This window comes from Molothrus aeneus, chromosome 4 (assembly GCF_037042795.1).
Source record: "Molothrus aeneus isolate 106 chromosome 4, BPBGC_Maene_1.0, whole genome shotgun sequence".
NCBI lineage: Eukaryota > Metazoa > Chordata > Aves > Passeriformes > Icteridae > Molothrus > Molothrus aeneus.
In genome coordinates this window covers 23,174,109-23,451,187 of record NC_089649.1, presented here as the reverse complement: position 1 = coordinate 23,451,187, position 277,079 = coordinate 23,174,109, and the positions used below count along the sequence as shown (strand labels likewise).

The window sequence follows — 277,079 nt, the reverse complement described above, 5'->3', positions numbered from 1 at the left end:
CACTCAAAGCTAATTCCAAACAAGCTTTAGTTGTGGTGAAAAGGAAGATCCTGCATCCTTTTGTTTTGTTTTATTTGATTGTTCACTCTTGCAGAGTCTGTATTAATATAGGGCATCAAATTTGCACTATGATGTAAGAATGGTTCTCTCTGCATTCAAGAACACTCTTCTGGTATTCAAGAATTTTAGCATTTTCCAATGTATGCATATGAAATTGGTTGTTTTATCTTGGGACAAGATCAAAGGGAAACAAGCTGTATCTTTGTTAAAAAAAAAAAAAGGTGTTTTTATAAAAAGCATTCCTATTTAACCAGTAAGTTGCAAGCTTTAAAGGGAGAAACTCTGCTGCTGGAAATATTTGAAAGAATCCATGAATATGTCTGGAGATGAGAAAAATTTTATTCTTTGCTATGGAAACAGAATAGAAGTCATGGAGTGAAGTTCTGGCCCAGTGAATTCAACAGGAATGTTACTGATATCCAAAGAAATTTCACTCTGTTTGTGTCATCAGAGGGCCATAAAAATAGATTTAATAGTAGTAAAATACAATCAGTGTTTTATTTCCACTTTAGATACCACGAATAATGTGGTGACATTAAAAATTCTTTTTATTTTCAAGTTTCAAAATCAAACTAAGATGATCAGGTTTTCAATGACATAAAACACAATGATTCCAAAAATCAGTGAGATACAGGTGTGCAGATCAATAAGAGCTCATACCTACACACCTCTGACCTGGATGCCACACTTTGCCCAATGAAGATGTTCCCAGCAACTACCTAAATTCACACTGGAAACTGATAAATCCCTGAAGGATTGCTGAAGATGAGATACTCAGCATTTCTTTACTTCAGCCCTTTTTTTTCTCCACTATAACTTCAAAAGGTGGGGTTTCCTCGCTTTATCTGTGATACCTCTGCCTTCTATCTTAAATTTCCTCTCAGTCTGAAGATTATATCACTTGCAAGGCAGCCACATCACTTCTGAGCATCTTGTCTATGATGTGTGCTAGCCACTTGAAAAGATGACAGTAGCTCATAATCCCCTCATTGCTACTGTAAGTTGTTGGATAACTTCTGATGTCATCTTGAGAGGCTTTTTGCCTCCCAAACTCAACAAATTAAAGGAAAACATATCCCAAACCACAACAATGCTTGCTTCCCATTTGTGTGGCAATGAGGTAGGCCATGTTCTGAGCTCAGCTGTGCTATATTCATCTAGCTAATTAAACACTGTTAATAAGCATAGTTGTCTCATAGAGACCTTCATGCTGTTCTCCCTGCCTTGCATGAGAGAAATGAAATAGCCAAATGCTCTATGAGATTCAATACAATTTGGTGGTTAACACTCGGTTATAGTTCTTCTCAGTAAAATGGTGTTCAGGGTTGTAAAATGTAGGTCTGTACACTTTGCTCTTTGAGAATAAAAATACAAAGTTAAACACAGAAGAAGATGAAGAAAAAATTATCAGGGAGGAAGAAGATTCTGGATGGATTATCTTTGTTTATGTTAAGAGACTTGAAGGCAGGATTAAAACAGGCAGTCAAAGAATGTGCTTGGCTGCCAAACAAGTAAAGTGAAATATAAGATCCATATGGCAGCATATTAGGCAAATAATAGGAAGATTTATGAATTACTGTTTTGCATCAAACCATCTATAAAGAATTACCAGAAATCAAATGTTATGAATTTGGTAAAATGAACTGTATACCACTGGACAAAAAAAAAAGAAAAAAAGAAAAAACAAACAAACAAACAAAAAACTTCATGTACTTTTTGAATGTACAAATTTCAGAGATTATGTTTTTGTTTTGCCATCATAATGTGATTTAAAATTATATGATTTAGGAAGAAATATTTTCCATTTCAACTTCTGTTTTGTCCCTGGGATAAAGATATGCCCCAGTTCTTTAACTTCCAAAATTGTTACGGTATTTGTTTCATCAAGCAGCATTACAAAAGGTTAAGAACTCAATTATATTTTTGTTGTGTTTTTCTTTATTGAACCCTTTGCCTTTGATAAGTACTAATCATGTCACAGCACTGAAATGAATCCCATGGCTGGGTTTACCTGGAATAACAGGCTGCCCGGGGCAGTGCGGGAATCACCATCCCTGACAGTGTTCAGAAAAATGCGTGGATGTGACCATGGACATGGTTTGGAGCTGGGCTTGGAAGTGCTGGCATAACAGTTGGGCTCAATGTTCTTAAAGCTCTTTTTCAACTTAAATGATTCTGATTCTGTTCCGGGGACAGGGGGCTACAGAGCGCTGTGTTCTGGAACAGGGGCTACAGAGCGCTGTGTTTGGGGGACAGGGGACTACATAGCGCTGTTTGGGGCGCAGGAGGCCCGAGCGCGCTGTGCTGTGGGGACAGGGGGCCACAGAACGGTGTGTTCAAGGAACAAGGGACTACACACCGCTGTCCTGGGGGGACAGGAGGCCCCAGAGCGCTGTGTTCCGGGGACAGGGGGCCACAGAGCGCTGCGTTCGGGGCACAGGAGGACCCAGAGCACTGCGTTCGGGGCACAGGAGGCCTCAGAGCGCTGTGTTCGGGGGAGAGGAGGCCTCAGAGCGCTGTGTTCGGGGCACAGGCGGCTCCGGCGCTCGGGACCGCTCCGTGCACTCAGCGCGGGCGGTGCCGCTCCCGCAGCGGCCGCCAGAGGGCGCTCTCGGCCCCGCCCGCCTCTTCCTGCCCGGGCGACAGTAGGAGGGGTTCCCGGCGGCCCCCGCGCCTGACGACTACATCTCCCGGCTGGCAGCGCGCCCCAAACGGCCGCCGGGCGCTCGTGACCACCGGGCGGCCAATCGCGTGCGGCCCGGGGCCTTTACCCGCCCCCGCCCCGCCCCGCGGTGCGTCCGCGATCCGAGCGCTCTAAGATGGCGGCGGTGGAGCCGGTGAGTGCCGCGTTCCCTTCTCCCGCCCGCCTTTCCCTTGCCTTCTTCCCACCGCACCCTGATCCTCTTCCTCCTCGTCGAGACGCCGCTCCGCCGGCCGCGATGGGCGAGGGCGCGGCGGGGCCCCGGGCGGGCGGGCGGGCAGGGAGGCAGGAGGCGGCTGGCCGGGGAGGCCGGCGAGGAGCGCACGCTCGCAGGGGCCGGGGCGGGGGAGGGGGCGGCGGGTGCTGTGGCTGTGCCGGCACCGCTACCCCGGTGCGGTAGCCGCGGCTCCGGTGGGGCCCGGCGGGAGCGGGGCCCGCGGTCCGTCGGCGCCCATTGTGTGGCGCCCCGCCCGCGGCCCCGGCGGCCGCCCGGCCCGCCCGGCGCATGTGGCGCGGTGGGGGTGGCCATGTTGGTTCCCGCCGCCGCGGCGAGCCGGGCGGCGAGGGGCGGCTCCTCCGGCAGCGGGGAAGGGCCGCGCTCCCGGCGCGCTGTGCCCCGGAGGCCCCGGGAGAGGCACCGCGGTGAGCGAGCGCGGGCTCGGTAAGTCACAGATGCGCTGCTGGGGCAGCCGCGACAGCAGCCCGGCTGGTGAGACTCGGCAAACGAAACCCTCTTTGCCAGGTTGTGTCATCTTTTATTCGAGGGGTTTTTGGTTGTTTTTTTTTCTTTTCAGCCCTTTCATGATAATTCAGTACTTCTTTTTTTTTTTTTCCAGGTGATAAGTTATGTTCATGGTATTATGCTCGGTCTTTCAAACGTAGCCCCAGCCCGCTTCCATAATGAGCTGGAGCAGCTGGAAGCGATCCAAGTACAGTTGTTGTTCTAATCCCACATGATTGTGTATCATGAGGAGAGGACAGCAGAAGACTCTGTTAGAAAACACAGTTAAAGAGGGCTGGTGTCTTGCTCCTGTGCATACCAGCTGTGACTGAATAGCCAGTGTGCTGTTTGGGGAGGCTTTTTAACATTTAGACAAAGTGAACAAAGTTTGAAAATCAGTGGTTTTATATAAAGACTAATTTTATCCTTTTGTGTTAGGGGCACTGACTTTTCTCTTAATGGTTTTCTTCTGTGGACCAAACCCCGTATTTTTACCTACAAGGAAGAGATTGACGTGGGTCAGCTTTTATAAATTGCATGGCAGCAGTTCTGTACAGGAGAGTGTCATTTGTTAAAAGTGCAAGACAGACCACCAGCAGCACCTTTCCCATGTTCTTCAGCCAGTGCTAAATACTTGTTTTCACATCCAAAAGCCGATCTTTGAGTTGTTGCCCACGTATCTGAGGATGAAGTCTTCCTCTCAGTGCAGTGCTTTGTGGTGACTGTGGAGCTTAGTAGGAATTGCAATAAATAATTTGCAATACAGCCTTTAGAAATCGAAATTACTGTGAAGGCCTGTGCCTTGTGACTTTCTTTGCTGGGCTGCTGACACAAAAACTGTCTTTGCACCATTTTCTCCATTAACTCCATCCGCACATTGATGTAGATCTGACCTAATGTAGCAGAAAGTAAACAATTGGTTTTGTCATGCTGCGTCCCAGCAAGATTGATTGCCCAAATCCAGTTCACCATGAGCAGTTGTGCTGAACCCTTAAAAGTAGAAGATGGGGCAACACTCACAACAGTTTAAGTAATTAATGCAGTTGTTGAATGTTCTGCTGTAGCTGCAGTATGTTCACATCCAGGAGTCAGCTATCACCTGTGCTTGCTTATTTTCAAATTGAAGTAAATAACAAAGTCTTTGTTTATTGTCCTTGTAGGTGGCTTCCTTCTTCTGTCTAAGCCCAAAGTTAGACTTGCGTAGTGACTGAGGTCAGAGGTGTTGCAGAAACACTGCATGCTTTGCAGCTGAACAATTTAATTGCATGTGTGCTTAGGGATTACCTCTTCATCATAGGGAGGCCTTTCTGTTGCTCACCTGCAAAATCGACCTGGGTTTGTAGAGATGTCATCTGTAATACTTTCCTGGTGGGAGAGTGTGTCTTGGGAAATGAAAATACAACTGAGTATGGGTTGGTTTTTGTTTTTTTTAATACAGGCTTCTACTAAGGTCAGTGATGTTTCTAGTGCTGTCATGGTTTCAAAAGTAGCATACATTGAAAGCCTTAAGAGGCTTGAAAAATGTTTCAGACTGTTAAATACAGAAACTTGAGTTGAGAGTTCTATAGAGAGTCCCATAACAGCTGTCAAAAAAGGAAGATTATTCCATTTAAATACAGACCAATTTCACTGTGGTTTACTTCACCACTGTAAGGAGGGCATAAACCTTTGCAACACTGACAAGTTAAAATTCTCACTTTTTCTTGTGATGTCTAGGTTTTTCTTTTAAAAATATTCAGATTGATTTTTGAGACCATGCAGAAGTGTCACCTGTTAGAGTGCTCATAAAACCTTTGAGGATTAAATGTGATCAGGTAAAACCATGCAAAAGTCCACAGCAAAACCAGTAGTAATGCTTTAGTCAACAGTAATTTACCAAAGGTGACTTTAAAATGTATCTGCACAAAGCCTGTAACTTCTAGGTGCATATGAATCTCATCTCTCATTGTGCAAATTGGAAATGGCATCTGGTTCTTTTGTATTTTTGCTTAATGGCAGTTATTGTCATAAATGCAATTCTTGTAAATTTAACTCTTGTCTTTTTAGCCTACAACAGTGACATTTCAGGTATCTGTAATTTGAAAAGTGCTTGTTTGAGAAGGTAATCCTACATAGGTGGGAATCAAAACTATATTTAAAAGAAACTGTTATCTCAATGGGTTACAAACATAGTGGTATAGGATCTTAAAATTCTGGAAAGTTCATAATAGCTCCTAAAATTCAATGTAGGCTGAAAGGTATTTATTTTGCATTATTTGCAGACAAGTGGCATGTAAGTGTAATTCATCTTCAGACTCGTTCTTGTTACTGGGTATTTCTGCTGTAGAAGTCAGTGACCTGCTGTGCTTGAAGTCAGTATAGCATTGAATTGCAGTATTGTGCAGCTGAACACAGTTGCTTGCTCATTGCATTTTTCTGAAATGATACAGGATAGATGTACCTTTCATGCTATTTTATAATTGAGGATATTTATCATAAGCTTTCAAATTTTAAGTAACATATCTGAGTGAGTATGGAACTTCCTCTAAGAGGAGTATGTTGTACATCTTGTAAATTTTTTGAGATAAACATTTTTCTGAAAGCAATTTTAAATAATTACATTTCACATAGCATATAAAATACCAAACTTATTTCAAAGAAATGCATAAAAATAGTGTATGAAATCAAGCTGTGTTTCATTACTGGTGTGGAGGTAATGCATGCAGGTGTGGAGATACATGGGAAACTTTTTGATGGAAAATGTGTCCATTTTGACAGCTTTCTAAAGATTAGTTTGAATTTTGAGGAGATAGAGGGGAGCATTAAATAAGGGATGTTGATAGGGTGCCTGCATTGTGAAAGAGAAATGCAGACTTTAAATGTCAATTAATGTGACTTGTTCCTCAGCTAAATTGTCTTTCACTTTTGAAATATTCTATAGCCAAGGTTAAACTTGAGTTTGGAAGCTGTTCATTGTCTTGCAGTAGTCCTCGTTTATTTGAAGTTTAAAACCTGTTCCTGTATAGGACACTGGTGTAAGGAAGGTGTGAGTGTGTGATGTGCAGATGTGAGTGTGCTGTAACACGACTGCTGTTAGTGGCCTTCACCTGCCAGTTGTCCTTGATTCTGTGTAGTAGATGTAAGGCAGAAATTTTAACTGTTTAAAAGTCTTTTTTTTTTTTTTTTAGTAGAGGTCTGTTTCTCTTGTGCTCTGAGCTGTTCATCAGATAACCTGTATGTATAACATCCTTTGCAATCACTGGGCATACCAGTGGTAAATCCAGTACTTTTTCTTTGAGGATGTCTTTTGACTATTCATACATTCTACATTAAATTATTTTCTAAAGATTGAACGTATTGTTACAGCGGATTTAAAATTCTCTGTTGAACCAGAGGCTCAGTATACTTGTGAAACATGGAGGTCTTTTCTGTAGAAGTGTTTGGGGAGACTAGAGGCTTTTTGTTCTTTGAATCATCTGAACTGTTCTCCTCAGCACTTTTGGGAAGTTTTCTTGTCTGAGTGCTTTAGAAGTGACAGCATGTTCTATGTGGAAACTCATCCCATGTGGGTAGGTTTTGTGTTCCAGTAGCAAAGGCAGCAGCAGAGTGCAGGCTGGGGTAAGAGGTGTTAGCACCAGGTCATCTTGCTTAGGCAGCTGCAAAACCCTCAAAGATACTGAGGTAGTTTGATATTGCTTGTAAGCTGTTTGCTAATGCTAGTTAGAAGTTTGCGAGTTAAATGGCAAAAATCTGATGGGCATTTTCACAAGTATATAATCCATTTTGCAAAAGTTAACAGGGCTATAAAAAGTCTCTGTATCTTTTAAGTCTGAGGTGATATTTCCTAGAAAACCTTTGACCATGGAGGAAGTGTGTGACTTTTTTACTTAGTCTTTTATTCCTGTTCTCCTGTACACATGTTCACTTCTGTTGTAAAGTGAGGGGATGTCAGTCACTTAAAATCAGGTTTCATGCTTGTGTTCTGATAGTGATTGCCTATCTAAAAATCTGTGGTGTTCTAAGTAATGATGAATGCATATGGGATAGTTGCTCTCTATTATGCCTTGCTGTGTCACAAGTAGAAATCCTTTCTTTGTCCTGATGTCTGGAAATCTACTTCACACTTTTAAATTGGTAACAGGTGGCTCTTAGTTCCTCTTTTCCAGTTGCTATTACATTTACTACATATGATTTTTACCATTGTACATTCATTCCAGAGTTGTGTGTCAAATCATCACTTGGTTTTTCTTACAGGATGTAATAACTGCTTGTGGGTGTGCTTTAACTTTTTTTTTTTTTTGTCCAAAATGTTTTGAAATAAACAGCTCTTGAATTTTGTGCTTTGGAAATTAACCTAACTGTGGTGTCATAGCAGTTACCCACAAGACACGTAAGCACCAAGCACCAGCAGATAGTAGAAATTGTTTCTCCCAAGACATCGGGTAACTGAGGCATTTTAGAAGCTCTAAAGAAGAAGGTGAAAACTCCATAATGTCACTTTACTTTGGTTTAATGCAACAGACTTGGAAAGCCTCTTCCTCTAATTAATTCTCTTAGCCTTCACCAAGAGCACGTAATAGTGCCAGGTTATGTCCTTCTGGGCAGTAATTGTTGCACTCCAACTGGACTTGCTAAACAACTTCTGTAGACAACTAATGACATTAATGTGGTCTGGGCAGCATCTGAAAGCCCTTGGTAAAACTTAGTCAAGCTGCTTGTTTCCCTTAATAAACAAACCTGATGAAGCAGTTTCTATTGTAAATGCTTTGTTTCCTGTCCCAGTGACGTGCACACCTTTCTTTGATATGTTGGTCATTATGTGCTGTGGAGAAAGAGTAAATAACACCAATTAAATTTGCAAGTGTCCGAATCCAAGTAATTGCAGATATACAGAGTCATTAAATGCTGAGTAGGCAGATGTTTCATGGACTTCTGCAGGCTGATTCCTACATCAAAAACCGTGTGGGTGGTGAATAAATGTCACTTAATTATGTGCTGTCTTGTGTATGAGAAGTGGGATTGGCCATGCTTTCCAGTTTATCTGGTAATACTACCCTATTTTATTACTTTTAAAAGCAGCAAACTCAGTGGTTACTTATAGAGTCAATTTTAGGTTAAAGAATACATTAGTTATGAGCAATGGTAAAGTATTATGAAGGATTTTAAATAAACTAGTCCAGAAACTGCAGGTGGAGTCAGTCTGACTTTGGTTAATAGTGTTGCAATTGCAGGGTTCCAAGCTGTGGGTTGCTAAAATGTGAACATTAGTTCATGTGATATATATAGATGTATGCTATTTCTTGTAGAATTTCTTGGATATCAGGACTTTAAATGGACTTTAAATACCAATTAACAAACTTAGATGGCTTCTATTGACTAATAACAGGAAGTGCTTTGGTATACAAACATTTCATTTTGGTACTCAGAACAGTGCGATAAAGGTTAGATGAAAGGAAAGAGGAGCTGATAGTGATTAACCAGCCCAAAATTAAAATGGTTATTTTTCTGTTTTCCTTGTTGGCTGTGGGAAACAGAAGGAAGTGAAAATAAGCTGGTTTAGGCTTCTCTCTGAGGCCAGGCAGAAATAATGTTCTTCAATAATAAGTTCTGTGTGTAGGCCTGTAGCTATCCTTGAATGGGGCAGCCTGGTGTTGAAAAAAAAGTCTCTTTTGGTGGCATAGTTTTTGAGGGGAGTGGCGCAGTCTTGGGTCAGGGTCATTGTTAGGTGGGCCTTGGAGCTGAGCTGTCATTCTCTTGTTTTGGACAGGAGCTTGAATAATGGTGAGTCTGAGTTTCATGAATGCCATGTAGCTTTCAGAATATCTAAAGAGACTTGATATTGTGGTGGTTTAAGTAAAATGCATGTGCTGAATCAGATGTCTTCTGTTTGTCCAAAACCAGAATTTCATGTAGTTGTGTGAAGGATGATGATTATCAGTGTACCAGGCAGGTGTTGATTGTATTTTTCTTTTTGTCTGACTGTGCTACCTTAATCCTTTCTAATGTAGTCTTTTTTTAGAAGTTATTAAACAGTTTAGCCCTGCATGTGCTCAGTGGCTTTGTATTGATTCTTCCATTTTATGTAGTTGTGATAATTCTGGAAGAGTGAACAGGGAGACTTTGGGATTAGCTCTTTGTATGTTGAAAGCTAGTTGCTGAGCAAACATGAGATTCCCAACTGAAATTGCTTTTGGAAGACACTCTGCATCTGCATTCAGCAAGAGAGAGTCTGTTTGATGTTAAAATTCTTAGTGTAATAGCATTTATAAATCAGTTGTGAATATTATATGTCACAGCTGCAGAGTATTGTGACTGCAAGCAAGCTTTATCACAAAACCTAGTGCTATTCCAGCACATCAGCAGAATTTTTCTTACTGTATTTGCACGTGTAACTTTTCTGAATTTTCTAGTTAGGAGCCCCTGAAGGAACCACACTTAAATTTTAGTTTTATATACTTGTTTCTTTGTAGTACAGATAGTGTGAAGGAGGAAGTATTGAAGTGTTTCCTTGGTGAATTGCACAGCTTCTGTGCACTGTCTGTCTTGAATTGTTCAGTGAGATGGTTTTGTGTGATTAAAGATGAATGATACCAAAAGTAAGTGGGGGTAACACTAGAAATTCTGTTCCAGATAGTAAGTTCTTCAAATTCTGTGGTTTTTTTTGAAGGTCTGCTTAGCTTTTTATAGTATTACACTGGAGGAGATGTGACAAATTTTTCAACACTGTGCTTCTGTGGGTTTGTTAGTGATGATCCCTTTGGGAGATCCTCAGAAAGCATTTAGTTTTATTTAGAGGAAGGGAATTGTGCTATTGTACTGTGTAAATCAAAGCACTGGCCAAGTGCTCCTGTTAGATCTTGACATGTCAGTCTCTTCACTGTGAATGCAGGTGCATGTAGGTGTTCTGAAATGTCATGAGGTGTTTTTCTAGGTGGGCTGTTAAACTAGGCATACTTAATTATTTTCAACCATAAAGGAGTAACTTCTCTGATGTAAAGCATAATATCATGCTTAACAATGTTAAATATATTGATAATGAAAAGAAAATCCCTGTTAAGACAGATCTTCAGGTGTTATCCAGGAGAGTTTGCCAGCTGGGTCTGTGAAGATAGGACAGTGTTATCACTTCAAATCCACTTTTCAACAGCTTTGGTGTGATAAATGTATGTGGAAGTCTGGGGCAAACTGTTCCATTAATTAAATTGCTTAACATTACTTAATTCACTCCTATGTTATTTTTTTCTGTTAAACCCACAAAATTTAGATTAATTTTAAAATACTACTCTTATATTGCCACACTTGGTAACGTCTGGAGTCTTTGGGTCTACTGTACTTAGCATTTATTTATATTACTGAAGTGCTTTTTCTTTCATGGGGTCAGCTGTACAAGCATTTTTGTGTTAGCTCTTGGGAAGGATCTACAGTCCTTCTGTGTTTCTGTAATATTCTAGCAGGTTAGGGAGGGATGGTGGTAACTGGCAGGGACACTTGGCATCACAATAAAGTTTTGTATTCCCGGGTTTGAAGGAAAGGCATTAGAATTTCAAATCTGACACAGTGACTTCTCAAACTGAATGACAAGCCTGAGGGGGTTTGCATGCAAAGAGAATATAATTTACTACTTTATGTTAAAGTATATTTAATATTTCTAGACCTGTCTCTAGAAAGTTGAAATATAACTCTTGAAATCCATCTAATACATACTAAACCAGTAAGTACATTTATTTCAGTTGGAAGTTTGAGAACTGATGTGTGTTCAATCAAATTCTGCTGTTTGGTTCATGAGGATGTTGCAAATACAAAGATAACTGCATTAGCTTGGCTTCTAGCTGCTTGCAGTAGCTGATTTTAGATCTGAGAGTTTTAGTTTTATCTTCTACTTGTATTAATAGATTTTTTTAAATAACAGAGCCTGTACACCTGTTTCAAATGATGCTCTGTCAGAAGCTGATAAAAATAATTTTCATTCTGAAGTTATTATTCTCTGAATTTATTTTAGATGTGCATATTCTAGATAACATAGATTGTGTATTTCTAAAATAGCACTCAAAACTATTTCAAAATTAGACAAGTATGTATAGTAAACCATTTTGGAAACAAATTACATAGGAAGCAAATTACTGAACAGCAGAATGCAAATTTCTGAAGTTAGTGTTTATTGTAGGACCTGTTCAGATGTTGAAGAATAAAGGGATACAAATTGTGCTTCCATTATGCAATGTGGGCCCACAATCAAGATAAATTATAGGAACTCTTAGCTTCACCCTTTCTAAAGTAACTTTAGAAAACTAAATTACTTCAATAAAAATTGAGAAGGAATGTATTAATAACTCCTTTCTTCAAACAGGAAACCACTCCCAACCCCCAACCTGCAGAAGAGGAGAAAACCGATCCAGCACCTAGTCAGGAGGTTGCCAGCCCTGAACAGTATATTAAACATCCACTACAAAACAGGTAAATGGTACAGAAACTGATTGTAGTTTTGCCAGGGATAGAAAAATGCCTGTGGCTTTGCAGCTCTTGTTGACCTTATATTCTCTAGCAGTATTTTGGGAATTCTCAGAGTTTTTTTGAAGATTTTTGCAGTGGGGTTGCAGAGTAAGGAGAATCTGATCCAGATGTTAATATTCAGAGTCTTCTTCAGGTAGTGCAGTTACAGAGGCTGAAAACATTTGCAAGTTTTCAAAATGCAGCCAGGTGCTTTGAAAGAGCATGACTGCTTTTAGTTGGAGGCAGGCAGAGCTTTTGTTGATTTTTATCTGGTGTATTTTAAGAGGCTGACACTACTGAGATGAAGCTGCTGCCCACTAGAGCTGGGAAACCTTGCATTCTGCCTTGTACTTGGGTAAATTAAGGTGCTGGTGGTAAAAACTTGTAGTTAATGTTATATTTCAAAGTTAGTGAAATTCAAGCCCTCTTAAAGCTTCAAAAAGACCATCTTGGAAATCATTTTCGCCAAGTGAGCTGATGAGTTACTGTGGAATGCTCAGTACTTATTGTTGGCAGGTACCTTTTACCAAGTGATACCTTACTCTCAGTTTAAGTTTTGAGCAAGTGTGGAAAACAGTGCTTCCCTGTAGTGCTATGCTGCATGTATCCCACTTTCCTTGTAGTCTTTTGGCTTCCATCTTCCTTCTCTTTCTTCTGAACACCTTGACTAAATTGATGCTAACAGTTCCTTACAAGTGTTAGTGAGGCTGTTACTGGAATGGAGTGAACTTTTACAACTAGGTTTGAAATGTCGGGAAGGGTCTCAAAACAATAGATTTGACACCTAGTGACTTAAAGCTCTCTGCTGAGAGAAGATAAATAGAGCCTAGTGCTAACCTGAGTTATTTCAACACTACTGAAATGGTCAGAGTGGAAAAAACCCCAACTGTTTGATTAAATGCCTCATTAGGTATCCTCTTCCAGCATTTTAAATTGCTGCAATGATGCTTTTTAGATTCAGAAAGAGTATCTTTGTGTGAAAGGTTCAATTTTGTCTTGATATTTGTACTTAGCAGAGATTATTTTTTTCATTCAATCTTGCCTTTATATATGCTACTTTTAAAACTTGAAACAATCAATTTGTGGGCATTTGAGGTGGTTGCCATTAGTAAGCTGAAAATGCAGCTTGCATTTTAAAATTTATGCTTTCCTAGTATGTGAGTGGTTGGGAAGCTTTCATGTCATACATAGCTTTAGAGTGATCTAATTTGCTTATGTAACCTTTACAAGGAAATTACTGGCCAGGGAGCCCAGTTTGAATCGGTGTTGTTTTAGACCATTATCAGTTGTTTGTGGTAGGGGATTGCAGTTTAGCAGTGACAGCAAGGAGAAACATCTGAAGTTTAGAGTTTTAAAAGAATTCCAAAGCTATTTCAAATATTTGCCTAATGGATTGAAAAAGTCTGCCACAATTCTTGTAATGAAAGCACAAACATTGTTAGTCTGTAAAGAATTGATCATGTAACTTATTGATGAAAACTGACTTCCATGCTCATAATATATTAAGGTTTGAAATTAGTTTGAATATAACAATAGAAATAATTACATTTTTAATATACTTTAATTTCTGTATGTTTTTATTTTGTTCTCCTTTAGATGGGCACTCTGGTTTTTTAAAAATGACAAGAGCAAAACTTGGCAAGCAAATCTTCGTCTTATCTCAAAGTTCGATACTGTTGAGGATTTTTGGGCGTAAGTAAAGATTTTTCAATCTGCATGATAATTTTGGGATTTGTTGGCAGCTTATGTCCAAGTCAAAAAACCCATAAAGTACTCCATTAACTGCAAATTCTTTAGTGTAATCTGAAATACTTGTAAAATTGAAGGTGATGTCTGAAGAAAATGCAGATGGAGTTCATCCTTTAAATGCCCATTGTTTTGCTGAATCACTGCAACACTGCTTATATTCACGTGTATATAACAGACATATAGAACATTTAATTTGTGCAGTAGCTATCTCATAGTAACATGAACCTGTAAATTCTGCCACTTCCATGGCCCCACAGTTTCCTCCTTAATTAAATGGCTCATGTTGCATGTTCAAGAGTGCCTGAATCTGGAGTGTGGTAGTTGAGATTCCTGCAGATTAATGGCATTCCTGGAAAAAATTTGTTGGAGCTTACAGAAGAAATAACCTTCATTCTAAGTTGAAGGTTTGTGAGAGTGGTTAGGCTCCAACAGCAGTAAAAAACCCTGAAGGTAGGCCTGTGCTTTCCAAACATTTGCTTCAGTCAAGTTTTTTGCCTGCCATAATGCTAAAACATGGAGAAAATGCAAGTGCTGCAACACTGAGAGTGAACAAAAAAGTGTTATGTATTTGATCCTAGTGTTTCATGCTACATTGAGTGATAGGGTTCTTATTTTTGCATACTTTTTTTGGATGTGATCCCCATGGAGGGAGATGGAGTCAGAATGTAGTAATAGGACCCATCAGTTACCCATTAGCAAAGGGAGGAAAAATGCTTCAGCCTTTTCAATAACTGTTGGTGCAGTCCTGACAGGGAATGGGATTCTGGGCTTGTAACCAGCTTTCCCATTCGTACTGTGGGGATGACTGCAAACTGTGATTCACTCAGCTGACAGCAGTGGGGTATGTGATGGGCAGCTGAGTTGCTTGACGCTCACTACTACAGTTGGTTAAGGGTAAGTTTTTGAGCTTCTATAACCAAGATAGTCTTGGTGATTAAAAAGTAATCTAGATGTCTGCAGTGAAGGTATAAAATCAGCCACCAGCAGTTAAGTTACACCTCCTTTGTGGCTGGAGTGGGAAATAGGTGTGTTGCTCTGGGGAGAAAATTTCAGTGTCAAGGTAAACTTAAAAGAGGCAAACTGTTGAATTTCTAACTGGTGTTACAAATTCCTTTGTGTGATATCTCATTGTTAGAACATCACATTAATCAATTTTCTTTTTGATGCTGAACTGTGCCTCAATATTAGTTGGTCTTGGGCTACAGGTTACTGTAAAATGTGCAGGCCTCTTTCTGAAGTCTGACCTGTTAGGGATGAAAAAAGGCATTTATCTCCTTGTTTGAGGAGGAGATACTATGTACTCCTTTGATTGTTTTTCTGAATAGCACGGTTGTAAATTCTGAATATACATTTTATTGTCTATCATCTGTTCTTGCCTTTGGAGTCTGTAATTTGAATTATCAGGCATACAGCATTCATACCTAGAGTGCTGTATCAAATAGCAAGGCTGAGCATTTCTTCTAAAAAAACTCTCAGCAGTGTGAGTTGCCCTAGAAATATAAACAATTCTCCTTATTCCATGAATGTATTAAATACTCATAGACACAGGACCTCTTGCCATGAAAGCTCAGTGAGTTATATTCCTAATAACTTTAGACTTCAGTTCTGAATCTTAGAACTGGGTTTAAAAGAAGCATTGGAAATTAGTTTAAAAGCAGTTGTGAGGTTCATATTCCATTTTGCTGCTTTAAGCCTAGGACATCTTAGTACTGATACTTTTATATTGTTAAAAACACTAAAGAAATAGGGTTGCTTCTGAAATAACTTTATTGCTCCTTAATTTTTGGGCTTTGTTTGGTCATATGTCTTCAATTCTTTAAGAATTTTGTACCTTAAAACAATGCTTCGTTTCTAATCCTGCTTTTTTTTTCCCTACAATAGTTTATACAACCATATCCAGCTCTCTAGTAATTTAATGCCTGGTTGTGACTACTCGCTCTTTAAGGTAGGCTTGCTAACATTTTTTTCTTGAGTTAAGGATGGTTTCCTGACTAAGCAAGATACTGTCCAGTTATTTCACTTAAGACATTTAGGAACGTGGTTGGGAATGTCATAAAGGTGCTAATTTTTTTTGAGGAAGTCCCAAACATTGTCTGAAAATCAGGTTGTCACTTCTGAAATTGCAAACACTTGCTTAACACATATTAGACAGTACATTTTAATCTGTGACTGTATTAGTCTTCATTCTACATTTGAGATATTTGTGCAAACAATTAAGTGTAATTTTTTCTAATATACAAGGTTTTCCAGCTCTGTCACTTCATGTGAAATGAGTTAAAATGTCTGTGGGAGACAGCAATGTTGCCCCATATTCATTCTGGGTACTGCTAGCCAGATCCACAGTACTCCTAATAATTTCTATACTACCAGGTAAATGCTGTATTACTTAAGCATGAAATAGAAAAGTGCACCCAACATTGACAATAAGAACATTCTGTGGAAGTATCCAGACTAGTGAATAGGGAAAAGTGTACATGAAATCATGCCTCAGCTAGGGCAGAGATCTCAACTGGGGATCTAAGTTAAATCCTAACCTCTTGGTAGTGCTTATATCATGCAGCTTCCTTTCTGTATTCCAGCACCGCAGTACTCCCTAAACTGCTGGTGTCTGGTTCCTCCTTTGCTCATAAAATGTAGCTGCAGGCTGGGGCTCCTCAGCAGACTGTGTGCACTGTTTGTAGTGAAGAGGTTCTGCTGCTTGGGTTTGGGAAGGTAATGGTATTCTAGGTGACTGAGAAAGCTTACTAGAATTTTAAGAAGCTATAGGCCCTTCAGAGATTAGGATATCTATGGATATTGCTTGTATTTTTTGCATCAATTCTTAATTTGTGTTTTAATTAAGTGTGTGTATCTGCTCTGTTTGCTTGTCATCAAGCAGTAATAATTATATAACTTCAAGGAACAGGTATAGAATTGGCAACTGCTTCAGGCTTCCAGGCAATCTCTTACTGCTGTCCTTCAGTTGTGACCTCTTAAGGGCTCCTCTTAAAGGTGATAAGGTAGTTTAAGCTCAGCAGCTGCCAGTGAGGGTGTTATATTTAAAGTGAGGTGACACCACTCCATCCTGCATGTGCAGTTCTTAGTGGGCAGTTCTTACAGAATTCCTCTGTTCAGACAATTAATTACTTTTTTAATGACTTTCTGAAGTGCAGCATAGCTGGTTGATACAGGAGTAGTAGCTGCCTGCTTTGCTGTATCAGCACATACAGAATCATTTAATTCAGTGCAGGACCCCGGGCAAAATCTGAATCAGATCTTGCTTTGAAAGGGTATCTTGTTTTGTTTGGGTTTTTTTTCTTTCTCCAACAATGAAAATTCTCTTATTTTCATCTTGCATGTGAAGGAAGTCGTTGAGAGAGACTGCCAGAGGTGTCTGTTTCAGTGAAATAATCTGTATGCATGAGTGAAGAAGCACTTGGCTGATCTTACACTGAGTGCAAGACATAAAATAAGGACTCCAGATAAAATTAGCAGCTATGTTCTAGTTTAATGCAGGGCAAAGCAGGTGGTTGTCTTTGCTTGTTGCCTCAGGATTTTTTTAAAATGTAATATGTAGTTAAGACTTTTGCCTGGACTGTGATGCTTCTGTGGAACCAAAAATTCACTAGCGTGCACTTGTTGTTTTGGAAGTTTGATATTGGTGTGAGACAGTATTTCAGGACATTCTGGTATGTGTCTTAATCTGTACACTTCTTTCTTTTCTAACTGTTCCAGTTATCACTAGCCTTTTGGTGGCTCTTCAGGAAAATGAGATGGCATCTGCTTTAACTTGTGGCCTTTCTTTGCAGGATGGGATTGAACCCATGTGGGAAGATGAGAAGAACAAGCGAGGAGGCCGATGGCTAATTACACTAAACAAACAGCAGAGACGAAGTGACCTTGATCGCTTCTGGCTAGAGACAGTAAGCACCAGTGGCAGCTGAGGAGCCTTGTGTTTGTGTGAAAATACATTTAACTGATTTGATATTTGGGTGCTATGCTACTCTCACTTCTTGGCAGCAGTGTCCTGTAGGGTTTTATTCACAGGCTGTATTTGGATCATGTTTTTTCAATAGTGATCTTCATGTGGGTGTATTCTGTCTTAATGCTTCCTTGTAACAGGAAGAGTTCTGTAGGACAGATTAAGCTTTTCCCATGTAATGTACAGAACATTACTGTTGAGCTACTGTGAAAATACATTGTCTTGAGTGCAACTTGCTGGTTCAACTGATAAAACAATTTGTTTTACAAATACTCTTAAAAAAAGTGAATAGTTTTCAGGTTTTGTCTTTGTTGAACAAGGGACTTTCAGATTTACTTTTTTCTTTGTGTATTTATCTTAATGCTGGGGTAGGCAATAATAGCACATAAAAGTACTTATTTTTTCCATTGCTCTTATCTCTTTGTAATAGAATTGAATGGTAAATTCTAGTGTGGATTGCAGTAAATGTATTACAGAAAAATGTGTTGTCTAGGAACTGATTCAGAATAGCCTAAGACACTCTAGCATGATCTAGGATTTAGGGACACGGATTGCAGACAGGACAATGCACAGCAGTCTTGGCAAATCTCTCATCTTTTGTTGTTGTTGTTGTGAGAGGCAAGGAGTGTTGCACCCCTTTGAAAGGGAGAAAAGGCCTTCAGAATCAAAGCAGAGGTGTCCAAAATGTCAGAATTTCAGGATCTTTGTAGTCACTGTAGTTGTGATTTGAAGCATTGAGCATTACAGTACTGGGCACTGTGACTGCATGTGAACAAATTACCATCCTGCTGCATGTATTTGGCCTAACGCATGTGTGAGTCCTGACTGCTGATAGCCATGACATATGGCTTGGAAACATGTAGATAGACTGTGCAAACTGAAGGCTAGAGGGCTCTGCATTTTGCTTAGCAGTAAGCAATGGCACATAGCCTAAATACCCAGGTGACTGTGATAAGTGCCCTAAAACAACCCTGTCACTTCTAATTCCAGTAATTATATACAAACAATTTTCTGCAATACAAATCAAAGTCTTTGGAACAAATTTTTATTATAATATAATGATCTTAACTGTGAACTAAACTTCATTTGAGAAGACTTTTTTCCCTGTTGTGCAACACTCATGAAAAATGTACCTGAGGAGTGTTTATTGAGCATGGTAGTCTTCTTTGCTTGCATGTGAACTAAGACAGTTGGTTGATATTTTTGCATGTTTGTGTGTTGTTTGATCTCAACTATTTATAGCTTGAATTTCTCAGTGAGTGTGTGCAGCCTGGAGTTGGGTGTAACATTTAAAGCATGTTTAGTTATACCTGACTTACTCATTCGCAGACTTTGTCCTTTTTGCATTTCCTTGAGTAAGCCAGCCCTTGTGGGTCTGATGGGTACTGGAAGACCTGCTTTGTTTGAGAAGTTGCAAACATGTTGAATTTCCAAATGTTATAAGTGATACCACAAAACTGACATAACTGCAGTGTATTTGATGCACTGTGCAAGTGAAGGAAAAGAGTGCCCATTTGCAGATTCAGTTTGCAGAAAGATTTTTTTTTTTTAAATTCAGCATAGCCAGGTCAATCTGTCTCAAGCACAAGAAACAATTAGTTTTGAATATCAGGATTGCTTGTTCTACAAGTTGCAAGCTGAACCTTTTAAATACCACTTTCACAGTTAGCATGTTGCATGGAGCTGTGACCTTGCTCGGTCTGATGTTCCTGGCCAATTCCAAGCTTCACTGCTAGAAACCTGGGGGAAGAATCTTGTGTTTCTTGTGCACCTGCATTGGTGCATTGTATTAAACCCTGTTCAGGATCACTGATGCCCACTTTAGAGTTTATGGAAATGCTGAAGCTTCCTGTGTTGATCATAAGTAACATTTCATTGGATAGCATTTACTGTCTGGCTGCAGTCAGATTTACCTCTAAATTGATAGACTTCAGCATGGAAATGAAACCTTATGTACCTGATGTTATGCAAATAATCCTTAACAGAGTCTTCCTAGATAATGGATGGAAACACCTGAAAGTTCAGATTGGTCCACCTGTTTTAAGTGTCCTGTAGAAAGAAGAATAGAGTGCTTAATTCTTCTCCTGTTTTGGATTGGGAGGATGGGGTGGAAGGCAGCACTGTGGAAATGATCAGCTGTGTCAGAACTTGCAGCAGGTGGCAGAGGAGGAGGAATGGAAAATTCAGACTAGGAGGAAGATGCCCTGCTAGAGTGTGTTCACTTGTAATATTTGGAACTTGAAATACTTGGAAGAAGACACTGCAATAAATAGAAAATGATTGCTGTGTGGCAAGTGGCTGTAGGCAGTAAAATGTGTTCCTCAGTCCTTGTGTACACTGAGTGCTTGCCTACAGAACAGGATTCTGACTCTGAACTGCTTTCTCTTTCACAGCTGCTGTGCCTTATTGGGGAGTCATTCGATGACTACAGTGATGATGTGTGTGGTGCTGTTGTTAATGTTAGAACTAAGGGTGATAAAATAGCAATATGGACAACTGAATGTGAAAACAGGGATGCTGTTACGCATATAGGGTAAGTAACGTGCTTGCTGCCTCGGCTCTGTGGAGTGGAACCGTGCATGTAAAGCCAGTTAGCTTGAGGGAGGAGGCATTTCAGGCAAGTGGAGCCTGTGCAGAGCTGTATCCCAAGCTTAAGTAAGTAACTGTGCCAAATTGTATTCAGTTCTTCATTTCTAAACTACTGTGGAGGTAGTGCTGCAGTACAGAGTAGTTACTAACAGATGCCCATACACAAATCTTGGCAAAAATTCTCATTTCACAACAAGGCATTGTAATTAACAATTGCAGATAATGTGCAATCTGTTCCAGCCTGCCAGTTTGTAAAGGTGAGTAGTCAGAGTAGAGCATTGATACAATTTTTTTCCAGGAAAGAGATGCTTACAAATAAGGTAGGAAAGGTGCTGTCTTACGCACAGAAGGATGTACACAAATTTGAGGGGGAGCTGTACAGTGATGTGCTGTGAAACTGCAGCACATCCTATGTTTTGCTATGTTTTCCTATGTTTTGCTTCCGTTTAAGTACAGATAAAGTAATGCTGATGATTTGTGGGTTATTTGACTTGCATGCTGTAGTCTTTAAGTTAAGCAGCAGTAGTTATCTCAGATTGAGTCTGTGCTATAGAAAATGCATGTTGTGCTCTAGTGTGTAGCAAGTATTACTGACTACACAGTTACTATTTACACAATTATGTGATTACAATTACTAATTACACAAGTTTTTGTTGGGTTCTGTAGTACTGATGCTTCAGAATAGCTTTCTGTTAAATTTGTCATTGTAGGCCATTTACCTTATGCAAGCCAATGAAAATACTTATTTTCCTGGCTTAGTGCATCTGTCTTAAGCCAAACTTGAACTGTCAGACATAGCAGCTTACTTTTTTCACTACCTGATGACTCTTTTGATACATGGTTTGTTTTTTTTTTTTTTTGGCCTTTAAGAATCTGTGTCTGCCTCCTACTAACAATTTAATTATACAGTCATGTTTCCAGGCTTCAGTGATAAGTGTTTAATAATAAACAAGCAAAACTAAGGTATTCATCTTCTGCTACCACAATGTTGCAATAAACCTAGTAGGCATCAGACAGCATTTTAGAATGTTATGAACCATTAACTAAGGAGTTGACTCCTTTAGAGAGCTGTGAAAAAGTTAAGATTTTTGCAAACTGACATAAGTACCAAGGTAAGTTATGTTGCCTGCTTGCTCCCATGTTACCTTAACTCCAGACAGGAGTGGCCATTAGTGACTTTCATCTCGCTCTGTGTGAAGGAGCACTGTGTGTGAGTGTGTTTGTGTCTAAGGCAGGTGCTGCTGCTTCTTTCTCTGAGGACATAAGATCCAAGGTGGTTTTTCTTAAAGCTTCTGTTGGTGAAGGTGCCCATGACCAGGTCTGGGGATGTCTGCTTTCTATCAGTAGTTAAAGGAAAGACAGCAACTGCAGCCACGATGTGTGGCGTTATTAGAGCTGACTGTTCCAGGGAATTGCTGTTTTCTTTGGTTCAGGTGACTTTATCATCTCAGTAGATTTGGAATTGTGAACCATGAGTTCTTCATAGCTGTTTTGTTTTTGTATGTGGAAATACAGCTTTTTGGTTTAATGATACTCACATGAATGCAGTATAGAATCCCTCCATTTTGCATTTATTTAGGCCTGTTACTGTTAATTTATTTTTTTGAAGAGGTCCTATTATGTGGTAACTTATTTAAAAAAAAATTACTTGGATTTAGATGCAATACACGAGAAAAATCATATTTCAAGTCCTTTATTCATTTCTGAGAAATTGTTTCTAAATAGGCAACTTTTTTTTTTTTAATGGTGTCCCCAGATCTTAAAAGCAGGTGTCCTGATACTAATTCCTTCTTAAGGACTTTGCTTAAACTGTTGTTTTATTTCTTTTCCTCTCCAGGAGAGTATACAAGGAAAGATTAGGACTTCCTCCAAAGATAGTGATTGGTTATCAGTCCCATGCAGACACAGCTACTAAGAGCGGCTCCACCACTAAAAATAGGTTTGTTGTTTAAGGCGACACCTTCTGAGTATTCTTTCATAGGAGACTGCGTCAAGCAATCGAGATTGGGAGCTGAACCAAAGCCTCTTCAAAAGCAGAGTGGACTACATTTAAATTTGATTTCCATCTAAATGTTGCTAAGATTTGTGAGAAGTCTCATTCGCCTTTGTCTTGTACTTCTATGTTCAATTTTTCTATTTTGGCCGAAGTAACCGTTACCAATCGGAATTTTAGTACACTTCACCCCCCAAATCCATAAGTGTGTTTCTGGCCCACTCTGTAATAGCTTGGTAGAACCATTACTATTGCAAAAAAATAATTTGTTAATCCACAGTATTCAGAAAAGAAGTTGCATTTCTGTACCTGCAGGAAATTACTCTGTTTTACATTTGCATTGTATGCAGTAAGATTTTGCTGGTTTGGAAAAGAGTATGGTGCATACAGTTTTCTAGCAATTTTTTTATACAGCATCATCTTTGCTGTAACCTCTGCTGATGGCTGCTAGATTAATTTATTTGTTTTCCCTATTTGATAACATTAGTGATATTTTGATTTCAGTTGTTTTTGCTCATGTAACATTTGGTGAAGAATCTGGGAGTATGACAAAGGTGGAATAAACATGAATTTTGTGCATTCTTTGGTAATTTTTTGGTTTTTTTGTAACATCAGAGCTTTGCTACAGATTTATGCATTTCAGTCAAATCAGTGATCTTTTTGTGTGATTTCCTGAACATAAATGTGGATTTTTTTTTTTAATGTAACACCATAATTTACATTCCTTACTAGAAATAGTATGTCTGTTTTTGTATCTTATGCTGTATTTTAACACTTTGTATTATTTAGGTTATTTTGCTTTGGTTAAAATGGCTCAAGTAGAAAAGCGGTCCCATTCATACTAAGACAGTGTACAAAACTGTAAATAAAATGTGTACAGTGAATTGTCTTTTAGACAACTAGATTTGTCCTTTTATTTCTCCATCTATACAGCAAGTATTTGTACCTCTCGTGACAAGGCAGTCTCTACTGTGGCTTCTATTGTAGTGTCTTCCAAGAAAGATAAAGTCTGGAGCTATAGTCTGTTGAAACTTTTAATAAACCTATTAGATAGCACCCTAAATCACAGTGGAATTATATCCATGTGGCTACTGTTCTTTCTTAGTGGTTGGTCTAATTGATCATGGTTTGTGTTGTTTCTCTTTTGACATCTGTTTTATGCCCAACCAAGAATTTTAAGGGTACACAGAAAACCTCTTGAGTTTCAGGTAGGAGCTACAGTAAAAGTGCTTCAGTGAGTGATTCTGCTCTAAAGATATAATGCATAAAGTACAAATAGAGCATCAAAGAGTCATGGCTACAAATAAAAGTATGAGTATCTAGATAGCTTGCTATTACATATGTCTGAGTAGTTGAAGCTTTGTTTCATTGTTTGAAAGTTACTCCAGAGAGCTGTTAGTTTACTTGGAATTTCACGGGATGGAGGAGACTTTAAAGGTCAAGTTCACTTATTTTGAGCAAAAAATGAGAAGCTTGTTCTTTCCACCTCTTAGAGCATGCAGCTGATTTCTTGCCTTTTTTTTTTTTTTTTTAAGTGTGTGATGTACTTAAAGATCTTGCCAGGGCTGTGGAGCCTTTCTTCAGCTAAGTGTCAAGGCAGGTGCTTATTGGGGTTTTTATCTTTGTGATACCTGATTAAAGTGAGTTTAGTCACTGGCAGTGAAGCTTCAGTTGCATCTGCCTGATGAAGGCACTCAAGTGTCTGTGTGCTGAAATAGACTTGAACACTTTTCTTGCACATTTGTTCAGAAATGTGTCATAAGGAGCATATCAGACTGTGCCAAAAAATGTCTGGATTATTATTACAGCTGTTTAATAAATACGCTTTGAGTAGACATCTCTATCTAAAGATGCTATTCCTTCAGTATTGGGCATCACCCAGGACATCTGTGAATGTGGAGAGAGCTGCCTAGGCTGTTTGTGCGCTGGTTTCTGTGGATTCTTGTGTAACTGGTTGCCTGTCCTGATTCAGCAGGTGTGAGAGCAAGTCAGGTTTGTTTAATAGGTCCATTGACAGTAGAATATAGCAGTCCATGCCTGTTTCCCAGCTTCAGCTAATCATCAGTAATGCTTGTGTGCACGGGAATGTGAAGATGAATCAGCCTCCCGAGTGCTGACTGTGTGTGTAATTTGGGAGCATGGCAGCTGGGCTCCTTCAAAGGAGTGTCCCTGGAAACAGTGGTAGTACTGTCCTTTTGTAAAGAGCATTGACATAACCTGAGTGCTGTTGTGAGAACTACAATAGTATTGGGTTTGTTCATTGCACTCCAAGACTGACCAGAGTATTACTTAGGGTACTTAGGCATTTTGTTCATCTAGAAAAGTGATTGATAGGTTTTTTTTGTATGGCCTCAGGTTTTTGAGCCTGAACCTATTGAAGCAGCCAGCTAACTTGCACTGTAGTATGAAAACTGCAGGCAGGTCGATGTGAGGCTCTCTGCTGCTCACATAACAACTGCGGTATTTTTAGAAGACTTGAGAGGAAATTAGCTGGCATGGTTGCTTTATCAAACATACCACCTATGCCTTTAATTCATTTTTAGAGGAAGCAAATAACCACAAAACTTGTTTTCTCCAGCTTGCAAATCACTTTGTGCTGCATACTAATGTTCTTCTGATTCTAATGGTGTAGTTTGTATTTGTGTGCTGAGGGAGAAAGTGGAGAGCTCTCCATTCTGCCTATTACTGTAACAGCCACAGGCTCAGGAGAGGACAAAGCAGTAAATGTTGAAGTATCTCCTATTGCTGCAGGAATATTCAGTGTCATTAAACTCCCAGCTAAAGGGGAGGCTGTTGTCAGTGTGTGGTTTTAGTAAGCCTGGGAAGACTACAGAGTAAATGTATATAAAGCATCTTTTTGGAAGTGGGGTTATGTGGTACAAAACCAGAGCAAGGAAAGACAGCAGAAATTGCTGTGCTAGAAGAGCTGTAAGGATGTGCCAAAATGCAGCCTGTGAAGATGGGGCAACAGATAAACCATATGTGTGAATTGTCAGCTTCTGGGTTTAACATTAAGTCTTGGACTGTGCAATGCTTTTCATTGTCACTTCTGTTTGTCCTGCTGCACTGTCACTGTCTTGTCTATCAAGTTGTCTCTAGCTCAGGAAACTTAACTTCAATGTTACCCAAATTCTGGAAACTTGGAGTAGTGGCTTTTAGCCAAGCTTGGAGTGAGCTCACAGCTTCCATCCTACCTAATGGAATCCTTTCTTACTAAATTGCTTGGAGAAAGCACTCTGGACTCTATTCTGGGACTCTTACTAAATGCAAAAAAAAAAAAAAAAAACCACAACTAAAATTCTGCATTTTAGTCTCTGGAAGTGTCATGGATCTTCCATGTGATATGTGACCTCCCATGTTTCCAAGAAGCCTATTTTTTCAGTCTTGGCTTGATGATTTTAAAACTAGTTTTTAAGAAATCCTGTACTCAAGTACTCTACCAGACAGTTAAGCTTGATAGTTAAAACCATAAAACTTTCAGGCTGCCTGGCACTTAACTTTTAGATGACTTTGCCCTCTTGAAAACAGTCAGTAGTTTCTGCAAAATTTTTTTGCTAATAGGTTTTACTTAGGTCTTAAAATAACTTTTTTTTACTGTAGACTTTGTGCCTTTTCCTACTGGGCAAGAAACAGACAAATGGAAATTACATGACCAGGAGGAAAATAGGTATAACTATTTCATTTTGAGGCATTTCATACCTGTCCATCTAAATTCTTTGGAGGGTGGAAGTGCAGAGTGCATTAGCAAGCAGTGTGGAACCAGCCCTGTGGAAAGCACCTGCTGCCCCTCTCCATCATTGCTGCAGAGCTCCAGGAGCTGTTCAATCCCAAAGGCTTGAACAAATGGCTTGGCTGTTTTTGGTGTCTTTGTGGGACACCCATTTACTGCAGCTGCTTGAATAGATTTTCTGTCTTTTAGCTCTTGAAAGTTTTGTATTCTGCCAGAATTTGTTTTCAGGTGTCTGGCTCTGGCCTGCAGCAAAGCCTTTAATAAGCACTTAAATTCCTTCCCCTGTGACAAGAACCACGGTCACTCTTCCTCTTGCCTGGTGGCTGTCTGGCACTTTCCCAAAAGACTATGGGATTCCTTCCTAGCCTTTCTGTTTTGAAATAAAGCAGGTTCTGATGTCCAGAGCTAAATGTGAATTATGGCTGTGCACATGATGGTTGTTATGCTTCCCAGCATTAACTTATTTTGTGTGATGCCTTAAATATAAAAACATCCTAGCTGAAGTCTGCCTGTTGTTATCACTTTGCCTGCTAACCAAACAACTCAGATTTATTTTTTTATTTATTCCCTGCTAGTACTGAGCGTGTGACAAGCTTAGCTGTGAATTTGTGGGGTTTATGACTGCCTATGCTTTTCTTGTCTCCATTTTTCTAAATCCTGATGCTTTTCAGGCCTTACTAAAACATGTTTAATAAAGGGAAAAATTACACTGAGTCTAGTCACTGCTTTTTTTAGTCACTGTGATACCATGGAGAATTCCAGGTGTTGCTAAACCCAGATAAAGACCGTGTGTGACTTCTTTGGCATAACAATCTGCTTATGGGATTTCATTTTTTATCTCTAGCCATGTAAGTATGATAATAGTGAAAATGATACTTGAAAGTGTGTGTGAATATATCATATATAAAGGAAAAATTACTCATCTATTTTTTCAAAGTAGAAAACTGTTTTGTTATTTCTAAAAGGTTTCTTTGACTTTCTGTAATGGATTATTGGATTTTGCTTACAATAGGTAGTTTAGATCAATCTTTTTTCCTATGTTGTGCCTATTATTGTTATCAAAGAGTTGAAGCCAACCTCATAGGTCAGGTTTGGCATTCTTTGAAGTAAAGCTAGTTTTTGAGCCTTATCTTCCTCCATATGTACAGGGTAGTTTATCCTAGTGCATCTCACCCTGAGCCGTACAAATACGCAGAAAATATAATGGGAAATTGGAAGGTACTACTTTATTTCTGTAGTTTGAATGAAAATAAAGTTTCTGAGGAACTAATGTCTCAGCTTCTTGACTCTCATATGGGATGCAGAGAAACGCAGCTCAAACATACCTGAGTGTGGAACTACTTTGAAGCCTCTGTTCTCTCTTCAGTTGGCGGCTCCTGCAGCTCACCCACACATCAGCCTTGTGCTAAACAGAGCTGGTGTTAACAGCGGTGATTGCAACACTGTAACACTGATTGCAAAATCACTGCTCTTCCCTTGTTTACCAGAGCTTCTCCAGTAGGAAGGGATAGTGTAAATATGGTGTGGTGGATCAACCAGCAGGCAAGTGCAGCTGAAGCCTCAGTGGGAGCTCCTGTTGTGCCACTGCAGTGACATCTAACAGCTGGAGAGGGAAGTCGCAGGAGGGCTTTGGTCTGCCTGGGCTGTCCACTGGGGGCTTCAGCACTAGAAAAAAACTGTAGGTGTTACCACTGCACAGCCTTGCATTTGAGTGCCAGAGAGGTTTTCTGACACAAGAGTAGATGTTTGACTTGGCTGTAAATTGAGCTTGCTACATGTTCATATCGTGTGTTTGAAGTGGGAATGCTGCTGCACAGTGAGGAAATGGTGACTACTAAAGTCCAGAGGTGGAGATGCTGCTTCAAAGTTTCCCTGGACCTGGATATTTCATCCTTCAGTACATTCCCTAAAAGCGAGGGAGAAATTTGCAGGCTGACATATGGGGACAGTTGCATCCCAGATTGTTTGGGTAAAGAAAAAAACTTAGAAAGGTCCCTTAAATATTTATTGCTTTGTTGGTAGAGGTGTCTTCCCTGTATCCACCAGCTGGGGGGTCAGGGGGAGGTGGGCATCAAGGGCAGAACTGAGGTTTGATTATTTTTTTATATTTTTCTGCCTCAGGCCATGAGGGTTTTTCAAAGGTCATTTGGGGAGAAATAAATTGGCAACTAGATACAAGCACTGAGTAGCCCCTAACCCTCAGTATTATTTAAAGTTTGTGAGGGTGACAAGGCCTTGTGACAGGAATGTATCTTTTTGTCTTCATTAAACTGGTGCTTTGCCAGTGTTTTGTGGGGGTTGTAACAGCAGTAACTGAGCAATGTGCTGCAAAAAGCCATTGTTTGGATATGGATGACTTCTTAAGCAACAGATGATTCTTTCACATTTGTGCGAAATGTGAAAATGAAACAAAGGGAAGAATTAGGTTTTGTAAGGATTTGATACTTTTCCTTGGCCCTTGTTTCTCGGTGGGGGCAGTGCTGTCCAGCTGTCTCTGCACAGCTGTGCACAGCTGTCCTGCACAGCAGGAGCAATGGCTTTGCTGAGGGGACACTGAGGCAGCCCTCAACAGCTGGGTGCTGCTTCTCTTCTCTGAGCTTCTGCTGTGGGTGCTCTCAGTTATCTCCAGTAAGCTCTGGGACTGAGATATGAGGTTTTCACTTCTGCTCTGACATGATCTCCTCCAGCTGCACTCCTGGTCCTGTGCACTTGCTGTTGTTGCACTAACCCTGCCCCTTGTGGGGATTTCTAGGTGGGTATTCGTGTGAAACTCTAGGTGTTCTGCCAGAATGGGATTAATTCTGGATTGAATACAACCCAACCAACCTTTCCTCTGCAGTGCCCTTGAGGCTACAACTTAATTGTACTAGAAGTACTATGGTTTGGGGTCATCTCTAGTTAAATTACCTTGAGGCAACTCAGTCCTACTCTTTGCCTTTAATTTTGGAGCTTTTCTAGGTTTGAACAGCAGAAAATCAGCTTCTTGGAAATGCTGGAGTGAGCTATGCCTTTGTTTCAATAGAGATAAGCCTGAACTATGGCTTAGGTCTGCTTTCCTATCCCCTAAAGGAATTTGCAGCAGAATTGGCATGTGTCAGCAAGGGAATAAAATGCCTTGGCAGTGTGAGGTGTTTGCAGTGAGATCATTTGCTGGCTGTCCTGTTGCCAGGTGCTGTGTCTTGCAGTGCTGGGTCCAGACTTTGTAAGGAGGTTTGTGCAGGTCTTAACTACATTTGAGAATGCTTCTGTCTTAAAAATCCTGGTTTCTTCCATGTATGGTGTCAATTTTCAGAGGTTTTATTTTTTTACCATTTTATAACAGTTTCTGAAGATTTCCCCAGCACTGCTGAGCTCTGCTCAGTGGTAACTGTTATTATACTATTAACTATTCTTTATATATATATAACTGTTATTGAATGCTAACATTTTCCAGCAGTTCTGGAGCACCATGCTGGTTAATGCACCTGCATGCTAGCTGCAGCTGGGTTGGTTTGTTTGGAGTAGAAGAGAGAAGAGATTCCTAGCTGCCTTGTGCATTTATTGAGAGTTGCTTTGAGGAGTTTTTTCCCAAAGCTGAGCCATAATCCTAAAATGGAGACTGCAGATAGTAAAGGCATTCTATCAGTTTATCAGTGGAGAGGGAGTGGCCAGCAGCAGAGCAGTGAGGAGCATCCTTGCAGGAATGTGCCAGAGGACAGTGAAACAATTACTCAAAAGCAACTGAACTCCTGGGGCACTGAAACAGCTTCTCCTGGATCTGAAGTGGTCAACCCACAATGCTGTTCAAGTCTGTAGGTTTTGTCTTGACTGTTCTAATTCCTCCTTTGCAGCTGCTCTGTGAGGTGACTGCTGTGCATCTATCAGTTCTATTGGTTGCTTTTCTTAATGCAGCAGTTTTGGTCTTCCCAGTTCATCCCATGCTGCTCCCTTACTACAGCGGGAAGGAATCAGAGTTTCTGAAATGGTTTTGTTGGACAGGGCAGTTCATATTTTCCAGTTTGTAGTCTGGAATTGTTCCCTTGGGACAATTGACTGTAAAGGCCTTTTAACTGCAGAAGATAAAAAGGGGGAGAAAAGCTTGCAGCTCTGTGTAGCAAAGTCCCCGTGTAAACATCAACCAGACAAGAAAAGAAAGACTTCTGCTCTCTGGATGGAGTTTGCTGTTCAGCTCAGAAAGCTCTGGGGTGGCATGAAAGGAAGAAAGGCAGAGAAAAGTTTCTGTCACTTTCTGATAGTCTGCCAAAGTCCATCCTGGACTCCATGTCTGTGTGGGAAATGCTGGGGCAGAAAATGCAATCACAGGGCTTCCCTACTTTTCTTCTATCTCTGTGATATTTTACAGAAAATAATTCAATTGAGTTTGAGGCCTTGTAGAAAGGGAAACAAGACAGGTAAGCTGCTACTTAAATCTTTTGTTTTGGTCATCTAGTGAGACCTAGTAGTTTGGGGTTTTTTTACAAATTTCAGTGAACACTGAGGACTGAGTTCTTGTTTTCCAGTAACTTCAGCCCTGTGGCATTTGGTGTGTCCCATCTTGCCACATTGTTACCCTTGGAGAAAACAGTCATTGATAACTTTAAAAACAGTTTGTTGGTTTGATTTTTTTTCCCTTTCAGCAAAGTTTCTTTTTTGCTTTGTCATTAAGCAACATGGGGACAATCTGTCGTGGTCTAGATTTTGCTCCAGAGTCTCTAGGAAGAGTCAGGGGAAGCAATGTGTGGTTTAGGAATTTTGCCCTGGAAAAAGGAACTCCTCAGTGACACAGAACAGGCCAATATTAGGAAGATCCAGCAGGATGATGTGCTCCCTTAGGGAGATGGTTTCCAGAGGCACAGGTAAGAACAGCTCCAGTCCACCCAGGCTGCAAACTCCCTGACTCCAGTGCCATTCCTGGCTTTTAGGCATCCTCTTTTCTCTGTTCTGTGCAAGGCTGTTCTGCTGGGGGCATGTGGCCACACATTTCCCTGCAGCAGGCTGCAGATCACACACACAGAGTGTTTGGGAGCTTCACCAGGTGTGTGTTTTGTGTCCAGATAGGCTCTGGGAAGGTCTGACAGCTGGGCCTGTTCCCACTTCCTTCCTGGCTGAAATGATTGGGTGCTGACTCAAATACTTGCACATTTTCCAGGTGCAGGGCTCCAGCTGCCATCTGCCCTCAAGCAGCAATGAGATGGTTCTATAAAAAGCTTCAAGTGGTGAACACACATGGAAGGAGACATTTGGCAATACAGCAGTAGGCAGCCTATCCCAAATGGAGCTCCAGTAAAGAGACACCAAAGCAGCACTGCCTTGCCATTCCCCAGCAGCTGGGATTGTGTTTGCCATGTTTAGGATCACCTGAAAACACCTTCACTGTGTTTTCCTGTAAAGCTGTTCCTGTCTGCCCCAGCAAGAAGGACTTAACACATGTGGCAACATCATTGGGCTTCTGCTGCTGGGCCTTGTGGCATGGGCTGGCTTTTGCAGGGAGCCCTTGAGAGAGCTTATTTCTTTTATCTAGTGGCATGAGGTGTTCAAGAGGAAAATAACTGTTGCAGAAATTGTTCTTGTGCCTTGCCACAGTCCAAAGCTGGAAATGCCATAGTTAGAGCAGTTCTCTGTAGCTGCCTGGATTAGAAAGGTAACCCATAAACCACGGCGGATGTTTCTGAAAATGCTGATAGTTGCTTTCAGAGTGCAGTTTGATGTGACTCTTGTTTTCCCTTCAGTGTAGGAGGATAAAAATGTAACAAATATGTTATTTCTTATCTATTATTATGAGTTGTGGTACAAGTAGGAAGAATCAATTATATGCAACTATAACACTGAACTTGCCTGATATGAACTTGTGTCCTGTAGACTCAAATGTCAGTAAAAGGGGGATATGCTTTACTTGTCTCCATGTGGTAAAATCCAGGACTTGTTTATTCTCTGGAGGAAGTTTAAAAACCCAAAATTTCCCCCAAGTGCAGAAGTTTCATTATTGAATGATACTTTATTACTTGGAGCATTCAATGCAGAAAACTGCTTTTCTGGCTCACTTGGGATCCAGGAGTTCTGCTGTTTGCCTTGCTTTGGCACATACTGTATTCTCAACCATGCTTATTTTAAACTTGAGGCTGACAGCAAAGGTGTCCTACTGACTTGGTTAAAGCATTGACTGAACTTTGTGTCCTGTTTCCTACAGTGGCCAGTGACAGATGATTAGGAAACAGCTTGAGGAATGAAAGTTTCATAGTGTGATTTTTCCTTTGGGACACTTTGTCCGCTTTTGGCAAAATAACTGTGCATCTAAGGTTGCTGTGTTTAATAGATCCTGATTGATCTGTCTCCATTAATTTGGTGAGCCCGTTTCTGAATGAATTTATAATTCTGATTTTTGAATTGACACAGCAGTTGAATTTCCAGCACAGCGATGCACTGCGAGCAGGCACTTCCATTTGGTGTCATTGTAGCTTTCCACAAAACAATTCAGATTGAGCCTCCCCTTTCAATTCAGTCTGGTGGCAGACATGTCAGAACTACCACTTAACAAAAGAGGGTGGAGATACCTTTTTTTTTCCCCAAACTGTGGTCTCTGCCAGTCCTGTTTGCAGTTTAGTTTGCATATTTTTTGTGGGTTTCCGTTGTTGAGTGCTGGAAGCCTGGTTAACAACTTAATATCTTCCACCTAGTGCCATGCAAACCAAAATGCAAATAAAAGTCTTGCAATTGACTCATAAATGCCATAAAAATAATGGAATTACAGAAGCAGAAAATCTGATTGCAAATAAAAAAACCCCTACAAAATTAGCACAACTTTTCCAAAGTAGTACTGTATGGCCCTCTCCAAGTCTGCCTCACCTGAACAAGAGGACTGATCAGGATTGTTTCAAATGCAAGCACCCTGATAACAGTTAAATCACTAAGTCCAGATGTCACTTGGCAGAGCTGTCTGTAGGAACTGTGTGATTTTCACTCTGCTGGTGCTGTAAATCCCCTTTCAATTAAAAGTCACCAAGTGCAAATGGTGCACATTCGCAAAGGAACCTTCTCGGGCCTCGCGTGTTGCTGTTTTCAAACAGCCCACGATGACTTCAGGACCCTCGTGACCTAATAAATGAAACGGCCATAACAAAGGCAGCCTAATCTCCTCGCTCAGGCATTTTGCCACGGAAAGTCACTGTTCGCTGGCTCAACACTGTCAAACAGCAGAGGCACAGAGAGGGAGGTGACTCATCATGGAAACTCATCCATGTCGCGGCGAGGGAGCTTCCTGCATTCCCCTCCCTGGGCTCTGCAGATCGGGACCCCAGCGTTGGGCAGAGCTGTATTTCCATGGGAGCATGGCCCTGGGGAGCACACGCCTGTCTCTTCCTGCTCCCTTCTTCCACAGTTCAGGCTCCCTCCTTCACTGAAAAAAAAAAAAAGAAAAAAGAAAAAAGAAGCTTCACAGTCTTTTGAGGTAGCTACAGTAGCTCTTTCTTTCAAAGCTGACCTTCAAGGGAATAAATGCTGTCAGCCAGATCCTACTTTGAGCTGTTTGAAGAATGGCTGAAGTGAGAGATGTTTTGAGAAGATCTCGATTATTTTTTTCTCTATTTTCTATTCTGCTTGTTCTTTATGTCCCTATTTTAAGATCCTGTCTATCCTGGTGACAGAATGGCTGACCTGGAAATGTAGAATTATGAATTAACAAGAGCAATACTTGGGTCTCCTTGAGAGGAAGGTTTTTGTGGGTTGTTTTTTTTTTTTTCTTCCTTTGGTTATTATAGAATACTTAATTCATGATGAAGCTTGCAAAAAGGAAGGAACTACTGTTACTGATAAATAGTAATATGTATAAAACTCTCACTCTCCTAGGTATTATCTTTACTTTTTAGGGAATTTGACCTGTTACTGCAGCCTGAATTTCAGGTTTCTAAATTTCTGAATTTCAGAGTTTCCATGCTGAGTCTGTGTCTGCAGAGGAGTAAAAGCCCAACCTTGATGTAGTTGCCACAACTGTTCTGTGTAGAGCTGTTGATTTTTCTCTGCCAAAGAAATGTCTTATCAGATTTGATACATCATGTTGCCTCCTGAAAAACTTAACTCCTTTCTAGACAAATTTAGTTGAAGATAAAAATACTCTTAAAACCAATAGAGTGTTATTTGTACACAAGTTTTAGAAGTAAAGGAAGTTTAATAAACTTCCATAAAATTAACTTTCATATATCTCTACTGTAATTTGCTAATAAGGAAAATCTTATTTATTGAGCTTACAAAAATATCAGCCAGTCCACATAATAACTTCTTGAAGATATATTTTCTACAGTCCAAGAGTAAGGGGATACAAATCTTTCAAGAACTGATTGAAGATAAGCTCAAATAATAGAGAATTCCAGCTATAACTTACTTTCCTTTGAAAAAAATATGGAGGGGGAGGAGATTGTAAGATTTATAGCTACAAGAAATTTGCATTTTTTTCAGTCCTCAGATGTAATTGAGGTAACTGTTTTTGTTATGGACCTTGGTATGATGCATAGGCCATGTTTGGTGCCTTTATCTCACAGAATCTTTCTGAGGAGATCTGTAATGCAGCTGTGACCTCTGCACAGGAGTGAGAGAAGCTCAGTGTGAGCACTGGGTATGGTGCTGCTGCTGCTGCTGAGTCATGCTGACAGCTCAGCCTGGGCAGCTTTAATCAAGGTTCAAAGGGGAACAGGGCATCTCTGAGCGCTGAGGTAAAACCAAGGAAATCCTGCAGGCACTGCTGGTGCTCAGTTTGCTTCTGGCTGAACCTGCTGTGCCAGCCTCTGAGCTTACAGGGAAAGAACGTGGCTGCTGGTCCTCAGGTTTCTGGTACTGTAATTAGGGCTTTGGCTTTTTGACTCAGTGCAGAACATCTTCTTGAAGCAATCAGAACAGTTCCTTTGATGTCAGATGTCACTAGGGGTGTAAAGAAATTTTCACTGACTTCAAGGATGGTGCTCAAAGTGTGACTTTATAACTTTCCTTAGATGTGATTCCTCTTGCAGTGGAGGCTGCCACTGCTGCCAAGGGACAGTGGGAATATTTATGAGATCCTGTTTACATGTGAGTTAACTGTGAATGGATGAACTTACTTTCTTCTTCTAACCAGTCGAGTTAAAACTCAGTCATGCACATGGAAAACCAATAGAAAAGGGACTTTTATCTTGTGAAATCATAAGACAAAAGTGTTTTCTCCCCCAGTCAGTCATCTGTGGTATCTGCCACAGGATGTCCTTTGACAAACATGTATCTGCCATAGAAAATGGCTGTATGGAAAAGTTGCATAATGACAGATGTTCTTTGTCATCAGGTGGGTTTATGCCAGGGGCAAGGATGTGCTTCCTGTTCTCTGGCTTTATGGACATGCATTTGGCTGGGGAAAAAGGTGATGGTATTTGTATGTGATAGTTCATATCCTGCCATGGACAATTTGCCCTTTCAGTATGAGTCACACTGGTCTCAGCACTGCATGATGCCAATCAGTTGTTTCATTTTGTTGGTTGTTAAAAATAAGGCTGGCTTGCTCCCTCACCTACCTTGCACTAATTATCTTGCCTTAGATGATATAAATGGAGATCACTCCTTTTCTCACAACCAAAGAAAGACAAAGCCCACTTTTAAAGTGCATGTGACTTCTCCAGCTCTGTCAGCTCTGGTTTGCAGCTGCTGTCAGTTATTATTTTGTCAAAGTTCAGGTTTCAAACTCACCTATCTGCCTGACACTGAGAGGCTTCCCTTTGGATATATTCATTGGATCTGACTTGAGATTTATTTACCACTAGGCTTGTTTTGCTGTTCCAAGTAAGGGCTAGCCCTTCCTAGAGCAGAATGTGTGGTATTTGTCAGAAGGAGACAGCTTTAAGGCTGCCAGATAACCTGACCAGCCTACTCCCCGTGTAAACAATTTGTGGGCTCTGCTGATAAGGATAAAGCAACTGCACTGGAGATGATAGGAAGATGCTGGTATCTGCAGGGGAGCAGAGCAGTCCTGCTCCAGCATACTCATGAAGAAAAGCACTTAGAAGCTTATGAACATTTATAACCTCTTGTTACTGGTGATGGCACACACCTGCAGCTTTTCTGCTGTCAGTGTGTGTCATCAAGCCCCAGATGCTCACTGTTTTCTTCTCGTCAAACTGCTTGCTTTGCTTCACAGGCCCACAAGAAACTCTCCATGGCTCTTTGCAACAAACCAAACAATTACAAACCCCTTCCAGCTCAGTCTGGGTGATGCTTATCAAAGGGTTACTCATATAGATCTTGCCTGTATTAGATAAGGTGTCTGCCCCTAGAATGAGACAGCTGGATCCATGGAACTGCTGATTAACTCTGTTCAGTCTGTATCTGAAATTGATTTTAAGCTCTGCAGGATTAATATCCCCCAGGCTTTTTCAGCTAGAGATTAGAGACCTATAAGGATATGCAGGTGCCATTTTGCTAGTTATAAATTGTATTGTAGATTAAATTCTAAGGGACCCAAGTATTTTAAGAGTGCCATTCACCCCTGCACAGGTAAATTTATCTGATATGCATCTGTGATGAAAACCCTGAGAAATAAAAGTGAGTTTGTTACAATGACAGCAATAAAAAAGTGATGGCTTTAGGTCAAACCTGTCAGGTTTCACCCCTGTGGGGAGGGTGGAGAGAGAAACCCCTTTACCCTTACTGTAAACCATATAAATAGAAAAGCAAAGCAGAAGAGGGTGAAGGGAGAATCCAGGTTTAAGGAGGAGGTGGCTCAAAAGAAAGCACTATGTCTCCTGCAAATATTTGCTGTGATGAAGCATGGGAAGGCATAAAAGCAGTCTGAAAACCTGAGTATTTGCATCTGCAGAAAGAGAGAAGGGGAATGAGAGTGCAGATCTTGCTCTTTTTTCTCTGACTCTGTTGCCAGAGGGCCAAGACAGGTAATGGTTGCAGATGAAGCTTCTACCTTCCTCTGGCCCCAGGGCACGTGGGCAAACCAGCAGCCTTCCTGCATTGCTTTCATTTTGGTGCAGCTCTGCACCTTGCACCAAATTATTTTAGAGATCCATGGACTGTTATTGCCTGCCCTTGCCTTTCCACGTGTAAATTTTGCAGCAGAAAAGGATCAGCTTTGCTTGATGTGACTTTGCTGTGTGCCGCCTTTAAATCAGCCTCAGCTGCTATGAGACTCAAGTGGTGGCAGCTGGGAGACTGCTTAGCTCCAAGCATGGCTGGAGTTGCTCTGTGACCTGAAGGAAAAGGTGACTGCATTTTACACTCTGAGTGGCAGAATGCCATGTATTAAGGGTGATGGAAAATAGGTATGTGGGAGGAAGCCCTTACTCAGTTAATACACCTAAATGTGAAGAAAGAGGATTTGGTGTCAAAGTACATCTGTTGCCCGTGGTTTGATGCAGACAGCATGACATGTATTGCTAAACCTTTGTTCCAGCTGTCACAGGCATCTAAGTTTCCATGATTTTTCATTGGCTGCTGCTTGTGAAATTTGCTGCTTTTGAAATTTACTGCTTTTGACATGGAGGAATATCTTTTTCAAAGTGAGTGAGCCTGCAGGATGAGGATGTTGATAGCACAGAGCTGACCACGCTCTGCTGAAATCTTTAGTCCAGCAGAATTTCAACTCCTGGTTGCAATGGTAGTTAGAAAGGAAGAGAATAAAATTGGACAGCTCTCACCAAGTCCTCTGATTTGTAGTTTCTGAAGAGATTCTTGTCTTAGTCTATTCTTCTTTGCTATATAGAGGAAAACATATATATTTTCCCTTCGTGTTCAGAGAGCAGGCATGGACTAGGCTTACTAAGCAATAATCAGCTTTCACTGGTTTAAAATTAACTAAAACAAAACTAGTCTTTTTTCTCTCAGCTGGTGACAGCAGGGGACAGAGGGTGTCTGGAGGAGGTGGCTCAGGCTTTTGTGGCACTGTGAAGAGAGATGTGACCTGCAGCAAGCTCTTTCTATTGCCAGAGGCATGGTGCCACATCCACCCTGGATGGGTTTTCCTGGCCTATCTTCGCACCTGCCAGAGTGACTGTATGGAAAAAGAGGTGAATTCTGCACTGTTCAGGGAGGGAGGGATAGGTGTTATCCTGGTGGTGATAGGAATGCATGTGTTATCCTGGTGTTGATAGGAAGGTATGTCCTAGGGCTGATAGAGAGCCAGCAACAGCAGGTGTCCTATCCTACTGTCCACCACCCTCAACCTGCTCCCCTAAAGAGAACTCCTCCCCTCTCCTATTTTGTGCTGACAGTGAAATCTTAGAGTTGTACCTGAAACAGGTATGTGGGAGATTTTAAACCCCTGCCCCTTGCAGTGGGGAAGGACACCAAGAGGCCTTTGCTACCTTCTCTGTCTTTGCTCTCTCCCTATCATGCTGAGAGCTTCAGTGTTTATGGTGGAGATGCTGTACTGCAGCTGCCCTGGGTGTTCCTTGGTCCATGGGCAGGGATGTCACCCGCCACTTCAGGGTGGTCCCATCCAGCCTGGCCTTGAACAGGGCATCCACAGCTGCCCTGGGTAGCCTGTTCCAGTGCCTCAGCACCCCCTCAGTGATGAACATCTTCCTGCTATCTAATTTAAATTTAAAACTGTTCCCCATTTCCCATCATTATGTGCCCATGTTCTTGTTAGGTGACCTGACCCTCTGTGAGTGTGTCCTCCCGGCTCTGTGTACCCATGTTTGTATCCCCGCCAATGGGCTTCATGTGCTGGCATAAGGAGGCTGGATCCTCCATGTTTCCCAGCATGGCTGCTTTGTGGGGCTAGGGATGTTTGATTTTACTTTATCTTCTCTAATTAAGTTGCTCTGTTTTGATTTAGTATTTGGGAGTGGCTAACATGCCCACTCATCTGGAACCACACAGCATATGCAACTTCAGTGTCCATCTTCAGGCTCACATCATGCTGGGTCATGATTTTTTCTTGGCAGAACAGCAGCTAAAGTTTTCCCTTTCTCACTATTGAGCAATTGGGCCAATGACCTCCTCCTGAAATCACAACTGTGACCCATTTTCTGTGCTGAAGCAGCAAAGGTGTAAGAGTTCACAGCATAGCACAGAGCTGTGCCTAGCAGGCAACACTTCCCATTTTCGGTTTCTTCTGCTGGCCAAGTCATGCTGGGAGATGTGACTTAAGGCTAAAAAACCTCCACAGGGTGTGCAAAGCCTGTCTGTGTGTCAAGCATCTTACCATCTCCTCTTACACAGCACTGAATTGGAGAAGGCTGTTTTCCTTCTCTAGCATTAGGGGGAGCATGGCTGTTGAGAGAAAGGCTATGGGAAAAAAAAGAAAAACTCACAAACTGAAAAAACAAGTTCTGAACCTTATGAGTCCAGTTTAAACTCTGTCCCTACACTATGGCCTCTTTATAATCCCTGTGCCACCAGTAACAAAGCTTCTGCAGGCACTGGAGATTGAAGGACCTTGCTCCTTGCTCTCAGACATCAGGCAAAGAGGAGGAGTAGAAATGGACAGCCTGATAATTTTGCAGTCCCCTAGGAAGAAGCAAACAAAACGGAGTGGGATTAACAATTGTTGAAACCTTGTTTGGCATTCCAGAGGCCTTGTTAACAACAGTGTCACAACAGCTATTCAGGAATGCTATTGTACCACCAGGGCTGCCTCTGAGAAGTTGCATTTTCTAAACTATAATTCCCTGGTTTAGCTTCCAGGGGTGTCACTGCTGATTGTACATAGGACCTTGGATACAGAGGAGAATATTCTTCTCTTGTTTGAAGCCTCTGGCTCTGCAAATTAGTTTAGTTTTGCACTTTGGTAGAAACATTGCCCAATAAGCTGTGTGGTAAAACCTCTCCACCCTCAGCCAAAATCCCCAAACTCTTACTGATTTTCTCAGAGCTGGGATTTCACATGTGAGCTCAAAGTTCATAGACTTACGTAATTCCTTTGCTTCCACCTCTACTGGCTTGTGCTGGCTTCCTCCACTCATGGAAAGGACCTTATTGATCAGCTCCCTTTAAACCCCTAGGGATACTTCCTGCCTACTCAGTGAGCAAGGCTGGCAGAGTCAGTGCCTGTGTGCACAAAAGGCACCAGAAAATAACATTTAGGCCAAATGTTCTGTTAAGGGTATTTTACTTCATATGCTTTCCCACAATTTAGCACCTCCTTTAATCATTGCATCTCAAGCTGCACACATTCCACTTGCTTCCTTAGGAAAAATACCAAGAGAATCAAGGATAAAGTATTTAAGGAGAGTGAGTCCTTCCAAGGCAGAAGTTTGAGGTTCCCAAAGCAGGTGTGCCTGGGTGCCAGACAATGGTACTGGTAGCTGCAGGACGACTGTGCAAGGAGGACAAAGTGTAACTGGTACATGTGGATTCTTCAGTAGTATTACCCAAGAGGAAGTTTTTGTGAGACCTGTGGTGTTTGCAGTGCATCCAGAAGTCAGAGAAAGAGAAGAGGGAGAGTTGGAAAGGACCTAAAGAGGGAAGAATCTTTAGAAAGGCAAAGAAAAAGGCCAGAAAGAATAAACCTTTGTAGATTGCTCTATGAAGGGCACAAAAGCAACTCACGTGCTTCAGAGTGATAGTGCCATGAAAGTTACAACAGAAATCACCAATGAGAAAGGCTATTCTTCTTAACCCATTTTTTCCCCCTTTTTTAAAATTAAGTTCAAAAGGATGACAGGAGCATGAGGCAAAGTGTTATTTGTGTAGCAGGGAAGAGACACATATGAGGACATCTGTTTTAAGGAGCTGTTTCAAAAATAACCACAGGAGAGGAGAGTGTTTGCAGAGTGCAGCAGGCGACCTGCAGAGCAGTGGAAAGTGAGGCAGCAGCAGTGCCCCGAGTGCAGAGAGCCCCAAATGTCTCCAGGATTGTGTACTCATTGCCAAACCACCCCAACCTGACACCAGTGGGTGTTTTATAAATTGCAGGAGGTGCTGTTTCCATGTTTTCTGCCCAAAAACATTGATCCCTTTTCTGTTGGTCTCCTTCTTGACCCCTTTTTCTTAAGTCAGCAGCTTTTAAATTCCACTTTCATGTCTTTAAAAAATAACCCTGTTTCAATGCATCTCCAAAACATATGGCAAAGGAATGCAGATTTGGGTACTACTCCATCCCAAAGATGGAGTAGTATTGTTCACCAGAAGAAGAAAGGAAAAGCAGACTGTCAGATTTTGGAGCAGGATGCTCATGTCCAGTGTTCTGCCCTAGCCTATTTACTGCTGACTGCAGGAACAGACAGCAAACTTGGCTACTGATTCACTGAGATGCTTTAAGTCCATTACACATTATCTGTTGCTTCAGCTTCCTGGTGGGTAAAACAGAGAAGTGAGAAGTACAGCTTTTATCTTCATTTTCTTTCTAAAGTCTGTGTTTTCAGACAGCTCTGAAAGTGTTGTGGTGTAGGATTCAATGCAAATATCAGATGTGATCCATTAGTGAAATGGAAGTGGTAAAGCCAGATGGTGTGAGGCATCCCACTGGGGAACACAATGTTTCAGGCACCAGGCAGTTAATTTCTCCTGTTAGCCAGGTAAGAGAGCATGTTTGAAAAAGGCCAAATGAAAACTGAGCACAATTGCTCATTGGGAGATTCATCCTTTCCATGGCCAAATACTCCTTAGAACAGAACTTTGTCAAAACGTGCCTGATGAATTTGCATCTGTTTTCTAGAGTTACATTGGGAAATCAATGGTAAGAACCACTTCAAAGTAGTAACCAGATGTTTCCTCCCTGCTTTTTTTAGCTATCACAGTGAGTAACAGAAACCTTTCACAAAGAGAAGTGAGGGTTTGAGATATAGTAGCTAATACCACTCTGGGAGGACACAGCTGTATTTCTTTTCTACAGTAGTGGCTTTCAGCTGACTTTGGCTATCCCCTACCTCAAGGGAAGCATTATCTTCTGTGGTCCCTCCAGTACTGTGTTTTCTGATAAAGAACAAATGTTTCTGCTACAATCAGTTCATGTTGTGGTAACTACTTGGAACCAAGCTTTGGTTGCAGTTATAAAAATTCTCAGAGCATAAAGTTAACTATTTGGAGTTTCACAGAGTTATTCCAAATTCACCTGGCCATGCCTAGTATAACCATGACTGCACTTTGGCCAGTGTTTGGAAGCTGACTACAAGCTGCGTGTTTTCTGATAAAGAACAAATGTTTCTGCTACAATCAGTTCATGTTGTGGTAACTACTTGGAACCAAGCTTTGGTTGCAGTTATAAAAATTCTCAGAGCATAAAGTTAACTATTTGGAGTTTCACAGAGTTATTCCAAATTCACCTGGCCATGCCTAGTATAACCATGACTGCACTTTGGCCAGTGTTTGGAAGCTGACTACAAGCTGCAATGCAGCATCATGTGTCTGTAAACCAAGAAAGGGCTGTGCTTTGGACAAAATTTGATATTTCAAAAGTGTTGAGTAGCAGTCAAATGAGTTCACCAATGATCATTTCATATCCAGACTGCTTACACCAGCCCACTGGATGCCTACTTTGAGTGCCCAAGCAAGTTGCAAACTAGGCCCTGTAGGACTTGTATCTGACTGTTTTCAAGGAGACTTGGTCTTCTAAGCATTGAGATCACTTTTGCAATGGGAGCTTTGGCATATTGCTCAATTCTGAGACGTATTCAGGCATACAAATTGTTTGGTTTTTAAACTTTCCTTGAAGTATTTAATGGTTTACTGTTTTGATGTCTCTTCTGGCTTTGCCAAGGTTATGTTTTTTCTATTACTTTGTAACCACATAGAAGATATAAAACATTCACTCTCAATAAATTAATGGGTAAATGTTTCATTCCAGCTTGGACTCAGCATATGGTTTTCTTCGTATAGTTGTTTGATTGCATCATTCTTGTTTCAGATGTCAACAATTTGGTTTAAATCTTTCTTTTCCATGTGTGAAGTGGGACACCAGTGCATTGCATCATTCGGTTGTGCATATCCACTGGACGTGTGTTGTCTGCTATGGGATTATGGAAAACTGCCCAAAGTTTTCTCTGACTGCTGCTGTACAGATGCAATCAAAATCTGGGCAATGTCCCTTTGTCCCAGTCTGGAGCACACTGGCCCTGAGATGCAGCATCCCCAGGAAGGCAGACAGCAGCAGGCTGCACAGCAAGGTCATTTACCACTAGATGGCTGGACCTCCTTTTCGTGCAGCTGTTTTGTTCCCAGCTCAGTGACCGCGCTTAGCCCTGAGTGGACTCGTTGTAAACTCTCTGCCCACCCACTTTATAGCTTAACATTTTGAAACAGCTGATGCTTTTAGCAGATTTACCTTCATGATGAATATTTCAAACTTTTGAAACTTACTGAAAAAGCTGTGGTAGCTTTTTTGCAAGACAAAGAGGAAACACTTCCTGATCCTGTTCTTGGGTTTTTTTCCATTCCATGTGTAATACAATTTTCACCAAGTCTTATTTCATAGGTGTATGCATAAATGGGGCACATTTAACAGTTCATCACTCAGACTGGAATACAGCATCATAGTGTCCTGAATAGTCACTGCCACGTGCCTTGATCTGGTGAATTTGGTGGTATAAAATCTGTAAAACTTTTAGACACTGACATACATGTCACTGTGATTTGGGGCAGCAATGTCTTTCCTTTAAGAAAAATTATTTTGCCCACAGTCAACATCTTCAAAAAATTAATACTTCTAGATGAAAAATGTCAACTTTCCTCACAATTGCAGACTGATACATTATACAGAGCAAGAAGACCCACTTCAAAAGGAAGATTTCTCCTGCCTGAAAGCAGACAAGAGAAATAGGCAAAGAATCTGTTTTTTGAAGATACCACTTTATTTTTCCTTATTAGTCTCTTCACATTTTCAGCTCTGTTACTTGTATTTACTGGTTCACATCATGTGTCTATAGATGTATTTGTATCCAGAGTTCAAAACAAGAGAGAGTTAGGTTTTTAAATTAAAAATTATTTTAGCTGTTTTGCTGTCACAGCACTGACATTTTACATTTGCCACTTGCAGGAACAAGGAGGAGTGAATTATTGTCCCTGCTTCCAAGGTAATATAATCTAAAATATCAAACCTGGAAGTCTTAGTGCACTTTAACACCTTTGTGGGAGCCCAAAGATGTGCCTAAAGATGATGAGACATGAAATAGTAAGGTGAAGATGAATCTAGAAATAGCTCTGGGGTGGGTTTTCTTTTCTAAGTAGCAGTCTCTCACAGTTCAATTTTCTTAAAGCGCTATGACAGCAAAAAAAAAAAAAAAAAAAAACAACAAAAAAAACAAAAAAGAAGCTGATGGTTTAACTAGTGTGGTGGAAGAGCAGGAAATTCAGATGAACTCCACCCATCAAGACTCACAGAGAAACACAGGTAATGAAGCATTCAGCAGAGATGAGCCCCAGAATAAATAGACCTCAAAAGTAACTGTTCGACCCAACAAGAATATTAGTAGCTATTCTGTTCTCATCTGCAGAAAGGTTTCTGGTTCTGTTAATGCAACAGAAGAGAGTAAGAAAGGCTTAGAAATTTCCATTTAATGGACTTGGAGACAAGTAAATTGTAAATTTTTTGAAGTGCTTCCTTTTTACAGGTGCCTGAAGTGTAACATGTGCAGATTATTTATGAAGAGCAACCTCACATTTGGAAGTAGTCGAGAAACAAAGTCCTACTTGATCCTGTCACAAGCAGAATGTTGTTACTGAGCCCAGAATGTCAGATGTAGCATAATTACAGGTATTGTGTATTCCTCCTATAACACTGTGGGAAGCAAAAAGCCATGGTTTGTAATCACTCCAGTAGTGCTATTTTATGCCTTTTGGGAATGTTTAAATAAACTTATTTTATTTACCTTGTTCCTAAGCAGGTCCACTGATACAAGCTATACAGAATACTGCTGTAAAATACCTGTTCACCAGTGCTGATACAAGTGCTACGTTTGCTGTGGCAGCTCTGCATAACGTCTGAGAAATCAGAAGTGTCAATAGCAAAGGTAAAGGAAACTGGTATCTTTGATCCAGCTATGTGGGAGCTGTCACTGGATGTGAATAGAGATGGTGGGTTTGAAGAACCAGACACAAAATTGTGAAGAAATCAGCTTAAATGTATCACCAAGCTTCCTTTGGGATTATCAGCTCACTTGCACAGTCCTAATAAACTGTTAGAGGCCCTGTTGTACAGTCTGACAGATAGGAGACACCAATGTCACAGCAGAGATGACATTATTTTTGTCACTGCTCTTTCCATAGCTCAGATGATCAAGCCTGCTCCCAGCAGAGGGTGGGAGATGGCTCCCTGTAGCCAGGCTGCACTGCTGGGCCCTCCTCCAGCAGGTGCTGACCCCCTTGTGCACCTCATTGCTCTCCCCAGAGGGTTTTGGATCAGCTCTCTGCTGTGAAGGCAGGGACATAGAGTCAGATCACAGCATCTCTTCAGCCATTGGAATCAAAAAGCAATGAAAAAAAATGTTACTTGGATTTGAAATGAGATTTTTTTTTGCACAGTTGGCTTTTTCCACTCTGTTCTCAGCAACACAATTTAGGCTCCTGCTTGCACAGAGGTCTGGGGGCTGAACTCCTGACCAAGCTGACCAAACAGGTATTCCATGCCTTTTAGTTCAATTATTGGCTAGGCCATGGTGGCAAACTCTTCTAGAAGCTGGGCTTTGAGATTAATTGCTCTTCTCGCCTCCCTTCCTACCACTCTGGCAGCAACTTGAAGCCTACAACAGCCAGATTTGCAGTCGTGGACGCTCTCATCCCACCACCTGCTTGCACTCCTTGACCTTCTGACAGGTCTGCAGATGTTCCTGGAAAGAGGTGCCAGAATGATTCCTCAGGGATTGTTCTTGGAGTAAACTCTGATCCAGGCTCCCAGGAGAAACAAAAATCTTCACAGGGAGGATGGGAGAAGCTTGGGTGTTTTAGGCCTGAGCAAAGGAAACCCTTGAGGGGAAACATTCTCAAAGATTACTTAAAATGGTGGATTTGCAGAAAATCTTATCACCACTAAAAACACACTCAGAAGAAACAGTCATTCTCCTGAGTGGTATTACAGAGCAAACACTGTAAGTTAAACCTCTGAGTTGAATGTGTCCTGTATTATATGATGAAGAATGACTGAAAGCAAGTCAGAGGGCCTTGAAAAACCTAATGGACCTTAAGAAGATCATATGGTGTTCTGTTACTGGATAAACACCAGTTGTCCTTTTGGACAGAGCATCTTCAAGAATTATACCTGAACCTTCAGGTATACACAAGCAATAGCCCATGCTTGGGAAGTGAGAAGCTTCCAAATTTGCAGAGTTTGTCCAGTACTTTTAGCAGTAAAAGTGAAAAAGATAAATTTGGCACTTACTGGAGTCTAAGTTTATATCCATTTTAAGGACCATGGTCCATAGCACCAGTAATGGAAGGGGAGGTGACTACCCACACTGATTGCAGTTATCTCTAATTTAGGACTGCAAATCTGTGTCTCTTTTTGTAGAATAATGCATGTGTTTTATCTCATTAAACCCTGTCACTGTCGTGCCCATAAAATGGTTGTAATAACTCCCTCATAATGAATGCCCTTTGAGCCAGTTTGATGGTATGAGTGCTTGGAACCACACCTGCAGCCACTGCGTGCCAGTGAGCTATGGACCAGGTATGTTCTACTATTCCTGCTTCACTGTTGTATAGACTTGTCGGGGCTTAATCCCTGATAAGATAGAGCTGTGTAAACTCTGGAAGAGGGGCTTGCTGAGGCACAGCACCAGTGCAGAAACAGAGCTGTGTGCCAGGATGTTTGCCCCAAGCAGCACCGCGGTGCAGCCACAGCCCCGGGCGCTCCTCTGCCCCTGCCCGCACAGCCGTGGGCAGGAAGTGTGCCACCACTCCCACCCCTTCCTCCCACGAGGAGCAGATGCAGCAGCTCAAGGTGCCTGACACAAAAAGAAATAAAGGCTCAGATACACACTGTCTTGAGAAAATAAAATCAGACACGATGCAGCTGGTTACTGGCTGCTATTTGCTAAGCCTTAGCTGCAGTTTCTGGCCTCTAACCCTGTAGAGGTATAGACACGCTTCATGCTTTGTGAGTCATCCTAACAACATTGCTGTTATCACATTATAATGATGTTGGGCTGGTCCTGTGAGATGATATTATTATCCAGTATTGAGAGCTAAGTTTCAGATGAAAAAGCAGCTCAATACTCACCAGTGTTACCCATAACAGTAATTAGTCAGTACTTGCACTTATTAGTCTTGAGGGAAGCTGAAATCATGTTCACATCTGGGGCAGAGCATGTACTTCCACCAAGGCCAGTACAACTTGTATCGCTACTTGAGTTTAGTTCTATGAAATTCTTATCTCAGAATTCCTTCTAAACCTAAACAACGTCCCTTCATCAGTGCTTGCACTTTTGCTAAGCAGAAAACAAAGTGTTTTTATGGTTACAAAACTATAAAATGAACACAAATGGCATGATGAGCTAGTATGTTATTTAGATAACACCTCTGACCCTATGAATCTTGTCTGTCAGAAAGCTCTGTGGTTTCCCCATGGAAAAAGACTGTTATCCTATGAATTCCCAAAAAAATGTGGAGTGTCTAGGAGGTAAGTAGACTTATGGACACAGACACTGGACTTTTCTTAGACCACAGATCTTTATCTGAGTGCATGTAGCACGAGATGAGATTGGCAATGGGATAAGTCACAGAACTACAGCCTTCACTGTGCTGCTCTGCTATTTTTCTTCTCGAGTCACTCCTGCTTGCATTTCTTTTTCCCTGGAAAATGTAAAAGAATTCATAGATCAAAAAAACAGGAGCTGACACAAAGACAGAAGTACTGGATCTAAGAAATGATTGATTTCAGGAATTGGGTAGAGGACCCTTTACTTGGTGGGAAGTAAGAATTTCAGAGTCCGCAACTATACCTCTTTTAAGATATGAACTTCTCAAACTTGACACACTTCTTAATATTAGAGTTGGCCAGTCTTTAGTCAGAAGAAGTCCATTTATATCTGCATCTTAGAGATGGGAAATAGATTAAGTCATTCAGATGGGACTTTATCTCAATATCAGCAGCAAATCAGAGCATTGCTGGTGTTATGAAGCACTGTGCTGCTAGAACCAGCTTTGTCATTGAAATACCGCCCATTAGTACTCCTGTGCCTTGGCAGATGAATTATGAACTGATGGAATTTGAATAACTGTCTGGCCCTTCTGCAAGAAAAGGTAATATTGCTCCTGCTTAGTATCACCTCGGGCTTTTGTGCCAAAACATCACAGCAGAATTCAGTGTTGACTGGTAACTAACAGTGAATTTAAAGTGCTGTCACTTTAAATCATCCTGCTCAGCTTCCAGGCCTAGGTGCCCAAAGCATGTAAGAAGCAATCCACAAGAGATGGCACAAAGCTGAAGGATGGGGATTTTCTTAAATCCCTGTTTGTTTAGGACAGGAGGCAAAATGTGTTTTCAGAGAGGCTGCTGCAGGTGCAGAAGGCTCTGCTACAGCTGGCATTCTGAAAAATCAATTACCTATACCAAAGCTGTTCTTCTGCCTTTGCTATCTACTTGCTTATTACACACAAAGTGAATTAAAAAGAGCAGGGTTCTGTGTTCAATACCCTCTTCAAGTGAGCAATCTAACCCTTAAAACCAGACATCCTTAAGCTGATCAGATGATGGGACAACATGAAATGCTTTTGGCTCTAAAAGGACATTTGGCTAATAATACTATGCTCAATTGAGAAACCAAGTGAACTCACGTAAATATGATGCTATAAATGATGTAGGTTGCATTTCTTTTTGAGTTGTTGGGAATTAATGGATTGATAGGTAAAACATCTGACATTATTACTGAATTTATCATAATAAATATTACTCTGCAATATTTTGCTCCCGCTTGTGAAGAATTAAAATGCTAAAGGGTGCAAACACGTGATGTTAGGAGCATATTATGACAGTGATATTATAAATGTTTGTACAGTTTGTCACCAATATTTGAAGCCACTTGTAAAAACAGCACCTTTATATAATACATTATTACCATACCCTACTGTAAGTGGTGATGTGCCTTTATCCACTGGTACAGAACACATACGTGACTAATTATTCACCCTTTTCTACCCTCTTCCCATGGATGGGCTTGAAAAGACAGTGTTAAAAATAGACACAGGGATAACACTCATGTGATAAACTATACAGTCATGGTTGAAGTGTATAGATGTGTTAATTTCTCATTTACCAAAAACATCGCTTATTTTCATAGATCCATTTCAGCAGATGCTTTTTCTTCTCATCATCTACCAGATGCGATAGACAAATATTTTTCTTCACTCTCAAAAAAGACTCACAAGGCCCCATAACTGATATGATGTGATCTTGAATTAAAACTGTCTTCTGTAGTTCTATCAGCATCATGTTTCTGAAGTGTGTTACCTTGCAATCCTGTAAAGATGGGAAATGTATTTTATTATAAAGAAATCTTCCATCTGTTGAATCAAAAGTTATACTTGCAGAATCACACAAACACAGAATCAATTAGGTTGGAAAAGACCTCCAAGACTGAGACCAACTTTCACTAATCCCAACCTTGTCAACCAGACCGTGGCACTAAGTGCCACATCCAGTCTTTACTTAACACCTCTGGCGGTGGTGAGTCTGCCATCTCCCTGGGCAGCCCATTCTAATGTTTAACAACCCTCTTCGTGAAGGAATTCCTTCTGATGTCCAACCTAAACCTTCCCTGGCACAGCTTGAGGCCATTTCCTCTCATCCTGTCACACCTGGCACAACCTGCTTTCAGGGAGCTGTAGAGTGATAAGGTCACCCCTGAGCCTCCTCCTCTCCAGCCACTCCATTAAGAGATGGACCAGGAAACTTTGAAGACTTGATCCATTGAAATGACGACATCCTTCAGCAAAGAAAACCTCTTAATTATGCTGTTAATGCCAGATTATGTGCACTCTGAATTCCAAAGCATATGAATAAAACTAAGCCCCATAACTTTGTGGCTGTCAGGTTCAATATAAACTCAGGGGATGTTAAAATAGAAACCTTAGCGATCATTGTAAAATGGTTCTTCATGCGTTCCTGCGCGTGTGGCGCATACGAGATCATGTGGGAGGCGACCTGACGGCGCCCATTGAGAACAACCTGCACGGTGCTATCTATTACGGTCTATGCTCCTCCTCATTACCGCAGCCAGCTTCGAACCGGCGCTGCCCTCCTGGCAGCTCTCCCGCTGACGGAGCGCTGTTCTCTGTGCCAGGCGGGGCCAGTCCTCGCTGTCTCGGCATTCCCCGGCTTGTTTCACGGCGGGACGCCGGACGGACGGACGGACGGACGGGGGAAAGGGAGGCTGGAGGAACGGGGGGCCGGAGCCCCTCAGCCTGGCACGCCCGGCCCGGGCGGAGCCTCAGGGCCGCTCCCGCCCCGCCCCCAGTGCCGGCGGGCCTCGCGCGGTCGGATTGGCGGGGAGCGCTGCCAATCACGCCGCGGGGCGGGGCGCGCGCGGCGGTCCCTTGGCGCTGAGGGGGCGCGCGGCTCCGGCCTCTGCCCGGGCCGATCCTGCCCTGGCGGCGCCTTTGCCGGCGGCTGCCCTGCTTCTTGTCGCTCTCTCCTGCCTCCCGCCGCGAGCAGCCGGGGCCTCCTCCATGCGGGAGAAGAGGAGGAGGAGGTGGGAGCTGCTCGCCGGCCATCCCCGGCGCCCGGCAAGTCGGAGCCGACCCGCCGCTGCGCCGCTCCTGCCGCATCTCCCCGCGGCGCGGAGCCGGCCCTGAGCTCTGCTCGCCGCGCCGGCCCCGGACCCCTCCTCATAGTCTTGCCCCCACCCTCCTCCTAGTCTTCCCAGACCCCTCCTCCTAGTCTTTCTCCTTTTTGTTTGTTGTTGTTGTTTGTTTGTTTTTTTCCTTTTTAATTCTCCCCCTCCCCCTCTGGTTCTCACCCTGGCTGCGAGCAAAGCGTCTTCATGAGCGCAGAGGATGTCCGGAAAGCACTACAAGGGGCCTGAAGTCAGTTGTTGCATCAAATATTTCATCTTCGGCTTCAATGTCATTTTCTGGGTAAGTGGGGCCGGTTTCGTGTCTTCCTCTGCTTCCTCCTCCTCCTCCCCGGCCGCTGCCGGGCCGGGCCGGGCACGGGCAGGAGCAGCAGGGACGAGTGACAGCCCGGCGTGAGGCCGCGGGGGCATTTTAGATGGGGCACGGGTGCGAGGCCAGGGCTGCCGCCGCCTCCGACCCGACCGCCCCGGTCAGCCCTTCCCCGGGCAAGTTGTGGTGCTGCATTCCTCCACCTCCCCAGGGTGCCGGTTCTCTTCCCTTCCGGCCCTCTTAATTGCTTTTGTTGTTAGTATGAAGCGGATTTCGTGTCTTCTTCCCACCTCGCCGTCTTTTCCTTTTTTCGTGTTCCCTCCTTCCTTCCCCCACCTCTGCTTTGTGGTGGGAGAGGAAGGGAGCAACCAGGCACCCAGGCATGGAGAACGAATTGATCTGCATGTTTTCACGCTGCCATCCCTGTTCGATGCAAATAATAGAAAGAATCACAGCTCAGGTTTTCTGCACAGTGCTGAATGATTTCACAATGATGAAGTTGTATATGGCACAGGTTTATTATGATTAGCTGTTAACCCGTAGTAGTAGCAGCAGTAATAGGGTGGAGGAGGGGGAAAGGGTATTTCCACCCATACCTAAAGTGCAAGCCCGTAGGAGGCCTGTTTGGGCGTTTGTTGGGATTCCTGGCTGCACTGCTTGATCTGCCTGCCCAGTATCTTGTTGCACCATTGCCCACCGGCTGTGGAGTAGGCAGAACTGTACAGTGAAATGTAACCTGCCTGTATCAGTACTTCTAGCATCTTCTCAGTGTGTTGAATTTGAAAGAGAAGCAGCTGTTTTTGGACGTTTGTGCCAGATTTCTTAACTACAGGGGGATGGTGGGGTGAGGTGAGCATTCTCACACATGTGTGAGTGGTGAGGTCTTCTCACTGCACGGAATGTTAAAGTCAGGTGAAGGCTCTTGCATGTATAATTCCCCTTTTTACATGAGGTATTCCACAGTGCAATGAGAAACATCCACAAACCCATCCTGACAGAGTCACAGAATATTCTGAGTTGGAAGGACCCACCAGGATCATCGAGTCCAGTTCTGGATCAAACCCAGATAGTGTGGATGTGTTTTTGAGGGCCTTTGGAAGCAAGTTGAATACATATTTGGTATAGTGGCTTGTTTGGACTAGAGAGAAGAATTGGGGGAAAAAAGCCCCAACACCACTTTGAAGGTTATGGATGAAGGTAGGGAAGAACAGAGGAGAGAAACCTTTTGGGCAGTGCTGGGCTTCTGTTTGTCCCTTTGGGGAGAGCAGAGGTCAGTGGTTACATGGATTGCAGGTATCCATAGCTAACCTCAGGTCTGTTCCTGGAAAATAAACATATCTGAAGAAGATGTTTTGAAAGGATGGGAGTTTTGATTAAGTCCACTTTCATACTGTATTACTTCTCTTAAACAGGAAGGTTTGCAGCCAGAGTGAAGCTGACTGTGGCTTTATGTCAGTGTTTGCTTGGCCTCAGACCGACCCCGGCAGATGTAGCGAGCTTTGTAGTATTTTTACCCTACAGAGCTGATGTGGTTGTACTTCTGGCCCAGGTTTCAGTGGTTGAGTTTGCCATGGTTCTTTGCCCTTGTCTGTTTCTTTGTTTTGATTTTGCTGGGCATATGTTGCTGTGAGCACGGATATTTTTCAGCAGGGAGCTAGTAGTGTGAGGAACACTTGTGTGCTGTGTCCTTGGATTGAGAGAGGGAGATTATGGTGGAATATATAGAACCATGTTAACTTGCTTTTTCAGACACTGTCAGTGTCTCAAAAGCTCCAAATCCTGTAATTTCCTTCATTGTATTCTCTGAAGGCGAATGTTTGGATGGTGCAAGTGGGGAAGTGGTTATGTTTGAGGTTTTCTGTAACTAGTGATTTTCTTACTCCTGTGTTCCTGAGGCCGATGCAGTGTAGCTTCTGCATGATGGCAAGTGTGCCTGTGTTGTATACTGAATGGACCAAAGGCTTTGTACTGCTGGAATGCTGATCCGAGAGCCTGAAAAAATATAATTGTGTATCACCCACTCTGCCAGTTGCTTGATGTGAGGCCCTTGCTTGCAGATTTCCTCTTTTGCAAAATGCTAATTGTCTCATTTGTGTTCCTGGCAAAACTTCTTGAAATTCATGAAGACCAAGCACTTTGAGAGTTTAGTAATTTCTTTAGAATATTGTAATCTCTTTATGAGAAAGCCTGCATTTATTACCACATCTCTCATGATTTGGAGTGAGAACATAGGCAGATATTCTTGTTGCATACATGTTAATATTATTTTTACTGAAGTAATAGCAAACTCCTCAATGACTGGGCCAGAAAAGCTGTAAACGAAAATTGCAAATTCAGTTGGTTGTTTACAGAAAGTGATAATCAAAAATAGCCACTAATGTAGCCATTGTAAATAGACTGAAATGGTGAAGAGGTCATCATCCTAACCCCATGACACTTTCCAGGGTCTTGCAAACAGGGAGCACACCTTGTTAGGCCTTCTATCTGAGTGTTATTACATAGTGGTTTTAACAAAACCTTTTAAAATGTTAATGTAAACAAAGAAAATACCTCTGTTCTGCATCATAAAAACAATGGACTAAAAATAAAGAGAACTGAGTTGGAAGAGTAATGATTTTGACAAGAAAATTGTCAGTGCTTTGAATAGCAGAATATTATAGATCTGCTGAAAGTATGCAGGGAATGATTGTACTTGCTACTTAAACTGAAGTTATTACAAAAATCTGAGGCTTTAAATACCACAGAACAGGGGCAAAATAAATGGCCAGACCCTTTTGTCTATTTTCTTTTGTGTTGGTCAGGTATTTCATGCCTTAAAAACCACATCAGAATTTTGAGGATAATGAATATGGAAAAATTGCACTCCAATGCTGTGTGTGTAGTTGTGACTAAAGGTGACCGGAGGTAGTTCTCAGGCTTGCACCAGCCCAGGTAATGTATTCTTGCCTAAATATGTGTTTCATACTGTTGTAGAAAACAGTATTATCTGCTGAGTCTATGCATAATTAATGTTCTAGATATATTTGCAGGCTTAATTTCTTGTGTCAATTCAGTGTTAAAATTGGTAAATACTCTGGCAATGTTTGTTCAGAAGAGCTTATTCTATGAGACTACTGTGCTGGTGAGGAAAAGGAAAGCTCATTGGGCAGTCACCGAAGTAATATTTAGGGACAAAGAGCTATCAGGCGCAGATGCATGTGAATCTGAAGCGGGAAGGCGGTGCAGTGTTTCCCTTTGCCGTGCTGCTGGTGCTAAAGCACCACGTGCTCCATGTGCCACCTTTCCCGGCTGGCAGCTGCTGCCATAGACGCTGCTTCCTCATGAGCCTTTCTGCTCCTTTCTCGGTCGAGCATAAAGCTGTAGTAGAGGTGATAGAATGCTTTCCTGTACTCAAAGCAGGCAAACAAACAATGCCTCCTTCCCCCTTTGCTTTCCACGCAGAATGATGATAAAGGTATGGTGCAAAAGGTCGAAGTAGGCCACCCTGCTTCACAAAAGGCAAGAACTAGTTCCCTCTCTTTTCCCCTTACTTTGGGAAGACAGTTTTAGGCTGACTGTTAGTTCCAAGAGATGTTTTTAGTTGTTCTCTCTGCTTTTTTATACTTGATGGAAACCATGGATGTGTACTATTGTAAAGTTCTAACTTTCAATCCACTGACCCTGGTCTAATTGAAAGATGTATAAAAAGCACTGACACCTCAGAAACTTTTACTTTAGCTGGTGATTCACTCTAAGTTATGAGCTATGCTGCAATTATGATACATCAGCATATTACGAATCATAACTTGTGTTTTAATTTGCTTGGCATCTGCTGTATTTGATGGCAGCCATATGGGAATCTAGATAGTCTTCTGAATCACAGAAAGGTAGCAGAAAGAAAATAAGGTTATGTAAATGTGTTACAGGAGAAATGTTGGACAAGTGCACTGACCTTTAAAGGACAACCAATAGATCGTTTATTAAATTCTGTACAATGTTGATAGTTTGTTTTTCAAAGGGGGAGAGGATAATTCTCTGATGTCAGCTGGTTTTCAGATATGCACAAGGAAGTTTTGATTTTATGATTTTTCCCTTGCCACAGTGTTTAAAAAAAAACCCAAACAAATCAATGTGAAGCAATTTTGAGAGGCATTCTGTAGCATTTGATCTTTAAAAATTTGCATTGGGAGGATGTCCTTGCAGTGGAAGTGGAAGCATTCTGTTCCTTTCCCTCCCCTCCCCCTTTTATGATCAAATGACTTTTTTATTTTACATTTCTTCTTAGCACAGATGAAGCATAGCTAAGCTTTCCACCAGTGGTCTTGCCAGAAACAGAATAATTCTTGTTTTGGGCAAATACTCCACTGGTTTGTAACAGTGAAAAGCGGGGGTGTATATATTGATGAAATAGATGCATTATTGTGAGGTTGGCATTCTTGAATTCCTCAGTGTCTCTTTCAGCAGATGCAGCCTCAGTCTTTCAAATGCATATAAAAGTTTAGTAACTGCTGGCTTTGGGGGACTTGCTTCAGATCTGCAGAGGTCATTCGTAGAATAAAAATTTTCCTTGCCTTGTGTTTCCTCACAACTTGGTGGTAGGCTGTATCATTGGTAATATAAAAAGAAATAGCTGAGGAACTTGGGAGAAACTGTTTCTTTCTCTTAAATATTTGTTTTGCCAAAATTGGGTGTTTATAAATGTGCTATTGTTTTTAGTTATTTGATGTTTCTAGTTTCTAAAAGATTGAAGAAGCATAACTAGAACTAGAGAAAACCCATTGTGATTAATTGTGTGGCTTCTCTTGTTTGATGTCAATGAGTTTCAAGTGAATATTATTGGAACTATCATGTGCAGCTTATATACTTTCCTTCTGTGTTAAAGATGAATTTGGTAAATGTATTTGCCAGTCTTTCACCTTGATTGAATTGTCACAATGCATTTTTTCTGGTGGCACATCTATCTCAAAGTATGAAGAGTCAATTTTGAATTTTCTGTGTGTCAGTCAGAGAAGAGCTGATCCTTGTGAATGGCACCCAGAGCACAGGCAGCCCCACAGAATACGTGTGCCAGTGAAACATCTTATGGATATTTGTGTGTGTAGAAAGAAGTTAGCACTGCTCCTAATCCCATTGCCCTTGTTGCATGTGGATGATATTTCCATAATAAAGGCAACAAATTAATGTTCTGCAACACTGAGTTTGAAGGTGGATGTGCTACCTTAATTTTAATGAGGCAGCCTTTGCACTGTGAACTTTTTGGTGTATGTATTAGGGTAGGATGCACATATTCAGCTGCAGTGTAAGATGTAACAGGCATGTAGGGAAGGCATGAGCTGTTCCAGGGAAGAAGTGCTTTCTTTTTCCAGATGGGAACCCAGAAGGCATGTTCTTGTAAACAAACAAAAAAATTACATATAAGGTGCAGTTGACATAGGATAATTTTCCGATTCAAAATGTTGGGAGAGAATGTTTTTTGGAGGGAGCTGGTGGAGTTCAGGAGTTTTTTTGTTTGTTTGTTTGTTTGTTTTTTTGATGTTGTTGTTTTTGTGTGGAAAGTAGTAAGAAGAAAAATGTAAGGAACTTTTCTGTCTTCTGCACTGGACAGGAGTTTGAAAGTATGTATGTAATCTGTTACTTAAGAATGCTTTCTTAAACCTAATTCTATAGATTACAATAATCCTGATGTACTTCTTAGTGAAGTTTAATTTGTTCCTTATTCCTCAGACTCTCTAAGATGCAAGTTAATGATTTGTAGATGATGAGAAACTTGAGCTTACAGTTAGTGAAATATCATTTCCTTTTCTTTTGAGTCCCATTCCAGAAATAGACATTTTGAAGTCTATGAAAAGAAATATAAACTGGTTTTGGCACCAGGGCTGCTACAAGTTGTAAATTTGGAGCAAGAAGCTGATGTGTTGTTAAGTGCTCAGGCTGAATACTTCAACAGTTCATATTCCATTAACCAAAAGCAGTAACCTGTGAAGATTTGCTACGGGCATTTAGAATATAATGTTTTGCTTTCAGTTAAAACTGGAGGTGAGAGAAAATATTTTGACCCAAAAAAATCACTTGACCTAATTCTACCAGTTAGGAAATTCTGGTCTTTAGCTATAGTTCTGTAGAGGAGCCTTGTTTTGCCCAAAATATGCAGCATGCTTCTCAAATGCATGGCTGGTAGCCTGTCAACAGGACTGTAATTGTTTTATTGATGTAGACAGGAGAGCAAGGAGCTGAACAGCTCATGAAGTAACCCAGCTCTGTTAGAAATAACCCAGAAGTCACTGTCAACATTAGCCATAAAAGCATCTTCCAGTTTGGTACTGTTCTAAACTTTTTCATATCTGACTTTTCCAGTTGCTTGAATTTTATAGTGACTTTGTACTCATGTACAATTTGTCTGTTTCTAATAAAAAATTAGAAAATATTGTTACAATGCAGTAAAGAATTAAAACAAAAAAACTTATCCAATTTTTAATGAATGTACTGACTTGTACTTCATTACAGTTTTACGGTGCAAAATCCAGCAATGCATTAGGCCTTAAATCAGTAAAGAATAATCTGTTTGTGTTTTGTTGTACTGTCACATGAATTTGGAAAACATCCTATTTTTTTTTTTTTTGATTGTGCTGCTGCTCGTGCCTCAAAATATCCTATCTTGTGATGCAGGGTTTCAAAGAACACTTGCTGGGTGAGACTCCTGAAAGGGTTTACGGTTTTTCACATACTTTGGGTTAGATGCACAGGAGAAATACTGACAAGATGTTGTCAAGAGGTCAGGACAACAAAAAACTTCACTGGCAACTTCAGAGAAATCAGAGAGCTTTGGCAAAATTTTAGAGCAGCATTCACTCAACATTAGGCACTTCGCAAAGCATTGACTTAGCCCATTCAACTTAGCAACCCCAACCCCATCTGATTTTAGGTTACTCAAAACTCTGAGAAGAGAGAGTTAGAAGAAGGAAGAGGAAGAGAGAAAGAAAGGATATAGAAAAGAACAAGTATGGCTACCTTTCCTAGTTCCAGCTGTGTTCAGCTGAGAGAAATTCCAAGAGCAGATAGGGTCAAGACCTGTGCTTGCCTCATGCTTCAGTTTAGTACCCTTTGTCTTTCCTGGGCCCTTCTCCCAGGTTGCACTTGAGGTCATCTGTCCCCTCTGGGCCTGGACTGGGCTCCAGGGCTGGGGTGTGGAGCACTGCCTGTGGTGTGGCAGGCAGTGGTGACCACTGTGTGCCTGGGATACAGGTCCAGAGGGGGGATGTGTGTGTGCAGAGCAGGGCATCACCTCTCCAGAGCAAAGCCTGACCTACCTACTCTCCTACACATGCACCCAAAATACTTTGAGCCAGCAGTCCTTCCAGTCTCTCACATGTGGTTCTCTGTGAATACAGATTTTCCCTGATTTCAGCAGTATTTTGTGCAGGTGTAAGGGTTGGTGTGGGTGGATGTCACTGTTGGCACAGTGCTCAGTGTGGCTGCTTCTGTAACATACACAGAGATCTAGAGCAGTTCAGCCTTCTCCGTATGCTGGCATTTAAAAATGTCACTGGCACACTGAGGCTTGCAGTCAGGGGTGCTTGATTTGGTATCAAACTCTGACTCAGTGTGATCTCATATAACCTCCAGATGGCCTGACTTGCAGAGATGCTAAAAACAGTCAGATCCCACTTCTATAGCTTTATAAACTAAATGAGGCTGTAGCAGTATTTATCTTAATACACATCAGTCTCTACATCTGATCCTTCAGCTAATGTTTCAGCTTTCCAGTCACTTTCGTCTGGACAGCATTTAGAATAAGTATTTCATCACACACACAGGATCTTATGAATGAACTGTCAATTTTCCACAGAACTGGGAAAAATCAATATGCCTCTTCAAGGCCTTGAAAATCCCTCTGCTCCTAGTGAAGACTCTGTTACATCAAGTTGTACTGAAAACCATTTCAAGCAACCTTCCTGATGTGTGGTGACAGAAGAGCTTTTTTCCTCTTGCAGCAAAGCAAGGAAATATTATGAAAACACTTTATGTACCTATTCTGTACCTGTTGACTCCTGGTTTTCCCAACAGCAAAACTTCTTACAGGGAAGAACAACCAAAGAATTATGCGAACTTTTGCTTAAATGGGTTCTCTTTCTCCTCCTCAATAAGCAAGTAACGTTATTTCTAAACATGTTTAGTTCTTCTTTGTGGTATTGAATTAAAAAAAAAACATTAAAAGAAGACTAGGTATCTTTAGATATGTACAGTATTTTTGGTTCATAGAGGCTTCTGTTTTGCTCACTTCATCAACATGATATTGATGAGTTATAACCTGAGTATGTCTGCTGTCATTACTCTGGTAGACTGTTCTTAGAGGGCACTGAGTATGAAATAAGTGGTACTGCAAGGATGCTGGCAGGAACTCGGCCTGTGGGGTGTTTCCTGGTGTTCATGGATTACACTTGATGAGAGTCCAGCTTAATTTTTGTTGATTTAGGGGCTAATCTTACATGACATGGAACATTATTTTGTGTCAGGATTTTCTCCGTATCAAGAAAAGCAGGTTCTCTCAGTTGAGCTCTGGTGCCCCAAGCAAGGGTGCAGCAGCACTGTGTGTGGGATGTCAGCCCAAGCAGATCCACCTGGTGCCTGTCATTTTGTCCAGGCCTGCACCACAGGTTGTCCTTGTTGGATACCTTTGCTTTGCTTACCCATGTAGGGCATATACTTACCCTTGTGAGGCTGAGTTCTGTGTGCTTCCCTCTCACTGAAGTGCATCTCTTCTGCTACATTCTGTTTAACAGTGTGCTGTGATCTAAAAAGCTTGTGATTTAAAAAGCTTGAAGGGAGTTCCTGCCATGTGCTGTCAATGGGTTTTATGTAGGAGCAGACACACTGAGGAAAAGGGTTCCCAGATACTGGCAAGGGTTTTGTTGCTTAGTGCTGGACTTCAATTAACTGTGTCACCTTGTGGAAGATGTCTCTGCAGTGCCATGTGATTGGAGTGTTTCACACTGGGGCACGGAATTTGGAAATGGTGACATTTCAAAGCAGTGGGTCCTCCCAGGTAACATGAAGGGTTGCCAAGTAACCCCGGGCACCTCTCAGCTCAGAGAAGTGTTGTACTGTGCACAGAGCAAGAGTTTCAGATTTTTTAATTTTAATTTTTGACATTTAAATATAAAACCAGAAAGATTCCCTTTTACATGTGGGTAAAATATAGCATTTTGTAGAAGTTGTCTTCCTGACTGCCAGTTCACATGGGTATATGTCTAAAGGAATATGTGTGAATTCAGTCAGTCCAACATTAATTAAATCTATAATTAAAATAATTAAAAAAGAAGAGGTAAGACTTGTAAAATTAAAATTCCTATTTTCCAAGAAGTTATCCAATTAATTTCTTGATGAAAATTCATCCATCTGGCTTGTGAAGACTATAAAAAAATATAAATATAAAATATATAGGATTGCAATTAAAAATAACGAAGGTCCAGTTTTTAATGAATATTGCTTGATATCACAAGCATTCTCTTGTTTCTTTTTCATTCTGTGGCCATTAAGGGGGCATGTGAACTGCTGCCTAGCTCAATTTTTTTTCATCTCTGAATGCCTAGGAGGACCTGTTTCTGTTGCAGGACCACTTCCCACTTTGGTTGTAGGAACCTTTCAGGGTTGGTTTCCATGTGGGGAATTCTGGTATCAAAATGAGACGAGGAGGCGGCAGACAGCTGAGGCTGGCACAAGGCTGCAGAGCCGAATGTGTCAATGCAGCTTCAGTGGACTGACAGCAGTCACTTACCAGATCTGGCTGAGAACTTTCCCTTCTGGGTCAATTTCTATTGATTTGCTGTTTGGCTCCAAGAATGAAGTGTGGGAAGATGGTAGTACTGGCTTCTCTGTTTCCTGCATGGTCAACTTTAAGTGATTGTACAAGCATGGCCTGTTTCACCTCTAAGTAAAGTGGTTTTGGAGTATGGAGTACACAGAGGTGTAAAACATGGTGCTGGGGCAAGAGTTAGCTCACTCCAGTGAGCACTGTCATGTAGATGCTGCCCCTCTGGTGCTCTTTGATCTTCACTGTTTTTGGAAGAGTTGTAGTGGTTATCTGTTTACTCCTGCTTGCTCAGTGATGTTAGAAAAACAAAAAGCAGTGATTGTCTTCCAAGGTTATTGTAATGTGAACTTCATTTGAACTTAAGTGAACAGTTGCATCATTTACCTCTCTGGTTTTTTTTCCTTCCCATAAATGTTATTCCCAGTTGCATCATTTACCTCTCTGTTTTGTTTTTTTTTTTTTTTTTTCCTTCCCATAAATGTTATTCCAAACACTGCCACTCCCTCTAATAGTGCTAAACCTCCATTGGAGTGGCCTGCTAGATGGGAAATGACCTCTCTGAGATAGTTTGTCATGATTATCCATTCCCAAGTAGTGTCCTTTCTGGTGGCTTGTTACATACAAAAGGTTTGTATGCATTTAGCGCATTTATTTTACATATATATATATATATATATAACACTATGCATGCATATATATATATACACACACATATAAATACATAATACATACACAGAATAACACAGTACTTAAAAAATAATTCTGATTTGCTAGAGCAGAAGTTTATTAATTTATGTACCTAAAAGCTGGACTTGAAGAGGCTGGAAATCCATCTAATTGCTGTTGCATGCAGAGAAGGACTTTTGCTTCCTCTGTGTTCTACTGCTCTGCTCCTGCTGGGAGCTCTGGCATGGTTACAAATAGTGTTCCCACTTCAGCTCTGTGGGGCTGGGTGTGGTTTGAAAACATTGCTTTCTTTTTGTATTCTTTGTTTTGAAGATAGGCAAAACCACTGCCTGGGTAGCCTAAAGGTTTGTGGTGATATTTGAATCAATGTTTTATTCTGCAGAAACTTTTTTCATGCAGATAAGTGTGCATTTGACTCGGGAATGTGAGGCAATTGCATTTTTACATATCCTTGTTAGCTTCTGCTTTCCTACATTTTTCCTAAACCAGTCTCATACCTGTGGGAGAGGAAGCAGCTCCTGAGCGGATGCAGCTAATAACTTTGCATATTAAAGAAAATCAGTCCAAATCCTGATGAGACTGACACTCAAGGGTTTGTGCCACTGTGGCAGGTGAATGAATTGTGACTCCCATTTAGCCATTTTAGTTGCTTTGAATACTCTTCTCTGCCCCACAGGTTCATGATCCTATCAGCTGTCCTGCAGTGGGGCTGACCTCTGACAGAGGGAAAAGGACAGCTGTGGGGTGCAGTAGCTTTTATTCTTCAGCTTCCCCATCCCAGAAATAGGGTTGTGTGTAGGATTTCTAGTGCACTCTCTATCATGTGGTATTTCATATATTGTTTTAGATGTCATGCCTTTTAAATGACAGTGATGAAGTTCTCCACTTAGTTGTGGTTTTCATGTCAATAGCAGCTCACTACTGCCTACAGAATTTACCATGCCGCTTATAAATATCCTATTTTTGTTGGGTTTGCCCTCCTTTCAGTTTGTGCTCCACTCCAGCTTGCAGAGGCTGTTCTCTCTGTTCCATTCTCTGAGGAAGCCCTTTCTCTGGCTCTCTGTGTATCTGTGTCTGTTCTTACACCCGGAGTAGGAAGCTCACAGGAGCCTCTGCACAGTCACTGTCATGCTGCGAGAGAGGAGAGGTAGTTTGTGGACTCTTTTACTGGAGTCCAGTCACATGATTGCAGGAAAGGGGGAAGAAGTAAAACCCCAACACTGGCTTGTTTTTGTACCATTTTATAAGGTACTTGTTCCTATTTGACCTTTGTTCCATAAACATGTGTGCCCCTTTCAGGGTAATGTGCAAGCATCTCCTTGTGAAACAGCAAGCCTCATGTTGGTGCAAGACCTCCCAAACAATGCCTGTGGGAGATAATCCTTCTTTAGTTACTGTGTCAAACTCTAAGTCGGGTGAATATCAGAGCTGTGCACACAGTTCTGCCTCCGATGTGAAGAATTTCACATTTTGTAACAATTCATAAAAAGTTGCTGCAGGACTGAGTCATGTAGGATCAAGCGAGGTGGATGAGGCTCTTTTAGAGACTGACATGATCATAGAGATTTGAGGGATATGCTGTGTCTCCTGTTTGCACCACATGGAAGGCCTGTTGCTGTTGAAGCACAGGGTCTGAATGATGCTTTGAGGCTGAAGTACAGGACTGAAATTTAAATGGACTGGTCATTGTTGCTGCTGTATGAGTTAGAAACATAGTGTAAAGTCCTAAGCACTTTATGCTGAGAGTTGGTGGGACTCCTTTATTGTATCTTTGGTGATGTATCAGAACTCCAGTGAGTATTGCTATTTAAATCTTTGTAGTATACTAGAATCAGATTTTCATTTGTGCTAAAAGGCTGCCTTGTTCCTATCTGCAATTGCAATGTGTCCTTAAAATGACTGCAGATGATATTTATGGAGCAGGGTAGAATACTTTTGGTGTAGCTGTGTTGTCAAAATTGTTCAAGTGAGGAGTATTAGACTCCTAGCTTGAGGAGTTTGAAGGACTTTATAAGATGGAAGGAGGGACTTTGCATTGTGGGATGTGATTGGACTTATGTGTTAAATGATGGTGAGAAGAGAAACCTGTAATTTTTTCCAGAGCAAGGAGGAATGGAATACCTATATTTGTTCATAAAGCAGAAGGTGTTTAAGAATGTAAGCTTATAAAAGTTAAAGGACAGTAATTTTTAGTCTGAAAAAAGACCCGCCATTGTTTTTTTTCCCATCTCCATCTTTCTTTCTGGGAAAATACTTTTCCACAGTTATTGTTATCAAAGGGCCACTCTTATCATTGTTTCACTTGGTTTTGTTAGTAGAACTTTAGTTCAAAAACTTTCTACCTTGGAAAAAAACACAAAAGCAAACCAAAACAAACATCCATAAAGTTGTTTCAGAATTCACAGAAAACAAACCGTGGATCAATTATTCAGTGCCTTCCCTCTCCCTCCTCCACTTCCTGATGTTATTAATTTTGCATGAGCCCCCTGCTTAGCCCTTCATGCATAAGAGTGTAGAGCGCAAAGCTTTCAGCGCTGTAAATGGCTGGGCACTTACTACGACTCTGCATAACAGCAGATCCTGTTGACTTCAGTGGGAATCACTTGTTGGCAGCTGCATAATTGCTTTTCATACAATGTAGGTTTTTTTAAAAAAAAAAGCAAACAAAAAAAGGGAGGATGTGTGAGAGAGCCCAAAGAGGTTCCCCAAACAAAACACTGAAAAGTCATTCAAAGGACCTGGAGCAATTACTTCAGTTGCCTAAGTAGTTAAGACCTGGCAAAAAGGGTGACAGAGTGATCTAATCAAAAACTCTGACAGAGAACAGTCGAGCATACCGGGGAGTATTCCTGCTCATTTGTGTTTCAGAGTAAGGGTTTTCCTGGCCATCCATTATCTGATAACTTCCCTGCAGCAACAGGAGCTCTGTGAGACTCTAATCCTTGGAGCAGTGAGAAAACTTAGCTGATGAAGGACACAGAGTTCATCCTCAGCACGCGGTTGTGACTGTGCTCTCTCTAATTGCAGAGTAGTGGTGTGCTTGTATGAAATAGCTTTACATGTGCTGAAATATGTGCAGAAAACAGTGGTTTCTGCAGGCCTTGCTACCAGTCTGGGCAGCAAGTTGGTCACTACTGTCATTTTTTTAAAGCAGTGATTCCTAGCACTTCATTGAGCACTGAGTCCTGCTTTTGCCAGGCATGTACACAATGACAGCAACGTAATGATACCTCTGTGTCTGAGGGAACTGCTAATGCCCAGCTCTAAAGCACCACTACTGATGTGCTCTACCAGCAGCCACGTTAGAAATCTCCACATTTTATTAGTGGCATCTGAACTTTAACAACAGCTTAGGCTAAAGATAATGGCTTCTGTATGTTCTATTCCTGCTAATGCTGTCTTATCAAGTAAGCTAGTGTGGTGGACGAAGAATTTCTGTAAACAAAGCATTAAAGGTGTGTATATAAATCATGCCTGAAAATCAATTTACAGCTGAATGGGGATTTAACATCCAGGTGTAGTTTTGCTTATGCTTTAGTCATTGATAGAGAAAAAGTAAAAACAGTCTAAGTGCAGAACTTGTTAAGTATTGCATTTATTTCCTGCTATTGGATTGTTTCAGCACTTTGTGGTAAAGCAATATGAGTGGGTAGTTACAGTTTGTGCTAGTACCAATGGTTTCAGTACTGTCAAAAGTAAACAACAAGAGCCACCTTTCTTTTTGCCCTTGTGGAAGGCTTTAAAGAAATGTGAAACTGATGGTTTAGGGAAAAAAAGAAGTCAAGGTAAACAATCCCTGATTTTAGATTCATCATACTACCAAGTAAGATGAAGAACTTTGAGTTATTGCACTGAATCCTTAGTCTGCTACATTGTCACATACCATTATGTGAAACATTAACCTCCAGAGCCAAAAATTGCTCCAAGGTTTTGGAAGAGAATGCTGAGCCTTGCCTTTTGACCAGATTCAGTGTAATGGAGTTCCCTAGGGTAAAGAATCTTGCTGTTATTTTTCCCTGTGGTGTGTGAAGAAACAATATATCAATGCATCTACAGTTCTTATTAAACAAGTCAAAGTGTTAATGATAAAGAAGTGGGAAAAAAAAGTTTCTTTAAAGATCCTGTAATCTGGATTTCTGTTTTCTTTGTGTGGATTAACAATTTACCTAGAACAGATTTGTTTGTTTGTTTTAAAATCTGTTTGGCTCTGTTTTGTATGGTGTGAAAGATGTGATAAAAGGACATTTTGGAATAATTAATTTCTGCCTGGGTGCCATACAGTTCAAAGGTAGCTTGGAGTTTGGATGGTTTTGTCCCAGAGGGCGTTTGAAGATGGTGTCCTTGCCAGCTAAGCCACTTTAAAGCCTGTGCAAGGTATGGCTTCATGGACTGACCTGGAGGCTGGTGAAGAGTGATATGGGAAGAGGGCAACTTCCCTCGGGGAGGATGTGACTGGGACAACCATTTTGCTACTGAAACACCAGACTGTTTTACCTGCCTTGACTTGAAGCCATGTAGGGTTTTTTTGTGAGTGGTGCCCATGTCAAACACCAATCCTGCAATTAGTATTTGGCATAATTAGTAATTTCTGTGGTCAGACCCAACCTGAAAAAAACTGCCTACTGTACACTGAGCAATGTCCCTTGGGAATATTTCATATTAATTAACTCAAGTCTGTGGACACATTGTCATTTCCATATTGTTTTCAAAGTCTGATACCTTTGATCAACCCCAGGCTGAGTTAGGAAAGCCTAAGGTATGAAAGGAATGTTGAAATCTGCAGAGCTACAGTTACTGCAGGAGTTATGGAAATGAAACCATTAATACTGGCCTGGTATGACCCAGTAAGAGTTTGTCTGGAATGGTATTTCTGCTTTACTTTGAAGGGTGATAAAGGCGAGGTTTTTTTCTTGAACTTTTGGGATGAATCTGTCTAGTGAAAATTTTCTTTCTGGCTTAACCTCAGATAATGCCAGCAGCTTGTACTTCATGGTCTGTAAAACGTTACAAAATTTCAAAAGGCATTCTCAGTGTACACACTGATAGTAGGACGAGGTTTATGTGTTTCTTGTTTGTGCAATGTTCCTAACAAATTATAATCATCAATAAAGTAACTGGAAGCAAAAGGAATAAATCCTTCTAAGTTTCAAAGGTTAGTATTGGAACTAATTTTGTCAGCTAATTAAATGTAGCTCTGAAATTTTCAAGAAACTGTTACTTTAATGAAAATATATAGCATTAAAGCATTGTTTTAAATCCAGACACATTCACTATTAATCAGTTCCCTTAATATGGGTATTTTGCATTTAAAATAAAAGGGAATGTTCTTGGATTTGGATAGGACTCAAGAATGAAAACTTGCACAGGGCTAGAAAGAAAGTTTTGAAGCTTTTGTGGTTGATGTGCTGTGAGGTGTTCTAGTTTTTTCTCTCTGACATCCAATATTATGCTTGGTTGAAGCATTTCCTCATATAGAAAATAATTAAAATAAGGTGTCACTGCCAAGGAGGACCTCAACCTTTTTAGATATGTAGCTAGCAGGCCATACCTGTGATCATGCTGGACCAGGCAATAGGTCTGTTACAGGTAAATATCCTCAGAAAGTGGCCAGTGGTGGAGAGCTGGTGGGAAGTGTAAGAAACAAGGCAAGTACATAGTAATAAATCTTAGGGAATATGCTCTGAATCCCCAGCCTTTCAGATCCAGAATTAATATCTTTGTACTTGGTATCACTATATGATTTTTTTCTTTGTGAATTTATCTGGTTGATAATTGAATATCCAGTTTTTTTGAAGTGAGTGACATCCAGTACCTTTTTTCCATTAGTATTGGCTTACTTTGAGAGAGGTGGAGTTCCAACAGGCATCTAATAAAGCATTCTGCTGCCTGGAGTCAATTAACTTTCATGTTCATTTGCTTAGCTTCTGGGAAACCACAATGAAAATTCTGCATCTGAAGAATGTAGCTTAAAACACCTTTTATCTGCTCCCTGCTGTACCATGCCCCTGGCTTTTCCACATAATACCATTAAGAAACAAATTTTGGACACCTTCCTTTTCAGTGGTTCGGGTGGTTGAATTACAAATGTAGGAGGCGTGTAAAGTCAAGTGAGTGTACCAGTCCAAGGCAACTACAGCTGGATGTCACAGATGAAAAAGCTTGCTGCTGGGAAGAGGAGCTTTAAGTTTCCAGATGGTGACCTAGTTGGATCTCCACACAGCTCCTCCAGTTACAATGAAATAACCATTTTCAGCCCAGGCCATGTATAACAGTAAGACATACAGTTGGCAGTTTTTTATGTAGGATTGCAATTCCTTGCAGTTCTGTCCTTTTCATCCTCTTTTTCCTGCGTTTCACAAAAGGAAAATGCATGCAAGCTTAAACTCCCAGAATCCTTATTTATTTTGCCATTGATTACAGTGCATTCATATTAAGTAACAAAATAGTGTACAAAAAACGAGAATTTTGTGATGGGCAGGTGAATCTGAAGGGTGTTCTCAGGCAGACAGATGATTCCTTTCTGTGATTACTATTCTGGAAGATTCCAGTAATTGTAACATTAAAGGTCAAATGTAGCACTTAACTGTTATTTTGGAGGGAAAGGTGTAAAGTTCCTTTCTTGTCTGGGCCCCGAGAAAGCTCCTAAGCAAATGTGTGGGTTATGGGCTGTGCTGCCTAGGCTGTCTGTGAAGCAGAGATCAGTGTTGTGCTGAGAGTAGAACCTGAGGGGTTGCACAAGGTAAATCAATGGCCAGGTAGGAGAGTGGAGTCATCGGTGCTGTCTAAGTGTGACATCTGGAAGGTTGTGTTGTAGCCCAAGAAAATTTGTTAATCAAGGCAAGTTTATAAGAGTCACCTTATACTACAGCCTTGGACAGCTGATAAATGAAATATCTTTTCTTATTTATTTGCATAGTAGTCTTGGGAAGGAGGGAGGACTGTGTTGTGGATGCCAGCTAGTATTGACTGGCTGATAAAGAGAGAGGCAACATAAACCTGATGGCAAGATCAGATCCTTTAAAGCTAGGTGACCATACAGAGACTGCTTTCAGATTTCAGCTAGTTTACTAGGCTTGAGAATAAGAAAAAAAAAGCTTACAGAGTTCTAAGACTTTTTGTTTTACTTAAAAATAATAAATGAGTGCTGCTGAATGCCTTTGTAAATTCTTATTCCCAGAGCTCAGGTCCATGATGTGATCCCCTTGGGAACTGGATTTCCAAGAAAAGAACTTAGTTTAGTTGTTGTAGGAAAGCAAAAAAAAAAAAAAAAAAAAGCCATGAGAAAACAATTTGGCAGTTGTTCATCATGAGATCTGTTTTATTTGCTGCAAGGGGATCTATTTTGGAAGTACTTCAATGAAAAGTTGGACAATGGAACAAAACACTTCAAGGCTTAGCATTTAAATGTGTACTACTTCGGTTGGTTGTTTTGGTTTTCTGAAGTTTTTAGGTGTGTGGTTTTTTTGGGGGACTGGGTGGTTTTGGGGTTTTGTGAAGTAATTGGATTCATTCCTGATTTCTTGGCAGCAACAAAGAGTTGTTCTCTCTCTGCCCCATCCTTGTTGCTCACTGTATAACTGTGTTCTGCATGGTGCCTTGATCTTGCATGTGGTAGATTCTGCTGAATGAGAAATAAACCCATCTTGCAAATTGACTTTAATGCTATAGGCTAGCTCTACTTCCAAAAGTGTAATTGCTAGAACACTGGATTTTTCTAGCATTAATAAAATCGAGTGTGGGCAGTGTATGTTAGCACATTTACTTTTATATATATACACACAGGTATGCTTGCATGTGTGTATATGTATATATTTTAACTCTTTTTCCTTGTTCTGTTTTTTCACTTCTGCTCCATACCAACACTGCTGAATCTCGTGTAAGAGGACAGCTTTTGCTCTTGCCAGCCAGAATCTGTTTTTTGCAGTGAGGGGTCCCTGCTGGGGAAGCCTTTCTTTTCCTGCTCTTTCTTCTCTCCACAGGGTAGCAGGCATAAGGACTGCCCTCCCGTCTGCTCTGCTGACAGCCGCGCCTTCTCTGCTCCGACTGCAGCAGCTGCTGCTCCTCAGCCTGACTGCTGAGGAGAGAGAGCATAAATTAAAATACAAAGGTCTCCTGTGGCCACTCTTGCCTGGCAGTGCAATGGCAGATCAGACCTTCCTACATCATCTTCACTTGACTTCTTTTTCTCAAGAATTTCCTCTGCATTTGTCTCAGTTACAGTCTTTTGCCACTGAGCTGAATAGAAGCAGCAATCCAGTAACTCTAAAGGTTTTATGTACTTGTGTCACTGGAGCAGTTCACAGAGAAAAGAATCAGCGATATGAGTTTCACCAAAAGCTCAAGGCTTTCTGCTTTTCATACTGCCTGGAAGAGATGGACTGTTTGTGTGCTTTTCATGGCTGCTGAAGATCCAGGGCTTATTCCTGTTCTCATCTCCCCATGAAGTCAGTGGGAGTGTTAGGAACAGCAGAACCATTGTGCTGCCATTGTGTGTGTGTGACTGAGGGCACAGCAGTGAGCACGAGTGTTTTCTCAAGTGGGCTCTTATTGTTCTGGAACCTGGTGTCTTACAATGCTCATACTGGGGGTCTCAACCCCAGAGGGTGGAGAGGGGGCTACTTAGTGATGGCATGGAATGCTATGCCACAAAACTGGCTGTGTGGAATTCCTGACCCAACTCTAGGTTTTTTGGGTTTTTTTTGTGAGGGAGTTGTTTTGGGCTGTTTTGTGTTTGCCCTGTGCTTGTCTGACATAGCAGATGTTTTTTGGCTTAGTGTGTTTCAGTATGAGGGCCGTTCCTTGGAATGCCATGTTAAACTTGCATCCTCTTGTGTTGTAGCTTCTGTCATGTTGGATTTGTCTTCAGGGCATTGTCAGGATTGGAAGGCAGCCCTAAGGAAAAGCATTTTAGTAAGTTATTAATTTTCAGTCCCTGAAAATCATGTAAGAAATGAAAACCTGCTCTTTTTTATTTCCTTTTGTATAATTGTCAGCTAGTCCTCAATGCAAGTTTGTTCAGATCCTCTGCTCATTTTATCTACTGCTCTCTGGATTATGGATGTGGAGGTTATCCATGATTTGTGCAATGACTCAATTGTTTGTTTTTAATGTAGATATGTTTTGACTTTGAATGCAAGGATCTGCAACAGTGATTGTTACAGCATGAATACTGTTTTGTCATACTTAATAATATTCCATGCTGTGAAAGCCTAAAAACAAAACATCCGTAAGCTTAGAACCTTTTTATCCATAGTTGTGTTACATATAAAATGTCTTGATTTCTATAGTTGACTTTATGGGTTTGGAGGGAGGGAAGTATCTGGACTTTCTCTTTCTGTTCCTTTGATCATGCTGATTAGACAAGTGAAAGCTACCATGGTGATGGGGCAAGGGGACAGCATTGTGCAAGTGAACTGTTAAATGAAAGCAAAATGCACAGGTGATGAAAAAAGTGTGTTCTTTTTCTTCAGTAAGTTCCATGCTAGTAGCAGGTGCAGATGAAGTGCTGGCATCCTGTATTTCCATGTCACACAGAGCAGGATGCGTGGGATAGGGACAGCAAGTGGCTGTGCAGCATCCATGCAGTGGCAGAGCACTTGTGTAGCTGTCAGTAACTCTGCCCTGTAACTCCACCCCAGCTGGTACAAGCAGTAGTGGGTCTGGGATGTGAACTTGCCAGCCAGGGCTTGCGTTGAGTAAACTGGGCTCTGTTAGCTGCTCTCCTGGAGAGCTGCTGTAACTGCAGGTTGACTCTTCATTTCTTTGGTTTTTTTTTTTTCCCCCTCTTTTTTATCTTAGACAGTGAGCTTTTTACTGGGGGAGAATGAGAAGTACTCTGTGCATTGATTTGTTGTTTGTCTGCTTAATTCTGATCAGTTCAGGAATATTTTGGTACAAAGAGTCCAGGGTGTGATGAGATTACCCAAGAAGTTTGCTAAGGACGTGTGAAGTTTATTGCAGGAATTTTACTGTTGCTGTCAGCTGATGGTGCTCACTTTTTTTTTTTTTGGTTCTGAAATGGTGTCATCCTTGAATACATTTTTGTGAATCACTGTCACTTGACTTGCTTGTGGGTTCAGAAGATCGATCTATGTGTAAAGCTGCTCCTGTCCTTTCCTGGCTGATTAAATAAATAACATTTTTTTTCTGAACTTCTGGCATATCTTTGTGTTTGTGTTATCCTCTAAAGGGGAGGAAGAGAACTGAGAAACAGATCTACATCCTCTTCTTATTTAATCCCATAACTAAAAAATGGACATGAAGGGTTCATGAGGGCACTTTTGATGTTAGTGCTGTTCTCTTCTGCAGGCAGGAAAATCAGCAAATGGGAGCAGCAGCTGAAGTACTTGGTAGACTGTAATTGTCTGCTATTGCACTGTGATTTGCAAAGATTGTAGAAGCAATATAAGTAGCATCGGTGGTGATTTCTTTTTTTCAGGCATTGTTCTTTCCACCCTCAGTTATAACCAGCGCCTTTAATTACAGCTCCCTGTCTAACAGGAGCTGAAGAAGGTCAGTGTCAGAGAGGGAGGGTGGAGCTACTGTGTGGAATTCATTGGCCTGGCACTGGTGTGATTCAGCTGACAGCTTTTATGCTTGCTGGCATGGCCCTTTCACAACATAAGATACTTTGTTCTTTTGTTAGTATTGCTCTGGGTGTTTGCAATGCTTTCAAACAGGCTAATCATGAGACTGAGTTTTTTGACACTTGGTTGGGGTTGACTGTCCTGGCTGATATACTCCTGTGGGTACTGTAATAATATAAATAACTGTGCTTCTTGTTCTGACGCGTATATTATTGAAAGTCATTTTAAGTGTAACAGTGAAGAACACATTAGTAAGAAAGAATGAGGCATGCAGCTGTTGGGTTGTTTTCTTTTTTTGACACTGACCTGCTTAATCTTCCCAGGACCTTCCATTTTTTCATGCCAGCTTGGGAAACAACTGCTGATAGATTGTTTACCTTGAGGACATTGAAAAGTATTGTTCAAAAGGGTAGTTTGTTCTATTCTGTTTCTTCTACTTCCTACAGCAGTGAGGCATGGTCTGGTTTCTGTGTTAAGAAGCCAACTACTCTGGGTGGGTCTCTCTTACAGGCTATAGACAAACACAGTGAAAACTTGCCCAGGATTTGGTAAGGTTTAGGACTGAAACAATAGGCTTTGGTTTGGTGTGGCTTGCTATTGTCAGTGCTTTGGTCAGAACTGAGTAGGCTGTGCAGAGAGCTGGCTAGTTACAATACGGTTGCATTAAGACTATTTATTTTGGCATTAAAACAACATGTATGTTCATGCCATAGGTAAAGTCCTTTCTTGCTAATCTTGCCTTTGCTCCTAAAAGGCACTGTACTTCAGCAGTCCCTGTGGAAAAAGTGATCATTTAGTTTGGAGCAGTTACTGAAAAACTAATCCTGTACTCCAGAATATAATGAGTTGTGGATTCTTTGCTCCATTGAGTGAAATATGACTGGTGTGACTGACCTACTTTATTTGCATATTTAACATACTGGGCACTTTTTGTTATTGGGGTTGGTGTTTTTTTTTGCTTGTTTCCTAGGAAACAAATGCCCTGGTGTACTAGAGAACAGCTATTGTATGGAGACTGCTGACTGTCTGAGCATTGTTCTCTTGTAGGTGGAAGGCTTTAAACAGTAAAGAGCTGGAGTTTTCAAATACATCTTTATTAAACAAAATAGCACAAGGATGTGTTTCAGACTGCTATGTAACTCTTTAATATATTTGTGTTTTTCTCAGTAGGAGTATCTGTCTTGTAATGGCTTATCTAGTAAAAGTGCTGTACATGTTCCCATTGAAGGCATATCAAAAGAAACTGAATGAGTAACTAATAAATGGTTGTTCTTGTCATCCTTGCTGTAGGTGTATATTTTTTTAAAACGTTTTATTTTGAATTATCTGGAATAGAAACAATAATGCAGAATTTGGCATAGACTTCAGGAAGTAGTATTTTGTTACTGGAGTAGGTAAAGAGAGGGGTGGGAAACCTTTTAAATGTAAAAATTGTCTCAAGTTTGTTCTGCTGCTGACTTTTTTATTTTTAGCCCAATGTTCATTGTTGCAACATTAAAAAAATAGGTATGGTTGTTGCAATGTTGAATTTGGAGCTGTGATGGTGGAATGGTGTTAGGATTGGTAATACTGAATTTACTAAGTGGTGAAAAAAACTGGCTCACTGCTTGAATTGTTTGATGAACTAACAAGTGGTTAGGAGAGTGTTGTTGAGATTTGAGAATACTGAGCACATTGGAGGAGAAAGAATAAGGGGGCATCTGTGAGCTTTTGGTAGTGTGTGACAAATACAACTGAGTTCTTAGCTTTGAAACTGCTGCACAGTTCCCCTTTGGTCTTTCAGGTAAGGACCAGCACTCAGTGGTGCAGGTAACTTAGAGCTGCATCTCTGGGAATCTGTGACTTCCTCTGCTGCTTACAGACCACTTGAACTGAGTGTGTAGCATGTGGTGCCAGTCTCAATACACACAGCACTGGTGCCTGAGTTGTGTGCTGCGAGGGCTTGCTGCTTGTTATTCTGATGTTGAGAAGGGAATAGTGGCATGACGAGAGAAATCCTTGTAGCTCTCCAATTCCTTGCCAGGGCTTTATTTTGGGCTGCCTTTATTCAGCCCCCTGCTGAGGGAAGGACAGGTAGCTGACAGTAGCAGTGTATGACCATGAGTTGCCCAGGAAAGGGAGCAAAATAAGGGGATGTGCTGGGGAGTGGAGCTTGTTTGTTTGCCAGTGCTCGAGGGTTTGAGATTCAACAGGTAATTTTGTCAATATTTGCCAGTAGTAGGGATATAATGCATACTTCTTGCATTCTCTAAGGGTTAGAGCTTTCAAAAAGCTAAATATCCTTTAATAATAAACGGCAGTGAAGGCCCCTGCTTAAGTGTGATGTTTTGTTTGTTTTGTAATTAAAAAAATTGAAGCTTTCAAAGTAAGACTTTGATGCAAGAACTGGGGTGAAAGGAGAGTGAAGCAGAGTGAAACCATGTCCTAAGTGCCACATCTACCCTATATTTTGTGGTCAATTCCTAAAATGGAGCATGTTTTGTGAAGAGGGAAAGAAATGATTTTTCTTACGAGAAAGCTCTTTTTGGAGTTAGGGGGAGGTTCAGATTGTGTGGTAAATTCTGCAAATGGATCAGATGGTCATCCCCACAGGTGGTCCCCATGTAGCTTATCCAGTGGTTTTACCTAGTGGAAAGAAGGTAGGTGACTGACATTGCTCTGTATGTTCAATACCAGCATTAACTGCTTCATGAGTACCTGGTCCTATTTGTGCTTGGTCAAAAAGATAATCGACTGTTAGTAATAAAAGATTTTACTGAATTTTTTTGGATTTTTTTTGTTACTTTTTAATGGAAGTTCAAGTCTTTGAACTCTACAAGTGCCAGCTTTTGTGACTTGAGAGTACTTTACGGCATTGCACCTCTTCTCTAGTTACCAGTAAATTTGATCAAAGTAAACCCAAATCTGCAGACACAAGTATTGTTTATTAATCTCTCCAAGTACATGATTCAATTTCTTGTGAAAGCAGCTGTACATGATGTGTTCTGGACCTCTGGAAAGAGCTGTGTGCCAGTGGAACTGCTGATTTTCTTACCTGACTTTGTGTGTGTAAAATAGGACTTTCTGAACAGATGGACTAAGTAATAGGCAAACAATTTCAGATTTCAACACAAAACATAAAAGAACGTAGTTAAGGCATCTAAAGTAAATTTCACCTCTAAGGTCTAGAGAGAGGGAGACAAAAAAAAAAAACAGATCTAGGCATTGTAGACCTCTTGAAGTAGGAACTGAACTGTCCCTTTGTGTGATAAATACTCAGCATGTGTATGACTAAATTATTTCATGAGAGGTTGCTGGTTAGCTTGCTCTGTTCCCCCCAGTTATGGTGGGAGAGTCTTAGGGAGAACTCTGTGCCTGACTATTCAGTTATTAACGCTCATGGATGCAGCAACTAAAACTGCACAAAATGGAGAGGCCAAGCTTCTAGGAGGGAAGATCTTGTAATTTCAACTGGGATTAAAGCCTGTGAGCAGTGACTGTGGCAAATTTTGCAGCATGCCAGGTTAATTTAACCATAAGAGTCCCTGTTCCATGAGTACATTAGTGAAAGCTGTTACAAGCTGTTTTCTTTAAAAATGCTGAATGCCCTCCCCAAACCCAGTGCTTACGTCTGTTGCCTTTCTCATGGTCACTTTTTGAGAGAAGGTGGGAGGACGTTCTGGTGAACAAAGTGGCAATTGCAAATAGGACTGGAACTTCTGTCTCTGCATTTATCATTCCCATCTACTGGATCTTTAATACTTCTCTTGTTTCACTTAGTGTAGTTTTTCTGGATAGTACATGTCATGCACATTTATTGCTGCTCTTAGAGCCCTTACATGCAAGTATAAAACCTCTGAACTGTGGTGTGTTTGAGGTACTTGTGTAAAGCAGTATTTGAGTGTACACAAATGCAAAGTAAAGGCACAATCTGCTGTGGAACAATTAAATGTGCCACTTAGGCAAGATCTCAAGTGTTGTAGAAAATACATGTGGAAATGTTTTAAGAGTTCATTACATAACTAGGGCATCTGATTATTGTTATTCAAATCTCTTCTCACAATGAAGGCCAAAAACTTGTAGAGGAGTTGTCCTTGTATGTTAGCATCATCCCACTGTTCCACAGTGCAGTGTGAATTCAAAGCAACACTGATGCAGCATTAGGGTGCTTCACTCTTAGTGGAAAGTTATTATTTAATTTAGTTTCCCTGTGCTTTTCATTTTATTTAATGATATGAGCATAGGAAATTTCCCTTTTTTTTCCTTTTAGTAAAGAAATTCAGATTTGAAAATCTGGGGTAGATGTGTACATAAGGAAGCATCACTCCAAATATCACTCTACCTTGTTGGTTATATTGCAGGGTGATTTCCCTGGGCTTTCCCTTCTGTTTGTTATGTACTGTAGCTTGATAAGGAGAACCAAAATGGACTTCTGCGGGCTCCTTCCTTGAGCTCTGTTTGTACCCTGCAACCTCAAGAACTATGAAGAAGCCAGCTGGACACTTTGAAATGTAGGAAAGGATATTGGAACATAATCACACAGAGTTTCTTAAATCTGCTAAGATTACTCACCACTGCTAAAATGAGCTTTTGCCTTAGGTTTTGGAAACCAGGTGTGCTGCTGGAAAGATCGCTTTCCTTCCTGGGGTTCCTTCTACGGTGTTGGAGGACATAGTCATGATAGGAGAAGCAGAAGATAGAACCAGCACAGGAGGGCAGAGTCCTTTTTTGTTTTCCTCAGCACTGGTGACTCATATGTTGATGAAAACTACTTCTGCTAAGTGCTGTGTGTGGAAAATTAATGCTTAAGTTTCCCATCCAGTTCATTGTCAAGTATGTTCCATTGGCTGCAGAACAGATCAGCAAGAGAGTAGTGAGGTGCAAATGACACATCTGCTGTTTTAATTCAAAGTACTTGATCATTAGGACTTAAGTTCCAAATCTTTGTACAGTAATAATACAGCTTTTTTGTGATGCTTCCAGTTACATTCAGTAACTTCTTGCAGAGCAAAATAGAAAATCCTGTCTCTGTTAATCTTGCTTAGTTTGTTTTGAGGAGCATCCTTTCAGAAAAAATTGCAGCTGAGTTGTAGCTCTGTGTTATATGAAGTGACTGTCTTGGTGGCAGATTCTCCATCTGCTGGCAGGCGACACTGATAATTGTACTGGTGTCACTGGTGGTTTGACAGCTCTCTCAGCTCAAATGGTGAGATAATATAGGTTGCAAATGTATTGTTGTGTCTTATTTTGTTTCCTTTGAAAATGACATAATTCATGGTTCCAGTTTAGAGAACAGCTAAAGAAATGAGTGTCTTGAGGAGGAAGCAATCTCTGTGCCTGGGTGGAGGAGGAATGAGCATTGGAGGGAAGATCTGAGGCTTAAGAGCTGTTGCTGATAAAAGGGCTACTTGCACAGGCACAGACCAAACCCTGCCAGAAAGCACATCAGTATGTGTGCCCATATATTCCTGGAAAGGCAATCAGGATCAACTGTAAGAGATTGTAGTGGAGATTCTCTGTGATATTGTCAGTTTTCTGATTGCAGGCTAAACGCAGTGGTGCAGTGAATTTAAAATTGGAGGAACTTAAAAAGATTGCTTTTGTGTGCAGATGTCAAACATCAAGCAGTTACCACAAGTTTATTGAAGATTGTTTTAAATGGGAGTATTAAATCTGTTATGCCTTGGTTGCTTTTTAGCTACCTGTATTTCAGGCTTGTCCTCACTTTTTTTTTCCTCTCAATTTAATGCAAGTTGCTCAGTGCAGGACTAAATAATCATTTTTTACTCTCAAATTAATTGCTGTATATTAGTAGTTGTATAGTGAGATTTATTTTATTTCTTACTTCATTCCAGTCTATTATCAGTTCTTATGCCATGTAAACCCCTGTATTTCAGCATTGTTTTGCAATCTGGTTTGACCTTTTTTAAAATGCAACTGGCATTTTTACCTTGTACCTTAGAAGTAGAGTTGAGTGATTAACCTGCAGAATAGCAAGTGTGATTTGGGTCATTTAGACCCAAAATTTTTGGGGTATCTTTTTTAGGATTTCACTAGTGTGTGATTTTTCTTTGCTTGCACAGTGGCCATTGCATGCATACTGCATGGGATAGGACAGGAAAGTTCTCTTACTTTTAGATCAGATTCTCCTCAGCAGAATTGCAGGGAAGAGGGAATTGGTGCTTTGAATTTGCTGCAGGCTACTGACATGTAGCCATGATCATGAATTAAGTGCATGAACATTGCTAAGAGAGAGATTGTGTGGCTGCTGTGCTGCCCTTTCACTTTTATTGGCTCTTGGTGGCACCCCAGCCTACTGCTGGGGACAGGTGATCTTTGTGTTCCTGCACTTTGAACCTGGAGGGGTTGGTGTTCATCTGTGTTCACTCATTCTCCTCTAGTGCTTCCTGAATTAGCTGAGAACACTGCATTCCTGTGCTTTTCCTGGGGATATGCTGTTCCTGCAAGGAAGTTGGATGGAATGCAACCCTATGCTCCTGAAGCAACAGATGGAAAACTTTTTGTAGCAGAGGTTCTTTTGCTATTAGCTGATCCATGAGTTTGAGTTTCTCTTCAGATATAGTTAGGTGTACTCTTGTTGCCCTTGCTAGCCACTCCTAGCTGCTCAGGCTTTCAGCAGAGCTCAAGGAAAGAAGCAACACTGCTGGGAAGAGTGATGTGATGGAACTTGTTTTTAATATTTAAGAGCAGAAGAGTTACCTGCATATGAAAAGGGTTTTGCAGTGAATGGGTTTTTCTCATCAGCTGGAGTGAGACTTAACATTTTCTCCCAGCAGCTCTACTTCTGAGTTTGCTAGAAGTTGCTTTATTGTGTGAAATGTATTGGCATTGATGCTATTGAAAGCCTCTTTTACATGACAGTAAAATAGTAAAGTTAGGTGAATGCTTTTAAAACCTTTCACAAGAACTGAAATTTAACACTATAATTTTTCTTGAGTTGTGTTTCAAAGTAATTATTTTCTACCTTCTTTATATAATCTGTAGGGAAGCAAAGCAATTTAAAGATCAACAAACAGAAGCTCAACAAAATACATCTGTAGTAGCTGGTGATAAATAATCTTTTTAACAATGGGTTTGTTGCTGAATGTAAGTATTGTTCCCTGGTATTCAATTACTTGAGCTGATTTTGTTCATATACTAGAAATATTGCTGTGCCCTAGTCCTGTGCTTATTGATCAAGCTGGAGTGTCTGTGTCAGCCCTGAGATGGAGCTTTTAATTCAGAAGTCATGCAGCATCCATTTCCTTATTGTCTTGAGTGGAGCTGCCCCGAGCTGGCAGTCCTCACCTCAGGCTTGCAGCTGTATTGTGCCAGCATTGGCTGGGGAGAGGCAGCAGGCAGGGAAATAGGCTTTCCCAAGGGGAGGTTAACTTAAAATACTTCAGAAATTACTCATTTCCAGGAAGGGATGAACATGGGGAAGTTTAGCAAAGGTGTTTGAAAAAAGGTGTGCCAGTTTGCAGATGATCTTGTCTCCGGGTTTTTGTGTGTGGAGGTTTTTTGCCTTGAAACTGAGCAGATCATGGCAGGTGGAATTATTTTAGCCCTTAGGTTACAGAAGTGTGAAATATTTGAAATTATCAAAGTTCTTAAGATGTAACACTGTGGAGCAGTGCTGGATGTGCAGTTATTCCCACTGCCCACCCCCCAGCTTCAATACTACTGATGGAATCATAAACACTTTTATATAATCAGTTTGGATGATGAAACCCTGCCTGGTTAATTTGCCATTAGGTATTTTAAAGAGCTCTAACCAGAGAACGCAGGAGGTTGAGGGGGATTTTAAAAACTTCTTCCACAACTTTTGCCTTTCACTTTTCTTGCTATTTGTGTGGTGAAGCCAAACACTTACAAGCTTATTTGGATCTGGAGGGACAGAAAGAATTGGAGATTTGCCAGAAACATCTTTTAACAGAGTGGATTTTCTGATAGGAAGCTGGTCAGTTGGTCCAGTCCATGCTGCCTAATGCTAGGAATAAAAGGTCTCTTGGGGCCAAGTGTCCCAGTGCTGCAGCCAGGCTGATTAAATTGAGCTGATACCGGGGGATTGCCAGCCTGCACAAGCCTGGAGTCAGTGAAGGGTAAAAGAGCCTCTCTGTGGGTCTGTTTGCTACCCAGCTCTGTATCTGGCACTGCAGGACTTGCTGGAGTGAGCAGTAAGTGTGGGGTGGGCACTGTTGGCCTGTGCCACACGGTGCCCCAGTCACAGCATCTGTGGTGTGTTGAGTGACCAGGCTTGGATGGAAAGCACCGCAGGTGGCTTGAGGGGGGCCTTACTCATCCACCTGTGACAGACTCAGGGCCCAGGCAGCTCCTGCTCTGACCTTGGGCTGTGCCCTGCTCATTTCCTTTTGTTTCTGCTGGACAAAGATGGCCCAAGGGCTCTTGCCACACACTGTCCTTCCTTCTCAGCCGGGTGGAGTGCTACTTTTAAAAATACTCATCATGGAATTAGTGAGTTGGAAGGGACCCACAAGAATCACGGAGCCCTGCTCTTTAAGTGGATGGCCTATGTGGGGATGGAACCCACAAGCTTATCAGCACCACCTGTGTGGCTGCACAAAATGCTGGGTAGCTCTCAGACCTGAAGCTGGTGACTTGTGACAGTAATTCTCCCCAGTGGTGGCTAGCAGTGTGGATCTATACAGAATACCTTTTGTAAATCTTATCTAAAAGCTCCAGTCTTTGACTGTTTTTTTTTCTCATTTAGATAATTTTGGTGCATTGCACATCTTTTGTTTAAAGCCTTGTAGCCAATTTTCTGTAAGAGGCTTAAATTTGCAGGACTTGTTATCAGTTCTAACATGTAAATGGTTCAAGTATAGTGCCAAATCAACAGTTTGTTCAATTTTTAATTAGGATATTTTGTATGTGACAGTTTTTTTGTAATTGCCAGTCATTCTACAATTTTTTAAAAAAATGAAATCAGATTACTTTGGTTGTCTAATTTCTGAGATTATTGCTCTGTCTGTGAGCACTTGGAAAGAGAGGCGGCCAACTTCAGCTAATTGTATTGTAACTGTCCTAGTGCCTATGACAAATTGTATTAACCCGTCTGTACTTAAGGGAAAAATGAAATGGAAGCATAGACTTGATGCAAAGGACTGGCTTTATTTGGTAGAATGTGTTTTGGTTTAAACTTTCGCTTGTTTTCAGCAGCACTGTTTGCTTGAGGTTTTGATGCATAATTGTTTCTGAGGGCTCTTGAGTTGAGAGCCCTTACAGGTATGGGTAAAGGATTCTGTTTCATGTTTTATATTGTATGTAATCTTGCTTCTGGAGAGCTCAGCTGGCTCTTCCATGGAGTTTCTTGATTCAGCAGCTAATTTTGTTTCATCTTATTTTGAGTTTGTTGGGTTTTATTTTTTGGGGTTTTTTGGTATTTTTTGTTATACTGATCATCTAAAAATAGCAAGGCTTATTTGTGACTAGCCAGCCTAATTTGTGACTACTTGGTACTAATTTTTGATGGGGAGGAGAAATGTATTGACTTTTGCAAAGTCTTGTTCCTGTACCATGGCTTACAGTGGACTGAAAGATGGCATTGCTATGTGACAATTCTTGTACCACCCCTCTTCAAACTTTTGCTGACCTCTTGTCAAGACCATAAGGGAAAGTAAGGTGCTAAATGTGTATCCCCTCCTCCTTCCTCTGTAATAATTCTAAAGCCCTTTGGCCCACATCTGCAATATTTATTGGAAGGAAAATGAATATATACCTTTGATCCTATCCAAAAACCTTATCAGAAGAGATGGGGTAGGAACCTGCTGCAGAGGACCCTGTTTTATTGACAGGAACTCTTTGAGCAGTTAAATTTCTGAGTTGTCCTCTTCTTGAACCTGGAAGAGGATGGAAAAATAAAAAAAGCTAAGAATAACTGAAATATCCCATAATATTCATGTCCCAGCTCTGTTACCAAAGGAAAGGTGCAGCAAAGCAAGAGGCTAAGTTATGTATGATGAGTTAGTGCAACCCTTGAGATACCCTCAAGTTATTAGTTGAGCATGGGAGGAGGAGGCCTGGCTTTCCAAAGGAACTGCAGAGCACTACGTGATATTTGGCTCTGACATACTCCCAGTGATATGAATAGATGTCATATGTTGCAGCACGTAAGCAGGATCAGAATGTGAGTCTACTACAGCAGTTGGTGAAAACAACATATGTTTAATTTTATGAAGACTTAAAGACAGATGGTGTCCCATAGAATAATTATATAACAGCCAAAATTCCCTTAACAAATCTTTTTATAATAGCTGTGATAATTACTCATAAATAGCCAGTCATTTCAGTATTTTTCTGTTACATAAATAGTACAGGGATCTAGTTTAGCCCCTCTTAAACTCTTGGGTGAATTTGTTCTTTAGTTCACTTGTCATTTCTAGTCTTCCCTTGTTTTTGACAAAAGGCCCAAGTGATGTGCGCTTCTGTCCAATCAAGTGAAATAAATCTGAAAATGTCACCTCTCCCTTACATCTGTCTCTTTTAGGCTTTTTTTCTTTGCCTTCATGGACTGCCTGTGTTTTACTCCTCCCAGTCTCTGTCCAAAGAGATTAAAATTCCCATAAGAAATTGGTTACTGCGTGTTCCCCTGTAGTCAGCCTTGGAGGAATGGAGTACAGAATTAGGGTCTGTTTTCTGGGAACTGCTGGCTTTCATCCAAGATTTTATACCCATTTCTTCAGCTGTTGTCTTGGATGTTTCTTGCATGACTCTTGAGTGGACTGGGAAGTTGTGCAGATTGCTGGAAAAAAGTTGTTAGAAATGGGTATGAGCTGGGCAACTACTTCTGAGGCATCAGCAAAACAGCCTTTGGAGCACCAGTGGCCCTGACTGATCTGACATCAAGATGAACTACCTGCTAGCACAGGACGGTTGCCTTTTGATGAGGATTTTAAGGAATGGGTTTAACAAACAATGTCCTTTCTTACCTCTCTAAGTCTAAGCCTTTCAGTATCCAGTAGCTCATAACCCATCTGCTTTCTGTATCCAAAGGGCAATTTGCCAACTCCTTGTAAGCCACAGGTCACTCCTCGACTGGCATCATCTTGGGGGAAGGGACAGAGAAAAACTCTTTTCTAGCTCATTGCCTGTATCATGTTTGTGCTGATTTCTGCTTTTTCTGGCAAAGGTAGTGTGCAGGGCAGGGATTCAGATACAGGTCATGCTAAGTAGGCTGGCCAAGGGTAAGGAGATGTTAAACTTAGGAGGGACAGAATTCTGCTAACACAACATTTTAAATAATGCCAGCCAAAAGTAGAAGCCTAGATTGAGCACTGGCCAGTTTGTCTGTGAAATGTGCTACTTATTTAAAGGCCTCTTTGTGTGAAGCTATGTCCCTGCTTTCCGAAAAGGAAGCCTTGTTAGCTTCCTTGCTAGCCATGGACCTTTAGCAATCAAAACAGATGAGGGTTTGAAGAAGTAATTATAGGAAATACAGCAGCAGAAGTACTTCAGTAAATGCCACTACAATTTCTTAGCTGGAGAAGTACTAGCAGGGATTTCCTTTGGAACATCACACTTTATTCTCAGTGGTAGATGCAAGTCTGGCCCTTGACAATTCTACTTGAGCAAGTTACTAGAAGTTCCTCATAGCAAGAGCAGTGCAGGACTGCAAAGCAGTAGAGGCTGCTTGTGTCAGCCAGGTCATTGCTGTGGAAATGAGTGTGCCTTATGTGCCCTTATGCACAGTGCTACTTACTGTCATGCTGTTTTACAGTCGTGTCAGCCCTAAACAAATATCCTCCAGCAGTGACCTGGAAGCTGAGCAGAGGCTTCTGCTTGCTGGGGCTGTATCCAGGCAAGGATCCTGGAAACTGGGCATTCATCTGTGAAAGCACAGATGGGAGAAATATTTGGGAGTTTTCGGTGGGGGGGGGAAAGAGGCTCTTTGCTAACCTTTCTATGTTACCAATTGAATTAGTTCCAATAATAATAAATTAAGGAAAATCTCCCTTTCTAAGGTCAACCAACTTCCTGAGAATCTATAAATAAAGAAATACAAATTTATTAAAATATAAGCAAGAAAGTGTCTTAATTTTTTGCTTTTATTTATTTTTAGGGGGAAGCATTCTCCTAAGTTTCTTGTTTCAATATGGACTTGTTTGTTTGGCTGGTAATGTGGTTAATTCATCTCTCTGTCTTCAGAAGATATTCAGATCGGATTCAGCCCATGGCTCAAACAAATCAAGAAATTAAACAGGACCATGTCTTTAGCAGACATTGTCTTGTATTTGTCTTAAACTTCCAAGCGGCTAGAATCTTGATTACTCCGTGGTGTTAACTTTCATGATTATCCATCTGAGAAATCCAGTGATTTCTGGGTCTGGATGTTGTTAAGACCCTTGCAGGACAGTTAAATGTCTTATTTTCCAGGTCTACTATGGTTTTTGCTTTAAAACTTTAAAAATATTCTTTCACATTGTGTATTTGCATTATACTGAACATGTCATTTGGTGTGGCATATCCCTTGGGCAAGTCAGGGTCAGCTGTCCCAGCTATTTCCTCTCCCAACTCCATGTGCACAACCCATGCTGGTGGGACAGGATGAGAAGTAGAATAGGCCTTGACTGTGCAAGTGCTGCTCAGTAGGAATGAAAACATTGCTGTGTTATCAACACTGTTTCCAGCACAAATCCAAAATATAGTCCCTACCAACTACTGTGAAGACAATTAACTCCATCCCAGCAAAACCAGCATGCTGATAGAAATGGGGACTGCATGCAAAAGTAGGGGTTTAGGGGATAAAGCAGCGAAATGCTGCAAATAAATTTCATTGCTAATACTGGTGTTTTGTATGTGGTCCTTAAAAATGACTATATTCAGTTTATTCTTTTGGGGGGAATGGCTAAAGAGAGTTAGAATTTGATGTTCATATTATGATGATGAATGTGACAGTTGCCAGCATTTTGCCATAGAATATTCTCTCAGATTTCTCCAATTGATGAAACTTCTTTGCCTCTTTATAGCAGTAGAAGTCAGATCTTAAAAAAAAAAACCAAACCAAAACAAAAAATCTGTGCTGCTCTAAGGCAAACTGCACTAACATTTTATCTCTTCTAGACCATGGTATTGTGTGGAAGGTACAAGGTTCATGAGAAAAAGCATCTGAGCAGCAGTTAGTTTGTATGTGATTTATGCACCATGAAACTCCATTTGACTATTTTAGGCCTTTCCTGCCCATGATTCTGAAGTGGGTGTATTGTCTGTCACAGTTGGAGGACAGAGGCTCAGCGAGATGCTAGTTTGGAGGAGTGAATTAGCTCCCTTTCCAACCTAGGGATAAAGAAAGGTAGGATTGTCAGATTGCTCCAAGTGATCATTTGCCGCATGTATGAAGCCTTTTATAGTGACCTGTAATATACCCACTTTAAACAATAGCACTGAGTGTTGAGGTATAGAGGATTATTATCCTTAGTGTGTACTGCCAGATCTGGAGTCTACATTAGTCTCTTCAGTTTGCAATTTTTGTTTCACTCACAAAACCTTTCAGTACATTCAACATGTTCTTGTCCTAGAACTAAAAGCTTTCAGCTCAAAAGCAAAGAATGTATTCATTGAAGGCGTGGGACATGGCAGCACAATTACAATGAGAGCTTGTAGGTTAGTCTGTACTAGCTTTAGTTACATCTTACTTTTACAAGTTTTTCTTGTTTTTGCAGTATTTGACTTTCTGGAAATTTAACACAACCTTGTAACCTGTTTCTTGAATCTCAGATGAAAAAATAAATTTGAAGCCAAATCAGCTTCTCTTAATGATACTTGACAACAGAAAACTGCTAATAGTTTGTTTTGATTGAGGTCTTAAAGGAAAGTTTATTGAGAGGTTGAGAACATCCCAATGTGCAGAGTGCCAAGAATGTCAGAAGAAGGCATGTTGAGCTAAGCAAGGAGTTTTAATGAATTCAAATGTGAAAAAAAGAACATAGAATAGAAGAAACATGGACAAAGACAGGCAGGGGGTGTGTGCAGACATCCTTGTGCACTAGGGGTGCCAGCCAGCAGGCCAAAGCCTGCTTGGGGTTCAGGGGACTGTCTTGGGACATTACAAATTGCTACAAAGGGCCTCTCCCAGTTTCCCAGTAGCAAAAGAAAGTTCTTTGAAAAGACAAGTGTGTTGTTGAATCGGGAGACAGCTTAATAATGGATCATACAGGGAAGGCTCAAATATTCAATGTTTTTGGCTCAAGAAGGCAATAGAACAGGGACTTACCAGAGAAGCTGATGTCTTGTACTGTCCTCCTATTAGAGTTTTACTTGATATCTCATTTGACTCATCTTTGATTAAATGTTAGCCCATTGCTAATACTTCTCTGTTGTGAACAGAGAGTACAGGTTATTCCTTTTTCTCTATGCAGTGGTTAGAGTCTATTACCAGCTTGTTGTCATTTGTGTTGTAAATAAAGATTCTAAGCCTGTTGGGGTTTTTTAGGCAAACAGTTACTTCTTTGCTTTCTTAGGTACTATAAGCAATCTATGTCTTTATAAAAGTTAAGTGCCTAAAACTAGATGTAATATCCAGCTAAGCTTTACAGGGACTAAATAGAACATAAGGATTACTGTCTGTATTTTGCAGGATATATGGCTTCAATTTTAAGCTCCTATATGGAGTAGAGGTTTTTGTGTAATGGCTTTTTCTTGTTGACTCAACTTAGAATTTACCTTAGCTCTTTAGAACACTTATTATTTTTAATATTTAATTTTTTAAATGATGCCTACTAAATAAGGAAGTAATGTGTGACTGGATTTGCCAGAGAAGCACATAATTATTGTGGGAATTACAGCAGTGCTTTGGTGTTGCTGTTGGAGAGAGGAAAAGGATGGGAAGTGGGGGATCATGCTGAGAAGTCTACATGCTATATGTGTATATATAGCTGGGATCTTGAAGTCTGGGCAGAATTTACTTGCATTGAGAGTCTTAACAAGCATCAGCCATTGGAATAATCCTGTATTAGATCCTTTTCTGTGAGGAGCTGCCACACGCTGCTCTCTGCACTGCCCTTCTGCACTTGGTTGTATCAGCTTTCGAGTAGCTCCTTGTGTGTTGCCTCTGCTGAATGGATGTTTCATTCTGCCTAGATCTCTGGACTTGGTTAAAATAAACATGAGGTCTCATTCTGACTGCTATAGGAAGACCTATTAAATGTGCTGTTTTCTTTTATCCTGTTGGTAAGAAAAATATTGAATGATAGAGGACAGGTACCTGGAAATTACTTGTCATGTCTTTCCATTTTGGTGGGGAGATATTGGTAATGATTTGCTTACTCAGCTTATTCTCCGCATTCTCTCTGTCTTGTCCTTGTAGACTCACTAGGACTATTTACCCCAACTTGATAATAAGAGCCTTTTAATTCAAATTCCTTCAAAATGCTCAAGACTAGTTAGTCTTGTTGAAGGTAATGGGGCCCAGAACAGGTACCAGGGAACTTGTGGGTGGATATTGCTGTTAAAATAGGGTTTTTACTTTGTACGTTAACATTAATCAAAATAAATTCAACAGCACAATGCATAGCTGCTGTGTCAGTGTCCCCTGGGAAACATTTTTGATCTAAATGCAGTGTCAGTGTCCCCTGGGAAACATTTTTGATCTAAATTGCAGTGGGTGTCATTAAGAGCACTTGAAGTGCACAGGGGGAAGTGCAATCTTGTGGCATGAAATAATAATAGTCTTCCCAACACAGAATCACAGAATGGTTTGTGTTGGAAGGGACCTTAAATCATCTAGTTCCACAGCCCTGCCATGGGCAGGGACACCATTTGTCAGGTTTTTTTTTCTAAGGAATAAATACAGAGACAATTGCCAGCCTATTTTTTTGTTTTTGTAGTTGTTTATCCTTCTCTGAATGGAGGAGAAGAAACTTCCATTCATTATTTGATTTGCTTCAGAGTCATTATTAATTTTGGAGATTAGTAAATATCTGAGTTAATGGTTACTCGGTTGTTTTTCCAAGTGGAACCAGGCTTGGCAGAAGTTTGTCTTGGTACATGGCAAACATGACAAAGCTGGTCATCAGGAGCCTGTGTTTTCATTCTGTCAACTGTAAAGCAGCAACAGCAGCTTAAAATCCTTTTCCCACTGATTCCTAAAAATATTTTAAAGGATGCTCTCATGAGACTCTGCCTGGAGTACTGCATCCAGGTCTGGGTTGCTCAGCACAGGAAGGACACAAAACTGTTTGAGTGAGTCCAGAGGAGGCCATGGATGTGGAGCAGAGGAATGGAGCTGCTGTACAGTCTGAGAACTGGGACTGCTCAGCCTGGGGAAGGGGCAGACTCTGGGGAGAACTTCCAGCACCCTCCAGTACCTAAGTAGGGCCTAGAGGAACAAATATTTTAGATGTTTGTTGTGATAGAACAAAGGGTAACATTTTCAAACTGAGGGGGGTCGGTTTGAATTAGATGTGAGGAAGAACACAAAAGAACTTTCGTAAAGAAGAGCTTGTGCAAGAGTGTGGTAAAACACTTGAACTGGTTCTATGATTTAAGGAGATGCTACCTTGTGAAGCTTCCAAGCTGTTAAGAATTCTGTGTTATTTCATGTCTCTGATACGCTGTTGTGGTTTAACCTCAGCCGCCAACTGAGCGCCGCTCACTCGCTTTGACTACTCTGCCAGTTTTGATGTACAGTTTAGTTTGTCTTGTCATTGCTGACAGTCTGTGGGAGAAATACAAGTCTTTGAATGAACAGAGTCAACATTTTGGTTGATGAAAACATGAATCTCCTAGAAATCCTTCTATTTGTAAGTGTAATTTACGTTTTTTCTTACTCAATCAAACAAAAAAACTATCCCAGCAAAAAAATAAGCAAAACCAAAAAAATAAACAAAAACAAACAAACAAAAAGAAAGCAAAAGCAACTCAGCCTTCGACAATCTAATTTGAAAATATCCTTTAAACACCTTGGGACCACACAGCTAGTATTAAGTTCAAGTTACATTAAATTAGTAGTAGTCACTTAAAGTTGGTAATTCATATGGAAAACTAGATAGATCTGTTTTGCAGACTTCATTGCTAATAACATGGTCAGGGAACATTAAAGAATGAACATTTTTTCACTGAACAGTAAACTTATGTCATATTTCAGCGCATGGGACAGCTATTATGTGGTTTGGTTTCTTTTGTTTCTCTGGAGGAGCTGATTAAAGATGGTTGTTGCCTACAGGCATGTTGGAACAAGTTTCTGTTCTTGTTTCTTAGGGTTTCTGTTTGTTTTTAAAATAATCTAATGCAATGAATGCAATCTGCAGTGCAAATGAAATGGAAGAAATCTGCCTCATTTCACAGGGGAATTTCTCCTCTTCTGAGAACTGGGTGGATACGCAGAACAGATGAGGAATTTTAGAACAGACAAAATAGCAGGTAGCTAGTACTGCCACAGAGAGAAATGTTACCACAGTTTTGGTTTCCTTTTTGTCTGTTTTCATGTTTTTGTTAGTATCTTTTCATTGACTTGCCTGGGGTCCATCTGTGATTTTTGCTACTACCAGCTTGGTGTTTTCTGAATTGTATTTGTGATGTCCTGGAGTGGCAAAAAATATCACAAGGGACAGGTTTCAATCTGGTCAGCACTTCATATTATTCTGGCAAGGGCAAGGACATGCAGCTTGTAGCAAACAAGCTTAGTGCCCTTGCTCTCTTCGTATCCTCTGTGGCATTATTAGACTTAATTATGTTGATCCCAAATGCACTTTAATTAGGATAGGCAAAGAGAAAATGAAGTAGACAGCACAAGTTGCATGAACTGCCTCTATCCTGCTTTTTATGTTCTTTGCTTTATTTTTCTTTTCTTCCTTCTTTGACTCTCAGGCTTTAAATGGAAAAAAAAAGTGTTTGGCTTTGTCACACAAGGTAATTGCATCTTTTAAAATATAGCTGCCTGCTGTGACTAAATGGTACTAAAACAGCCTTTAATATCCTGGTGCTGATGAAAGTTTGTCAGAACTTTCTGAATGATTGATAAAGCTTCTCTTACATTTCTTTTCTACTGGCATTCAGGACAGGCCATTAGAAAAAATGGGTCTCTGCATTTCTGTTTTGTCTCCTCTGGGGTTTTCCTAGATATTTTTATCAAATGTCCATAGAGCCATTCCTTTAAACCTACATTTATCTCCCTTTTCCCTCCCTTCCCTTTCTTTAGACTTTAAATCTATCAAATAGTGGATTTGTAACCCACTGTAATAGTGTATGGCCAGTGAGTGTTGGCAGTGTTGCTAAAATGAAACCTTTGCTAAATGCTTTTTCACATGCTGTGTTCTTTGTGTGTTCAGTATGTTAAAGTGGAAGTGAACCAGCAATAATCTGTCACAATCCCCCAGATTCAGTCTCATTTAATTGAACAATGAGCAACCAATGTTTCATCAACACTTTACCCTCCCTGAGCCTGAGAAACTACTGGGGTTTTTTGCTTCTCCAACAGGGATAGCATTGTGCTCAATGGCCAGCTTTGAGACAGGCGTCCTGAAGAATTTAATCTATTTGGACAAGACAAAAGATGATAGGGAAAACTGAGGCAATAGAAGGGACGTGACCTGTGTAGGGTCTTGCTGCAGGTCAGTGGCAAAACCATGGTGAGAACTCGGGTGCTGTGGCTGCTGTCTCATGGCTGGGTCAGCCCCTGCTCACTGTGGGCAGCCACTTCCCAGGCACTCCTGATAATCAACTTGTAACATGTGTGCTGCAGGTCAAGCTGCTCATTAACTCTGGTGGTGGTGCTGTCATCTCTTCTTTCAGTTCATTGTCTGATTTATAGCTTCAGGTCTCTCACCCTGGTTTCTAAACTTCATTCTAAACGTCTTCCAAGACTAGTATGGAATGAGAAAATGTTAATTTCTAGAAGTATCTTATACCAGATTATAATAAGCAGGTCATTAAGCTGTCATGGTCTATCGTGTCTGTGGGACTTGGGAGGCCTTTAATCAGCAGATTATTGACACTACATGGCAAACAGTCTGGTATGTAAATACAAGTTCATGACCTTAGGAATTGCTAATAAAAGGTCCCCATTCTAGTTACTACTGCTAAAAAAGAAGAATGGTCTATATATGTTTTTGAAGTCATTTTAATTGTAAGGTTAGTGAAAAGTAAAGAGCAGTGCCTTGTAGTTCAGGCCCAAGGCTTTTTATCAGCAACTGTAACGTTGCACTGCTGTTCATGTTCAATTTTGCTAAGCATGCAACAGTTTGCATAGGTTGTGTTGTAATCCTCTTTTTGGTGATTTTGTCTTCCAAAGTTATTTCAAGTTCCTTTGGCATGATGAGGATTTAAGCAGTATGGGTGTAGTTTTAGGCATTTGTTTGTGGTAGTAAACTCTCATGCTTTTTTTATGTACAGTATAAGCACTGTACAGAAGTTCCCATTTAACTCCGTGTGTCTTTGCATGTGTAAAACTGATTAGCTCTCAGTTTGTAGCTCTCAGGTCTTCAACAGAAAACAGAGAATCTTCTTCTATACACCAAGACAAAATGAATTTTGCTTGTCAGCCCTCTCCCAGTTAAAGGGGCAGGAGCTAACGCAGAGACATTTCAGAGCCCTTCTCTAGAAACAGCTGTGTGGTCACCCCTGACCAGTGCTCTGGGCCCAAGGTAGGCTGTGATAAGCACACAAGAGCTGGAAGGAGCTCCTGGGTTCTGTGTGAAGTGCAGTGGCTTTGGTGCAGAATGCAAGTACAGATGGCCACAGTTACTTTAGCTCCTCTGCAATTTCCACTGCAATCTCTTGTCCCTATACAGTTGCCCTTTTCTGTGTTTCATACCACAGTGCAAATTGAAAATAGTGTTTGAGAAAAACAGTTCTCAAAACCAAGCTGCAGTCTTAGTCCTGGATGCCTGTAATTGACCATGTAAAGTAAATAAACACAACAGAACTGACCATGCTCCTTTGTGCTAAATAAATTCTCTTACTGAGGATGTACATAAGAGATTGATAATAGCTGAAAGTTCATTTTTCTCATATTGTTTAGACTTGCTGCAGTTCCACTCCTGTATTGCTCTTAGTTTGGAAGGAAATACATTTACAGTTAATTGCCCTAATGCCCAGGTAGTTTAATTTGGTAGACAGATCAAATTTTAATAATGAAAAGCATTACAAATTAAAACAAATAGATAAAGCTATTGGATATTGCATAAAACATTCTAAATGTTAAATTGAACATGGGACTACAAAAAAGGGGCTTGCTTTTAGTTCTTTATTCAGCCAAACGTATCAATTAGATGCTGTACTCTCTGTCTTAGTGGTTTTGTCTTGCATATAAGTTTTATCAGAATCTTAATTGAAACTTTGTAAAAAGGCTTGTCAGAGTTACCAATTTCAGTGATAGAATAAATATATATTAAATATTAGGTGTTAGATTTCTGACGAGAAATACTGCACTCGCTGGATGCTTTTCCATGACTTCTAAAATATGGTAAAAGAGGTCACTGCCCTAACTTGGGGCTGGTTTCTTTTTTCTTTATCTCTGATACAATGGTATCAATCTCAATCTATTACTCCCAATCACTCTTTGATTTTTAAAAAACATACTGTACAATTTCACTGAAGTGTGCCCTATTTTTTGTAATCTGATGTAAGAATATATAATATTCACTCAGTAATATCTGAGTGGAGAATTCCCCTTCCTAACCGAATAAACACTTCTTGACCCTATTTATTGTCCAAGTTGCAGCTTTGCTTTTGTGGAATGGAATTGAACAATTGGTAGGAAAGGTCAATGGAAATGCATTTGTCTGTGCTGCAGGACAAATGGCGTGTTCAAAGAGGACTCCCTGAAAAGTAGATCAGATGTCTTGTGTAAAAACTGCTGTTCATACACATGCTTCTAGCAAAGCTCTTGCTCTTGGGTAGATGGAAAGGTGATGGGGACATGAGATTGTTTCTGTGTAAACATTTTTTTGGCAGATCTTTTGCAGTAGAAGAATACAGGTGATGACAACTCTCAGGGTGAAAGAAATTTTACTTCCATAGGGAGTTTTTTTCCTATGCAAAATCAGTAGCAATGGCCTTGTGCAAAAGTATTAAAAATAGATGTCTGCCTGCAATTTGACTGATAAAAATGATACATTTTAGTTAGAAGGTGTTTCTCAGTGCCTTTTTGTGAAGGCATAGCAGGGATAGATGAAGGACTACTGGTTAGAGTATATCACCTTTGATAAGATGTCCATGTTACTGGATTGTTATCTTTTTACAGTGAATCAAAGAAGTTTCTAAGGCGCACATTCAGATTAAAAAAATCTAAAGTGAAAGTTTTCATGTAAGGATACATTAAAAAAAGTCTAAATAATGAGGTGGACTGTGCTGCATTGATTACTTACTCAGACTACTGAAGTGCACATCTCTGAAAATGAAGCACAGCCAAGATACCGCTTTGGGACTCTGGCAGATGTTGCGCAAGACCCCGGGCAGATCATTGAGCACAGCTCACCTCCACAGCTTTTACAGACAGATAATCGTATTTTTCAGGGTTTCTTTATTAGATTTTCAGATTTGTTTTGTAAGCTGTGGCAGGGTGGTATGTTAATTTTCATTATGAAGTGAGGTTTTTTGCAAATGAAGACTTACCTTGATGCTTACCATGCAGCTCAGCATACTGTGCATTGTACGTGCTGAGAATAGCAGGAGTTTTGGTGTAATTCCAAGAGGATTTCTTCACATGGGCAATTTTCAGCATCATTGAACACAGGAATAAAAATCTCAGTTTGTAAGATTAACTGCAGAACAATTATTAGGAAGGACTCAGAGCCACACACTCTAAAGAAAAGAAAGGAAAAAATGGGAAGGGTAGAAGAGTCTGAGATCCAGGTAGTATTTTTGTTAGTGTCTGATCATATTTTGTCTTTTAAAGCCAGAAAAAATATTCTGATCAATATGAAAAATTTTATTATTATATGAATGTATCGAAGTTCTGGTTTTGCATTTACTAGTATCTCTCATTGCCCTGGAAGACCGTGCATGGTGGCAGAGATCTTTTTTCCATAGCTCTAAATGCTTGCGTGGGGCCAGTATACACATACGTGTGTTTGGGGTGATTTTATCAGCTGCCTTACTGCCTTCCCCGTGTGCACCTGCAGTCCTGGGGTGGCTGCATTCCTCAGAAAGCCCTCGGTGACAGGATTTGGAAGAGTGAATTAAGTAGAAAGTATAAGTCAGGCTTAAGCTGAGCTCTTAATTGCACTGCTTCTGTCAGTGGAGGTTGATCCACAGAATAGCTGTCTCCTTACTTTGGTGCAAACCTCCAGGCTTTTCACTCCTGTCTTATGGGAAGGCCGCATAGAAACACATGGGAAGTAGCCAAAGAAGTCTCTTGTGCATAGGACACAGTATCAGGCAGCTTAGGGTCTTTGGTTGTGCTCCCATTTATTGTTGATTTTGTGGCAGAAATAGGAAGGATCTGTTTGTGTTACACTAATTAGTGAGATCTGTTGAGAAAGAAATTGATGTGTTTTATAAGCATGTATGAATATCGGGACTCAAACTGGATTAAGTTATTTAATATTTGCTGGGAACCGAGAATTGAGGGAATCCTTCAATTGATGAAAAGAACAGAATCTGTATTTGGGAAACCTCTTTATTTTGTCTTCTCCAGGGAATCTGTGATCTATAAGATGCCCTAATTTTTCAAGAGGGATAACCATTTAAAAAAAACAACTGTGGGAGAATAGGAAAATACAGGTAGCTATTCTCAAATGAAGAGGTTAATCAATTTCATTAGTAACACTGATTGCATGCAATTTTAGGAACAGAAAATCTGGTAAAGCAGGTGGACATTTGTTAAACTTTTTCTTTCTAAAATAAAAATACATTTTAAGAGGAGATGGAGCAGGTGGCTTCAAAGAGAATGGTACTGTTTTTAGCCTTCTAATTCTGTGATGTGAATTAATGTCAACAGAATTAAGGAAAGTTTACCGGTTTCCCATTATGCTTTTTTGGTCCACTTCTCAGTTTTAACAAGGTAATTGTAATAAATTGTTTCTCTTAAGTCAGGCACTGTGGACATTAGCAATTATTATGGAGAGAATTTTCAAAAGCTTCTAGTAGTTCTTGGCTACTGTTAAAGTCAAAAGGGAAATAGAGGGAATTGTGCCACAATTTGGTATGTTTGTATATCCTGGTTGTTGTGCATCTTTTGCCTGGAGAACTAAAACAGTGTATTTTTTTCAAACATTAAATAAAAAAATTAGTTGTGTTTCATGCCCTTAGATAGATAATAGATGCAGTGTCTTATGGGGACAGACAGCTCAGCCAGCAGCCAAATCTAATCTCTCTTAGTCACTGGAACGCTGTGGAGTGTGGGCTTTCTCCTTCTGCTGCTTCTTTCGCAGCTCCAGCCTCCACAAGCTCTCATGGCTGACTAGAAGCTCTTTGTTTGTGCAGAATGTGATTATGTTGGTTGAGAGTGCAGGGGCTTGTACATGTTACAAATTGGGGCTGATAAGTTCCTGCAGCACAGCCTCAAACATCCGTATCTTGTAGGAATTGTGTAGGAGAGGCAGGAGTAGGAGCTCCACCAAGTTGGTGATAGACCAGACTGACAGCGTAGAAAACGATGGATGGATTTGTTGTCCTGCATTGCTACATAAAAATCATATATATTGACTGTAATGGCAGGCAGGGCGGCAACCCCATTGCTTAATTTGGGACATATCATTTCAACTCATAGAGGATTTTTCCTTCTGCTCTGCCGGAGGCAAAAGCTGGTAGTGCTAATTACCGGATTAAGTGGAGGAGAGACAAAAAGCAATCCGTGGTGTCTCTCTGTCTTCACGCACTCTGTTCCCCTTGCTCGCTCTTTTCAATGCCCTGAGGGTGCCTGCTGTAGAGACTAATTGCTCGATTTGGTGCGTCGAGAGAGAGGATGTGACACGCCACCCTGCACTTGTGTGTGCTCTGCCCATTTGGCAGTGACAGACACCAAGCAGAGGTCATGTGAGGGCAGCCAGAGGAGCGCGGCCGTGCCGGGAACGTAGTTCCACTACACTGGGCTCCTTTCATGCCTGCCGTGTGAATGGGGGTCAGCTGTACCAAATGTCATGGAATAAGGTGGTGATTTTATGCAGACACATCTAAATGGGACGGACTGAAGAACCCCACCCCACACTGGAAACAGTGTGTTGTGCTTTCAGGGGAAGGAAGGGGCTAATAATGAGTGACTTGGGAGCAAAGCAATTACGGGCCTGATCCTAGAAAACCCTCTCACTTGCTGTTTGTGTGACAGAAGCCTGGTGATTTACTTGGGAGACCAAGAGTTCAGCAGTCACAGATGGAGATGTTGAAAACGTGTTCCTTAATAAAAAACCCTTGTCAGTCTAAGGAGTTAGGGGCCGTAATCTTGTATGCTTCTGTTTGTGTGTTTGCATTTAAGTCTACACTCTCTGGGCTGCCTTTTCTTCCTAGCTTTGTTTAGAGTAAAGTGTAGTTAATGAAGGTGCAGTTTTATGCTGACATGCCCAGCCACATACAAAGTGTTATAGGTCCATTTACAAAAATCCTGAGAACCCAGTTTAATTGGTGAGTGTTGGTGGAGACTCCTATGGGAGTTGTAGCCCATGTGCTTTAACTCCTACAGCTGGACACTGCCAGTTGCAATGGGACACTTGAAAGAAGAGCCCGCAAAGATTTATGCTATAGCTGTACTGGTGGTGTTCGCCATTTTACACTTTTGCAGAGATGGTGGAAGTGAGGGAAACCTTTAGAAAGCAGCTACATTCTTTCTGAGAATGTTGTGTTAAATGTCAAGTATTTTCTCTTTCTGTATTCCATCAACTTGCTAGCTCACAGATTGATGCATGCAATTCCAGGGCTGTCTTCTGTTGTGTTTCCAGTGAATAAATTTTCAGCTTATAGCAGTTATTTTCTTAGTCTTTAAGTATATGATACTGTGTTTAGATTGTTAGATTTCATTCCATCTCTATGTCCCACATGTTCAGCCCTCCTGCTGTTCCAATTTGTTTGTGGTCACCTTTCTTCACCATGTGAGGGAAAGGACATGCGTAGCTGGAAAGGATTCTTGCTGATAGCTCCATAGTCGTGGTTACAGCTGTGTGTTGTTGAAGACCTCTTCTCTTACCCTGTCTCTGGGTAGCCCAGTGCAGGGTTAATTGCAGTGTTTGTGCAGTAGGGAAGGACCAGATTTAAGGTGTCTTTGTGTTTCCTGATGTTTCAGCTCAGATAAAGAAATATCTAAATGTATGCAAATACAGTTAAAGGAAAGCAATTCATGCTTTGCAAGGTTTCTCATGTCCTTGTAGTGGATGAACAACAGCATAGGTTAATGGGGAAATTTTCCAGGCTGAAGTGTTTTGAAATGGAAGAGAGGCAGGCAGAGCATTCTGGACTTTCCTGGGCATGTTTGTCAATATACAAATAGTTTCAGTTGCTTCAAAGAGGATCAGTAAATGGAATTATTGAAAAACAGGAAAAATGTGTTTGATACTGCTTTTTCGTGCTCAGTTGAACTTTTTGTTCTGTTTGCATTTACTTCTCAAATTTAGAATCAGCTTCCAAATATACTTGCTCTTAAACAAAAGCAAGGCTGAAAAGCAGGAGAAGCTGTCTTAAGAGTGGTTTCCTTTCCAAACGTTTTTCTGGGAAAACATACCTTTCAAGTTGGATCCTTTCCTGTTGCTTGTGTTTGTCAATTAGTGGCTGAAAAGTGAAATTCTGATGCTATTAACTTTGGGTGAAACTTAAGCATTATTTTTCAGATAAGGGAAATAAGTTGTTTTTTTATGTAGTGTTGTGCCTGCCCTTTTGTGTTGCAAAATGTTTCTTTTCTAGCATGGATTAAAGTTACATTGTAGGCGGAGAGCTGTCAAGATTGGTTTGGCAGTTCGATGCAGCGAATGTTCTCCTTTATGCTCAAGTTTTTACCCTTCCTCTACCAGGGTACCCTCTTGACATTGGTGTTTTTAGCAGGAATTAATTTTCCCCGTTCTCAGCTGAGATACACCTTCTTTGCTGTATAAATGCATTATTAGAATTATCTGTTAGCTAATACATAGGATTATCTGTAGTGTGGAGTTGTACTTCTTTATAACATGAAGCCTTTTAAGTAAAGTTGAGGAAATGTCGTGGCTGGTGCTTTTGCCCTGGTTTCTATCCCAGGTTTGTTAAAACATACATTTCTTGATCTCTTTCTATCCTTGCCTGTTTTATTTGTGCTGAGAAATCTTCTATCAGGAGTGGTCAGGAGGCTTTCTGAGCCCCTCAGTCTGACAGAGGTCTGCTTGCCCTAACACATTGCTATTCCAACAGGATTCTGTGGGATTCTTGAAGGCAGTGCTCTAGAAAGTCTTGTTATCTTCCAACTGATCAAGCCAAGTGTACTGGGTTTTGCCTGGAAGGCTGGAGTTGAGAGTGTGGATTGCGGATGTCCCTTCTGAGATCCTGTGCAGGGTTGACTGTTCCATGGGAAACAGCTGAAGTTTTAAAATGAGTTTTACTGCTGGCACTCAATAGCAAAAAATAAATGCTTTCTTTTATTCACTTTTATAACAATGTCCAGCTGGGCATGGAAACTTACCTAGTATTCATATTTCTATAGTTAAATAACTGTTTTGTGTTGCTCATGTATTTGGTGCCTTGAAACCCTTCTGGGGCTGAGCAGAAAGAAAGAAAGAAACTTTTCCTACAAGGAGTAGCAGTTGCTGGATTAAGTTGGAGTGATGGGTGAGTGCATGAAGTCAAACCAAACCCAGTCTTTTGTGCACAGTTGTTGGGGATTTTTTTGTTGGGATGATGTTTTGAAAAAGTGGTATGCAAAGACTGACTGCAAGAGCACAGCTTTGCAGCACAAGGGTCTTAGTCACTTGCTTTTTATAGCTTTTCTTTTAGGGAGCCATCTGCATGTACTGCAATTACATTTCCAGATCCCTTAAAGACGTTTTCTAGTCCTTGTTTTACTGCTAGGTGTCGGTGGAGCAATCAACTGTTAGTGTTTGTGCAAAGCAGAGAGGGTTTGTGCAAACAGTAGGTAAGCTGGTGGATTCATCAGGAACTACAGTTTATAGAAATAATGTAGTTCAAAGTGGCAGTAAAATTGGGAATAAAAGTTTGGACTTGCAAGCAGATGAGCGTTTTATATGATGTAGGTGATATTGCTCATACTGTTGGCTAAGCTGAAATTATATGAGAAGAGTAGGCTCTGTCATAGGGAACTGGAAATCTTCCAGTGTAGTTCTGTTTTTTCAATGCGTTTATTCTTAAAGCAGGTTTAACCCTCAAAGTAAATTGCAGTGATAGCATTGTATGTGTATCTTCAGCACGAGTCCAGCCAAAGTGTCAGCAGCAAGGCCACCCCAGGCTGTTAAACAGGGGAATCTTAACAGAAGGGGAATCTTAACAGAAGTGAAGAGGATTTTGTCTGCTTGTTTAGTCAAGCCCCCGGCACCTCATTTGAGAATGACAAACAATAGAGATGCTTTTGGTGTTGTCTGCAAACCAGACAAAGGGTCAGCAATCTGTTTCATTTATACAAGCAGCTGGTTTATAGCTGCCTTTTTTTTTTTTCTTTTTTCTACTGCCAAAGTGTGGAATGTTTGCCTGGGAACAAACCCCTCAGGTAAACAGCACTGTGACCATTTGTTGCCTCCGATTTGTTCGATTTGTTCCATGTCGCTTGTGTTTGAAAAGAAATTAAAATCACAGTTTTGTTTACTTTGCCCTTGTGAAGTGTGCTATTGCAGAAAGGACAAATTGATGTCAATTCCTGCATATTTTACTTTTATTGGAAATTGGAAAGATATAGTATAAATACAGATACTAAAGCGTGGGTTAATGTCAACATAATTAAAAACATAGCTTAATTTGGTGAATAGACTTATTTAATCTATGTACAGTAACCTCTAGAATTAGTAAGAAGCAACACTGCAAGACAAAATGCAGAGCTGAATTAACTTCTGGAAAAGAGTTTCTCAAAGTTCTTTCTGGTCAGCAGACATTGAGTGTCTCTGGAAGCTGCACTCAGAGGTTTGTAGAACCATTTCTAATACATAATCTGAATTTTTTACTTCTGGGCAGTTAGTGTAACACTCAGGAAATGGTGATATTGGCTAAAAATACTACTCTGTTCAAGACATTTCCCTCTCTTGCAATGATTACAAAATGCCAAGCGATGAAGAATTTTGGTCAGTATTTATGCAACATGTGTCTTGTAATTTGTGTGTCCAGATTGCTGATAGCAATTGTACATGAGTATTAGAAAATAATTTAGATACCTGCCTATTTACATTTGGCTTTTTTTTTCCCCCCTACATCTCCCTGAAAAATGAAGTTGTGCATGGGCTTGGCTTTTGAGGTTCTCCTTTTGTTTATGTTGACAAACTACTACTGGCCTCTGTACACCTTTGTAAAGTGAAGTCTTGGTAGGCTGTCAGCTCTTGATAAACCCACCACAGCCCTTCTGGTGTCTGCTTCTCTCCTGCATCACCCCACATTCGACGTAAGTTGATTTATTTCATGCATTAACATATACCATGCATTTGGGCATTTGCCACTAGAGAATTTGTAACTCTGACTCAGATGAGAAGTGTGATAAGCTATACAAGCACATCATATCAGGGCCAGGACTTTGGACACCTGAACATGGCTTTTGGCATGCTATTAAATTGCACTGACTCACTTCCTACCTTTTCAAGCTATGATTTCTTCATATATGTGGTCCCAGTAACTTTCAAATGGTTTTGAGCATTTTATTGTGGGGGACTCTAGAAAGAGAACCAGGAATGAGCATTTGGTGGAGGGAAGATGCAATAAAGCTGTTGAGAAAGTTCCTAGGAAAAGTTGTGTGTGTGTTTGTATTTTGAGGGTGTGTTCACCGTTTGCTTGATGCTCACTCTTTTCTGTGCTAGTTGTTTTTTTCTTTTTTTAAGTAGAAAGAGAGCAAAGTTAAATTTGCCGCAAGTTTTTCTATAAAGCTGGTGGTGTTCACTTGCCTCTGTCCAGACTGCTTCAGTCTTCTCATTCCTCCCTCATCCTCCACGTGTTTGCTTCTCTGCAAAGCAAACACATGAGAATGAATCTCTGACATTTGAATTTTCCTATGAAATCTCTGAGAAAGAATCTCCTATGAAACAGCCTGGGATGTGGCAGCTTGTGTAGCTGGGATAGAAGATTTTGGGACTCCCTCTCTGCAGCCTACAAGCACAGCTAGGAGCTGAGACTGCTTTCCCAAAAGGAAATGCTGAGCATTCAGGGTATCCTGCTGCGTTGACAAGCCAACTTGTTTGTGTTTCCTGGCTCTGCACTCTTGATGTTCTCAGCTGTTCAATCAATTGTGCAGGCAATGTAAATGCCCATTTGTTACTAGGGAAAAAGACTAGCTCAAATTGTTTCTGTTTGCTGTATCAAATGCCTGAAGTAGATGGTACAACTTTACTGCTTGCAACTGGAATGAGTGAGCACTTGTGTATCAGTTTCCTAATGAGACTGAATGTATTCTCTGGATTTTTGTGGGTGTGGTGTTACTTTTCAAAATTTTAGTGGAACAGCGGCTTCAGGAAAAGAATGTGAAGACTCATGGTGGGGATGCACCTAAATGGTCTGAAGCTCAGGTCGGGGGGTTTGGGGATGAATAAAATTGGCACAACAGCAGGAAGACGACAGATAGAAGAGGCCTAGCTGCCCTCAGGGGCTGGAAGCTGCTAACCCTGGGCAGCAAAACAGACCTGGAAAATGACCCATTTGCAGTTCTGCTTCCAGACCTTTTCCCTTCACCCTGGCTTGAAGTAAAAAATGCTTTCTTTGCCCTTATACCTCTTCTTATACCTAACTTGTATGCCAGAATGAGAAGACTGCATTGTCAACATGCCTAAGATAAATGATGAGTGTAATGATAGGAGGATGTCAAATTCAGGTTTAAGGTTTTTTCCCAATTATCTAATTTTATTTTACACTTTTCTCCTGCATGTGTTTGTATTTTAAGCCCCTACTGTTTATATATGCTACTACAACACCACTTACATGATTTTTGGAAGGCTTTGCAAATAGAAAACAACTTCAGTCATGGATGTTGCAGTGGCAAGGTACGAGCTAGAGATGGGATGGTGTTGATGAGAACAAGGCTGGATAGGAAAAACAGAAGGACATGTAGCACTTACTGTAGTTCAAAAGCAAAAGCAGGGAAGAGATCTTTGGAAAGGTGTGTACAGCAGGATTTCTCAGTCTTTCTGCAAAGTCTTTTGGGCTCAAGGAGAGCCCAAAGAGAGAGTGTGGTGAAACAAATTCCAGTAGAGAGTAAAAAGAAGAGAAAGAATGGAATCTATGTGAGATGAGTGTACCAAAGTGACTGTGAATGGAGGTGTCCTGTTACTTCAACTCTAGGCTTTTTGAATGTTTCTGTGTGGTAGCGGTGGGGTATTTACCTTAATGGTCTTTGATTTTTGTATGGGGGAAAAAAGGTACTAGTTTTAGGAAATGAGCTAGAAACAAAAATGTTAAAACTCCCAAAAGCTTTTATTGAGGAATTTTAAAAAGTGACTGGTATGTTAAAATTTTTTATTCTTTAAAATAAATCTGCTCCAAATTAAGTATTTTCTTTAGGTATCAGGACCTGAGTTTGAAAAGTCTCAGTGTGCATTTGAAAAGAGTTAAATTTATTTTGTCTAGGCTTGAGAAGAGTTGTTCAAAATTTGGAGCAGGGGAAATAGGGCATAATTCCTTCTCCTTTTTGTGTTTTCCAGAATATCAAGTTCTGTGGACAAGAGGAGAGGGACTTTAGTCTTAAGGGACTCTTGCTCCAAGCTGATTGGCAGTGCATACAATTGCACCACCAGAGAGCAATAAAAAAAATACGTAGAGCAACAGTAACAGAAAGCAGATGTCTTGCTTTTACAATTCAGGAACTGGAAAAGACAGTAAGAAACTGATGGCAATTGACTCTGCAGTGGGGGGAATATATATATCTTGCTTTCTAGTCAGATGAAATGGAAAACCCCATACTGGTGAAAACAAAACATACATTAACAGCCATAGTGTCTTGCTCTGAAAATGGGGGTCATGTGTGCTTAATTTTTCATTAGAAAACATCATGCAAAGGATCCTTGCAAGATGGAGCAGACAGCTTTTCTCACTGTGTTCTCAGGTCTGTTTTTCTCCTTTGGAAAATTCTATAAAAATCAATCAAGCCTCTGATTTAGCTGAGAAAAATGTGTGGAAACTGGGAAATCTTTTAATTTTTTTTTTAATTCCACATATGTGGGTTTTGTGTTGGGAAGGAAAAGATTTTACCAAGACAGTTATCTGTGAAATATAGTATAAAGTTTTTTAGAGACTGCACATAAAATGGAAATAGGTTTGACATCCTGTATTCTATGTCTGAATGTTGCCATGAACTAAAATGGTAATTAGTCACCTACGCAGCATCTTCATCAGCACCTTCATTCACTGACTGTAGTACATGGAGTTTTCTTGCTGCTAATCTCAAGGCAAACAAGAAAGGGGCTTTAGAAGAGAGCATTAGCATAGATGTGCAAATGTATAGGTGTGCTTTGGGCAGTTTGCCTCTCCTTTCATCAGCACACTTTTTTAGCCACGTGAAAATGAAATGCTTTAACAATTTATGTTGAGAATGGAAAAGTCATTGAAACTGGGGCATATGGAAACAGAAACAAGAGCAGACTTATGGTACTTCCCTTCCATGTGATACTGGTTCAGGTGAAAGCTGTAGACTTGAGAGGATGTCCTATCTGTTCTGCTTGAGAGAATGCTAAGTGACATATTTTAAGCAGAGTACGCATCCGTGGCACGAAGGAGAGAAGAAAACTATGTGAAACTTTGATTTCTACTTTGGTACTCTTTCTCTGTCAGAGCTACTTAAAAGCAAAAAAGGGACAAAACCAACAACTAAATCCTTTTTTGACACAGACAAAACCTGACACATACATTAAGCTCATTTTTTGCCCTGGCTTAAAAAGCAAAAGGACTTATTTGGCATAAAATACTTGAGAGAAGCAGTGAGTATTGCAGCTGAAATAACTTTGATTGAGTCTGAGCACAGACTGCTGCAGAGGAAGTTCTTTGGGAAAAATTGTCCATTTGGGGTTTTAGAGTTCAGTTAGGAACTTGTCAGCACTGCTTTATGTATGTACAAAGCTCAGGTACTGTGTGTTTCCCTGACTGTATTTCAGGATGTGAACTGCTATACTTCATGTTGTCCTGATCACCACTGTGCTGTTGGTAAAATACTGTACCTTCTGCTCTGTGCTGTGCTGCTTGAATCACAGCAGGAAGCCTTGCTCAGTGAATAACCTACAGCATACAGGAGCACTGTAGTGCCCGTAGGAATCCTGGTAGTCTCCATGCTAACTAACACCATGCACAAAATTCTTGTGGCTCCTCAAAGAAGGGCAAGTTGGGAGTTTTTCACACTGCCAAAATACAGGACTTAAACACCCCCCCAAACCCCCCCACCCCAATAAACCAGAAAAGCTGTAGCCTGAAAGCTCTGGTTCTGAACCCTGACAGCTTTGGCAGGCTTTGGCTGGTGTGTTTGTGTTGTCACAAGGAAGGTGAAATGAGGTGCCTGCACAAGGCTTCCACCTCTCACAAGTGTTTAATGTAACCACACTTGAATGTACACTGCTTTATGCATGTCTCACATTAACCTCTTACTGCTTGGCTGCTGCTGTCGTCCTTTTACTTGAAAACTGGTGCCAAGTTATTTAAGAATGTCAGCTGAGGTGCAAAATTCCTTATGTTTAGTAATGGCTGGTCAGTCTATGATTAAGTGCCTCTCAAAGGTTTTCTGGCCTGTTAGTGTTTGCCCCAATAGTCTTCAAATGCAGTGCTGTGCTGTGTGATGATGCATCCTTACCAAAAAAAGAATATTTTTCCTCCATGCAGGCAAGACTGAGAATAAATTATGTATGGCTTGAAATGCTGGTCAATTCAGTTCAGAAAACAGCATGTGAATTTCACAAGCATGCTAACAAGTACTGCTACACCTTCTACTTTTAAATACATTTAATCTTAATAGAAAAGAAATATAAGAACATTTGGGTTTCATTTGTGAATAGAAAACTTATGGCTGGGAAAATACTGCTATGCAATTGTTTTTTTTTTGTAAGGCTAATGCTCTAGAGAAATGTTTTAATATTCTCCTGAAAATTATTATATAAAAAAGGAAAGAAATGAAGGAAATCAAGATTTTGCATGCTCTGCAGCAGTGACCATTTATAGTTAGACCAGATGGTCTTATTAGATGTCTGTGGAGAATTGAGGCTTTTTCTCTGTAAAATGAATTGTTGATAATGAGGTAAACTTCCACCTCTTTATTGCTCACTGGAATTTCTTCCAAATAATTTTAGGCTATGCAGGAGTTTCTTTCATAATAGTCAAGAAAATCCAAAGTTAATCCTGGTGAGAGGTGTAAGTCTTCTTATGAACATCTGTTTTCTGCCAGTGGGGTTACAGAGAGCGTTCCTGGGTTCCTGTGTGCTTTATCCCCATAGCAGGCTGTGTTTGTGCCAAGGTGGGCCCTTCCTAGGGTGTGACTGTAGGGGCTTAGGTGAGTGGTCTGCCTCCCTCTGTGTTTTGTCTCAAGTGGAGCAAGTAAAGTTTCTCCAGGGCAAGAGGCATTTAACCAACAAAACATGCATGCAGCAATCTTTTCCTGATTTCAATCTCCCAATGAGTGTCAGTGTAAAAACTTTCTGAGCCAGAAGCTGCATCAGAATCACATTTCAATAGCTATGGGCCATCTGTTAATTACCTATTTTTTTTCTGCATGCCATTAAGCTTTTGATTTCCACAGCATCCTGTGATAGAGTTCATGATTCCATTCTGAATCTTTTGTCTCCTAATGGATCTTGCTCATTGTTCTTCATCTGCTCAAAAAAGCATTTCTGGGTTAGGATATGGAGAGGACAGAGCAGCATGTAATTTCTTATCCTTTTGGAAACTCAGAGAACTGAGAACAGAACTGTTCTCTTAACAGAAACTACACAATGTTGTTTTTTAGGTGTTTCAGTTTAGCACAGTACAGTCTGATCACCCAGTCTGTAACCGGGGTGAGCTCAGCCTGGCTTGAGACCTGTGTAGTTTACTCTAAGTCACCTTTTGCAACCCATGAGGTAATCTTACCCTTGGGTCTCAAGTTCTGCTGAAGGATCAGGGCACGTGACTGGATTAAATTTATATAAATTTAATCCAGTGAAGCTGGGCCAGACCTGCAGCTGATACGTATGAATGTAAAGTTACATTCATATGCATTGATCAAATACTTCCATTTTAGTTTTCCATGCTTGTTCTGTTCAAAACAATACTAACCTGTTCACAAAACATAATGTTTGGTACCTCTTTACAAATAACAATTTGCCACTTCCAAATGTAACTTACGGATTTTTATAATATATAACTCCCCCCTGCCCCCCGCCCTGTTCCTTCAGCTGTGGTGACTTTGGCTGTGTAAGAAAGAAGGAAAGGAGCCTGAAACGGCAAAAAAAGCTGCATTTGTCTGAGAGAGATTTGGAAACTTGAACAGCTTTATCTCAAGTTTCAAATAATCACTGCAGTCAGGAAGATTACACACAGTCTTTTGGCAACCTTTATACCCATAAAAAAAGAGGCAGTTTTGATACAGGTAAGATGACCTTTTTTTAGCTTTTGTATGGTGTATTAGAAGAGGCTGTACTGACTTTCTCAAATCCACATCTTGTACTTCATAAATAATTAAGGCTGTTGAAATAAGACTTTCTTGACCAGCAGTCTTGCTTTCTATCTAAGAAAAAATTCTATTTATCTTTTGTTAAAATGCAACCAAGCCTGCAACAGTTTCCTTTGAAGAATGGTGACTTCTAGTATTGTTCAAATTTACAGTCATGACTCTTCAAGTTGAAAAGGAAAAGTTTTGTTCCCAGTATGCATGGTCCTTTGGATAGCTGGCACAACACACTTGGAGGAGAAAGTTACAGAAATGCAGGGGGTGTTTGGGAACTTCAGGGCATTGTAACAAGTGTATTTCGCTTGATAATGAGTTACAGATATCTTTGTAATACAAAGCTTAAATTGCCCCCTCAAAAAAAGTGCTTGTAAGGAAGGACTCTTTGTTTGAAACTGTTGAAATCACTTCTGGAAAAGGTTTTAAAGTTTATATTCCTGCCTCCTCCCACTTTTCAACAGAAAAGCACTTCTGTTTGCAAAAGAGAAATCACAAGGATTGTTCATTGTTTACGCAGATCTTAAGAGAAAGGGTCTTTATGTGCCAGAATAAGTCTGTACACTGCAGTGTAGAGAAATGACAAAGAAAATCAGTTTTATGTTTGAGCAACCTTCCTATTGCATGCCCTGAAACTATAGTGAAAATAGTTTTCTTTTTAGTTGGCACTTATAAAATCAGATATGCAAGTTGGGCAGATGGACATTTAGAGATGTGCTCATACATCTACTAAATGTTTTCTAAACATGTTACGTGATTGATACTGTATTGTGCCAAATATGCACTAATGATGTTGGGAGATGGAGTGCTTATTCTGCCTGTTTTGCTTGTTTCACTGATCATTAGTGTAGCTTTTGTATGGAATCCCTGTAGATTTGGAGGGAAATGATGCATTTAAAATTATTTAGTGGAATGGAGAACATGGATGTAACAAAATCAAAGATGGTTGTTCCCTTCTTCATCACCTTCTTCATCATGGGGGAAAGACCATCTCTTGAGTTTGGTGCTGTTGAATCCCTTAGGGGAGAAAGGAAATGGATCTTCGCTTATGAAACAGTCAGTATCAGAAAAGCTATCAAATATCAGCTGCAGGGCTTTTAAAAATTTTTTGTCTTTCAAACCAGTATTATTATTTTTCTTTTTTTCTGCTCAGAAATGATGGGTTATTTTATATGGACAGCATTGCTAAAACCAATAATAAATGTGCATTTAGGATTTTTTTAAACACTCTCTCACTGGGAGAGTGCTGAGAGGGCAATTGCTTTGTGTAGGCAGTGGTGATGCAACAGTAAAATAGCAAACAAAAGTGTTGTTTGACTGTGGAGTTTGCTTTGAGTCCTGCAAACTCAGAAAGAACCTTGTGTGCTCAGTACTGATAAAGTGGCACCTATTGCACCTACTGTTCCTGTGTGGGACATCACCAAGTTCTGCAAGTTTTAAATTCTTCAACTGAAAGTAGTTGAATTGTAAAATAAACCAGATATGTATTGTAAAACTCTCACTGAGCGCCCCTCAGTCCTGATAAAATTATTATCCAACAGAGTGGATGAGTCAATATGTATCTTTAAAAAAAAACAACAGACAAAAACCATCACTGATTTCTAATTTCTGGTTTTTTTTTTCCATTTTCCTTTAGTTCCTTGGCATAGCATTTCTTGGGATTGGATTGTGGGCATGGAATGAAAAGGTAAGTTGAATATAGCACCAAAGTTTGTTTTTCCTCTTTATCTCTCTTTTTCTGATGAAATATTGAAACAGTAATATACTGCATATTTTGTGTTCACACACAGTTTCTATGGGAACAAAATCAAGCCTCTCTGTCAAATAAAAACCTTAGGTTGGGTCACTTAGAGGAACATGGTTGCAATCTTTCCCAAAAATACCTTGGCAAGAAATGGTGGCTGACACTTGCCCACAAACTAATCATTTCAATCCTCGCACACTGGCTGCAGCTCAGGTACCAGAACACCCTGCTGGGGCAGTATGGGCAGTGTGTTCCAGGAAGGGAGGGAGAGCCTGCATGTCTTAGAAGGCAGCTTCCTGAAAAATACCCAGCTTTGCATTAACATAGCAGGTAATTGCTGTTCCTCTTAAAAAAACAAACCCAAAAAAAGGAAAATCAAGATGAGCCCTGAAAAGCAATGCAAACCTGAGGCAGAATAACTGTTGTTTTTTCTTGTGCAAATGAAACTGGCCATTGAACACCCTTTGTTGCAAGACTCTAAAATCAGCTTTGAAATGGGAACTGTGTGTGTGTGGAGTGAGGGGGCAGGGAAAGAGAAAACATTTCTGAACCAGAGCCTAATTTTTAGTTTGCTTACTGCAGAAATTGGGAAAAAGATAAAATGTCAAGGCATAATTTACAAAACTAGTCAGTATGTCTGGGTTACTGGATGTAGAGTTTGGCTTGCTAAAAGATAACAGCTGAAATTAAAGTCCCTATTTCCTTTTCTTCTTTCTTTAAAAGATTAAAAATAATAAAACCTGGCTGTTAACAATGCTGTGTTATTCGGTTGCATAATAAATTTTTCTTCTTTTAATGGAAAACATTGAGTAAGTTATAAATTGATCTTCACCTAAGACATAATAACTGGTGCTTGCAGCAGAACAAATAACAGATTTGGAAGCTCCAAAGTTCTGCCTCTAAAAAAATTGAGGACAATTTTTGAGTTGTTAACTTATATTCTAATTGCTCTGTGTGCGTGCCTTGGAAGGAGCTCATCACAAACAGTAATGGGATATTAATTACTGCACACTATGTGCACCTATATAGATGTGTATGTATATTTACCTACACATATACACACATACACTTTTATATGTATATTGATATGTATGCCATATGATACTGATGTTGGATAGCTCAGATAGGCTTAGAAAGAGGTACTGTGACTTTTTTATTCAGCAATGATGTAAAAACATGTTTTATTTAATACTCTCAACACACTCTCAGAGCTTGTACCTATGTCTAAGTTCCAGAGAGTGGCTTTACAGAGGAGATTTGAACATTTTTGTATCATTACAGTAGGTAACACAAATGATTCCTCTTTAGAGTGAATGAGCAGGTAAAGGAAAAACAACTATAGTGTTTGAAGTCTTAAGTATGCCAGTCTTAGCAGCTAGAAGGTGTTCTGGTTTGTTAGGGTTTACATATTTTCTGTGTGGGAAAGTATGTACCCTTTCCTAGGGAAAATGCATTAAATTCATAATTGCTAATAGCTAGAAGCCAAAGCTCTTGTTTTTATATGAGATTTGGATATCTCAATCAATTATCAAGTAATCTTAAACCATTTTTAGTCAGATTCTGAAAGTGAGAGAAAATGCCATGTTGTTTTAAGACAGGCAAATAAAACCACCAGGCTCCATATGTAGTAGGTTTTTTAGGTTTCTTTCTAAACTAACAAGTAAAATAGAATGCTGTTTATTGGTTTAAAGCATGGGTTTTTTCTTGAAAAATGATCATGTTTCCCCACCTTCTTTAACTGTTTTATTCTGAGGTGCTTAATATGGATTGTTTCAGTTCATAGTTGTAACAATCAAAATGCTGTATAGGTATAGCTGAACTGCAGAGCTCTTGAGCACAGACAAATTTGACTTTGGTAAAAGAACTATGAAAAAATTGACTTTTTTCAAACCAGTTTGAGTCTTTTATTTCACTCAGGTCTTTAGAGGACAGGCAGTGAGTGGCCAAAAGCGCCTGTCAGCAGGATCAAGTTCCAGGTATTCATAGGCCCTGTATTTTTTAGTGGGGGGAAGATCAGTTAGATCCCGGAGTTTTCTTACTGCTGATGAGGAGTTGAAGATGAAAGCCAAGGAGGTTTAGCCCGGGTCTTGAGAGATATGTAACATAACTGAAAAGCACTTCTCTAGCTAGGCTGCTTGCCTGGGGCTAGGATGGATATCCCTTAGGCATTGTGGGCTGTTGTAATGGTACACCCTATGACAACAAAGCAGCTTGTCAGAGAAGGACCTGGTGTACACAAAGTCAAACCATGAGCCAGCTCTGTGTCCTGGTGACAAAGAAGGCAAATGTGTCCTGGGCTATACTAGGAGTGTTGCTAACAAGTTGGGAAAGAGAATTCTTCCCCTCTATTCAGCACTGGTGAGGCCACACCTAAGCCAGTTCAGGGCTCCCCAGTCCAAGAGGGATGCTGACATACTGGAGAATTCAGCAAAGGGCTGAATAGATGATGAAGGTACGGGAGCTTCTCTCCTACAGGGAAAGGCTGAGAGAGCTAAGACTGTTTAGTCCAGGGAAGAGTAGGCTGGGGGAATCTTAATGTATGGAAGTACCTGAAGGAAGAACACAAAGAGAATGGAGCCAGCCTGTTTTCAGTGATGCCCAGTGACAAAGGCAATGGGCACAAAATGAAACACAAATGGTGTTTCCCCTGAACATCAGGGAGCACCTTTTTTTGGTGGCACAGTTTGCCCAGAGAAGATTTGAATGAAGTCTCTGTCTTTGGAGATTTTTCCAAAGCAATCAGGACATGGTTCTATGCAGTCAGAGCTAGGTGGCCAGATGACTTCAGCCACTCTGTGAAGACTTGCTGCTGTCCCAATGAACTTGACTTTATCAAACTTGAACTTGACACTGCTGTTGTGTAATGTGTAAATTTGTAAGGGGTTTTTGCAAGAGTAGGTCTTCAGGACTCCTACTGTAAACTTCATTTGGTAGTGGGGAGGATTTTGATTAACTTCTGTTTTAAATTGTGTGGCTTTATATTCAGCTGTGTGGTTTTATAGCCTGGCCATCAACTTGTATATACTTTTGTTGCTTCACAGAATCTTTTAAAGGTAAAAAGATAGTGTTCCAGGTCACATTAAAACTGCAGGGTGTAAAAAAATAATCCAGACTTCACAGGAATCCTATTGGCTGCTGGTTAAAAAAAATTTGGGACAGATTTGTGGACTTGGTGCCTAGTTTCTCTTTTTTTGCTAAGTTGGCTTGAATTCTTCCCTTTAAACTTTCTTGTGAAGAAGAAAAGCACAATATCCAGTCTTGTGGCCTTCCTTAAGGCCTTTGCAGGGAGGCAAAAGAGCTCATTTGTCAAGTAGGCAATAGAATTGGCTTGACAGCCAGTGAGCCAGCCCTAGACAAAAGCTGGGCAATTAGCATTCTGAGCCATGAACCTGAAAGAGAGCTGGGGATGGGGTGGGGGCAATAAGCTCTGGGGATGAATAAAGCTATCTATACATGGCGGCCCTGTATAGGTCACAGTCTCGCAGTGTTTTCAGGCATGCCAGGCTTGGGCTTGTACCATTAAATCGTTCATCCATGGCAGCCGATTTCCCCCCTCCTCCCTGCAACAGTGACATGAACATTGTTAGCATACAAAGAGTCTGTGTGAAACCTCAGCAACTTACAGCACTTTTGCTCAGCAGCAGTGGAAAATGCTTATATTTAATTGTTTTTCTTAACCACTTCAAGTCATGTCTTCTGGTGACTCTTTAAAAATAAACCAAGCTTGTACAAAATGTCGATTTCCCTCCTTGGTTGTATGTATTAGATATTACGGTCTTAAGGCTGTTTGTGGTGTGATACCAGTAGGTGCTTGGGAAAATAAGCTTCCTGCTGGAGATTTGTGTTCAAGAGTAGTGAGCCTAAGTGATGAATTGCTGTTATGTCTTCTGAGACCTTATAAGATTGTCCATGGAGAGGGACTTTTTGCAAGGAAAGCACTGTGGTTTTGGGGTAAACTCTTAAGTAGGAGATAGCAAAAGTAAGATAAACTAAGGTAGGGAAGAAATCTTTCAAATTTTGTTGATTAAATGTCATTTGTGTGAAGCTGACTGAAATGAAGAGAGAGAAGTGGAAGAAGCTGATAATGTACATGAGTTTGGCTTCTCAGGTTTTCCAGTTTAATCAGCATAACAATAAGTTGCTTCAGCTCAAAAGTCAAGTTGTGTGCAGTTTGGAGTATGGTATCTCTGGGTGCCAGCATAGTGTTCTTAGTGAGCAGGAGCTCTAAATCTGGGTCTGAAGTTTTAAGATAGACTTTTATTTGTCTAAGGTGATTTAGGTCTGCTTTGGTGGTCTTGGACAAGCTAAACTCTGTACATGGAAACAATCACAATTTGTTAGATCAACCCTGTCTCTCCTTGCCCTGAAGTGAAAACTAAAGTTGTTTTCAAGAAAAAAATTCTCACTTCTCTTCTTGTCCCAGTGAGTGGCTGACAGCAGGAAGGAGTGATGCACTAGTCACTCCATAATTGTTGTTCTTCCAAAATCACACAGTTCTTCCAAAAATTATTGCCAACACGGAAACTGCACATATCCTGTGTTTCTTATGGGCTGAAGGATACCCAAAGCCTATATCTTGCCTCTGAGACAGGGCTGTGTGTGGGTTTTATAGGACTGGAGAAGAGAGGAGGGGATCCACTGTTACACTTAATTTAAATTTCAGTACATAAAGATGTATAATCTAAACACGCAGGCTCTTAAATGATTTACTAGTGTTCCAGCACTTTATAGTCATTACTCCTGAAAAGTCTAAAAACCTGTATCTTGTATGTATTTATGCCAGTTATTCACCTTTTGAACTCTGCTGTGTCAGCACAAGAAAGTGAGACTAGTTCTTCTCCTCCCTTAGACACTTGAAAAATAAAGTTTTGCTGCTATCACTGTTTGCTGTGGGAAATGCAAAACCAACAGAAATCAAAGAAATGAGATTTGTAAACATCCCCCACCTAGCTGCTTGCTTGCAGAGACAAACTTCTGCAGTAGAATTAATTTGGCATGTTTCAATGAGTATTGTTCTGCTCCCTATGTTCATTCACATGCGCAGCATGGAGGAACTGCATGGAGTTTATGACGAACAAAGCAGAGACATTTTTCTGTTTTAAAATCATGCATTTGAAAATACTTTTATTTACTTAATCACCTCCCAGATGCTGCTGTTTGCCAGTGATACTAAGTCCTGCAGACAAGCCTGTGGAAAGGCTAAACCTCTGTTGGCAAAAATTGGTGTTTCAGAAGATCTTGTATTGATGTATCTTTTTCTGCATTTCTCCTGCATTTCTTGGATTTATCGTGTGGGACGCTTTTTTGTTTGTTTGTTGTTTGGTTGGTTTTGTTTGTTTTTGTTTTGTCCTCCCAGTAATGAGATATTGCAGCAGAGAAGTTTTTTTTTTTCCCATCTTGGAGGAAATGGAAAATAAGAAATAGTGGATCTCTTCCATCCTCCTGTAGTGTTGAGTTTCCTTCTTTTATATGCATCCTGTGGGCCAAATTCCATATACACTCATTATGTCACCTCTTTGTTTCTTAGGCTGATGATTCTCCTGAGTTGTCTTGAATTTTCATTATTGGGTCAGCTTTTCAAAATTGCTGCTGCCTGGAGTGCTTTCAGTTGGAGCCATTCTCCCTTGTCCTGCAGTTTGCGACTGTGCCTGTTACAGCAGTAGCTGTCCTGGAAATGTCACTGGTTTGTTAGTGCACTTCTGACTCCCTTAAGAACCCAGGAACACATCAGATTGTGTAGGTGTGACAGCACTGCTGCAGCCAAGATGTGTGTCTGGCTTTGGGCTCAGCCTGTGAGGGCTGTTACTGCTAAATGCAGGCAGTGGGGACCAGCAGGAGAGGAAGTGGTGCTGAAGATCCAGCTTGCACACTGCAGGTTTTCAAAGGTTTGAGTTCTTTTCTACCTAGTTCTAGTGTGATCTTGTGGACTGAATTCTTGCTGGTGTTTTGGAGCATGAGCTGTGTTCCAGGGCCACATCCTCATTTATAAGCAATCCAGCCTGTGTGCTCTGAGATTGTTCCAGGTGTGAGCTGAAGCACAGCTTGTGTGTGATCACTTCAAAAGGACTGCTGGGTATGACCTGAAATATTAATGTAGATGTGCACCAAAGGCAGGAGCTGAAGTCAAGGGTCTGTCTCTGAAAAGTGGTACAAGCTGTTCTGATGATCTTAGAGTACAAGAAGGAGAAGGGGTGGGGTGTGCACCCTTATTGCTTTTGTATGGAACTGTTGCTTCCTTATTCTTTACTGATGAGATAAAGGCAAACTATTGTGAAGCTATTACATCAGGAGGGGCATTCACGAGCTCCTGTGTTCAAGACCAGCATTTTCCCTTTGCCTTGTTCTCCCTTGAGCTATATATGAGATGCTGGTTGTAGTGTGGAGGGCTCTGGCCATGAGGAAAATATGACCTGAGGACATGTCGGGCATCTCTCAGGCTTTTTTTCTACCTGTGCTCACATACCAGGAGGAGGACTCTGGTTTTGCAGGAGTTTGTTCTGCCTGGCTTGGTTCTCACATTTCCCTGTGGGTGGAATGCACCCTTGTATTGAAGAAAAGAGCCAGGTCCTAACTATTTAATTTGACTTCTCCTGAATTTGGAGTGGGGTGGAAATGTGGGGTCAGTCTTTCCTGTTCCATCTATGCATCATTGTATCCTAATGATTGAAGTACATTTCACAAATAAAGGAACTTTTCCACAACTTTACTGTTGCTTATTTTAGTTCACTTATGGATGCTGCTTTTGTTGTTTCAGTACACCAAATAAATTTTGGCTTGCATTGGATTAAAATATTAAATAGCCACTCATGGACTGTAATGTACAACAGGCTATGGAGGGTGGAGGAACAGAGCAAACAGATGAGCTGGAGATCAGCCAGGGAACATGTCCTGCTGGCTCTCCTTGTGGGACTACAGCAGAACCCTGGGTTGATACCATAGTGAGAAGTAAATTACTTGAGTATGTAGCTTTGTAGAAACAAAGCATTTCCTGCCAATACAAATTAGACACAGGCCTAAACTACCGACTGATGTGTGTGTACCTCAAAAATAACCATACTTCAAGAGGGGAATGCATCTAGAGGAAAAAATTGCTCATCCTTTTAGATGTTAAAGTATCGGAGTACACGCAACAATTTAACAGTTGTGGTTGTAGTGGGAAACTGCAGCAATGTTGCTGAGGAAAAATTTGTAGAAAGCCTTACTTTAAGATATTTACAGGTGGTTTGTTTAGGTCTTGCATTGATGCATGAGAGAAGGGGACAGTCACCATATATTCCATGACTGACTGCGCAGCCTGAGGATTCAGAGCATGTGGTGGAGGGTGCAGTGTTAGAATATGAAATTACTGATCCTCTGCTCAAGCACCTCTGGAAATGTTTCCTTCTGCTAAAGATGGGTTGAAGACAGAACTGGTCACTACCAGATGTTTGTACATCTGTGTCCAACTTTTCCCAGGGGTAGCTGTTGCAGCCAAACAAAAAAAAAAAAATAAAAGATATTGTAGTAAGAGGTGTAGTAGGCATTATAGAAACTTGTAGTGGATAGGAGGAGTGTGTGCTTAGAGGACTGTACATTTAGATCTTCTTGACAATATAAAGTGAGATATTTTTCCCCAGTTGTTGCCCTGCTACTTGGAGCAAAATGTGCTTTTCTTCAGGGTATTGCACTGCTGCATCTTCAGAGAGCTTATTTGTAAGAGTCCAGAGTACAAGACTGTAAAATTGTATTCTAAGCAGGAAGCAGTAATCTTCTATTAGACTACTTCTGTGTATCTTGAACTGTAATCACAGGGCATTGTCTATGTTTCTCATTCCCACTGCTAGCTATTGTTTTATTGACAAAGCCTCTCTGAAGATTGTGTGTCCTGAGATATCTCTACAGAATACTGCTAACTTGAGGTTCATGTGCAGGGAGCATATGGAGTAGAATGCGAAAACAAAGCAGTATGTGCTTTGTATTGTCAGGATGTGTTATTTGGGATTTATCCAAGTTAGGCTTATGATTGCCATATGTGGACTAGCAACAGATGCACATAAAGGTGCTTTCCAAGGACAGCAAACAATGGCAGATAAAGCCTGTGTTGATCTATGCAGTTTGTGTTGGATCACAGCTACCCTGAGGAGTGGCCAGCTAACATGTGGCATTACAGGCGGCTAAGAGCCTGGCAGTTCTAGAAAATCAAGTCAAGGGAAATAGGGTAGAAGTGGAAAAACAGCTTAAAACTGGCCCAATAAATTTTATTGCCATTGAATTTAATGTGACTGTAACAAAATGCAAAGTGATGCGTTTCTCACTACCACTTTTGTATTATGACTGTCTTCTTGAACAGTGTTGTCCACAATTGTGAGCTGAATTTTACTTGGATTTCTTTTCATTTGAATTTGACTACTTTCATATGGAAAGTAGTTGATTTAGTGTAGTAATTTGCTTTGATATTTTTGTTGATTTATTTGATTCTGTTTACTTTGTTTTTAAGGAAAGACACAGTGTTTTATGAAGAGAGACTTAAATCTTCGTCTTTTTTGGCTTTTTAAAAAAGTAAATACAAGTAATAAAAAAGGCAACATCCTTTCTCCAGTGACTAGTTTTATTCACTCTACTACACCACAGTCCATTAATTCAAAAATCAACTAATGTTAAAAGAAAAGAGTAGTAGTGCTTCCTTTAGGGCAGAATTTATTCTCATCTTATGGTAACTATGTAAGCACAGAGGAAAGGAATTGAAAACTTTGTGAAGAAATAATTTTAGTACTTGTTTTTCCCCTTGAGGCAGAGCTCATGCTTCTTGACTTGTGTAGGGACAAGGCCTCAATTTTTTCAAAGGTGTGTTGTTGGATTATCCTGTTTATATTGCTTGTTATTCTTAGCCAGAAAGGTGGCTTGGATTTCTTTTCTCTAAGAAATGTAATGAAACAAAAATAGTGGAAAAACTTTTGCACAAGTTGATGTGTTAATGGTAGGTAAGTGTTCATTTCATCTTGGTGTGTATCATCTCTTCACTGAGATGGTACCAGAAAAAGGGACAGGCCAGCTGCTCCTCTTTGATAGCAGTGCTGGCTCTGAGTTGTGTTACCTTGTTCCTTACATCTCTTTTTTGCTTTTTTAATGAATGTCAGTAAGGCTGGTACTATATGATGTAGGAGGAAAGTGATGAATGTGATTTTTTTTCCATCTCTATCAGGCAATAGCCTTCTCTAGTAGGAGGGAAAAGAATATACTTAGCAAATGTTATTCATGCTGTTGGATTATTGTTGGTATTTTAGAATTGGGTTGTAGTCAGATTTTTCTTTGGGATTTGGCCTTTTCTTTGGGATTTGGCTCGTTGATGTGTGCATTGGTGAAATTCACATGTACATTTTATTTACTCTGTCTTTTTCTGCAGAATTAAAAGCTTTGAGCACTGTCTATATTTACTGCTTGCTCAGGTTTTGTTTGGGAAACTATGAAAGTGATTGCAGACTACATGGAGTAATGTGTTAGAGATATTGGCTACATGACAATTGATATGTTTTGAGTATGTGTGTGTATATATATAAAATGAGTATGTGTGTGTATATATATAAAATCACAGGTCTAAAGCCACAGCTGTGAACAGTCATCATTATCAATGTTACTTTAAACTTCTGGAAGTGAAGTTATGGTAGCATCCTCTTGCTGTGTTGGGACTATTTCAAAGAAACAAGGGGGTATGAGCAGGAATAAGAAAAAGGATGAACTGTGGAGTTTGGCATATAAGGAGCTGAAGATGTAGAGATCTCTATTGCTGCTTCTCAAGGAGTTAGAGGAAGCAGTAGTCCAAAGCACTGAGCCTGAGTTCAGGATTCTGTGAGGAATGACAGCAGTGTGCTTTTCATTGACCTACAGCACTGGGGAGGGGAATGAAGAAATAGTGAAACTTCAGCATTTTTTTTCTGCTGAAAAGCCTTAGGAAACTGTAATTGTTCCTGTGCAAACTCACTGGAATAGGGTAAACTTTGTACTTGTTTCTTGATACGACCCATCTGTTCAACATCAGCCAAACTCTGCCTAAAATGTCTTCAAAAGATTTAAATAGTTCCTCAGGATAACTGGTGTTGCAACCCAAGCTTTGCTTTCAAGGCAGAAATGGCATTACAAGCAGACTGTGCTGACTGTCATATCTAAAACACAGCATATGTGGTCTAACATATGATAGATCTATTCTAAGTTAATGTAAACCATGTCCCAAGACAAGTTCTTAAATTGTCTTTCATCCAACTAAGAGACTTCGATATTTTCAAATTCTTCCTGCTAGCTAATTAGTCAGTAGCCATACTTTATTTCTAGAATGAGGTTTTGGCACTGTAGATGCCTGAAGTTGAATTGGTCAGATTATGTAGTTTGTCAAAATTTGTTGAAAAACTTTCATTGCAAGATACTGCAACCTAGGAGCTCATTTGTAATTTCTGACAATTTCTGTAAATACTGAGAATAAATGCTAAATTCAAGGTGGTTTTATTACTTTTAACATTTTTTCTATATAACATGTTACTGTGTGTTTACACAGATGATATATATAATACATAAAATGTGTCTCAGCATGGGTAATAAAAGTGAGTTAAGTTTTGTTCAAATATCTGTTCTGAGTTTCTGGCAGACTACTTATAGCTATATAAGCAGAAAATGCCTTGTGGCTTCTCACAGAGAATTCTTCAAGAACATTTTGTTACTCACTCACATGTTGATTCAGAAATATTCCACATAATTGCACTTTTTAATATCTTTTGGGATACAAAGATTTTCTTAATTGTGTTTTCTTGCTGTACTGCAGAACATTTATTTTCCTGTAGTCTTCTTCCTTTTTAAGAAGAAAAATGCAGGCAGAATTTGTACAACAGAAAGCTGAACATACTTTTTATCCCTTGGCATTGTCTCTTTCTCAGGGAGTGCTGTCCAACATCTCCTCCATCACTGACCTGGGAGGCTTTGATCCTGTTTGGCTCTTCCTAGTGGTAGGAGGAGTTATGTTCATTTTGGGATTCGCAGGATGTATTGGAGCTTTACGAGAAAACACTTTTCTTCTCAAATTTGTAAGTAGCTTTTGCAACTTACATTGACATTCCTCATTTATGTAGCATGCCATGTTGTCTGTTCTGTTTAACTGTGTTAAGCATTTAAAATGTATTTTGGAGAGGAAGGTGTTACCAGTGTCAGAATACCAGGAAAGCACTTCACTTTTAACATTTTACAGCTCTTCAGTCTCTGGTGCTTACTGGCTGTGTTTTTTTAAAGCTCAAAACTGTTGATGGTAAAAATCATAACATGGAAGTACTGATTTTCATATGGATGTAGCCTAACATTTTGCTTCCCTGTCACAAAGAAAGAGAAATTTCTTGTGAGAGTCTGTGTGTTGAACTTGGAGTCCATAATAAGCTGCCTATGAAATAAGAGGGATGTAGGTGCAGCAGTGAATGTGATCCATGTGACCTGTGCTGTGCAAGGGCCCCCCATGGTACAGAGGAGATAGGACTGTTACAATATCCTCAGTCTGGCTGATACCCTCATCCCTGCTCTTCAGCTGACTGGAAGAGGTTTCATTGCTTTCAGTGCTGGGGCCTGAGAAGGAGAAGGGGAGGAGAATGTGTCCAGGATGCAGAAAGAAAATGGAAGTTTTCTTGAATTCTGGGCTGGATTGTTGGTTAGGGAAGGAGCTGCTGGCATGCAAATGAACCTCAGTATGCAGAACTTCTTCAACTAAGTAGCTGGGTTCTGTACTTTGAAAGATTTCCTCCTGTGACTTTTGAAAATGAGGGTAACACTATCATGTTGACTTTTAGATAAATTGAAAATTCATAGTAAAGATTTTTTTCCTCCACCCCTCCCCTTTCCAGAGGTGGGCACTGCCTCTGGACCCAGTTGTGTCTTCATAACCATTAACTGTTAATATATACATGAAAAAGCTTCCAGTTAAATAACTACCTCCAAGTGACACATTTGGCTCCCACAGACATGTTTTATAAGGGGAGGAGGCAATTGAGAGTCTCAGTTCTTGAGGCATTTATAAAGCAGCTTGTAACACTTTTTTTTCCTTCTTCCTTGCTTCTCTTAGCTTGCCTAAAATGAACCCATCTGCTGTACCAGAAATAGCTTCCCATACAGCAGCTGCAGGAGAAATTAAAAATGTATCTGAACACACACAGAGAGCATATTAAAGTGCAACTCAAAGGCACAGTTGCAAAGGGGATGGACTTCCAGTATACCAGGACCCCTGTGTGGTTTAAAACAGTGTAGACTCAGTGGAAATGCTTAGGGAAAGTGGCCGATAATTAGTAATGCCTTTGGCATCCATTGCATTTGCATTAATCATAGCAGCCTCATTTAGTTTTAATGTGGATGTGAGTAATTTCATAGACATTCCGCTCTGACTAAGTCATTAATTAATTTCTGCTGTTACCAATTTCTGCTTTGTCCGCTTGGGCGAAGCTTTGCCAGTGAAAGGATCTAAAGCAAAAGTCACGTAGAAAGCATTTTACTGGCACATTTTACATTAGTTGTTTGTGCCTTCTAAAATGTAAATGCTTTTGTTGAAATTTAAGACCGGTTTTCAAGGGCCCTACATGTGGTGGTGACTAGCTGTGTCTTGAAATTTACAGTGAATTCTCTTGGATCTCTTTGAAAATCTCAGTGAAATGTCCAAGGTTTGGCCATTTGTTAGTATTTTTGTTATTTTTTAGAATAGAATTAAGGTTTCTGTGCTGCAGCTCCAATAAAAATGGTGTGATTTTAAATTAAAATTTCCTATGTGCCAAAATGGCTTGAACTTGCACTGAAGCAGATAAAGCCTTATCACTAGATATAATTGAGGGCTTTGAGAAAGTTCCTGTCATAAAGGAAAATAATTTTAGCCTTTCTTATTTTCTTCATAGTTCTCTGTATTTCTTGGAATTATTTTCTTCTTGGAGCTCACTGCTGGTGTTCTAGCATTTGTTTTCAAAGACTGGATAAAGGACCAGCTGTATTTCTTTATAAACAACAACATCAGAGCCTACCGAGATGACATTGATTTACAAAACCTCATAGACTTCACACAGGAATATGTAAGTTGGACTGTTATTTTTTTGTAAAGCTTACTTTTAAGAAATACCTGCTCTTATTCTTTACTTTCCATCTATTCTGTTGCTTCAAGGAGCAACAGAAATATTCTAGCATGTAATGCCTTTGAATATATTTATATTTGTTTTTACAGAACTGCAAACACACAGCACCTATGTAAAGTGGCTTTATTGATGTATGACTGCATAAAACAAGATGGAGAATTGGGGTGATTTTTCTTGAAGACTTAGTGTGTCAAAGTTATAAAATTTATTATAGAAGCTATCACATCTGTTTAAGAAATTACTCATTTTCTAAGCTCCATTTGGTCCTAAGATGAATGTTGGTGTAGTTTTTAGCAACACTGCAGAGTGGCAGAGGTATTTAGTTGGTCCAAATGAAACTACAATTTTATTTCTTCTGAATTAGACTTAAAGGAATTAGCCTAATGAAGTGGACCACCTGTAGAGTTCTTGTAGGACACCTCTAAGTGATACCACATCTGCACTTGGGAGAAAAGGGTGAAACCAGTGGTGCACCTGTTTGTGCAGGTTAAGCTCTGGCACATTTTACATTAGTTGTTGTGTCAGTGTGTGTAAAGAATTCTTGCGCTGACTTTTGCACACAAGGTCTGCCAGTACCTTCCCTCTCCAGTACTCACTTCTGGCTGGTGTTGAAGAAGTCCTCTTTGAATCTGGCACTGTGTGGCTAACATGGCTGAGTGTTGGTTGAATTAATGTTTACTAATTTTTGTACGTTCTGCAATTAAAATACTTTCAGTGCTTGATTTGCTTCTGTACGCCTGGGGGAAAAATGGTAAGAGGATGTGGATCCTTGCACTGTTTTGAATCTTTTGCAAGAAGGTCAGAGGTCAGCACAAACTGAAAGTAGTAGTCCACTTGTATGCAGCCAAAGGCTACAGTCCAAATTTGCAGTGACTTCCCGAGGCTTTCTCTCCTAACTGCATTAGCATTCAGCAAGTAAACCAGGGCCAGCATGAGCTGTGAGAGCGAGTTACTTCTTCACCCAATAGAGAGAGTGTGTAAAGACAACATGTCAGGTATTGCAAAGAGAACTGCTGCATCTAGAAGGAGAGAATGGCTATTCCAATGCTTCTAAAAATGTGATTGTGTTTTGTTTTGTTTTTTCCTTTTAATTGACATAGATTGGTTCATTGGTTTAGCTCCTTATTTGCTGTAAGGATTCAGTGTTTCACCGGTCTCCAGTCCATTCTTTGTATGTTCAGCAAATCACATCAGTTCCTTGTGTGTTCAACACGTTTTGCCAGACTAAGCCTGCCTTTGGCAGATTTACTCTCTGAAGGATTCACTAAAGGTGTTCATTGTGCAATGTGTGATGATCAGGGAACAGTGTGTTCCCACTGTCTGATGTACAGCCAGGCAAAGTTCCCCCAAACTAGCAAAAGGAGTAGCTGTACCAGTGTAGCCCTTGAACTTGTTTTTTTGGAAGTCCAGGGCTCATTAGACTGGGCAGAATATTGTACTCTTGGCTCTGCTGTCCCTTGGGCCTGAGCTTGTAGGCCTGTGCAACTCTGTTGCATTGTGTAGGCTTATCAGCTCACCCATGGGTTTCTCTCCAGAGAGCAGCATAGCAGGGTGTGAATGTAACTTTAGTCACATGATAACTTTATAACAACTTACCCATTTGGAGTGATATTTAAAAAAAATGACAAAAATCCCCAACCAAACAAAAAAAAGACAGTTTCAATGAAAGCAGTGGGAGTCTCAGATTTTGTTTTGAAAGCTAGAGGGGAAACTGGCAGCAGCCACGCATGTTGCTAATGCTGAGATTTTCATTCTGAAATTTAAGCTCTTCTTTTTTTGTTCTAGTGGCAGTGCTGTGGGGCTTTTGGAGCCGATGACTGGAACCTTAACATTTACTTCAATTGTACAGATTCCAACGCGAGCCGAGAGCGCTGTGGTGTGCCATTCTCTTGCTGTACTAAAGACCCTGCTGTAAGTGATGCTCTAGGGGGTAGGATGGGTGTGCTGTTCCAATCGTAAATAACACTTCAAGATTTTCCTTTTTGTTTCTGGAAATTTAGCCTGATTATTAACTTCTCACCAACCTGTATTTTTTTTTTTTGTTCTTGCAGCTCAGCTTAATCACTAACTTTTCTGCAGTCAGCAAAACTCATAAGATAACTTAGGTCTTCATTTTTAGAAGGAGAGAACCGTGGGCTTGGCTGAACATATATATTTATTTTACCAAGTATAAAAAGGAGAAGCACTTATGAGTTGAAGGATGTGAGCTTTCAATTGAATTCATCAGAACAGTAACCCTTGAGATCAGATGCTTTAAAGGAGGTATTATTCATTATTTAATACGGTGTCCCAAGGCTCTAGCCAGTTTGACCCAGTTTGTGCCAGGTATGGTAATGAATGACAGTCTGTGCCCTGAGGAACTGGCATGTTTGCATTGGAATCTTCAGTTGGCTATGGGTATCTTTACATACTCTTTTTTTAAACTTTAAAATTACTGCCTGTCCTACAGTCACCTGAAATCAGACTTGAAAGGTCAGAAATTGTTTGTGGGAGCAGCTTTTAGGTAAATTTTCATGTCTTTTAAAATATTTATAGTTTGAATTAGCAAGTGGAAAATGTTGGAGCCGTGCATTGCTAATATGGATATGATAAAGAAGGGCGAAGTGTAGGGAATCAGTTCACTAACAGGGATGGGTGTGTGCATGGAAACTGTTACGTGCCTAGCACTGTATACATTTGACTTTATATAGCTTGAAAGAAGCTGGCTTTGAGTGCTTGTATTATCTAGCAATTCAGCTGTGGCTTTGTCTTCACCTGGAATGACTTACAGTTCCTTGAATGTATTAGTCTAGCACAGACTGGAGTTAGACAAGTTGCCAAAAGGCACCTCAGGTGCTTCCTGCCTTGCTAATAATGCAATGCAGTTGCTGTTCCTGGCATCCAGTTGCTGCTGCTCTCCCCCTCTCCTGATAAGGCACTGCCACTTGCACAAGCTGGTTCTCGTTCCTCTGCAGTGAATGTGACTTCACAGTAGTTTGAATTTTTCTCAGAAACATATCCTGTTAAAACATTTTCAGCTATTAAAACAAAATGTAGGTTAGGCTCAAACATTTCCTTATGCTTAGGATTCCCTCTGCTGTTTGCCTATCTGCCCACCCACCCACACAGAGGTCATCACAACCCAGTTTTAAAAATATAGTTGTTATAAAACCAAACCAGTGACAGCAGTACAAGGTAATCCTATAAATACATAATCCATCCTAAAGTTCTCTCTTTTTCTCAGTTGTTTAAATGGCTATGAAGTTTGTTAGGGTGGGATGCAGCAACCAGAAATTTAAAGATAAATCTCATTCACTGTAAGGAAACAACCTTAATGGCCTTTAAAAACTCAAAACATTTGAAGTCATGCATACAAGTAAAATAATTGTAACCAAGCTGTGATTGGTTCAATTGCAGTGATATACATAGGTTTATTCTGTGGGAAAGCAAATTTGTCCCTTTTAGAATTAGGTTTCAGTGTTGGACTGATGCAAACAGTTACATGAATGCCTTATTGTTTTTAGTTTAGCTTGGATCAGGAAATCGTAAGTTTAAGGCAGGCTAAAATAAGTTTCTTGAAACAAATTTTGACTACTATAGTTCATTTTGATGTAGTTAAAGAGGTTGAAGTGTTCTAAATTCTTGTACAGGCAAGTCTAGAAAACTTATTTCCATTGCATTTTTTGTACCTTCTTTTGGTTAACAAATTCCAAGGTTAAAGGCAGAAGACATTAATCATGAAGCAAATAGGCATTTAGTACAAGGAAGAAAACTTAAAATCCTTCTGTCAGAATCTTAGGTGCTTTTGCATCCTTGTAGTCTCTGGCACTTAGGTCCTGAAACAGAAGCTTTCATCTTGTTAGGAGATAAGTTGCTTGAATTGTGAAGATCCATTAAGGGAATCCAGTTTTGGCAGCTGGCAGAATGCAACCTGTTGAACATCCTGCAAAGTGAGGAAACAGAGGAGCTTTCCATGCTGATAGGACATACTTTTTTTCCATATGGCTGCTTTTTAAAATCCATCCAAAGACACTGCTTGTCTTTCCCACTTCCCACAATTTGTTTAAATTGTGGTGTTTGGTACACCTAGCTAAGATTGGCTGATTTTCTCACTTTCTTGAGTACTCCTTCTTCTACTCACTGTCATTATATGATAAGTCAGTAACTTAATATTTTGCTGCCATTGTGGCTGATGCCAAAAGTTTCATGCTTCATTTTATTTCCATGAAATAACTGTATACAAAGTAGAAATACAGCTTCAGCTGCCAATGGGAAGCACTTGTTCACTAGGGAAAATCTGCCAGAGCTTATTTTATTACTTGAGCTTTGGGAGTACTAAAGGAAAGGGAGTAGGAAGAACCCCTCCTTTCCCATTGGTATCAAGCTTCTATAAGAAAGAACAAGCAGTAAGAACACATTACTCCATCTGTTATTTTTTCTTTCAGGTTTTTGGTAAGGAACTGTACATATTTCTAGAGACATTCTCAGAAAGAACTTGCAGCTTCTGCAACAGAACTGCCCCTTGTCACCTCTTCATTCTGCACAGACTGAACCCTGAAAATGACAGCAGTACTCTTGGCATATTTTTTAGTACAGACAAAACCTTTTCAGCAGAAGGTTCTTTCACTTTCCATAGATGTTCCATAGTCCTTTTACTTTAGTAAATGCTTGTATCTGGAACATGGAGTTCATCCAGGTGAGGGCTGGTTTTCCCAGCTTGCTGACTTGAGAGATAAATTTCTTTTTGACGTATGCTCTTGTTTGCCGCAAATAATTAATAGCACAGAGTGAAGGAGGAGGTTTTTTTTATTAAAGCAATATGCTAACCAAAGTTTGGGTGATTGTCTTATTACATACAGCACCAGCTCCAGGGAGCTGGGAGAAGGTGTTTGGGAGATATTTTACTGATTGCCTCTCTTCTCTCTCTCTCTTTCTCTCCTCTAGGAAGATGTTATTAATACTCAGTGTGGCTATGATGCAAGGCAAAAACCAGTAAGTTTTTTTTTTTCTTCTTAATGTGGTATGTTAAGGATCTGAATCCCTATTGCAAGAGGAGATTGTTCTGCTGATGGTGTAGTTGAATGTAATTATCTCTGTTTTCTTCCCTCTTCTCCTTGGCAGGAAGTTGATCAGCAGATTGTTATCTACACTAAAGGCTGTGTCCCTCAGTTTGAGAAATGGTTGCAGGACAACCTTACCATAGTTGCTGGTATATTCATTGGGATAGCATTACTGCAGGTAAACATCATGTTCCCTGGAATGAGTTGCACAGAGGAATAATAGATAAAGTGAATGTATGAGGGGGGAAGCTGTGTAGGAGAATGGGAAATGCAGTGCCAGTTGCCTGTTTGTGGGTTTTAGCAGTGGGAACTAAATTTATGAGGCTTTCTTTGTGTTAAGGAATATTTAATTTTTATCTACAGGGATGCATTTTTTTTTCTTTTCAACTCTTAGCAGGTTGAAACTAAGACTCTGTTAGATAAACCTTTTGTAGAGACTTTCAAGCCTGTACAGACCTACTGTTTCCAGTGGTGCTTGAATGAGCAGCAGAGAGCCTTTAGGGTTGCTTTGAACCCTAGAGGGTTCAACCCTAGGGTTGCTTTGAAGATTAGAAGATTAGAACTGTTAATTAACTAGAAACCAGTGCCACCATAAAAATACTGGGGTTACAGGAGTTCTGCAATATTCTTTCTTCTTCCAACACTTACTATTAATTTAATTTCTACCTGTATTGTTTCTTTCTTATCTAAGTTCTGTATAACCTAAGGAGTTTGCCTGTGTGAAAAGTTGTCTAGTGCTCCAAATGAATAAACTGTTGTCTCTTCCAGATATTTGGGATATGCTTAGCCCAGAATTTGGTTAGTGACATTGAGGCTGTCAGAGCCAGCTGGTAAAACTGCTGAAGTAACCACAACAAGACACTGGACAACCGAAACCCTCTGAAACCTCCAGTGTGTCACTCCGACACCAAGCTGTATGGACATGGGTGACAGGGAAGCCTTCTCTCCCAAATAGTCTCAAGTTTAAGTTCCTGATATTGCAGTGAACTTGTGTTTTTTCGGGATGGGGGAGAGAAGAGTGGGCTATTGAAAATCTGCTGCTCACTGACAATTTTTTTTTCTTTTAAACCACCACTTTGAAAGCTGTTGAGCCGTGAATCTCTACTGTATTCTTGATTTTGAGTAACAAGTGGACACTTTTTTAAATTGGTGTATTCAGTGAGATAGAGTTGCATTGTTGTAGTCTGTGGATATGCTGTTTATTCTTCATGTCATGAGCTCTTTGATAGCTGCCAAATATTCCTGAGATGGTCTATCTCCTCACCACTCTGTAAAGGAACAATCTTCTTGTTTTCACAGCTAAACATAGCTACAGGCCTAAACCCATGAAGCAGGAAGCAACTTTCTATGCATCTATTGTACAGTAAAAAGAATTTGTTTTTAAAACAAGGGAAATTATTTTTATGCAAGCTTCCAACTATCTCCCTCTAGTACTTTGAGGTTGGAATCAGCAGAAGGGAGAATTGCTTAATTTTGTCAAGATCTTTCTTCCTTCTTCACCCTTGTATGAAGGGAAGGGAGTTTTATATTTGACGAACAAGGGTTGCTGCCATACCTTTGGATATCAGTCTCTTAAGGCAAGGATGGGATATAACTGTATAAATGTATGAAAGCAGTATGGATGTTGGGTCCAAGTGAAGAATAATATTCAAATAATGGATTATATATTAACTTAAAAAATTCAAAACTTATGTATCTGATATGGCAAAATCTTTTGTTTCTCTGAAATTTAGTGTAACCTAATGTATTTAGGGATCTCACTGATGTTAATGCTTTGACATACTCATGCGAAGCTTGTTTCTTTGGTCTGTTCCTAGTTAGGGCTTTGGTCTTTCTTTTTTTCTTTTTCTTTTCTTTAATTCTTTTTACTTGCATGAGCTGTGGAATAAGAATCTGTGACACTCCAGTGCTTTAAATATGTGCATATGTTTTAATACAGTCTAATCCGAACTTATTTATTGATAAATGCATGTGATTATGGAAAGATCATTTCCCATTCTCTTGGAAGTTGGAGAGAACAGTTTTTGTCAGAGTAAATGCTTACCTCCAGTGAACAAATCCATGCTATGGAGATGTCTCCTCTTCTTGCTCTAAAGGCAACAAAGAGCTTTCTTCTTCTTTCTGTGAAGCAACAGAATAAAAATCTTAAAATAGAAGCATTTTAGGATCAGCTAAGGCAGACCCTTTTGAATTGGACACAAGAAAGCAGAATGTGGGAAAAAGCACAAATAGTGGAGAGAACTTAAATCAGGCTCCATCCAGCTTAGTGTTTTTGATTTGTTCTTCTTCACTAATAATAGTGAACTTGAAGACCTGACCATGGCTTGGGTAGTTTATTGCACTTTGTATAAATTTAGTGTGTTTTATGACCCTTCTCAGTATCTCCATACCAGTCCTGAAAGCTGTGGTCCCGCTTTGGTCAGACAGTGGCAAAGAGTGTGTAGCACCTCCTTGTAAGGACATAACATCTTTCCGAGTTGAGTTTTCTAAACCAGAAGGTATATGGAGTAGGAGAGAGGAACACATTGCTTTCAAAGCTTCCCTGTTTTGGGGGATAGATAGAAGGCTGATCTGGTGACTTGTTAAGGCCCTTTTTGGTCCTGTGACACTTAAACAAATGAATATATGTACCCTTGCACATTTTGCCTTTCTGTGCTTTAGTTGGCCGTGGTTTTTCTCCCCTCTGAAGGCTGGTGAAGGGCACGCTGGCGCTTCACAGATGCCTCAGCAGACCTGTTGTCCTCCCATCTTTGAGCATTACCTCATCCTCTTCTGGTTAACTCCCACTGACTGGCTCTGAATCAGGCAGCCTCCATATCCCTTGGTATCTGCTGTTAAAGGCCAGCCATGACTCAGAGTATTTTTTAAAGCCTTTCAAAGCAATTATAATTCATTGTCCTTAATAAAGTTGGTTCCACCTCAGCACAGTGTTATGTTTTTCTTAGCCACTCCTCAATTTGAGGAGTTACTGGTTGTTTTCCCCTAGAGGGACATACCGTTTTGCCTGATAGTGGCAGGACAGACAGATCATCAGCACCAGTGTTGCTGCACTGAGACAAAATGGTGCAGGGAGGAATCAGGGAAGTGGGGTTGAGGAAATAACCCCTCCACCAAAGAGCCTTGATTGTGATCCTGGGCTTTGGTTTGGAGGGAAAACAAAAAGCCTAATTACAGAAACATTCCTTGTTGCCACTGATCTTGAATACTGCTGTTGCTGCTCTGAGTTTCTGAAGATAGCTTCATTCTTCTACTTGAATCTCTGCAGTTGTACTGTATTGGCCTTCTGTCTTGTCACGCTGTTCTCCGAGTTCCAGTCTGCTGGCTGTGCAGTTCGCAGTGTCAGACTGATAGGAGGGTAAATGCTCCAAGCTGAGCAATTCTTGTTCTCACAACTTGCACGTCTACACACAAATGTGCAACACTTCTGCTGAATCCCAGAATGACTGACTGTTCTTACAAAAACCACTAGATAGCTTACTTTTCTAGAGCTCGTCTTTATTGCTGTGGTTGTTGATCCTTCTTGCTCCCTTGTTCCCAAGAGATACTTATTTACTCATTTTTACATTGTTTGATGGATGTGCACTGATTGTTTAGCTGTCTGTTACACATTTAAATCCCACATTTTTTTGTCTACAGATCAGGTAAGATGTCCTCGAAATGTCCCACAACAGCTACTCAGCAGCTTAGGTGTCCAGTTGTGAAACCTTGTGGGAGGCCTTGGAAATCAATGTATTATTGTCAGAGCCTGCCAAATACAAGCAAACTTTTTTTCCAGGAAACTTTGAAAAGGTCACGTGAGCTGTAACTGAAGCACAACTGCTGGCTACGTGGGCTCAGTGTCTAAAGCAATAAGATGTGGTAGGCACTCAGACTCCATGGCAATTTCCTGCCTGGTGTGGTGGTGGGGTACATATGAGTTCAGAGATCAGCCTAATTATCTTTAATGTGCAGTAGTTTTTCAGAAATTTATTGTCAGGCTTACGGAGTGGGAAAGAGCTCTGTTTGCTGGGTGATTCCTGTGGAGTAGTGGCATTGCTAACAAGGACTCTGGTAGCTCAGCAGCAGCGTGGCTTTAAAGCTATTTCCATATATCCCATTGAGCCCTGCCAGGGGGCATCACAGTCCTTGATCCTCTGCTTTCTAAATACCCTCTCTATTCACAGGACTTTTTGTTGTTTGGGTTTGGGGGTTTTTTTGATTAATAGCCTAATGGACAAATGTGTGATTCATCTTTTTGTGTCTATTTTGGTAGCAGTAGGATCTCTTTGCTTAAAATCCATAATTTTGATTGTGCCCCTTAGAGTTTGAAGCTGTGGGGGTGCTTGCTCAAGTGTACTCTGTCCCGAAAGCCTTCTTCTCTCCCCTTTGAGAGAGATGCTCATTGTAGTTCTGGTGTGTAAATAGTGTTTGGAATGTAAATAGTAGCATGCAGATTAAATGCTTCTTGCACATGACTGCTTTTCACCCTGAAAGTGTTTATTATGGAGAGGAAAGGTGTCCACCAGGAGAGTCCCAAGTGGTTGTCTTGGCTGTCCCTTGTGCCGATGGAGCAGCAGGAGCGCCTCAGCTGCCTGTGTTCGGTGTCTGCCCTGTGAGTGGGTGGCTGCCCCTGAGGAAGGTGAAGCCCTGGCCAGCCCTTTGGGCCCTGGTTAGTGGCAGGGCCTCCCTTGCCTTTTCCTTTTGCTGCTTGGCTTTAGAACAGCATTTGACTGTAAAGTGGAGAGTTGGTGGCAGCACCTCCTACCAGTTATGGGAGGTTGCCATCACTTGTGGCAGGACTAAACATGGTGCTATAAGAACTGTCCTGGATGTCAATCTGTGTTTTTACTACTTTAGAGATGCTATTATTAAAATTGGTCTTGGGTAATATGGTTGGTTATGAGAGAAACTATTGTCTGAATTTTTGATTATGTTTCCTTTCTTCCTGTGTATGTCTTTTGGGTGCATTGAAATAGCAGTTCTGCAAATACCTATGTATTTGTTTTGGTTTAGGGTAAATTTGGGAGAGAACTTTTAAAGGGTTTTTTTTAGAAAAGCAGATTTAATTGGCTTTTTAAATTGGTTCCGGAGAAAATATTTTTTCGGAGAAAAGTGGAAAAAATTCTGTTTATTAAACAATAGAATTTAAATAATATTAAACAACAAAAGTTTTTGTTGCTTTAAAAGAGATGATAAAATTTAGAAAAGTTTTTTTTTTTGGCTTGTAGTTTGGCTTACTTAGTTTTTTTATTAGTTTTTTTTTTGTGGAAGATTAGACCTCAAAAGGTGTCAAACACTGCAGAATATGCCAGTTCCTCCCATTTTTCTTTTTTCCCTGAATCTTTTCCAGATACCTGTAACAAGTGATGAAACTGTCTAAAACAAATGAAATAATACTACCTTGATCCATTACCTACCAAATTTTGCCCCTTGAAAAAAAGAAATAAAAAATCTGTCTCCCTTAACATGCAGTATACGAAGAAGTACTACTAGTGTGCACGAGGCAGCACCGCTAGCTGTCTTTTGTGTTTTGGCAATATAAGTGTGTTAATAAAAAGCTCCATCTGTATGTGCGTTCATGTTCACACTATGTACATAGTAGAGATGGACCTTGAGCTCTGGGAAGATTGGGATGTGGGTTTATGACTCAGATCCATTTCTGATACATATATTCCACATTAATTCCAGCTGAATCTTTCTCTTGTTCATCTGAAGGTGTACAGCAAGGTGTCAATATTTACCCTTTGTGTATCATTCCTTTTTATACGAATGTATTCCCTTGTGTTCCTTTTTTATCAGTTGTAAAATTGATTGTAAAAGCCAACTACACTTACCGATTGAAAGTATTGCTATAACAGAACTGCATGCCCAGTAGAGTTTGACTTGAGCTTTAGTTTTCTGATTTCAGACTGGTTCCCTTCAGTCTAGGAGAAAAGCATAGATCAGGTGCATAATGTATTACTTGTCATCTTTAGCATTAGACTGTGGTATTGTATCACATGCTGATCTCAATGGATGTAACTGGAGTCTACTTAGGAGGTTAATGCAACTTCCTGGTAATTCATTTTAAGCTATTGAAAATGGTCTTGGTCATGCTACTTGTGTTCTTGGGTTTTTTCTTTTTTAATAGAGGCATTTTTTAGGAATGTTTTAATACACTTATGATGGACAATACAATAGTTTTAATAGTCGTGCAGTATTCTGTATTTACTTGAAGTAAATCATTTTATATGCAATTTGTTAGATAATGACAATTTTATAAATAAAATTGTGTGAAATATGATGTTGTGAATGTGTATGCACTCTTGATGTAGCACTAAATATAAACAATAGAAAGATACATTCATGGGAAGTTCCTCCAGGAAAAGATCCCTACCTTCTTTCCTCCAAACTAACAGGGGAAATAAATCCCCATCTCTCATATGTGTTGTAGAATACCGTGTTCTGATTAAATCACAAAACATGCTCATGCCTCCAGTGGCTGCCCTTAGATGAATAATAAGCTAAGACATGAAGAACATGTCCCCACATGAAGAGATCCCTTATTTCCTGTCAGCTGTTGTTGAAGTCTCTGCCTAATGAACATGCTCTGCTTCTTTCCAACAGGTTGCTGATGTTCCTCAGGCTGCAATGGCTGTGCTCTCCCCAGAATTCTTCTGGTCACCCTGGTGTGTTCAGAAGTTGATGCTTTGCAAGACTTAGACAAATGAAATTCCCACCTCCCTTCTCAAAAGATTAAATAAGTGCAGCATGTCCTTAAACAGAAGTAGTGAGAGCTGGCTTACATTATTGTGCAGGTAAAAATGGGTAATGATGTCTTGTGCTACTTTGGATAGAGGAGGAAGCAGACTTTTTTTATAGTATTTCAAAACCTCTAGGTTCTGTACACAAATGGCACTGTGATCAATTTAAAAGCATGTCCAGATTGAAGTCTAATGCCTTTTGCATATTTCAGGCATATGACATTTATCTGAATGTATGGAAATGATTTGGCAAATAAGCATCTAAATTGGGGACAGACTGACACACAAACACAGGAATGACCAAAAGTTAACAAAAAAGAAGAAAAGCCAAGGGCATTGCCTGATAGATGTGACAAACTTGGAGATAAGCATTTTCACGATGGAGAGGGAGACTAGAAATGGCTACCTGCCATCTGTCAAACTCTTAACAGACTTGTACACTGATTCCTGAAGTTGAGCCCGGTTACCATTTTAAAACAAATTACCTTTTCTGATGGGTGCTCTGGATGCAAGGCTGGTATTGTTGGGGTTTTTGCCTTGCCCAGAGTGAAGCTTCTCCTTGTTATAAGGGCACTGAAATGTAAAAACACGTGGATGTGTTCACCTTCCCAACAGTGAGATGCTGGGCAAAAGTTTGTACAGATGCCAACGAGCGTGACACTTAAGGGAGGTGCTGCCTGCCCTGTGGTATGGCCATAGGGATTGTTCTGATTGTTCTGGCTTGGCTGTGGTGGCACTAAGACAAGGACAAGGCCCCGTGTCTGGCACTGCTGTCATAGAAACAGTCTGAGCAGCAGATGTCAAGGTTTGCTTAGATGCAATCTAGCTAGTAAACATCCAATTGGAACTACTGTCAGCGTTTTGACTTCACTTGATTTCAGTCCAGTTAGTAGTGAAATGCATGTGATAGTAATGTCCTTAGATCCCATTTGTTATTTAAAGGTGCTCGGAGGATAAATGATTTACCAACTACATAGAAGTAACCTGCAGACTGCAGCATGCCTCAGGACAGTACAGCATTTGTGTGGCTAGATAGTCTCTTCAAGTTACCTTCTCCTACTGTGACATACACCCATCTTTGCCCTTATGTGGGCTTTCCTTCCTAGGCTCAGCACAGATTTTATCCAGGAATCTAAGTCATTTGATATTCCATCCAAGGAAACTGAAAGTAGGGTATCACCATTGGCCTGTGTTTATGCTTGCTGTGACAGTGGTACTCCTGATAAACATCTGGTGATGAGAATAGAGTTAATGCTTAACCACAGCTCCAGTTAGACAACCAAATGGGAATTCTGTCAACGTCACAACCAGTTTGTGTGAGCACATGCAGTTTATACCAATGTCAAAAGGAGCAGTCTCTTTCAAGAACCAGGTTGTTGTTAACAGGCCTCAGGCAGGTTGTTGATAACTGGCCTTTCAAATATTATTTTAGATTCTGTTTAAGTCAGTGGAGTTTTTGTGCCTGAGAGAACTTGGGCTTGTGAGGGCCTGTGAGCTGTGATTGTAAACATGCTGGTTATGTTCAGCAGCAGTGCAGAGGTTCTGTGTTATTTGGAGCCCGATGTCACGAGCTCCTGGTTTGTGTTGACAGTTCTTCACTCTGTCAGTGGCTTTATTGCACTAGTACTAGCATTTGCCTTTTTGAATGTGTTTTGTTGTTTTGGTTTTTTGCTGTTGTGCAGTTTGGTATTGGAGGATTTTTCTGCATGTTTCTGGCCCTGGATTAAATGGATGTGGAATCTCTGCAGTGTGAAAACTCCTGTAGCATCTGCTGTGTTTTGGTACAATCTGAGACCTTAAGTTGGCTATTGAAAGCAAGTTTCTTTTCATATCCAGCTTACATAAAAAAATCCCTTTACCCTCATGGCTGGCATCTTCCCATCACAGTATCTGAGGGATAAGCAGTGGTTTCATGGAGCTGGGGAGTGAATTTGTGAAGGCCAAAAGAAGTGGTTTGCAATTACCTGGCATGGGATGTCATAGGTGCTTGGACTTTGGGTTTGCTGCCTCTGCTGGTAAGAAAAGGAACTTGAAACTTCTGAGGCAGGCACTTCAGCACTGGGGGTGCTGAACTCACTTTAAAATGTTATAGATCTTGTGACCTTCATGCATGGTGGGCTTGATCAAGCTAGGCAATGGTATCACACAGTCCAAAATAACATCTGCTGGCTTGTTGGAAACCGCCATCCCAACTGGCTCCTTGTTTTGCCTGAGTGCTGTCTGCTGGTTTGCTCACTGGCATGTTATAGACCTACAAAAGAGCAGCTGTGAGATAAGATGCTCAGACTGGCAGTTTTCCATCTCCCTTACCTAGGAAAGGGGAAAAAGGAAGTCTCTTGCATCTTCCATTTCTCACTCAATGGGCTTCTGTTGAACAGCTGCTGCAAGATATTATTTTAAAAATCTATCTATAAAATCCCCCCAGTAAACAAAGAAGCAATCCCAAGGAAGCCCAGGAGCACTCATATGCACATGGCTTTATAAGATAAGGATTGTATCATGCATTGCTGCTAAAATGCATGATTGTTATGCCACACAGTGCCTCTGTATGAGCACACACAGTGAAAGTGGTTGGAATAGCTTCCTTTGTATCTGCTCAACTGAAAGGCAGTGATTGCGTCGGGCCAGAGCCAGGAACAGAAAGAACTCACCAGTGCATGGTGATGCAGTCGCGGCTTCTGTGTGGGATTAGAAAAAAAGGACAAACCACAGGGTAAAGTGAGAGCACTGAAATTTTTATTTGTTACCTCTAGGTACCACGAGTTTGACATTAATAGGCAAGACCAGTGAATGAGCAGCAGTACATTGCATTCAAACCTGAATCTCCAAAGCACCAAAAATTGAGCTAGATTTACTTCTTAATCCTATAGTCAGCACACTAGTCTGGAGCTGCTGCATCTCGTGTTGTCCCTAATTTAGTAGTACATTTTTATGCAGTTAGGGGGCATGAGGAAAAAGAGTCAGTTGTGTAGTACCACTTCTACATCATCATAGGACTACAACATGCACATTCTACTATGTGGCCCAAGCAACAAGAATACAAGTAGAACAGTTACGGGTGGAGACAGGTTCATGTTAACACCACCTATGAATTTGTAGAAACCTTTTTGGACAGGTACCTACAGCAGTTCATCAATTTGTGTGGGAACGTTACACGCATGCACAAGTGATACAGTGGAAAACATAGCAGGAGCGGCAGCAGGACGGAGGACAAAGGTGAAATCTGTGATGGGATGCACTGGAAACAAGACCTTCCTCAGCTTTCTACAGCAAGTCTCTGCTCTGTTAGCGAGGCCTGCTGGGCAACAGTTTTGTTCTCATGGCTGCGGAGTTTTGATATGACTTCTAGAAACGCCATGCTCTGCACTTCCTTTTGGAGAGGTTCTGGAAAAGGAAATATTAAAAGAAACAGTGCTTTGTATGAGATAGGCAGAAGAAAACTGGGAGAAACTTTTCTACTAAATCCTGTACGCACAAGCACGCGGCTGTGAGTACGCATAATCTGGTTATTGTTTACTTTTTTGAATTGCTTTTGTTGATGGAGAGACAACTTTTCAGGGCCTCCAGCACACACAAACTCCATGGATTTCAGGTCATGATGAATGATCAAGCTGCTGCATAGCAGTTAAGAATATCCACCTGAATTGCCTTCCAAAACAGGTGCTTAGGAAGTATTTTTAGTGAAAATACTTTTTTGGTTTATTCTTTAAACTAGCCTGACCAAGTGAGCTGGCTGTGACAGGCTCACTGCATCATTTGTGTGTCAACTCTTACTGGTTGTGTGGGGGTGTGAGATGGGTCCTTAATGGATGTGTCGCCACCTGGTCACTGTTTGCTGTCCCTTTACAGCTCAGCTCTGATGTTAATGCAAACAACAACATGCATAGCATTGCCCAGTGCTGTGCATATGGATGCAGTGTTTATGTTCTGCTCAAAACTAGGAGACACTGTCTGATGATTTTGATCCTGGATTGAATGTTACTTACTTTTTGTATTATTCAAGAGAGGTTGGCAGCAACTCATAAAATTGAACAGAAATTGTAAGAAATTTGACAAGCCCTGTACTCTGAACATCTCACGGTTTTGATCTAAAATGGTTGGTTTTGTTACATGCCTCTCTAGTGAAATCCCACTCAGCAACAAGTACATATTATTTTGCTTTCCACATGTTGCTGGAGGCCTAATCTCTGAATTTCCTGGGAGAAAACCCAACCATCTGTTTCAGATAGCTATGCTTTATGCTGTGCTATTTACTTTTCTTTTAAAAGCAAGCTCTGGCATTTGTTCCCACCCCTACCTACTTTCTTGTTCACATGTGTTTAGTTCTCATGCAGTTTAACCCCTGCCATGTAAGAGCTGGCACTCTCATGCTGCTGTGGACCTGGGAACATGTATGTACAGACTGATGTCAGTGAAGCTGTTGGGGTGTTCATGCTATGTATGCACTTCCTGCTTTCTGATAGATATCAACATGTTTAAGCAGGTATTTAAAGCACTGTGCTTTACCATGGCTGGTAACATCCAGTTTCATGGAGACTCTTGCCTACAGAAGACTGTGCTAGCTAAGAATGCTCTGCTTTGGATGATCCATTTTTCATTGTCCTCATTTTTCTTTTCCTATACATTCACTCAGTTGCAAGAGAAACTTCCAGATGGAAAGAATCATATAAAAATAGGTATCTGTTAACTGCTTAGCACAGCTGAAGTTCAACAAAGGCAAATGCAGAGTTCTTCACCTGGGGAAGAATAACCCCAGGCACCAGCACAGGCTGGGGGCTGGTCTGGAGAAAGCATCTCTGTGGAGAAGGACCTGGGTGTCCTGGTAGTCCATGAGCCAGCAGTGTGTCCTTGTAGCCATGAAGGCCAATGGTATCCTGGGGTGCATTGGGAAGAGCATGGACAACAGGTCAAAGGACCCTCTGCTCAGTCCTGATAAAGCATCATCTGCAGTGCTGTGTCCAGTTCTGGGCTCTTGAGTACAAGAGAGACATGGAGCTCCTGGAGTGGGTCCAGTGGAGGGCAACAAAGATGATAAAGGGACTGGAGCATCTCTCAGAAGGAAAGGCTGAGGGAGCTGGGTCTCTTCAGCCTCGAGAGGAGATGACAGAGAAGGAAACTCATCAATGTCTATGAGTATCTGAAGGGAGGGTGTGAAGAGGACTGAACCGGCTCTGCTCAGTGATGCCCAGCAATAGGACAAGAGGCAACAGGCAAAAACTGATGCAGAGGAAGTTTCACCTGAACATGAGGAAGAACTGCTTCACTGTGCAGGTGATTGAACACCAGAACAGATTGCCCAGAGAGGTTCTGGAGTCTTCCTCACTGGAACTTTCTGGATGCAATCCTGTGCCATGTGCTCTAGGATGGCTCTGCTTGAGCAGGGAGGCTGGACCACTGTGGTCCCTTCCAACTTGACCTATTCTGTGAACACAGATGTTGGCAACATCAGATTAAATGTGATGCCAGATACCCCATAACAAAGCATAGTAACAACAGCAGTCACTGGAGAATTAGATGAAACCAGTACCAGTGGAGCTGCTTCTATTCTTTATTGAACTATACTAGGGGTCAGTTATTTCAAAAATAACTACACAGGTCTGTTCACAGTAGAATAAGGAAATGTGGTTCATGATGTGGAGATGGTAATGAAAACAAGTTAGAGGCAACAGAGCTGTAAGAGGTGCATGTTAGTATTTTCTCTTGTAAAGAGCAATCGGATCCTTGATTCTCCTCTCCTTGGTTAAAATAGTAAACTCCCTCTCCCCAACTTAGAAGTTAATACCAGGGTTGCTCAGTTGTTATTCTTGTGTCCTCACTTTTCACACAGGTCTGTTCAGCAGGAAGCAGGGCAGAACACTGAGTCAGTCAAATACTGGGCCTTAACTTCACAGCTGCATAATGCAGTGACATGCTGCTGTCTGTTCTCTGGGAGCAGGGCAAGGAGCCTTATGCCTTGGCAAAGCTTACAGTGCAGTGGCAGACTGAGCTCTGCCACTCAGATAACCCTAAAATACCCCCCCCTAAGATAAGACTGCTCTGTACTCTGGAGACAGGTATTTGACTTTAAATAACTCTGTCAGCCTTGCAGGTAACAAGATTGAGGAAGGGCAAATGCAACTGTCAGGCATATATTCTGAAGATGATTATTTTAGTTGGAAGCAGTGGAAATAAAGATCAAGATGGTGAGGCTGACAGTGAAACTTTGGCAAAAGGCTTCTGCTCTAAAATGCATGGATAGTCCCAAGCATGAAATGGCTCAAGAAGGTTGTGAGTAACAACTAAGTTTACATGTCTTAGCATTCGAGTGAGTGCCTACTGAGAGCTGAGGCTTGTTAGCAAATTTTGAGCACTATCTTTGCACACTGAGATGTGTATACTCTAAAACCGAGTATTTGTTCCTATAAAATGGCAGGAATAGAATATTCAGTTGCATGGCTGTACAGGTCTCCAAAATTGCACTTGCAGTAGGCATGGTGAACTCTGTTTAAATAAAAAAGCATGTTTGTTTACAGAGACAGCACACGTTTAACTGTGGTAACTTTTAATCTATTAATTGAATTGCTGTAAACTAACCTCTAGAGAACCTTCATATGTTTCACACTTGGCAAGTTGTGCAGACAGGCTCTGATTTTCCCCTTTTCTGTAATTATTCCAGTTCTTTGTCATCTTAGTTGACTGTAAATGCCTAGACCTTTATGGAATGAAATTTGTTCTCTCTCCACAGATTCAATCTTTCTTAAAGAACTGAATGAAAGAAATGTAGCATCTTCTTGAAACCTTGAATGAAATTTCCCCATGACACCTTGCTCTTTTTTGTTTTGTGGTTTTTGTCTGCCCACACACAGATGGGAAATTGCAATATCAAACCACAGCCTTCTTGAAGAGCCTGTAAACAGCCTGACCTTTAGCAGAGGGTGAGCTCAGAGAGATGAGAGTTTACAGTGTCCAGCACTGATGTGTGTTAGTGCACATTGTGCCTGGTGGGCTGAGCATGTGAGGGCTTGAGGGAAGGAGTTTTCCTAGTCACATAAATGTAAGGATCCTTCCTAAAGCACCATCACACATCAATTACAGGGAACTTGCAGCTAGAAATGAAAATTAAATTCTTGTGATCTGCATATTTACAATGACAACTTGATATTTGTATAATTTTAAATGCTTTCATTTCTTTCCTGTTAAAGTTTGAGCTAGTTGCATCCTGCAGAAGCCAGGGTCAAGTTTTTGCAGTTAATGTCCAAAACTGAGTTAACAGCTTCATCCTTGACACTATAGATAGACACTACAGAGTCATATATCTTATATATATATGAGTCATATATATATAGACATATATCACAGTGTCTTTATATCCATTGTGAACAGAGAACCAGTCACAGCATGTTTGCACATGATCTGGGTTCAGCTGTAGGACAGAACTATATTGCGTACATAAATCTTGGGAAGCAGCCTCTCCTGAATACTCACCAGATCCTATAAGAGCACAGATCAGCACCATGGAGTTATATTTTATTTCTGGAGCACTCCTATCGTCTGAGAGCAGTCTGTGTAGAATCTGAACAAGCTGAGCATTTTCAAGATCCTTTTCAGCAGTGACTGAAATACAAGTGAAAATTTGTAAGTGCCACTTGCTTTGACGCTTCCATGAGTTGTCCCTTTATTGAAACATGATCTCTCACCAGAGTGAAAGACTGGTACATAACGCATTGGTATAAAACTCAAGCACATATTTGATGGTATGATGACAAGAATCACAGCTCTTGCTATAAAAATGTGAAGTTGTCTAACTGCTTGAAAGGACAATCACAGGTTTAATGATGAAATCCAGTTTAATGTTCAGTAAGCTGATGGAAGAGCCATGAGGCTTCCTAGCCATTTAAGCCAACACCTGTAATATTTCAGCTTTCAACACTTCCATTGCCTGAATTTGCTTTTGGAAAGTCTGTCTGAGTAAATAAATATTGCATAGTTCTTGATTCCATGGTAGAGGGAGCTCAGGGTCCATTATAAAGCCTGTGGAAAACTTTTCAAGATCTCCATTTGAGTTACTGCCTCTGTAGCTTTCTAATATACACGTATTGAATTCGGCTCAACCTTTAAATGCCTGAAGACAAGACAAAGGGATGATTCATGTGAATAGGAACATCTTTCCTTTTATTTAAAACAATTCCTTGATGTATTGGCAGTGATTCAAAAGTTGAACAGAGCATTCGTCTAGTACACAATGGCGAGAGATGAAATAAAGAACAAAAATATGTAAGGTTGTTTGTTTAGTTCCTTAGTTAATAAGAAAGTAAACAGGATAAACAAAACCTCTGTTGAGCATTTACTTTACTGTTTCAAAAGCTGAGGTACTACAAACGCAGGTCAAGACATGTAATCATGTCTGCCTACATATGGCAATTCTTGCACTTAATCCTGGGTAATTTAATGGAGACACGCTGGGGGCATTAACCACCTCTGTGTATTCTCAAGTTCTTACTTATTAGGTAAGTAGACTCTTCATTTTGAAAAGCTCTCTCAAAAGCAGATTAACGTTCCAGTGTAGGAATGTGGTCAGGTCATATAGTCTCTAGTCTAAGATATGTTTGCTTTCTGAGTTTTACCCCAAATCTGAAAGTTAAGCTGGAGGGCCTTTCTAGATCACTCCACCACCTACCAGAATGATGGAGCAGATCCCGTATAACCAGCACTCTCCAGTTTCCTGCATAACATGATGGCTTGCCTGTGTCTGCATGAAGCACAATGGAAAAACTGAAAGGCAGGTGGAAGGAGGAGGCTATTCTACACTGCATTCTCCCTTCATGACTTCTCCTGGGCACAGACTGGAAAGGAAACAGGTGGAGTGAGCTCCTGGGATACTCACCTAACTCTAGAGCCGCTATCAATGCCAGTGCAACAAGAGCTTCGTTTTGCATTATTACGTGTTCGCTGGTCGCCATGGTTACTAAATGCTTGATGCCACCGCTCTGTACAATGGTCCTAATTACATCCTAAAATAAATAACGCAAAGATGACAAAATTCTGCATTGCATACAAACTATATTAAATAAGGGAACTGTCAGGGATGCTGTGTTATCTTTGGGTAAGGGTACTTGTTGGCTTTGTGCACATAGAATCACTTTATACATCAGTGTACAGATATGCAGGCCACCTGTTACTGCTCTGCAATTCTAAGTGTGTTAAACCAAGGCAGGTTGTTGCAGTGTGATGCCATTTCCTGTTTCACCTATCCCAACCCCTCAGGTGTGCCAACCTTTCCTTTCCCCTTTTGCCCTCCTGCTAAGAGCTGTCCATCAATCTTAACATTCCAGCAAGGGCGTCGTGTGGTTGGCAGAAGTTCAAAAGATGCCCCTCAGGTCTGGGCTCATTGGCCTGTCCAAGTGTCTGTATCCCTCGAACCTTCCCCTCCTCCCACCTGGTTGGCCCTCACCTGTCCCTTCCCCTCCCCCTGTCCCCGGGGCTTAAAAGGAGACGGGACCATGCGGTCGGGATTCTATTGGGAGCTGTTACAAGATTCGGAGGTCTGTCATCCTGGAATAGAACTCTGGATTAAAACTCTTCAATAGAATCCTCTCCTTTCTCTTCACCGTCGCCTGAACCTTTTCCACCAGAGGTAAACTGAGTTCCTACTATGCCTGGATTTGTTCCGAGTGCCCAGCTGCAGCAGGTAAACCCATAACTAAGTTAAGACACACATAATGAACTCTTTTCCAGGTTATACGGTGTAATTCAAGTTCTCATGCTGTGCCATCAATCATCAAATAATTAGGGGTTCAAAGTATCCAACTAACTATATGGTTGAGGTAAGGAAACACACAAACATAGTTATAATAAAGTTATTAAATGCTTCATCTTTCTCCACGAATTTTCAGAGTTTCTTCAAAATGTTCAGAGAGGTGAGATCACAAATATTACATCTTACTATGTAACAGAAATGGTGTACTTGAAAAGCTGTTTAGACATAAGACAGGAAAACAAGCAGTGGTATCTTATTATGGAATTTTTCTTCAAATACAAAGGAGGTAAGGAAAAGGTATGTATGGGACATCAATGTGTTGGTTTCTGTTCTAAAGCCAGCTGTTAAAGCGAACTGTTGTGCAGTACTGCTGCCCAGTATCTAGGAACTTAAAATGTTTTTTAACTGGGTTAAATTGTCTAAAATAGATAAGAATACCCAGCTGGGATTCTGTTTTCAAGTCCAAAATTTGATCCAACTTATGTGACAAGAGATAAAGATTATAGCAGACTAATACTCTACAGGTATTAGTTGTAATTTCACAAGTGGTTGTGCACCTCATGTTTTCACCATCTTATATCCCAAAAATAGTTGCAAATTGTTTGCCTGAAAATCAGGTAACTTAGCATGCTGAAAGGAAACTGTTTGAGGAAATGTGGATTGTTTTTTTATTATTTTTTATTTGTCCTGTGAGTGCGCAAAGGTTTGAAGTAGCATTAATTTCTTGAAACAAGAATACAATTTAAATTTTTCATCTATATCTTAAATTTCCATTTAAAACGCATCCCCCTTTCTTACACTAGCCACAGCCAAGATAGTGAGATTTATAGTCTCACTACTGTGAGACTATAACAGAAATTAAAAAAATAAACATCTAAACCTAAATATAAAATACTATCTGAAATACCTTCAATCCCAATCTCAACCAAAAAAAAAAAAAACCCAAAAACCAACACTCCAAAGTAGTTTTCAGACTGAGATAATCTGGGAACTGCTAAGTTCTATTTAAATTGGTGTGGAATTTTCGGTATATAAGGCTTAGGAACCAATCAGCATCTTTGACATCAAAATTTTTTATACTGTAGGTGAACCTCACCCTTTAATAGGCAGTACTGAATAGATGACAGCCATCAGGTTTGGTACTAGTGTGGCTGAAATCACAGGTACCTACTCCAGTTTTGTAGAATGACTAAAACTGACTGTTGCCTTTGTAAATATTCCCCCAAAGCATTTAAAATTAAAAGCCTAATTCAAACCTGATGTTGTTAAGAGCCATACAGCTGTACTCTTATTCAAACCTAGAGGGCAGCAAAAGCTTAAAAATCCCTACCCTCTCAGCTCTGTTATCCTCTTCATGTCAAATTTCCTCTGTCAATACATGCACCCAACAAAAATTAATTCACCTGTGATAATGCTGTTAATTTCTGCCTTAATATCTATTTGATGTAATCAGTACTGTCTCCATATTTAGAATTGAATTCTGCTGTCCTATAGAGAATATTAGTCTCACATCTATGGTGGTGTTTGCCATCCATGCATACATGTTGGGGACATTGGGGAGGGGTGCAGAAGAAGTGGGAACCAGAAAAATGAACACTGATCAGTTTTAGAGGCTGAACATAAAATGAAGAAGGGGTGTTAGGCAGAGACAGTGATATTAGCAATCAGCAAAGATTTAAATCCCTGTGAGGCCTGTTGATTTGTTCTTGGAGACACTCAGTACACATCAGGGCCCTACTATATTTTTCACTTCATAAATACCATGGATGAATGAAGAGGTCACTATTACAGTCCAAGCTCTCCAAATCACACTTGCTATTTAAGTTCAGTAATGCAGCCTATGTTCTTATCAGTGAACATGCTGAAGGAAGTCTGAGCCTGAAATAGGCTGTCTCCAGAGATGTGTTTGTCCTTCATAAGGCTGCTTTGTCTAATACTCAGCTGAACAAGAATGATGGACTTGGACTGCTTAAGTAAAGATATTCGATTGATATGAAAGTGAAGGGAGGGGCAGATGAATTTTTCCTAATGTTGTACCTTTTGCCATATACAAGCAAGCTTTTGTTAGAATTTGGAATAAATTATCATTTCTTATGATCCATCAGAATCTTAAAAGTTTGAAATATGCTGTATGAAGAGTAGGGAGACAGACTATTTCTGGATCTCAGTTTAATATAAATATATAGCAAGATCCTAACAACTGAGTTCACTGATTCTTCATATATAGCATCATAAATACAGAGAGAATACAGCATGCTGAACTTCTGCAGGATACATTTAAAATAAAAATGGGTCAAGCCTTGGGCAGAGGAGATGTAACACATGAATACCCAATCTGGCTCTAGAAGGATTGCAAGGTGGAGGGTTGGTTACCAACAGGAAGTGCACAGGTAACTCTTGGTTCTGACAAGTTGACCTTTTTGTCCGCTAACTTACTTTTGATTTGCTGTGTCGTATAAGTGCAGAAAGTAGTCTGTTGGACTCTCCCATCACACCTGCGTGATCCTTGGCTTCACACCACTCCACCAAGCGTTCCACCAGTTTTACGTTTTTGCCCAGCTGTTCAGCTGCTTCTGCTACATGGTGCCGGAGCCAACAACACAACAAAAAGGTTGTCACTTTTTTAAAGCAAGTGCTAGAAAAACAAGCTGAAAGTTACTAACTTGAAGGAGTTAGAAGAACTTCACTAGCTTGTACTACCAGTGGGAAAAGTCTAGGTTGCATTGAAGCAAGTAAAGCCAGTCAAAATGAAAAGAAATTTTAAAAAAATCCAGAAAAACATTAATAATCCAGTTTTTGAAACAACTTATCAGCCCAGTTAATGAAGCTTGTGCACTGATGAAGAGTAGGGAAAATACAGGTGATATCACATCCCCAGCTGAGCTGTGAGCCAGCTAAAGAATTAAAAACCAGGAGGGACTGCTGCCAGAAGGGAGCACTGTGGTCAGTCAGATCAGTTTTGATAGACTGTAAGTCACGTAAGTTTCTTCAAAAAAAGTCTATTTCGCATCCAATGCTTTGCTAGAACTAGAATGGATCTTTTGAAAAAATCTGTAGGACTGAGTCAAAAATAAATACACAGCTAATTTACCTCATGAACTATTTCTGTTTTTTTAGCAGATTTCTGATTTTATAAATCCTCATCCTGGAACAAGTTGGTAACTAAAAGGTGCTTTTTCTTTTCGGAATTGCAGTCTATCAATTAATAGAGTATTATCTTGTTCCAAGGACCGAGGTACAGCCAGGGAATACAGTAAGTGAACAGCAAAACAGGAGTGGTAGCTCAAAACACTCACACCTCAATACACACTTGTAATGTGACAGTGTAAAGAAGTTGAAAAATAAGCATTTGACACCTATTTGGAGGGTCCCTGGTAGTCAGTTTAGGACTTCTGAAAAAAAAATCAACCCATGTTCCTATCCTTTTGCATGTGTATTAAATTGATTCCATGACTTCAGGAATGAAATTTAGAAAAGCTCTGCTTCTCTCTTTTAAGAATCTTGGCAGCGTATCACAGACTGAACCAAAGAGAATCACTTAACATAGAGAACAGTTTATTTTTACCTTGTGCATCTATTAACATTCTTAATGTTCCCAGCAGCTTGAACTGAACGGGGGGCATCTCCGATCTGAGAAATTTCAACACAGCTTCTGCAACGCCAGCTGATAGCATCTTAGCCTTATTTACAACTGCATGAATAAAGAACAGGGATTGATCTCAAAAACATTTCTGGAAGATGCAGTTAATTTCAGAGCTGGACTGGAAGCAAATTTTCAGACGTGGTTTGAAAAAGAGGTTGTGAGCACAGACTTCAGGAACAGTGTGCACTGGTGATACTGTGTTGTGGAAAAATGTCACGATTCCTGTGAAATTAACTGCTTTTTAATAGCATGCACATCTAAATTTCTGTATTCAGCTTGAGCACCACCAAAGGGGTAGACTCCTCCCTTTGGTGTAGGAAAGGTATCTTCCACAAAATGCATCAGGCAGGAGGCCAGGCTAATACTTGCACCCCCAAATAGGAGGAATCTTTGAGTCCCAACTACACTCTTCAATTTCTCACACGCAAAGGAACTAATTAGCAAAGCAAAGCATCCAATTAGCAGAATAACCCCTTACCCAGTTCCAATACTTCATACAAATAACACTCTAGCCTGACATGCCTGGAGTCTGTAGTCTTTTGTTGCCTTCTTCCCCTCTCCAACCTCTCTTTCATCCTTTCCACTAGTCCATGTTCTCCACTTTCACAGAGCTCTCTGAAATGTATTTAAGGTGCAAACCTTGCCCAGTAGTGTACTTGGAATAAAATAGTTATTAGGTATTTGAAATAGTGTTTTGACACAGAGCTCATCACTGAGGTCAGTTATTACTTGCTCATTTCTTTCTAACAATGTACAGGGATGGTGATGTAGGTCTCTGGCAGACACCCTTCAGCACAGGCTACAGGGAAGCTGACTGATGGAAGTGAAAAGAATGACTCACCTGAGAAAGGTAAGCAAATGGAATACTGCTAAACCTCAGTGGGTTTAGTTATGTATGCATGATCATTTCTAAAAGTTAGGATTTGTCAAAACCAAAAATAGTAAAATAAGACTATGTGAATGAAAGACTTATTTTTGGCTTGGCACAAGAAACCATACACCAGTGTTATGGATTTGATTTGCTGTTTTGTGTGCGTGCTCTACCTTTATGCTTGGGTAATCAAAACTCACACAAATCAAGTTACTAAAAATGACAAAATTAGCATTCAGCTTACTGCCAACAAACAGTAACTAACTGCAATAGGCTGGCTATTCTGTTGGTCTACCTCCAGCTCTAATTTGGCAACTTTCAGTGTCTTACGTAAGATGCAGTGTTTTAACAAAGTGGACACTGTTCTCTGGTAGGGACCCTCAGCTGTGAGACAGATTGCAAATGAAGCAAAAAAAAGGCAGAAAGAAAAATAAATATGCAGTGCTCTGGACAAAAAAGGTTGAGAAATCATATTCAAGGCCTCCTCAGCTCCTCACCAATTACAAGGCTGCCCTTTCTTTGGTGGGGGATACTGTGGGATCAAAGTGGCAAGGGACAGTCACTATGCCTGTGATGTATTCAGAACTGCTTTTCTGAACTGCTGTGCAACAGACACAAAAGCAGTGATGGGCCAGAATGAAAAGCAGCAGTCTGACCTGCCTCTGGGACTGTCAGTCAGTGCTCCCACCCACATTCCCTAGGGGGTACAGTGGGAGAACAGAATTTCACCTTTGCGTGGTTAGCAATGCAAAGAGAGGCTTACCAGGAATAGCCAGGTTTCTGAGAGCACTCAGTGCAGCATGCTGCACAGTTACATTTCCATCCTCCACATGTCTGTCTAGCAGATCCATCAGCTTTTGAACTATGCCATTATCCACCATATGGATGCAGTTTCCGTCTGTGCGAAATGTAACAAGTCATTTGTGAAGGGAAAATTATTACTAAGATTTTTACAACAGCTTCTTATGAATAGAAGGGTTGTTTCCTTGCTCCTTTTTAGTTTTCATTGTTGAGAATTTGACTACCATCATATATGAGAATTGCAGTGCTCATGACAAACTTACAAGAGTGATAAAAGAAATCAGAAGGCAGAAATCTCCTTTACCCCTCTACACATGCAAAATAATATTTTTAAAGTAGGTTTAATGCTTTTGAGGATTGTAAAGTTTAAAACTAGTGATGTTGCTGTGTAACTCAGCAGCTTTACTGCAACATAGTTGTTGTTTGCAGCTCTACAGACAGAGCATGATAGAGGGGCACACATAAATTTACTTAAGTTATTATGGCATGTTCTTACCATTTCTGGCAAAATTTGCAATAGCCAGCGCTCCTGCAAGCTGTAGCTGATGACTATTGGAAGGAATCCATGAAAGTACTCTTTGGAACACACTGCCTTTTCCTCCTTCAAATAACTTTTGCATGGATTCATCTGAGGTAAAAAGCACAGAGAGTCAGCAAGCCAAAGTGATTGTTAGAGAAACTTCTCTTTATATTTGTGAAGCTCTCCTGGTTCCACTACAATTAATCTGCCTGGTGTGCAGCAGGTCACCTAGGTTATTTAGAAAATTAATAAATAGTGAAATTCAGCTGCCAAACAGTGCTACAGGTATCTGCTGTTGCTTAGCAGAACATAGTGACAGCCCACCCTTACCTCCAAGCAATAATAGAACCATAAGATCAGAAGCTGTTTTAAGCTCTGCAATATCATCCTCTTTGTCACTGTCCACAGTCTTCTGGACAATCTCAAGTAGGCACTCCACCAAACCTGCTTCAACCAGCTGAAGTTTAATGACATCTGGAAAATAACATGGATAATAGGAGTCAGAATCATTTTAAATGCATCTATCCTACACACATAGGCAGGACAGACTGTAAGAAACAGTGATGTCAGTGTTTTCACTGACAACTTGTGTACATAAAACCACAGGTTCTTTATTTGAAATTCTTATGGCCAACTTCTGTTATTATTCATCTAACAGGCTCTCTGGCTCTGGACTTCCTTTAGAGCACAAGTCATAAGCTGAAGGTGTATGGAGCTCTTCACTTCTAAAAATGAGGATATTTCTCTACATCAAACTTCTGGCACCTCAGTCATGGCACAGCAGACTCATAAGGATTGTGCTGTGTTCATGCTTTCCAAAGACAGACAGTATATCTGCCATTTGTTGAAAGGGCTGCAGGAGGAGTGCAGAAAGGTCAAATCCAAAAGGTTGGGTTGGCAGAGAAGTTTGTTCTGGAAACTGATGAGGCAAACTAATTTCTTAGTTGTTACTCAAAAGAAGGCTTGAGAAGGTAGTATTTTTTTTTCAAGTGACATAAAATCTGGTAACAATATTTTTTTTCCTTTTTTCTAAAATAACAAAATATTTAATAGATGGAATCTTCTTTGGAATCTTCTTTACATGCCTAAACTCCCTTTCTGTTAAGAGGGAATGGCAGGCTGTCTTATGCTATGTGAGGTCTCTTCATACATGGAAGTGATTCTGGTAGTTTTTGCAGGCTGATTTTGAAAAATAGTCACAAAGCTCTGCAGAAGTGTGCAAAAGCGGATTTCTCTCAGTTTTCTACATGAAATGATATTTTTGCAAAAAGGTGTTAACCCAAGTTAAAATATGTTTAGGCCAGGGCTTTGGAAATATTTTTTTCATACAGTTTACAAACCACACTTGGGAGAGGAAGTGTGTTTTATCTCTGGTGAAGGATGTGTCTGACTCTCAGTTTCCTGGTGTCACTAGGCTTTTTGCCTCAGTGAAATTCATTGTTCCTTTAAGAGCGGCTGACCTTCTCATGAACTTCGTAAGGAAATGCAAAATCTCCAGTGGGGATTTTTTTTTTAAATAGGCTCTTTTGCACTGAGGTGCTTTAAAAAATAGAGAATACCCTTAGCTATAGAATACAGGGTTGAAGATGTTCTGTGATTTGAAATTGCTACACCAGCATGCTTAATCAACAAGTAAATTAGAAAATGTCATGGTTTGACACTGGCACAATGCCAGTGCCTCCATGAGAATACTCTCTCCCCGGTTTCTGCTGTGAGATGTGACCAGGAATAAACAAAGCAGGCTCCCACTTAGAAGAGAAAAAAAAATTATTAACTAAACTACAAGGGAAAGGAAAAAAAAAAGAAACACACAAGGAAAATGAAAACTTCACAAATACATCTCCTCCTCCTCCCCACCAAATTCCCAATACAATGCATCCCCCAAGTTATCGACTCTCGGTCCGGCACCACCCTTCAGAATACTCAATCCTCAGTTCATCAAGAGGAGAAGGAGTCCTTCTTGTGCCAGTGGTGACCTCTTCCTTTCATGTCCAGTGCTCTCACCACTGAACACGGACCAGAGCTGCTTCTAGGGTCGACTTTTAAGGATGCTTTGTCCCACTCCAAAAAGGCACAGTCTCAACTTCGGGACACCTGTCCCCCCCATATTTTTCACCCCCTGGGGCCGAGGGGTACCCACACTGAACCCTCTAGGTCCTGAGGCATTGCCTCCCCCTAGAATGCAGTCCCTGTATCACAAGGAAACATGGCTCTGTCCATGGCTACACAAAAAGAGTCCAGCATAAGCCACTCCATCATCTCTTCCACCTGAGTTCTTCTCTATTTCTCTCATGGCCCATTCCTCTTATCTCCTCTATATCTCTCTTCTCATTCAGCTCCAGGAGGATTAGCATTTGTAAGTTTTCCATCAACCAAGAAAAGGGTTAAAAATCTGAGGCTCTGTCTGTCCAGAACTCCCACGGCTGCCCAGCTGCACCCCGCCCCTTCTCCTTCTCAGTCGGCCACTATTAAATTTCAAGGTGGCACAAGCACAGGCACAGGCTCTCTCTCTCTCTCTCTCTCTCTCTCTCTCTCTCTCTCTCTCTCGGGCTGCCCGATGCCTCCTGGTGCTTCTCCCACCCTTCCATCCCCGGGGCCTCTTCACCTCCCCTCTCTGTCCAAGGTCAGGCCTACCTCACCTGGCTGCATGGCTGCCCTTCCCCTGCCCAGCAGCAGCAGCTGGGCCAGGGGAGACACCCGAACTCTTTCCCTGACCGGAACCCAAGAGAGCCTCCCCGGGGAGAGCCCTGCTTTAACCCCATGTTCTCAGAGGCGGATCCAATGTCCCAATGGCCACATTAGGTACCAATATTAAAATCTGAGCATCCATTGGCCTAACCACAGCATCCCAGAAAACATATTTCCTGTCAAACCACCATGGTAAAAAACCTTAAAACGCCCTAACCACCAAAATCCAGACTCTGCAAATACTTAATTGAGATGTTTTTCCCTTCTGACCTATTGCTAATTACAATGAAAAGCACCTAAACAGTACCAGCAAAGTGAACTCATTTATGTATGCCTTGAATCCACAGTGGAAATGTTTTTCTGACTACCTTTCAACATCTGAGCATCTGAGTCAGGGTCAGCAGCAGTGAATTTCTCAAATCTTATTGCAACTAAAAAACATACTCTAAGAAAATTTAAGCATTTGAACTGACATATATCAAACACACAAAAAGTTCAACCCTATTTTGTGTCACTCTGAGGATGGAACTATCTTAGAGAAGATTTTAAGTTATTACATAGTAAATTATACATTTTGGAAAAGATGTGCATTTTTAGAGCTGAAAAAATGAATTGATTTTCCATGCCACTTAAAAGTCAAAAAACCTTTTAAAATTGAAGTGAAAGTTTATACTGACTTACATAAATTGAAGTGAAAGTTTATACTGACTGACTTATACTTTGTAAAACAGACACACACAGAGTGTGCATGCACAACAGAATAGGATGAAACATAAATCTGAGTTTGCAGTTCTATCTAACAATCTGTTCAATTAAAAGAAGCTTTATTGCTGAAGTGGTTAAAACAAGGTTAGAGAGCCATCAAATACTGTGATGTCTTCCCTACACAGAACTGCTTCCCACAGTCCATCTCCACCTGTTAACTCATTTCTTTATTTCCATCAAGGGCAGATGATACATTGTACAAGCCACCTTTGTTTGATCCCTTGTTTCTCTGGAGGAACATCCCGGACGGGTGATCAGGGGTGCACATCAATTCCTGCTCTGGCTTGAGCAGTGAGTCAAACTCCCAGGGGCTGCCTGGGGCTATCTAAGATATGCCACCAAACACCCAAATTAAATTCATATGATCTCTCAATGAACAGTAAGGGCAGAGTGTCCAGACCTTAGCTCTGCAATTGACATGCCCCTAGCAAAAATAATGTTATAGGAAATGGAACTGCCAGTGGCTCTGCAATTCCAGGAAACAATGTCCTGGTGCTCCAATGGTCAATGAACACTTGAGCCAACATTTGCAGACAAATGTGAAGCTCTCTAAAAAGCAGCTTTTGATATTCCCACTGTGGGCAAAGAGCAATAAAATATAACATAGTTGTATACAGAGTGAATCAGTGATGGAATTAGCATCAACAATGTTCTGGCTCCTGTCATATGCTCAACAATTAAGACTCATTCACTTTTCATGACACCACAATCATAAGGATCAGTTGTGGTGGCTTTGGAAGGAGACAGCCCAATACTCTGCATTTTGTGCCTGAAAAACACACCGATATACTGAAATAAAAAATACCCACAAGAGAATGAGTAAAAGATAGAGTAAGAAAAAAAATTCTCACCATTTTCTGCCAGGGGGGCCAAAACTTCAAAAATCATCTCTTTTTTATCATGCTCTATTTGCTTCTTGAACAGTTTCACAAGCTCTTCAGCAATGTTTGTGTAGGCAAACTGCTCCTTACTTGACTCTGTGAAGCAAAAGGAGAAAATCAGTATAAAGTAAACAAACCACATAAGAAGGTAGAACAACTTTTTCTCTTTGTTACCAGGCTTATTCAGCAAGATGACTAACTGCTCTTCACAGACAAGAGCAATAGACTCATGCTTGTCACAAAATGAAAAGATAAATTTTAAAGATAAAATTTAACCCTTTAAATGTGCTGACCTGAATTAGTTATGGTTAAGGCTGTTAAAAATATATAAATATATGATTCAAGGCTGTTTGGTCTGGTTTTGCCCACCAAAATATAAGCTAGCTCTAGCAACAGTAATAGTACAAAAAGAAGTCTTTGATTTCTCTCAGCTTAAGAGAAAGAAGAGCAGGTTATATACTGCATTTTCTATGGGAGAGATGAAGATTTGCACCAAATGCTTTAATATTTACATGGTCTCATGATGGTGACATTTCTTTTGAAATCTGTGTGTGGCTGTTGCTGAGCCATCTCATACTGCACAGATACAGCATAAAGCAGTTTTACAGATGGGCGAGGTTCCTACCAGATTAGCCAGCAGGTCTTCAAATGTACACTCAACAAAAGCATCTCTTATTCCATTGCCTGTATCATATTCCTCCTCACTGGCAGTATTACAAGGGCTGCAGGTGGTAGGGCTGGTGTTCTGCATTCTCCAGTTGCCACCTCCTGAGGGCCATCTGTAGCCAGAAAACCTTCCAGCACCTTTGCTATTGCTCTGACAGATGCTTAGGGATTACTTTACTGTAGAACTGACCCCAAGGACTTGGGAAAAGCATGAACTGCAATCCTGGACACTTTTGTGCACATCTCATAATTTTCTCTCACTGTGCCTGGTTGCATAGTATATTCTATGTGGATTTTTGATCTTTCCAGTATTTTAGCAGATCCATCACTGGTTTGTGCCCTGCTTTGACACAGAATTAGAGTCATATAATGCTTTTCAAGGGATTTGTGCAATGCTGTTGTCTTGTAAGTGATGAAAAATGATAACCTCACCAAAAAAATTCCCCAAAGTTACAAGGCAAAAATAAAATAATACAGTTACAATGTGATTGACTACTGCTTAAGGGAGAATAAAGTATTACAGAGTAAATTAATTTTGTGCCAGTCTTAAAGAATGAGCACCTTTTCAATGTGTATGAACTGGAAGGGAAGCAGCTGCTGTAAAGTTTTTCCCATGGTTCTCATTACTCAACAAGAGAGAGCTGGATCTTTCCAAAGAGGGGAAGGAAATTCTCAGTGAGTCTACCATTTATCATATTTAATATCATTATGGTTTTGGTTGTATTTAAACACTAGGACTTGCAGTGTATGACTCTTACAATTTTTGCTGTGCAGACACAGTACACAGTGCCCAACCTGCAGACCTCTGATTCGTTAATTTCTTTAGTGCTACCTTGATGGCTTTTTCAGCTATTGATTTGTTAAGAAGAATTGTCTCCTGTAAATAAATTTATTATGTGTATGATCAAACGAAACTAGGTAACATGATACTTTCTCTGGCCTTGAAATCTGTGAACTCAGGCCACCAAGTACTACAAATTCAGAGATATATTTTTCATATTTTGAACTGCTAAATGTTCTTAGATGATATTGTAAGTGCTATGTATTATTTACTCCAGTGTAAAAAAAACCCAACTCATAAAACTAGAATTTCTCCAAATATGTTAGCAAAAGAACAACATAAACCACAAATGTTAATAAAACACAGGCCTTAACAACCCATTGATTTACACATGGTTGAAGTCCAATGAAAACTGATCTGCTTGAAAAGACATCAGATCAAAGCAGGGCCACAAACTTCAATTTAAATGGAGTTCTAACTAAAATTAACATCTATTCATGATTTATACAAGGAGGTATTTAGATTAGAGTATATTAAAATTCTGTACCTAAAATAATACTGTATATGCAGATTAATGACTATGCCTGCCTCAATTTCATTCAGAGATTTTCATGAGCCAAATTTAATCTTGATAAAACTTTGTGGAGCTACACCAGGTTACAATATTTATATTATTAACAAATAATTCACATTTAGTAGCAGTGCTATGGAAATACTGTTTAGATGATTTAAAATGTGCTTAGTTGAACTGAAGCACAGTAACATAAAACATAAGGTTGAATTAAGTACCCAAGTAAATTTCAGTTGCTGAAAGGGGAAAAAGAAGAGACAACTATATATTCTAGAGAAAATAAGCAAAAATTACTCATCTGTTATTGTTGAATGTACCAAAAGGACTTGAACAAGCTTCTGTTAGTCTTTAACTAAGACTTAACATTATGAAAACTGGATGTAAATTTGAGATTAGTATCATGGACTTACCGAGTTCTGCTAAATTGCCAAATGCAACAAGGCACATTTCTGTCAGAGCTGCATTTTGGCAATGAATGCCCAACAATTTCACTAACGTAGGAATAACACCCATATTGATAAGCTGTGACTGCAAGGTATCTACATAAAAAGAGAGTACAACAGTGAATTAGCATTTCTCTTCATAGTACTGTTCTTTTAACCAAAAAAGCATTTTTCACACAAAGCAACTTCTAGGCTAAGCAACATTAAAATTTCTGTCTCCTCTACTCTTCAGACTAGGATTTGGTTCATATTTGAGATATGGACTCATAATTCTTGTCCCTGGCAATGGAGTGTACTTCCAGAAATACTCCTTCCTGATCTGTTTATAGGGTATAGTGAATTATGCAGCTACTGACAATTTTGTGGTTATCAGGTTCCTAATAAACGTCAGGTTTGATTCTGGGCTCACTGAGACTAACTGACTGAAATTGATCTGAACAAGGTCAATGAAACAGTGATTTATCTGAGAGCTTTTTCTATGTACTCTTTTTAAAATTAAAGATCAAAACTGGAAAATTAAAATTAGAATGAATATAAACTGGCACTGAAATAAACATGAAAAGTTTCATAAACACAGGAAGTCACAATGTAGATTATGAAGAGCTTGAGAAAAAAGAAAGTTTAATAAAGACAAAAAAATGGAAGGTTTAAGAAAAGTCCTTAGAAGCCATTCTGATAATTTCTTGCATAGGATGAAAGTTTATAGTATTTACAAGTAAGAAAAGTATTGCTCCTAGGTGTCTGCAAATAGAAAGATGCTCTGATGGTTAGGCAGAAACATGATTGGTTTAAAAGATTATTTATAACAGTATTTCCTCTTACACATTTTACCTATAACATAGCAAAGAAGAAAAACATTGTTTCACAGTTGAATAGAATGAAGCAGACATAAACATACCAGATGTTGTTTAGTAATTTTCCTAAGCATCTTTTTTCCTTTGTTTCTAAAGCACTTCAACTATGTTTAAATGTTACAGACTCAAAAGACAAGGATCCAAAGCCCAGTGATGTCAAGAGAACTGTATTACTTAATTTAGCTTTTGGTCAAGCCCTGCTGGTGAGTTCTGGGGTGGGGTGGGGTTTTTTGTTTGTTTGTTTGTTTTTTCATTTGTTTGGTTGTTGGGGTTTTTTTAGTGTGGTTTTCTTGTTAAGGAATTAATTCTAGGCAACTGAAATCAGTTGGAATTCTTATATCTGTGGCATCAGAGCCATAAAAAAAAGCAGATTTTTACAGGGAGATAAAACCATATGACATCTGAAGTTTAGCAAATTTAGAATCATGTCATTTTCTCAAAAAACCTTGAAATTTTCATATAATGAAAATTATGAAAGCTTCCAGAATGTTTAGCTCATTTGTATTCAGTATAAAATACTTTGATAATAATTATGAATTAGGTGTACCAAGTAATTAAATGGCATGGTTATTACAGGTTATTGGGGATAAGCAGGAATCCTTATGGCTTGACATCTTTAAAAAAACTGTATTACTTACCAGTAACTGAATTTCCTTTTTTGGGGGGAGGGATTACCTCTTCCACAGATTCATGGTCTTTAGTGAAATTTATGAGAATGCCATGTCAGACACCAAAGAGCTGTTGAAGTTGTCAAATTTCAGGTAAGTACAAATTGTACTAGCGCATGCATTGAATGCCATTTTACCTCTGGCAGATGTGTGAGTCACTACTACACCCTCCTACTTCATTCCAAACTGACTGGAAAAATCTGTCTTTCAATAGGAAACCTGGGGAGAGAGGGAGATGGAATGGTTCTACAGAGAAAATTGTTGTGTAGGAGAACTCAAGTTACTGGTAAATAATCTGTTTTTGTCCTTGGTTTGTGATTGTCCCCTGTAAACACTTAAAAATTCTGAAGGAAAACTGGTCGTCATGGAGAGTGGGAGAACAAAGACACAAACCACAAATGCCATAGAAAATTATTTGGAAAGAAATTGTTTTGTTACTAGACTATACCTTTAGTCACTCTAAAAATCTCTTTATCCAACTGTAATGGATAAAGAGACAATCTCTGTGGACTTCATTCCAACATCAGAAGCATAAACTCTCCATTTTCAGCAGGTTTTTAGTTCTGCTGTCTCTTTCTTAATACAAAATATATAAAAAGCATGGAGGGAAACCACATAATCTTTGAAAGGAAATAGGAATCTTAAGAGTCAGATAGAAAGATATATCATTGTTCAAGAGAGCACGGAGTGCACTCACTAAAGGACCTCTAGAATTTCCAAACTAAAAAAATGAAAGAAGTCATACTCTAAAAAAGAATAATTGTATTGGGTCAAATGTCAGGTATTATACCAGACTCCAAAACAGTCTGATTTTCCCAGAGTAGAAGGATGACATCTGAGTGCAGGAAATATCTACAGTGATAAGAATGGCATCACAGGAATTGACAATAAGGTAAACATTGCCTTAACAGCAGTAAGTGTTAATTTAAAACTTTAATTTTTCTCCTTTGACAAAGACAGGGCAACCCTGTGAGTCACAAAGGAAGCAAGACCTTTGAAAATAAAAGGCTGCCAGCAGCTATTTGCAATGTTTAAACTTAAGCCTGGGCTTGCCATACAAATTCTAGACCTGACATTTACATCTGTCATTATCACCAACAGGAGGCTCTTTCTCTAGCAAAGTCTATTAAGCATATAAGAGAAAAGTATCAGGCATCTCACTGGTATGGAGACCCACAGCACTTTTTATTTCAGATAAATTAAAAATATCCAAGTGGTTCAGTCTCAGCTGGAGGAACTGCCAGCAGTTCTCTCTCTGCCCTAGGAAAACCTCAGACTAGGTAACTTGGACTAATTGTGTATCTTGGCCTTTCACTGCAGAAATTGTAAATGCCCCACTAGAGCAGGAGACCATTTTGGGGAAACATGCATCCATCCTACAATCAGTTGCCTGACACAGGACTAAAGTGAGCCGTGATGCCAGGCAACGTTGTTTCAGGATGAAACAGCACTTCTGTCCACTTCCTAAGCAGAACTTTATGCACAGAGAGCAGGAAGCATGAAAAACTGAATGCCTCTCCTGAATTTATGACTTAAAACCACAATTTACACTGCTATCACGTGTTGCACTATGTCTGTGTGTTCTTTTGGGTTGAAAAGCACTGACAGTGATGCTGTACAGATGCATATACAGGTAGATAAAAGGCAATCAATACATGCGCCAGCACAAAGAATTACCTACCTAAAACTTGAATTTCAATGGCTCCATGTCCTTCGGTGACACACATGGAAACTCCAAAGAGTAAGATCTGAGGAGAATATCCCAAATTGAGAACTTTATTGGGGACATTTTAGTTAAAAATGCTGATTTAGGCTAATTCATGATTTTGAAAAGAGTTTCAGAAAACACCTCATCATTTGTGTCCCATCAATAACTGTGATTATAATACTGAAGGAAAACTGGTTTTGTAGAAATTGATGGCATAATTTCATACTCTAGAGAAACCTGCTTGCAATCCCCACAGCTATGTTAAATCATGACAGAACATAAAAGTGATTCTATTGATTATCTCACTGTGGTAGGGAACATACTTTTATCTGCTTTTGCATACTTTAGGTTACTTTGAAATTCAGTATATTTAGGTCTTGAGCATGCTAGGCATCTCTAGCTGTGGTGTAAATGAAACAAAATGACAAGCATGAAAATTAGCAAAGGTAAGTCTTAGGAGGAAGCATTATTGAAATATTGCAGTCAGACCATAATAATGGTGCCATAAATCTCCCTTTCATTTCTTGCATATTTACATAGCTTCTGCAGATGGTCAACAGTGCACATCAGACACCAACATTCATTCCAGTTGCTAAGAGTTTTGTGAGAATAAGAAAGGCTCAGCAGTTGTATGATTTAACTTCAGGATGTCACATTTTACAAAGGTGCTGAAGGAAAGACAATCTCGACAGACTGAAGTTTGCTATGAAATGAAATGAGGCAGCAATCTATAAAGGTAATTATTTTTATCTACATATATATGCTCACATATGTAAATGTACGTATACTTTCACACATGCATACTGTATCCAGTTAACTCCTGATCTCCAATTTGATTATCTAATATGCCAATTGGCCTAGTTCTTCCATAATTTCTGCATTTTCTTGAAAAGCCTTCCTGGTTTGTTTTAGAGATCTCGAGAGACAATTTATGGACTGATCCCATTTACTTGCAAAAAGTCTTGCCTCACAGGATTATGGGATCTGCAGAATAACCATTCATATTTATAACTCTTTTACATGAGTGTTTGCATATAATTGTTAGTTTTATTAGATTAGTTATTAGTTTTCCCCTCTTTATCCAAGCCTGCTTTGCTTCTTGCTCTCAAGCAGATTATTGGCTACACAGAAGCTAATAACTGAAAGCAGGGATGAGCTATTTGTGTCTGATTGAATTTGGATAGTAAAATAAAATTATGACAAAAGGGTTGAGATAACCTGGGCTGAAGGCAAAGGGATGTTTTCCATCAGAAAAAAACCCTCTAATTTCTAGCAGTGCAATTAAATATCAGCACTTTTTTTTAAGCTTAAAAGAGCTGCAAGAAATGCCAAAGTTTGAGTTTGTTGTCTTAACAATTGTAGTTACTATTGAAATGATAAGATACCAAGGAAGCAAAGAAAGAATTGAGAGACAGTAAGCAAAAATAATTCCTGAACACAAGCAGATGACACAAGAACCTTGTAAAAGGATTCCTATTTTTAAAGCTTAGACAACACTGTTATAACTGTAGTTACAATTTCAAGCTGAGTGTCCAGAAACTGGATGAGATAGAAGAATGCTCCATTAATTTGTTCTGTTTAGGAAAAGGAAGTCTTCCTTGTAGCTGCTCCTTAGTTGCCTTTTTTGTAAAACTCATATGTGATAAATCCCTTAAAGTACTCCAGACTGAGTCTCTCATGTTTAAAAAAATAAAGCAGTTGATAGTTACTAATAATAAAGTAGTAGCTATTGGAAAAAGAGGGCAATTAGCTGACTGGGAATGGCAAAACATTTGGAATCAACTACGACAATTTATATAGTCTTTTGCTCATAAAATGCTGATGATTAGAAAATATTAGGGTGCTCACAGATAATTAGATGCAACTAAGAACCAACTGTGCTGTAACGGTCCTTATCTGGATAGCTAGTACAAATTAAAAGAGTGCAAGTCATTAAGAGCAGTTAAAGAAGTCTTCCAAGTCCCCACCTGTAACTTTTTAACACAGCATGCCAAGCTGGAAAAGATTGTAGAAACATGAAAAGAGAATGTAGAAGTGCTATTTCAAAGACTGAAACACTTCTTCCTTCCCTAATATATTTTCTTTTATTTTTGTCCAATTGGTTTCCATAACTACGGACAAAGAAATCTGTGACTCTAGGCTGCAATCCCTTATTGCTCATCCTTCAGCAAAACCAGTGCAGTGTTTTTTCTTCTTTGTAAGTAGCTGGGATCAAACCTTTGCAAGTAAATCCCAAAAATGGTATTCACTAAGTTGTGTCTACAATTAACTGTCAGGGCAATCTCTGTTTTGATGTTTAACAGGTTAGCAAAGAACTGCATTTAGTCAGAATATTATTCACCTACTGCTGCAATGCATGGAAGTGTGTGGTTGACTCAGGCTCCTAGATGACACTGACTGCTGTCCTGAAAATTCATGGTGGCCCACAGGTGATATTTTTAGACCAGCTCACAATTACGGTCCAATTGTGCTTGTGACTCTTAAAACTGGCAAGAGAGGTCAACTACCTGATTCTATATTCACATGCTACAGGTATGGACACTAAATTTTCTTCTAATAATTTAGTCCTCTAAATCACTTTTCTTTTTTTTTTTTTTTTAAATATTGATTTGTCATATTATTTGGGGTTTAATTTAATGGTTGCCCCAGTCAGTGAGCAAATTCACAATTTGTGAAAATAAGAAAGGCTCAGCAGTTGTATGATTTAACATCAGGATGCCACATTTTATGAAGGTGCTGAAGGACACAAATCTAGAGGACACGAATCTTACACAGTCTACCCATGAATGCTGGGCCAAACATGAGCTGGGTTCCTACAAAAGGGACCCTTCCTCATGGAGACAACCAGGTGTGTGGGGTAATGTGGAGGTTTGGTAAACTCCCAGCACTCCTCCCTGATGGTAGAACATGGGGCTGGTGAGCACCCTGATCGAAGAGCTTCGAATACTCCTGCATTTCTCACTTCTGACACTGCTTCAGTGGCTCCTGTGAATAGTGTGAGATGAAAGATGTCCTTTAGCAGAGAGGAGAGCAGCTAGTGAATCCTCCTGGCTGTCACTGAACCACACAACTGCTTTATTGATTGCATCAGAATAAGCTCTCTTACTAGATGGAATGAGTCATTTATTCAATGTTCCTAACAGTTAAGCTGTTCAGAAGCTGCTTGTTTGGGAGATTTATCTCATAATTAGTTTTCCTAGAGAAGATCTGCTGGGAGCTTGGTCACTGAAGCAAAACTGATAACAGTATCTCTACACATTGCTTCTAGATTCATCTGTCTTGAGCTACCAAGTCTACTGTATGCTCATTAGTCTTAATTAATACAGAGCATTCTGGTAGCTTAGAGGTGAGAATATATATTTGCTCCAAATATTGTAACAAAAAAAAGTACTGAGTTAACACGATGAAATATAATAAATGTGATACTCATGCAAAGTGGTCAAGCAAAACAATTCCTGGAAACTCTATGAAATGAAGGAACTAGAAAGCTGCTATATAGAGAAGATGGAAGAAGTACTGTAAACAAGAATTCTTACATAATACAAAGAAAAGAGGAGGAAAAAACCCAATGTAAGAACAAGTGAAGGAGATGAGACACATACAACAGTTATATTTGGAGCTGGATGAGTAACACAAAGAGCTGAGATCTCCAGAGAGATGGCACAGAAAACACATGTGGAAACTATGCTAGAAGAGATCATAAAGCAGATTAAAAATGTATACAATAAAGCCTATGAACCATCCTGTAAAGTAGAAAAGTTCTGGGGACGTAGGATTGGAAAGTGAGTTAGCAAGTGCTTTCCTTCAGGAAATGGTGAGTAAATAATAAAGAAGATATTTGTTCCTAAGATGAAACACTGCAATTTAGGAAATGTAAAACAATATAATTATTAACTGTATTTGTAATCTGTGCCATTGCAAGTCAGGAGAACAGCCTCTCTGTAGCCTTCCTAATGTATTTCTATTTTCATTTTGAAAACTTGAAAATGTGTGAATACTGTAAATATATTTTGGCACATTAAAACACTTGCGTGCAGAAGCATGCTAGGTACTAGTTTGTAGAACTAATGTAGAATGCTATTGTGTTACTCTCATTGGTCAAGGGTTTCTCATTTAATATACTCTCATGTTTTTGTCCCAGTCCCTAAACATCTCCACTTAATGGGATGATGAACATAAACATAATTTGTAGACACGGAACAGTGTTGAACATACCAATAAATGATTTCCCATTTATTTTAGAACAATGTAACATACGGTTTTACATAGATTTCACAAGGAGAACTGTTTGGCATATACACCCTTAAATAATTAACAACACTGAACATCTAAAACAAATTAGTCTTATGATGTTGATACTATTTGAGAGAGGACTTAATGTAGCCTTCTAATTAGCTTCTGTAAATCTGTGTGAAGCATCTTTATGCTTTGCTTTTAGACAAAGAAGTAAATTCCAGATGCTGATCTTAAAACTTCACACAATTTATGTTATATGGAATTGTGTCAGGAATATATCTAGTATTTTTGGGAACATAATTTTACTGAAACAGAAAATTGTATATGTGAATTAGGTCCCTGATCTCATCAGAATAACTTAGTGTTAAGCATCCACAATGTAAACCTACAGATGATTTTAACTTTTTATCTTTTTTTGTTGTGGTTGTTCTCCTGGTAGACATAAAGCAAACTTTCGGTTTTGTTTACCATTCTCATTGCTATAGTTCATCAGCATGCCACAAAAGACAGTCAAGAGCTTCTCACTGGCTGGATCTGTTTTACTGCACAGTGACCTTAAATGGTCTACTACAATATGTGCACCACCTGCATGGTCAACTGCGTTCCTGCCCTCATCTGTAAAACAAAGAGTTACATTAAAAAAAAAAAATGAAACCAATCCCCACCGTCGAATCCCAAATGTAACAGTAATCATACAAAATGAAGCTTTTAAACAGAGTGAAGTCATTCCACCAGGGTTGTCAAATTCATCTAGAGAGATGCCTGAGGGCCAATTTTTAGTGCAACAGAGCTAGGAAAGTTAAACACCTACAACAAAAAGGATTAAGCACTTGGCACTAATACCTTTGTAGAGGAGTTCAGTGTTTGAGGCAGAGCTGCTGGAGCTGATAAATAATAGTCTGAAGATGCACTCAGTATTGCCAGAGGGAGGTTCTGAGCACTTGACACAGCTTAGTCCATATACAGGTAAATTACTCTTGCTGTTACACAGATCAAGAAATTGAAATACAGAAAATAAATTGCTTGCAGTACTTAAAAACAAAAAGAGGAATAAAATGGACAAAGCAGACAGAGGTGCTAGTTCCCAGTGGCAATTATTCATGCACTCAGTCTGCCACACAGCATGTTCTCTGCACTTCTGTAGCTGAAATTTAATGCCACTATCAGATACTTTTTGTATGGCTAAAAGAAAAATTTACTCTGCATCTATAAAAGACTACAATGTTCTGAAGGGTTGTAAATAACACATCATAATCTTTGTATGGAACTCTTCCTATACAACAAATCAGATTTGACACAAAGTATAGGAATAAAGGAAAAATAGGCCTTATATTACAGTAATCATCAATACTGCTTCGTTCCCCAGCAGTAAACAATAAGCAATAGACAACAGTCAATAAACTAAATTCCAGGGCTTCCAAAAGGAGAGATTTCCATGTGAGCTATCACTGGAATCAGCTGGAAAATCCGGATGAAAACAAAACCTTGGGGGGAAAAGGAGGAGGGACTCTCTAAAGTTTTGCAATATAAGAAAAAATAACGCCCTCTCCTCAATTTCTTCATGGCCCCAAAGCAAATCTCCTCTTCTCCTTGTTATTCACACTCTACCATCCCTCCTCTCTCTCCCCATCATATGTGCAGGTCAAGCACCAAGTTTTCATCATTCTGCAACATATTCAGCATGAAACCCAAGGCTGTGCACATTTATAATATGATCTTCCACTGTAAAGTGTTCCACTGCTCTGCAAAAAGAAACTTCTAAATCTTCCAGTTCTTGTTAATACCATTCATAAACTTTATATACCCCTTATACTATATATAAAGAACAGGATTCTAAGTATTGCATATAAGGACTTCAGAAAATTTGCTGAATGGAGCTGAAGGAAAGGTAATTCTTGGCAGGTCTTAAATTATTAGCAAAGTAGAAAGAATTTTGCAGAATAAATTCACTGCCATGACTGTTTCCACCTTGGACAGGATCAGGTTGTCAAAAAACTGTGTTTTGCTGCTGGCATGTCTAGTTCATTTTGAAAAAGGAGAAATTATAATCTATTAAGCAGTTAAATTCAAGGTAGGACTCTGTGTCAAGTAGCAACTATTAAAAAAAGGACAAACAGAAAAGAAATTTCTCAGATCCTTGATGCCATAACAAACATAGCTGTAATGCTGAAACAAAAGGAAGTCCTACATCAAAATACAGTGAAACAATATAGTCAGGTGCTTAGACTCAGTGCTTACATGTACCAAATCAGCAGAGAATAAAAAGTAATTTGGGTTGGAATATTCAAGCATTCTGCTTTATTTATCCTCATCTGGTATTTTTTACTAGAAAATTTATGTAAATACATGATTTTGTATTTAACTCATCTGTTCTGTGAATCAAAACAGGTATGCAAAATGAAACTGAATCACTGATTCTGGATCAGATGGAATGAATGTGATCTTCAATCATGCAACTTAAATCAACAAACAAAGATGATAAATTCAGGTAAGAATCACATGTCAAGCTCAACTCGGTGTCTTGATGTTGATGAACTACATGTAAAATATGTAAGCAAAGTATAATAGAAAGGTAGAGTTTGGTGAATGTTTGGAAACAAGTGTTAAAACACAAAAAAAAAAAGATAGTTACAAGCCAAGTTCCTTACCTGGGCAGAATTTGGCAGAACTCTACTGAAAATTACTGTGTGATAATATTTTATGAAAAATTTAAGTCATGTATCCTTTAAATTCAAATATCTCTGGTTTGTTAAAAACTGCTGCACAGTCTCTCACTTCAAATACATGACAAAACTCTTATCCACACAATGTTTTTGTTAAGTAAACAGATCACCAGCTTCTGCTGTACAGACAGCAAAAGTAAAGCAGGAAGATTCAGAAACAAATCTCACTCCAAGAAATGTCTGGCCTTATGGTACACTCAAAAAGTTAGTTACAAATGAACCTCAGAAGGTGGCAGGCTGTAAGAGCCAGCCTTTGACAGGACTGCATATGCTGGCAGACTTGTAAAGGAGATGCCATAACTGAGTTTGTTGCTCTCCCTCTTTCCCCTGCTGGAGCTGCTTCTCTGCCCCAGGCAGCTGAGTAAAGAATAGACCTGGGTGAGTGCTATAATTAGGATCTCCTGGTGCTGCCTTCTTTGCCCAAGAGGATTAACTCAGCTCATTAGTGCAAGGCCACAAAGAATCCTGTGCCAGATGTCGGAGGAAAACCCTGAAGGTCCAGCCTACCCACTGCCAGCACTGCTGTGACACTCTGCAGCATCCCCAAGCAGAAAGTGTAGTCCTGACTCAGAATGCTTCGTGTGCATTTCACCAACTCACTTCTCACTAGTCCTCTGTCGCTAAGGAACAGATTTTGCACACTAGAATACTCATCAAACTCCAGATCATTTACAGTCAAAACAAGCCCCCAACATGCTGAGTCTTGTTCTCAATCCAACTATTACCTTGCAGTTCAGCAGCTCTATGAACTCCCACACTTAACGTGATTCCAGGCCTCCCAGAAGCTGTGTTGAATTTTTTTCCCTGTGACCTTTTTAAATAAACATTTTCTATTCCTACGAGAGCAGTGATTGAACAGTTTAATGACAGCATTCACATTTCTGCTTAAAAATGCTTCTCTGCAGCTCACAAAGGGCAATGCTGCTGTATAGCTTTTTTTAAGTACATGTAATGCAGTCTAAAGATGCCAGAATGAGAACCTGAGAAACCAGACAGATTCTTTTCCCTGTAAAATGTACAGTAAGATTTATTACAGGATGAGTTATTACTTCACAATATTCTCTAGCCCAATTCAACACAACTGTCTCTAAGAATTAGTACAGTCCCTTTTTCTATCCTGAGTTGTTCAAAGGAGTTCTATGCAAAAAAAGGGTTTTAAGTGGATTATCAAATTACTGTAACTGTTGACATTCCCTCTATGAATAGTCTTGTCAAATCTTTCTGTTGCTCAACCCTGCCCAAAGTCAACACCAAACTTTTTTAATATATGGGATTGTTAAATCTTAACAATGCAGCATTTAGAGTAGTTTCAATTTACTTTTCCCAAGCCATTTGCATCACTTTCCCTCGAGTTTTTTTCCCTAATTCACCAAGCCCTAAAACAAATCATTAAGTCACAAAATGTTAACAAGAAAAAAAATCTAAGTCAGGAAAAAAGGCTGTGCCACAATAGAAAGAGATATCAGAAAATATTTAGGCTTAAAAAATACACCCATTTTTCAGATGATCAGCTAGAAAATAATTTGATGGCATTTCCTAAAAATAAGCTTTTGGGCTTTAAGTATCAGATTTATACTTTGAAATGTTCTAGTTTTGTCTTGCAACTGGATACCTGAATTATCCTTTCCCCAGTTCATGTTCTGCACAAGTTTATTGGTTTAAATAGTTGCATTGGTATAAATGGTGCAAGTCAGGGAGGAAAAGATCATCAGAATGATCAAGGTCCCTGATTTGTATAAACCAAATTGCTAAGACAGCAAATTTGGGTGACATGGGAAAAATACAGTGTTTATTTTAAAATTCTTTTTACTTGTGTAATGATCAAATCATTTAAGTGACATACTGCCATTTTACTTTAATTACTTCATTGTTATTGCTTTTAGCTACAATCCTGCATTTTTTGACCAAAATATTGCTTAGATTGGACAGTGCTTTACAGATAACTCTTTCTTGCTTTTCTTAATTAAAAAAAGAAAAACTAATCTACATTAGCCCAAGTTGGGGGGTTGGAGGGACTGTTCTTTCTACGTGTTCTATTTTTATTTTCCCCTGTTTTTTAATTAGGTCCTCTCTGCAAGACCTTTGTGGTGAGGCGCTCATTTGCTCCTGCTGCTTATTCTTTCACCTGAAACCATAATGGTCTGATAGCAAACTGGCTGCTTCAAAGAAATTATGATGTGACAAATATTACAAACATGTGTAAGGAAAAAACTGCAGGAGTAGAACTCCAAAGGAAAAACATCCTGGTCACATGTGGAAAAAAAGAAAGGAAACATTCAAAAAGCAATGGCAAACCTTGAGCTAGTGTAAATGACATTACCTATGTAGACACTAGAAAAATACTGCCACTTAGATAAACTGGGACTTCACCTTTTCTTTCCCTGCCTGAACACTGTAAGATTAAAACTTTCCACACAATTCTGTCATTCAGTTTTAACACTTCACTCTACTTTTTATCTCCAGTCTGGTTTGTGTATGCTTTTTGGTCACTGCCCCTGTCAGGTCTCTGACTGCATGACTACAGACCACAACCCTGTTACACAACACACACAGTAGCATTTCATTAATTTTATTTTTCAAGGAAAGAAAGCTTCATGTGATTATACCACACTACCTTTGTTTGCTGCTTTTTCCATATCTTCTGTGCAATGTCTAAGAGGGACATTACACAGCAATACTGTCTTTTGAGATTCACGCTTTAATAATTTGAAAGATAATTTTTGGAATTGCTCTGTCTTGTACTGCAACTTCCCTTTCCTTTATTAATTCCTTTAGGAATTATAATGCTGATTACCAGAAAAACTGTTTTGTTTTATTTGCCTACTCGTTAAAATCAATCAACATAATCTTAAAAGTTTTGCTTTATAAAGAAAGAAACAATCTTGAATTAGTTATGTTTGCTTCAGATAACAGAACTGTCCTGTAGTCAGTTCATCTTAAAAGGCTGGCAGCTATCCTTAGCCCTAAGGGTAAGCATTGAAGGTACTGTTTGATAAGTTATTCTTTTAGAATAATTGCTAAAATAATACATATGTAAACAGTAAACTAGGAGAACATTATCTTTTAATACAGCCCCTTCGAGGACTGAAAATAGGCAGAGTTGATCTTTTTGGATAAAACTGTTGCCAGCAATTTTTTTGGCTGATGACAACTGATGCAGCAGTGTATTGGCCCTCTTATGCAATTAGTTTATACTAACAAACAAATACAATTTTTAAATGTATCCAAACAGAAATCTAGGGATATTTTTGGTAGACTCTTCATAATATGTTCAATGTGTGGACCACAGGATATCAGTGCCATCAAGCCGTAATCTCTTTCATGATTTCTTTTGTCTACAGAGTCAGGAGCTTGGCAGAACATTTGAAGGGAAAGGTAAGTGTGCAGGTATTGAAATCTCCCTAATGCTGTGCTGAGGTAGCAGTCAAATGCAAGCTGGATTCAAGACCAGAATTCATTAACATTTGCTTCTTAGTCATATTCCTCTTATGTCATATTAATACAAGAAAAATATTTTGTTTCTTATTTCAGACAAAAGAACAGTGATGAATTTACTGCTCAAGACTTCAATACTTTACTTCCAGTCAAATGCTACTAGTGGATCTGATATTCTAATACAGCAGCAGAAATGTTTTTATCAGCAACAAGACATACAACACTACTACACTCAGTATTGGCAAGTAATTTGCTCTGAATTCCAAGGATACTTCAATGTGTAATTAAAATGTAGTAATTACTGCTACCAAATTCTGTTTGAAATTAAAGAAGCCAACTTAGAGAAGAAGAGAATGTTCTATGTAGATATACTGAAGTCAGGTAAAGGTCCTCAAAACTGAATGTAGCTTTGCCTTCCTTTTTATATACAATATGCTTACAGCAGACTCTTCAGTTGATTTTATAACTCTATGAAACTCCTTAGTAATTCCATTGCAGTCAAACAAATTACTCTAGGTTTATGAGAGTAAGTCAGAGCTGAAGCCATCTTAGTATTTCATACAGCACAAAATAAATCATGGAACCCAATTACACAGTAAAACAGCAGGCAGTTTTTCTACACTGGAAAAAAAGCATTTATAGAATCTCTTGCTATTAACAGAATAGACCCACACACCACAATTTATTTAGAATTCCTACTCCCAGGCCTGCAGTGCAATGTTGTCTCTCAGCTTCAAACTCTCCAAGAGGAAGGGTGTGAAGTGAGCATGGCATGGTCACAGTCATGGTGTAGAACAGGGGTGTGCTGCTGGCTGCTACTGAGAGGAGCCCAAATGAGCTGTGGGTCTCCACAAAGCAGCCAGAGGAGCTGTCCTCCCAGAAGGTGTGAAACCCATGGGGATTTGGAATAGGTTGGGAAAAGCCCAAGAAGGAGAAAATAAAACAAAAGCAAAAGAATCAACCTTAAAGCATGTTTGTGGATTCTACCAGGGTACTTTTCTTTCCCTGCTAGAAAAAGAAGGACAATTATTCCAAGAATTGAAAAAGTAATAAGTGGATCTGGGATCTACAAACAGCTAAGGCAAGTTCTGGGTGTGGGGTCAGTGCTATTTGTCCCAAATCATGAAGCCTAGGAGGACCCTAGCCTGAGAACTCATTACGTTTTGCATCACCTCTCAAATGTCTTTTTTCTGATGATCTAGAAAGATTTCCTCACCATTCTGATTCCATTTAGGCCAGCTGTAAAATAAGAAGTTAGAATAATATTGTTTAACAGCTTCCTAAGAACATTCATGATTAATTGCTAGCAAGAACTCTATATTATGGAAGAAGTATATGTTGGCATACATACACTCTAGTTTCCAGCTGATGCAATACTTGTGTGCAGAGCCTTGGAGAAAAACCTGCACTATCAAGGACCTCTGAAGTAAAAATGCTATGGTAATGCTAAAGGTAAAGCACTATTACTGTACAGTCAAAACCTTGAATTTGAATTCTCTGCAAGCAAAACACTCAGTTTTCAAGCAACAATTTAAAGACTCTGGTCTTGATTTCTTGGTATTTCTTGGGAAACAGCTTAGTAGGTGGCATGTGCATTTGCTAGGATCTAGTACAATGATAAGTGAAAAATCGTGCTAAGATGCTGCCTAGCTGCATGAATCAAGGTGACCTTCATAAAAATGATTAGCCAGTAGTGTACCATTATCTACATTGGTTGTGTTGTAGGATTCTGCTGGTTTTCCATATGTTAATGAAAAAGGTTATGCCATTTTTTGAAGAAAACTGATTTTGACTTCTTTCCAGCATGTTTTATTTTAAAGTGTCTGATTTTCTCCTGTAGATCTGAAATTAATTGCATCTCCTGAGAGAACACAACTGTACAATTGAGCTGTTTCTTATTTTTGTACTTAGTCTTTTGTACCAGATCTCTGCAAGAGATCTGTACATTCTTATAAAATAGGCAGCTGAGGTTATGGAATTTATAGCATGTATAAGATCTTTTTAACAAGATGTGATAAAATGTTCATGTTCTGGAGTTGAGGCTGAGATGAAGAGGGATCTGGTTTTATGTGAAAGGCCACGTAGCTGAAATTCAGCTAGGAGGCTTGCCATCAATACAAGTAAGACTGCATAGATAACAAAGAAATATACAGCTTGGGAAATGAGAAAAGGACCCAATAAATCTCCTGCTGAGAAAGGTAGATAAGCAGCTGTCAGAGGAGATACAGAATGGGCTGGCATTTTTAGCTTCTTTCCAGCTGTATAAGATGCTTACATACCAAGTATGGTTGCTAAGAACATGTACCCAAGCTGGCGGTTTCATGATGAAACAAGGCTGTGGTACAAAAAGAAGTAATTTCTGGATTACACAAGGTCTCTAAACACTACCATTAATATGTATATTATGGAAGGACAGAATGGGAAATTTTTCATTTCCACTACAAGATATATGGAGAGCTTAATTTCCTTTGCTAGCTTTCAGAATCTGTGAATGCTCTAAACAGCAAGAAGGAAATATTTTCTAATGGGTAAGAGCTTAATCTAATCGCAACTGAAGTCAATCAGAATGCCTCCCTCTAGTTTGTATGGCTTCTGAGTCAGGCCCTAAATATCCCAGCCTTTCACTTCCTCTTAGATTATCACTTTTATAGCATAAGTATGGCAGCCTCTATCATGTGCACAGTGCTATATAAAAACACAGAAAAATAGTTTGTCAATCACTTCAGAACTGAAGTATTTAACAAGTTACCTGTGCAAAGATAACTGAGAATAGGATAGTATGTGCATTGCAAACTTCATGATAAAAAATATTGTGAGGCTATTATTTGCTAAGAAAATACTACTAATTTAATATAGCATCATCATCCACTAAAATTCTTGATAAAACTTATTTGATTGGCCTGATCTTTCACCTAGACAAACTGCACTGGTGTGGGGGGTGTCAGAGTAGGAGAGAGACCTGGCTACAGACAGGTTTTCTCTTTCTCCCACATTGTTTTGTTGGTCTTGCAAGAAAGTAGGCCTAAGTTGAAAACTGTAGTCTCAGTTTCCCTGTCCCCCATGCACTTGATCAGCCACATGAGACCAGTCACCAGACTCTTCCAGCCTACTGTGAAAAAAGCCACCAGAGAGAGCTGAAGGGTGTACTAATCACCAGGGTGTTCATTATGTGATCATGAGGCGCAATTTGGATAATGCTTTGCTTTAACTTAATACCCCAATGGCCAGAGCTGATGGTAGCAAATAATTCTTAGGCTTTATCTACAGCAGAATTAGCCATACTGCACTGACTTAACACATTGCTTTTTGCAGCAAGAACCATATTGAACATAACCTTTTCAAAAAATGGAGATGAGATCTTTACATTGCATGTGGAGCCAAGGTGCAGGGAGAACTTAGAAGAGTTTGGGAGGTATCCATTATTTATAACATCTGTACCTCGGTAATATCCCTAAAGGGCAAACTTCCTAAAAAAACAGCACTGGGAGGAACGACAGGAGGGGATGGACAGACAGACACTAGAAAGGTACCTGTAGTTTGACTCATGAATAAAGAGTGGTGAAGCAGCTAGGATAGCTGTTATGCTCTGACTGAACAATTCCTAAGAATTGAGCTTTGATTATAAGCAAAACCACATAACTGGTGGTTAAAAGGCAAGAATGGGCTAGGAGCTTTGCACCTAATAATATAGGTCTGATAAAATTCTGCCCATGAATGAGGCCAAGGATTCTGTTGTGTATTGAATTTGGGAATTTGGAAGTACAAGCAACTGTACTTGGTACAGGCTGTAGACACAATGGGGGAGAAAGCAGGAGAGAGGAGAGATCACGTCTCCATTTTTTTAGTTTGCACTTTCTGCTTTGATGAAAATTTGAGGTCTGAGGTGTTATGTGGCATTTACTAGATAAAGTGTCTAGAACAATTACAGGCTGTACAGGAACATGCAGTAATGTATCTGTTCTTAAACTGTAGAGCTGCACTGAACAATCTGCATACAGTTGCTTCTGACAGTCTGCAATTCATTACTTCTGACTTAAAATGTTTTTATCTGCCTCAACTGTTTCTTGTATCTCTGCATACAAGAGGAAGGCTGGGAGACCACAACCTCATCAATACTAACAAAGCTTCCTTCTACCCTGCTTTGCAATTATATTTGCTTGTATTCTTGATGTTCAGAGATTCACATAACACAGATTTCTTCAAAACAAACACTTTAAAAAGGATGCTCTCAAGACTGCTTGGTAAAAGTTTGACCTAATTTTTCCTCTTTAACTGTTTATGTAATTTAATTCTCTGTATTTTCTCCCATGTTCAAATAGGTAATTAAGTAGGGTTTTGAGGGCTAACACATGTGAGCACCCAGACAATAACAGGTCTACCCCAAACATAATAGACAAGAAAATCTATCAGTAAGTCAACAGGTTTTCATATAATGTTTTCTGTGAGGAAATGAATCTTTTCAGTGAGGTCTTTGTCCAGGTGTAATTCACCTTTAACTCGTGGAAGGTACTAAATCTCTTTCAGCATTGGCACTTAGTCATGAATTACCTTTCTGTGGTAGCTGTGTTCTAGGAGTAGCCACTCCTGAACTTAGGAAATAGTCTTGCCTTCATGCAGCAACTCTGGGATCTGTGAACACTGAGGAACCACTGCCATTTTCCTTTGGAAAAACAATTCAGGCCATTCTTCTCCTCTTCAAGGCCAGTTTTAAGGGGATTTCCCTGCAGAAGCAGCTGTTTGTCCCACAACTTTCATCCTGCACCATGCCAACTTCTCTCAGAAATAGAGACCTGATTAACCCACTCTGGCACAAGCTGTCACTAAACAAAGTGATCCATGCTTGCTGGGATGAAATACAGGACAACTGGGCTTTCAATATAAAGAAATACTGCTATGAGCCATCATGAGCCAATATGGACTTTATTGCATAGGCTCAGCCTAACATTGATTTAGGACATAGAGATATTCCTCATTGCTGCATGTTATAGTAACATGGCCAGTAGCACTGAAAAAAAAAAGTTCATGTAATTGGAAAAATCTAGTTACTGATGTATTTAAAGTTCTTATACAAATCACGATTACCAGAAGGGTAACAGATGCTTTTGTCTCAATTGGAAAAAAAAATACTATGAATATGTTGCATTTTTATTAAGAAGTACCAGCTTCCACATCTTGTCTTTGTTATACTTTATATCTCCTTATTAGGGAAAACCAATAGTAAGAAGCTGAAATATACTATATTTTCTAGTAATAAGCATAGTGAAAGTATTTGTCCTAAAGAAAAATTTAGGATAGAATGCATAAATATTTAATAATTACACATTAAGTTAACAGCAAATGTCAGATAGGATGGATGTGATAACTAAGCATTGTAAATAGTCTCTTCCACTCAAATCCAATATGCTAACCTTGATTTTTGTCACATTTTATTACACTTTACTCATTAATTTTATTCACATACACAGGGAAGGTAGTGACTGTCCTCCCACAGGAGCACGACAACACATGGCACACAGAACACAGCACTGCCTACTGTAGATTTTATCAGTGCTAGCTTTGCTCCACAGAAGGATAACACAAAGTGAGTAATACAGTTTTCTGTACAGGATAAATTCTGCAATGTAAAAGCCAGTAGCGTCCACATAAAACCTGACGCTACAAAACCATTTCTATGTGCCGTTATTGTGTTTCATGAAAAAATGTGGGATGAACAATAATGACATGAACAATTACATAGATTTTACTAATATGAAATAAACCAGTGCAACTGAGAGTGACCTTGATCTCATACATAATCCTGAAACAGAATATAGTAAATAAATTATGTTATAGGAAGCTTAACAGATTCTTTGTGAAGTTTCCATTGGGAAGCAGCTGTTCAGCTGATTGGTCACCTTAAAAAAAAGCCTAAATGAAAGAATTATACATTAACATCCTCAAGCAGTAGTTGTCTGTAACTGGAAATGCCAATATATGATTAACTTCCCTGAGTTTAAAGGCAAGGTAATTTAGAACAACATAAAATGTAAATTTTCAAACTCAGATGAAAAACATAGCAAGGAGAACGGTTACAGTCAGTATTCATACAGCAGAACTTTTGGTAAACATAGCGTGCAGAAAAATTCTCACCATATAAAATAAGTCACTAACTCTCAGGATAACAAAATGATTTTACAATTTCATCTCACTTCCCATCTGCAGACATCCATAATTCTTTCATGTGCAACATGTTCCTGGTGTGTCTGCTTCTGCACCATATTTATTGTGCACAGGTTTTTTTCAAAATTTTGAAGTGAGGGATAATGAGGCTGCATTTTTAAAACGCTGCAACCGCTGGTTTGGTTTTGCAGATGACGCATCCATGCATGTAATCAGCACATGCAGTCACACTTGCATTTCAAATCTCCATTGCTTCTCATTGTAAAAATTTATTGTGCCCATAAAAAGCTAAAAAGCCTAACCAATGTGTCCCTGTCGTCCCCCCCCTCCCCGCCCTTGACTACGAAAAATACAAATATGTAATCCTGGAGCAACTGATTGGCCACGTAAGAATTTTGAGAATCAGCAACATAACTCAGGCATCATTTCAGCCACATATGCAGCTCTGCACAGATTTGAGACTGGTTAGAATATGAGTGTTCATTCTGACTCTGTTCCATTCCAACACATTCTGTCTGAGGAAAAATAAACTGTTCAGTGCCTCTGCATTTGTAGCATCTGCTCCTTAAAACCCCAGTTAACTATGTTTAAAAAAAAAAACCCAAAAAACCAAATCCAGGATCAGAAAACCTTTCTATTTTATATCCAGTTGTATTACAATATTGAAAATATGTTTTAATGTTTCTGTCACAAAAACATTATGCAAGTGTGATGTTCAATTTTCTCATCCAATCAGAAGAATCATGGGGTAAATAAAAACCAAGAAAAGAGGAAAATGACCCCGCAGCACACAATATACAGAACACCAAAACACTCCCCTCCCTTCAACAAGAGCAAGTACAAAATAGAGCAGATTTCAACACTCACGGCTATCGTAGCATATATTGCCCAGGGCACGTCCTGTTTGAAGCAAAACTTCCTGGTCTTTGCAGTTTAATAGCTGCACCAAGGGAGGGATCAGCCCAGCATCCACACAGGGGTTCCGCATGAATTCTGCAAATAAAGCAAAGCCTCTTAACGCCAGGCCAGCTATTCCCAATCCCATCAATTCCAGCTACACTGGCCTGGCAACTGGGCCTTTTGTGTGCCTTAAACACACGCACAGACAAACAGTGTAAATTCTCATGTAAGTTTCTAGAGAATAAGCCCAAGTCAGGATTTGGGCTTAATTCTTTCCATTATTTGCTAATTTAGAAAGAATTAAGGGCATTAATTGACTTCCATGGAAACTAATTTAACATAGATCAGACTAAGCATATTTTTAGCATCACAAAGAAGTGCTGCAAAGAACAGTGAATTCACAACAAATTCAACATAAACTAGAATTTCTAAATAACACAAAAGATGACTTAAAACTAGTATTCTAGAGCAGCATTTTTTACTCTCTATCGCCTTAATTAGAATTCCAGAAAAGCTTTTGCTTCAAGGGATTAAAAAAAAAAAGCTCAGTAACCTTTATTTCAAAGGTGAAGAAAAGAACAGAAAAACAGAATGAGAAATACAAGAGTTTATGTGAGCCCAAAGGCCTGTAGCTTTCCACAATCTAACAGATACCCACCATGGGAGGAAAGATAGAGGACCCATCCACTGGGAAGCTCTCTGCCCTTCCTTCCTGCTTTACCACAGAGAACCAAAGAATTATTTTACATCTGTGCAAGTCATAGAGAACTATCCTGGTGTCAGAGACATAAATGGCAGTTCTGCAGAAGGAGATACAGCCAGGCAGACACTGTGCTGCACATTTTAAAAAGGTGGTTTATAGAAGGAACCACCTGATAACACCAGTGTTATTTCACAGTTTACTAAAGAGCACCCTTTAGAGATGTAATATTGTAAGGCAAATGGTCAATATATTTTTGATTTGCTCTGAACTGCAAATTATCACAGAATCACAGAGTGGGTAAGATTGGAAGGCACTGCAATGGCTCATCTGGTGTAACCTTCCTGCTTAAGCAGGGTCATTCCAGAGCACAGGGCATAGGATTGCATCCAGATGGTTCTTGGATATCTGCAGTGAAAGAGACTCCACAACTCCTCTGGGCAATCTGTTGCAGTGCTTGGTCACCCATACAATAAAGAAGTTCTTCCTCATACATTGGTAAGGTCCCCTCTCTGTCTCTCTGTCATCTCTTCTCAAGGCTGAACAGACCCAGCTCCCTCAGCCTTTCCTTGTAACAGATGCTCCAGCTTCCTGTCACCCTTGTAGCCTCTGCTGGACCTGCTCCAGGACTCTCTTGTACAGAGGAGCCCAAAACAGGACACTAATCAGGATGCAGCCTCCCCAGGGCTGAGTAGAGGGGCAAGATATGTCTCTTTCTGATCCTAAACAATATTGGATCTTTCAGAGTCAGTTAACCTTTGTGTTACTTAATCATTTATGAGACAGAATGAACCAGTGTGTACAATCCCCCTAAAAACAGATGAGAAAATTTTTCTGATTCTGGATCAACAGAATTCCTCATGCCAATAACTCAGAGATTTCATACAATGCTTGAAGTACAAATACATCTTCTCAAATACTCTCTTTGTTGCACCTATTACAATGTTCTTTGATGTTTTGGTAACTACAAAATCTAGTCTCTTTTGTATTTAATCCTGCAGTGTTATTTTAGCTAAAGAATTGTTGGAGGTAAGCAATGATTATGTGATGATATGACTCTGATACATCAACACACAGTTAAGAAGAATCAGCAATATCTGTACACTTGCACAGATCCAAGAAAAGATAGATGTGAGCACAATTAACCCACCTTCCCAAGGTACTGTAACATTTTAGAACTGTGGCTAGATACTATAGTGTGATAGATGGTGATAGTATCCATTGTAATGAACAAAACAAATATCAGATACATCTGGTGTTTAAAACTGGTCTTGCCATGTCCTTGTAACATTCAGTATATTTATCGCCTACTTTCAACTTCATTGCAATGTTTATTTATTAGATGTATTTAGTTTCTTCCTCTGTCTGCTCTGTCCCCTCAGCCTCTTCCTCTCAATTGCCTGTAAAAACTTCCCTGTTCCTCAGCTATCCCTGCATCACTTTCCTTTACACCCACTAACTTACCATAGTCTCTACATCATCAAAGTCAGGTGGATATTTTTTTCCTAGTCTGTATCAGAAAATGAAACTTGTTCTCTCCCAAAATACTGAGAGGTCTCAGTCTGTTCTGCTGTTTGTTTACGTTCTTCCTCACGTGCTGAAAAGGAGTAAGAAACCCCTCCTTCACCCTCCCTCCATTTGGAGTGAGTGGAAGCTTTTACAGCAACAAAATCATTGGTCAATCGCCGAGCAAACTTGTATTTATCGAGGTCATGTAAGAGCAAGAAGTAAAAGAAACGGTGCCATATGTATCAAAATAGATCTGTGAAACAGATGTGGTAACTGCACCTACTTTTGCAGCTGATACTACACAGAAGTAATAGAAGAATGAGAAAGTAATTGAGAATAGAGTCTTGAAAAGCTTTCCACTAAACTGGGAGAGAAGAGAAGCAGATCCTTGGAAGAAAACAGCAAAGAATCGCTAATGATTTAAGAGAAGAACCACTGAGAACAGAGTAACATAAACCAAAAGAAGGACAAGATTTTGAAAGTGAAATGTAATTGTGTTGTAGTATTACACACTGTGAAGATGATGTTCTCTCATTCCTGCATCTGGCAAAGAAGACAAGACTAAAAACCTTGGAAGAGGGTTTAAAAGGTCTACGGTGGAGAGAGAAACTCTATGTAACAAGTTCATCTGAGCCTTCATGATGCTCACAGTTGAAAGGCAAATAGCTGTAGCTAGAGAGACATGAGTGACTAAAGGGAGTTTTGTATGTCTGGGTGTTTAAAATAGAAGAAACAAATATGAGCTCAAGCTGGGAGGAGGAAGAGTCATGTGAGCAGAGGAGGTGAAACAGCAAGAGCATGAAGAGGTGAAAAGATGAAACACGACAAAGCTGCCAAGGCAAGTAGAGAGATTTGATGTGATCAGATGGCTATGCATATGATCAGATGAGGGGAATGTAAGAGGAAAACAGGAAGTGGGGAAGGAAAAGATGCTGTTGTATCTGTAAAACCCAAAATCACAGTCTCTGCTCCAAGTTCTGGCAGTAGTGCATGACACGAACACTTAGGAAATGAGTTTAATGCCTACTATCCATTGAACACAAATTTCTCAAAGTGGCCTAAAGTTTGTTGAAAACAGGTACAATATAAGCATTAAACTCTTTGTTTTATGCAATAAAACAAAGAAAACAACAGAATTCAAATTAGGTATTCTCTCCTATCCTGCTTAAGCAACTGTTTCAATGAAGTTAGAAAGCAATGAGAAATACCCACATGATCTCAGTCTTGAAAGCACTGGGACCTTAAATAATTTCTGAATACCTTCACTTTAATCTGGGCTGAGGTCCCAGTTACACCTGCTAATGACTCTAAGGAAAAGACAAAAGCTATTTTGTATGATGAACCAGGTAAAATGCTAGCTTTTCTGAGAGTGTACATAATTCATCAGTTTAAAAGCTGTCAGGCAAAAGGACACATTAGAAATTATTCAGACATTTCATGTGTGATTTCAGATACTGGCTAAAATGCTCTGTAAGGGAATCTTTGCAGAAACAATACATAGTAATTAATCAGTTTAGCTATTGTGAGCATTGATTTTATTCTTAACTTTTCCCTTCTTGGGTAGGAGCTAAAAGGACCAACTGTGAGGACATATGGTTGACAGTGTTGTTCTAAAAAGACTTATTATGAATTCATTAAGTACAGAAAAAAACCCATGATATATTTGCCTAAGTCTCTATCATTCTGAAACATTTCTAAATTTAAATTTCTATGTATACATATTTTATTATTTTATTGCCTCTTTATCTAAATAATTTTAACATTTAAAAACTAAACATATCTCTTTTCTTTTCTCATTTGTGTTGTTTCTGAGTAACCATATATAACTCTGTCTTAAAACCAGTAAATTGGGTGGAGGTCACCATGGGGTATCAGTAAGAAGCTGTAGTTTGTGATTCCTCAGAAAAGGTGGAAATGGAATGTGAAAGTAGTCAACAAAAATGTAGCCCTTTCCCTGAAGGGGCATCAACATGAGAGTTTACAAAGGGAGAGGGATGAGGCTTCCAGGACAGCAGGTAAGTAACAGTCTACTTTTCTCTCTCTAGCCTGTGGTAAAAGAAAGTCCAAAATGGAATCTGTGCCTCTTCAGCTGTGACAGCAGCAAGTCCAGGAGTAAGAAAGGTCAGCCACAAATGTCCTCTAGCCTCATCACAGGGTCTGCCCATAGTGTCTGCTTGCAGGTATGAGGCCATTCTTTTGGGCTGAAGATACACAGGTATTGGGTGAGCAAGATAATCCTGTCTAAAGAAAAATTGAAATAGTTTTTTGATTACCTCTGATGTTGTATTATGTAGTCTATGTATATAATACATACCAAAATGAAGCTGATTCTTATCTGGGACTTTGGACTCTAACACATAAAATGCTCTTTAGGCAGGACTAATTGGTTTCAATGTGGTATCAAAGACTCATAAGGGTTATAATCTTAGGACAAATCTCAGACCAAAGAAATTATCTACTGTCCCTTAACCACCTGTATAGATGCTGCTGCTATAACCCTATGCACAACTGGCTGTACACATTGTGCACGTCTCTTTTTCTACATGCTTTGCATATAGAAATGCATTTCATCAGTGGTCAGCTATTTCTGTCCAATAAATTACATTACTGTCTCAAAAACTAAACAGAATGAAAGTAAGAGAAATTCCAGCAGCCAACTGCTGTTCTGATTGTATTAAAAAGTACAGAAAAAAAAATAGACAAAACAAAAAGAGTGAAAGGGAGGGACATGAAAGGTGTCTAATCTATAAAATGAAAACGTAAATGAAGTAAAACATACTGACAAGTGAGGTGAAAAACTGAAGATGTTCCAGCAGAAAAGTTCTTGTAGAAAACCTCACCATTTCTGGCTACTTCTGCTATGATGTTAGCTACTTTTGCTGTGCAGGAAGATTGTGGCATCAACAGACTTGCGAACACCTGAAGAACTCCACTTTTCTGGATTTTTTCACTTGTCTCCATATCTGAAAAACAAATCACACAAAAATGACTTGTACATCAAATTGCTTTGGGGAAGAACAGAAAGGAAAACAGAAGGGAAGTCTTCTCAAAAGTTATTATGATAGCCATTATTTCCCATATAAGAAGCCAACTGTTAGTTCAGTTACCATACTTGTTTTATCTGATGTACTCATAGAACTTAATACTTTGCCATTTCTAATCAATTGACCTTTATAAGGTGACTGCTATGTAAGTATATACAGATACATACTCATGCTTACATAGGGAAAATACTGGAGAGACTGTAAGAGTAAAGGTCATAAAGTGACATGCAGCAGGTAAAGGGATTATGTAAAAGTCAAGGAATGACTCTTTGAAGAGATGAATTATTGGAAATGTTCAAGGAATGATGGGGAAAGCTCTTACAGTTTAGGGTACAGCTTAATGCAATGTAGGAATCAGAAACTGGAGAAGAGGGAGAGCGAAGATGATCCTGGTTGTAGACTCCTCTTACACTCACTAAAATATCTTCTATGTTAGTCTGTTTCTGAGTGGCTCCAGTATAGACTCAGTAGAAGGGAAAGGGAAAAACACTGATTTCCTGTAGTAGGTATCAAAGTTTTGTGACAAAAGCTTTCCCCTTTCTGTATGTAGTAAGAGGAATTGTGCAGCTGCTCCCTAATAGGGGCCCACCTAATATTGCTGGCCAACAGCAATGCTCTGTAACAAACTGAAAAACAACTTTATTCAACTGCAGTTAAAGAGAAGTTACTAGATGCTATGACATATTTTGCTAACGCTTTTAAAAATGGCCTATTTGAGTGTGACACGTGGCCTATTAGTGTGACACACAGTACAACTAGATGGCAGCTATCATTTTAGAAAGCAGCGTGACTTCTTAAGCCATTTATAAGGGAAGTTATTTGCATCCTTCAGAGTTTACAGATGCTCCAATTGATGACTTTTGCAAAGCAAAACAAATCCATCTAAATGCTGTATGCAACCACTCTTTGGCTGTGCTTCACCTGTAAATTTATAATAACATACCACCCTCCCTCTTTTCTTCTTCTTTCCTTTCCCCACTCTCAGAACTGCGATTGAATTTGATTTGTGGCAGCCCCAGGACCACTCTGCTGCCTCTGAGACTGGGAGAGATCCACTCAAGCTGCCCCTGAACAGAAGCCAGCACAAGCCTGGCAGAGGTGACTCCCATGGGTTTTGTGGCTTGCACAGAGTATGTACATGCTTCAGTGTCGAGAGCTGGTTATGTCTACATGACAGGAAACAGACTGAAATCAGAGAACTTGTAGTCTGGACTGCAGTTATGCCTTCCATTTCTGTATATATTTCTAATTTGGGATGTTGGTGTTTGGCTAGGACCACTCAGCTACAGTATGTCAGTCATGACATCTGATATAAACAGATTAGGCATCAGTAAAGAGTAATCTTAGCATCTCATGCATAATGTAAGTGCTAATTATTATTAACCTGCTTGCAATCCAGTTAACTGCAATTTTTGAAATACCCTGAAAAAAACCTCTCAGAAGATAAAATGTAAAGGAGCTTATGGCTTATTTGAAAGCTCTTAATAAACTCTGATGTGTAGCATATACTTAGTAGCAATATTTTCCAGTGGATATAGGCACACAAAATGAAAGTCTAAATTCAGAAAAAATCATATCAGGACTAAAGACTAGTCCAGACATCTTAGATGTCTGTTAAGGAAGAGCTTCTCTCTCCCTTAGGTTCAAAACTTGAAGTACAGAATTCAAAATGCAAAATATGGATATGTGTGAATGTGTATTAGTAGGCAGGAGACATTAATGCATTTTCTCCTGTCATGTTTCTGAGATATACAGTATCCAGTCCTATTTTCTTGGTCTGTAGTTTGATAGACTCATTACTGTGCAAAGCATAAATTACATAAGTAGAACTAAATATATCCTGCAAGAAGTGGGGAAATAAAATTAAATGCTTCTCCAGGCAAGTTGTGTGCAGCAGATACACCCTGATTTATTTTATTAAGAAAAGCAAGTGAGCACCATAAAAGCACAGGCCTAACAGACCTCTCAGAAACTGGGAAATCAATTACCTGGGATCACACAGATGAAAACTGACCAGTGACTTATACCTACTCTGAAGCAGTAGAGGAGGCACACCTACATATGCTAAGTCATCCCTTCAAACCAAAATCCTAATGTTTCTTGTTAGTCAGTTGGGTATCAATGTCAAACTTTTGCTAGTCATAAAAGAGGGAAGATGGATTAATTAGACCAGCAGTGAGTGCAGAACACCCTACCTCTACTCTACCCCGGGTGAGTGCTCAAGCATGATTATTTTGAGGAAAAGCACATTACTCTGGCATCAGGCAGAAGAATTACTACTAACAGCCCACAGTGCTCTCTGAGGCATTTTTGCCAGGAATTGCCTTAGGTGTAAAAAATGCCACAGGGTGCTTCAGCTTGTCTACTCCAAGTCTACGTAAGCACTGCACTTCCTCTGCAGAACACATGCAATTTACACTTGGTGTAATATACAAATTAATTCAGTTTCAAAATAGAGAGATGACAGTATGACACTAAATCTTTGCAAGTAGTTTATAGTAGATCTTCCATATAAGGCATCTGAAGAGAATGTGCCAGGAAAATTACTCTCCCATCCTCGTGTACATTACTCTGTTTAGTATCTGCAAAAAAAAAAATTCCATTTTTTCCCAGGGATTTTGTGTTCATCATAGTAAAGTTCTAATAAAGAAGTTGGAAAAAAAAAGAATGTGCTGTAATATACAAATTAATTTCGCAAGTCACATGTTATTAGCAGATATATTTTTGTTATAGGAAACCAATCTTTCTGGAGTTTTGACATGCTTAAACAAGGAAGGGTATTTTAATTGGAACACGACGCCTTATTTATAAACCTAAAATTGTCTTGTTAAATATAGCAATTTTGCTCAGTATTTTTTATATTCTTTTAAAGGAGGAAGACTTGACAGGCAAATAATGCAGAGGGGTGCCCTCTGAAGTCTAAACAAAGATCTTCAACCACCCTTTGCTTGTCTGCAGAGTCAACTGTACACTCATTTCAGGGACTAAGTGTTAAAATGCATGTCTGTAGAAGAGAATACCAAGCTGGAGGTCTTGAAGATGATTTCAGCACAGCTGTAGGTATATAAGCATTTCTTATAGTGCCCAAATGGGACAATTGCTTCACTTACAAAACATGTGTGAACAGTCCTGTGTGTGGCTCTCCTTTGTGCTCAGCTTCACGTAACACCTGTCCTGTATAAATGTATAAAACATCCAGGGACACAGGAGCAAAAATGAAGGGAAGTGTGTGTGGTGTTATTCTTTTGAGTGGACAATAAATTGTCACGTTTATGTAGCAGTATTTTCACTATGATTGTAAATGCCATCAGTTGTTCTTGATTCTGCAGAACCTGAGACTGGGAGACCACACATCAGTGCTGCCACAGGGCTGGTACCCCCCCTACCACTGCCTGGCTCTAGGAGAAATAAGGTATGTTTTGCTGAGAATTAGAAACTGCTAGAGGCTTTAGCATAGGCAACCCTCAACTCTTGCCTTTATTTGTTCTCTTCAGAGGCTGGAGAAAGCCTGCCTGGCTTCCTGTCTCTCTGTATATATGCACTAAAGAGGTATTATTTATTAAGGATATCAATCTTCTGCAGGCTAGTTTCATTCTGGGCTTCCTAATAAATTATTAGAGGGTAAACTATTTTGAAAACTTATTTCAGCTGTCATCTTTTAAATTGCTATTTCAGATGTAGTTGGAGCATGTAAAAATTCTACAGGAGCAAGAAGGACCTAGGCAAATCTCTACCACATATTCTTCTCTTGTGTTTCTATACTGGCCAAAAAGGAAATCAGAGCCAACATTCCTTTTTAGCAGAACTGCATCCCCTTTAAAACCCATTAAATTTGTGTCTGGAAAAAACCTAGCAATATAGATAGCCTGACATTAGGGTGCCACACCTCATAATCCTTTTGCTATCTGTGATGTATCTGTGATTTCAAATGCTTTTTTTAAAGACTGATTTTCAGTCTGCTTACACCAACCCACACCTAGAGCTGTCTCCTCTTAAAGCAAAGAAACTGTAGGACTGTAATAATGCTGCATTAAAAGCAGCCCTTTTGCACACAGTCTAACACAGCATAATTGGAGAGGAAAGCCCTCCAAGGTTAAGCCTGCTGCTTTAGATGCCTCCTTGTATCACTTGATAACAAGACAAAGGGTTTGTTAGATCACGTGGTGTCAAAATGTTATTGATGTCACAGCTGAGTGATTAAAATGTCAATATGCTTGCTTTTTGTGGTTTTTGCAGTGCCTGAAGTCAGAATAGTTAAGGGTGTGGGCAGGAAAATCTTTAATGCCACAGATCAGAGCTGGAGAGCTGAGCACCATGGCTATCAGACTGGTTAATTAAGTAGCAGAAATCATAGGAAAAAAATCTAATATGTTTCAAATTAAAATTCTACACTCTTTTCCCTCTCAGGTCTCTTTCCTCTGAAATTTCACTTCCCTCTATTCACTCTTCTCTCCTCTCTGTATTATTTTGTACACCTTCAACTGAAATAAAAGGCAGAAAGGGGGAAGGGAAAGGCAAGGCATGTCTCTCAGCAGTGCATTGCTAGCAGAAGAAAGCTGTAGGCTCACCATTCCTTATCCCCTATGAACAATGAGTCTAAGTTACACTGTTATTAGTAACCCTACAGTCATGGTGACTAGCACTGCAAAAATTCCCATTTTGTGGAGCTTCACACCACAGAATTATGAATAAACATCTTTGTGAGGGTCCTCTTTAAGCAAACTGTGTTTGCCATGTAGTCTTTTGAAAAATGCTTGTCTTTCTAGCTGCAAAGATGTTTTATAAACCTACTGGAACTACTGCAGAAATTTACCTTGGCTTGATAATGTTCCTCCTACATGTACTCTCATCAGAAAGACGAACACATGAATAAATAATGATGAACCACAAATATAATGAAAGGAACCTTCCATCTGCTCTTTCAGAAGGCAGAAGGGAAGAAAATGAAGGGAACAAGGGATATCTTTTGATCTGGCACATGCTCCTAACCACTACAGTAAGAAGGTTCATGTGACCAAGCATAAGCATTCATGCTGTCTCCATATACAGCCTCCCTCAAGAAACATTGTCCCCCTCTCCAAAGCCTCCCACTGCATTTTTCAAACCACTAAATGAAGATTTTTAGTCTGGCTACAAAAGCACAAAAAGTGAGTTGTAAAGAAGCTCAGAAAAACAAATTATATGCTCTCATGGAACAAAGAATGCACCACTGATAAGGAGGTTTTGCTTAACAAACCTTAACCAAAGAGTCTGTTGCAATTATCAAGAGTTACTTAAATAGGGAAAAGGAAGTTTTTAATATTATTATTATTATTATTATTATTATTAATAATAATAATAATAATAATAATAATAATAATAATAATAATAATAATAATAATAATAATAATAATAATAATAATAATAATTTATGTATAAAAATAACTGAAGACATTTGATTTCTTTTTGGCATGCATGGGAAATCCCCAAAATCTGCCTGTTCACTTATCCTTGAAATTAGACACCTATTAGGCAAGGAGGGAGGATTCTCCCTTAGCTGTACAAATGTTTCCATCATGGTGTTTGCTCTGTTTTGTCTCTGTCAGCAGCTACAGGGCAACTTCACTTCCTATTTTTAACGAAGAAAGAGACAGTACACAGATGTTTGTAATTAAAATCTCAGCTCTAACAAGGAAGGAAGGACAGATGGAGAGACAGATTTATCAATCAACTAGCTGCATGAGTCCCGATGATTAAATTCTCCAAAAGCTACATCCAAAGGACAAAAGTGAATTTCAGGATGAGATTCTACCCATTGGATGGCCTATTGCAGGTACCAATGAAGTAAAAAATATGTGACATCTTTGCCTTCAATGAAGAGAAATGCACATATACTTCCATGAATAGGTCACAGCACAAGGCAGAATATTCAAGTTAGGCAGCTTGGCACCCCTGAGTTCCTGAATTGCATCCAGTATCGGGTCCTGGCATGTGGCTGGTAGATTTATCCAAGCTGTTCCCCCTTTTTGACTCACCCTCTCCAGGATATAACCACTTCAGTAGCAAGGTTGCGGAAAGAGTTTGATGTCAGTGTCTCAGCTGCCTAGTTTGTTGCCTGGAATCTTAGTACAAATGTCATACACTCACATATTCTTGTTTTGTATTCGGCTTCCGTGGACGTTTACCCCTTGTCTCCTCTCTTGCTTGTACTGACTGAACTTAGTAGAGGTCCCAGGGTAAAGGGTATTCTCATGCTTTAGTTCTTCAAATGTATGACAAATTCTGGTCCTATGGAAGAAAATCATTTCTCCAAATTTGTTTTAGTTTATTAACATCAAATCAAATTTGAAAGCTGATAATTTTATATGCAGGAAATGTTTCATGTTCCTTTTAAGCAAACTCTAAAGAGTGCTCTTAAGTGAGCTAAAATGCCTGCTGTGAAATTCCACCCTTTGCTTATTGAAAGAGTATGTCTACAGGAATTTTTTAATCTGCTGGTATTTTTAGTGAGCTGTGCTATCAGAGTAGTTTAAAGAAAACCTAATCTTAAAAAGATCACATTTTTAAGTTATAAGGGACTGGAGCTAAGCTAAGAATGAAACTGCAGACCTGAAATTGTGAATTACATGATCTCTAAATATAAGTTTTTTGGTGGAAGGTAGGCGTGTTCCTTTGCATTTTTGAAATGCAATACAGAAGCAAAAGAAAAGGCCTGCCTTTTGAAAATGCAATACAGAGGCAATCTAAAAAAAAAAAAAAAAAAAAAGATGTGTCAATTCTATTATCTGGAACTGCTATTCACTAATGCCTTCTGCAAAGAAAAAATATAATAGTTAATCTTTATTTGGCACATTGTGTATTCAATGAATATCACTTGGAATTTAACACTTGGATAAACATTTAACTGTCTGGCACTAACTAAATACATCACTATTAAAGGGAATTTATGTAAAATATAATCCACTAAGCAGCAGTGATTACCATTCACTATCATTAGGGTAAGCCAGTTTACTGGGAGACAGTCCAATAAAAAGCAGTCACCTTGATTTAGTATATTTATACAGTAAAAATATATTATATACTGCTCTTAATGAGGAAACATTTCTGGAGTGTACAATTATGTGTGTACAATATCATGACAAAGCAACAGTCCATGAGATAAAATGCAACAAACATCCTTCTGCAAAAAGAAGGAACACTTTATAACACAGTATTTAAGTCAAAACTCCCTCTTAAAAAATATTCATCAGGATCCCCAACTTTTAGCAGGGTATTTGACCAGAAATCTTTGCAGGTAAGATTAATGGCTTGATTGGCTGAGCTGGCCCAATTAAATTTGAACCCCTGCCTCTGTTAGAAGAGATTATCTGTGTCAGAAGCAGACTAGAAATTCTTCCTAGTCTGAGATGTGGGGTTTTGGTTTGACTGCTTCCTACCAGCCACTCAGGTACATGCATTTAGCTTGGTTTTGCTTTTTTTTTTCCTCAAAAATTTTATCTTCATATCTGTTTCCACTTTCTGCCATTTCTCTTCTTCCACTAAAATAAAAATCTTAGGTTCCACTGTATTCCCTCTTACTCATCTATTTAGTTTCATTTCTTCCTTTTTCATTTTCTACTCCCTCTCCCTCCCTTGGTTTGAATAGATGTTAAATGCATTATGCCCACTCCACTGAATTCCAAAGATGCTGAATCAAGGTTTAGTAGTGTCTGAACAGACACTAGTTCATGTCTTCAATAGGTAAAAAACCAAATCCTACAAGGTACTATGATGCCTTAGTGCTGCTCTTAATATTTTTGTAGTTTCCAAGTCAAAGCAGGAATAATAATAAAGTCCTAAAATCTTTGTCATAGGCCAAGGACACCATCTACCTAAAGAACACTTTAATCTCAGCAGAGAACTATAAATTTCAGGAGACAGTTAGCAATGATACTGTTTAGTTTTTATCTTGTTGGAGGAGGATGTTGTAGCTTTCATCTGCATATTTCCTCTTCATGGATAACACCATAAGTGTCTGTTGCTTGTTTGAATGTTCAAGCTGAGACATTTACATGTCAGGACTAACATGCAGGTCTGTGCCTGCTGGGTCTGAGTATACATCCATGGGTGTGATGCCTACAGAGGCTGACCTAGAACAGAGGCTGAACAGAGTTAAAGAATAAAGTAGGTGTTTATTAAAAGGCCTTAAAGGATGTACCTTGGGCAGTAGAAGAGTCTGGCCAGGGCTACACCCAAGATGGACCCAAAATGGTCAAGCAAAATGGACGACTGATCACAAGGTCCCACACTTTTATAAGTTCTGGTCCATTTGCATATTGGGGTTAATTGTCCAATTATAGCTTCAGGTCATGAAGCTCCCTGCTCGCTCTCTTCAATTCATCACTCCCATCCTCCCTGCTCACTCTCTTCAATTCATTGTTGTTTATGCTCTTGGGCTTGAGGCTTGCAATGGTTGTCCTTGGTTCTCAGGTTGGAAAAGGATTTTTCTGTCTACCTACCCTGTGAAGACAACTTATCAACACTTAACATGAAGTTCAGAGTTACAAACCAAGGCAGCACAGAATCTGAAAAACATGGAAGCTAAAACTTAAGGCACCAGGTGGCCTCCTTCTCCTTCCAAGATCACAGCTGGGAGACATATACCAGGGATCACTGGAGGCACACCCAAGGAGGATCAAAATCCTCCTGGAGGGGAGACTGCTGCTAAGAAGAAAGGGAGATGCTAAAGATCAAAGAGGAATAAGAAAGCAGGGAAATGCTATTTGTCAGTGAACTTAATTCTACTAGTTATCAGTTGTTTTAAGGCCACTAATCCAATTAGTACCACTGCCTACCCCCTTGGTTGTGCTAAGCTCTCTTGATGTGCTTATGCACTGCCTTGTCACAGCTTTCATGTAAAGTGTGCTGAATCTACAGGGATGCTCAAAGCTCTTTTTTTATTTATACAAAACAACTGTGGTCAGAATAGGGCCTATAGACAGTTATTGTTTTAAGCTTTAATAGTGTGCAAGCATTCACAATCAGGAAAGCATTGTTTGTTGGCCACAATCAGCATGAAACAACAGTCGCATCATTTTACTCTTATTCTGTTCATACAATTTCTCCAAAACAGAGAAAGATTAGTGTGCTGATGTTTAAGAATATGCTTGCTTGAGCATGCTCTGAAATGTGGAGCTTTTTCTCCATGCTCTGTTCCACAAAAGGGAACGGAGAAAGCTCAAGATGTTTAGCCAATAGGAAAAAATGAAAGTGATTTTAGTTGTTTGTGCCTTAGAATAACTCTGCCATGACAAAAGATTTTGTCCCAATTTTTTCTATGTTTGGGGCAGGAAGATAGATATTTTCATGCTAATGTAGAGGACTGTGGAAAGAAAAGATGAAATGACTGTTTCTTAGTCCTCTGTGTACTAAAGAGGTACAAGGCTTCACTGAAATCAGATGGCACTTAGTGCTCAAGTTAAGCAGACAGCTACCTACCTGACTCTGCAATGAATAAATGAGTGTGTACACAGAACTATCAAGAGTGTCCAAAAAAAAGAGGTAAATAGATAAAAAATAGGTACGTCTTGATTTTTTCTTTTACAATTTAAAGGTTATTAATTAATAATAACAATAACACATATTAATAATAATATATAATACATAACATTAATGTATTGATATTTATTAATATTAATACATATTAATATTAATAAATAATAATATCAACAAATTAATAGCAAGAATAATAAACTTTAAAATTTCAGGGTTTTTTTAGTTGAGCTCTGAATTACAGAATTACAAAATTCTCATTCTTCATAATTTTTCTGCTCCAGTAGAGGAACTGTTCCATTTTCTATGGCCAGTGAAGATCAGAAAAACGAACATCAAATATAGGAAGCCTAAGTATTAACTAAATTCAACAACATATGGAAGCCACAGCTATGAAGAACAGAATAAAATGAATTTCCAACTGAAATGTAACCTCTGTGTAAACATATGGTTGTGAGAACTGGAAATCCACCAAAATAATTAAAGAGAGAAAACTAGATGCCTGTTAGAGCAGGTGCCTACCAAAGTTTTAGGGCATTCAATGAGAAGTTTCACCACTGCCAAAGGAATGTGAGAAATCTGCTGTGTCTCCAGATATTCAAGATTTTCTTAAGCACTCCAGATGCCAACACATCCTCCTCTGGGATGCCATCAAATAGGAACAAACCCATTTCAGAAAACCCACTGGTGACTCCCAAGAGAAAACCTGAACAAGAAGCTTTAGGTAGGAGAGATAAGCCCATGGTCCCTACAGGCTGGAACAGCAGGAAGCGATGGCAAAAGCTTACTAGAAATTGCTGAGGTAATTTGTAACAATGTTATTTTCCCTGATACAACACAGCCAGTATATTCTAATCAAAGCATGGATCCAGCATATACAAAGCAAAATACTATTATGAAACTGTGTGCATTATGGGAAGAAAAATAGCTTCTAAGCCATTAGAAGTAGCCTTTGAATAATGCTGAGATTTCCAGTTTCAAGCATGAATTAAAAATTTTCATTTGTCATGTGATGGTTCCTTGAGTTACCAGTCATCAGCAAAGCTCAACAAGTAGAAAATAAGGCATCTTAGTCAGACACATCTTTAAGGTAAAGTGCATTATTTCAAATATTTCCAATGTTTCTAAATCCTTTTCAAAACTAACGCCTTGCCCTCTCATGTAAGCTTATCTTAATTGTTGTGATTTTGCTTTAACCATTTTTTCACACAAACATGTAAACTCATATTCTTAATCTTCTAAAAAGTGTATATAAAAAAATATTTCTAATGCATCTGCCAGCCTTTCCACTTCAGCTACATGTCAGACATTTTCAGAGCCAGGTGCTGAAAGCTGGGATTAGTGGGCATTTTCAGCCTCTTATGCTGAGTACAGCAGAGCCAAAAATAACATTCTCAGCAGATTTTTCAGATTTCTCATTTATCCAAACTGGGTTATTTATGTCTGCTGTAACTTCTTGTATCTGAAACACAGCATGTCTGGACTAGCAGTAACTTTTTTTGTTGTTACTGCAATAATTATGTCCCAGAGAGCCTGCTATTTAAAAGTTTCTCTATTTCCTTTTTGCTTTCCTTCTCTCAGGCAGTCCTTTCTTGTGGACATTTATTTAGAGATCTTAGGATAAATGCACTTTTTTGATAGGCATAATATTTATGAAATGGCTCTAAACAAGTATAAATTTGTATATGCTGGCTGAATATAATGGCCAGTATTGTTTTCTCCTGTAATTCCTTATACAAGACAATTAACCAATTGTTCCAAATATCCAATAGTAGTACATACCCATATTTTCCTTGGGTGCAAGATACAGAATAAAGCAATTATACTTTACTTACTTCATTCCAGAAAGTAAGTATATGATCTTTCAAATTAATTTTCTTCAGTACATGTCTTACTCATACTTTTGAGGAGGTTTGTGCCTTTTTTGGTTGTTATGACCATTCTACACTTCATGTCACTGTAAACAGTCTGCTTCTAGATCAGCAAAATTCTTTCTAGACAATGACATGTCAATCCATGTCTGTATAGAACTAATCCAGATTATATGGAGCAGACAATGAAGTAACTTGTTTTAATGGATAGTAGTTAAAAGAAAACACATGTAATACATAACTTTCACCTCTTGATTGAATATAAGCCAGTAATTCATTTAGTGTATGGCTGGCTCTGTTTTTTTGCTGCTAATAATGCTTATGGATCATGTACCTCAGGCTTTCCTTAAAAATCTGAATTATGGGAAGTTTAGCAGATGGTGAGTGCTTGCAGGGGGACAGAGATCAAATATTTGTGTTTTTCTTTCAGAAGAGATTCTGTGGACAGAATCTCAGCTTATGCAAATGAGGTATATCCACAGAGGTGAAAGCAACTCTTACCTAACCTGTGAATCTTATGTTACTGCAACTTTATGGCTTCCAAATCCCCAGAAATGCTAGTTAACTTCACTGGGAATGCTGAAGGAACTCCACACAAAATGAGGTATGTCATTATTCTAAAGCATTTCAAATGCATATTTATGTTTCATTCTTCTGTCATTGTTGCCTCTTTCATTCTTTCATCTTTAAAAAGCCCCCTCAGTTTTCTCTAGTGCCACAATAGACCATATGTGACTGGCCTCAGAAAGAAGTGCTGGTGACAGACAAGGACTAAAATATCTGCATAAATAGGAATATATATATTTCAAAACAATGTCTCCTGAGGAAACCATCTGTGCAGGATTTTCAGACCTAGGTCTCAGATGTGAAGAGCTATGCAAGTTTCTCCTAGACAAACTGTAGTTAAAACAATTTGAATTTGGCTTGCCAAATATTTACCAGCAGTTATCACATTCAGCTGAGTATCTGACTCACCCTTCTGTAGTATAGCATATGTGTGTGTGCATGCACCTTAATTTGACTGCTGTGACAAATGGCAGAATAGCTCCCAAAGTCAGGCAGGAGGTATCATGTTCCAGGGCATTACACCTGTCTAGGATTATCAATAGATCAGTTTTGGAAATGAGAATGAAAAACAAAAGAAAACACAGCAGATTACATAGAAAGAAATGAAAAGTTACTAAATTCATCATAACTTTTCTTCTCTTTCTATAGAAAGTAGAGAATTTGAGAAGTAGGTAATGATAGATAGTAGACAGTAGAAAATATGAGAAGCATAATGAAAACATAAAGATTGTATGCAAAATAAATGGAACTATAATTTTCACTGTACTCTTACAGACTAGGGAATTTAACATTCTGCAGCAGCCACAAACCTATGCATGCAGATACCAATAGATAGTGGTGTAAAGGTCATTAAAACATTAATGTGTACGTGCACTATGCAAAACTGAAGTTGTCCTTTACTGAAAATCTCAATTTGTTGTAGTATCATTGGGTTTAACTACTGATTTTGGCTGGCAGTAGATGGGAGTGGGTTGCATTAGCATATTAGTAATGTACTAAATTTTATATAAGATAAAATAATATTTTTATCTCCAAGTTTTAAAGCAGTGAATAAAACTTTAACTTCTGTGATTAACAATACTACCATGAACTTCCAACAGTTGTTTATCTCACATTAATATGATGATTTACTGAACTATAATATAAATGTATTCTTCATTAATTTAATCATACACATGGAAATATACTAAACAAGAGCAGAATAACTTTGCAAAATATTATTTAAATGATTTCTGCATAACAATTAACATGTACTTTTATATAAACAATTTGATTTCTCATCATTATTGTGTAATAATTTATACACAGACACAGAGGTACAGCGTGTCTCTCATAACTAGGTATTTTATATATGATAATGGCTATCATTAATGACTATTTTAATGACTATCATTAAAAATCAATCAGCCAAATCCATATTAAGATGTTAACTGGATGGATGAGAGGTGTGAGAAAGCATTTAGAAAGCTGATTCTGTGTCTATTTGTTGAATCAATCTATTATATGCAATTTACCTCAATCTCTGAAGTCATTTGAATGTATTGCTGTTCTCATAAAATTATCTCAAGCCAGAAGTCTGTTCCCCAAATCATCAGACAACCTTGATAACAAAAGCCCATCGTCCAATGAGACTTGGCAAAACTTAGCTATGGAAGTGTCCAGTTCCCTTGAAACAGAATTGATATACTGGTTCCTAAATTACCAGCAAGCTGTTTAAAAAAACTCTCCTATCTGACCCATATCTAATTTTCAGTGCATTATTTCAGTTGCCCTCAATCTTGGGCAAATGCAAATATATGGAGATGTGTATCATAGGGGGCAGCTCAGCAGGGCTGTATCCATGTCACTGACTTACACACAAAGAGCACGGGAAATTATGGAGAGAATAAATTTTCTAGAACTACCCCAAAGAGAGAGGTCAAAATCCTAATAATCTGTTTATCTGATCTGGCAGCTGCAAAGCTAGAAGAGAAAAGATTTTGGAAAGAAGAGCAAAACCCTAGACTGAGACAGAAGAGTCTGGTTGCAAGGAAGTATCAGTAAGTTTGCTGTACATTAGTAAAATTATTTTGCATCTGCCAGACTTGTTTTCTGACACAGCTATGTGACCTTCATAGACAAAATAGCAAACTCTGTTATTTACATGAGTAAGTTGTCACTTTTCATATGATCTTCTCTTTAGTACTTATTGTTTAAGTATTAGGCTTAAAAGTAGTGGAAGTAAATCCAATTGCAGGTTGGATTAAAGTATTGGATATACCTTATAAATAAATCCAGAACCTTCAAAAAATGATTGATCTAAACCTTAAAGATTTTATTACTTTCTGGCTGATAATCTCATTCTAAAATAGTGAGAATTAAAAATGGACTACTATTAAATGCAGACGCTGTTATAATCAATTTTTGACTTGATCTGGATGATGCTTATATTCAGTTGTGAAAATACTCATCAAATATTTTACAACAACTAATCCAAGAGGCTTTGATTTGTAGAATACCATCATGTGAAAAAAACAAGACTTATCAATAGTTTGTACTTTTGAGCGTATTGATATTTCCAGAGGGCTAACTCTTTTTTAAATAAAAAAGCTTTAATTGTGGCTTGTACCTATACTGAAAAGTTTTTCAACCTGAAATTGTACATATATTTTTCTTCTGCCACAATCTGAAGCATTAAGAAATGTAATTCAGAAAAGTCTTATAAACTGTCATCTTCATTACCTTCCCTTTCTGTCTACTGGGAGTGGGGGCAAGCATTCTAAAGTTTTTGGTGAAAATGACATCTTGTTCCATTCTGATGTTATTTTTGTTACATACTACATATCAAACTTGGACTGTCCTTGGATATTCAGCCTAATTCTGCTAATTGAAACTCTTGGAATTAAGAAATCTGTGATCAGAAGTCTGAGGAGAAATACATTACAAATAGGAAACTATGCTCTTTCAATCAGAATTAGCAAGCAGCTCCCTTATCCTTTTCCCCATCTTATGAGGCTTATTTCTCCATCTCTCTTCTTTTTTTTCTTGAATAATCAATTAAAAATCTAACTGTTCTACCTCACTGTGGAGAAAGGAATGGTCTACAGCTGTTCCAAATATTCAGGTATTTACCTGTCACTGTCTTCGTTGCTACTGGAACGTTACAGACATATGGGTTAAAAACCCCCAAAATTCAATAGAGCCAATCTAGCAGCCTACTGCCTGAGTCAGTCTTTCTGCCACATTTTAATTCACTGATCTCATATGATATAAAATTTGAAAGGCCCATACAACTTACTGTTTTGTGCCAGAGCCTGAAGCAGACAGTCCAAGCATCCCTCCAAGCTATCTGCTGTGCTGTCAGTGGATGTTATCTTCAGCTTTTTCAGGGCTTCACTTAAATTATCTGTTTGATAAACACAAAGGAAAAAAAAGTGTCCTCATCAATTTGGTAACAGCATTATAGTCTTGAATGTAAATAGTGTAAACAGTTCCTGTATCAATGAAGAAGACATGCATGGTCTGTATTCTGAGGATACAAAAAGCCAGGAGGCAAAGGTTATAGATGAAATGAAACTTTTCAAATTTATATATACATTTATCATTTTGCATCAGAGAACAGGATGTCACAGCAGGTGACATGGCTTTATGAAATGCCACTGAACAGCAATTTATCTATCAGTATTTTCTCAGCCTTGCTGGTACAGAAAACCAGCAGCTGTTTCTTTTCTTCTCCTCTTGTGTGTGGGAACGAAATAGAATAGAAATAAGCATATCTTGATCCTCTTCATCAATAGAGGCAAAGTAATTGAAAATGCCAATTTCTGCATGCTGTGTAGGCTTCCATCTTGACTATTCACAGATGCCTAATGCTAAGCTTAGAGCCTTTTGAGAATTATGCCACTTTCCACCACAGTGTTACAAGCATCATTGTTTATAGGAAGTGTGTTAACTCTTTAAATTCAACTGATCCATAAAAACAGATGGCATCTTCTCGAAATAAGAAAGCTCTGTTGTGGATTTCAGATAATTAACTCTTCCCTTTTTAAAAAAACCCACCACCACCCAAATGCAAATGAGATTACATCATTCTCAAAAGACACCTATTTGCCCAGTAAAGGTTGGGGTAGTATGACTGTTACCATTTTGAGGATTCTATCCTTTCATGAGCAAGGTTTAAGGCTGCAGCTGCAGCTGAGCCTCTGGTAAGCCCACTGATGACTAACCTCTCTCTGAATGGACTATTCTTTGAAAAACGAGTGCTGATTCAGTTTCCATGCCAACTCTGACAGCAAGCAGAAAGTGTTACTCAAAACAAATAATGTTAAATAGTGTTTCACTATCTCTTGGTCCCAGTGGCTGACCAAGAGCCTTGACCCAAGCCTGACCCAGTCATAGGTGCAGTTTCTTTTCAGTGCATCACTGCTATCTTCTGAGCCTGACTAGCAGCCAGTGCTGCTTGGAGCTTCCCACCAGCGTAGGAAGCCTCCTTGACAGGTGAGCTGGCACCTGCTGTGCTCTGCCTCCTCTTCACTTGCCTATGTATGGCATGGTGCAAAGGAAAAGAGTGAAGACACAGCAGGCATCCCATGAAAAGGGTGGAATCTCACTGATGGAGCTGCTTTGATTCTCAGCCAAAGCTGTGGCTTTTGTTCCACCTCCAATTTTCATTAGCATATGCTTTTGTAGTTCAATATTTCATACAGAGAAGGTGAGATACTTAACTTTCTAAAGTGTTCAGTATTTATATATGAAAATGCTTATATGTTTCTATGATCAGGCAGTTATTTTGTCTATTCATAATGAACATGTTCTTAGCAACACTATAGACAGGAGTGTCAGTACTCCTTAATGCAACCACACTTGGTTGTGGCTCCTTAAGATCTTAAAAACCTTCCTCCCTACCACCTCCTCACTATGCTGAACTCCCACCTTCTGGAACAAGCTAACTGGGAAAAAAACCCCTAAATTTGATTTCCTCTCATACTCACATTCCTCTCTAGCAGGCTTACCACAGCACTTTTCTTGAATTACCTTTAGCCAACAGTAAAGTTCAACATGCACTGCAAAGTCTCATTGTTTAAATTCATTATTCTATACCACTAGAATTTGTCAAAAGACACAATTTATCAACGACCAGCCCCAGCACTACAATTTTACATTGTGCACTCCACCTCCTCTCATACCTTCTTCACCTGCCTCCTTCTCATATTCTTCTCTTCAGTTTTCTGCTAACATAGCAGTAATTCTCTTCCTTCCTTACAGGCATCTCATCTCCTTGTATATTCACACACTTAACTTCGAAGCTATAGCAACATTTACAATAAGAAGACTCAATCTACTACATATATGAAAAACAAGTGTTCCTATAGTCTGGGGAAGAAGAAAATGCAAAGATAAGAAATTCACTGTCACACCAGATTTTGCAGACTATTGTCAGAGAGCACACACAGATTTTATTTCTCTCTTACAGCCTCTTCTACTTCACTTGTGCTCAATAAATCACAAGATCCACTTATTATTTTTTCTGTGCGGAGATGAGTGCTTTATATAAAATACTTGTTCTTTCTTTCACTCCATTCCACATCAAAACCTGCAATAGAGTTAGAAGTCTGCCCAGTCTTTTTTCCTACCACTCCTTTCTGCTCAGTGCCACGTAAAGTTTTTCTGGGGAAAGTCCACTATTTTAATACTACACAATTACAGATGATATGCAAAAGTATGCATTTTGGGCAAAATTGTTCAAATGTGACTATCCAAATATTTCATTCCCTAGGACAAAGAAATGAATTTTTCATGGTACCAAGCATGTGCACATCCCACTGACATACCTGGAGATTTAACAGCAACTTTAGACAAAGTTCAAGTATCAATGGGCACTTGTGACCATACTACTTTTAAAATATCTTATGAAACAATGTTGCACTGTGTGCCAAATTACCCTTCCACTAGGTATACTTGGATGCTGTGAGTATTTTTAAAATAACAGAACAGGAGAGATTAATTTAGAAACCATATGCATCAAGTGTGCTTCTAAAATAAATTACAATAATCCTTGATTTTCTAATAAGCCTACAACTCTAAATTTCTTGCAGCTTGACACTTAATCACTCTGTATTAAAGAAGAAAATATAACAGGAATACTGTAGAGACAACAGATCTCTTGACCCAATGCCATAATGCCAAGAGCACAGAGGGAAGAAACCATCCTTCAAGAAAGAACTTATTTGTTTGCTTTGGTTCTTTCTGTCCTAGTCCATCTTCTTTCTAAACTGGGTTGATATCTTGAAAGAGACAGTTACTTTTGAAACCCAGGAGTCTTGGCCATGTGGAAACTGATCAACAGATTCAGAGGTTTTGTTATTTTATAAATGTTTTTTCTTTTGTTGTCCTGAAAAGAACAAACCCTTACAGTCTGAGATGAGACTGACAGGGATATTCAGAGAGAAGTGCTGTAGTGTTCCAGAAGGCTCTCACCGTATAATCACACAAGGCTTCCCAACTCCTGCTGTTTCACTGTTGCCCCAAACCCATTGTTTAGGGAAGAAGCTGCAAATGCTTTTTTTCCAAGTACAAAACCCCTGTTGTTTTCTTGTGATCATCTCCTGCTTACTTTTGTGTTTCCTCCTCTCCTTCTATAGAAGCTGTTTCTATTAGCCTTGTTGCTGCATAGGCTGATCAGAATGTCAGCAATAAAACCCCATCAAATAAAAGCAATATAAGGAATCTTTTTGGCTGAGTATCAGAGAAACGTGACTTGGTACATTGCGTCAACATGCAAGTTGTGTGAAGCTCACATTAGGAAGATCTAAGGGTGCAAGATTAGGATGGCTGAAAAAATTGGCTAGTGATGTTCCCTGTGGTACAGCTGGTCAACAATGTGGTATCATGTTGTGAATATGTGTGGCATGAAGTCTAACATTTAATACAAGTATCAACTATTTTGTTGATGACCCTAAGCACAGGGAGTGTCTCATATCTGCTTACTGTATTGCTTTCAGAAAATAAGTTATCTTATCTGGACAAGAAGCTCTGATTCCCACGCACCTTAATCCTGTGTATCCTAATGTTACAAACTGATAAGTTAGCAAGTGGAGTCTGCCAAGAGCTGTCAGACCTGTCTGGCCCATTCCACCTACGGTTACATTTTGTTTTCCCCGATAACTACTCCTGCACAAACACTCATAAAAAATGAAGCAGTTTAAATTCTTTGATTACCCACATTGCTTTTTGGTAGCACAGTATTACTACTATCTCTTGCAACCTTTTGCTATCTCTTGTGCAGGCATTTCTACAGGGAAAATTAGTAGAAAGTAACATTAGTGAATGTTTTATTATTCCATTTCACTTCACTGTACTCATTTTTTTAAGAGCTTTTCTGTGACTCACTCCTGTTTGCAGTCACTGACTTGTTTTATACAAAAGAACTGTTCTTTCATCTAGTAAAAATTTGGTAGTTCATCAGCGTTGTTTAGGGTCAGGGCCTCAGGAGTGCTGGTTAGACTGCAAAGAGTTTGAAAAGGTACCCAATAGTCTTTCTAGTAATGCAGCTTCTGTGGGTAAGAACCAACTTGCCAATTTTGCTCTGAGTCCATGGCATCTTCACCCAAATCACAGGAAAAACCCCATTCCAAGATTGATGTTAATAAAGTATGTAGAATGTCTTAGCTGAGTATTTAGATGGTCAGCTTTTGTCTGGACTGCTTGTTTTTCATACATCTTATAACATTTTATCCAGTAGAGATATTTTCTCTACAAAATAAGGATTTTGAACATATCATTAATATTGACAGTATCTTTTGATTGACACTTCATAGATGTGAATGTTGTTATTAAAGAGACTATTGCATTATACATGCAACTTAACAAATAAGGAATTAAAAATTAATAGATATTGAAATGGGATATACTGAAACATGCTGATCAGATAAAAAACCAAGTTCCAGCAGTTCTGCTATTACAGGTGGCTGTATTAACATCAGAGCCTTCTGAGTCTGTTCCACTGCCTCTCAGGAAACAATGAGACATCAAAATTGAGCAGAAGGAATGGTGCCATTTTATGGGTCTCCTTGTGTTACAATGGCATAAATCTCTTAAAAATGTAAGCACATACATGCACATCGGCTAGACTGCTAATACTTCATTTTCTTGTACAAACCTGAACTTACTAGACTTTCAGTCCAAACTAACCCATAGGGGAAATGCAGCCCAGGCTCACCAGCGTTTTTGATGAAAAGTGTATTCTGATGTGATATTATTTGAGAACCTGACACAAAGATCAGATACATAATCCGCTTCGGTGAGATTTATGTATTTGGCCTGAATGACTTCTTGCAGCAGAAATCCCAGCAGCTGGTGACATCTGTAGCACAACTTTGGTCTTTAATGACCCCAGATGCCACTTCTCCAAAGAAAATGGAAGACTGGTGCAAAATCATGAGAACCTTTTAGCTCCCAGGACATTGAATAAGCTGGCAGAAATGTACAGCATGGGTCCTTTTAAACCTATATAAACTGAACCACATCCTTGTGGTAATTTTTCAGCAGATACCTAGTCCCATACAAATGTTCACATCCACAGGCAAAATACTTCAAATACAGAGTTTATTGAGGACAGAAGAATCTTTTTCTCACATTCAGCCCATTGCCAAAATATACTCTATCTCCTTCTTTCTTTGTAGCAGCTGCCCTCAAGCACTCCCAAGTGTACAATATTTTCTGCCAAACCACCCAAACCCATCATTAGAGACAGCCCTTTGCTCCTAGCCTATCCACAAAATTTTTAAACCTGGCATCTAATCAGGAGGTACCTATATTCTGTCAGAGGGCAGCAGTGAAGAATTAGTTTTTTATTAGTAATGCCAGAAGACCTGCACAGACATACAAGACCAACATCTTAATCAGGAAAGAACTTTTTTTTAGAATTGAAGCCCTGTTAGTTTCTGTCTTACCATGTTCATTGAGGTGGGTTAATGCTTTTTTCCCAACAAATTTTCTAGTTCCAGGGATATAATGATGGATCATTAACTGCAGGGCTCCTTCTGCAACCTGTTTTTTACTTAGGTACATTTGCTCTACTTTTCTAGCATAGTAACTAATTTTAATGAGAGTGTCTATTTTTGACAGCAGTTCAGCTGCTTCATTCTTAAACACTTTCTGAATCTTAGATATATGCCATCTGGTCTTAGAGACTTGTTACTCTTTCATTTATCCTCTTGCTTCTGCATCTGTTCTTCTGACAAGGGGCTTCATTTTTATTACCTGAAAATACTGACACGCTATGACTCACTGCCACCTGAGCACTAAGCTACCTAATTAGTTTTTGTAATTATCAGGTCAGCCTATACACACTAACAGCTACTTAGTCAATCTGTATTTAAAATTAGAATAGAAACCTAAAGCAAATGGCATCAACCAGCAGTCAATACACTTGGAATCTCTTGCCATTGCAAATTTTCTGTTTGTTTCCCCCCCTTGCCCCTCAGAGGACATTTGGTATCTTTGAAAATAATTTCATGTATTGTTTTTACTGTAGCCACAGATAAACCACAGATTCTAACAGAAAAAACACACTCTGCCAAGGTATATGGATCTGTAATTGGTTTCTGCACATTAATGATCCTCTATTACTTAAATCATGACTTGTAAAGGCTATAAGATTGACAATTCCGAAGATTTTGCAGAACCTTGGAAATTTTTTTTCCTCTTTCCTAGGAAAACATGGTACAGATTTAGGTATCTTTATATTTCATAATTAATCCCTGCAGATCTCAAATTATCTTAACATCTAAAGAAACAGATCAAAATTCAGTGAAATCAACATAAGTCTACTGCTTTACATAAAGCCTTAAAAGATTTTGCTTAAAACCAGTCCTAGAAGAAGAATGAAATAGCTTTTTTTAATTTAATAGAAAACTACTTGATAAAGGGAGTCTGTAGTGGATAAATTTTATTTTAAAATCAGCTAATGATACAAAAAGTAATTGTTCCATATAATTTGGTTCTCAGTTTATAGAGAGATCCTTTCTGATCCTCTATTACTAGCAGTAGTTGAAAAAACTATCAAGATGGCAACCTATTTGTAAAGAAGTACAATTTAATTGAAAAGACTGCATTTGTATTTGCATATTTTATTTTCATATAGCTTTTTTTCTCCACGTGCCTCATCTTCACTGAGTCATATTATCAAAATGGTTTTAAACACACAAAGTTCCAGAATTAAATCAACCCACATATATTTCACCATGTAAAATATTTACCATACAATACAGTGCATGCCAAGATGTACACATGAAGAATACTGTTTTATCCAAGGGACACCTCTCTCTTTTAGGGCAAATGTTCTGTCAAAGAACAGCTGAATGTCTTTTCATATTCTCCTTCTTGGCAAGTGGTTCTCCTTTTATTTACCAGGTACTACTAAAATATGAAGGATCATTTCCTTTCTCACTGGCAATTATAAAGTTACTATCATTACATTATGTCATCATGCTTCAAAGATATGAATGTGCTAGCTTTCAGAAGGTATTTATAAAGTACAAGAGAAGCAATGCACTGTGTAAGTGAATGGGAGAACTGCAAATTTAGGGTTAAAAGTATCTATGTGGGAAGTGGGGTTTTCAACATGAGATTTTCAGGTTCCAGAATTCCTGCACACTCTGGATTCTGCAGGAGTCTTCAGATGCAGGTACAGATGACACCCAGAACTTCTATAAACAGAGCACAACACATCATGGGCAGGTATCAAGAGAGCCTCAGGTATCACGTGGGGCAGAAGGGGATCCTGCTCTTTGTGGGAACATTCAACTCTAAATGCTTCTCTCTAATGCCCACCCCTCCTTAGTTTATGACATGGTTTCAAAGTACTGCAACATAATAGGCAAGGGAAGGTCTCCTCCACCAGATTATTCCAGATTACTGCCCACCTATGCACAGAATGAAAAAAAATTAGTGGGGGAAAAACAACAGGACCAAAATAGTACCTTAAATGACTACTGTTACTTCAGACAGTAGTCCAAACCTGTTTCTTGCTCATGCAAGAACTCATCAAGCAAATTAAAATGGACAGCCTAAAGCAGACAGTTGGAACAGACTATAGCTCTTCCTGAAGAGTCAGTAAATGACTGAAACAGGATCTTGGAAAAAAAGGAGTAACCTTAATGCTAATCAAGTCTATCATTCCCAACAATGCTGTACTACATATAATCATACGGAGCAGTATAGAAGAGACGAGCTGCATGTCTGCATGTGTCTATGCACATGCACACATATAAGCAGCTAGCAGGGTTTGCATCACTCTACTGGCTCTTTTAAAATTTATTTTAGGTGGTTTATTCTGTTCTTTTGTTTTCTTTCTTTTCCTTTTCTGCTCCTCCAGATGATTTCTGCCTGAAGCACTTTTAATCTAGCAAGCAAGAATCACTTTGTCAAGTCACGACAGCAAGAACAGGTGCTAGAAAACAAACAGAAGAAAATTAAACTACTGAGACAGTACAGTCTAGAAACAGCACATTTAAAACTAAGTGTATCAAGCTTTTTCAGCTTTATCTTTTCTTTGAAATGATCTTTGCCTACTTTACTGTGTCCAACTTTTTCTGACTGTACCTGCTCTAAAAGTCTTGATCCTAATGTGACTCAAGTTAGCTGATTACAAATGCCAGCCTAGACATTACACAAACAGATCATAGGAAAACACTTTCCTAAAGAGCTTTTTAATTTTTTGTTAAATGATTTCCCGTACTATACTAGAACACTGATTTCTTTGTGGTATAATTTAACGAGGCTGCCAATCCTCTGTACTTTTTCCAAGTTCTATACAAAATATGGCTTATTAACCAACAAAATAACACATATGGAATGCTACAAGTTAGTCTGAGTGGACTTCTGTAGGATGTTATAATGCAGGACAACAATTTAGACTTCAATTCCTAATCAATTTAACCAGCTTACTCTACTGTTAGCTTTTTAGATAAGCAAGTTAAATTACTTTTTCTTACTGAGCCTAAAAACAAACCAATCAACCAACCAAATAAATAAAAACCAGGTCATACAAAGCTGAGGATACAAAGTTCCAGAACTAAGAAAAATTCTCTTTGACTTCAACAAGCTACAGTTCTGGTCTTTGTCCTACCCTCTGCAAGTAAGTCCATATCAACTGTGCAAGTACATGGTGCAATATCTGTCATAACTATACTTATACCAGCTTGAGTTACTGAACAAATACAGGATTTGATTCTGTATAAAGCCCTCAGGCACATCTTTCACCAGCAACAGTGAGAATTTTGTCTGGGTAAGATACCTAGGTTCAAAATTGGTACTGCTAGCTCTAATTGTATGTCACATCAGTGTTCTTCTGTCAGATGTTATGAAATACTAATCTCTGACTAGACAGCTGTTTTCTAGCTATCATGAGTCCTCTGAAAACCTTAGATATGGAAAGGAAGCATTTGAAAGGAATAGGGTGAACCATGATTCCACAGAGTGTCACAGATTTAGTTTCTTTTCTTTTAGGCTGCCTGGTTTGAAGGTCATAGAATCATGGGCTCTTTAAGGCTGGAAAAGACCTCCAAGATCATTGACTCTACCCTTTGACTGAACACCACCATGCACACTAAAACATATTGAGAAGTGCCACATCCACCCATTTTTTGAACACGTCCAGGGATGGTGACTTTACCACTTCTCTGAGGAGTCTTTTCCTTTCAGTGAAGAAATTTTTCCTAATATCTGACCTGAGCCTCCTCAGCACAACTTGAGGTCATTTCCTCTTGTCCCAGTTTCTGGGAGAAGAGGCCAACACCCACCTTGCTCCAACCATCTTTCAGGGAGTTGTAGAGAGTGATATGGTCACCTCTTACCATTCTTTTCTCCAGACTGAACAACCTCAGGTCCCTCAGCTGCTTCCTGGGCTAATCGTCATCCTGTCATTTACTGGAGACAATGGAGATTCTCAGTTTTCAGGTATTTCTTACTGACAATAAATAAATCCATGATGATGCCAGAAAAGGAGAAGTCACATAAATTTGCATGGTCTTAATGTTTACCAGAATCCTTAAATGGAAATTTGACATCACTATTACCAGTGGTTACTGATACCAGAAATCACGTCTCTTTAATATTGAAGTATTTTTCAATCTTTTTTATAAAATACATTTTTAAGTTTTTTCATTAGAAAGCCTGTTCCTATGCTCTGCTTTTAATATGACCACTAATTGTGTATATAAAAACACCTTTCTGAAATTCACCAAAAATAGTGATACCTGAATTACCATACATCTCCTAACTATCTTCTTATCTACCTTACAGAAATGACAACCTCTGAAGCAGCCTTCATCTTTGCATTAAGGGAAGGTATATGTGTAATTTTGCGTAGTATGAAAGTACATCAAGCTTTCCGACACATCCTCTACAAGCGTTTCAAAAATAGTAAGTTAAGAAACAAAATCTCAGCCCTTGTCCTGTTGGCTGTTAATAAAATTCCATCTGGTCACTTAGGAAGTGTGCCAACATTACCACACAAAGAGCTTTTAAGCTGTTTGAATGTTCAAGAGTCATTTGACAGCTTTTTTATTTACCTTTTTTTTTTGTCAAATATGCACCTAATACTATACAGATGGCTAGGTTCTAACAAGTTTACTTGTATGCAATCTTGAAACTAACCTTGAAAGTAAACTGCTGAGGTTTTGCTTTGGGGTGTTGCTTGGGTTATACGTTTTTTCCTAACATTTAGGATTGTTCAGTCTACTGCTGCTCCAAGTTCCTTATTAGGCAAATACAAAGGGAAAGTGAAAACTTGATGCCTGGCTTTTCTAAAACTGCAAACATAGTAAGAATCTGCTCAACCTGCTCAAAGACAACAGAATGGGAGTAGGGGAAAGGGAGCTGAAGTCTCAGTAGACAGCAAGTTAAAGAAATGTTCACTGACAAAAATCTTCAAAGGGAAAGAAATCCCAAGAACCACTCTGGGCAATGAGAGAGACTTCAGCAGCAGATGGAGACTATTTTCAGTGTATATTTTCTGTATATCTTTTAGTGCCAAAATCAGTTCTAGATTTAGTCTCTTGACAGTGTGATAAAATATGTGTATTTAATACAGAAAAATAATTTTCACACTGTAATTTATATTCAAATTTGTATTGGAAAATCAAAATTGGTTTGCCAAAAAAGCACCACTCCCCCATTTAAAAAAATATAATTTCTGAGTGACCTGATCCAGCTTCAAATGTACCCAGCTTGGCACAGGAGGCTGTATTAGCTGATGCCATCAATGACTTCATTTTTTGTGTGAAGGTGTTAGTCCATGTGATGAGGCTGTGTAAATCACTAACACATAACAGTGAATTTGCTTGGTCTGGTCTATTGCCTTCAACAATCATTTTAATAACCAAATTATCAGGAGGATTCAATATGTTACAAGTCTTGCAGGGGTAATGTTGGTCATCCACTTCTGCATGATACTGAGCCAAAAGGGACAGGTGAAACAACACTGAATGGTCCACCAGGCTCTCAGCTTGAGGATCAGCTGACTGGGATTCAAGAAATCCAGTCAGACAAGAATGCTATTTCACTTACTTGAAGTGGTTTAGTAATGCCTTCTCCTCATACATATCCCTCAACTTCTTTTAACTGAATCAAGTATAAAATCTGTTAGTTAAGGGAATCAATTTGTATCTTAAATTTCTGTAGGATAAGCACTCACTATACAGGTAAGTGTCTGATTCCTATTATAGATGGATAACTGAGTAGTCTTACACTTCTGCATACATTCTAAGGTCCTGACATACAGTGAGATAATAAAGGGAATAAACCTGCAAAAACATAGAGTATTTTTACTGTTGTTTTAATTAAATTGTTGCCAATTCAACCAAATGAAGTTTTGGAAAGGATCTGAGTAGAAAGATCTTGGCTTTGATGTTCTCTTTCAATTCTTTACTTTGGACTTAATTAAAACTAGCTACTCCAATATTCAAAGCTATAGATTAGAAACAAAGAGCAATCCACTACAGAACATAAAATGTATCTGAGCAGAAAATAGAGACTAACCTAGGAAAAGCTGTGAAGATTTGAGGAAAGACCATTATAGATCCAATAACAGAATATAACGGTCTTTCTACACATATTCTGTGTGCTAAATTTTTGTTTCGTGCTATGTTTATAAAGGTATCTCAGCACCTTAAATGAAGTTGTAATTGAAATAAATAATTTACGGAATCTGCTTTAGTATTCTTGGTCTGAGATCTTATATTTTTATAAGTTAATAACTTGAATTTCCCAGTCCTTTTCCAGGCAAAGAAACTGTCTTGTTTGTTGGGTCTTCAAGCAACTAATTTTAAATTCAAGGTTGATCAGAACACTCTAGCAACCCATTTTCTCCTGGTCCAGCTATCAACTTGAGTTTCTCTGTGGCATCTGCTACCACAGTGTCTGGTGCTGAAAGAGTCCCCTTTGCATGTCAGCTTTGTGAGAAACATCTCTGACGTCCGACACAGAACAGATACCAGATATTGAAAAGCCTGGGGGCTCACACAACAATTCAATGAAATCTCAGCAAGGAAAGTAAGTAAGCATTTACCCTGATACCCTGATAAAGGTCATTTTGTATTTTATTCTTTTACATTTAACATAGAAATATAAATATTAAATAAACAAATTTTAAAAGGATGCAATTAAATTTGCTTAGCAGTTCCTAATTAAAAAGACATAAGGCATTCTGTTATGCAACTCATGCAAGTGCCATTTTCCTTCTTGACAAGATACATATCCTAAGCCAGCTGATCTACTACACTCATCCCCGCAGCTATCTTTTTATGGAAACATACAGTTTTCCCCCAGTTCTCTATTCCAGCAGAAGGCTGAATTGCAGCCTCTGCATCTTGTCAGACTGGGGGACTTCACAATGATGTTCCAAAGGGTACATATTCCTTCGATACAAAGTCTTAATGGTGATTTGTGGTGTACTCAGAGGACTTCAAAATTTGCGTTTAATTTGGTTTTATTTATTTTTCCCCAAAATCACCCCAAAAGTCCTTATTTTTAATTACAAGCTGCATGATAATTACAAACCATGCATGAAAGCTTTTAACCCTGAAAATACACTGTTTGAATGTGATGAGTGTGTACAAGTAAGTTCCTAATGGAAGTGGCCTGCCATTTGTGTTATTGTTAGGTTTTCAGTGAAAGTTTCTTAGAAACAGATTAGTTACAAATCTAATAAGTGCCTCTAAACCCTTTTATTTACAAATGTCTTACAATCAAACACTCTTATGGTTGTAAGTACTTGTTTGCCTGTATTATCCTACCTAATGTTACTTTCATCAAAGCATTTTTGTCCCAAGAAGAAAATCTGAGAGAAAGACTAGCAAATAAAAATGCACCTTTCCACCTAAACACACAACTGTTAAGACCTGTAATTAAGAAATTCACTTTGACAACATAAGGGCCAATAGATGTGTGACAGACTTCTCATGCCTTGGAGAAAAAGGCTTTTAGTATTCTCTAATGTCAGTGAAGGATAAAAAGGAAATTAAGTCAGTTTTGGAAATCCCTGCTTCTTGGCTGGTGAAATGCCACTAATCGTCCAATTTAGCTATTTAGTAAAAATTACTAAAATGGCCTGAAATCAACAATATTCACTTTGCAGGCAGACTGTGGTGCCCACATATGACAAATTGAAGGCTACATTGTCAGCATCATTTGTCTATAAGCTTTTAGGGCCAAAGTGTACTCTAGAGTTTTTAGTTTTTAGTTTGCTTTTATATATATATCATGCATAGCTTTAAACCTGGTGTTATTAGGATTAGCAGGCATCTGTGGTTAATCCCTCTAGTGATAAATAGCTGCCTATTAATGCAGTTATTTATTTTCACCTAGGAATGCATAGGATGTAGAGCATCAATAAAAACACTGCAGTGATGGGATCAGCTCAGATCCTCTCTAAAGGAACAGGATTCAACTGAGTCTTCATGTAAGACTGACACAAAACTACAGAATCAGATGGCAAAATTAAAATGGTGCACAAACTGCTCAATATAACCCTGTTTGAAACAAAAATTTTTACAAAACCCACTAGTACTCTGCATGACTGCTGTAGTTACAAGTGATCATTAACCTCTGCCCAGCCTTTAAGAGCTTTATTTAGTAAAATTCATGCAAGAGTGACAATGCAGTAAACATGATACTGATGTTCTGATGCAGCACATTACAATACATGGGCACAGCTGGATAAATCACAATCTGATTGTTACGGTCCTCAAGTATCGCTTCAAAAAGCTGTGATGAGTATTTGAATGAGTGAGATGATGCAATAGGTATGCACTGAAAATATGGTTTTGGAGAGAGAAAATCTGACAGCACAAATCAGGGGGAAAAATCTCAGAAAGAGAGGGCTACTTCCTATGTCTTAAATCTCAGGACTCTTAATTAAACTATTAATCCCCCATTCAATCAGTGGTGTTTGGGCAACATCCCAAAAACAAGTGAAAAGCTCCCTAGCGATACATATTTACAGGAGGCCTAATAAAAAAGGCAAGCAAGATTTCTTTTCAAAAAGAAATGTAACTTTTAAAGACGAAAAATTTCTGCAAAATGCCATTCACTAGATTAAATTGCAAGTCATTTGCTTCCCCCACAAGCAGGGTCTGACTGTGTGCAAAGTGGAGGAGTGCTTTGCTTTCTCTGCTTAATAACCAGCTCTCACACTAGGTAAAGAGTCATATTGACAGAAACTGAAAGGGGTCAGGTTCTGCACACAATCTGCAGGTCTCAAGGATGAAGGGCAGATGGGAAGTACAAACAAGTCCTTGGGATACATTTCACAAGGGATGCAAGGATCTGTGTCAACCTGATACAGTTGCACATGCTATGTCCCCAAATGAAGAATGCCCACTGTACTCTCAGAGATGTTTATTCCTTTGATGACCATGAAGATCTTGACTGATCCTTAAATCACAGGGGAAGAAAAAACCACCAAGTTTATATGCAGAGATGACTGGAGGAAGCCTACCTCACATGGACTCTTTTATCAGACACCAGATTCTGGAAAAATATTACTTTTCCTTTTAAGTTCCAATGCATTTGGCATATGCCCAAATCCAGAACTCTCTTAGTTCTCTCAGGCAGCTTATTAACCACATTCATATATTATTGTTACTGGTATCTCTGAAGGTATGGCTCTTCTAGGCCCTGCTTCCAATGTGTCCTGTAAACACAGGCAATAGAGGAATTCTTGGGAGAAAGAATCCAACGCAAAGCACATGGCAACAATTTGAAAGTACCTTTTGCACATTAGTGTGAACATGAAAATAAACCAAATGCTATCCTCTACCTGAAGGGATTTAATAAAAATTTCTCCAAAACATACTCAAATCAAATTTTTGTATTTTTCATGTGAGGTCTGAAATACCTCTTATTTCTTCTGTTGAGACATATTTTATATTGGATGGGGCTTGAGCAACCTGTTCTAGTGAAAAGTGTCCCTGCCCATTGCAGAGGGCATGGGACTAGATGACCTTTGATGTCCCTTCCAACCCAACCAATTCTATAATTGTATATTAAATAGTCATTGCATAAAAAATTAGTAGTCACATGAAAAAGTGCTGGAACTAAAACCCTTCACCTTTAAAAAATATGCCTTATCTAACACACTAGGAACACACATCACTACTGGGTCTTATATCCTGGTCAGTTTGAGGGTATAGCTTTAATTTCAGGCAGAAGAAAACTTTGACTTTTGGAGCTCTTTCCTGCATAAAGATGTGCCTGTCCCAAAGAAGGCAAAGTTGGTAACCCACTTGTGCCTCTTCCTTCATTCACATTTGAAAAGAAAAAGGTTTCAAACTTCCTTAGAAAACATGCAGGCATCCAGCTCTAAGAAATAATTTCAAGCCCTGGGCTTAAGGCAGAAATCATGCTGATCAGAAAATGGCATGCATATTAATTAAGGGTGATTTCCTGCTGAGCTTGGAAGTTCATCCTCTTCTGGACTCTCCAAGCACTTTTTATTTACACAGCCAGAACTCTTGGCTCAGGTTTCTAAATACCACATTGGAAACCAGCACCTAAAATTCAGAGCATATGTGAAATGCAGTCTGCCCCTAACCAGGCATCTATGGAGAAACTGCCACCACAGTATTCCAGGATATTCATGGCATTTATTTTATACAGACTCTTAGGAGGACTGAGCTACTGATCAGCTGCCAGTCCTTTTGCCAATAGGAAGGAAAGAAGCAGGGATACTTCAGAGGGAAGACACAAACAACAGAAGTCAAAACCCAGCATGATTTTTGAGGCAATTCCTGACTAGCTTCAGTATGTCACAAGGATGTGGCAGCCTTTGGCATAACTGAGTGCACTTATTCATGGACCAGTAAATAGTCAAGAGGCACTAAAAATCTCTGCAATGGTATGTCAGTAGTCTGAAAAACGTCACCAATGTGCCCTAGGCCATCCTCCACTTGCATCTTGCACCAACATTAAGGAACAGCACAGTCCTTTCTATACCCTCTGTTTAGAGTGTTTACACCAAGGAAATTCCTCTTGTTCAGCATCTATAACTCCCACAGATGCCAACCACAAAGGGACCACAGTTGAGAAAAGAATCTCTCTCCTAGTAAGTTTTGTGGTTGTTTTCTTTCTCCTGCAACTTTTTGTTCGCTATTATAATTCCTTTGAAAGTGGAAGAAAGGGGAAGTAGAGAAAACAATAGTTCAGAAGTTGTCACACTTTACGGGGTAAAGCTTAGAGACATTTCATGGAGTAAATACATGGAATATGCTCAAACCAAAAGCTGTTGTCAATTTTAACTACTGTAGATATGTTGATATTTTAATGAAATTAATAAAAGAAAAGGATGTTTCTGTATCAGCAGGCACAGAGCAAAGCAGCTTTGCTGCTGGCCATATCCTATTTACTCCCAGAAGCTGCATATAAGAAGAAAAATTTTAAAGAATATTAGCAGGTGAAATATTCTTACTTTCCATTTTATTAACACATAAAAGCATAATATGGAATGTTATTGAATGTTATTAATTAATACAGTAAGCAATTGATCCTTAAAGCAGCATTTATCAGGAAAGTTGATAATTCAGCTATAAGAACAAGAGAGAAAGTCTCCTTCCTCAGATCCCTTTGAACCAAGCAGCTGGGTGCAATGAATAGTAGTTTGGTTACTGCTAGTAATTTCAAATCTGCTATAAATCCAGCACAAGGACACGCTTAGCTCCTTCTGCATCTTATCTAGGCATCATCAACCTTCTCAGCTAAGCACTCCCCCACTCTACATCAGCACTCCCTCACTACATCAGCCAGACTCATCCACAGAAAAGGGTACAGGAAAGCCCAGAGAGAGAGAACTAAAAACTACTAGTGCTGAAAAATCTAAAATATCCCAGGAAACACATCTGGTCACCACCACCCTTTTAGACTGAAGTTTGTCTTCTTGAAAAACAGTCCAGTTATGTCCCACTAGAGAAGTATTAAATGTTTCTGTCAAAAGGAACTATTCTCTGATCTAGTTGAGCAGAACTTTTGATTGTCCTACAGTCAACACCATAGGTGCTCCAGAAGGATAAAACCTGGAAGATGCTACCAAGTAACTTTGCAAGGATAAATTCATCTATCTTGGAAAAGCTTCCTTTTCCTCCAGGTTGCCAAATATTTATTACCAAAGCTAAAAAAGTAAATTAGTAACATTACACAAGTCAAACCACAATGTGTTGGGATAAATGAACCTAATTCGTGTAGAGGATTTTACCTCTCTAATTAATACAGATACGGCCCACGACAGACAGAGTGGGCATATGACTGAAGTGTGGGACTCAAGAGAGCTTGTAAGTACATTTTCTAGATCATCATATTCCATGTCAGAGAAGGCTCAAGGTATGCACTCTCCCCTGCTTAGCTGGAAAAGAACATGGTCATGTCATAGAATCATAGAAAAGCACTGAAAGCTGTACTAAAATCCAAAAAGATTACATCAACAACATGTAGACGGGGTGGGAGCTCAGTAGGGTTTTCATGAGAATGGCTGGGAGATATGAACCCATTGGTTTCCCATTAACTGCTGCTGGAAGTCAATCTGAATGCATTTCTCATCAGCTAAATAAGTAATGTAGCACAGAAAGAGCTGAAATCCTATTTAGGCTACACCTTTATATTCTATCTTTCATCCCCAGTATGATTTTGCAGAATTTAGCCTGGTGGATGCATACAGACAAAGGTTTGCCATCCTCTATCCACTTGCATTAACTTATGTTTACTTGTAACTGTGGTCAGTACAAGGCACAGTAACTTGTAGTAACTGACGAACACTCCTAGGCAATTTTTCAAGTAAACAGACTTTAACTATTCTTAATAAATAAATAGGTTTTGTATTTTATAGATAATAAATAAACTTTAATTTTCCTGGAGTCACAGTTATGAGGGGCTCATCATTGCTTTGCATACTATCAAGAAGTAACACATAAATCTGCCAGCCCTATTCAGACTGGCTGAACAGCAGATTTTGAGTATGCAGTTTGTGCTTGAAACCTAAAGGCAGATAAACCTATAGCCTAAAGGCAGATAAACACTTGTAATCTTTGCAAACAACACTGAATTTGGAGAAACAACTGGCACACTGAAGAGGAGTCCAGAGGCACTGTCCAGAAACCTGGGGACTGGATCAACAGAAGTCTCCTGAAGTTCAACAGGGGTAAGTGTCAAGTTCTGCAGCTATAGCAGAATAACCCCAAGCACCAGGGCAGGCAGGGAACACACTGCTGTAAAGATCCAGGGGTTACAGGGGATGCCAAGTAAAACATGAGGCAGCAACATGTTCCCAAAGTAAACAAAGCAAACTGTTACATGTTACATCAGGAGCATGAACAGCTCTGCCTGATGCCTGCAAAGATTTGTGTCTCCCACAATGCTATGTCTGGGTCTGTATGTCCCAGATCAAGGACACTGCAAAGCTGGGCAGAACTATCAAAATGGTCATGTTCCCACAACTCATGATGTGTAAGAGCTTGAGGGCCTCTGTAGTCTGGCAAAGAGGAGGCTAAGGGGGAAACCTGGAACTACCTGAAGGGATATTACAGAAACTACAGAGGTTTCAAGCAGTAACTGCACAAAATCATAGCTGACCTGGTTCAACCACCTCAAAATTCTCCCAAATTATGGTTCTGTATTTGTTCTATGATTCCATGAACTTGTTTCAAATTTCATCTCGAAACACTTTCTCTGTTTCTACTGCAGTGTCTCCAAGTAGGACATGCAGGTATGCCTAAGTCTTGTTGTGTCACAAATGTAACTGCTTAGTCCATCTAAAAATTAGCAGAGCACAGATGGGAAAATTCCTCATCTGACTATTCCTGCTATCTGACTTTCATTTAACAGATCTTTTCATTTTCTTTCCAAACAGGTTAAGTAACTCTTTTGTCCTACAAAACAGGTAGCAGTTTGGGGCTCATGAAGAAAAGGTCTCAAACACAAGTAAAAAGTACTCCTTTTACACCTAAAATTATTTCATTTCACTTGCAAAAAATATGTTAATTTTAGAATGAGATTTTTATTATGATTAATTTATTATGATATTTACTCAACAGTGTATGCAGTTTTGGTACTGCTTGAACTCCCATATAAATGAAGATAGACTGTGATTGTGAAATACCAGGCAAGCTAAGTCTTACTACTAGGAAAAAGCAACTTGGTGATTGTGATATAAAATTAGCTTGACTTGGAGCATCCTTCATATTATTCCATGATGTGAGCATAACTTTGAAAAACAAGGAAGATAGACTCCCTTTTACTGTGGGCTCCAGTTATAAAGGCAAAATAAAAGGAGTTTGAATGAGGCTTGATTTCTGTTACAGCATTTCAATATTGAGGAAAGAGTATTAATTATTTATATCTTTGAAGAGAAAAAGAATGCATTAAAATGTGAATTTAGGTTTTAAAAAATTCCCACAGATTTTGTGAGATGACAGTATACATGACACAAATGGAACACAAGTACCACAGAGACTATTTTGTGAACTGTTTACTAGTAGAGCTGCAAAAGTATATTAACTCTCCATTTTCCTATTAAAGCAAGCAGTTAGGAATCTCACAGCTTATTAACTGTTAGGAGGTGATGCATATATAATGAAATAACATCTAGACACTTTATATTTTGAAGTGAATAAGGAGTTTTGGTCTGAACATAAGCCTTTGAAAATGCTGAGTTAACCTCTAGCTGTCATTGTGGCACATGTTGCACCTTGAAATCTCTATTCATGTTGGAATGTCCCATTAGAAAACCACGTTTTAGGAACAAATGTTTTCACATGTATCAAACCAATATTTCTTTTGCATGGCCTGCCTTTCATTTGTTATGTTTCTTGTGTACTTTCACATTTCAGAGTTCAAGGTAAAAATCTAGTTTTCACTTGATTTCTATTTCCTCATCTGGGTCAATCACAACTTTATGCAATATGTTAACTTTAAATCCTGCACAAGAATGGGAGTAGAAAGGAAGACAACTTTTTACAGTCCACTCTCTTAGTCTTCTTGTTTCCCCTTTTTTAAAGAAACAGATTGGAGTTGGCTAAATTTAAGCTATTTACCTGGTTCACTTTTTGCACAATTAAACGCTCTTGCGATTAAAAGGTTATTTAGATGAATTAATGCTTATAGAGACCTCTTCAGAGGAGTTTTTTTTTTAAGACAGAGCTGAGTTCTCTTATGTTTTCAGCAACTGTTTGTCACCCTTTGCTGGCATGTCTACATTTTCTCTCTAATCCGCGAGAAGCCAGATTTTCTCATCTTTATCTGACAGCATGATACACTGAACTGTCTTGTCATTTGAGAATACAACTAATTCCCCTGTGCCACAAATTCTCTGGGGTACTAAACATCTGCAATTTTTTCTGGCTTCCACAGATGTGAGTCACTGCAAAAAAAAAAAAAAACCAAAACCCTCTGTCTGTAGATCATGAAGTCATTAATTCTACTAAACCATGATGAGTATTTAAACATTTTAAACTTTGACAAGTCATCTCAAATATGAAGGCACTATGGACATAGTTTTTTTATGTATCACTTAATTACCCATTATCCTATGGTCATATATGCTCAAGCACAATACAAAAGCTACAATTTGGGCCCAAATACCATCTTAAATCAAATCTGCAGTCTGTGTGCATAATAGACACCAAGGGGAACTGAGGCTATAATCTGACTACACTGAGGTTTCAGCAGCAAAGCTGGTTTCAACAGATTACCTTTTCTAAATGTTCTGCAACCAGGTCATTTAAGGCACTGCAATAGAGCGTCACTTAAGCCCACAACACACATCTAAACCTGTCATTTGATAGAGTTTTCTGTGTTCAATTTAATGAAGTCGTGTCTCAGCACTGAATGTAAGTTTTCCTTTCATTAAATTAATGCCTCAATGCCTCTTGATAAGCTGTGTTGAGCATGCAGATCTTTCATGTCAAAGCAACCACAGGTTTTTTTGCCTGATGGTTTTGTATTACCCTTAGATTACATTAGATGAAGCAGCAGAAGCATCTAGAATGAAAAGATTCAGATTATATGCTGAATTCTGGGAACAAATTAGTTCCTCAGACACAGAGCAGAATAGTATGCTCACCTAAACACAACACCACAGTGGACATCAAAGCCCCACTCTGGTTGTTCTTGGAGATGCTGAAAAGTGTGTGTTAAAACATAAATATTTTCACTCCAAATTGTGACCCAGCTCAGAGAAGGCCTTTTTGTTATAAAGATGCTTTTGCCAGAAGTCAGAGAGCTAAAAGAAATTGAAAAATCAGGGGCTTGCAAGAATTTCTGAGTTTTCAATTTTGACATGTACTCCTTGATCTCAGATTTACATGTCTGCCCAAAGACAGTCTAATCTTACTCTGGAAGCAGGCTCCTCAGCTCATTTCAGATTGTAAAAAATAAACTTCTGGTGATGGGAAAAAACCAATAGGCTCATCTACATATTTTTTAAAAATTAGAAAGGGTCAAGCAGAAAAGCCTGTGTTTCCAAAAACCTGCCAAAACTAAGTCATTTTTTAAATGCGCCTATTGAGCAGCTTTCAAAAATCCAGCAAGTTCTTTATGTACAGCCAAAGATGCTGTTTTGTTGATAACAACTTCTGATTTTAGAAATAAAGTAGTTTAAGTAGTTGGTAGGTATGCTCACTTCCAAGAGATACCTCACTGTTGTGATCACTGAAGTACAAAAACTGTTCAGAAGGGGAAGAGCTAAAAGTAGGTTAAAACCAATCCAGTAGTCCACAGCTGTTGCTTTTTAAAGCCTATTTAATATAAATTTAAAGAAAAAAAAAAGAAAACATAAAACAAGCCACCCCTTGCTTAACTGAAGTGCTGCATTATCTAGGGCATTTCTCTCTCCAGCCATCTGTTTTGTGCTGGGTGCATGCACTGAACTCAAATTTTATGTTCACAAGAGAACTCTGCCAGTTTCTTCCAGAGACTGTGGGAGGAGTCTCAAATTCTACCTTGTTCTCAACAGCAGAAAAAAAAACTGTGATACCTTGTACAGGGAGAAGTTATGACCTTCATAAAGGTAAGCAGGCACTTAGGATGATCTCTGGGATGAAGCTGCATTCCAAAAAAATCTACTGAATTGCTTTTTGTTTGTTTCCACCATTCTTGCCTTTGGAGAAGTAAGTGTCCAGACTAATGTATGTGTGATTAGAAACATAACGTCTTGCAAGGAGAAATTCCTAACATTTTCTGGGAATATCAGAAAACATCAAAAGCCATCACCTAATGGCTACAAAGTGAATTTCATTCTGGAAGTGCAGAATTTTCTCTATGCTGCTACAAGATAGAACAAAGGTCACTGTATGTAAATTAATAGCTTAGGGCACCGTGCTTACTGTTCCTTTTACAGAAGGATGTTCTAACATGATGATCTCCATATTAAATTGGTTTCTTCTTTGATATAACAAATTATATAAACTACATAATTCCATCAATTTGAAAGAAAAATCAAGTTTACCAAATAGATTTCTCTGTCATCAAATATAGTTCTTTCTTCATTTAGCAAGTTCTTCAGAGGCTATGGATTAGTACAGCAGCATTTCTAAGAACAGAAAGTTCCTAGAAAAAGTGCTTCTGATGGTCAAAATCAGTCCAATGTCTGCATTCCTCCCCCAGCTGCATCAACTGGGGAGCCAATATTACTATGCCATGAAAGGGTGAAGTGACCCATGCCACTTTACATATTTTCACCAAAACAGGACAGTTGAAGCTGTAGCACAGCCAAGTGAAAAAAGCAGGAGCCCAATGACTTCAGTGGTGCTCAGTGTGGGCTTTGTGGGGGTACAAGAATGCTGTATAAATAGCATTTACACAAATAGGGCTCAATTCTGTACAATTTCTTTCCTACAAGATACATTCTTTTATATAATGTACCTATTGTACGTTAGGCAGAACTGAAGCATGATTTTAAGCTGATTGTAAATAACTTGATATTTAACCAAAGAAAAGAACATTAAAAAAAAAAACAAAACCCAAACCACTTCAAAACTCTTGAAATTACAAAGCTGAGCACCAGTTTTTCAATTCTTTCCCTAACAAAGATGGTGAAAAGGGTATATGGTAAAAGAAGCTGTCAGGTTTTTAACTAATAAAGAAAGAACCTGATGAGGAGAGAATGTGAGATGGAAGCAAAGATGGAAAATAATAGCTAACTGGAAGCAGACAATATTGAAAATTGGGCAATGAAATAAAGAAGTCTGAAGGAATAGGAAAGCTGTGAAAAGAGAGTACAAAGAGGACCAAAAGAGTGAATAAATACATTGTAACATCAGATAGAGATAGGTGGGCTCTGCTTGGAAAGTGTATTTTGGGCACTACTGCTCATAAACTGATTACTATCTTAGATTCAACTGAGGCACTATCTTGCTGTAAATGGATGATGGGATTTTCACTGAAAAGCTTAAAAAAAAGGCAACCCTCCTGCCCCCAAAACCTTCTTGATTCCTGCCAGCATCTCCTTACATACACATTCCTCCTCTTTCTCTCAATCACCAATGCTTCCCTGCTTTTCCTGTAATTCCATATGGCAGGAGCCAGCATGTCTATATGTTCTCCCTGAGCTTTGCAGAGAAACGGGTAAGAAAGCCTAACAAGCTTTGCGAGATGAGAGCAAATTTGTATTTGTATAAAGTGTATTAGTGGATTTCTAAATTCATTTGATTGTACCAGACATTTTTACAACAAATGTCTTCACAGACTGGTTTTCTGTTCTCGTTGTCCTTTTTTTCCTCCCACAGAGCAACACTCTGATCCTAAAATCATTCAACACAAGCAAGGAAGAGGAAGGAGGAAAAATTGTGGCTCCCAGTCACTTGAGGGAGAAGGAAAAAAAGAACAGTAAGTATGAAAGTGCCTCATAACTGTTACACTGCTGCTGCCACTCCTCTTGAGGGTCACACACTGCATTTCCTCTTAACTTGCTCAGGCAGTTCGGGCAGGGGGTCTCAGGTATTTAAACAACAGAGCTCTACCATGGCCAGCGATCCAGTGATGCCCAGAGTGCACATGAAGGACTGCAGAAGGAAGTGGTCAGATACAGAAGATGCTATCACCAATACAGCAGACTCAGAAGACTGACTCCAGTCAGTTCCTCCAAAGGCCCAGGAGGGGTAAGTTAAACATTCTGTGGACAGGGAAGATTTAGATAAGAAAGATGTGTACAATCCTGCTTTGGTTTAAAAACCCTTTTCTCTTCACATGATTTGTTCCTGCTGTCAAGATAAAAGAGCATTTTGATTTAAGGAATCATTTCAAAGCCTTCATGTAGCAAAACCAGCTATTTGGCAGTACTGAACTCAAGCTTTGCCTGCAGCATACTGGGTGCTATTGACAGTGAACATGATGGAATTTCTCCACAGGAAAGGGATATGGGAATGAACTTAGCAAGGCTAAAGCAAGGAAAAGGTAAGCTACTAGTCCTGTAAATAGTGGCATGTACTTGTAAGGTGGCATTTAACGCTAGGAAAGTTAAAATAGTCTAATTAAAGTCACTGGACTGTCTTATCCAACATCAAAGACAGGAAGCATTTCTAAATATGCTCCCAAGTGGAGATCTCAGCTGCTGGAGAGCAAGACACCCTCAGCAATAGGCAGAGCTCCCCAGCCAAACATTTCACTCACCCTAGAGATTACCAAGACTTGCAGATGTTCATGTTTGTCTGATTTTGATATTTATGTAAAAGATCTATGCCGGCAGCATTTTCAGTTCCCATTCACAGAATTAATCCATATCATACAATTTTAGTTCCCAGCCTGGGTATAATTAAGGGCAAAAGGGGTAAAACAGAGTTTGTCAAGTGCTGAGTATGAGAGTTCTCTTCCAAGTGTAATCCTCTAATGTACAGAACACAGGATGAGAGGAAGGTGAGTACATGGTGTTCTTTCTGCACGGATGTATTCTAGAGGTTAAGGCAATTACTAAAAGATAAAGAAGGCAATAAGGAGAGGATTTTCAACTCCAGGTTTTGTGCCTTGATGCTCCATGCTAGTACATCATGAAGACCATAAATGTACAGGCAGCTGACAGTGGAAATAAGAACTCAAGACTACCACAAGATGCTGAGCTGTCACCTCCCCAGGTCTCCCAAGCACAGGTCTGTTTCCCACAGGCTCAATGGCAACCCTGACAAATTTCTGAAGGGTTTTGTTCAATCCTCATCACATCATCCATCCTATAATGCTTAGCTGCTTTCCTCCTTCAATCCCAGTCTTCTCAGGCTCCATCTCTCTGTCCAGTCATATTCCCAAATACATTTGCAGAGCATACACAGGAAAACTGAAAGGCTGCTATTAACCATGTGAATTTAAGTACTTGATTAACTGGATTTAATCAGATACTGAAAAGACTTGTCAAACCCAAGTCAACTGATAGGAAGGGTCAACAAAAATTTTAAATTATATGTAAATTTTGTATATGTGTTCAAAACCATTGTGTCCATAGACTGGTAAGTATCAGTGGATGGAACTGACTGATGAATTCCAACACTGATTAACTTCCATGAACCTCCCCGACTTATTGCTAACAGTGAATAGCTCAGTGTTTTGATAAAAGCTCAGAACTGACAAATGCCTCAGATGTTCCTGTAATACACAACTAGGAGGCAGTAAGTTTGTATGAGCTGTTAAATGTGAAGGAAATGGGACCTACTGTTGAAGTAGACCACCAAAAAAATTTCCTTTGCAAGAGTGCAATTTAAAAAAAAATTTATTTCCCCTGATTTTTTAATGTGTAAGTGCAATTTTTATAATACATTTGTCTGACCTAGAAATAGAAATCATGAAAGCATTTAATTTATTTTTAACTGCAAAGTTTAGCACAACTTTATACATTCATCCATGCTGTCAGTTTATGCATACTCTTAACTTCAACTACTTCAGACATACACACTTTTTTTCACTGACATTTCTTATCATAATTTGTGGAGCTGTATCTGAAAGTGCTTCAGGTCAGAGATATTTCTAAGACACATGCCTTGCCTGTGCACACTTACACTTGTACAGTTAAGGGATGCTGTAATTATTTGCAAGTCCCAAAGCTTCATGCATTAAATTGTGTCCTCTACCTGGAGATAAAATGAACAGCAGTTATCTGGTTTATAGATTTGACAAATTCTTCTGGGCATCTTCCAACTTTGTAATCTACTTGAACTATAGCTTAAGAACCATATGAGATCACCAGGGTTTCTGCACAACTTCAAAGCTCCCTAAGTCAGAGCTGTGCAGTTCTCAAGCTGAACAAACGTTGTCAGGCTCTGTGCACAGCTTTGAGGCTCCTTGAACCACAGCCACTTGTTCCAGAGGGTTTACAAATTCCATTAGGCATATCTGGAGCACATATAAATTCTAATAACATCAGCTATGTTTCTGCACTAAAAGGAACCTTTAGTTATTCAGAAATACATAGCTTTTAACTACCATTTTACTCTACCAAAACAAATTTCATTTGGTTGCCATTATAATAAAATCTGTAAATAGAAAAATTTTTCTATACCATATTTAATAAAAAGTGGCCCTGGGAGATTGTCCTTGCACTGAAAGCTGCTACTTATAAAATCCTTTAGTAGGAAAAGCTCCTTGTCTAATTAAAATTCACACTGCCATTAGAAAAACTTCTCCATTAGCTGGAGAACACATATTAACATTTCAAGACACCTAATTTCCAGAAGCTTAGATGTAGTTCCTAATCTATTTTAATCTGGAAACAAGTTAGCATCTAAAACTTAATGTCTTCAACAGTATCAAGACAGCAGGAATGCTCATTTTCTCCAGCCCAGCATGTGAACAGACCCAGGTGGACCAGTCAGCAGTGAAAAGTGGGTTTTCTCTTACATAAGTAACTAGGTCACCATCTAATGTCCCTTTGTTGTCCTAAAACATGAACTTCATCCTGTGACAGAGTTAAGAAGGAATAATAACCAACCTCCTTGACAGATGCCACAGAACAATCTCCATAGCCTTCCCTCCTGTCAAACAGTAAAGACATTATTTTCCCTTTCTTTTGAACAAATACTCGTTTATGCTGATCTCTTCTTTTTGTTTTACCTATTTATATAGAATTAAATTCTGAGAACTTCCAGAAATAATTCAGCTTTACTTGAGAATGATGGAAAACTATAATGGCTCTTTTCAAGCACTGTCAGCAGCATACAATTGGTACTATTAAAAAAAAAAAGAAAGTAATAGTTATCTGATTTTATTTACATTATGCTAGCTATTGTCTTTATATTGTGGGGAAGGACATAGAGTAGACTTCCTTCTTTCTTCCTCCTGTTTCTGTCCTCTGTTGCTCTATTCATCCATCTTTAGTTCTAGTATTTCTCTCCCTTCATGCATTTCCCTTAAGGGATTTCTGTTCTCTTCTATTCTTGTCTTTGTAGCTTTCTCATTTCCATTATTACGGCTTTTGTTTCCTTCAGGTTTCAGCTGTTCTTCTGCCCTTTCCTCTTTCAGTTTGATGCTACAGAAAGCCAGGCGTTCCTCACAGGCTTCTGAAACTAATTCTGAATCTTCTGTTCTCAGGAAACATACTTGTGAATGAAGCCTTTAACCTAAAGCTAAAGACAAAATTGGTTGGTTTCAGTCTCACACAGTTACAGAAGAACACAAATACTGGCCTGATCACAGGAACAGTTATTCATTGAGGAAGGTCAGTCAGAAGTAACCTAACCTTTCTGGCTGCTTTAAAAGCACACTTTAAGGTGTGCTCTTACTGAAGCAAGAGATGCAGTCTAAAAGCAGCTTTTTCTCTGTTTATGTTTTAAAGAGAAGACTTTTACCCAAAGCAGCCTCATTTTTTTCAAAAATGCTAACAACCCTTTATACTGGCTTAAACTGGTGTATTCTGGCTGGCTAGAACTAAAATGCTGGAGGTGGTGTTAGAAGTCTCATTGTTTTAGCAAAAACTTTAAAAGAATTACAAATTATCTTTTTGTGCAATTGACATAACTCTCATCAGATTTGTATGTCATGAAAGAAAACTAGCAAAAGAGCCCAAGATGGAAGACTTTTTCCCATTAATTTTCATTTGTCTCATCTGAAGCGACTGATTACATTTTTTTGATCAAAAGCAGGTTGGTCTACTCTATCTTCCCAAAAGCAATACTGGACACAGCCACACATGAAGCTTTACATCCTCCTGCCTCCTCTATTTAATGAACCATCACCCTGAAGATAGGCAATGGTTTGTTACATGCTGCTCTGTGCTTCAGTTTCAATGTAGTGTTTCACAACCATGAGGCTGGTTGCACATGTTAATTCTTCAGGGAAAGTGGGAGGGAAAATTGAGTATATCTGGGAGAAGAGCAGTAATAGAAATCTTTGTTCTGATAACTAAGTGGACAGTACTAAAACAAATCCATCTACATTATAGACTGGGAATCTTACATATTTTGTCACTGAGCCTTTAATGCTAGCTATTGTAAAGAGAGCCTAGCAGGCTGCTTATGCAGTTTGTAGCCCAAGTGAACACCTATGTCTGAGCAGAGGCTGCCTTCCATTTCCTGCTAACAAGACCTGGAATCACAAAATGGAAGAATATTTTTATGAGCTTTCACTATTACAGACTGTAACTAACACTTCAAACAAAGTGATAAGTGACATGGAAACAACTGTATCCTGTACTTGTATTCTGCATACAAACTCTTATACATAGTGTTTTTCAATCTTCTGGGCTCAATGGGTCACTGCTGAGTGGTTAAATTGTAACAGAGCTCCTAATTTTTATTTCATTAATTTACATCTGAGGAATAATTGCAGCCTGCTTACAATAACCACCATATGTCACTGCTCTAAAATTGAAAGATTTTCTTGGATACAGTGTGATTGTATGAGTTTACCAGTTGTGTTTTTCGAGGTTAAAAACAAGAATTGATTGAGGAAAGGAACTGTTCATGGCACTTACATTAGTAACTGAAAAGTAAAAGCCTTGTGTTTTTGTAACAACAGAAATAAAGTAGTGGTGGTGCACATGTCACTTAAAGTAGTGTAAGTCTCTACTGCCAGCTCTACTTAAGGCCACCTACCTCTCAAAGTCAGAAGTTGAATAGTGTTCAAACTCTACTCAGATACAGCTTTACAAACTATAAATGCAAGCAACAGAAGTTACAATTTTGGAAAGAACCCATGTTACTGAGAGGAAAGAGCAACCTCCCAGAGGAAACAACCATGGTAATGTCTTCAGAGGAACACACATATGGAAACAGTGTAGCAGAAGACTTATAGAGTAAAGAAAAGGCAGATCCATGTATGCATAACAAGTATTTTTAACTACAGAAATCTTTTGATTTGACTTAGAATCTGCTTGGGCTTCCATGTTATATCTTAGTATAGAAACCAGTTAATACTATGCCAACCTGCATACATACTGAAAAGACTATATGTTTAAATGAAAGATATCACTGCACTCTTTGCCACAAGCACTTGTTTGTTGAGCATGATTTCTGGAAGATATAAAAGCCATTGGAAGAACAAATTCATCCTTGTTTTAATTCTAAGGATTTTCAGCTTTTATGCTATGTGTTACCAAAAAAAAAGTTATAACCCAAAGGAGGGAATCTACTGCATTGACTGTGTAAGCTTAAACATAGATCTTAGACATTTAAAGTCACTACAGTTGTCAGCCAAGGAGAAACTGATTTCCATCTTTGCTGCTCACAAGAGCTGCTGCAGAGGCTACTTACAGTTTGCTTTGATTTTAGAGACAGTAGAATCAGACCCTGATATGTGAAGAATAGAAAAAGCCCCAAAAAACCCTTTCTCAGTGTTTTCACAAGCAATCTCTCTGGGCAGTTATGGACAGGTGCTGACAGAGTCTACAGGCAAGTTATTTCAGTCTTCCTGAAAATAATTATAACTACTCTTACTTTTGTAGCAAGATTTAGTAGCAGATTCTCAAGCTGTTTATAAACATGCCTGCAACTGAAGTGTGGTTTCCTCCAAAAAGGAGTGATGTGCTCATCCTGCACCAGCTTTTCTGAGCAGGTTTTAGCTGGTGCCCTGAAGTCACTACTTTTTGGAAGCCAAAATAGCTAGACTTTGACCAGAATGATGAGACTAATCGTCTTACTTTGTGAATGGAGACCGGAAGCATAGGCAAACTAAATTTTGGTGTTTTGCCTTTTCAACCCTCATGAAAAAGAGATCTTCACTACATTGTTAGAGTTTAACCTAACTCTGATGAAATCTGACAGTTATTCCTCACGTCTGATCCTGGTAGCTTCTAGCTTGAGCGATTCTCCAAAGGTTTTCTACTGCTTTACAGGAGTTAAATAAGTATGTAACCTCATTTCGCAACCAGAAAAACTGAGACACAGCAACAGCTTCCTTCCATGGAAACTTCTAGTTGAAAGTGAAAGATGCATGTGATCTGCAAAGAAACTACTGATATACCTAAGGCCACAGGAAGTGCTGATGTCAAATCCCCAAGCCGAGTTCAGGAGCTGCCACCTCCTTAGCCTGGTTGTGAACCATAGTTCCTCACCCTGTGGACCTGCAACCCTGATCCCACCATCACGTTTGGCAGATTGGCTGGGTCTTTGGCAACGTGGGCACCTCCTACCCACCCCTAGGATCTACATTACAGCCAGATTTCTGGAAAATCTGTTTTATGGTGGATGTTTCATACCGGGAGAGATGTAGCTTTGTGCAAGAGGATGAGGTGGAGAAGGCAAGAGCAATTCACCAGCAGCTCTGTTACGAAAACCCAAATACCGTGCTTCCCGGTCTCGTGTGGCATTTGTTGGGCACTCCATACAAGTGTCAATCAGCATGAAACTACTTAATTTATAATCTTAAGACAAAAAAGGGAGAGGTGACATGGCTGCATTTCTAGGCACGATTAGCGCTCTAAAAGACGGAGAAATAGGAGGACCCTTGTCTTCCTCAAACAATGAGCAGAGATTATAAAACAATCTAAGCGTACTACCCCAACTTATCTCCATTACGCAAACAGTAACTGGGAAAGCGTCCTGGGGGTGCCTTACATAATTCCTTGCTCTGAGCCCCCCTCGGCACTCGGGCAGTTGCTCTTTCCCCTAACCCCGAACGCAGCCCCGGCTCCGCGAGTGCCGTGCGGAGCTGCCCGGGCTGGGCGCAGCCGGCGGGCGGCGGCAGCGCAGCGGCAGCCGCGGAAACTTTGCGCCGCAGGGGCCGGGCAGCGGCCGCGGCAGCGCCGGGGGAACCGGGGGGGCTCGGCAGAGCTCCGAGCCTCCTCCCTGGCGCTGCGAGGGACGCGGCCGATGGCAAAGTTCCCCCGGCCGCCTCTTCTCGCCCGCCGGAGACGAGAGGGCGGCGGCCTCCGCGGACAGAGGGGCGGCGGCAGGGACTGCACAGCGCGGGGCTGGGGCGACTTACCCATGGTGCCGCCGCGGCCTCCTCCGCCTCCTGCTGCTGCTGCCGCTCCTGCAGCCGCCGCCTCTCCGCCGGCGCGGAGGGAGGCGCGGGAGGCGTGTGCGCGGAGCGAGGCGCGGCGCGGAGCCTGCGTGCGGCGGGCTATGAGTCAGGGCAGCACATCCGGGCACGGCCGGGAGACACCCCGCCCGACAGCCCGGCCGCACCGAGCCGCCGCCGCTGCCGCTGCCGCCGGGGAAGGGCGGGAGCCGCGCAGGGAGAGAGGAGGCGGCGCGGGGCCGGCGGCAGCGCCCCCGGCTGGGGAGGAGGCGGCGGCGGGGCGGGACCGCTCCCAGCGGCGGCTGCCGCCCCTCGGGCCTCCTTTGTTACAGGGGCTGGGGTGGGGCCGCCCGCTGGGTCCCGGGGGCGGCCGCCGGGGATGGAGGGAGAGCGGGTGCGGCGTGGTGCACCCCGCACATCCCCGCGCCGCCGTCGCTGCGCACAGTTCCTCGGTCCGAGAGGAACGTGGGGTGGTTTAAACACACCGCTCGCCGTTTTGAAGTTCATATTTAATGATACGGACTCAAAGGAGGAGCGTTTTCCAAGAAGGAGGGGATTACGCTGGACGGATAAGGGGATTTTTTTGAGGTGGTTTGTATGAGGAAAAGGATCAATAGAGGAAACTGCAGGTCATGTCCAAGTGCTGCACGTTTTGCTGAACCAACGTGCCAGGTTTTACACCCGAAACTGAAAGGCACTAGGTAGATCTGTGTGGAAGGCATTTTTAACAATGAAGGTCTGTGTTCAGTGGTCCCGATTCCTTTCTGCCCTCGAGTTCAGTATCTGTAAAATAAGGAATAATAAGGAACTGTTTGCTGTTACAGTTCTCACAGCAGTTTCATGGGAAACATTTGAGGGGGAAGGAGATGTTGAATTGAGCAGCTTTTGTGGCATTTTCCAAATCTTCTCATGGTTATGTATTCATTACTCAGGTTTTACCTGAGTTAATCCTAAAGGGTGGTTAAATAGAGTAGGACCACAGAACGTAATAATAGGGGTTTGCTTGCTGTATAGAAATGGATAGGCCAGGGACAATTCTGATGAGTGGTGCAAAAAAAAGTTTTAGTTGAATCATCCCCCACAGTGGCTTCACAAGTGACACCAGTCGTCCCTCTCACCAGCAGTCAGCAGCTGCCAGGGATTTCCTCTCTGGAACACATCCCAGGAGCTTTCATGCCTGTAAAAGGGCAGTGTGATGTGACAAGCAAAGAATAATTCATCAGTCTTTCTGCAGAGTCCAGACTGAACATGTTGGGGTTTATCCATTTACTTTGCTGCAGCCCTATGATTCACCACCTCTTTCCTTAGGAAATAGTGGAATTTTGTAGTTGACTTCAGCAGGGTTAACCGCTGTCCCAGTATGCAGAACTTGACACTGGAGATAAGTAAATTTATGATCAACTGATGCTGAAAATTACTATATTTTACAAAGCTGGACAACACAACTAGTTTTGTCACTGTTTTCATTGCACTGAGACTGCAGGAAATTCAAACTAGAACATGTTGGGTTTTTAACTGCAGGGTTTATCTAATTCAGTACTTTAAAAAGCCACAGGTTTCTTAAATGAGTCTAAGTGGTGAAAAGATGTATTTTTTTTTCTGCTTTCCTCTATTTTCAAACCTTGTTTGAAATTCATCTTTGTCCTATGTTTTTACCTCCTTATCTCTTTCACTCAGCAATAAATTTTGCTTTGGCTTTATAACTGTGTCCCAAAAGTCTCCTCTACTTGTCTGGGGAAAAAGGCAGTGAAATTCTCTTCTTAATGATCTGTCTTTGAGGGGTCATGGAAGACATATTCCACATATTATTTCAAGTGGGATAAATCATGTAGGCTAAATTGGAGAAACATTAAAATGCTCAGGTTTCTCTAGTTTACTTACATGTCCTACCTGAAATGCACATGTATACCTTTGCAAGACCCAGAAAGGTAGGACCATTGCCTGCTTCAAGAAAGGATTTTGAGGGCAGTGGCTTCTAAAGAATTCTGCCAGAAAGAGACTATAGAACGTCTTAGATTTTAATTCATTTCAGTGGCTCGAAAAGAACCATGCAAAACTAGGGAGACCTTTTGTTCTTTTGACTGAATACTTATTAATTCTAGAACAGATAGAGAAAGCTCCAAACAAGCTGATGACTTGATTTTTGACAATCCCTTAATTAGGTACAAGATTACAGCAGGAAAAAAGAGGTGTTGTTAAAAAAACCCTCCAAGTCCTGCCGTTCTTACAGTTGAATGCAAGACCCTGCATGTATGGTTACACATGGAATGGTTCAAAAGGGAGAGGAATCCTCATGAGAGGAATGTCCATCCCCAAAAGACTATATAGAAGAGTTTTGGGCCCTTAGGCTTAGATAACATATGTATAGAAGATAAGACACAAAATCAGTTTGCTAATTTTTTTTAAAGTGATACCTGTGAGAATATATAATAAAAAACAATGAACTTATGATGCTCCTGATGTATTCATGAAGGAAAAAAATAATTAAAACCCAGGTTTTTGAGAAAAACAGGCAACTAGAAACAATGTATTGTGTTACTGGTGAGGTTTGCAGTAGAAATTGAGAAGGAACCTGTACAAGTGTATTCTGTGGATTTCAGAAGTTGTTTAATTTCAGCAGTGGGGGAAAGACTGAAAAATTAGTTCATAAAAATATCCTTTAGAACAGCTTATCACTGCTTTTCTTTCTGTGCTTCTAACACAGCTGTGAAAATTGAGTTGTAGACTACAGAAATTAGGAAGTTATTAATAAGTGCTTTCTCTGCACTCCCAAACATTGACTATGTCTGATGTCCTGCAAGGAAATGGAAAACTTTCTTTGAGCAAGTGACCTTCCAGTGCTTACCACTTCATGAATGTTCTTTCTCAGATCTTGCATCAATTTCAAATTCTCAGCACATCTCCTTAAAAATCTTCTTGCATACGTTATATCATTTAACTTGGCAGAAGGGTGCATGTAAGGAATATATTTTAAACTGCCTCTGTATGGATGCCAGAAGGCTACATGAGCAACAGGAGCATGCTGAGATACTCAAATGCATAAGGAAATATGATATGCTACTGTAATTTAGTGGAAGTCCCATCATCTGACGGGAATGGGCTGTCGCAGCTTGTTTAGTAAGGAAGGGCAAAGAAAGCAAAAGTGTGGGTAGCACTTTACTCCTGTTAGAGACACAGGCAACCTTTTGAATCCCGGCACCCTGAGAAATCTCAGTTTTCGTAAAACTAGAGGTCAAAATGGTGCAGGGCTATCTGTAAGCTTGCCTATGGAAAATAGGACAAAATACTTCATGAGAGCTTCCTGTGGTATGTGAATAGGGAGATTATAAAAGTGTGCAGAAGGAAGGAAGAGTACTCCCAAAGTACTGGCAACTGGCTGGCAACCTTCTCCCTGAAGGTAAGCTGCCTCACATGGTCCATGGGATAAGAGCACTTAGTGATTGAGAAGTGAACACCTTTTTTCTATGATAACTCATTCATGTTCCCATATCTACTGTGTAAGTATTCATGATAAAGACTTTCTGGTAAGTTGAAATTTGAAAAAGGTACCATGTAGGTACACACAGTTTGTGGTGATTGGGGTGGGGCTGTGTCCAGCCTCATCCCCAGTGGGCTGCAGCTGTGAGCAGCAGGTGAGCAGCATTGACAGCAATGAGCCATGGAGTGCCCAGGGGCGCTGACCAACCACCACAGGGAACAGAGGGCACACAGGTGCAATGCATGGACATGAGGGGTATAAAAGGCTGGGCTGGAAGATAGGAAGGGCAGATGCTTGCAGCCTTCTGAAGTGGCATGATGTTGCTGTTTATGGGTTGAAGCTTTCTGGAATTGTATGGCGACACTCTGTATTGTGGCTGTCTCAACTGTACCAGATGCTGTGACAGGTACCTTTTCTATCTCTAAGTGCAATTTAAATGCAAGAGTGGCTGACCTTGGAAAATGAAATTTGAGAAATGAATTGGTTTTTTAATGCCAAACTTTCAAAAAAAACAGTGCTTAAATCTGTCTGAAGAAAAAAAAATCTGTGTGTGAGTTTGTATGCATTGTGTGTTATGCTGCAAGACTGCAGTAACCCTTTCTGGCCTAAAAATTTGGGGCTTTTTTTCAATGACTTTGTTTCCATGTGTATTAGGGACAGTAAAAATGGCATGATGCTATTCATAACTCGCAAAGTTACAGTAGGTGTAGGTTTGACTCACACTTTAGAGCTGAAAGAAATTTCCTGCATAGTCAAAAAGGACTTCTTGCTTGCTCTCAAATTTAAGTGGACAGTGTATTGTGTTTTGTTATCTTGTTAGAGTTTTATATTTGTTATGGCCTTTTCTACAAACCTTAAGAGGAGCTAGGAGAGCAACTGGAGGGGAAAATTGTTCTAAGATTATTTTGTCTGTTTGAAGTCTCTTCGAGCAACCTAGTCACAAGATCTGGGCTTGGGAAGGGCTTTGTTTCTAGGTGAGATTGGAAGGGGCCTTGCCAATGTTTGCCTTTCCCTTCACTATGGAGGTGGTTTGCTAGCTGGACTTCTCTCTGTAAATCTCACCTAAGTAGCGTGCAGGTGTCTTGGGTAGGAGAATTTGTGTAGGTGATTGCTGTTCCTCAGTGATGGCAGATAGCTGGATCTGACTAAACCCCAGTAGGGTTCAGGTGAGTCAAGTCAGAGTGATTATGAAACGTCCAGGTTAAATTGTTGGCCCAATGGCCTCTGCTGGCATTGTGCTTATGGAAGTTATTCACGACAGCTGTGCGACAAAAAGCTGAAAAGGATGAAGGAGAGTTCTGGAGAGTTTATATTCCCCCTCAAGTTTGGTGAGAGCTCAACGTCCCTCAAGAGAGTTAAATATCATAAAATGAGAGGTGTTAAAATATTCACCAAAAATCAGGTTTGTCTGCAGAAATCTACAAATTTTCTGTAAGTGTATTCTTCCCTATATGGGCTATTATCTCCTAATTTTAGTATTTTTCCGTATTAAATCAGAGGCATGTGATATGCATTGCAAAAACCCCTTTTATTGATTCATAGTGCTCTTTATGAGTAAGTGCTAATACACAATCCTGTTCTTGTGTAAAGTCTTCTTTGGGGCTTGTTAGATGTACAAAGCAATTACACAGTGCTCTTTATTTTTAATTGTATACCTTATTACTTCTGCATTTGCAGATAAATGTTTTTAGGCTTAACCTAGTGAAGGGAATACATCTGCAGCAGAGTTTGCTATGCTGAGTTTTATTTTAGTAGTATGAAGCATTTTATACTTAAATATTATTTAGTACAGCACAAACAATACTCCTCCATTAGGGTAATTATGCCCTATTTGTTTCTCTGCTTCCATTAATTTCTCTAATTTAAGGCAATTAAAAGTAAGTTCTGTAAGTAACTTCTAACTTGTGAAAGCTACTTTAGACATGGTAATATGAGTGGAAATAATTTTAATTCTACTTGAGCAATAATAAATATAATAGCAAAGCTGTTGTTAGGTAATGCCACAGTGTTCAACCCTTAGTGATGCCTAAACCATAAGATTGCAATACAAGGAAAATCACATGATAAAGTAGAATTATGAAAACCTGGTTTGAAATATCACCTTCATACTTCCTAGGTGGTATAGGCAAGTTACCTTGGTCTGTGATTGTGTGGTCATGAGCATGCCCATTCAACAATTGATGGGTAGCAAGTGATCTGTTTTTAACTGCCTGTATTTTGCTAGAACAAAAAAGCCAAAACCCCCAAAAGTCCAAGAAAAATCGCACTATCCCTCAGTGCCAGACAAAATACTGCAGTGCTTTAATAATATCACAAAGCTTTCAGAATTTAAATAAGACATTTCAGAGGTTTTTTTTATAGCCTTATATATTTAAATCTTTCTGCCATTTTTCAGCACTGCAATTCAGTGAGCTTGGGCTTCCTTTGTGCTCTTTCTTTATTTTGACCCCATTTTCTTTGTCCCTGTCAGGAAATAATTTTGCCACATGTGATGACTGATTTAATTCTGATTGAAGTTAGGAAATGAGTGGTGTATTTGTCAGATGAGTCTCTTCAGAGGAATTTGCAACTCTGAGGCAGTGACTTGCCTTGTTATTGCCCACAACATTATTGGTAGTGTTAATCTGGATTTTCCTTTCTCCAGATTAACACTACTAATCATCTTCTGCCTGGACTGTGTCCTTTTAAAGCCTGTCTTCTGTTGAGGCAGATAAAATATAAACTCTGTTGTTTATTTTCCTTTTGGTTCCTTAGTATAGGAGTTCAGGCTGTATCTTAAGGTAGCAAAAATGATTTAGTATGTTTTTGTGTGAAGGACCCTGTATGTTCAGTGGTTCCTTAACTGTAAAACTGGCTATGAATTTCATAAAACTAACTTTCAATATATGCATCTCTCTATCTATCTTCAAAATATTTAATGTAATGTCTGTCTATGTGCCCAGAAATATATGTTCATATATAGTTATTTCTGGGATGTCTTAAAAGTATGAATTGCAGATGAAGGGAAAAGAAAAGTTTTTTTTGCATTTGTGGGAGCCTGAAATAATAACTTTGAATACCACAGACAAAATCCTTAGGCTTACGTTTTTCTATGCTACAGAATTAGTCATTTTCCCAAAGAAGTTACGGTCTTCACATTCCTGCTGAAGACAGCATTTTGCTGCAGCTGCATGCCTTCGTCCTTTCTGGTTTTTGTGGGCTTTTTCATTTTTTCTTTGCTATACCTTAAGCTGCTGGAAATCATATTTCTCTGACTGAATTCCAGAATGTAAATAATTAGTTACATCTTGTTTGTTCTGGGTCTTGGAGGTAGAGCCCCCTTTACCACCAGGCAACTGGGTACAACCTGGTGATCACTGTAACTTTTTGAGTTGTCATTTTCCCTGGGAAAGCTCTCAAAATTCATAATGTATTTGAGATACTGCAAGAAACATAGCCTGCAATAACATCTGTCATATCTCTAGCTGAAATCGTGCAGTTGGGCAAATCTGAGAAGACTGAATTTTCAGATGTTGGGTTCTGGTCTGAGCTGCTTGCTCTCAAGTTTTTTGTGGTTTTTTTTTTTTTTTTAGTTCCTTAAAAATTCCTTAAAAATTCCTTATACAGCTGAAAAAGTTGGGGTAGGAAAGCATATTATGCTGTGAAAGTGATTAATGTGTATCAGCAAAGGCAGGGATGTCTCTCTGTGTGTGTGTAAAATGTGCATCATGGAGCTATAGCTGTAAAGTGGTGCTTTAGGCAATGAAGATGCTGGTCTCCATGAAGGATGGGGCAAGTGCCTCAGATTGCGAATTTTGAATTTGTTTTTTAGTGTTGAAATCTATGTACCAATGATATTACCGATAAAACCACAACCCTTATAGCATTAAGAATAAGCTGTTGCATTTCTGAAGAAAGAAAGGAAGACAGTGTCTTCCAAAACTAGAATTAGGGAAAATCTGCACCTAGGCACCAGCAGTGAGGCCATTATCTCCTCTGAATATTTTAGTAAGTGCTTAGCAAGCTTGCCTGCTCACTGAGGCTGAGAATTTCAGAAGGGCAGTTCTGAGACATTCAAATGCCCAGAAGAACTGCTCAAGATGTTGAAGCATTTCACTTTGTTACTGCTTGAAAAGTTAAATCTAGATGTTTAATTCTTTGGATTTCTTGGGATTTGCATCCACAGAGGGCTTTATATCTCAAAATCTTGGTATCAGTTTCTCCTTCCTTAATGTCCTTTGCTTTTCCTCAAATAGGGCATTAATCTACACATACATATATAGTAGTAGGCCCTCTCAAATGTTTCAAGTGTGCTAAACCAACTTTTCTGAGCCAGGTTTGTCACTTCTTGTTTGCTTTTCTAAGGTTTGGTCCATGTTAAAAACTAAACAGAAGGATATTCCAGTGTCAAAAAATATTCCTACTTTCCCCAGTGGGAGTAGAAATACAGAACTTTTTTATTGTTAAAAATCATCCCTATGGGAACAGGTTCAGTTGCCTCTAAGTTCCTTGGGTTGTATATAAGACTTTTGTGTTGGGAAAGATGAAAATTTCAATACAACAAGCTGAAGAATAATAGAGGGCAACAGGATTGCTGCTGAGTGTGAAAGAGGTGTTGCTTAGTCTAGAATCTTTAAGATTATATTTGAAAGGTCTGTGAGGATGGTTGGGCTTGATGGATGATCATTCTGAGTATATGACAGTGGTTTGACAGCTGATGCAGCAATTGGACTATGAAGGGACTAGAGAGTAAGGCATACCATGAAGGGTTCACAATTGTAGTGTAAACTTAGACCTGAGATCAAGAAAAAAGATTATTATCTATTATACTCCAACTTGTGTGAGAAAGCTGATCTGGTGCATCAGGAGAAAAGAATGCAGTAGAGAGAGTAAGAATCTGGCACAAAGCAAGATGGAAAAGGATTTGTGGTCAGCAGTAGTGTTCTGACATGTAGGGAAAGCTGCTAATTAGAAGACATCCAGGCTATAGCAGCATTAAGAGAGGATCCGATTATAGGCAGAAGTGAATGCCAGTGCAATTAGAAAGACAGAGACTCTTCAATATTTCCATTCATTGCTGCATTGTCTCTTGGACAAGCTACCCAAACAAAATAGAAAAGAAATAAATTACAATTTAGTCAAATCCATACTGTTGAATCATTTAAATATTATTTTCATCAGTGTTGTAGACCAAAGTCTGGGTTACTCATGTAGAAGCTTTAAAATTGACATAAGAAGGTGAAAGAATAGAAAGTTTCATTGCTCTTGTTGTTACTGAGGAGAGTATTGTGGGACAGATGTGAGACTGTGATGGATTTGTATTCTGACTCCATATGAAGAAACTTGGACCTTGTTTTCCAGGAACTGTATGAGTGTGCTTGGGACCACTCCTAGGCAATGCTGAGCATGACCCTTTAACAGTGTAGATGTAGGCTATGTATTGTACAGGTACATTTGTCTTCAGTCACAGCTTTATTTCTGAAAACTGCTAGATACATCCTTTTCCTAATAACAGGTATTAATGTACTGGTTTTACTCATCAGGCTTTCTAATTTTGAAGCTTGAAGCTGATTTGAAGCTGCCCTATTTTAGTGCTATGTATCTCTGATGGCATATTTTTCCCACCACTAGTATTAATTTGGCCTGTCAGGCATTGTGACACACTGCAAGACCATGCAGGTACTTGTCATGCCTGAAAACATTATCTTGAACACTGCAGGTGGGGGTGGAAGCTGCAGCAAAGGTAATTACCACATATCTTCATTTTCAGGCAGTGGAGATTGTGGTTAGGAGGGGTTTGCCTCGGGGGAGAAGGGGGCAGGTAGGAGTCAGCAGCGCTGACTCGGTGCACTCTCAGTGGTTTTTGGCATGGTGAGGAGAGCTGCAGCAGCGCACAAGCTGCCACCTGGGAGAGGACAGAGCAATGGGGGGGAGCACACTGATGCTGCAGGGGAGGGGATGGGAGGGCCTATAAAGAAGGAGATTTAAAAATGAAAGCTTTATGAGATGTGTGTTATATTTTAGCCATACAAAGAAAATTTTGATTTAAATGGCAGTTTCCCAGTGCTATCCACTATTGCCTTTGGGAGCTCCTGGCTGTAACACAGAGCTAAGAATCACCTCAAATGGTACTGTGGTTTGCCTGTTGATTGTTATGGTATAAAAAAAACCTCTTATTTGATCCTAGTCTGCATTCAGAGACAACCCTCTATGTACCTATATCTTAGTATTTTGAGTTATAAGGACCTCTGGAGTTGAAACAAAAATACTGTTGTCAACAACAAACTGAGAGGCCTTTGAAAAATTTGCTTTGAAGTCTTAAACTTGCTGCAGGGCTGACTACAGCTGCACTTCCTGCACTTCTTGATGGCAAGAACTGCAATAATGACTAAGTGAAAGACGGGGTTTCAAGTAATGTTTTTGTATTTGTATATCTGCTTTGTACTACTGAATTTTGGATTTTTTTGATGTTATGTTTGAGGTTATGTCCTTTTTCTTTGTGTATGAAGCTGGTACCTACCCAAAGTTTAAATTTTAAATTAGCTTTAAGAGCTCTTAATTAACAGCCCTTAAAACAATTTATTTTTCAACAGACCTAGATAACAAAGGAAAAATTAGCAGGGAAAAAAAAAGTCATGAACTGGTGTAGTTAAAATGGTTATTTGCTTCTCTGTTTACTTGGATGCATTTGTCCTGTATGAGTCTTTACTGACTGTTTCATTAGAGGAAGTTTTCTAAGCTCCTGTGAATGTTATCATAAGTGGAGGCCCCAGTGAGACTGCTGCTTAGTGAAAGCATATTTCCCTCCTTTCTTGGGTTTGCATTGGTGATGATGAGTTTCGGGAGCTTTCAGAGCTCTTGCCAGGAAGATAAGGCTATCGTGTCTTTGCTGTTGTCATTCATTATAGTCACTGCTGCTTGGTGATGTGCCAGGAATAGTTCAGGGATTAGCTGGAGCTGGGCCTGTGGCTATACCTGTGTGTTATGGTAATATTGTGAAAAGAGTGGACTTGGATGTGTAATTCACAAGTACATTCAAGTGAAGTATGAGTAAATAAAATGTTCAAGTCTCACCTGCAAATTAATGGCAAGGTAGGTCTGAAAACACTGAAATCTCTGTTGCAAAACGCTTAAAATTGCATAGTTGGAGAGCTGTGCCTGCCTCATTGTATAGAGAGAAAACCTCATCTTTTTATTCCCTTTTTTCTCCTGCCCACCTGGCCCCTTGTAATGTCTTGTATACATTGTGGTTTTGCTAGTTCACCTTCTCTGCAGGGAATGTAGGGCTGTGTGTTGTGCAGGGAAGCCTCTTCTCTTCTTTGTGCTTGGATGCCTCCAGGTGACCTCTGTGTCTCCTCTAGGACTAACAGTGAGACCTGAGCCTTAATGGAGGCAGCTGTGTGTTCTGACAGCACCAATGCTCACCCAAGTCCAAGCTGAGCCTCCTAGAGCCCATGTGGGCTCATACTCAGACTCCTGTAGGATCCAAGGCTATCAAAATTCACCATCACAAACAGCTTATCTGCATAAAGGATCTGGAAGTGAGAGCAAACAATAACCAGTGAATAGCATAGTGATAGCTTATTACCCTGATAAATTGGAAGGCTTGCAAGTAAAACGTCCTTGGGTAATTTTACAGGAGGGAACAAACATAAATAACTGGAGCCTTCAATAACTGTAACTTCTGCCTCACAGTTTCAATGGAATATTTCATCTGCTTTCCCCTGATATCTTACTCTACTAAGTTAGAGGCATTATTTATGAAGATGGTTGTCAGAGTCTAAAATAAGGGAATAATGTACTGTGGCTCCTTGTAGGCTTTTGGACCCCTAGGTCTTTATTCTGACTGAAAAATTCTGCTGTTCCTGAGGTTGCTTATTTTAATGGATTTTTTTTTTTTGTTCTTGTTGTGCAGCACAGATAGGGTACAATCACTTCAGTATGAACAAAAAATAATAATAAATAAAAATAAAGATAATGTTTTAGTAGAAGTTGAGCATTTCCAAAGCTTCGGACTTTGGGGAGCTGAAACTGCCTTTCCAACAGCCCAGCTCTTTTCCACAGGGTCAGGCTTTTGTTCTCAAAGAAGATGAGTCAAACCCTGCTAACTGGCTTTATAAAACTCTGAGCTCTAGGAATTCTGCTGTCGTGGACTTTTTAGCAGAGCTTTTTATTTCCCAGGCAAAAACTCATTTGCATTATGGTATTGTTATGTGTTTTCCTTTGATCTCCTACTTTGGATTTCTAAGATTGAGTGCTATTTTTTTATTTGCAAATCTGCATTGCCCCAGGATATGAGAGGTTTGTTTGAACTCCTTTAATTGGCCAGTGATGTGAAAAATGATTGTTTTCTGTATAGAAAATGAGCTCAAATAACCCCTTTGTGGAGTCCTTATAACCTACTGTAACTTTCCATGCATTTTTGCTGACTCAGATTTATCTTGTCTGGAGGGAGAATGAAATCTTTACTCTTTTCCATGTTTTCAGCCATGATTTTTGGATTTACAAGATATCACCATAAAAATATAGAAAAATCAAAAGATAATTAACCATGCTTTGCAGTGCTCTTATTTCAGTGGAAAAGATACAATTCCAATTAAATCAAAGGAGATCATCTGGATAGATAGGATGTGCCAAAGAAGAAAACGGAGTTTGTTTTTTAAGCTTTCTTTCATGCTGGTTTATATTGTAATTTTGAAGAGATTGCCTTTTCTTTACACTGAGGCTATATTTTATATGGTGCTTTTGGACAAGAAGGAAAAAAAATCCCTTTTTATTCTTTGAAAAGCCTGAATGCAATAATCTAACCTGTAGTGTATAAAGCCTCCATGACTGATCTTTAAAAAGACAAGGCTTTATTAAGACTTAAAAAGAAGAGGCTTTATTAATATTATTATTTATTATTTTTGTTAGCATTCATGGCATCTTGTTGATTTTTTTTTTAGACTCTTAGGAGAAAACTAGAAGTGTATAAATTAAACTTGACATTTTCTACTGAAATACAGACTGGTTTTTCTATCAGCTTTATCAACACTTATAGGTTTCCCTACCTTCTCTTTTGTCTTGCTCCACTGCGAAATCCTTGCCTGTGACATTTTACGCTGTTCACATTTGCCAAGCCCTGCAGCCAGAGGTTGCATATGTCCTTTGAGTCCTATTTAAGAGGAACTTGTAGGTGGGAGGGTGTTATCTTGAGATTGAGGAAAAGATGGCAATTTACTTGGCTGCCATGCTGTTCAAAATCATTAGCTCCAGCTTTTCTTTTTCTTCCCACTCTTTCTCCACTGTGAACTTAAACCATGTACCAGCAATAAGCTTGGTTATATATCTATATTTTTTAAAAGCCTTATATATATATACATATATATAATCTTCAGGTATAGCTGGTCTGTATGATCCTAAGTGGCTTAACCAATGTGCTTGGGAAAGGCTGAATGCATAGATTTCCTGCTGGATCTTGTAGCAGTTCTTTAAATGGAGTTAATGCAGACTGAAACTTGTCATTTCTAAGTGAGAGGAACATTATAATGACACAAATGGCTACATGCATTGTGGTATGCCTACTATCTTGGGTTTTTGTGACTGCTATGCTTTTGGAGTTGTGTTTTGGTGTTGAAAATAATAGTTAATCTTACTTCCCACTCTTCAGTGCTGTTGCTGAATTATAGTAGTTTTGTTCAATTGGGTAGGAGCTGTGATAATCTTTCATCATGTAGGCTTAAATTTCCTTAAGGTGCATTAAATGAGCAAAATGGTGATGAACAAGTCTGAGGAAAAAAAACTTATTCGTAACTCCTGAAATATGTAGGGAGCTTATGCTATTTCACTGTGTAGTGTGGAGCTAAATTAAGATAAGAAGGATGGCCCATGTTTGTTATTCTAATTTTTGCCTTGTAAAACTTACCAAAGTAATGTCTGTATATGTATTTGGTCAGTTGTAGGGCTCTTGGTGGTCTTGGCTGTGTTCTGGCAGCAAGGTGTGGGTGCTGCCTGCTGCCCTGCCAAGGCACACATCAAAGATGTGTTATTTTTGAGGGTTTTGTACAGCATTCAGCAGGCGTTCTCTATAGCAGAATTAACTTGTCATGCTTGGGCTTTCTAAAGCGAAATTCCAGACTGAAACTGAGACTGTCACTTGTGTCTCATCACAGATAGTGCAAGAAAATAATTAGGAAAGGAAAAGAGCAGACAGACTGCGTTCCAGGCATTTTATGCTGTCTGTCTCTATTTTAGGGTGAATGTGCACCACAGATAGAAGTATCCAGACTGGGAGGGATGTATGCAATGCCCTGTCTCCTTTTAATTTTCTTTGGAGGAAAAAATCCAGGCCTATAGATTTGAGTTATCGAATTACCATCTTTCATGTTCCACTTCTCAGAGTTTATTGAAAAAGAAATACTCCAGAAAGCACAGAATTGTTGTGGTTTTGCTGGTTTTTTTTTTTTTTGTGCATGATTTGTATTTGAAACAATCTAAAATAAATGGTTGCAAAAGATACACAGGAAGTTAGTCCTCAAGCTGTTCTAAGGATGGCCTCCTTGAAAATACTTACAGCCTGTGAGCTATTCTATATATTCAGAAACAGATATGGCAAAGGTTTTGCATGTAATCCCCAGTAAAACTTCAGTCTTTCATTTTAATAAGAGATTTCTGTACTGCTGCAAGCGTCTTTAAGACCATAGGTAATATGTTTCAATTAAGTGTATTTCTGTTCTCACTTCTTTTGGTGTTCTGAATCTATTGGGTCTTAATCTGAACATATTATTTTTTTCCTTTCTATGTATGTGCTGTGTTTTTCCCCAATGTACCACATGTAGTACCCTATTAAAATCCAGGGCTAGACATAAATAAGACATCAAATATGACTTAAAGTTGATAAAAACCAGAAAAATACTGATGGCTTTCATATTTGTCCTTTGTTAAAGAGGAAAAATGAAAAATGAAAGAGCTACCACAGGACACCAGTTCAATGCATGCTCTTGGTGTGGACAGCCTGCATTCACACCCTTGTGAGTTCTGGGATAGCTGGTCTTGGCAGGCAAACCCTCAGATCAGTTGACAGGACTGATGTCACATCACTGTATGTGTGCGTATCTCGATTAAGGGTACACGTTGTTGGAGCTGACAGGAATGTCAGGCTCTTTAGATTCCCAGAAATTCTCTAAGCCTGACAGATATGAGGCTGGTGTTGGCTGAATATATTGAGATAGTTTTTCACAAAAGATGAGTCATTCTTCTTCCTATATGAATTAGTACCTCTTCCAGAATCTGAATTTACCATTCCTCTGTGAGATGATTTTTTACAATTCAGAGACATAGCTGTATATGTTATACTACTTAACGAGCACTTAAATTGCATACTTTTAAGACATACAGAGAATTTTTTTTATTTAGAAAACCCCACTAAAGTCTTAGTGTTACTAAGGACATATATTGAGATGCAAGTATATCTAGTGGAAGAAAATCTGTTCTTTTTCTGGGCAGAGACAGAATAACTATCAAAGCATGACTAAACCTTGGAAAATGTTAAGTGTTCTGTAGCTGTGGGAAAGGGTGTTTATCCTTGTCTTTCTAATTACTGCATTTAAGTTATATCTTATCCAAAACTTTAAAGAGCAGATCCAAATATTTTGGGGTGCTATGAGTTTAGTAAATAAAGATATGATTTTTTTTCCCTTTAAATATAAAATTGCTTCCACACTCAGGATTTTATCAGTGTGTTTTATAAGGAAGAGATGCTTTAAAACTATAAATATAAACTAGCAGTAGCTATCACCTTTATGCAGACATCAATGTGTCAGTAAAATAGGTGTTTAACTATATCAGTTGCATGTTAGGATGTAAACCCATTTTTCTTTCTCAAACTTGGTTCAAGTAGTCATTTAAGTCAGATTTGCACTACAAAGTTTTGCTGGCATAGCTGTTGATACTTTTATTGAATGGTGGATAGCCACTGATTTCCTCTAATCTTTTATTCATAATAACCCTTTTCTTTGTATACAGTTGTCAATAAAATAGCTTTCTAAGTAAAAGACCCTGGAAGTCTGAGATCTACCTGGTGTAGTGGGAATAGATACTAATGAGCTTGGTGAGAGAAACAGGCTTGTGCCTCATGAGAGGTTGTCAGGGAAATTAAATGGACTGGGCATGAGGTTTTAGGCATGGGCTGAGCCTAATTATGGCTCTCAGACATCACTGAGGAAATGCTTTGACTGCTGCATCTTGGACTGATAAGCAAAGGGATCTAAAAGCACTCTGGTACTGATGATAATGGAGGCAATTTTCATAATACTTGGACAGTAATTGCTGAAATTGAGTATTTTGGTAGGAGCAACTGTTGTAAGGTAAAGAGTTGTGTAACAGTTCAGTTGTGTCAGTACCAAGTACAGTTTAGTATTTACTAGTTCAGTGTTAATTTTCTGCCAACATTAATTTTGATTACAGTCATTAGAACTGGATGTTGCCCTGGCATAGATAGAATCCTTCTGTATGTGTGTTTTTGTATCTCTTTTGCTGCATCTGGTCCTTAGTTAAAGCAGCACGAAAATCTGTGTGGACAAGCCAGAAATGAAACATAAGTGTAAATAAGCATCAACAAAAAATTATTTCAAAATGTAACTTGGTATTCTTCCTGAGCCTACTTGCATTAACCTGATCCATGGGCAGCAAAGGGTTAAACATGCAGGAAGTGGCAAAACCAACTGTTTCAGTCTTTTCGGTCTTCCTACTTTACTGAAACAAGGGAATAAATATGGGCTGTGTTTTGCACTTCTTTCAGTCTAGCCTCTAATCAAGGACCTGCTTTTTTCTTTTTCAATGGATAACATGGGGCTTAAGAGACTTCAGTTAAGAGGGACATGTGCATTAATCCAGGGCTTTATCTCCTCTTAGGTTGTCAAATATACAGATCCTTAATAATACCTCCTCTTTAGCATCTCACTGATGTCTTGATCTGTTTCCAGCATGAAAATTCAAGCTGTAAGTTGTCTCTTAGTGGTTAGATCTTATTTAGGATCTCTACATAACAATGATCATTCATGTTCAGGAAAGGCAAATTTAAATTTGCTTTACAGGAGAGTGGGGTCTCTGTATTAAAAGTGGAGTATACACTGCACTGTTGCAAATAGATTTTTATCAATCAACAGATTGGCCAACACATCTCTTAATTTGTCAACATCAGGAGGGTGAGGTACTCAGTTTTTGAGTGATTTGGCGTTTGTAGCATTATAGGAATGATGAGCAATTAGAATTCAATGAGTTCCTTCCAATGTCTGATACCTTGTGGCACTGATCCAGGCAAGAGCTAGTTCTTAGACTAGTGCAGTTTTTCTTTCTGTCTGGGCATGCTTAGTTTGATGTTGTGTGGTTGTGGTGTGTGGGGTTTTGTTATTGTTTGCTTTAAGATTTATCTGACACCAAACAGGAATGCTGCCCTGCAGATGAGCAGTCTCTGCTCTGTGCCAGACAGGAGGCAGCCCTACAGGTGCTTTAGCAGCAACATCACAGCCCAGGCAGGATGCAGAGCTTATGGAATGACTTCTACATTGTCCAGCTACCAGCAGAGAGGGAATTGACAGCTAGAGAAAGTGTGGATGTGTCCCAGAAACTTTGGGCTGCTGGCTTTGCATGCTGATGCCCTCCACAGCCAGCCTGCTGCTTGGGTGCTGTGGTGGTGACAGACAGAAGGCAGGTATTTGGACAGGCAGATGGACTTGTCCACTTGGACAGTAATGGGCCTTGCTAACCCTGTCCCTGTTCTTCAGTAATTTGTAAGGGGCATTACATATGAAACAATGAAAATGTTACCTAAGAGACCCTATAATTTTCTCTATTAGATGAAAGCTAAATTTTGGTGCACTGTTGTCAAAGTAAGAGTTTCCAGGGAGAAAGTTACTGAGGTGGTATTTCCAGTAAGCCCAAACAGAACTGTTAGAGATACTGAAAGCTCTTAGAGGCACCCAAAAAACCCCCCAAAACAAAAAATGATAAAAGGCATTCATGAAATGAGCCAAGAAACTAGAGATTTTGGAAAATGAATTCAAATATTCTTTCCCAGTCTCTTCTGGGATATTTCCAATGCTTTGTCAGGGGAGATAAAAACTCTGTTGACCCTGTAATTTAAAGTGTTTGAGTGAATGTGGAAGCCAAATCAAAGAGTTCTCTGTCTGTAAGAGCAAGACAGATTGATGAGGTGCTCAGTGACCTGGCTGTCATGTCCCAGAAAGTTTTCCAGGAAATGAAGGAGACATGGAAGCTGCTGGTCAGCTTGGAAAATGCTAAGATAAGATGCTGTAAGTAGTGCAGGAATGAAATAATTAGCTTGAAAACAAAGAAAAAGGTTTTGGACTGCCTTCTGCATAAGATGTGCTGAACATCCAAAGGGCTTAGGTAAGCAAGGGTGTAAAATAAGAGCAGGTTGGGAAAATATCCTATGTGCAGAAGGCAGAGCCAAGAAATTGGACTGCCTCAGTTTAAATGACTTTAGCTTTCAAGAGAGAACTCCTTGTGATGATTATTTTACTGTAATGGATGAAAAGAGGAGTTTTGGTAGACAGCTGAAGTGACCCACCTCTGAGGATGCTGCAGAGATTACCCGCAGGAAAAGAAACCTCATTATCCAAAGCTTGAACAAGTCTGTAATATGTGCCTTAGAACTACACATCCATCATTGTTGGCCAAAAGACAGTTGAGAACTAGAAAAAAGAAACTTCATTTGGACTGTTAAAGGTATGAAATGGTATTTGCTCCTTACCTAGCCAAAACCCCATGAGGCATTCTGGAGTAAATTGGTAGCAGGCCGATTTCTTGTTCATTGGAATTTAAGGCTAAAGATGAAAAGCCCCAGTGTAAGACAAAGCAAATGCTAGTGAGAATACTAAAGAGTGTTTTGTCTGTATGAATACTGATGTGATATGGTCTTGCTTGAGAAAGAGAACACTGACTTTTACACTAATATCTGGGCTAGAAGAGTATTTTATAAAACAGTTGGAAGTTCTGCCATAAGGAGTCAAAAATATTGTAACACTACCTCAGGTGTTTTTCACTGTACTTGAGATTCTGATATACAAATATTTAATTCTAAGTAGATGTAAAAAAGGATTGAAATATCAGCCAGCCTAGCTCTTTCCTCAAGTCAGCAGAGAAATAAAAGGATGTGAACCTGTTAACTGCTGTTTCTATTGATGACATGATCAACTGTCAACAGTGTGGCAGACCATAATCTCTTGCACAGTCTGCTCTCAGCTTCTGAGAGTAGCAAAGAAATAGTGTAACTTTGCAGACAAAAAAAGCCCTGGCTAATTCAGGTGTTGGGTGTTGAAACACAGAGACTGAAGAACAGTTGCAGAGTTGGCCAAGAGCCAAAGCTTGAAACCTTGCCCAGGTTTCCTCTGGTTTCTCACCAGGCAGCTGAGGTGCATGAATATGACTTTCCTATTAATCAGGTTTTTAAAAAGACTTGATTATCTTGGTTACAGCAATGGATCTAAGGTGACTGCAGGATTTTGTACTGCACCTGATGTGTGAAGCCTTGGATACAGGATAGAGCCCCAAGAAATGGGCCACTTAAGCACATGGTAAGAAATAAGTGTGGGAAGAGCCAGATGTATGAGCTTTCATTCCATAATTGTTCTGCTGAATGCATGCCAACCCAGCAAAGCACCTTCTCTAGAGTTCAGTTTCCATTTGGGAGCAGGCTGAAGGCTGCTTTCTGTTCTCTGATGAGATGGTAGCTTGCAGCAGGAAGTGCTGGAAGCTTGGTCTGTTCTGGTGATTTGGAGAAGGAAGGAACACTGGGAAGGAGGAAGCAGGAAGGCATTGCAGAATGTGAGGACTCCCTGATTCCATTGTGTGTAATGTCAAGGCCAAAATAGCCTTTGGGTACTTGAGATAATTCAGCAGCTAAAACTGCTCATGCAAGTTCTGGGTTGATATCATTGTACACTGCTGGTAGGGTGCCTGTCAGCTTCTGTGATTTTAGGGCACACGGTAACATTTGATGAACTGTGACAAAACATGCATGGTTAATACACCAACCTTTCCATTTCCAGAGGCCTTGCAACAGGCCCAGTGAATCTAAGCAGAATGTACTTTGCTAACTGAGTTAGTTGTGAGCTAGGATTGCAAAGCAGGGGAGGAAACTGCATTATGTGGGAGAAGGCACTAGGAAGAAATTGTGGACTTCATTTAAGATGAATTCAAGTGCGTGGACATCCTCCCTAAAAGCTAAATGGAAGAGACAGTCCACATTATTGAATAAGATGGCTAAAGCCTCAAAAGTCTTTGCCTGGGATCCTCTGTCATGAATGCTTGTCTGAGAGGAATAGAAACTTAATTTGAGAAGAAGAAAACAGGCTCCAGGACAGGCTAGCTGCAGCTGGGCTTGTCCATGGTAAGATAGGCACAGAAGGTAAGCAGAAAAAGTGAATGAGAAGTAGAGAAAAACTAAACATCAATGCATATTTAATCACTAGGACGCTCATCTACTTCCCATGATTAAAATTGCTCTATTTTATGCTTGAATTGGAAAAGTTTTTATAAGTTTGGGGTTTTTAAAATATATATAATAAAGTGGAACTAAGTTGGATATGTTTCTGAAGAGAATCCCATATATTTTGCTAAAAACTAAACAACTGAAACAAATCCAACTGCTGAAGGTAGGATTTGAGATCAAAATTGGAAGTATCCAGAAAAGCTTTTATAATATGAAGTCAGCCAACTAGCAAAATATTTGTATTTTGTGAAAAACATCAATAATTCAGAAAATATTTGTAAAAGTTTGATCTCATGTCAGGGGAAACACATAATATCTTTTTCCAATTATAACAGTAGAAGGGCACAATGTTGCTTGGCATTTTGGGAATGATCTTTACTTCTGTAAAGTGCTGATTGGACTTACCAGTCACTACTCAGATTTTATACTTGAACTGTCTATAAAAGTGTGTTTAAAACAAAAGAAATACTGATTTCCCATCTTGACAGTAACCTTCAGGTGTGCAGGCTGGATCTTAAATTCTGTGCCACTGCTGTGTCTTTATCTTTGTTTACAAAGTAGATATTTTAGCAGCACATATAGACCTCAGCTAAGGTCTTTCATTTCCTGAAGAATTTTCATTTTTAGAGGGGTTAATATGGTGTATCCCCCTTTCCACATTTTTTGTGGATACATTAGTGGAATAACAGTGTATTTTATTTGGTAAGTGTTCTGTTAGATCTACGGTGTGTTACTTTTATTTCCATATTTATTAATATTGAACTGAGATTTGCTTGGGGGAGATCTGACTTAAATTGAAATACAAAAGGAGGATTTACACTTTATTTTTCAGAGGAAGGAAAAGGATGCAAGTAAATAAGTGCAGGCAGGGCAAAACCTAGGAGCTCAGAAGAACAAAGTCAGCCTTTTGCCAGCCCACTGGATTCACCCTAATGCTGTTTTTCCTTTGCTGCCAGCTCTAACAGACTCTTTTGCCATTAGATGTGCATGTGGCTGCTAGCTGGAGCACACTGAAAGATTTTTGAGCCTCACAAACCCTGGTCCAGAGTGACTGGGCAAGTTGTGCTGACTTGCTGTTTCTTTTCTGTAACCTTTCCAGAAAAGTAATTTCTAATGTAGCTTTTGCCTGTCCTGAAGGGCTCAATTACCAAATGGTGCTGTGCATTCACAAATGGGAGTGAGAAGCTCATTTACAGATGAGGTGGATGGGGGGCCTCATGCACAGCAAAAGGAGTCTCCTAAAGTGCTCTTTGGGTATTAGTAGGGAGAGGGGGGAGTTATAGAATGCAGCTGTAGAGTCTATAGTGCTTGCTGTGTAAAATGCCTACATTGCTTGCCTCTGAGCTCACAATACAGCTGGCATGCTATCAAATATCCCAAAGGGGATTAGCAGTGGGATTTTAGTAAAAGCCTCTCTGTAAAATAACTAGTGCTTTTTTGAAAATAAAAATATGTCCAACACTAAGTAGAGGGGAAGAACCTAACAAAATCCCAGTTGTGTGAGTCCTAGTTCAGTTATGTCTGTGTCTTTGCAGAACAAAGAACAAATATTGGGTTTTGCTGATGCGAATGTTGTTCTGGAGATGGGTCACAGCTCTCCACCTTATACTCCAATTAGTTTTTCACTTTTGTGGTCTTAGTTTTTGATTATTTTCTTCTTCTTTTTCACCTTGTAATCACTTTTTGCTTAGCTTTGGACCCTCCCTTTTCCCTTCACCCCTGACATGTTGAACTTCTAAAGGCTTTGAGAAATATATACCCATGAAGTCCTTTCACCTTGACCCCTTGCTGCCTGCTGCTGGAAGTGCACTTCCACATGGCATCTGTGCACTCCACCTGGCTTTGTGGTTACCATGGAAACAGGCCACAGGCTGCATAAAGCCACTGATGAGACAAGGAAGAAGGGAGAAGCCTTTTAGCTCCTAAAATAGACTAATAAGTGTAGGACTGAGAACAAATACCATTCTAATTGTCAAGGACACATATAGAGCCAAGCATGAATTCTGGCGGTGCTGTAGAGTATGATGGTGTTTTAATAGGAGAAAGTCTTTGTCTCTTTTGCATTTGTGCAGGCTTGTGCAAGGGTCTCTTATGGCTTGGTGAACAAGATTGAATTCAGCTTGCTTTAGTTCTGAGATAAAATCCAATTTTTCCTTTGAAAGTGGGTGATCCTCAGTGTCCTGCAGCTTTAGGGTGTGGGTGATTGTTTTCAGCTGGGTGATGTGAATGTTGAGCACAGGTATTTTGCACTGGTGGCAATTTATAGAGGTGCTGTGAGTGATCACATAATGTGTGAGTGGAAGACACAGGCTGAGGGAAGCTGCAGCTGGGGAATGTAACAGCAACTCAGACATCCAAGCTCAGGCTCAGCAATCCGTGCTGCTTCTGGATGTGGGTGGGATCTTGGGTGGCACTGAAGCAATAGCTCTGTGTGCCCAGAACACTGAGGAGCTGGGAGCTTGAGTCATTTTCCTTCTGTCTCTTGTCTTGCTCTTGGGTTCCTGTTTCTCCAGTGGTAGCAAGTTACTGGGAGAAGGCCTATTTTGGATTTATTAAAGGCTCACGTTGGTAACTTGAGGATTTGGTAACTTTAGGACAGATTTAGTTATTTACCTTACTTAGTCCAGGATGTTGTGGACTAAGTAAGGTAAATAAACCATTTAGCAGAAGGTTTAATGAAAAAAATTCTCTACTCACTTGACTGATTTCTTGATGGAAGGTGATAAAGGGTGTCCTGGGGTGACATGCACTATATACGCCCACAAGGTGTGTTACAGGCAGCCATGGGCAAGCACAGCTTGCTCTTAAAGCCAACCAGAAGTGATGTGACAGTACCTCTATGGTCCTGAGCTAAGGCTGACACCGAGACTTTAGAAGGGCTAGTTAGTTCAGGGCTGTTGTGAGGCTTACTGCAGCCACATGGCTTTGGCCACTGCAAAATAAGGACAGAACTGCTGATTCTGCTGGTTTGTCTTGCTGACAGTGGGTGATGCTGCTTTTTGTCCCAAGCCAGGCAGCTGTTCACTGGCAACTGGAGTAAGAACACTGTGCTCTCAGTTCCCAGCAGCTGTCAAGGGGCAGCTGGCTTCTACTGAGACTTGTGACTGCAGCGGAATCAGGGGTGGCTTTGGATCCCATTACCTGCTCTTTGTCACTGCTGGTGCCTGTTCTCATTCATAGTTAGGAGTCTGAAATTGTGCATTGGTTTCATCATGCTTGCTTTTCACCTTGTGGCATTATGAATGAGACAAGACTGACTTCCCCCTCATCCTTGTACTATTCAACCTTCCTAAAGTCTTCAACATATTTATGTAGCCTCCACACCATACTTTAGTGGTTCTTACTCAACCTAATAAAACTCATTAGTAGCTGTACTTTCCAGAATAGTTTTATTTATTTTTCTTTTGGAATTACTATGGTTCTAACATAGTAAAGAAAAATTCCAGCATCCTGAATACAGTGATTATTAAATCCCACCATTTTAATGTATTTTATCTGTTTTGTAAGACTATGAAACTTGAAAGAAGTTTCTCAGCTATCAGGTGGAAAAAAAAAAGCCACCAATTTATTAACAAAGGAAAGTTTACAGGTGAGATGAGATTACTCTGGTAACACATTTGTATTGTCAGTGTTTGGTTTTCTGGTTCCTAATGAAAACAATAGAATGTACTAAATTCAACCAGCTCTGTAGATGATGCTGTTTAAACAGCTTCAGTTAAAAATGATGGGCATGGGACAGTCTTGGATGCCAAGCATATATTTTTTCTTCCTAATATGAATCCATTTTCACTACTCCTTATGGGACACTCCATGGTTTACAGTAATAGATTTTTATTTCTAGTAATGCTCATGTGATAAGGGCAACCCTCTGCAATTCTTTTTGATGTGCATGGTTGAATGCAAAGGGCATAGATATATAGGTGCACACATTACGTGTGCTAATGGAAAACACTGACCAGTCAAAGGCAACCTCCAAAGCATTTTATGTGTAATAATCACCCCTTTGGAGAGAATTACAACATGTAATGTGTTTATATTGTATTGTGTGAAAGCTGAGAACATCTCCTGAACCACAGCTGTAAAATAATATGATGCTTTCTGTTTATAACATTTTTTTCTTTCACAGAATCATTGGTTGGGTAAACAACCTTTAAATCAAGCGAACAATGAAAACTCAAACCCCCCTTCTTTAGCTTTTTTCCCCACTCTAGAAATTTAATATTCAGCTTCAGCGAGTAACATGACATGGGACCTTTCACACCCTCCACGGCATGTCCCGGATGTTGTGCAATTGTCATTGACATATTGTGGCAGTATGAACTGCAAATCTGGGACTGCACTCATCAGAGCAACTTGCTATTTTAAAAATTGTTCTGGTGATGGCATTGGCATTTCTGCAGAAGTCTTTGTGTTTTTCATGTGTATGAACTGTACTTATCTGCATGGAGAATTTAATCCTGAGTTTGATGTTTTGGATGCAACTGAAATATATATATATAATGATAAATAGAAAAGCTGCATGAAAAAATTAGAAGACAGTATGGGAACTAGGGAAAACAATTGGAACAAGTATGTCTTTATACCATACCTGTCCTCAGGCAGACCAGCATCTCCTTCTTTCCAGACAAACACTATGCATACAATTTATCCATTCAGTAAAGCAACTGATAGCATTGGTTTCAGCTGCAGTAGGAAAAGAAAATTAATCAAAAATTCTCACACCAGGTTGGAAGAAGATAATGTGAGTAGAGTGAGGTCTGTGCTGCAGGAAGGATTCTGGTGGAAAGCTGTGGCTAGATATTTTCACATGACAAGCTTGGAAAATGAAACAGATGCTGAATTTGTAGCAGGATGTAGAAAGAAATGCTAGGGTAAGGAGAATCATCTCTTGGGAATATTCCCAACAATAAAAAACATCTGGCCCAGGATTAGAAATCTGGACTATTTCATCTGCAGTGTCTTAAAACATTTATAATTTATTCTAACAGTGATTTGATCATCTTCAGCTTCCCTGATCACCGTTCTTTCTGTAATAAGCCATTTTTCCTGTCTCCCTCCTCCCTGGTTTTTTTTTAAACTTGAAATGCACTCATCTCTCACTGCTACGTTCTTTAATCAGCATCTTTGTGTAGTGCAATTCAGAGTAGATTAAATTCAAAGTCTACATGATCTTAGATGCATCAGAAATAATAATGCAGCGTTACTAAAGCACCTTTTCACACTGCTTGGGCACCCTTTTAAAATGTATTTAGTACTTTATTTTTTGAATTGTTATTTTAAAAGTATTTATTTACATTATTTTATTTCTACAAGTTTGATAAAACACACTTAACTAGGAAACTTTCCTTCATGTCTAATGGCTCTGTCTCTGATACTGAATTTGAAGCCTGGCACTTCTCCTGTAAACCAGACAAAATACAAATATTTTTTTTCTTCATTCTGATATATCGGCAAACTTTATATCTGCTAGTTTCATGCCATGAAACTGGTTTTCTGTGGGGATGTTTGTGTGAATTGTGTAAAATTTTCACCAGAGACGTCTGTGTGAATTGTGTAAGATTTTCACCAGAGACAAAAAAATGCTTCTATTTTTACTGGCTTATTCACCTTGTGAATAAGCCAGTAAAAACAGACAATAAGCCTGGCTTATTGTCCTCATGAGATTTTTATGTCACAGCAGTTTCTTTCCAGCCTCAGGTAGATGTGGCTACTCAACTCAAATAAGGGTGACAGCAGAAAAGAGATGAGCAGAAGTCTGCAGTTTCTGTTGCACAAAGCCTTCTCCAGAAATGATTAGAGGAGCAGAGGTTTCCATACCCTGAATGCAGTTATTGGCTGTCCTGGATCTGGGGCCCAGGTTGGGTGAACTCCGATCCACGTTTGAGACATTTGTCATGTGAGAGCTCCATCAGCATTTCACGTGTGAAACCCAAATAAAAGTCATGACTATTTCACTTAAATGGGAAGAATATCAGTTAGGAAGAGTTTCATTATTGAATTCCCCTTGCAGCAGCTTCCTAGAGTGATCCTTACTGTGTGTAATTCTGGGACCGATGTTGATAGTGTGATTTCTTCATGTGGGTGCAGGATGGATTTGTTTATTCTTGGTGTTGCGGTAGCCTGAAGATACTATTTATAAATCACTTTTTCCATTTTTTACTCCTGGAGGCACTGGAAAGGGCAACGTTTTCTGCTGCATCATGTTTGCAATGGTGGAGTGGGCAGAATTCAGTTTACCCACCTAGCCTGAGAAAACTTGGGGAAATGCGCCATCTATAGCCACCTCTGTAGTACTTCTTTTCCTGCGGTTGTGGGCTGCTTTTGCAGTCTTTTCTACAAATCCGTTGTTGAAAACTTTAGCAAGAAATTCAACCTTTTAGTACCAGCGAAGGGCAGTGAATATTTTTAACCTTTGTATGTTGCCTTTTTTTTTTCTTTTCAAAAACTCTCCAGTCCAATGGTAAGGAAAAATAATTCTATGGAGAATGAAATCTCTCTGAGTCTGAGTGTCAAAGGAGAAAAAGTTTTCCTTTCTCTATCTTCCCTTATTTCCCTGTGTCTTGGAAAGATCTCCCTGGATGTGGTTTCAGGTGTCTTTAGGAAATAATCTGTACTCTTTAATGGCAGACCTTGTGCAAAGAACCAGCTCCCCCAGCTGTTCCTGGGGTGCAAGCCCGAAGAGGAGAAGTCTGAGTAGGGCATTGCATTTTGAGAGCAAGCACTGAGGCAGCTGTCAGCAGCCTGGGAATCTGTGCTGGGCAGGCCTGGAAGTGTCCATGTGGCTCAGCCACTGTGGTGTAGGAGCAGAAAATGTTATGTGGTCAGCATTTGTCACTTCAGACTTGTTGGAAAACAAAGCTGGAAACAGCACATATAATAATAATAATTTATAACCATTAGCAATAATCACTCCAGGTGATAGTTTAGCCTCTTTAGAGCCTTGTTGTATAGTGATAATTATTGTAAGGATATATTATTTTCTTGATCCTTCACTTTTACTGCTGTTTAGAAATCAAGTGACAAATTGACACTCCTGAAGCAGTTCGCAGTGTTACACCAGACAGTAACATAAGCACAACAAAATCTCAGCTGAAAATAAATTTTCAGTTAGGCATTGCTTTACTCACAGGGAAACAGTTTCCATCTTAAAATTGTTCTCTGTATTTTTGTTGATCTAACACTTTCTACCTATGGTACCATATGTGATCATAGTGATTCCAGTTTAACCTGCTGAAGTTCCCTTGCAACTTGAGGGGTAAACAATAGTGGGGAGTTGGAGATCTCAAGTTTGAAACCTTGTACTTAGGATGGCAACAGTCATCAGCACTCTTATAACAAATTTGATTAGAATTCCTCTTCTTTCAAGTAAGTTGGCCAACAATGGAAAGAATGTAGGAAGGAACCATTTGCTACAATTATTATTTATCTCATGTATCTGGTTTCCCTTAGTTTCTTCTTTATTTTTCTGTAGTAAGATTCTTATAATGCAGCCCCTGAAGGTGAATGTTATCTGATGTTTAAAAATCAGTTTTGCATTTGTTGTTTTTGAGAGCTGTTGTATATCCTAAATGATTTTTTGCTGCTTATCTGAAGTTAGATTTTGCTGTAACTAAAAATGTCCTTGTAGCCCAATGAAGTAACAAGAGGACGATTTCTAAAGAAAGAGAAGTTTGCATAAGTTTTGCTAAATCCTTGTCTCTGAAAGGGAAGTGAATTCAAGTGTTGCTGAGAGACTTTTCCAAGGTACACAGGTTTTTACCACTTTATTTTACACATACCTCTTAAAAAGTATTCACAATATAACAAAGAACTTATAACCTAATAGTTTTAATGAAATTCACTTATGAAACTACTGACTTGAGTAAATATGGTATACAAATTATTACAATTTGGTTAGTAACAGTTGAGATGAGGATGTGCATGACACACATTTTTGAAGACTTTTCTGACAGAAAGATGAAGTAATTTTGATTTAAGTCATCTATAAACATTTTGAGAGAGACTTTGGTGTCTTCAAATGAGTTTAAAGAAATTAAAGCTCTATGCATCGAGGTTTAGTAAATGTTAACAAAATAGAAAACAATATGAGAAAAACTCCCTGACTTTACTGTGTAAGGGAGTCTCAAGGAATTTATTCTAGGTTCACTGATATTTAATATTCCCATGAGTGATCTGGAAAAAGGGGATGACCAAGATTCTAAAGTTTGCGCTCTGCACTGCTTTATTCAAAGTAGCAAAAAAGAAATGTAGTTGCAAAGAGCTGTAGAAAGACTTCATGGTAATGCATGATGGAGTGATAAAATGGCATGTGAGATTTAGTGCAGATAAGTGCACTTGGGATCCAATCTTAATTTTCTACATTAAAAGCCATGACAATGAATTAAATTCTGCTCAAAAACTTAAAATTTTAACACTGTTCTAAACAAATGCTAGCTCAAAACATAGTAGCAGTCCAAACAAAAAATTAAAAAAAGACAAGTAGACTATTAAGAAGCATTAGAAAAGGAAGGGAAAACAATTGATTGATAAAATCTTATGCCCTTGTATAAATGCCATAATTTACCTACAGATTCATTGTTACCTGAAATTCTGGTTACCTGTATCCTGAAAGTGTATTTTAAATTTTAATAGTACAAAGAAGGACATCAAGGATGATCACAGATCTGAAAGGACTTTTTTAAGGGTTCATTAGACAGGTTAGGTTTACTCATCTTGAAAAAGTTACAACCAAGATGGAAGTTTAAGTAGTGTTGGGTTCTGTAGAACATATGAATGGAAGTCAATGTTTGTGATTTATTTTTTTCTTCTCAATGCAAAAAGCAGGGGGTGTCATGAAATCCAGTGAAATGTTCAGAACAAAAGGGTGCACAGTTATGTGATCAAAGATCAGAGAGTGGCTAAAGCCACTCTGGAAATTCTGGCTGCTGCATGATATTTTCCTCTCCCCTGCCTTGGGGCCTGACCTACCCAAGGCCATTTTGGGAGGTCTCAAGGCTGAAGGTCCCAGGAGGGTGCCACATGGACTGTGGGTATTTTGGCTGGCAAGTGTGAAGTGGGGATCAGGTGAAAAAAATGAGAACAGGATGTGACTCTTATGCAATCTGTGGAAAGAGATGCATTTTAAGTTCTTTTCCCTCCTTCGTCCTTGCACCACAAAGTGCTGCAATTGCAGTTCTGTTCCTGGAAAACCAGAATAATTTATGTTGGAAAAGACCTTTAAGGTAACAGAGTCCAACCCTAAACCCCACGCTGCCAAGTCCACCACTAAACCATGTCCCGAAGTGCCACATCTACACGTCTTTTAAGAACCTCTAGGGATAGTGCAGAAGTCTGATCTTCCTCATGCTTTCTTGAGTATTTCTAAGCTTGTGTGAGGATTTTTTTTACTCCTTTTTTCCCCGAGCTGCTAGCAAAGATAAATGTATGGGAGCAGTGTCTCTGGCTACTGGGAGCTGAGCAGGGATGCTCTTTGCCTCAGGCAGTACATCTTATTACTCTCAAAGAAGAGTGATGCATATAACTTGAAGTGGAACCCGTTTTAGATGTATAATTATGTTCTTCTGACAAGAAGAAAATTGTAAATTCAGCTTTTGGAACTTTAATATGTAGGGTAAACATTACAGAACAAGAACATAGCATGACTCTGAAGCAATAACAGTGCCCACAGCTGTAAAATGCATAAAACAATGCAACTACAGAAAGAATTAACTGTCTAAAGCATGGAGTTAAGTGACAATGAAAAATCCATTTTTTAGTTGTGTATGTCATGTATTTTCTTACTGTACAATCATTTAAGACAAGCTGACTGCTATCCACATTCCCGAGAGGGAAAAGGTGATAAAGCTATTTGCATTCAGTTTTGTGCTAGAATGATAGAATCAGTCATAACTTATGATAAACATATGATGAGCAATGAAGATATTTTATCTTTTGTCCTGAATTCTCCTCAGCCTTAAATTACAATGGAAAAAGAACAAATATCTCCTTAATTAATGAGTTTTTTCCTCCCTTTAATCCCTTCGTAAGAAAGAGAGTAACAGATAAAAAAATATGTATGTAAATATTTTGAGTTTCATGCCCATAATAAAGTCATGCAGTACATTGACTTTTGATGTTGCTTTCTGAGGTACAGGAGGGCTGTTGCAGAAAACTCTTGAAGTTCTAGCATTTTATGTGAGACCTGTTGAATCATAGACATTCCTAAAATAATCAAATTATGAAAAAAATTATTTAAATAATTCAAGGAAGTAATGACTTGTAATGAGCTTTGATAGTTCTGTTGAGTTTTCAGGATGCTAATATATTGTAGTAATTCTTATTATTCTCAAAAGTGTCAGACATTACACTAATGCTTGGAAACTTTAATAGTAAAAATACAAGTTCCAAATGTAAAGCATCTTGCAAAGAAATCTGTTTGTGGAGTTGTCAATACCACAATCAGAAGCTTATCAGTGATTTCTTTCCTGTAAAGCCTTTATCGCCTCCTAATTCTTGACATTTTCATCCTTAGTCTAAGTGTGTCCCTGTAGGTCAGGGTAGTGATATATTAGTGTATTTTTTCAAAAGATATTGGGGTTTGACTGTGTGACTCCTGCTGGTAGAGTGGTTGGCAGGTCTATATCAATCTGTGGCAAAAGTTAATTTTCAAGGTTTTAAAATTTTTAGATTGTTAAATGACTTTTAGAGCTGGTATGAGGTAAATCTGCTGTCAAATCTACACTGGAAAAAAAAGATTTTCTCATATTAAGAGAACTTTCACAGAATAGGAGTTGTCCTTTAAAACCACTCTGAGACATGACAGATTGAAATTCTGTAAGCTCCGGGTATATAACTCTTATAACTCTTGAGTTCTGTTGTAAGACAGATTTTTACAGCACTGTAATAAACCATGTTCTTTAGTGTTTTTGTCTCATCTTCTCAATTACAGATTAAGGGTCCCTTTGAAGGCCCTCAGGAGCTGCTGTTCACTGTTCCTTATTACAGATGATTCTGAAGTAGCCACATCAGCTGTAGATTGTCATAAATGCTAAGGGGATGCTTGAGTAGCAATGATTGCATACAGTGAATTATAGAGTATATATAAAATTATATATAATTTTTTATATATATAATAATTAAATCCTTCTTTTTGTTAACTCTTTCCCCCTGTAATTATTCTTCCAAGAAATGCATTAGGGGGCAGCAGAGCCATGTGGAGACTAAAGTCAGAACTCTATTCCACATTTTTGTTAGGAATTGAGATTTTTGTGGATGCTGTTGCCCATATACAAGGCATTGTGTTTTCTCAATACTAAATAAGCAAAAGGAATAGTATAATCGGAGAAATTTTCATTATTGCTGAGCAGAGCTTGCACAGTGTCAAGGCCTTTTCTGAGTCACTTGTCATTCTGTTAGAGAGGAGGCTGGGGCCCACAAGGAATTGGGAGAGGGGACACAGCTGGGACAGCTTGCCAAGGGGGGTTAAAGCAATGGAATACTGAAAATGTGGATGGGAATGTGAGAATTTCAATCTGCAGTAAGCTCTCCATTTCTAGATTAGGATACTTTCAGGTGGTATTTAACTACCTGTATGCTTCATCTCTTAGGAAAGGAGATATGAAATGTGAAGGGAGACATGAAATGAAAACTCATAGAATATGCAACTGATTTTTTTAATTGTAAAATTGTGTTTCTTTTGCATAATTTATTCAAAATTTTTTTTAAAATCTAGATTTAACTGATGATGTTGAATGGCAGCTTGGCATGAGACTTAAAGCAGCAATGTTGATCATTCCATCACTGTTAAAAATCTAAGAACTGGAATATTTTCTTCTGTATTCTGGTTTATGTGAGTCCACACTAATTTCAGGACTCTTTGGTGGAGAGTTCTGTATGAATGCAAATTAATTTTTAAATTATTATTGTTATAGAAGAAACATTGCCCAACACTGGGACAGTGGAGCTTAAAAAAAACTGTAGCAGGAAACTTGTGTTGGATCTGTGGTTGTGGAGGCTATAAGGTATCTCAGTCTTGATCTTTCACCATGACAGCTTTCAGTTAATTTATTTTCTAGAATGGTGGTATTTAAAGAAGTTTGGCTATTTCTGAGGTAGTTATTCTTCATGAAAGGATAAAAAAATAATAAAGTTTTTTAAGGATTTGTATTTATCTAAAATATTTGTCTTTTTTTTTTTTTTTTGAATAAGCCTTTTGAGGACAAAGAGGAGTTCTGTTTCTGTCTCTCTAGGGGAATAATGAGCACCTTCATGGGAAAGACGGTCAATCTTTCAAGACTCAAATTATTAGTTTCTATTCATGGAACTGACTCATAACCAGACCAAAGTGTTTAAGTGGGTCACTACTTTTCTAAATGAAGTCCTTACTATAGATTATCTCAGCAGTCATTGCCCTTTCTCATGAACAAGTTATAGGAATTTTACAGCACAGTTTTGATTCACTTATGTTTCTTGTTCAATTCCTTTTTTTTCTGTTTCTGTATTTTATATTTTTTTTTGGTATTTCAGATTCATTGCCCTGTTTTAGTCAGGTATCAGGTAGAAATGCTGGTCTAGTTAAAGATTTTACATTAAAGAGGAATAACTAAGGGTAGAAGGGAAAACATTTAAATGATTCATTGGAGTCTATTCAACCTTTTGTCCTGTATCTGCTGCTTTTAATAAGATAGTTTATTTTTTTTCATGTGTTTCTGATTCTACTGTGGGTAGAGCTAATCATGCCTGAGTCTTGTCATCTTCCTATTTCTCTTAGACAAATTTTCATTATTTTCAAGGACTTGTTTGCAAGGTTATGTTTATCAGCAGAAAACATACTGCAGATGCATGGTTTTCTTAAAAATTATTACAGAATCAATGGGCTCAGGTAATACTTTTTGTGAAACTGCTTATGAGCAATAATAGCCATGCAGTGTATCAAGACACATAGAAGAAAAGTGTTATGACTCTAAGGAAAGAGCTTTAAAATAGTCTGCAATCAGTTCTGTTTTCTGGGGGTTTTGACAGTGCTTTCTTGTAAGTAAAACACCCTATTTTCTATTTTTGTTTACTATAAATTTTTTAAATAAAAGCAGCAAGTAAACTTCAATAATTTAAGGAATTTTCACAGTTAAAATGTAACAGGACTACAAGAAACAACATGAAAAGCAGAAGTAATAAATAAGCTTGTAAGTGGACCATAAACTATGTTAAGTGTTTTTATAGCACTTGCAACAGCTGTTTTGGGCTTCTCTTCTCCCTGGAGAAGTGGTAGCACGTGATGTTGGGTTGAATCCTTACTTTTATTTTACATAACCATTGCTTTTAGGCCAGAGCTCCTTTTTTGTGCCTTCAAACCTAAGTGTCCCCAAGTTGCTGCTTTTTTCCTTACTGTGAATACATATTTTTGATAAGTCATGAGTACCCAAAGCATGTTTTTACTGCCAAACAAATATAGGCCTGAGTCCAGCAAAGCACTTAGATGTTAATAGTTAAATACATAGCTGGTGCATTTGACTACCCTAAGACTGCTTACATATTTTAAGCTTTAGACATACAGAAGTGCCTTAGTGAATTGGTGCCCACATGCAAGACTAAGGAAGAGCAAAACATTTGCATTTTGTTACTGAGCTAGACACTCTGGTACAGAGAAATATCTGCAAAGCCTTATAAAAACCATACATCAAAAACCAAACTAAAATCCTATTTTTAAATAGGTAAAATATTTGCATTACGACATATGCACTCTATAAATATCACAGGATTAGCTTAAAAAAAACCCCAACAAAACAGGTGTTTGTTTTCACTTGCTGTTATGGGAATATTACTGTGCTTTGATAAGATTGGCAGTTGCTTTGAAAAAATGGAAGGACTGACGTCTCCAGCTGGGACCAGGGAGCTCTGCAGATTTAGGGCTGCTTGCCCATAAAAGATGGTTTGGAAGGAGAGTTGGAGAGAGTGAATAATTCTGTGGCATAATGTGAGAAAATAGAATGTGTGAGCAAAGCAGCAGCATTAAAAGGTCTGTGCTGAGAGGAACTGCCTTAGTTTGAGTGTTATAACCTTTGATGTCTTGATTGTGTTAGGGAGTTTGTGATATATTGTGCTGGCAAAGAGGGACAACATGCAAATGAGGTTGTTTTGCCTGGTGTTTTATTAAAAGAAGTATTAAAACTCAAACCAGTGACAATTGTTATGCTAGAGGTTGTTGAGGCGGCTGTAAAGGCTACATAATCACTGTATATTGGTAATACAGCTGCGCACATCTTCAGGCAATGGGATCTTACTCCAGCTGTTTCACCAATAAACCTAAAGTTCCAGGTAGTATTTGAGACTCTGAAAAATACACCCTTTTAAAAAAAACATGTTTCAAATCAGCCTAAATCTACTTTCCAAGGCTGGGTATTGAAACTAAAAGGTGCTGCTGGAGTCTGACACTGATACATCGGTGAATGCTGGCAACATGCTGGGAACTACCTGTGTGCTGTAACACTGGAAGGCAGTCCATTAGTGCCTGAATTAATGCACTCAGGGACTTTTCATTCTTCACAGAATCTATTTCCATATTTAATTACGGGAAAGTCAGAGAAAAAAGTTACAAAGCACCTTCTTCATCCATTTCATTGTCAACGGGAGTGGCGATTAGTAATTCTTCTTCAAGTTATATTGCAGGGTTCACTTAAAATAATGCAGCTCCTTGCTGAGTTTGCTCCAATTAAACCATATTTTATTTGCTAATGACTTACCAAGTTGACAATGACCTTGAAGTTGGTATTGTCAACACTTCTTGGCAAAAAGAGCTGGATGATTTACAGTTATTAAAAGTGCATCAATATATTCTTCAGTCTTTGTCAGTATTTTTAGAAAGATTTTTTAATTCCATTACAGATAGGATACTTTACCTGAATAATGTACAGGTTAGTAAGTTAAGTAATAGTCAATTGAGATTGTTTTTACTGAAGATTTTAAAACAACACTTCTATTGTTTTTGAGTTTGCAAAAGTGTACTTTAAAACAGAGTAGCTTCAATAACTAGAAATGCGGTTTCTCTGTCACACTTCTGTTGGCCATAACTCACTTATAGAAATAAATTTACAGATATTTAGATACTGAATTTCATGGTTTCAGTAGTTACACTTTATCATGGTCAAATTTATTTCACTTAGATATCCTAGTACTGGTAGTAACATCAGTAGTACTGTATCAATGCAGTATCACTGCTAGTATTTCACTCTGTCATTGAACAGAATAAGATATTCTTTGTGAATTCTTCTTGGCAATTTAAAATGAAGGTGACTAGTAAAATTACATTTATATAGTTTAGAAAGGCTTAGAGCATCATAGTTACAATTAAGTGATGTGTGTCCTTTAGAAGGGATTTAGAGTGGACTAGCTTGAACATTTTAGATCAAAAAGAATTTTGCGGAAATGAGTGCATTAATTGTTTTATCACTAAAAGTATCACTGAACTTGGCACTTTCCTGGGTTTTGGCATGTTTGCCCTTCTGGAAGCTGAGGCTGCGTGTTCTCTTAACCCAGATGCATACATAATCACTCTGCCAATTCCTGACCATTATTTGCAGGGAGCTATCATTAGTTCTTCAGATTTTCATGTTGCATCATATCTGTCTTTGAGGAGGGGGGAAAGAACTTGGATGACTTTAGAAAAAAAATTTAATTACTTTAAAAAATACTCTATCATAAATTTTGTGTTCTGATTTGATGCATTTAAATTGGATGACGTTTTACTTGTTAAGAACATTCTTTTGTATGCAAAAATATGATTTACTGTGTGTCATTTAAAAAGTGCTCAAGCTTCCATCTTATTTCAAGGAAGATCTTTTAAGAATATACTTTTTGTTTTACTTTCAAGGACTGACTTACTACCCCATAATATTTTACTTTAATGGAGTAATTTTTTGCAAAACTGTAACTGAGAAATCACATGATCTAATTGCTGCAACCTGTTTCTTTCTGAACTCTGAAACTGCTCTCAGTTTCTGCATCATGCCTAATAAAATATCATAGAGGCTTTGGACTGTTCAATCTAGAGATTGTGAGGGGTCTAGGACCATTTGAATGTTTAAATGTTAAATAATGGATTGTATGTGTGTATGTATGTATTTATATGGCTTCCTAGGGAGTGGTAAGCACAGATTTCAGTTTAGTCACTCAACTCTACACATAAACTTAAGTATATAAATGGTGATTATATCTTTTCTGTTAAAAATGCCTTTTAAAATATATTTTTTTCAATTATAAGTAAGTAGAGTAAATGTGGAGTGAGAATGTGCTGAGCATTCTTTGGTGGTTGTTAGAACATGGCTAGAAATGCCTGTCACCTGACTGGATGATGTATTTATATGGCAAGGTTTTCTTTCAAAGTATTTCTATTTGGAAACATGCTCATTTGAATCAGCAAGGGCTTCAAAGGGCTTAAGAATACATAGTGTGACTAGTGTTTAAAAAGCAGACATGGCTTCTGATGTTCAGCATTTCAGTTTTTAAAAAGAAAAATCCTTATTCTTCAGTGCAGTCAGCTGTGATGTTTGAAATTGCTCATAATTTCCAATTCTTTTTTCAGTCATGTAAGGCTTACTGCTCTGTAATAGGGTACATATAGAAAAAAGCAGCATATGCATAAAATTTTTTTCCTAATCTTTTTAAATTTAGATTTGAAAAACATAGAAGGCTTTATAACTTGTGGAAATACTTTTCATTATTATAGAAGCAAAACTGTGATATTGGAAGTGTTTATTTAAGATATATTTCTAAATATACTACTTTTGTTCTATGTAAAGTTCATTTACTTTTCAAGTGCTGCCTCCCCCAAAAGAGAGAAGCAGAAAGTTTAGATACAATTGGTCTATGGACAAATCTCATACTAAAATGGCAAGCTGCACATTTTAATCCCCATAGCAGGGCTGTGTGGTTTTACAGTTTATTGTTAGTAATTTCATCTCATTCCTTTAGAGACGCAAATGATTTCTCTTTTTTCAGAGCTGATGCCCCTCTGCATGGGAGTCAGGTTGGTTTAATTTCACTTGTTTAGCTGCCAGAGCAATTAGGTCAAACTGATGTGAGGCTGCTCTGCCCAACATCTTCCCTGGTCATAGAGGAGGTGTTGGAGATCAGGGCCCTCCAACCCTTGGAGAGCCCCACCAGTGTGGTTAGAATGTACAAGACTTTTCCTGCCATGAGAAAGGTTCTGTTCTACTAATAATAATATTGTGCTCTTCCTTTATTAGTATTGTAATCAAATGTAAGTAATTCCACAGAATTAACCATATAAAAAATTCAATACACTTATCCTCATTATAGACTTCAAAATAAATTATATTTCTACAGGATCTAATCTGTCACAATTAAAGCTACTTTAAAAAAGAACCTTTTGTACATAACTGAACAGCAATATTTTTTGTTCTTCCATGCATTAAACCAGTAATAAATAGTGCCTTACAGAACCACTTGATGGTGCTGTCACCCTTTTACTCTGAACATTCAGTTTAGCTCTCATGCTTCCTTTGTAATAATGATCATCTTAAGTTTCTTTAAATGGTGAAGGAGGAGGAATTATACAAGCAAGGAAATTATTTTTGGTTTTCTTTTTCACTTCCTTCTTTCTTACTAGGAAAAGGTAACATGTTAAGAAAGCAATATGTAAGCCTGTGGAGTTTTTTTTTTGTGTTGTGAGAATGCATACACTGGAAATAGAGATGCTATATCTCAATAAAAAAGAATCTAAACTGAGGAAGGAGCTAGCTGTTATTTTCAGGATCCTGTAGTCATTTATGCTTAATGAAGGAAAAATAGGACTGAGTTGCTTTTCTGAAGTGGGGCTGACTTCAATGCTATAATTATTGAATTATAGAAGTGTACATGCTGATCCTGAGTGCAAATTCTGTTACTGGTAGAAAAGTGTTTTTCGTTTCCCCTCTCCCCAAAATAATAGATTATATTCTTTGATAGCCAGCCATTCCCAGCATGTAACTGATAATGTTCTCTCTGTAGTCAATGTATCATATTTCTTTAGAAATAATGTAAAACTTGCTGTGAATCATTTTGATGTATTTAGAATTAGTGAGTGAAATTTTAGATACATATTGAATTTACTGAACCAGCTGTTTTCTGGTGTTTAAAGACACACTCTATCTACAGGCCACTGAATTTCAAATGTATCTGTGGAGTTGAACATGGAGCTGGAAAGCTTTTAATGAAGGGAAGGGAAATATTTGCACAGATCTTGGTGATGAGTTCAAGGTAGATGTGTTCTATCCAGCTTAGTGCATCTTATTCAGCTATTTCCAACCCATGACTAATATTGAATTTATTCATGTGGAAACCAGAAATTTAGGGTCCTACTTGGGGAGGGGAAAGTATGACACAAGCACCCCAGAACAAAATGATGCTACAAGAACATAAAGGTTATGCATTTTTTATATACCTCACGTAAGGAACTGTTTCTGCTGCTCCAACTTCCATAACATCTGTTGAATGGACCACAGCTGGATGTGGGGTTGACAGCTGGAAATGCCACAGTGCAGATGAGTGCAGAAAGTGTAATTGGACTAATGAGTGGTCCATTCATTGAGCAGGTTTGCAGTGCTGAGGTCTGACTGCTTGATGTGGATAGTGATAACCTGAATTTTATTACTCTTGCCATCTTTATGCATTCTGATCCATCTAGTTTGAAGCTAAATTGTTAATCAGTACTGACTTTTCCATGACAATCACTGCTGCATCTCTGGGAGAGATATGCATGCTGTCCTTGATGTGTTGTGTATGACTTAAGAAGCAGCTCTGAATAATAATTAAGATGAGGACTCTAACTTGATTAAATAAGAAAATGTTTTTTAAAAAGTGTTGTTTCTAAAGTGAAGTGTGCTATCTGGAATCACAAGTTGCTTTCCCTGCTGGACAGCCACTGTAGCCGTAAATCCTCAAAGCCTGCTTAGCTAATAAGTGAAGTTAGTGTTCTCTGTGATTTCAGCATTACTCATCACAATGCTGTTAGTGAAATGTATTTGTTAGTATTAGAGAATTATTAGCTTAAAAATTGCTATTTGTTTGCAGAGAATAGGAGACTGAGGATGGATTAAGGGTAGAGATGTGCGAGTGAGAAAATTGGGGAAAACCTGCTTGAAGGACCTTCAGAAGGGAATAAAATTAAACTGTAGTGTGGTTTATGTTGTAATTATGGTATAAATAGCAAAGAAATGCCCTAACAAACAGCTCTATGAATAAGATCCACTACAAGCATCAAAGTCATTTATACAATAATTTTGGCTGGCAGCTATTTTGTATTTTAGCTGTGCTTTGCAGATGGCTGAGAAATGGTCAAGATAGCCCAAACATGTCTGAGAAACTGCAAAATTCTTTGACAAACTAAGTTTTTAAGTCCTATTCTTATTCCTATTCCTTCCTATTTCTCTCTGTTACTTATTCTGCTCTTAAATATAAGGGATGTATTTCAATCATTTAACTGTGAAAATGTGTGAGTTTAAACCTCAAGATGGGCCAGGTCTGGGCATTATAATGTAACTTAATAAATAACAATAAGTCAGGATATTTGTTTTTTTAAAAATATTTTTATTCAAAAAGCAGGTATTTATTCTTTAGAATCAATTTGGGTTTTTTGGTTTTATTTGTCTTGTACTCATATATGTTGACTGTCTTCTGCCTTTTAGCCTTTGGGTTTGCAGCAGTCAGGCTCATTTGCCGCTCCTGTGCGCTTATACTTCACGAAGACCTTTTTTTCATATGTGCAGACATTTCTCCTTATTTCACTGGAAATCTAATCCTTACAGTTATTAATTTTGCTGTGGTTTCAGAGTAGTGAACACATTTTTAAAGGTTTCCTTTACTGAAAGCCAATTTACTTTATACTTGACAGCTTGTAAAAAATATGATCTTTCAGTAACTTAGTTGAGCTTTGGACTCATCTAGGTTGGTCTTCTGCCACACTTGATAGCCTTTTTGCATGTTGGAATGTGCTCTAAGGAGAGTGTTCCTGAATATCAATCAGCTCGGCTCTCCATTCAGCCCTGTGGGACAGAGTCAAACAGATCCCTGAGTGAGTCAGAGCTGGGAGGGATTCCCTGCTGGGCTTGTTACTGCTGGAAAAGGACAAATTCTTAAGGGATGTGAAGGTCAAAGTGGTGGTGGAATTTAAGAACCTGAGAGAAGCAGGGAAGGCAAATAGTAAAATTAATCCTCATTTAACTAATCCTTAATTTAGGCCCTTCTCTTGACTGCCAAATGGGTCATTGTTAAAGAGGATGTAAGGAATTACTTTTCCTTATTGAGCTTATAGCCTTGTGTTAAGAGGAAGGCATCTCATTTATGTCTGTAACTTCCTGTGGAGGTGCTTGTTAAGATATAGACTTAGGTATTTCCAGACTATAGCTATTTCTACTGCTGTATGGGTGGTCATTAAGAAACTAGAAAATGTGTGTATGACCATTGCCTCCTCCTCTGTGTGTTCTACAAGTATAAATGACTAGCTCAAGTTCCTTTTAAAAGCAGCGATGACAGAAAAAGTTTCAGATTGTTCATCCTACTCCCAAACTAAAAGTAAAAAAGGAAGTTACTGCAAAAAGTTTGGGACAAACAAGATTGTAGACTCTCATTCAGTGACTCTGCTGGTTAGTTTAAGCAGCACAATTATCAATATGCTGCCTGATGTTGGTTATGTTTGCAGGTAAGCAATACCCCTGTGTTTATTATAAATGGCGCTTTGGCATAAATTCCAAGCATTGCCAGATTTCATCTGTGTGATTCTGACCTTCAATGCCTAAATTTTCTATTCCTCTAATAGGATCTTATACGTTGTTCGTGCTTTTTAAAAATGTAATGTTAATTAAACATTGATGTTTGCCTGAGCAGTTTCTATGCATATTTTGGAGGCTGGGCCTGTGGAACATTTAAATAAAATTAAAAAGAAGGCTTAATTATATCTGTATATTTAATCACCAAGCAGCTGATTTGGCATAAGTTTTCAGGCTGCAACTCTAAATCCATTAGAAGTTGGAAAGAGAAATTTTAAAAATAAACTTCAGTTTGCATTATCTCTAGGCTTGTTGGCCTTAATTTGCTGTGCAAGCATCTGTCATGGTTTAAATCCTTTCCAGTGTCTTGGCCAGATTTATTTGAATGTCATTTGAAGTGGTCATAAAAATTACTTGAGTATTTAAAGTGATTTCCTTTGAAGATTTTTTCCCCCCTAAAATTAGTGATAGAAGGGCTCTCTAGAGAATTGCTTCTACCAAGAGAGTTTTAAAAATATGTGATGTAGCTAGACCTGTGTTAGCTAATTACAGAGCTAAATCTCATATTTAGAGTTAGAGGATCATAACTCAAAGCTTTGTTTGACATGAATTGGAGTAACAGCTGAAAAATTGCATGCTTTCTTTAAGCTTTATTTTTCTCCATTGAGTGGTTGTTAGAATCATCCTGTGATAATAACTACATGATTTTGCCATTTTTGGAACAAGGCTTGTGTTGCTTCTTTGGGTTTAGTGCATATTTGTACAACAATATTGTGGGGCCCCTCCCTTCAGTGAGTAATCTTGGCTTTCATTAGTTATTGCAAAGAGCAGCTGTTTGTAATAGAATAGGCTCCCACTAAATGTATTTAGATAAGCATTTAAAAATGAATACCCATAAATCTTTCCTTTAACTTTCTGAAGGGAAGCTACACTGCATTATGAAAAAGTCAACAGCAAGAAAAAATGAGGCAAGAGAAAATATGACCTCTTCATCCCACTGTAATAGAATTACAGGAAGAAAAGGAGGCAATGGCACTTCAGCTTTTTTCTACTATTTGAAAACTAATTTATACTCAGATTTCAGGTGTAAGGCTTTTATAAGAGGATGAAAAAACCCTGCAATTTATATTGAAAATGAAAAAACCTCCAACTGGTTAAGAATGAAAATCCATAAGCTTTTTTCCCCTCTTCTTTCCTGCTTTGGTATAAATCCTGTGAAATAATTTAGGAGCATAAGTTTTTCATATTTAAAAATGTTGAGGCTGAACAGTTTGTCCAGAGAGGTTATGAAGTTTCCAGGATGTCCAAGAGCTGTCTGGATGCAATCCTGTGCCATGTGCTCTGGGGTGACCCTGTTTGAGCAGGGAGGTTGGACCAGGTGAGCCAACGTCACCCACCCACTGTGATCCCTTCCAACCCTACCCAGTGTGTGATTCTGTATTTTCACACTCCTCTGGAATATGTCGAAGTTGTAATCAAATGACTCATGATTTCCTATCAGAATTCATCAAGGTTTGCTAAATGCACATGAAAAATGTGTTCAGAATAAATGGCCTGTGCTGTTGTTTTGCTTTGTTTTTAACTGTACAAATGAAATATTTCAGAGGGTTTACCTTGCTTGGCAGAATTTTGGAGCCTTTAGGCATGCATGCAGGGAGAAGACTTGAGCTACAGGCAACTGCTTTAGCTTCTCTATACTCTTTTTCTGATGTAAAAACACTACTTAGTTATAAAGTTTTCTTTATATATTTATGGTTTTAGAGATTGCAGTTAAAAAAACTAAAAAACCAATACTTCACTACATCCACCTGTATTTTCTCTTTTGACTGAGTTTTCCGTGTTGTCAGCAAAATGTGTTTTGGGGTTAAAACTTCTTGTCATTGTACATTTAGTTTTTTTACTTTCACCTAGTGTGCCTGTAAAGAGTTGTAAGATAAACTGGACAGATACTACCAGGTTACAGTGAGAGGTGATAGAAAACCAACCATTGTTTTTGGAAGTTGAGCATTAGAAGTAACTAACAGGGTTTCATTAAACAATAACCAGTAATACTGGTGCAAAGGACAGAAATGTTACTGTTTCGAGAAAAGCCTGAAAATTACTTTTCACATGCATAAAATTTTCTTAAAATTCAGTTAACTTTATCAATGGGACTTGTGCATTTTGAAAATCTGTGTATGTGGATGCAAAACTTAGGAAAGATCACTATTTCTACAATTCCTTCTCTAGTTAAGGACCAAGGAAAATGATCTGAATCTCAGGCCCAAGAGCATAAACAACAGTGGACTGAAGAGAGAAAAACAAGAAGGATGGGACTTCATTATCTAAAGCTATAATTGGACAATTAACTCCAATATGCCAATGGACCAGAACTTATAAAAGTGTGAGACCCTGTGATCAGTCATCCATTTTGTGACTATTTTGGGTCCATCTTGGGTGTAGCCCTGGCTGCCCAAGGAGGATCCATAGAGGCCTTTTAATAAATACCTACTTTATTCTTTAACTCTGTCCAGCCTCTGTTCTAGGTCAGCCTTCACAAGGCATCAATAGAATTAAGATTATTATATTGCTATACAGAGAATACTGAAAGTACCTGTATTAATACAGCATAAGCTTGCAAAAGCTGAGATCTCTTGAAATGACATGGACGTCTTTCAAATATACACTGTGAACCATGGTTTCTTATTTGGAGTATTCTCAGGTGATAATTATCGAGGATTTTGCCTTGTCTCACTAAAGGAAAGGGCTGAATGTAAGGGGAGAACTGCACTGTTGGGAGGCAGCTGTTTCTCTTGGCATGTGATTAGATGTGTGCCATGCTAAGGGCTTTAAGGGATTTAAGTATAAGATTTTACCTTCTTGGCTCTTTCATGCTGCATTCTTTAGCTCCTGGTAAAGTAGTTCAATCTTTCTTGGGTGTGCAAATCTGTCTATGACATAAGAGAAAAACAAGCAATGATGTAAAGGAATACAGAGAGAGGAGATAGTCTAAAACTCCTCTTACTAAGGAAGAAGCAAATAGGAAACTAGATAGATATGGGAGGGACAGGAAAGCTGGTTTTTGTAGGCAGGAATTTATTAAAAAAAAGCAGGTGTCTGTTACTGCATGTTAGGAAAGGAAGAGAATGTGGTTTTCCCCCCCATCTTGCTTTAAAGTTCAATAAAGAATTGATGGATAAGTGTTGCCTCATGTTTTCAAATGACACAAAATGAATTATTATAATATTCTTTCCAGGTTTCTGTTATGTGCTAAGGCATATAAATTTATTATAAAAAATTTATGAGGAAAAGACATGTTAAGTGAGAATTAAAGCCAAGAGTATATCCCAGTAATTGAAGCTGATGAACAGGGTGATGTAATTAGCCTAAAGAGATCTCAGTTTTTCATGATCTGGAAAACACAGCTGCCCAGGTAAAACCCAGCTTTTTTGTCTTCAGCTGGAATGAGACCCACAGTTCAAATGAGTGTGTGGTAAATAGTCATGGGAAAACTTAGCTGAACTCAGCTTTGTGCTCTGGGATTGGCAGGAACTGGAAACCTCATTCTTGGAACCAAACTTAGCCCTGAGCTTTGGGGTTGGATTTGCTGGTGCCCAGGAAAGGCTGCGTGCAAATGTAGGCTTTTCGTATTCTGAAGGCATTCACAGCACTTTGCTGCAGATCCACAGATTTATGCTAAGACTTGAGCTTACAGTGCAGCCCATTAATCAGAGCAGTATCTTTTCACAGTCTTTCTTTTCTCAAAACTTTAATTTAATGTCAACAAGTCTGCAAGTTTTTAGTCAAAATTGGTTAAGACTGACTAATAGGCTAAAAATTATCAAGAAAGGATGAATTGACTCCTGAACCTGAAATCATATTCATTTTTTCCTCTAAAGACCAGCCTGCAAATTGCAGTGTTTTAATGATCAGTTCATTCTAATTTAGGTTCACAAATGTTTAAATGTGCAGTTGTAACTATCTATTTGTCATAGTGTCCCATCTGGAAAAGACAAGGATTTCCCAAATTACCTTATTGAGGTTTTGATGTCTTAAAATATTTGGATTTGCTTTTTTCTTTAAACTGGGCTTGAATTAGGATTTCCAGAGGTTGCAGTGTTTAGTTTTGCTGTAATTTCTGTAAAATGAGTTTTAGGTGCTGTATTTTTTTTATATGCTCAATATGAAATTTCCACTTGTTTTTTTTTTTTTTTGATGTATAGATTTCTAAAAGTATCTTAATGACTAAAAACCAAAAGGAGGAAGTGCAGTTTTTGGGATTTCCCCAATTTTGGAATGTGATTTCTGCCAGCTGTAACTTTGTGGATAACTTTGGATAACAGTGGATAACTTTGTTTCATGGTGAACTGCTGCTCTCCCTCTGTTCTCCTACTCTAGAAGGTTTCTTAAGCAAAAAATAAAAAAAGATAAAATTCTATAAGAAACTGTATCTTTTAGGTAAAGCAGATGAAAAATATAGTAGTAGAGTTGGGGAGGTACAACAGTCCTGCCAAAAGTGCTGGAAAAAAAAAAATCTGTCAAACCATGGACAGGCTTGCAAATTTCATTTTGCTTATATTTAAAGTGAAAGGATGATAAAATCAGGCAAATACAAAATAAAGAACACCTTATAGTGACTTCTGTCCATTCATTTTCTGACTTTGTCTAGCCCTCTGTGCTCGCAACAACATCCTGAAAAGCAGATCTATTTAAAAGAATAGGCAAGAGATACTTTCTGTGAGAAATCTACAATAGAAAAAAAACCCTTTTATAAGAAGTAAAAAGATTTTGAATTTTTAAAGAATGGTTTATGCATGTACATTAGTGTTTTTTGCAGTTTTAAAAATATATACACTAAAACTATGTTGAAGGATTGAGAGAATGGAGGTATCCAACCTGGCTATGCCAGTGAATTTCCATGTAGAGTTTGGCAAAATAAATGTTTATATATAAAAATATTTATACATACATACACACACACAGAGAATCTAAATCAAACTTCAAGCGATAACTAATGCTGGCATTTTCTGAGGTATAATTACATTGCATTACAAGAAACTAATCATTATGCAATGAGAAAGTTGTTACTGTAAATCAGTCTGTAAATAGTTTGTTGGTCCTAAAGTATTTATAGCCAATTTTTTGTGTTGTTCAATATGTGCTTAATATAAAGGACTATCACCTTGGAATTAATGAAATGGCTTATAAATTAAAAAACGTGTAGGCTGTTTCCCTATTACAAAGTAAAAAAGAAAAAGGGGCTTATACCATCTCAGAAAAAGAGGAGTTGAACTAAAAAATGTGAAGCATTCACCTGGATACTTAAAAAAAATTGATGCCATACCAATTTGTGGTGAAAAGTTCATAGAACTGGGTTCTTTTTCATTTATAATAGTATCAAGTATCAGTATGATACTTTATTGTAAGGAAATTAGGCTTTTAAAAGACACTTCTTGTAAAAACTTTCGCTGAGCAAATGCAAAATATTTTCTTGAATAATTTCAGAGAAAGGACTGGAGACCCAGATTTCAGTTGGTGGTGAAACTGATACAGTAAAAAGACAGATGTGTGCAGCTTGGAGAAATGCTGCCGTTCCTTAATACAGATGGCTTTATAGGTAGCTTTGCTCCAAATACCTTGAAAAATGCCAAGGAACCACAATGTTCTGTCTGTGTGTGAAAATTGTGATGCTGTGAAAAAGGGGAAGTGGCCAGATGCTGTCCTAGGATGTGTACAGAGAAGTTTAGCCTGCCATGAATGTGGAATAATTCTTGTGAGCTGTGCTATAAAGAGCAAACTTTACCTGTAGTGTGGTGTCACCTCTAGCATATTTCAAGTATTAAAATGTGGAGGCCAATCAGGGCCAGTTTAGAGAAGAATTATGAGAGTAATGAGACACTGGAGAAGGTTCCCAGACAGGAAAAATGGATGAGCTGTATTCATTACTGTAAAGAATCAAGGGGAACTTCTTAGTAGTAATCTTACTACAAGTCATCTTCACCTATACAAAAGTTTTCAGAAAAGAGGCAGAAAATAATAATGTGATTTCTAAATCCATCTCTAATCAGGATTGGAAGAGAAAAGCTTTGGCCTAGCACGGATTCATGCACCTTTTGAAAGTGTTCTCGTTGAAGACTTGTAAATTTAATCGACTTCCATTCTCAATGCAGATTTTGGCTGGATTTTTTTTCAAACTCAAATTTCTGAAAGGTTTTAGAATAGGTTTTTATTCTTTGAGAAAAGGTGGATGGGATATAATAAAAATTGGTCAGTTTAGTTACGGTTTCCTTCCTATGTTTCAAGTGTGTCAGAATGTCTTCTCTGTATGGACTGTACCTTTTTAAAGCTATTGTATACTTTCCTTTAGATATATAATTACCATTGACAAAGTGGATATAATGGAGAAAAATAGACCATAGGTTAGTGTGTGCCTAACAGCCAGATTTTACTGGAATTGCAAGCTTTTCTTATTAATAAATTACAGGTCTTCATATGGTATGTGAATTAAGTGACAAACATAGCCATTCTCTTCAGAATATTCTGCACACATGCTATTATGGTGATATTAACAGTTGGGTTTCTTTTAAAATGTTAAAGGGTATTTTTCTAGACTGTGGTAGCTTTTATCAGCCTGTGAAATTGTGAATAAGACCATGAATTGCAAACAAAAAATTGCTGTTTTTGTGATACTGCACCCATGTTTGATGCCCCTTGCTCCCAGAGGTTTCTTTTGTTTTGATGTTTTTTTTTCCCTTTATCTGACTACTTTTAGTTTTCTTTCATAGGATAAACCAGTGAAATCACCCATCATAAATGCATTATTCATATAGAGTTAGTTTTATCTTGAATGTAACATTAGTAGCTTCTTGCAAAGCAGAATTCTCAGGTTCATGTATATTGGAGTTACTGGATCTTGAAGAGTTTCTGTTGCCTCAGGCAAAATTCTGAGGCTGCTTAATCATTTATCTTCTGGGAACAACAGTAAATCATCTGTGAATTTAAATCTGTTTGAAAAGGTAACTTACACTGGAGTCATTCGTGGCATTTATTAGGCAAAACTGCAATTTATATCCTCACAGAGTAGGCATAAATTTCCTTATATTTACTAGAAATCATTGCTTATATGCAAGGTAAGTTTTTGAGTGTCACCAACTCATTAGTTTTATATGGATGTAAAAACAAGCTCAACTCATAGATCAGATTTACAGCTATGTCCAATTGTGTTAAAAAATCTGAAATGGCTGTTTTTTGTTTTTATTCTGGGAGTTAAAGGTTGTTCAGTACTAGATCTTGTTTTTGGAAAGTTTTAGAGTTTCTACTAGGTTATGATCTAGATAAACATTACATGACTTCTGTCAAGCCATAACTTGACTTTTATTCTTAGCCTTGGATAAGGATGTCACAATACTCTTTACTTCTGAAATATTTTTTTTCCTAAAATGTCAGAGTCTCACTCCTCTTAAGAACGTATTGAGCCACGTAAAATCAAAGTGCTGGAATCTTGATATTCAATTTACAGTAAAGAGTATGGGTGTCTGATGATGTTACTGGGTCTATTAAAGACTGTTCAGCAGATGAGCATAGCAAGAAATAAAATGTTGTTTTCTAGTTAGGATGTCTTCTGCCTTTTGATAAGAGCAGCTATTGATGCAATGTATTATTTGGTTTACTGTTACTATGGGATTGTATTTTAATATATAATTACCTGGTATAGATGGTAAGAAATCTTTCCTAGTCATCCCATCTTTCTGGATGATTTGCAGCCCTTGGTAAATTTGTACTTCCTATCTACTATTAGAAATTACATACAAAATTAAATGAGTAGACTTTTGTGTGGTGTTTTGAATAGAAATTAATTGATTCTGAAGGCAAGACATCCACTTCTTCCCAAAAGCTCTTACATAAAAATACTTCCTTCTGGTTTTAGCTTCAGGAATAATTTTATTAATTCTCTGGACTTCTGGTTAGTGCTGTGACTTTGCTTTGTTGCAGCTGGTTAT

The 277,079-nt window shown here is 39.2% G+C and overlaps 3 protein-coding genes and 1 long non-coding RNA gene across 6 annotated transcripts; 2 read left to right on the top strand and 2 right to left on the bottom strand.

Moving 5' to 3' along the window:
* Nucleotides 1-2,826: 2,826 nt before the first annotated feature.
* Nucleotides 2,827-23,306, top strand: EIF4E (eukaryotic translation initiation factor 4E). Of its 2 annotated transcripts, none has more exons than XM_066548071.1 (7): nt 2,827-2,897; nt 11,809-11,915; nt 13,548-13,643; nt 15,582-15,645; nt 17,489-17,602; nt 20,055-20,194; nt 22,088-23,306. In XM_066548071.1, the coding sequence occupies exons 1-7, from the start codon at nt 2,880-2,882 to the stop codon at nt 22,200-22,202; spliced, it is 654 nt and encodes a 217-aa protein (XP_066404168.1). In that variant the 5' UTR covers nt 2,827-2,879; the 3' UTR covers nt 22,203-23,306. The 2 variants fall into 2 exon arrangements, with proteins under 2 accessions (XP_066404168.1, XP_066404167.1); XM_066548070.1 differs by lacking the exon at nt 2,827-2,897 and adding an exon at nt 3,603-3,690.
* Nucleotides 23,307-49,059: 25,753 nt separating this feature from the next.
* LOC136555419 (uncharacterized) lies at nt 49,060-50,191 on the bottom strand. The gene is made up of 2 exons (XR_010783487.1): nt 50,054-50,191; nt 49,060-49,302 (listed from the first exon to the last, which is right to left on the bottom strand). It is a non-coding gene; the product is annotated as an uncharacterized lncRNA (long non-coding RNA).
* A 176-nt stretch (nt 50,192-50,367) lies between these two features.
* TSPAN5 (tetraspanin 5) lies at nt 50,368-132,807 on the top strand. Its single transcript, XM_066548069.1, has 8 exons — nt 50,368-50,918; nt 108,284-108,334; nt 119,293-119,439; nt 121,276-121,446; nt 123,292-123,417; nt 126,430-126,477; nt 126,607-126,723; nt 127,314-132,807. The coding sequence occupies exons 1-8, from the start codon at nt 50,838-50,840 to the stop codon at nt 127,377-127,379; spliced, it is 807 nt and encodes a 268-aa protein (XP_066404166.1). The 5' UTR covers nt 50,368-50,837; the 3' UTR covers nt 127,380-132,807.
* A 3,174-nt stretch (nt 132,808-135,981) lies between these two features.
* RAP1GDS1 (Rap1 GTPase-GDP dissociation stimulator 1) lies at nt 135,982-228,587 on the bottom strand. 2 transcript variants are annotated; one of them, XM_066548067.1, is made up of 15 exons: nt 228,378-228,587; nt 196,795-196,902; nt 181,366-181,488; nt 176,284-176,409; nt 163,568-163,714; nt 155,601-155,729; nt 153,143-153,268; nt 149,169-149,312; nt 148,815-148,946; nt 148,281-148,415; nt 146,569-146,694; nt 145,440-145,579; nt 142,131-142,257; nt 140,732-140,860; nt 135,982-136,651 (listed from the first exon to the last, which is right to left on the bottom strand). In XM_066548067.1, exons 1-15 carry the CDS (start codon nt 228,379-228,381, stop codon nt 136,524-136,526), a joined length of 1,824 nt encoding a protein of 607 aa, XP_066404164.1. In that variant the 5' UTR covers nt 228,382-228,587; the 3' UTR covers nt 135,982-136,523. The 2 variants fall into 2 exon arrangements, with proteins under 2 accessions (XP_066404164.1, XP_066404165.1); XM_066548068.1 differs by lacking the exon at nt 163,568-163,714 and having other exon boundaries at nt 228,378-228,585.
* Nucleotides 228,588-277,079: the final 48,492 nt, after the last annotated feature.

Coding starts and splice junctions, on each gene's coding strand:
- EIF4E (XM_066548070.1), top strand. CDS start 3,622: ATGCTCGGTCTTTCAAACGTAGCCCCAGCCCGCTTCCATAATGAGCTG. Junction 13,644..15,581: donor ACTGTTGAGGATTTTTGGGC/GTAAGTAAAGAT, acceptor TCCCTACAATAG/TTTATACAACCATATCCAGC. Junction 20,195..22,087: donor GATGCTGTTACGCATATAGG/GTAAGTAACGTG, acceptor TTTCCTCTCCAG/GAGAGTATACAAGGAAAGAT.
- TSPAN5 (XM_066548069.1), top strand. CDS start 50,838: ATGTCCGGAAAGCACTACAAGGGGCCTGAAGTCAGTTGTTGCATCAAA. Junction 126,478..126,606: donor ATGATGCAAGGCAAAAACCA/GTAAGTTTTTTT, acceptor TCTCCTTGGCAG/GAAGTTGATCAGCAGATTGT. Junction 126,724..127,313: donor TTGGGATAGCATTACTGCAG/GTAAACATCATG, acceptor TGTCTCTTCCAG/ATATTTGGGATATGCTTAGC.
- RAP1GDS1 (XM_066548067.1), bottom strand. Junction 163,715..176,283: donor CAATATATGCTACGATAGCC/GTGAGTGTTGAA, acceptor TTTGTTTTACAG/ATGAGGGCAGGAACGCAGTT. Junction 145,580..146,568: donor AATGTTAATAGATGCACAAG/GTAAAAATAAAC, acceptor GGCACCATGTAG/CAGAAGCAGCTGAACAGCTG.